Raw genomic sequence first — 203358 nt, 5'->3', positions numbered from 1 at the left:
GTTGAATGTTCAGCCATGAACTCATTGAATGGCGGTGCAGGCTAGAAGGGCCGAATGGCCTACTCCTGCACCTATTTTCTATGTTTCTATTATCAAACAAAATTTGACACTGAGCCACACAAGGAGATTTTAGGGCAGATGGAGATAGGTTTGAAGGTGCGTCTTAAAAGAGGAATGAGAGCCTCTCAGCCTGTTTAATGGGGTGAGTGATTACAGAATCATAGAAATTTACAGCACGGAAGGAGGCCATTTCGCCCCATCGTGTCCGAGCAGGCTGACAAAGAACTATCCACTTTCCAGCTCTTGGTCTGTAGCCTTGTAGGTTACAGCACTTCAAGTGCATAATCCAAGTATTTTTTAAATGTAATGAGGGTTTCTGTCTCTACCACCCTTTCAGGCAGTGAGTTCCAGACCCCCTCCGGGTGAAACCATTTCCCCTCAAATCCCCTCTAAACCTCCCCCTAATTACTTTAAATCTTTCACTAAAAGGCATTCTACCCCCTGGCACTGTCTGAAACAGATTCATCCAATGTAGGATTAAACCTCTTAAAACATTGTAGGTGTCAGTGATTGAGAAGTTCCATCACTTTCAGGCAATTCATAAATAAAAGGGAAGAACGGCAAACAGTGGAAATCTGAATAAAATCAGAAATGGTGGAGCTTCAGCTGCCAAGACCCTAAGCTCTGGACTTCCCTCCCTAAAACAATCCCTCACTCTGCCTCTCATTCCTCTTTTAAGACGCTCCTTCAAACCTATCTCCATCTGCCCTAAAATCTCCTTGTGTGGCTCAGTGTCAAATTTTGTTTGATAATGCTCCTGTGAAGCGCCTTGGGGCTTTTTACTGCGTTAAAGGCGCTATATAAATACATGTTGTTGTTGGAGCTACACGGCAGCTCTGTAAGAATCTGGAATAGGAAAAGGCAGGTTATGAAATTTTGGATGTGTATGCTTCATCAAAACTGAAAGATGGGACATGACCTGTGTTGACGAATGCTGACTAACTTGCTGTGGATTTTCAACATTTTCTGTTTTTATTTCCATGTTTATGGTGTAAATCTAAATCTGGTGTATGATTTGGGTGCAAATGGGTACGGTAGCATAGTGGTTATGTTACTAGCTGGACTAGTAATGCAAAGGCCTGGGCTAATGATCCAGTGACACGCATTCAAATCCCACCACGGTAGCTGGGGAATTTAAATGCAGTTAATTCAATTTTTTTTAAATCTGAAATAAAAAGCTAATGGCAGTAATGGTGACTGTGAAACGACCGGATTATCGTAAAAACCCATCTGGTTCACTAATGTCCTTTGGGGACGGAAATCTGCCGTATTTACCCGGTCTGGCCTATATGTGACTCCAAACCCACAGCAATGTGGTTGACTCTTAACTGCCTTCTGAAATGGCCTAGCAAGTCACTCAGTTGTATAGGGCGGCTCACCACCACCTTCTCAGGGGCAATTAGGAATGGGCAATAAATGCCGGCCTTCCCAGCGATGCCCACATCCCAGGGACGAATAAATAAAAAATAAAAATCTGCACTGTGCACCAGCTGCAGTATAACTGCAACTACCTGGGAGCTTTTAACATTGGCCCATTGGCTGTCCCCCAACATTAGACATTTGAATGCTGTGTAAATACTATGGAATTGTGCTCGAAGTATGCACAGAGCTCCTGTCTTTAAGAAAAGAAGCTAGTAGTTTAACTTGGCTTTGCTGACTCTGTAACATTCTCGGTTTGTCCCGGTCTGGGGTTGATACCCGTGGTGCAATGAAGTCCTTAATTAAAACCATTGAAGACTTCCATTCCCTCTAGGCAGGTTTCAGAAAAAAAATATTTTTTTTATTCTGCACAATTCAACCCTGTTTTATTACTGTCTCCTTCACCCAGGATTCCATTAACACGTTACAAAAAATCCACATCATAAATAACTGAAAAATGCAACATTCCTGTACAACAGTCACACCCTTCATGCGTCTATCATTGTGCAGCGTTTTCACTGTGCACTTGCCCCGACCTGCTTTTGCACTCAACGTGAACCAAGCAACACCGAGAGATTCTCTTACATTTTAAATATTCTGACATTACACTGTTACATAACAAATGTGTATAACATGAGAAAGATCACATATAGCACGCAGTGATACCAAAAGTACACTGAGATTGATGTGCTGTGCTAACGCTTCCTCGACGGTGCAACTAAGATTGGGAACCCTTAACATGCTTTGCTAGTCTCATGATTTTTTAACTGATTGCTGTTCAACAATGCCATCCCAAGCTATGTAAATGTTTTAAACACTTAGTTTTACATGGGCGATAGGGTGATTTCTCCCCCCTCCATTTAGTTTGTGTTTTAATCCCCATTTCATCTGCTTCATCAACTGACTGCTGCCGAGTGGGTGGGTGCTCTGAGGCAACTGCTAATGCCCCCTCTTAATGACCACTCTGAGGGCATTGGAGATCACCAAGGTATAACGTTCCACTCTGCTGCACAGGGAGGTGCCAGAGCTGCTGATTAGCACCTCTCTGCTCAATGTAGTTCAGAGCAGGATCTGATCTGAGTGAAAGAAAGAAATACTTACACTTATATAACACTTCATCACCTCGCCAGAAACAACCTCAGAGCACTCTGCACAATAAATTACTTTTGGACTGTGGTAACTGTTACGCAGGCAAATGCACCAACCATTTGAGCATGCTCGAAGGGCCAGATGGCCATGTTCTATTCTGTGTCCCAAAAAACAATAAGCTGAACGCTCAACTAATCTGTGTTTTGCCAATGTCAGGTGAGGCGACCTTCCTACTTTCCTTCAAATTCTCCAAAAGAATGGTTAATGATAAGCATTGACATGCACAGGCAGACAAACTCACTTTAATGCAGCATTCCCTCAGTATTGCACTAGAGTTCACCTTAGGCAGTGAACTCCAGTCCTGGTGTTGGATTCAGACCCATGACCCTCTGGCTGCACGAGTGTGACAAATTGTACCAGGTTAACCGGTTAACAGTGGGCTGCACTCTTCATCTCTGTACACTAACACGCAGTTGTCATTTAATTATGCATCCCACAGTTGCTTCGTGAGGTGTCCTCAAATGAGTTTCTAACTCAGAAGCGGACACTTCAGGACTAAGTTTATAATTGGCCTGTGTGTGTTTGCACCAGTCATTTGGTATTAAAAGTGGTTAGGATGAACTGACTGTAGGGAATCTAGCTGCACCTGCCCAATAAAAGTGTCTGCTTATGAAGCAATAAGGGATTTGCTAAAATATTATAAAGCTCGAACCTTGCGAAAATTAGACTTTAAAAAAAGAATGTGAAGGTAAGCGATGAGTGACTAATACAAGCACTGCAACTTATCCCCAGCCACTTTATCAGTCACCGTATCAGTTGAACCTCGTTATTGCAGACTCTGGGCATATAAAACACGAGTTTCTTAGAAAGAGTTTGAGCTCTTTGCATCATACAGTGGAGTTTCATCCATAAGCAGGAAGCAAGTTTGTACTTGTGATTTCAGTAACATGGATCCACTTTATGGTATGTGTCTGATCCAAGTTACAGGTTGCAAGGGTGAGGGCAAAAACCCCTCGGGCTTTCAGCACCATGACTTGAATGTCAAGTGCTGTCCTTCAAGGATTAAATGCACCCCTGATCTCAATTATTGGCATAACTGACAGTTGTGGCTCAGTGGGTAGCACCCTTGCCTCTTGAGTCAGAAGGTTGTGGGTTCAAATCCTTCTCCAGGAACTTGAGTACATAAATCTAGGCTGACATTCCATGCAGTACTGTGGGAGTGCTGCATGGTCAGCGGTGCTGTCTCTCTCAGGTGGATGCAAAAGATCCCATGGCACTATTTTGAAGAAGAGCAGGGGAGTTATCCCCAGTGTCCTGGCCAATATTTATCCCTCAAATCAACATAGCAAAAACAGATGATCTGCTCATTATCACATTGCTGTTTGTGGGAGCTTGCTTGTGCGCAAATTGGCTGCGGTGTTTCCCCACATTACAACAGTGACTACATTCCAAAAGTAGTTCATTGGCTGTAAAGCGCTTTGAGACGTTTGGTGGTTGTGAAAGGCGCTATATAAATCCAAGTCTTCCACTTTTTTAAGTAAATGGGTGTTCACAGTTATTATTAATTTTAATTTCAAGTCAAACTTGACTCGTTTGCTAAGTGACAGTCAAAAATAATATTTACAGAACTCGAAGGGATTGGAAAGCCACAGATGTGGCCTCACACCAAAATAATTTAATAGTGCTACTCTACTGTCCCAAAGACTAAAGGTTTGATGCCAAGCCTGTGCTGAGTTGGCTGATTTCAGTTGAATCAGCAGTAGTGGCGTTACAATTGGCTTCAGTGCTCCTAACCTAGAAAGGGACAACCAGCTTTGATTACTCGACAGTGACCCCATAAAACAAAGCATTTTAGTTCGTCTTCACTCTAGACTGAACACTCTGGGGTAGAAATTGGAACTGCTAGCACCTGTTTTAGAGGTGTAAAATGGGCAAATTGAGGACCAATATCGGAGACCAATATTGGGTCGGGCCATTTTTCAGGCGCCTCTGGCAACTACCGAAAACAGGGGTTACGCTTCTTATATATGTAAATGACGTGCTGAATGTCTGTTTTAGGCTGCCTTTGAGAAATTGGATAATGATGTTTTCAGAATTCTTCAGTGGCTTGCAGTTTTAAAAAATTTATTCGTGGGATGTGGGTGTCGCTGTCAAGCCCAGCATTTATTGCCCATCTCAAATTGCCCTTGAGAAGGAGGAGGTGAGCCACCTTCTTGAACCGCTGCAGTGCCTGTGGTGAAGGTAGTTCTGTAGTGTTGTGAGGAAGTGAGTTCCAGGATTTTGACCCAGCGACGATGAAGGAACATCGATATATTTCCAAGTCAGGATGGTATGTAACTTGGAGGTGAACTTGCAGGCAATGGTGTTCCCATGCCCCTGCTGCCCTTGTCCTTTTAGGTGGTAGAGGTTGTGGGTTTGGGAGTTGCTGTCGAAGAAGCCTTTGCGAGTTGCTGCAGAGCATCTTGTAGATGGCACACACTGCAGCCACGGTGCACTGGTGGGAGAGGAAGTGAATGTTTAAGGTAGTGGATGGGGTGCCAATCAAGCGGATAGCCCTGGATAGTGTCAAGCTTCTTGAGTGTTGTTGGAGCTGCATTCATCCAGGCAAGTGAAGAATATACCATCACACTCCTGACTTGTACCTTGTAGATGGTGGAAAGGCTTTGGGGAGTCAGGAGTCACTTGCCGCAGAATACCCAGCCTCTGACCCGCTCCTGTTACCACAATATTTGTGTGGCTGGTCCAGTTCAGTTTCTGGTCAATGGTGACCCCCCAGGACGTTGATGGTCGGGGATTCGGCGATGGCAATGCCAAATGTCGTGGGCGTGGTGGGGGGGTGGCGGTGGTGCGCAGTGGTTAGATTCTCACTTGTTGGAGATAATCATTGCCTGGCACTTGTGTGGCACAAATGTTACTTGCCACTTATCAGCCCAAGTCTGGATGTTGTCCAGGAATTACTGCATGCGGGCATGGACTGCTCCATTATCTGAGAAGTTGCGAATGGAACTGAACACTGCAGTCATCAGCAAACATCCTCACTTCTGACCTTATGATGGAGGGAAGATCATTGATGAAGCAGCTGAAAATGGTTGTGCCTAGAACACTGCCCTGAGGAACGTCTGCAGCGATGTCCTGAGGCTAAGATAATTGCCCTCCAACCACCACAATTCTCTTCCTTTGTGCTAGGTATGACCAAAGCCAGTGGAGAGTTTCCCCCTGATTTCCATTCACTTTAATTTTACTAGGGCTCCTTGATGCCACACTCGTTCAAATGCTTCCTTGGTGTCAAGGGCAGTCACTCTCACCTCACCTCTGGAATTCAGCTCTTTTGTCAATGTTTGGACCAAGTCTGTAATAAGGTCTGGAGCCGAGTGGTCCTGGCGGAACCCAAACTGGTAAATGCAGCTTGATAGCACTGTCGATGACTCCGCCCATCAATTTGCTGATGATTGAGAGTAGACTGATGGGGCAGTAATTGGCAGGATTTGATTTTTTCTGCTTTTTGTGGACAGGGCATACCTGGCAGTTTTCCACATTGTTGGGTAGATGCCAGTGTTGTAGCTGTACTGGAACAGCTTGGTGAGAGATGCGGCTAGTTCTGGAGCACAAGTCTTCAGCACTACAGCCCACAATTGAAATAAGTCCAAACGTCACTGCTGTGGAGCCAGGAGTGCTCCTCCAACTCCACAATACTCCCAACTCCCAACGCCTCCTCCCCCGCACCCCCCCCTCCCTCCCCCACCGCTGCCGCTGTTAAAATAGGCAGGTTGCCTGTGGTGCGGTGACAGGCACCTGCATCTTGCCCAAATAATATTAACAAGGCCCGAGGCCTAGCTTTGGACAGGCCTTGGGCCTCTCCACTTCGTTGTAGTCCCTCTAACTTTCTTTAGAAAATCCTACAATGGGAAAGTGATTGCTGGCTTCTGGTTTCTGCAGCATTCATCTTTGTTTTGTACACAGAAGTTAGACATTCCTAATGGCATCTCTGTCAAACAGCCCTGTTTTTATATTTAGCAGCTCACTCATTTATTCAGTGCACCAGATTGGGTTAGACCTGATCTTGACTTCAAATTGTTACAAAGTTTATTTTGTTCAGGCACACTACTTACTTGAGGCTTTTTCATAGAGAAAGAAAAGATCACCATTAGGTTGACGTTTTGGAAGCCCCTTGGTCAGGGTGAAAAATGTACAGGAATAATGCAACTGCTTCCTTTAAGGGAGCAGATTGTGTTGTTATAAGAAACTAGTTATTCATCCACTGGAAAAATCCCAGCTTTCAATGTTAACTGATAATGCTGTGATCAGAATACATACCCACCATTTTACATATATTAACAGACAACTAAATAATCAGACAGGAACATAGAAACACATTACTCCCTCCCTGTGACACTCTCTTAATATACCACCTCAACACTCACTATAACATTCTGCAATATGAATAAGAAAGCTCAGAATGAGAGAAGGCTAGTCAGTCAGCCAAACCCATTCCTTCCACATACTGGGAGTCATCGTTACTTTAACTGTTGGCAAAAAAATGGGTGATAACGAATCAGCAGACTGTTTTACAACTCACCTAATTTTCTTTTCCGTTAAATAAAGTTTATAAAGCCCAGCAATAAGAGTTTAGTCACCCCACTTTTTTCCACCCACTCCATCTATCCAACCCATTTAATCTCCTGAAGAAAGTTCGCTGTAACGTTTGCCCCTGCCCCCCAAATTATGTCAAGCAAAACTCTTACCTCCTATTTCATCCTTGACCAATTGCTTACCTTAGCATTATCCTAGCAACACAAGAAGCAGCATGTTCCACAAGACATTCAACCATATTTAGCTTTACTTATCCTCACAACCTCAATCCTATTTGGAACCAGATCTTTATCCAATTACTTATTGAAAGCTATTCTTTTACACATGAAATGCTTTGGCTGGTTGTCTAGTCCACAACACTTCCTTCTAATGTCAAATCGTACTCGAGGCTCGTTTGATTTATCATTGAGTTGCTAAATACTGTAACTACAAGACGACGGTAGAGGCTGGGTTCTCTGCACTGAGTGGTTCATCTCTTTGACCCCCCCAAGAGCTTCTCTGTCATCTACAAGCCTGAAGTCAGGTGTGTAATGAAATACACTTTTTTGACTCTCTCAGGAGATTACATGGCTCCAGGTGACTAAGGAGTGTCTATATCATGATGCATAAGGTATCACGACTGTATGAGACTGGCTAGATGGAGCTGCTGGTCTTTTCCTGGTCATCATTTTCATACTGATCATCCGCTTGGATGAGTGCAGCTGCGACAACATTCAAGAAGCTTCAACACTATTCAGCTAGAGCAGGTCGCTTGATTGCCCCTCATGCCACTGGACTGAATAGCCACCCCCTCCATCTCTGGCCAACTGTGGCTACAATATGTACTATTTACAGATGGACTGCAGCAACTAACCAAGGTTATATCAACAGCATCTCACTCCCCTGCAGCCTTTACTACTGAGAAGAACAAGAACAGCAATGTTGAGGGAACACCATCACCTTTCGGTCACACACTATTCTGACTTAGACATAGATCATTGTTCCTTCATCATCACTGGGTCATCTAGGAATTCCCTACCTAACACCATCATCTTCTCACGGCAACAAGGGATGGGCACATCCCGAAAACATAAAGAAAATCCACTATTGCAGAATCTAGACACATATTTGGCACAGCAAGACTTCCACCTGTCAAAAATAAGTGCCTCCAACTCTGGCTTGTTTTTATTGTCCTCATGATTATTTAAATAATTTTGGTGGACTCCCTGGCGTCCGCCTGAAAGAGGAAGGGGAGAAGGTAGAGAGACTGGATCGCATTTCGCGGAGGCTTGTCGCAGTGTAGCTTGTCTGCCAGTCTACTTGCTGCCAGTTAAAGATTTCTTTTTTAGTTTCAAAATTGCTGCCTGTGCACTTGTTCATTCTGCGATCAATTTGGCAGGCATTAAAGAGTTAAGTGCCCTCCGCTCCCCTTCCCCCCCCCCCACATGTACCCCCAAAGCAGTGCTGGCTGCCAGGCTCAATCAGGCTTCCCAAGCATCCAGCATGGCTGTGCCACAAATGGTGGGAAGTACATTGGATAACATAACTTCGATCATTGAAATACACCCATCATATAGTCGGCCATCATTCACAAGGAATGAAAGGGCTGTAAAAATGGGTAGGGGAGGGTAAAAATAAATCCCAGACAGGTTATCTATCTAGTCTAAATGAAGTGTTATTAGGTTTTTTGATTTTCAGAGTATACAAATGATCGTCACACTGCGCCCCCCCCCCCCAATTCTTCCCATTAATACAATTTGAAATTAACATTTATTTTAACATCAGAAATGCCTAAAATCCATTTTTCAAATCTGTTACATTTTGATTTTAATTTTAATAACCTCAGATTGTGTTTCTGAGCTTCTTCCAAGGCAAACGGAGAGAATAATCTCATAGTCCATATGTGCTTGGTCTGAAAAAGCCAGTCTGATCAGGTGAGTAAATATTTCGTGTAATTTTTACTAATTTTTGACAGAACAAAATCAAGAATAGTGCAACTGAAAAATGGCCAAAATTACAAAAATTAAACACTGGAAAACCTAACTATAATATACCACATCTCTTCTAAAACACTGTAATAGACCCCATTCCTCCATATAAACACTGCTATAACACATGCTTTCCAGTAACACTCCACCATAATATGTACAGCTTAATTAATCAGTAAACATCATAACATGCTATTAGCTATCTAATACTTCTTGAATGTATTCCAAAGTCAGCCTTATAAAGAGCATTATTATGCTGTTAAAGTCTGGTTTTGACTGCTTTATACAGACTGACCATCTGACTGGATTAGTGCGTGCTCTCCGATATATTTAGCTGCAGACAGCTGTGCTGCTGGTACATGAAACTCGGAAACAAGAGAGTTCCTATGTTTTGATTGAAAGGGCACTGCTGTCTATTTGGGAGGTAATGTGGGTGGGATCAGTTTTGCAATGCTGGATGTCACATGTGTAGTTGGAGAATAGTTCACATTGCTTCTCCTCAGAGTTGCCCGTACAGATAGCTATGCTGCAGATTACTGTCTGTTTTTAAGTGCATTATGTGTGGAAGTTCATATTGACACCATTACATCATGTTGGAAATGATCTCATACACAGCGTAATGGGGCAAGATGCCTTATTGGGATGATATTGCTTCCTTTCAACTTCAAGCCAATTTCAGATTTCAATCTCATTGTAAACTTTCTACGAAGCTTCCTGGAAAGAGACCTGTCTTCCCACTCTCGGTGTGCGTCCCTTGGAACCAGCCATCCTGACGTTTCCTGTGCACCAGTACAATGTCACCTTGCTCCAGACCAAGCTCCACCTCTCCTTGGGCTGGATAAGAAAGTACCGCTCGGCATCTGTGGGAACAAGAAGCATTCTTGTTATCCTGTTGGGTAATGAGGAGAAGGCAGCAGATATATGCCTGAGTCTACCTTCCCCCAGTCAAACAAAGAACCCTCCCATTCTCAACAACAAGACTGTGCCTGAATCTGATGGTTACAGAGGTTGATAGCCTTGCGTACTGAGTTAAGTAATGGATGTTTATTTTACCAGCAGCTTGACCCAAATGTTTTTTCTTTTTGGACTGCTTGGGGCCGAAATTGCCCCTCTCCTTAAGGCCTGTTACCACTGCAAATCGGCGGCCATGCTGCAGAGTGGAGTGACTGTTGACGTTTGGTGGAATGGCTGCTGCGAGCCCAATTCCCCTTCCGAGGTTTCCCGGCGGTACCCCAATCCCCTCCCCCCCCCCACCGCTCCCTTGCTGTCGATCTGTCTTAAGTGCATCAGCACCATGCGCGCCGCCGATCTAACCCCCCCGACGGCGACATTCCCCTCGGAAAATCTTCGGCCCGCCTGGAGGTGCCAAAACAAGCTTTATCCCAGTGGTCCAATGAGGCTGTGGCCTTCTGCAGCAGTGGTGTGGCTTCCCTTAAAGGGGAAGGCGTACTGCCATGGCTACCATGCTTGTTTTGTCGGCCGACTGCCATGATTCCGAAATCCCGAAACGACAGCTTTCAGCAATTTCTAATGTTTTGGGGTTATAGTGCTGCTCCAGCTTTGTTAAAACCTCTTTAAGCGTTATGTCCTTTGGCTCGTCAGGCACAAGCAGATTTACAAGAGTGTCATATAATGCTGGACCTGCCTCCGATAAGAAGATCGCTTTCTTATGTTCCAACACAGCCCGGTTCTGGACTGCATTGTCTGGAACTTCGATTATGTTATTTGCAGTGAAATACATTTCTAGCTGATCCACATACACTTTAAAACATTCCCGGTTGTGTCTATATTCACCCAAATGTCCCAATACACCTGCCATTTTAATCTCTAGCTGTTCACACCATGTGCTGTATTTTAGCTTTTTTCCAAAAACAGAAACTTCCAATGTCTCTCTGTCGGCTGGCTGAATCCTTCCCCAACAAAATTTTAGCTTTAAATCATCCGAAAAATCCCATCTTCCGTCGCCAAATGTGGTATATTCACAGAGCACAGCACACACAGCTTCCTAACATGGCAGGCAGCTCTCTCGGAAGTCTCCGGAAATCTGTCTGGTTCTGTTTATTATTAACCCTGCACTTGCAGCACACAATACGTCCACATCCACAGTGTAGAGCTACAAACATTACAAGCTTACAGACATTACAGGTATGGTTCTTAATTAATACTTTGTGTCTGTTTTCACAAAAGAGAGGGGCGATGCAGACATTGCAATCAGAGAGGAGGAGCCCGAAATATTTGCTGAAATTAACCTAGTGAGAGAATAATTATTAAGGGGTTTAGCAACTTTGTAATTGGATAAATTCCCAGGCTCAGATGAAATGTATCCCAGGCTGTTAAGAGAAGCAAAAGAAGAAATAACAAAGGCTCTGACCATCATTTTAAAATCCTCTCTGACTACAGGTGTGGTGCTGGAGGACTGCTAACGTGGTACCTTTATTTAAAAAGAGAGAAAGGGATAGACCGAGTAATTACAGGCCAGTCAGCCTAACCTTGGTGGTGGGAAAATTATTTGAGAAAATTCTGAGGGACAAGATAAATTTTCATTTGGAAAGATACGGATTAATCAAGGACAGTCAGCATGGATTTGTTAATCATCATCATCATCATCATCATCATCATCATAGGCAGTCCCTCGGAATCGAGGAAGACTCCTGAATTGAGTTCTTTGGTGGCTGAACAGTCCAACACAAGAGCCACAGACTCTGTCACATGGGACAGACATTCGCTAAGGGAAGGGATGGGTGGGACTGGTTTGCCGCACGCTCCTTCCGCTGCCTGCGCTTGACCTCTTCAGGCTCTCAGCGTTGGGATTCGAAGAGCTCAATGCCCTACCGATTGCACTTTCTCCACCTAGGTCGGTCTTCGGCCAGGCACTCCCAGTGGTGATGTCGCACTTTACCAGGGAGGCTTTAAGGGTGTCCTTGTAACGTTTCCGCTGCCCACCTTTGGCTCGTTTGCCATGAAGGAGCTCCGCATAGAGCATTTGCTTGGGGAGTCTTGTGTCTGGCATGCGAACCATGTGGCCTGCCCAGCGAAGCTGATCGAGTGTGGTCAGTGCTTCAATCCTGGGGATGTTAGCCTGGACGAGGACACTGATGTTAGTACGCCTGTCCTCCCAGGGGATTTACAGGATCTTGCGGAGACATCAAGATTCACAGCACAGCCCTCGACAAGTTGGACCATTTCCCATACCTCGGGAGCCTCTTGTCAACAAGAGCAGACATTGATGCGGAGATTCAACACCGCCTTCAGTGCGCTAGTGCAGCCTTCGGCCGCCTGAGGAAAAGAGTGCTCGAAGACCAGGCCCGCAAATCTACCACCAAACACATGGTCTACAGGGCTGTAGTAATACCCGCCCTCCTGTATGGATCAGAGGCATGGACGATGGATTTGTTAAGGGAAGGTCGTGTCTGACTAACTTGATTGAATTTTTTGAGGTGGTAACAAGGAGGGTTGAAGAGAGTAGTGCATTTGGTGTAGTGTATATGGATTTTAGCAAGGCTTTTGATAAGGTCTCACATGGCAGACTGGCCATGAAAGTAAAAGCCCATTGGCTCAGAGGCCTGAAGCAAAGGTAATGGTTGATCGGTGTTTCGGTGACTGGAGGTCTGTTTCCAGTGGGGTTCCGCAGTGCTCAGTACTTGATCCCTTGCTTTTTGTAGTATGTATCAATGATTTAGACTTGAATTTAAGGGGTACGATTAAGAAGTTTGCAGATGATACTAAAATTGGTCGTGTGGTTGATAATGAAGAAGAAAGCTGTAGACTGCAGGAAGATATCAATATACTGGTCAGGTGGGCAGAACAGTGGCAAATTGAATTCAATCTGGATAAGTGTGAGGTAATGCATTTGGGGAGGGCTAAAAAGGCAAGGAAATACACATTAAATGGTAGGACACTGAGAAGTGTAGAGGAACAAAGGGACCTTGGAGTACATGTCCACAGATCCCAGAAGGTAGCAGGCCAGGTAGTTAAGGTGGTTAAGAAGGCATCAGGAATACTTGCCTTTATTAGCCGACGCATAGAATACAGGAGCAGGGAGGTTCTGTTTGAACTGTATCAAACACTAGTTAGGCCACAGCTAGAGTACTGCGGCAGTTCTGCTCACCACATTACAGGAAAGATGTGATTGCACGAGAAAGGGTATAGAGGAGATTTACGCGGGTGTTGCCTGGACTAGAGAATTTTAGCTATGAGCAAAGATTGGAGATGCTGGGTCTGATTTCTTTGGAACAGAGGAGGCTGAAGGGAGACCTTATTGAGGTGTATAAAATTATGAGGGGGCTGGATAGACTGGAAGGAAGGACCTATTTACCTTAGCATAGGGGCCAACAACCAGGGGGCACAGATTTAAAGTAAGTGGTAGAAGATGTAGAGGGGATTTGAGGGGAAATTTCTTCATGGGGGTCTGGAACTCACTGCCTGAAAAGGTGGTAGAGGCAGAAACCCTCACCACATTTAGGGCTCAATTTTCCCCAATGCAGTTTTTTGGCATATTGCTAGAGTTTTTTTTTTGGCCCCGACTACTCAAAAAAAAATAACTAGCAAGTTTCCCCATTCTATTTTTTTGAATTTGGTGCTGCGCAGCCTGTCCTTTAGCTTTGGGGGGTGGAGCCTAATGTCGGTGCTGAAAAAACGATGCCCCCCACTTCTGTGCATGCGCGGAAAGAAAAGGATGTTTTTGACGTGATTGCTATGGGCGCGCATGTGCAGAACAGCTCCCGGTCTGCATTCGGCCATTTTTAAAGAGCCAGTTGTGTGTGAGAACTTTAATTCTCATTGAAAAAATTGGAGCTGCAATACAATATGCAACGCGGCTTACGGACCAAGAATTTCTTACAGGATGAAGTGGAGGCACTAGTTATGGTAACTGAGGCCAGATGGCACGAGCTGGACACCAGCAGAGGTCACATAAAAGTCTAACCAAAAGAAATGAAGAAATGTTGGAAGCAACTTGCAGGAGATTACTGTGCAATGGTGACCTCCCTGAGGTCTGGAGGCCAGCGCAAAAAATGGCAGGACCTTGGTCAAATAGTTAGTGTAAATAATATTTTCATTTAGTCAATGGATTTGCAGTTATAAATGTGAGCATCTGCATATGCCCCAACCAGCAGAAAGACACCCTCTCTAAAAAGTTATATTTTCATCTTTGCAGAGGAAGGTGGAACAAAACAAAAGGGAAAGAACTCGAACAGGAGGAGGTCCGGCAAACCTGCCCCCACTGACACCCTTGGAAGAGAGGGTCGCTGCTTTGATGGGTCCTGCCTGGAGAAAAGCAACTGCCACTGCACAAGCTGGGCCCACATTTGAGGGGAGGATAAATCCTGCAAATTCCACAGTCTGGCTTTGCTAAATGTTAAGTACTGCGCGGGCTAGCCATGCTTCGGTTCATGGGAATGTCTCCATCAGCTACGCTTCGGTTGATGCAATGTGTTATCATTCATCATGGCCCTTCAAATCAGCCTGCTTCCTGCGCTGTGTGAGCCTACTCATGCCACCCACCCTGCCCCCTCCTCTGCTGCTAAACATTTGTCTGCTGTGATACATTACAGAACTTGAGGCAAACCCTGACAAGGCTGAAGCCGATACAGAAGAAGATTCAGACGTGGATGAACCTGAAGAGGAGAACATCTTCCAATCCCACCTTCCAGACAAAGAGCATGGGGTGAGGGTGAGGGGGAGGGGGAAGTGTTGGATGAAACCCACACTGTTGTACTCACTCTGGAGAAGGTGCAGGTGCTGCCCATTGAGGTGCCGGGCCCTTTCCTGAGTGGTACGTGTTGGTGGGACATTCCATGGTTTCTCGCAGTCAGAGGCTGCGGGTCCCAGTGGAATGCAGCGAGGCACACCCAGGGTCACACCATCCGAGGCTGCTGGTCCCAGTGGGGTGCAGCGAGGCACACCCAGGGTGAGAAGCAGAAGGAAAGCTCGACAGCGCTCTCCTGAGGTGCAGGATTGAACAGATGTGGTTCAGATGATGGCAATGAGGGCGGAGAGCATTGACGTTACCGATCAAGAGATTGGTGTGCAAAATCAAAGCGCATGGTATTGGGGGTAATGTATTGGCATGGATAGAGAACTGGTTGGCAGACAGGAAGCAGAGAGTCGGGATAAATGAGTCCTTTTCAGAATGGCAGGCAGTGACTAGTGGAATGCCGCAGGGCTTAGTGCTGGGACCCCAGCTCTTTACAATATATATTAATGATTTAGATGAAGGAATTGAGTGTAATATCTCCAAGTTTGCAGATGACACTAAACTGGTTGGCGGTGTGAGCTGTGAGAAGGATGCTAAGAGGTTGCAGGGTGACTTGGACAGGTTAGGTGAGTGGGCAAATGCATGGCAGATGCAGTATAATGCGGATAAATGTGAGGTTAATCCATTTTGGGGGCAAAACCATGAACGCAGAATATAATTTGAATGGGGACAGATTAGGAAAAGTGGAGGTGCAACGAGACCTGGGTGTCATGGTTCATCAGTCACTGAAAGTAAGCATGCAGGTACAGCAGGCGGTGAAGAAGGCAAATGGTATGTTGGCCTTGTTTGCTAGAGGATTTGAGTATAGGAGCAGGGAGGTCTTACTGCAGTTGTACAGGGCCTTAGTGAGGCCTCACCTGGAATATTGTGTTCAGTTTTGGTCTCCTAATCTGAGGAAGGACGTTCTTGCTATTGAGGGAGTGCAGCGAAGGTTCACCAGACTGATTCCAGGGATGGCTGGACTGTCATATGAGGAGAGACTGGATCAACTGGGCCTTTATTCACTGGAGTTTAGAAGGATGAAAGGGGATCTCATAGAAACATAAAAGATTCTGACGAGACTGGACAGGTTGGATGCGGGAAGAATGTTCCCGATGTTGGGGAAGTCCAGAACCAGGGTTATAGTCTTAGGATAAGGGGTAGGCCATTTAGGACTGAGATGAGGAGAAACTTCTTCACTCAGAGAGTTGTTAACCTATGGAATTCCCTGCCACAGAGAGATGTTGATGCCAGTTCATTGGATATATTCAAGAGGGAGTTAGATATGGCCCTTACGGCTAAGGGGATCAAGGGGTATGGAGAGAAAGCAGGAAAGTGGTACTGAGGGAATAATCAGCCATGATCTTATTGAATGGCGGTGCAGGCTCGAAGGGCCAAATGGCCTATTCCTGCACCTATTTTCTATGTTTCTATGTTTCTATCACTCCTGGACACCATCAGTGGGGTGGGTGATGAGGTTTCGGGATTGTCGGGAGAAGTAACAACACTCTCACGAGAAATGGGAACAATGTCCGGAACATGAGGGAGGGAATGTTGGAGGTAGTTGAGACACTGTCAGGGCACATGAGGGAGGGAATGTCGGAGTTAGTTGCTACAATAAGGGAACATGCCCAGACCCCGTGCCCTTTGGCAAAATCAACTGCCACACCCACTCCAATCCTCAGACCAGCCTCTGAAGAGGGCCAAGCCAAGCCTTCCGCATTACCATGTGCACCCCCCCCCACCCCGGCCCCATCAAGAAGTGCGCATTACCCGAGTTGTTCGAAAGAATAAGCTTGGTACCAAGCCGAGAAATGCTGCGCCACCGCCTATGGGCAGGGGTGGAGTCACCAAGACTACACTCATTGGGCGGTCTTTGAATAAGGTGGAGGAGAGATGGGTGCAGCATTTCTTTGCTGCTTTTGTTGTTGTTGTTGTTGTTGTTATTATTCTTGCCACTGTTGTAACTGTTCTCAAATTAAAAGTTCATTGTAAGTTATGTAAATTTACAAGTTTAAAAGTTTGTTCGGGATCTTAAAGTGTTAAGTGATCTTAAAGTTTATAAATGATCTTAAAGTTTGTAAATGATCTTAACTGAAAACTTTAAAGTTTGATACAAGAATATTTTTATTAAAGTTAAGTTAAGTACAAACAAATGTTTGTTAAACTTTTGAATAAAATATATTTTAAATGATAACTGAATCATTTCCATTATTTGTTCCATCATTAACACACGTTTTGAAGTAAAGAGGAATCATTTCCATTATTTGTTCCATTAACACAACACAACATTACGGAACAGGTCCAAACAGTAAACATGGTCCATTTGAATAGTTGCCGCTGAGCCTTCAGGCAGCAAAGCGTTCACGGATGAACTGCTGGCGCAAGGCTCGAGCAATCGTTAAAGGGGCACGACAGCCCGCCCTCCTCTGCTGTCGTGTTCCAGGTTCAGGTAGTTGCATGGCTTCCTTGTCCTCCTTCTTGTCATCTGCATCTTCCTTCTCATCATCAGCCACTCTCACCTCAGGTGGGTCTTCTACTACCAGTTGCTGCTGCCTCATGATGGCTAAGTTATGCAGCATGCAGCACACAACAGTGAACTGACCGACAATCTCAGGGGAGTATTGCAAGTAGACTCCGGAATGGTCCAGGCATCGGAAATGCTGTTTCAAGATGCCAATGGTCTTCTCTATTACGCTGCATGTCGCAATGTGTGACATGAAATATTCCCAGTCAGCTTCCGTCTGGGTTACGCGTAGGCCTTATCATGAGCCAGGTGGCGAGGCTGTACCCCTTGTCTCCCAGCAGCCCTTCTGGCTGCTGCTGAAATATGTCAGATGTAGTGCTCTCGCATAGGATGAACTCATCATGGATCCTCCCAGGCTATCTCGCATCAACTGACATGATGCGATGCATGTCATCACACACGAGCTGCACATTAACAGAGTGAAAGCCTTTTCTGTTCCTGTAAATCTCGCAATCCTTCAAAGGTGCTCGCAAGGTGACGTGGGTACAATCAATGCAGCTCTGTACCTTTGGGAAGCCAGCAGGCCTGGAGAAGCCCACAGCCCTGTCACCCATTGCCTAGACAGTCATGGAGAACTTTATGTAGTCATTCCTCTGGGTCAGTCACATGCCGAATGCAGATAGGTGTTGCATGTTGAGAAATGGCGCACACATCCCCTGTTCTGGCCTGGAATGATCCAGATGCATAGAATGAAAGTGCAGCTGCAACCTTCATTTCAGTTGACAAAGCAGTCCTCCTGATGCTTCTAGGTTGCCGGTCTGCTTTTACCAACTCACAGATCTCGGTTACAACTGCTTTGCGGAAACGCAGCCTTCTCACACAGTCTACATTACTCAGGTGCAGGTACGAATGCCTGTCTCGATATACCTGATGTGGGTAAGGCCACCTGTCCATCATCCTACGTACTCTAAGGTTCCTCATGCGATGACGTCGAATCAATCGTCTCCTCCGCAGCACCATCATGCAGAAGGCTTGCACGAGGTGTGGTATTGTCAGTATTGCCCCCATGATTAAATTGTACCTTTGCAAGAAGCTCAAAACAGCAGGACAAGCTTCTTAGTTCTCTCTCTCCCCAAGGTTGACGCCCTAGTATGGACCACACCCAGGTCTGTGCATGCGCAATAGGTTTGCTTCGAACAGGAAGCTGGGCATTCAAATGAAGATATTTGCAGCAACCAAGTCTAATGCAACCCTTTAATTTTAGATTTTTTTCAAAGTACCTCCCCACCACTGATCGAACGTCTCCTCACCGGGCTCGAGGGTCAGTCGACAGAATAGCTCACTCGCCCGGACCACAGGGGCTCGGCAAACACCTCCCCCCTCCCCACCCCCACCCCCGCAACCCCGGGCTTCTTTTGATGCGATTGCATAGGGTTCTCATCCCTTCGGTTCGGCTTCCACTCCCCACTCCCCGAGCTTCTTTTGAAGCCGAGCCCCAAGCCCCTGTGTCTGCGCGAGGGATTGATTCTGCTGGCCGATGCTCTGACCCTCGAGCCTAGTTTGGAGACATTTGGTGACGTGGCACTTAGGAAAAAATCCAAAATTAAAGAATTGCATTAAACTTCCATTTTCTGCGTTTTAAGTTTGAAAAAATTAAGCTTCATAATGCATATTTAATATGTTCTTGACTCCCTTCAAAACTTTGTCTAAAAACAATGGCGTCTTTCTGCGCTGATTTTTTTGATGTGCGCTGGTTTTTCTTAAGTGCCCAGTGTAAAGTCCTGTCCCCTCAGTACAGATTCACACGAGGCATGTCGTGAAGTCAAGGTCACTCTGGACCTGCACCTTTTATTTCACAGCTCTGGAATGCTGCACTTGCCTGAGACCTGTCCTAATATACCTGTCTCTTGCAAGTGCACCCCTGGTGGTAAGGAATGCTGGTGGTTACAGGTCATATCATATTACAGTCATGTATAGCATGTTAGGATACAGTTATATATAATAATGTAAGATACATGACATCACCCTCCTCCAAGGTCTTATTGTCTTTATAAGTTCAGTCTCTCAGGTGGTCTACGCTCTCGCGTGGAGCGTCTGAGTTGTGGTTCAGTTGTTTGCCTTGGTGTCTGTTTTTCTTTGGGTGTGGTTGCTGGTATCTCGCCTGGGCTGTCTGTTTCGATTGGTGTGATTGTTGTTGACTCGACTGGGCTGTCTATTGGGATTGCCCTTTCCTCAGGTTGTTCCTTCTGTCTGTCCACCAGGTGTGGTGCGAGTTCCACATTGTAGTCTGCCTCTGGTTCCGCAGTGCTGTTGGTAAATTTGCTTTTGACTTGGTCTACATGCCTCCGGCAGGTTTTGCCATTGTCCATTTGTACTACCAGTAGCCTGTTTCCTTCCTTGCCCGTTACTGTCCCTGCAAGCCATTGGGGACCCCTGCCATAGTTTAGTACAAACACTTTGTCCCCAAACAGTAGTAGTGATGTTGGGGAGGGCATCAAACAGGAAATTAGGGGTGCATGCAATAAAGGTGCAGCAGTTATAATGGGTGACTTTAATATGCACATAGATTGGGCTAGCCAAACTGGAAGCAATACGGTGGAGGAGGATTTCCTGGAGTGCATAAGGGATGGTTTTCTAGACCAATATGTCGAGGAACCAACTAGGGGGGAGGCCATCTTAGAGTGGGTGTTGTGTAATGAGAGAGGATTAATTGGCAATCTCGTTGTGCGAGGCCCCTTGGGGATGAGTGACCATAATATGGTGGAATTCTGCATTAGGATGGAGAATGAAACAGTTAATTCAGACACCATGGTCCAGAACTTAAAGAAGGGTAACTTTGAAGGTATGAGGCGTGAACTGGCTAGGATAGATTGGCGAATGATACTGAAGGGGTTGACTGTGGCTGGGCAATGGCAGATATTTAGAGACCACATGGATGAACTACAACAATTGTACATTCCTGTCTGGCGTAAAAATAAAAAAGGGAAGGTGGCTCAACCGTGGCTATCAAGGGAAATCAGGGATAGTATTAAAGCCAAGGAAGTGGCATACAAATTGGCCAGAAATAGCAGCGAACCCGGGGACTGGGAGAAATTTAGAACTCAGCAGAGGAGGACAAAGGGTTTGATTAGGGCAGGGAAAATGGAGTACGAGAAGAAGCTTGCAGGGAACATTAAGACGGATTGCAAAAGTTTCTATAGATATGTAAAGAGAAAAAGGTTAGTAAAGACAAACGTAGGTCCCCTGCAGTCAGAATCAGGGGAAGTCATAACTGGGAACAAAGAAATGGCAGACCAATTGAACAAGTACTTTGGTTCGGTATTCACTAAGGAGGACACAAACAACCTTCCGGATATAAAAGGGGTCAGAAGGTCTAGTAAGGAGGAGGAAGTGAGGGAAATCCTTATTAGTCGGGAAATTGTGTTGGGGAAATTGATGGGATTGAAGGCCGATAAATCCCCAGGGCCTGATGGACTGCATCCCAGAGTACTTAAGGAGGTGGCCTTGGAAATAGCGGATACATTGACAGTCATTTTCCAACATTCCATTGACTCTGGATCAGTTCCTATCGAGTGGAGGGTAGCCAATGTAACCCCACTTTTTAAAAAAGAAGGGAGAGAGAAAACAGGGAATTATAGACCGGTCAGCCTGACCTCAGTAGTGGGTAAAATGAGGAATCAATTATTAAGGATGTCATAGCAGCGCATTTGGAAAGAGGTGACATGATAGGTCCAAGTCAGCATGGATTTGTGAAAGGGAAATCATGCTTGACAAATCTTCTGGAATTTTTTGAGGATGTTTCCAGTAGAGTGGACAAGGGAGAACCAGTTGATGTGGTATATTTGGAATTTCAGAAGGCTTTCGACAAGGTCCCACACAAGAGATTAATATGCAAAGTTAAAGCACATGGGATTGGGGGTAGTGTGCTGACATGGATTGAGAACTGGTTGTCAGACAGGAAGCAAAGAGTAGGAGTAAATGGGTACTTTTCAGAATGGCAGGCAGTGACTAGTGGGGTACCGCAAGGTTCTGTGCTGGGGCCCCAGCTGTTTACATTGTACATTAATGATTTAGACAAGGGGATTAAATGTAGTATCTCCAAATTTGCGGATGACACTAAGTTGGTTGGCAGTGTGAGCTGCGAGGAGGATGCTATGAGGCTGCAGAGTGACTTGGATAGGTTAGGTGAGTGGGCAAATGCATGGCAGATGAAGTATAATGTGGATAAATGTGAGGTTATCCACTTTGGTGGTAAAAACAGAGAGACAAACTATTATCTGAATGGTGACAGATTAGGAAAAGGAGAGGTGCAACGAGACCTGGGTGTCATGGTACATCAGTCATTGAAGGTTGGCATGCAGGTACAGCAGGCGGTTACGAAAGCAAATGGCATGTTGGCCTTCATAGCGAGGGGATTTGAGTACAGGGGCAGGGAGGTGGTGCTACAGATGTACAGGGCCTTGGTGAGGGCACACCTGGAGTATTGTGTACAGTTTTGGTCTCCTAACTTGAGGAAGGACATTCTTGCTATTGAGGGAGTGCAGCGAAGGTTCACCAGACTGATTCCCGGGATGGTGGGACTGACCTATCAAGAAAGATTGGATCAACTGGGCTTGTATTCACTGGAGTTCAGAAGAATGAGAGGGGACCTCATAGAAACGTTTAAAATTCTGACGGGGTTAGACAGGTTAGATGCAGGAAGAATGTTCCCAATGTTGGGGAAGTCCAGAACCAGGGGACACAGTCTAAGGATAAGGGGGAAGCCATTTAGGACCGAGATGAGGAGGAATTTCTTCACCCAGAGAGTGGTGAACCTGTGGAATTCTCTACCACAGAAAGTTGTTGAGGCCAATTCACTAAATATATTCAAAAAGGAGTTAGATGAAGTCCTTACTACTAGGGGAATCAAGGGGTATTGTGAGAAAGCAGGAATGGGGTACTGAAGTTGCATGTTCAGCCATGAACTCATTGAATGGCGGTGCAGGCTAGAAGGGCCGAATGGCCTACTCCTGCACCTATTTTCTATGTTTCTATGTTTCTATAATGTGGGAAAATGTGAGGTTATCCACTTTGGTAAGAAAAATAAAAACAAAATTATAATTTAAATGGGGAGAGATTACAAAATGCTGCAGTACAGAGGGATCTGGAGGTTCTTGTACATGAAACATAAAAAGTTAGCATGCAGGTACAGCAAGTAATCAGGAAGGCAAATGGTATGTTGGCCTTTATTGAAAGGAGGATAGAGTATAAAAGCAGGGAAGTCCTGCTCCAACTGTACAGGGCGTTGGTAAGACCATACCTGGAGTACTGCGTACAGTTTTGGTCTCCTCATTTAAGGAAGGATATAATTGCATTGGAGGCAGTTCGAGAAGGTTCACAAAGTTGATTCCTGAGATAAAGGAGTTGTCATATGAAGAAAGGTTGAGCATGTTGGGCCAATACTCCTTGGAGTTTAGAAGAATGTGAGGTGATCTTATTGAAACGTATACGATTCTGAGGGGGCTTGACAGGGTAGATGCAGAGAGGATGCTTCCTCTCATGGGGGAATCTAGAACTAGGGGGCATAGTTTCAGAATAAGGGGTAGCCCATTTAAGACGGAAATGAGGAGGCATTTCTTCTCTCAGAGGGTCGTGAATCTTTTGAATTCTCGACCCGAGAGAGCAGTGGAGGCTGGGCCTTTGAATATATTTAAAGTGGAGATAGACAGATTTTTGAATGATGAGGGAGTCAAGGGTTATGAGGAGCGGGCGGGGAAGTGGAATTGAGGCCAGGATCAAATCAGCCATGATCTTATTGATCGAGGGGCCAAATGGCCTACTCCTGCTCCTACTTCTTTTGTTCTTATGAAGTGTTCCGGCCGGCCCAATGCATGGGCGGCCAAACCGCAGAAATTCAGCACTTTGTGATTTTTGTCGGAGCGGGGCAGAAGTGGGGTTGGGTCGGACTAACCGACGCTGCAAGGCATCAGCGCCGCGCTGATGACGTCATTACGCTGGCGTGTCACAACGCCCCTCCTCTTCAGTTAAAGGGGAGGGACGCTGTGAACACTTCAGCCTCGTTAGTGGCAAACACTGGGCTACCAGGGAGGGTTCCAGCCGGGCCACCGGCCTGGCACCCAAGAGGGGGTGCCAGGCTGCCTGCTGGCGGCCTGGCCGAACCCACGGCCATAATTGTCAACCCGACCTAGCAGTTGGCCGACAAAAAAAAACATGGAGTCACCAACAGTGCCACCTTCCCTTTAAGGGCCGCCCCTTTGAGCTGTCAGGGACACCGACCGGTGGAGTCGCCGATCCTGCGGGGCAATTTACAAAAGGGGCAATTTCCCATGGGTCAATATCAGGAAGAGGTCGCCGCCGGTCGGTAATGGGTTGGCACGTGCACGAATCGGCGGGAAAACAGGCGGAGCAGTCCCCTACACCGCTCCAAAACCGAGGAAGGTCAATTTATAAAACGACATCTCCGACAGTGCAGCACTCCCTCAGCACTGCACTCGATTGTCAGCCTAGATTTCCGTGCTCAAATTCCTATTCATGCTAAATGAGTGCTGCTGTCCTTCTCTCTCTCACAAACACTGTTTCTTCCTCTGCTTCAAATACTTATTTATTCTTCCCTTAATAGATCCAATGGTCTCTGCATCTGCTGTGGTAACGCAATCTATGCTCCAAAAACTCACTGCACCAGAAGATTTCTGCTAATCTCTCTCTTCCCCATTAGTGACAATCTTAAACTGGTAGTCCCTTGTTGCTGACTCCCCAATCACTGGAGATATGATTTCCTTATCTAACCTATCAAAGCTCTTATGCACCATTCTTTCATTCCTTAATTCCAAGGGGGTTATGCACAACATTCTTAGCTTACGTCTTCCTTTCCCGAAAATCTATCATAGTAATGGGATCAGGGGATGATGAAAAGGAGAAAAAGCAGGAAGAAAGTAAACTCCTTTTGATAGAACATGATGATGTCGAAGATTTTAGGGAGCTAAGAAAGAGATTAAAAAGCAGGACCTCAAAGGTAGTAATATCTGGATTAATCCTGGTGCCACGTGCTAGTGAGTACAGAAATAGGAGGTTAGGACAGATGAATGTGTGGCTGGAAGGATAGTGCAGAAGGGAGGGCTTTAGATTCCTGAGGCATTGGGATCATTTCTGGGGGAGTGGGCAGGGAAGTGGAGCTAAGTCCATGATCAGATCAGCCACGATCTTATTAAATGGCGGAGCAGGCTCGAGGGCCAGGTGGCCTGCTCCTGCTCCTATTTCTTACTTTCTTATGTCTTCCAAATTCACTTTCTACTTTTCTGCTTTCCAATTCCAGATTTGCTTCTCTCCCTACTGAATATATTCTCAGGTTCCCAGTTCCTTGCCAAGCTAGTTTAAACCCTTCCCAACAGCACTAGCAACCCCCCCCGGAGGGATATTGTTCCCGGTTCTGTTGCGGTGCAACCCGTTCGGCTTGTAGGCAGGCAGCGAGGGGATTTGAGTACAGGGGCAGGGAGGTGTTGCTACAGTTGTACAGCGCCTTGGTGAGGCCACACCTGGAGTATTGTGTACAGTTTTGGTCTCCTAACTTGAGGAAGGACATTCTTGCTATTGAGGGAGTGCAGCGAAGATTCACCAGACTGATTCCCGGGATGGTGGGACTGACCTATCAAGAAAGACTGGATCAACTGGGCTTGTATTCACTGGAGTTCAGAAGAATGAGAGGGGACCTCATAGAAACGTTTAAAATTCTGACGGGTTTAGACAGGTTGGATGCAAGAAGAATGTTCTCAATGTTGGGGAAGTCCAGAACCAGGGGTCACAGTCTAAGGATAAGGGGTAAGCCATTTAGGACCGAGATGAGGAGAAACTTCTTCACCCAGAGAGTGGTGAACCTGTGGAATTCTCTACCACAGAAAGTAGTTGAGGCCAATTCACTAAATATATTCAAAAGGGAGTTAGATGAAGTCCTTACTACTAGGGGGATCAAGGGGTATGGCGAGAAAGCAGGAAGGGGGTACTGAATTTGCATGTTCAGCCATGAACTCATTGAATGGCGGTGCAGGCTAGAAGGGCCGAATGGCCTACTCCTGCACCTATTTTCTATGTTTCTATGTTTCTGTCTCATTCCATCTCCCCCTCGAATTTCTGTCATGGTACTCAGTCAGCTTACGGCGCTTTGCCTCAACGATTTCGTGCATGTCTCGGAGGATTAATGAGAGCCTTGTTTTTAAAGTCCGTTTCATCAACAGTTGCGCGGGGGGGATCCCAGTCAGTGAGTGCGGACAAGATCTGTATGCAGCAGTCGCGACAGGCGACCCTGCAGCGTGGGACCTTGGATTTTAAGCATGCCTTGTTTAATGCTTTGCACTGCTCTCTCCGCCTGGCCATTGGAGTCCGTCTTGACGTGATTTATGCCGTGGTCAATTATAAAGTCTTGGAATTCTGCGCTGGTGAAGCACGGACCAGTCACTGACTAATATGTCAGGGATTCCGTGCATTGCAAACATGGTTGCGAGGCTCTCCACAGTGGTGGAGGTTGTGCTCGAGTTTAAAATGGTGCATTCGATCCACTTTGAAAATGCATCTACAACTACGAGGAACATTTTGCCCATGAATGGGCCCGCATAGTCTACGTGCACCCGCGACCACAGTTTGGTAGGCCAGGGCCAGGGGCTCAGTGGACCCTCCCTGGGGGCATTGCTGAGTTGGGCACAAATGGTGCACCTTCGGACGCAGAGCTCCAAGTCCGCGTCAATACCAGGCCACCAGATGTGAGATCTGGCTATGGCCTTCATGAGAACGATCCCCGGATGCTCGCGGTGGAGCTCCCAGACAAATGCCTCTCTGCCTCGCAGAGGCATTACTACTCGGCTACCCCACATCAGGCAATCTGCTTGTAGTGATAGCTCATGCATGCACCTGTGAAAGGGTTTTAATTCCTCGGGGCAGGCATCGCGAGCCTCTTCCCAGTCACCGGTTAGGACACATCTTTTTACTAAGGATAACGTGGGGTCGCTGGCCATCCAGGCTCTGATTTGGCGAGCTGTCATGGGCGAACCTGTGGACTCAAAGGCATTGATTGCCATGACTATCTCACAGTCCTGTTCATCAGACCCTTCCGTGGTTGCCAGGGGTAGCCTGCTGAGCGCGTCGGCACAGTTGTCTGTGCCTGGTCTGTGCCTTATGGTACAGTCGTAGGACGCCAGCATGAGTGCCCACCGTTGAATTCGCGCCAAGGCGTTGGCGTTTATTGCCTTGCTCTCGGATAGGAGGAACGTGAGGGGCTTGTGGTCAGTTTCTAATGCGAACTTGGCCCCGAAAAGGTATTGGTGCATCTTTTTGACACCGTACACGCACGCGAGCGCCTCCTTCTCTACCATTCCGTACCCGCGCTCTGCCCGCGAAAGTGACCTGGAGGCATAAGCTATGGGTTGTAATTTGCCCGCACTATTGACATGTTGCAAAACGCACCCGACCCCATACGCTGATGCATCGCATGTGAGAACTAGCTTTTTTCCTGGGTCAAAGAAAGTCAAAACACTGTTGAAACACAGAAGGTTGTGTGCTTCATTGAAGGCACATTCTTGGGCGTCCCCCCAAAACCAATCACACCTCTTCCTGAGTAGCATGTGGAGAGGCTCCAGCAGCGTGCTTAAGTTCTGCATAAAGTTCCCAAAGTAATTGAGTAGCCCGAGAAAGGCGTGCAGTTCTGAGACATTCCGGGGCCTGGGTGCCAGGTGAATTGCTTCTGTTTTGGACTCTGTTGGGCGGATTCCATCAGCGGCAATCCTTCTGCCCAAAAATTCAACCTCGGGTGCGAGAAACAGGCACTTGGATTTCTTGACTCGTAGGCCTACCCGATCCAACCGCTTTAGTACTTCCTCCAAATTACGGAGATGGGAGTCAGTGTCCCTGTCCGTGATAAGTATGTCGTCTTGAAATACAACCGTCCCCGGGATGGACTTGAGCAGACTCTCCATGTTGCGCTGGAATATGGCAGTTGCCGACCTGATGCCGAATGGGCATCGATTGTACATGAAAAGGCCTCGATGTGTGTTGATGGTGGTGAGTAGCTTGGATTCCTCGGTCAATTCTTGCGTCATATACGCAGATGTGAGGTCTAATTTTGAGAAAAGTTTACCTCCAGCCAATGTGGCAAATAAGTCCTCCGCTCTGGGCAGCGGGTACTGGTCCTGTAGGGAGATTCTGTTTATGGTAGATTTGTAGTCCCCACAGATTTGTACGGATCCATCAGGCTTCATGACTGAGACGATGGGACGTGGCCAGTCGCTAAATTCCATAGGTGATATAATGCCTTCCCGCAGAAGCCTGTCTAGTTCGTGTTCAATCTTTTCCCTCATCACATAGGGTACAGCTCTGGCCTTGTGATGGACCGGTCTAGCATCCTGTGTGATGTAGATTTTGACTTTGGCCCCTTTGAAAGTGCCCACACCTGACTGAAAGAGATGTTCAAATCGCTTTATAACTGTTGAGCAGGAGGTCCGTTCCTCTAATGATATGGCATGGACATCATCCCATTTCCAGTTTAGTTTTGCCAGCCCTGGGGAGCCTCCGGGGACAATCCACAGGGTAAGTCGGTTCACTGCCCCTTTGTGTGTGACAGAGAGCATGGCGCTGCCGAGGACTGGTACGATTTCTTTGGTATAGGTCCTTAGTTTGGTGTCGATACTTGTGAGTTTTGGTCTGTCGCTTTTATGTGGCCACAGTTGTTCAAATTGTTGAGCGTCCATGAGAGATTGACTCGCTCCTGTATCCAGCTCCATGTTGACAGATATCCCGTTGAGGAGGACCCTCATCATTATAGGAGGCGTCCTGTGTAGGAGCAGCGGCCATTGATCGTGTTGAATCGCTGTACATCGGTGTCCCGGGTACTGTCCCCACCGTCTTCTGGTCCGCTTTCCGACCCATCTGATTCGTATACCAGCCGAGCTGCCATTTTTTTGCACATGCGGGCCAAATGCCCTGTATATTCACAGTTCCTGCAAACAGCCTGATGAAATCGACATTCCCTTGACGAGTGCCCACCCCCACACCTCCAGCACTGACTGCTTGCAAAGAATGAGCTGCGTCTGGCTGATCTCTCTTGAGCTTCTCTCAGTTTGTAGTTGATTGCTCGCATTGTGGGTTAATGAGGTATGAACGGCCGTTCCTGTGGCCCTTGATGGCTTCTGGCGCCACTGCTTGCTGTCGAAAGCCTGTTCTGCCGGTTTTGTCTGTGTGTGGGGGTAGCAGCTTTTCTAATGCTTTGAACTCCTTGTTCCATTATTTCGTTAGATGTCGTACCTGCATTGTAAATCAACCTCGTTTCTTCTTCCCCCTACCAAGAATGTCTGTGCAATCAGTGCTGCTGCCTCTAAGGTCAAGTTCTTGGTCTCTATGAGCTTTCAGAATATGCCTGCGTGGCCTATTCCTTCAATGAAAAAGTCTCTCAGCATTTTTCTCCTCAGTTCATCGGAGAACTCACATAAACTAGCCAAACTTTGAAGATCCGCCACCAAGTCGGGTATGCTCTGGCCCACACAGCGTCTGTAGTTGTTGAACCTGTGTCTGGCCATGTGTAGGCTGCTCGCTGGCTTCAGGTGGTCTCTTACCAGTGTGCTCAATTCTTCAAACGACTTGCTTGCTGGTTTCTCAGGTGCCAACAGATCCTTCATTAAAGCGTATGTTTTCGAGCCACAGCTGTTCAAGAGATGGGCTCTTCTCTTGTCTGCCTTATCGTCGCCTAACCAGTCTTTGGTTACAAAGCTTTGCTGGAGCCTTTCGATAAAGTCCTCACAATTGTCTCCCGCATTGTACTTTTCATCTGATCCGTTGTTCGCCATTCTGTGGATTCTGTAATCCCGTAACTCGTCGCCACTGTAAAGTCCTGTCCCCTCAGTACAGATTCACACGAGGCATGCAGTGAAGTCAAGGTCACTCTGGACCTGCACCTTTTATTTTACAGCTCTGGAATGCTGCACTTGCCTGAGACCTGTGCTTATATATCTGTCTCTTGCAAGTGCACCCCCGGTGGTAAGGTATGCTGGTGGTTACAGGTCATATCTTATTACAGTCATGTATAGCATGTTGGAATACAGTTATATCTAATAATGTAAGATACATGACACCCAGAAGGTTTTTTCGGAGTGGTCACATATGCCGTCGTAAGAAAAATGTAAGTTGGCCAAATTTGCATAAATGTGAAAAACCGGCGTCGATGTCAGGTTACGCCCCCATGACGCAAAAGAAAACGAACCTAAAAAATGTAACTAACTGGCACACAATCTTTGGGGAAACTTGGATATTTTAATTTAGGCCCCAAAAAGTGGCACGCGGCAAAAAAACAGCACAGATCACTGGGGAAATGTTTTTAAAGTACTTGGATATGCAGTTGAAGAGCCGTAACCTACAGGGCTACGGACCAAAAGCTGGAATGTGGGATTAGGCTGGATAGCTCTTTGTTGGCCGGCGTGGACATGATGCACCGAAATGGCCTCCTTCCGTGCTACAAATTTCTATGATTCTATATGATTTACAACCAATAAAGTACTTTTTGAAGTATGGTCACTGTAGCCATGGCAACCATATTTTGCACACAGCAAGGACCCACAAACAGCAATGTGATAATGACCAGATAATCGGAAATGCAATAAACAGTGTGGAGGTTATTAACAGACTTCAGGAGGACATAGACAGACTGGTGTGATGGGCAGTCACATGACAGATGAAATTTAATGCAGAGAAGTGCAAAGTGTTTCATTTTGGCAGGAAGAATGAGCAGAGGCAATATAAACGAAATGATGCAATTTTAAAGGGGATGCACGAAGAGGGAGACCTGGGGGTGTTTGTACACAAGTCTTTGAAAGTGGCAGTACTAGTTGAGAAGGCTGTAAAAAATGCAGAGGAGGTTAAGGGGAGATTTAATGAAGATGTTCAAAATCATGAAGCACCCAGCAGCAGAAGGGTCAGTAGCCAGAGGACACAAATTTAAGGTAATTGTCAAAAAAAACAGAAGTGAAATGAGGAGATAATTTTTACTCACGGGCTGTTGTGATCTGGAATGCACGGCCTGAAAGGGTGGTGGAAGCAGATTCAATAATAACTTTCAAAAGGGAATTTGATAAATATTTGAGGGGGGAAAATTTACAGAGCAATGAAGAAAGAGCAGGGGAGTGCGACTAATTGGATAGCTCTTTCAAAGAGCCAGCATGGGTACAATGGGTTGAATGACCTCCTTCCGTGCTGCATCATTCAATGAATATTTGTTTTAGTGGCTAAATATTTTGGGGCCGAAAGTGTCCCTTTCCATAAGGCCCATGGCTATCTGAAAGCAGTGGCCACGGGTCGGTGCAGGCTGGCCGCCGAATCTCTGAGAAGGGGCCGCCATTTTATAAATTGACCTTCCTCGGTTTTGGAGCGGTGTAGGGGACTGCTCCGCCTGTTTTCCCGCCGATTCGTGCACGTGCCAACCCATTACCGACCGGCGGCGACCTCTTCCTGATATTGACCCATGGGAAATTGCCCCTTTTGTAAATTGCCCCGCAGGATCGGCGACTCCACCGGTCGGTGTCCCTGACAGCTCAAAGGGGCGGCCCTTAAAGGGAAGGTGGCACTGTTGGTGACTCCATGTTTTTTTTTGTCGGCCAACTGCTAGGTCGGGTTGACAATTATGGCCGTGGGTTCGGCCAGGCCGCCAGCAGGCAGCCTGGCACCCCCTCTTGGGTGCCAGGCCGGTGGCCCGGCTGGAACCCTCCCTGGTAGCCCAGTGTTTGCCACTAACGAGGCTGAAGTGTTCACAGCGTCCCTCCCCTTTAACTGAAGAGGAGGGGCGTTGTGACACGCCAGCGTAATGACGTCATCAGCGCGGCGCTGATGCCTTGCAGCGTCGGTTAGTCCGACCCAACCCCACTTCTGCCCCGCTCCGACAAAAATCACAAAGTGCTGAATTTCTGCGGTTTGGCCGCCCATGCATTGGGCCGGCCGGAACACTTCATAAGAACAAAAGAAGTAGGAGCAGGAGTAGGCCATTTGGCCCCTCGATCAATAAGATCATGGCTGATTTGATCCTGGCCTCAATTCCACTTCCCCGCCCGCTCCTCATAACCCTTGACTCCCTCATCATTCAAAAATCTGTCTATCTCCACTTTAAATATATTCAAAGGCCCAGCCTCCACTGCTCTCTCGGGTCGAGAATTCAAAAGATTCACGACCCTCTGAGAGAAGAAATGCCTCCTCATTTCCGTCTTAAATGGGCTACCCCTTATTCTGAAACTATGCCCCCTAGTTCTAGATTCCCCCATGAGAGGAAGCATCCTCTCTGCATCTACCCTGTCAAGCCCCCTCAGAATCGTATACGTTTCAATAAGATCACCTCACATTCTTCTAAACTCCAAGGAGTATTGGCCCAACATGCTCAACCTTTCTTCATATGACAACTCCTTTATCTCAGGAATCAACTTTGTGAACCTTCTCGAACTGCCTCCAATGCAATTATATCCTTCCTTAAATGAGGAGACCAAAACTGTACGCAGTACTCCAGGTATGGTCTTACCAACGCCCTGTACAGTTGGAGCAGGACTTCCCTGCTTTTATACTCTATCCTCCTTTCAATAAAGGCCAACATACCATTTGCCTTCCTGATTACTTGCTGTACCTGCATGCTAACTTTTTATGTTTCATGTACAAGAACCTCCAGATCCCTCTGTACTGCAGCATTTTGTAATCTCTCCCCATTTAAATTATAATTTTGTTTTTATTTTTCTTACCAAAGTGGATAACCTCACATTTTCCCACATTATAGAAACATAGAAAATAGGTGCAGGAGTAGGCCATTCGGCCCTTCTAGCCTGCACCGCCATTCAATAAGTTCATGGCTGAACATGCAACTTCAGGACCCCATTCCTGCTTTCTCACAATACCCCTTGATTCCCCTAGTAGTAAGGACTTCATCTAACTCCTTTTTGAATATATTTAGTGAATTGGCCTCAACAACTTTCTGTGGTAGAGAATTCCACAGGTTCACCACTCTCTGGGTGAAGAAATTCCTCCTCATCTCAGTCCTAAATGGCTTCCCCCTTATCCTTAGACTGTGACCCCTGGTTCTGGACTTCCCCAACATTGGGAACATTCTTCCTGCATCTAACCTGTCTAACCCCGTCAGAATTTTAAACGTTTCTATGAGGTCCCCTCTCATTCTTCTGAACTCCAGTGAATACAAGCCCAGTTGATCCAATCTTTCTTGATAGGTCAGTCCCGCCATCCCGGGAATCAGTCTGGTGAACCTTCGCTGCACTCCCTCAATAGCAAGAATGTCCTTCCTCAGGTTAGGAGACCAAAACTGTACACAATACTCCAGGTGTGGCCTCACCAAGGCCCTGTACAATTGTAGCAACACCTCCCTGCCCCTGTACTCAAATCCCCTCGCTATGAAGGCCAACATGCCATTTTCTTTCTTAACCGCCTGCTGTACCTGCATGCCATCCTTCAATGACTGATGTACCATGACACCCAGGTCTCTTTGCCCCTCCCCTTTTCCTAATCTGTCACCATTCAGATAATAGTCTGTCTCTCTGTTTTTACCACCAAAGTGGATAACCTCACATTTATCCACATTATACTTCATCTGCCATGCATTTGCCCACTCACCTAACCTATCCAAGTCACTCTGCAGCCTCATAGCATCCTCCTCGCAGCTCACACTGCCACCCAACTTAGTGTCATCTGCAAATTTGGAGATACTACATTTAATCCCCTTGTCTAAATCATTAATGTACAATGTAAACAGCTGGGGCCCCAGCACAGAACCTTGCGGTACCCCACTAGTCACTGCCTGCCATTCTGAAAAGTACCCATTTACTCCTACTCTTTGCTTCCTGTCTGACAACCAGTTCTCAATCCACGTCAGCACACTACCCCCAATCCCATGTGCTTTAACTTTGCACATTAATCTCTTGTGTGGGACCTTGTCGAAAGCCTTCTGAAAGTCCAAATATACCACATCAACTGGTTCTCCCTTGTCCACACTACTGGAAACATCCTCAAAAAATTACAGAAGATTTGTCAAGCATGATTTCCCTTTCACAAATCCATGCTGACTTGGACCTATCATATTACCTCTTTCCAAATGCACTGCTATGACATCCTTAATAATTGATTCCAGCACTTTACCCACTACCGATGTCAGGCTGACCGGTCTATAATTCCGTTTTCTCTCTCCCTCCTTTTTTAAAAAGTGGGGTTACATTGGCTACCCTCCACTCCATAGGAACTGATCCAGAGTCAATGGAATGTTGGAAAATGACTGTCAATGCATCCGCTATTTCCAAGGCCACCTCCTTAAGTACTCTGGGATGCAGTCCATCAGGCCCTGGGGATTTATCGGCCTTCAATCCCATCAATTTCCCCAACACAATTTCCCGACTAATAAGGATTTCCCTCAGTTCCTCCTCCTTACTAGACCCTCCGACCCCTTTTATATCCGGAAGGTTGTTTGTGTCCTCCTCAGTGAATACCGAACCAAAGTACTTGTTCAATTGGTTCGCCATTTCTTTGTTCCCCGTTATGACTTCCCCTGATTCTGACTGCAGGGGACCTACGTTTGTCTTTACTAACCTTTTTCTCTTTACATATCTATAGAAACTTTTGCAATCCGTCTTAATGTTCCCTGCAAGCTTCTTCTCGTACTCCATTTTCCCTGCCCTAATCAAACCCTTTGTCCTCCTCTGCTGAGTTCTAAATTTCTCCCAGTCCCCAGGTTCACTGCTATTTCTGGCCAATTTGTATGCCACTTCCTTGGCTTTAATGCTATCCCTGATTTCCCTTGATAGCCACGGTTGAGCCACATTCCCTTTTTTATTTTTACACCAGACAGGAATGTACAATTGTTGTAGTTCATCCATGCGGCCTCTAAATGTCTGCCATTGCCCATCCACAGTCAACCCCTTCAGTATCATTCGCCAATCTATCCTAGCCAATTCATGCCTCATACCTTCAAAGTTACCCTTCTTTAAGTTCTGGACCATGGTCTCTGAATTAACTGTTTCATTCTCCATCCTAATGCAGAATTCCACCATATTATGGTCACTCTTCCCCAAGGGGCCTTGCACAATGAGATTGCTAATTAATCCTCTCTCATTACACAACACCCAGTCTAAGATGGCCTCCCCCCTAGTTGGTTCCTCGACATATTGGTCTAAAAAAACCATCCCTTATGCACTCCAGGAAATCCTCCTCCACCGTATTGCTTCCAGTTTGGTTAACCCAATCTATGTGCATATTAAAGTCACCCATTATAACTGCTGCACCTTTATTGCACGCACCCCTAATTTCATGTTTGATGCCCTCCCCAACATCACTACTACTGTTTGGAGGTCTGTACACAACTCCCACTAACGTTTTTTGCCCTTTGGTATTCTGCAGCTCTACCCATATAGATTCCACATCATCCAAGCTAATGTCCTTCCGAACTATTGCCTTAATTTGCTCCTTAACCAGCAATGCTACCCCACCTCCTTTTCCTTTTATTCTATCTTTCCTGAATGTTGAATACCCCTGGATGTTGAGTTCCCAGCCCTGATCATCCTGGAGCCACGTCTCCGTAATCCCAATCACATCATATTTGTTAACATCTATTTGCACAGTTAATTCATCCACCTTATTGCGGATACTCCTTGCATTAAGACACAAAGCCTTCAGGCTTGTTTTTTTAACACCCTTTGTCCTTTTAGAATTTTGCTGTACAGTGGCCCTTTTTGTTCTTTGCCTTGGGTTTCTCTGCCCTTCACTTTTCCTCATCTCCTTTCTGTCTTTTGCTTTTGCCTCCTTTTTGTTTCCCTCTGTCTCCCTGCATTGGTTCCCATCCCCCTGCCATATTAGTTTAAATCCTCCCCAGCAGCACTAGCAAACACTCCCCCTAGGACATTGGTTCCGGTCCTGCCCAGGTGCAGACCGTCCGGTTTGTACTGGTCCCACCTCCCCCAGAACCGGTTCCAATGTCCCAGGAATTTGAATCCCTCCCTGCTGCACCACTGCTCAAGCCATGTATTCATCTGCGCTATCCTGCGATTCCTACTCTGACTATCACGTGGCACTGGTAGCAATCCCGAGATTACTACTTTTGAGGTCCTATTTTTAAATTTAGCTCCTAGCTCCTTAAATTTGTTTCGTAGGACCTCATCCCTTTTTTTACCTATGTCGTTGGTACCAATGTGCACCACGACAACTGGCTGTTCTCCCTCCCTTTTTAGAATGTCCTGCACCCGCTCTGAGACATCCTTGACCCTTGCACCAGGGAGGCAACATACCATCCTGGAGTCTCGGTTGCGGCCGCAGAAACGCCTATCTATTCCCCTCACCATTGAATCCCCAATCACTATTGCTCTCCCACTCTTTTTCCTGCCCTCCTGTGCAGCAGAGCCAGCTATGCTGCCCTCCCCTGATGAGTCATCCCCCTCAACAGTACCCAAAGCAGTGTATCTGTTTTGCAGGGGGATGACCACATGGGACTCCTGCACTACCTTCCTTGCACTGCTCTTCCATCTGCCAAATTTTTGCCCATTCACTAAGCCTATCTATATCCCTTTGTAGATTATTTGCGTCCTCCTCACAACTTGCTTTCCACCTATCTTTGTATCACCAGCAAATTTGGCTACAATACAGTCGGTCCCTTCATCCAAGACATTAATATAAATTGTAAATAGTTGAGGACCCAGCACCAATCCCTGCGGTACCCCACTAGTTACAGTTTGCCAACCTGATAATGAATCATTCATCCCGACTCTCTGTTTTCTGTTCGTTAGCCAATCCTCTATCCAGCTAACATTTTACTCCAAATCCCGTGAACTCTTATCTTGAGCAGTAACCTTTTATGTGGCACCTTATCGAATGCTTTCTGGAAATCCAAATACACAATATCTACTGGTTTCCCTTTAACCAGCCTGTTCGTTACATCCTCAAATAACTCCAGCAGGTTTATCAAACATGATTTCCCTTTCATAAAACCATGCTGACTCTGCTTGACTGCATTATGATTTTCTAAATGTCCTGTTACTACTTCCTTAATGATGGACTCCAGCATTTTCCCAAAGACAGATGTTATGCTAACTGGTCTATAGTTTCCTGCTTTCTGTTTCCCTCCTTTCTTAAATCGGGGTGTTACATTTGCGATTTTCCAGTCCGCTAGGACCTCTCTAGAATCCTGGGAATTTTGGTAGATTACAACCAATGCATCCATTATCTCTGCAGCCACTTTTTTTAAGACCCTAGGATTCAGGCCATCAGGTCCAAGGAATTTTTTCACCTTTAGTCCCATTAGTTTGCCTAGTACTTTATCTCTAGTTATAGTGATTGTTTTAAGTTCCTCCCTCCCCATAGTCCCTTGTTTATCTATTATTATTGGGGACTTTTAATGTCTTCCACCGTGAAGACTGATACAAAACATTTGTTCAAAGTCTCTGCCATTTCTCTGTTTACCATTATTAATTCTTTGGCAGTTTTGCATGCAGACTGCTGTCCGCTAGAGCTGGAGGTATTCATTGTGCACAATTAAATACCAGCTTTCCCCAGGACCTCTGTGATGATTGCTTCACTTTCACATCTCCTCTTGGCAAAGTTGTCAGAGACAAACTTGGCAAAGCTTAGCAAACCCAGGAGAGGCGAGGACCCGGGGCAGCACAGGCCAGCCCACACTGCGATATGTGTGCGCACTAGGCCCGTGCAGAGCAGGTCTCTTGGTTAATCCTTGCCACTGGACCAAGACCTAGCTCTGTCAAGCCGGTGTGGTGGCTGGTGTGCAAAAAAAATCCACGCACAGGTATCTTCCACCCCTTCAAGATTTAGTTCGGGACCTGGAATTTTAGATCCTTCATTAAACACCTGTGAACTTTTTGACGTGGAAGCAAGTCATCCTCGACTCGAGGGACTGCCTATGATGATGATGATGATGATTATTAATTCCTCAGTCTCATCGTCTAAGGGACCAATGTTTACTTTAGCTACTCACTTCCTTTTTTTATATTTCTTGCTAGTTTACTCTCATATGCTATCTTCTCTGCCTTTTTCATTTTTTAAGTCGTCCTTTACTGGTTTCTAAAAAAATTCCAATCCTCTGGCCTTCCACTGTTCTTTGTAACATTGTCTGCCTTTGTTTTCAATTTGATACCATCCTTTACTTCCTTATTTAGCCAGGGATGGTTAATCCTTCTCTTAGAGTCTTTGTTTCTCACTGGAATTTATATCTTTGCTGAGAGTTATGAAATATCTCCTTAAATGTTTGCTACTGCATTTCTACAGTCTTACCCTTGAATATATTTTCCCAGTCCACTTTAACCAACTCTGCCTTCGTACCTTTGTAATTACCTTTATTTAAGTTCAGGACACTAGTTTGAGACCTAGCTTTCACACCCTCAAACTGAATTTGAAATTCTACCATGCTATGATCACTCTTCCCAAGAGGATCCTTCACCACGAGATCATTAATTAATCCAGACTCATTACACATTATCAAATCTAAAAAAATCTGCTCCCTGGGTGGTTCCACAATATATTGTTCCAAGAAACCATCCTGCATACACTCTATGAACTCTTCCTCAAGGCTACCTTAGCCAATTTGATTTGTCCAATCAATGGAAGTTTAAAATCGCCCATGATTATTGCTGTACCTTTCTTACAAGCCTCCAGTATTTCTTAATTTTTACTCTGTCCTACAGTGGGGCTACTTTTTTGGGGCTCTGTAGACCACCCCCATCAGTGACTTCTTTCCTTTTATTTCTTATCTCCACCCAAACTGATTCTATATCTTGATCTTCTGAACCAATATCATTTCTCACTACTGCACTGATCTCATCCCTATTAACAGAGCTACCGCATCTCCTTTTCTTTTCTGCTTATCCTTACAAAATGGCAAATGCCCCTGAATATTCAGTTCCCAGCCTTGGTCACCTTGCAGCCACGTCTCTGTAATGGCAATCAAATCATACCCATTTGTTTCTATTCGTGCCGTCAACTCATCTATCTTGTTACGAATGCTTCACGCGTTCAGATATAGAGCTTTTAATTTTGTCTTATGTGTCTTATGTGTCCCTTCCTGCCACACTCTGGTTATCATTACCTATATTGCTACCCTGCACTTTTGCCTTCTCCTTTCTTTTTGCCTTTTTTAATTTCTGCTTACCGGATCCCTCCCCCCACCTCCCACCCCCACTATTTAGTTTATAGCCCTATCTAGAGCCCTAGTTATTTGATTCGCCAGGACACTGGCCCCAATGAAGTCCGTCCCGACAGAACTGCTCCCTCCTATCCGAGTACTGATGCCCAGAATTGAAACCCATTCCTCCCATACCAATCTTTGAGCCACGCATTTATTTCTCTCATCCTACTTACTCTATGCAAAGAGCGGTAGGTGCGACTTGTTTTGGGCGGTGGGCAATTTCGGGCCCTTTATTTTTAGAGATAAACATTGGACAGGATACCATGGAGAACTTCCCTGCTCTTCTTCACAATAGCGTCATAGGATCTTTTACATCCACCTGAGAGAGCCTTGGTTTAACGTCTCGTGTGAAAGATGGCACCTCCGCTAGCACAGCACTCCCTCAGCACTGCACTGGAGTATCAGCCTAGATATTGTGCTCACGTCTCTGAAGGGGGATGTAAACCCACAACCTACTGAAGCAGCGACAAGAGTGCTACCATTCATGCTACTTACTCTTTGAAAAGTGCTTTTATACTGCTGTGTTAGTGCCAATGGCTCCTGACTTGCAAATCTTGTGCATAAAATGTAAGAATATGGGAAAAGGACAAGGACTAAGTGGAAAGCTCTTTCAAAGCATATTGAATCAAATGACGTCCTTCAATGCTGCAAACTTCTATGATTCCAAAGAGAACGTGCCAGATTGGCTACGGCCGGTGGCCGGGTGAGAATTGTTCTGTTTTAGCAGGTCTCCCTAGTGAATTTGCAAAGTTTCTTTTGGGGGTTACCTCCAGCTGAGCAAAGCTGACACGTCGGGAACCAGTCCAGCTAACATGCCAATGTAGCAGCTTAAGAGAGAACAGATGGAGCTAACCCACTCTACATAGGAACACAGTTTAAAGAACTGTGTAGCTTCAACAAGATATAGGCCACCTCCTTCCACACATACAGACATGGAATAAAATTGCATAATTTGCTCAGCCGGTGATCCTCTGTTCAGGTACAGGTTCACGCAGCTTTAACTGAGTATGTGACCTTAGCGCAGGCTCCGTTACAATGTGAAGCACAGACTGTTGGATGGAGCAATCTTTCAATTTTTTTCGCAAAATGTTTTGTTTTAAGTCGTAAAACTACATGGTAAATTTGGTGACTGTTAGCGGTGATAAACAAAAATACGAAGAATCAGAAAAGGAAGAGGGGAAAGGAAAACTATACTTTATAAAAAATAGCAGGTAATGTGTTCAAGAGTGAAACACCTTCCTAGTGTCTCAGTGTCTGCCTTTATTTTAGTCACTTGGGTCACATTACAGCCTACTCCAGCCACTTGGTTCATATATAAAGCCTTTGGCTCAGTTTTCAGTGGGACTGATATGGGTGCTTGTGCATGAACTGCTGTCAAGAATGGTAGGAAAGGGCACAACTTGTGATCCCGAGGTAAAACATTTTCTGTCATGCATTTTAGCAACATAGGAAGGAACATAGGAACAGGAGTAGGCCATTCAGCCCCTCGAGCCTGCTCCGCCATTCAATAAGATCATGGCTGATCTGTACCTCAATTCCATTTACACGCCTTAGCGCCACATCTCTTGACAGCCTTACCTAACAAAAATCTATCTTAGTCCCGAAAGTTCCAATTGTTCACCAGCATCCACAGCCTTTTGGGGGAGAGAATTCCATATTTCTACGACACCTTTGTGGGAAAATAATGATGCATGTTACTCTCCTTTTTCATAACAGCCATTCTCAGAAGGATTGTTACCTGTTGAAGCACATTGAATGTGTTTGTGATGGCTTCGGACACTCTTCAGCAGGGGAGCTGTGCAGCGGAGATGGAGGGGTGCAGCGATAACAAGAATCCCAGGAGCCTGTCTTTCTGTGCACCGTCTGAACCGTCTCTTCATTTCCTATTGGACAGGAGCCAGCTCGGTTGTGAGAGATGATGGGGACATGGGGACCTCTGGCTTCGTGTAGAACTGGTTCTGCAGCGACCGGTTCCGGCTTTACCGAATTTGTAGGAGGGCTGCAGACCGAGGTGACTTGGAATTTGGGCCTGGTGGATGATGCAGCGCAGTGGGGGAGAAAAGCCCCTAGGCTGGTCTGAGCCTGAAAAAGAAACAATAATGTGGTTTTATTGCGAAATGGCCTCACTCTAGCTTAGCTTTCAAAGAATGTTTCTCTTTATCACAGTGGAAGAGGGGCTAGAACAGTCGTGAATCACCTTCCTTCCGACAACCTTTGTGTGATGCAATGACAAGGCCCAACAAAAACTGTATGGAGCCAAAATTGCCCCTCTCCTTAAGGCCTGCTACCACCACAAATCAGCGGCCACGCTGCGGAGAGGAGTGGCCGCCGACTTTTCGTGGAATGGCCGCTGCTAGCCCAATTGCTCTCCCGAGTCTTCCCGGCGGTGCCCCAATCATCCCCTTACTGCTGCTGCCGATCAGTGTTAAGCACGCCATCACCGTGCTCACCGCCGATCTAGCCCCCGAGTGGCGGAAAATCTTCAGCCGGCCCGGCAGTGCCAAAACAAGCTTGTTCCCAGTGGTCCAGTGAGGCTGTGGCCTTCTGCAGTGGCGGTGCAACCTCCCTTAAAGGGGAGGGCTCACTGCCGATTCCGCCATGTTTTTTTTCCGACCGACTGCCATGTCGTCCCAACAATTATGCCCCCAGGTTTGGCAGTCTGGCACCCCCTTTTGGTTACCAGGCCACTGGCCTGGCCGAAACCCTCCCTGTGAGCCGAAGTTTAAAAATTGCGAATGCTCTCCCCTTTAAGTGAAGGCGGGAGCCGTGGTGACATGGTGCCATGGTGATATCATCACGGCGGTGACTCCACGCCGCCCAGAACTTTCGCCCTTCAATTGCTGTCACCACTGCGTCTTTGCCCCTCAGGTGTAGTCAATGCCCCCATTTATACTGACTTCTAGATCAAAACACAAAAATACAAAGAGTGAAATTTTGCTAAAGAGTCGACCTGAACTGCAGCTGCAGTAAAAACCTTTGAAATGGGGTGGGGGTGCCTCCCGTTTCGGGCGGGGGGCAATTCCTACTCCCATATCTGGTGTCTGTCAAACACTTTCTGATTATTACTTTGCTTCTTTACTGCATCAGGTAGCTCATTTTCCAGTTTTAACACTGATGACAGATACTTAATTCATAGACGGATCAACTAAACTCAGACTTGTGCACCCCATAGCAATTGGCTCAAGACTGGCATCAGTAGAGACAATGAGATGAGATGCTGTTCCGATCCCTCAGCTATGAAATAATGTCTGCTGCGGCAAGAACTAAATAGAGAGAGACAGAAGCATCATGGAATTTTCCTGACATACCAGATTTGTATTTCCAACTTCTTCCCTCTCCCATGTGCAGATCTCCTCTGTTTCCCATTCGCCCTGCCCTTGGAGATATCAGTGGTTTGAATTTGCAACTCAACCATTTCCTCTTGTTGAGCCACAGACAGTCTGAACTCTCAATCTCCCACCTGGAAACATGGCCAATTTAAATTCACAGCTCCATTCTCTTCTTGTCCCTCTCATTCCATTTGGACATGGCAAACCCAAACTGACATCCACCCTGTTTCTTCTCTAACCCTTACTAACTCACATCTATTCCATTCCCCCGACTTTGAAAGCATGACCTATTTAAATTCAGACTTTGCCTGTTTCTCTTCTCCCGCCCTAAAGACAGCCAGAACCATGGCTGGGTCAAATTCCTCGGAGGAGGAATTCGGTTGCGCCTCATTTGGGGTGGTAACCCAGGCGGAGCGGTAATTTTAGCGCCTTGAAAAAGTTGGTGCCCTCCTCCCAGAAATTTGTCAGAATCGGTCGAAGAGCTGACAGGGGCACTAAATCAGCCATTGCACGCCAGAGCTGGGGGGGGCCATAACAAAAGTTTGGTCGGTAAATTTTGTGGACATTGTGCATGCGCCAAACTCTGATTCAGATCCCGGCAAAAGCCGAGTCTTAAAGGCTCGGCATAGTCATACACCCATTAAAGTTTTCAAAATCACTTGTTTTCAACCTGTACTGTTATGTCTGTCTGCCACTGCAAACTCGGAGGCTCACGCACCGGGCTCTGTGTAAACGTTGCACTGACTGTGACCTCCAAGGGAAGCGGTTCCTCATCCCTTTAAGTAGCCACCAGTTAACGACTCGGCAAGCCTGTACCGCCTGTTTTTCCAGACATCGTTTTTGGTGGCCACTAAATGAAGCGGCCACACCTAATTTACCAACCGGGGCGCAAGCGTGGGCATTACACCAGGGCAGGTGTCAGGATCACGTTGATTGTCAGCAGCTAGGTGCTACTGGTTTGCGCCCCCGGTGAGCCTCTAATGAATTTTCAGTCGGGGCGCTAAAAGCTGCGCTCCTGGTCGGTAACTTCTTACGCTCCCATTAACACCCGCTCTGGCCGTTAACGTTAGACAACCGAAAATCCAGTCCCTTGTTTTTCACACATCCATATTTTGATAAGACTAATATAACCCACCTTGTGAAGATTGCTCCTGTCCTCATCTCTATAGTGTGGGGCTGTAAAGTTTGACATTGGTACACATCCCTGGCCCACAGTTGTACAATTGGAAGCTTCTTGGACTTGCATTGCTGATGTTTTGCCGCTGGGAGACATTGCTGGGGCAGTGTTGCCAACGGGCTTGATGGGCAGGTTAGGTCTGTTTGTCCCAGCTACTGCACTGGAATGGCCAGCGACTGGGTGCAGAAGCTGATGGGATGCGAAAGGCTGGGCTTGAATGACGACAGCCGGAACAGACCTGCTATTTGCGCACTGAGACTGTACTGGAGGAACCGCAAGTGTTGGTCGCTGTACATTTACTAAAGGAACAAAAAAATATAGTGATTGAATTAGCTGTACATCTTCTGTCTAAACCACTGTAGAAACAATTCCAAATTAAATTATATTATTCCAAGCATGTATATGAGGACTGAAAGAATAGAAGGAAAGAAAGAACTTGCATTCATATAAGCACCTTCCATGACCTCAGAACATCCCACAAGAAAGTTGAAGTATAGTCACTGTTGTAATGTCGGGAAACATGGAATCCAACTTGCACACAACAAGGTCCCAAAAACAGCAATAAGATAAATGACCACATAATCAGTTTTAGTGATGTTGGTTGAAGAATAAATATTGGCCAGGATGGCAAAAGACCTTCTTGCTCTCGTTCAAATAGTGCCACACACATGAGAGATCAGACATGATCTTAGTCTCATCCGACAGTACTGAAGTGTCAACCGAGATTATGTGCTCAGGTTCTCAAGTAGAGCTTAAACCCAGAATCTTCTGGAATGGGGCTACATTTGCTGCACTAGAAGAGGCGGCAAGGGACCATAAAGGATAAAAGAGCCCCAAGGAAGATTGAGGCTTTTAAAGATAGCTAGATTCGAGGAAGAGCCCCTCTCCCTCCATTTCTTCGCACTGGGGCCCTCACTGCCACTATCCCAGGCCTACCTTCAGCGATAATGAGCAGATGGGAGGGAAACAGGATGGGAGGCCATGTCCATACTCCGTCAGCATTTACGTGGAGTGAAGGAGAAAGGGTAGGCTGCCATGGCTCTCGCGGGGGAAGGGGATGTAAACGAGATTGGGGAAAGGAGTTGTGAATTAGCCTCACCATCCTATTTTCCCAACATTTCCACTGGTTTCACGCTGGCTGTTGGGCAGAGTAATTGAAGAAAATCGAGCCACAGCCATTTCACAGTTGTTTGCTGAATAAAGCCTCTCCCAACAATGAGTAAGATCCCAGCCACATGTCAAGTTTGCAATTCCTGAGCAATTACTGGGCAAATTTTGCAGTGTAACAAGAGGAATCAACCAAGATTACTGATGATTTGCACATTGAATCAGACAGAGATAGAAATGAAAGCGAGCCATCAAACTCAGGCTACTAGGATGCAGAGAGACAAGTAGGCTACACTGAAATTGCTCTTAGAATGCACCATAGAGACATGGACTCCGAAAGTGATAGGATGCGGAGAGTCATAAAGCTGAATGCAATGTTACACATAGTAGCCAGGCATGGACTGTCAGACTGTCAGGGAGTAGAGTGAAACACTGACTGAAACAAATCTAAACATTTTCCCACTTTTTTAGTTCGGAGGTCGCGGGGGCAGGGGGTTGACCAGATCGCTGGTTGGGAGGGGGGCTTCAGATCGCGGGGGTGAGAGCCAATTGCGGGGAAGGAAGCAGGTTTGCATGGTGGGCCAGGAATAAGCATCTCTGCTCCTCTTGGCCCACATACAGTGCTGGATCTGACTTTTCTGAATAAACTGCACTCTCAACCAGAACTACAAAATAAACATGAACATTACCACAGAATTTAAATACAAAGTAACTGAAGCCTAACCAACTTAATTAAGCAATAGTAGAGGCAGTCAGAAAAGAATAAGTTCCTCTTGTTACAAATCGTTATAAAAATTAATAGGCCCTGAGGCAAGGTTATGATAAATGTGGGATGGAGTCTCCAAATTTGGTTAAAGTGAGTTTGAGGTCAAGCTCCTTCATCAGAAACCAAGATGTCTCCTTGGTGGCCATCTACCATATCTGTCTATAGCAACATAGACAGAAAGAAAATAACTTGCAGTTATATAGCGCCTTTCATGAATTCAGGACATCCCAAAGCACTTTATAGATGATGGTACTCTGATAGTGTAGTCACTCTTGTAATGCAGGAAACATGCAGCCAATTTATGCACAGCGAGATCCCACAAACAGCAATAATCTGTTTTGGTGATGTTGGTTGGTTGCGGGATAAATATTGGCCAGGACACCAGGGAGAACTCTCCTGCTCTTCTTTGAAGTAGTGCCATGGGATCTTTTATATCCACCTGAGAGGGCAGACGGGGCCTCGGTTTAACATCTCATCAGAAAGACGGCACCTCTGTGAGTGCAGCGCTCCTCAGTTCTAAAATTTCAGTCTAGATTTTGTGCACAGAGTATCCTGCAGGCTACATGTCAAGTTTGAATCCATTGTGGCTTTGAGTGAAATTGAAATATCACAGGAAGACTCAGAAAGAAACCTGAAGGCAATAGTAGACGTATTACTTACAATAGAGAATGTGGCAAAACAACTCAAAAAGCGAAATGAATGCTGGCATATAGAGCTAGGATAGCAGGGTACAAGTGTTCAAAGTTTATGCTAAGACTTCAAAATTCACCGGTCAGGGCACACTTTACATACTGATACAGGGAACGAAGTAAGGACATTGAAAATCTGGGAGAAAATGTTTACATCCAATGAAGTGAAGCAACTGTTGTAATGTAGGAAATGTGGCAGCCAATTTGTGCGGAGCCAGGTTCCACAAAGAGCAATGTGATAATGACCAAATAATCTGTTTTAGTGATGTTGGTTGAGGGATAAATATTGGCCAGGACACCAGCATTAATGGGTGTTCCATTAATGGCCCAATAACTAGTTATTGTGATTTGAAAACTGCAGCTTTAGTGGGTATGTGTGACTGTACATACAGCATATGTGCATTCTCCATAGACATATAACCAAACCAACAATTTTCATTGCATGGGGCCCATTCCAAAAGCTGTACTTAGTAAGGCATGCCACTCTCAACAGGTGGAATTGTTGTATCCTTTACTATTTAGTTAAAGGCATCTCAACAATTTCACTTTGCTTATTTTTATCCTGCTGTGTTTTCTCTCTTCTTGGCACAAAGGGGAAAACCATTAATGTGCGGGAGAAAAATGAGTAATCTGCAGGAACTATCTGGTTGTGATCTGGGGACACTGCAGACCTGGATCAAGTTACAATCGGAACAGATGCAGAGTTCAGCTGCACGATCGGATCCCTTCAGAACTTGAGTATTATCATACTGTACATTACTGTTAGTAAACTTACCCCTGTAACTAGTCCCGCAGATACGTCTTACCACTGTCCCCCTTGAAGGAACTGGAGGTGTTGTCACAGCAACTCGCCTGCCACTGGGGCTTATCTGTAAGTTCAAATTGGCCTCAGGTGTGGCTCCTCTTTCTTGGGTAATTGTCGATGTGGATAGACCATCAGAGCCTCTCCTCTCTGTGACTCCACAAGTGTTTCTGCAACACAACAACACTGTTTAGATCACTCCCATTGAAGACTCATTGGCTTCGATATTAAACCCCATCCCCCACCTCCACGTTGGACGGGAGAGGGTCGGGAATTAAATACGGGAACGCGTCCCCAACATGTCGCGCACATGCCCAACGCCTGTGGTAGCGGATATCGGGGCGTCTGAGCATCTGATTGTCCCACCGCGGAGAGGCGAGGCACTTCATTAACATATTTAAATCGGGCTCCCACTGTGCAATTCAGAGCCCAATTCAAAATTCACTGCTGCTGTGCGGGTTTCCATGGGGTCGCTAAACACGGCAGTGAAAGGGAGGCGGGAACTGCGGGTTCCACACGATAAGTGCCTTTTCCAGCACTCTTTGTGGATCAGGCGGAGCAAGAGTTCTCACACTAGCCTCTCAGGGAAGCCTTTGGCCTCCCGCTGCTTATCGCGGCCTCTCTCTTTGCCCTGCTCTAATGGCTGACCTTCTCCCACCTCCTGATTGCCCGGGACTGTCCCCAAGGATCCACAGCTGCAGCTTCCTGCCTCTGGCTTTCCCCTCTGGCTGTCAGCCAAGCTGTCAATTTTGGCTAGCTGCCGGAGGGGAAACGGATCCAAAAAATTATAATGATGTCCTGCCACTGAGTTCAACAGGATCTCTGCATCCCCGGCCTTGCCTCCCCCGTCCCCACCCCACCTCTCTGTAAACAACAGGGCCATTAAAAGAAAAAAGAAAAAAAATGATTTGCATTTATATATCGCCTTTCATGACCACCGGACGTCTCAAAGCGCTTTACAGCCAATGACGTACTTTTGGAATGTAGGCACTGTTGTAATGTGGGAAACACGGCAGCCAATTTGCACACAGCAAGCTTCCACAAAAAGCAATATGATAATAAGCAGATCACTTGTTTTTGTTATGTTGATTGAGGGATAAATATTGGCCAGTACACCTGCTCTTCTTCGAAATAGTGCCATGGGGTCTTTTACGTTCACCTGAGAGAGCAAACGGGACCTCGGTTTAACATCTCATCCGAACGACGCTCCTCCGACAGTGCAGCGCTCCCCCAGCACTGCATTGGAGTGTCAGCCTGGATTTATGTGCTCAAGGTCCTGGGGTGGGACTTAAACCCACAACCCACTGAGCCACAGCTGACACTGTACCACATGACACAATTCTGCCTGTAAAGAGTAAGACAAGTCAATTCATGGACAAATTTTCATTTAACTGATCAGCTCGATCCTCTTTCAGTAATCCATACTGGATTAGGCCTAACTTCAGAGCGAGCAAGATAGATTTACATAACTAGGAGAAGTTGTTGTGAGTTGCAAGGGGAGTTCAGGTAAGTGCCCCTTTCAGTTGTAAATATACTGTACAAGAAGTTGACCTCACGATGGTTTAGAGATTAGAAAATGGGAATTTCCTTGGAGCTGCTCCCATTCTACGGCTGTGACATCACTAGAGGTGTAACGGAATGAATGAAGGAGGGATGAGGAAACTAATTAAAACATTTTCAGTGTAATTAAATTAGAATTGCTGGGTTGTATGGACCTTCCTCAGCTAATGAATAAGGTCTAGTGACTTTTGAACAATCGTAGATGTACAAACAACAACAACTTTGTATTTATATAGCTCCTTTAATGTAGTAAAATGTCCCAAGGCTCTTCACAGGTATATTATGTCAAAAATGTGACACTGAGCCACATAACAAGACAATATGGTAGATGACTAAAAGCTTGGTTAAAGAGGTAGGTTTTAAGGAGCGTCTTGAAGGAGGAAAGAGAGGTAGAGAGGTGGATAGGTTTAGGCAGGGAGTTCCAGTGCTTAGGGCCTAGGCAACAGAAGGCACGGTCACGAATGGCTGAGCGATTATAATCAGGGATGCTCAAGTGAGCAGAATTTGAGGAGTGTAAATATCTCGTGGAGTTGTGAGGCTGACAGAGATTACAGAGATAGGGAGGGGCGAGGCCATGGAGGGATTTGTAAACAAGGACGAGAATTTTGAAATCGAGGTATAGCTTAACCGGGAGCCAATGCAGCTCAGCAAGCACAGGGGTGATGGGTGAGCGGGACTTGGTGCGAGTTAGGACACGGCCAACCAAGTTTTGGATGACCTCAAGTTTAGGTAGGGTAGAATGTGGGAGGCCAGCCAGGAGTGTGTTGGAGTAGTCAAGTCTAGAGGTGCAAAAAGCACAATTGTTTTTGTGTTGCAGTGGTTCAACTTGAAGCAGTTGTGTACCATAAATAGGACAGTCTTCTGTTTAAATATATATATACATGTATAAATATGTACTAGCCACAGGCTGAGGGTTAATTTTTCTCTTCAATGTTGAGATAGGCAGTAAGCATTAAAAACAGTATTGTTCGGTGTTATTACTTAGCATGAGTACCCACTGTTAACCTTAATCAGAGATTCCCATCTACACTAAGAAAAATAGTCAAGTGACTTATTAATTACCTGCTAACAGCCCCAGTGTAACTGCTGGACAGATTCTCAGCTTTGCTTATTTGCACAGACATCCCTCTGATCCATCCTTCTGGAGACATCCCATAAACGCGAAACATTTCAGCCTTCCGTGCTTCCAGTTCTTCTGCTCTTCTGATTGGAGATGAGAATAAAGTAACACGCTTAGTGGGAGATCATCAGCGGGTGACAATGAGACAATTCTCTTGGAAGGGGAAGAGATTTAAGGTGATTGGCAAAAGAATCCTTGGTGACATTAGGAAAGCCTTTTTATTACAACGAGTAGTTTGGAACTAGAATGCACTGCCTGGTAGAGTGGTGGATACAGATTCAATAGTAGCCTTCGGAAGGGAATGGATAAATACTTGGAGAAAAAATTGCAGCGATTTGGGGAAAGAGCGGGAGAGTGGGACTAACTGTACTTGTTCTTCGAAAGAGCCAGCACGGACTCGATGGGCCGAATTGCCTGTTTCAATGCTATGTTATGCGATGATTTTATGGTCTGGAAATTCGATTAAGCCCAAAAACACGCGATGCCACCGCAAGCCAAAGTTGAAGGCTACCCAGAACAAGAGCGCAGGCAGCACCGACCGGTATATTGGTGCTGCCTGCTGAATTAAATGAGCGTAGCGCAGAAGCTCCTGTGCAACGTATTCTTTCCGGCGTTAACATCAGCAGGACGCCGAAGGTCGAGTTTAAAGAATCGATGCGGTGGTCTCAGGCCGTCACCTATTAACAGTGACGGTTCTTGGGCTTTGCTGGGTCAGGAGGTATCAAGTCCGCTAAGGGCCCTCGTAGGGTTGGAGCATTGTGTGTTGTGGCAGGTGATGAGGCATCCGTTTGTCCATAGCTCCCTTCTTACTTTCTCGGACATTTGTATGGGTCGTGTGTGAGGCCCGCAAATGGGTACCCGACTGTCTGGCACTCTCACCTTCGCTGGCTGCCATAGGTCCACTGATTTTTTTTCACCCAGATGGTTGCTGTGTGGAGGTTTGTGCTTCACCATGGTGCTGGAGGGGAGGGGGAGGGAAATGGGGATGCACCGTCTTGCTGCTATCAGTGACAGTGCACTAGTGTGAATATCGCACCATGGGGATTCAGTCTCTGGTGAGTGGGTCTTAAAGCACATGCTCAGATCTGGCGGGATTGTGACTGTAAACACCACATAAAGATTGTGGTATAGATGTTGTTACACTGTTGCATGAGAAATCAATTGAAATAAATTTTTCAAAAAGAGAAACATGAAGCTCTTATCACGAGTTTACTGGCGTAGATCGTGCAGAGCAGAATCCAATAAGCTTTTGAACAACAACAGACTTTTGAAGAAGTGAGAATATGGTGTTAAATCTTCCTTAATTCTTGGCCTTTTAAAAACAAACTTCAAAACTTTGCATAGTATTTGATCAGTTCCTAAACTAGAAAACCCAATGTATAAAATTTAAGGAAATGCAACTTTGATTTTTTTTCCTAAGATTATTACAACTTTAGTACAATGTAGTTATATTTTTAAAGTATTTATCGTAATGTTTGACTGACCGGGGGGTGGGGGGGGGGGGTCAAATGGATGCATCCATTTAATGCATCTCACTGGAAGCAGTTTCCACTCCAATTACGTCATCTGAGCTCTCCATAGTTACCGGTTATCTCAGCAGCTGTTTACTGTACGGTTTATAGCTCACCACCACTTTCTCCCGGCTCTCCGCGCTGCACGCACGGGCATGCTTTGGAGAGAGCGGTAAGAGGAGCGTCGACGACCAAAATCGATACACATGCGCCATGACGTCACACTCCTGGTAATTAAAATTCTTGAGGAGAGCGCAGGTAATGGCAGCGCTGCTGAACTGCCCAATATAGCGATCGCTGCGTTCCACGTCGGAGGCGGGCGGAAGCGAGGTGGCCTCCATTCTTTCTTGGAAACTGGCTTTAACGGACGCCGCTAAAGTTTTGAATTTCTCAGCCTATGATTCTATGGTTTTAATACACAAGAGCCCAAATACCCCCAGGACCACTGCCCCATCAGAGTGAGAACCCCTCTCTGCCACTTGTTGTTTCGTATGAAGGGAAAAGCTTGTAATATGTTGTTTAATTTGGCTATCCATTCGATGGTCTCCTGAGATGCTGAGTGGAGAAATGAGATGCCTCTCACAACAGATCTCAGTGGGCATGTTGATGTGATGTGTTCCATGATCTGTGACTCATGGCCACAGTCGCACTTCGGGTCATCCCTCATTTTCCACTTGCGGAGCAGGTGGTTGCATTGCCCCGTGCCCTGTGCGGATTGGGTTGAGCGCTGTCCACAGTCTTCGAGGGAGGTCGATGCCAGGGACCTCTGCTGTTGGGTCAGTGATGAGGTGCTGCTTCTTTATATTGCATGTGCCGCACAATTCCGTCCATCTGAATAGTGGGTCGATACCAGCTGTGTGAATATTGGTTGCTGTTTCTCACAATGCCCGGCATGATTTGAAGCGCTTTCCTGGTGAGATTTTCAATTCTTCGTAAATGGGAAGGTCGATGGAGCTAGTGATCTTTTCCATTTCACGTAGCGTGGTGGCAAATGGCAGGCGGGGCAATGTGGGACAGCACTGGGAGCCACTCAGTTGGAGTGGACTTGTGCATCCCTGTCACCTTCCTCATAGCGGCATTTAGCTGCACGTCCACGATCTTTGTATGGCGGCTGCAGGGCCATGAGGCAGAACAGTATTCTGCAGCAGGGTAAAGTAGGGCCATTGTTGGCGTGCGAAGAGTGCTTCCCCTAACCTGTCCTCTGCCACTGACCTCTACTCCTGACCCTGTTGGGGTATTCAGGGCCAGGGCGGGGCTATCTTCAGGCGCTTTTGCCGGTAGGGATGCATCTTGAGTCTCCACTATGGGGGCAGTGGAAGGAAGAAGATGAGGCACTGGATGATTCCTTGGGGTTCCAGCTAGTGGGCCCACTCAAAAATGCAATCTCTCTGACTGATATACCCCCTTTATAGAAGGACCAAGCTGGAAAACTGGCTAGTTTCAAGTCCTGGGTCATCCAGTGGGCCTCCATTTCTGCTCATGACATGACCTGCGCGCTAGTTTATTCCCATCGTCCAGATTTCTGGGAGGAAAGAAGGTTGGGAGACGCAGGAAATCCACTTGCGGATGCTGTCCTGGCTGTCAACCCTGTCTCCGTGCAACATCGCAGGCCTTGTATGGGGCATGAAAGTCCCTTCTGCTCCAAGGACGTATTATATGCAAGCCCAGGGTCTCCGATACCATGCGTTCTTGGGGGTGAGGCAGGAGAGGAAAGAATACCCAACAGTCAGAAGACATCACAGAAGTCAGTGGTGAATCTGTCACCTTCATTGTTAATTCCCAAAATTGTGTGAATCTAGCAAGCCCAAAGAGTGATGTAAACTAAGTGTGGCCATGTACCTGCTGCCACTGCTATGGACATACCAGGCGTTCATTATCCTTGACGCAACTGGGAATCATAACTCACAGCCATGCTGCTGGTACTTACGCAGGTACTTGTGGCTTTGAATGTGCCATTTCAGGATGAAACTGTGAATTGGTATCAACAGTACCAGGGACAGCCACACCAACTTCAGAACCACCTTGATGTGTCTGTGAAAAAAAACAAAAGAAAAAAATGCTATTAGCTACAAATGTCATTTTTACTGAGACCAGAGTCTTGAACCATGCTTAAAAAATCCCCTGCAATATAAATGAACAATCAGGTTGAATTAGAATAACTTTCCCTGAACTCCACTACTTCACCACCTCCTTCTGCACCTTTAAAACATATTTTCATCCAAATTTTCAGTCAGCTTTCCTACCCTCTACCTTCCTGGCTCACAGTTCAATTCCCTTACCGTATCACAACAGTGTGATATTTCCAGAGAGCACACAGCACACACAGCCTTTAAGATGGCAGAAGCTTCCAGAAGTCTCCTGAAGTCAGGTGACCTGATTCTTTATTATAAATAGCACTGGCTACAGTAACACAGGAGTCCACAGTGTGGAGCTACAGACATTACACTTATCCCTCCTTAATGAAGAAGTTATTATAACAGCCAATCGCCATACATAACTTGCATGGTTATGCATAACAAAGGATATGGACTTATTTTGCCATATTTACAAATCAAGCTTAACCACTTGTTTTCTGTTTCGAAGAGGATACCTTTGCTCTCGAACAGAACCTTCCAAACATGGTGTTGAATTTAAACTCATTCGAGGCTTATCCTGAGGGAAGTTTTCCTCCAAGGGATGCCCTTGATTTCCACTTGAACTCTCTCTAACTTCTGACTGTTTGTTTGCTTGACTCAGACTCAGACTTAAATTCTGACATTCTGTTGGATTTGTTTGCAGTACATTTGATGTAGGATACGCTACTGGTGTATCAAAACTATCAAATAAGTCAAAAATAATTGAATCATTCCCACCTTCAACTCCTTCCATGTCTGTAGGTAAAATATGATCAATGTGAACAAACCTAACCTGTCCATGATCAAACATCTTGACCAAATATGTGCGAGGACCATATATCTTCACCACTCTTCTACTTTAACCAGTTATGGTGATGGTTCTTCACTCTCACCTTCTGATTTAATTTCACACTTCTCTCTTTTACTCTACCTCTATCATGATTTTCTGTCTTAATTGTGTCTCTTTTACTGACTGCCAAGTTTGGTTTTAACAACGAGAATCTGGTTCGTGGCTGTCGTTTGAGAAACAACTCTGCTGGTGTTCTACCAGTAGTTGTATGAGGAGTATTACGATACGTAATTAGAAAATTAACCAATTTGTGATCCAATGACAACTGTCATTTCTTTGGATTTGGATCCAACATTTGTTTGATGAGGGCAAGTTTGACAATTTGTACAGTGCACGCTACTGCACCATTCGAAGCAGGGTGATATAGTGGAACCTTGTATGTTTCACACCATTTTTGCTTGTGAACTGTGCAAATTCTTCTGAACAAAATTATGGTCCATTATCAGAAACAATTTCTTCTGGGAGGCCAAATGAAGAAAATAATCTCCGTAAAATGTCTAATGTTTTACTTGTTGTTATTTTCCACATTGGAAACAACTTGATCCATTTTGAATGGCTATCAATCACAATGAACAATTGTTGTCCTTCTAGCTCAGCAAAATCGATATATATCCTTTGCCACACCCTGGGGGGTCATTTCCATGGCTGTAATGGTACTATTGGTGGTTGCTTCTTACCGATTGACATGCTGTACACTGATTGATGATGTACTCTATATCTTTATCAAGACGTGGCCACCATAAGTAATTGCATGCAAAACTCTTGGTCAAGCACATTCCCAGGTGCTGGTCATGGAGGTCTCCTAATAATTTGGACCTGAATTTATTTGGTAAAACCACTCTTGCACCCCACATGATACAATCTTTAGCGACTGATAATTCATTCCTATGAATGAAGAATGGATGTGTATCTTTTTCTGTTGCCCGGTTTGGCCATCCATTTGCAATATACTCATACACCTTTGACATAACTAGGTTATGTTTGGTTGCTCTACTAATCTCTTCAGCTGTGACTGGCAGTTCATCAATGTATGAAAAATAGAACACTTCTTCCCTATCGGTTGTAACTTAAGATGGGGAAGGCAATCTAGACATTGCATCAGCTGATCATCTATATTCAATATCATATGTATATGCTGACAAAATTAAAGCCCATCTCTGCATTCGGGCTGCAGCTAATGTTGGAATTAGGGACTTTGGATGGAAGATTGCTGTCAGGGGCTTATGGTCCGTAACGATGGTAAATTTACGACCATACAAGTATTTGTGGAACTTCTTGACCCCAAAAATTAATGCCAAAGCTTCCCTTTCGATTTGTGCATAATTATGCTCACTGGCACTGAGAGTGCGTGAAGCAAAAGCAATTGGTCTCTCCTCCCCACTAAGTATGAGAGATCACTGCCCCAACTCCATATGGAGAGGCATCACGTGCTAGCTTGATCTCCTTAGATACGTCACAGATAGATAGATTTTTAACCAATAAGGGAATTAAGGGTTACGGGGAGAGGGCGGGTAAGTGGAGCTGAGTCCACGGCCAGATCAGCCATGATCTTATTGAATGGCGGAGCAGGCTCGAGGGGCTGGATGGCCTACTCCTGTTCCTAATTCTTATGTTCTTATGTTCTTATAGTGAACTAACATGGTGCTCTCTATCAATTTGCTTTTACACTCCTAGAATACTGAATTGCATTCTTCTGACCACTTCCAATGGACATGTTTTTTCAATAGTTCATTCAGTGGATGTTCAGTGACATTCTTGGGAGTGGGTGCATTTCTGATTGCATCGAGCTTTCCCTTGGTTGAATGTAAACCATCTTTGTCTACTCTGTACCCTAAGTACTCCACTGAGTTTTGAAGTAACTCACACTTGCGAGCAGACACTCATATCCTGTGCTTCTCTAGCCGTTTGAGGACTTCATTCAATATGTTATTATGAATTTGCGTATTTGGTGCTGAAATTAGTATGTCATCTAAATAACATACTACCCCTTCAATATCTTGTAAAATCTGGTTCATCACCCCTTGGAATATGGCAGGGGCGGAAGACACTCCAAATGGTAGCCTATTAAATTGATATAGGCCTAGATGACTATTTATAGTCAAGCATGACTTGGACTCCTCATCTAGTTCAAGCTGTAAGTAGGCATTTGTAAGATCCAACTTTGAGAAGATCTGACCACATGTCAGTGTTGTGAACAAATCTTCTACATTTAGCAATGTATTGGGGATATTACCCTCTAGAACCTGGTTTACGGTTACTTTATAATCACCACACAATCTTACCTTACCTTCGGACTTAGGTAACAACAATGGGTGTAGCCCAATTACATAGATTTATCTTAGAAATAATATTCTCAGTCTCTCGTCTTTTGAGTTCTTGCTTAACTTTCTCCTTGAGTGCATATGGTATGGAACGTGGCTTGCAGTAAACCGATGTAGCGTCCTTCTGTACCCTGACACTTGCCTTGAAGCCTTGGATTGGACTGCCTGTTTCGCAGAAAACCATCGGATAATTCTTGATGACATCATCCTTTGACGCAAATCTCATTTCAACACAAAAAATCTCACTCCAATCCAGCTTCAGTGACCCCAACCGATTTCTTCCCAGTAAGGCAGGCTTATCTCCTGTCACTACTATTAGAGGTAAGCTCTGAAATTGATCCTTGTATTTCACCGGTACGGTGATACGACCTACCACAGGAATGTTCTCTCCCGAGTAGCCTCGCAGCTCTAAATTGGATTTCTCCAGTGGGAAATCACGCAATTTGTCGAGGTATAGCAACTCCGGTACTACACTCATGGATGCACCAGTGTCGATTTCCATGAGTAGCTTGATTCCTGCAACATCTACGTGGGTTATGATGCTTTTCGAATTGCTGTCCATTAACCTTGTGCTCCTGATGATGTTTAGCTCTAACATCTCCTCGTCCTGTTGTTTTTCTTCCATGCTATTTAGACTCTGAGGATTTCTACTCACAGCTTTGAAAACTGGTTTACACTTCAGTCGGCATGCCTTTGCAAGATGCCCAGTTTTCCTTCAGAAGAAACACTCTGCCTTCACATATGGACAACTTTGAGCAATGTGTTGTCCCAGGCACCGATAGCAGGACTTCAATGCTCTGTTACCATTGTCAGTTTCTGAGACTTTAGGGCCGAACTGCCTCTTACTTTGAACTTGCAGACGATTCACCTCGGTTGTCTGATGACTGAAAATAGTATGACATTCTCGGGAATATTGGTCAGCCATGCTCATTGACATAGCTGTTTGACAAGCTGAATCAAAAGTCAGGTTCAGCATTGTCAATAACTTTCTTCTGATCACATCATTTTTCATCCCACAAACAAAGCGGTCTCGCAATGCTCGGTTCAGAAAGTTTCTGAAATTACAGTGAATAGGTAGCTTTTTTAATGCTACAATGTACTCACTGATATTTTCTTCGGCCTTCTGATTTCGAATTCTGAAACGATAACTTTCATCAATTTCCAAGGGCATGGTGCTGTAGTGCTGTTCTAACTTAGTTAGAATCTGCTTCAGAGTTGTGTCCTTTGGCTTGTCAGGCATAAGCACATTTATCTGGGTGTCATACACCTCGGGCCCTGCCTCTGTTAAGAAAATAGCCCTTTTTTGTTCCAACACCACCCGGTTCTGGTTTTCATTCTCGGGGACTTCGGTTATATTATTTGCAGTGAAAAACATTTCTAGCCGATCCACATGCGCTCTAAAACTTTCACGGTCACATTGAAAGTGCCCTATTACCCCCATAGGCATGGCCACCTGGACTCTGGCAGTTCAAACAAGTGTGCTTGTAATTTACCACAGATTTGTAGCTGTTAATCAAAACAGAAAAGCTCTCAAAGTCTCTCTGTCGGCTGGCTGAATCCTCCACCAACAAAAATTTCAGCTTTGTTTTACCTGCTTAATCCCATCGTCATCGCCATTGTGATATTTCCAGAGAGCACACAGCACACACAGCCTTTAAGATGGCAGAAGCTTCCAGAAGTCTCCTGAAGTCAGGTGACCTGGTTCTTTATTATAAACAGCACTGGCTATAGTAACACTGGAGTCCACAGTGTGGAGCTACAGACATTACAAACAGTGACTACACTTCAAAAGTACGTCATTGACTGTAAAACACTTTGAGACGTCTGGTGGTTGTGAAAGGCGCTATAGAAATGCAAGTCTTTCTTTTACCTAGCTCTATTTGTCAAGCACCTTGAAGACATTTATCTTTATACAAAAGGTGCTATATAAATGCAAGTAGTGGGAGCTGTTATTGTTGCACCTACATTCTGCTGTGCACCTCGGGTACCCAGTGTGACCTAAAGCAGAGAGGTGTACATCAATATGGCTTTCAGCTGTGCAATTCATAGATGGAATAGAGCATCAGTTTAGCTCAGCCGGTAGCACTATTGCTTCTGAGCGAGATGGTTGGGGGCCCCATTGCTTGGCCTTGAACGTAAAATTTAAGTTGACATGCCAATGCCAAAGTATTGCATTGAGTCTCGTCGCCGAGAGCATGCAGAAAACAAGCGCAGGCATGCAGCTACCAGACTCCCCACCCACCCTTTCCTCCAACGATTGTTGGTCCCACCTGCGACAGAGACTGTAATTCCCATATTTTTGGCAGCAAGTCTTCCTCAATTTCGAGGGACTGCCTATGATGATGATGATACAGTACTGAAGGACTGTTTGGGTGTACGTTGAAGATTCTGTGACATTATTTGAAGAAGAGTTGGGAGTTCTCCTGGCCAACAATCCTCCCTCAATTGACACTACCAAATAGAGATTAACTGATCGTTCATCTCAATGGTGCTTGTGCAAACGTGATGTGCAAAAAGTGGCTGCTCTGTTTGCCAAAAAAACAAGTCACTGCTCTTCAAAGTAACTCATTGTGTGAAGTGTTTTGAGGCGTTTTTGAGAGACATGATAAGGCACTATGTAAAGGCAAGCCTTTTTTAAAAATCATATTTTTTTTAATACTCTTCATGTGTAAAGAGTTCCAATAGCTTGCGGAGCAGGTTTGTTGCTTTAACAAATCCAGATGTAGGGGGAAAAATCGGAGATTGTCCATTTAGTTTAATCCTTTAACAGTAACACAATCTGAATGATGAATGATGTATATCATGCCTGCTACAAATCACAGCTAAAACATCTTTGGGATTTAGAGTTTGTTGGACATGTTCATACAAGAAGTTGAAGAATCTGCTCTGCAGTCCTTACACATTTTTAGATATTACTGGTCCATCGCCCACACACCCTTGAAAATAAGACATTATTAGGTCTTTAATCTAAGAATCAGTCTGAATGTTTCTGGAGCTGTTTGAAGGCATTGACTATTCCTCTGTTCCAGCCTGGGTGTAAACAAGAGTTGCGTGTGAGTCGGGGGTGGGAAAAAACAGAAACAGATGTAAGGGGCTTGGGCTGGAGTTTTCATTATTGGGAATATGCCAGCACTATGGCTTTCTGCTGAACTAAAGTAGGGGATTACAATCGCAAAGTCATCTAGATTCTAATTAAAAGTCAAAATTGCAAGAGGAATTTGATACTATCAGAAATTATACAGCACCTGCCTTCAGTTTGTTAAATTGCCATGAGGGTTTTAAAAGGGAAACTTACAGTTTGAGTTTTTCCATTATCTTTGCAGCTGTAAAGTCTGTGGCCGAGAATTTTGGCCTGAATGGTGAGGTCCGAGGTGCCCCCGATATTGGGCCTTGATCTATATTTTCCAGAGTAATAGGCAGCTCGCCAGTGAAGCACGATTGAAGATTGGGCCACTGCTGGTATCATAGAGACCCTCAAGTAAGGCATTCAGGAAGGTGGGGGCGACCAGGAACAGGTTGTGAGGTAGTGACGACTGGAGGCGATGGTGGAGGAGCAACCACAAGCAAGAGGAATGACGTTAATCAGCGGGAGCAACGGGGATCGGGGGGGAGGGGGAGTGGTGGCGATCGGGGAGGGCTTAAATCGGTGATGGCAGCTCCCGCATTCTATGACTGATTAGGCTGACGACTTTGTACTAAGCTTCTCTTAGCTGTTTTTTTGGATTTTGCTCCGTCTCTTATAGTTTGGATACCACCCTGACACCACACCTACATTGACGAAATTCAGCACATTGTTACAAAAGCACAGACTTTTAGTGTAGCACAGATTGATAGGATTCAGGTTCATGCCTGTGGTTCCTTGCGTGTCTACTTTCCGATCTTGGTTCTACATAAGAACATAAAAATTAGGTGCAGGAGTAGGTCATTCGGCCCCTTGAGCCAACTCTGCCATTGATCAAGATCATGGCTGATCTTCTACCTCAATTCCATTTTCCTGCACTATCCCCATATCCCTTGATTCCCTTAATATCCAATAATTTATCGATCTCTGTCTTGAATATACTCCACAACCCTCTGGGGTAGAGAATTCCAATGATCCACCACCCTCAGAGTGATAAAGATTCTCCTCATCTCAGTCCTAACTGGCCGACAGCTTATTCTGAGACTGTGACCTCTGGTTAGGTCACCCTGGTCCACTCTCAAACCCTTCACAGCATTCAGCTACAGGGTGTTCCTGGCAGGACGTTAGGAGGGCATGGCCAATGTAACAAGTGAAACCTGGCACATTGAAATGTTGCCGTTGTTTAATATTTATATGTGCATCTGGAAAAGAACTCAAAAGCAACCAGATTTATGCAATGTTTTATTCAGAATCTCTCTTTATGTCCAGCAAATAAAAGTTTATTGTGAGAGTGGGAAATCCTATAACAGTCAGAACATTTAAGGAAAGCTAAATTCGATTCCAGGATTATTCCAAAGAAGGAATTCAATTAATTAATCCAATGTTCACTTAAGTTTTATATTTCTTGGTATAAAAATTTAAGGGCCCATTTTAACAACCAGTGGAAAACAGGCAGAATAGGTCTGTGGCCTGCCTGTTCTTGACAGTGGGAGGCCCAAGCCATGCACAGGTCCTCATTCCCATGTCACTGGTGCTCTGTGGGCACCAAACGGGCACCCCTCTGCGGTTCGCCAATTCAGGGAAGGCGGGAAATCGGCTGGCTCCCATACTGATTGGTTAACAAGTGGAGCCTGGGGGTGTGCTTTCTCCCTTTTTTTCTAACTCTTAATAAAGTACGGAGACGACGCATGCGTCTGCACACACTCGGAGGCTGATCTCCAAGCCATCGTCAACACCTTCACCGAAGTGTACGAGAGCATGGGCCTTACATCCGTAAGACAAAGGTGCTCTACCAACCTGCCCCTGCCATGCAGCACTGCTCCCTGATTATCAAAGTCCATGACGAGGCCTCGGACAATGTGGACCATTTACCATGCCTTGGGAATCTACCATCAACAAGGGCTGACTTCGATGATGAAGTCCAACACCGCCTTCAGAATGGCAGTGCAGCCTTTGGTCTCCTGAGGAAGAGAGTGCTTGAAGACCAAGACCTCAAACCCGGCTACAAGCTCATGGTCTACAGAGCAGTAGTGATACCTGTCATGTATCTCACATTACTGTACATAACTGTATCATACCATGCTATACATGATTGTAACTAATTATGACCTGTAACCACAAGCATACCTTACCACCAGGAGTGCACTTGCAGGAGACACTACATACCTGTTCCACACAGGTATATAAAGACAGGTCTCAGGCAAGTGCGGCATTCAAGACCTGTGAAATAAAGGTGCAGGTCCTGAGTGACCTTGACTTCTAGCATGTGCCTCGTGTGAGTCTGTACTGCAGGGACAGGACTTTACAGTGGTGATGAGTTACGGGATCACAGAATCCAAAGAATGGCGACCAACGGCTCAGATGAAAAATACAATGCTGGAGATAATTGGGAGGACTTTATAGAAAGGCTCCAGCAAAGCTTTGTAACCAAAGACTAGTTAGCCGACGATAAGGCAGATAAGAGAAGAGCCCATCTCTTGACCAGCTGTGGCTCGAAAACATACGCCTTAATGAAGGACCTGCTGGCACCCGAGAAACCAGCAAGCAAGTCGTTTGAAGAGTTCAGCACACTGGTAAGAGACCATCTGAAGCCAGCGAGCAGCCTACATAAGGGCAGACACAGGTTCTACAACTACAGACGCTGTGTGGGCCAGAGCATACCTGACTTTGTGGCGGAACTTCGGAGGCTGGCTAGTTTATGTGACTTCTCCGATAAACTAAGGAGAGAAGTACTGAAATACTTTTTTATTGAAGGAATAGGCCACGCAGGCATATTCCGAAAGCTCATAGAGATCAAGAACTTGACCCTAGAGGCAGCAGCACTGGTTACACAGACATTCTTGACAAGAGAAGAAGAAACGAGGTTGATCTACATTGCGGGCATGACAACTAACGAAACATCGGAACAAGGGGTTCACAGCGTGAAACAAGCCGCTATCCCCACACACAGACAAAGGCAGGAGAACAGGCCCTCAACAGCAGGCAGTGGTGCCAGAAGCCATCAAGGGCCACATGAAAGCCGTTCACACCTCATCAACCCACAATGCGAGCAATCAACTACAAACTGAGAGAAGCTCAAGAGAGATCAGCCAGACGCAGCTCATCCTTCGGAAACAATGGAAGCGGTCTGTGCTGGAGATGTGGGGGAAGGCACTCATCAAGGGGATGTTGATTTCAGCATGCCGTTTGTAGAAACTGCAACTATACAGGGCATCTGGCCCGCATGTGCAGTAAAACAGCAGCTCGGCTGGTATACGAATCGGAAGGGTCGGAAAGCGGATCAGAAGACAGTGGGGACAGTGCCCGGGACACTGAGGTACAGCGGGTCAACACGATCAATGGACACTGTTCTTACAACAAGATGCCTCCAATAATGATGAGGGTCCTACTCAACGGGATACCCGTCAACATGGAACTGGATACGGGAGCGAGTCAATCCCTTATGAGCGTTCAACAATTTGAACAGCTGTGGCTGCACAAAAGCAACAGTCCAAAACTCACAAGGGTCGACACCAAACTAAGGACCTATACCAAAGAAATCGTCCCAGTCCTTGGCAGCGCCATGCTCTCAGTCACACACAAAGGGACAGTGAACCGACTTCCCCTGTGGATTGTCCCCGGAAATCTCCCAGCACTGCTGGGGAGAAGTTGGCTGGCAAAACTAAATTGGAAATGGGATGATATTCATGCCATGTCATCAGAGGAATGGACCTCCTGCTCAACAGTTCTAAGTCGATTTGAACATCTCTTTCAGCCATGTGTGGGCACTTTCAAAGGGGCTAAAGTTAAAATCTACATCACACAGGATGCTAGACCGGTCCATCACAAGGCTAGAGCTGTGCCCTATGTGATGAGGGAAAAGATTGAACCTGAACTGGACAGGCTTCTGCGGGAAGGCATTATCTACACATGGAATTTAGCGACTGAGCAAGTCCCATCGTTCCAGTCATGAAGCCTGATGGATCCGTACGAATCTGTGGGGATTACAAATCTACCATAAACAGAGTCTCCCTACAGGACTAATACCCACTGCCCAGAGCGGAGGACCTATTTGCCACATTAGCTGGAGAAAACCTTTCTTGAAACTAGACCTCACATCTGCGTACATGACGCAAGAACTGACCGAAGAGTCTAAGCTACTCACCACCATCAACACACATCGAGGCCTTTTCATATACAATCGATGCATTCGGCATCAGGTCGGCAGTTGCCATATTCCAGCGCAACATGGAGAGTCTGCTCAAGTCCATCCCGGGGACGATTGTGTTTCAAGATAACATACTTGTTCGGGAGCTCCACCGCGAGCACCCAGGGATCATTCTCATGAAGGCCATAGCCAGATCCCATGTCTGGTGGCCTGGCATTGACGCGGACTTGGAACTCTGCGTCCGACGGTGCACCATTTGTGCCCAACTCAGTAATGTCCCCAGGGAGACCCCCCTGAGCCCCTGGCCCTGGCCCACCAAACCATGGTCGCGGGTGCATGTAGACTATGCGGGCCCATTCATGAGCAAAATGTTCCTCATAGTCGTCGATGCATTTTCAAAGTGGATCGAATGCACCATTTTAAACTCGAGCATCACCCCCACAATTGTGGAGAGCCTTGTAACCATGTTTGCAATGCACGGAATTCCTGACATATTGGTCAGTGATTCCAGCGCAACATGGAGAGTCTGCTCAAGTCCATCCCGGGGACGATTGTGTTTCAAGACAACATACCTATCACGGGCAGGGACACCGACTTCCATCTCCGCAATTTGGAGGAAGTACTAAAGCGGTTGGATCGGGTAGGCCTAAGAGTTAAGAAGTCCAAGTGTCTGTATCTCGCGCCCGAGGTTGAATTTTTAGGCAGAAGGATTGCCACTGATGGAATCCGCCCAACAGAATCCAAAACCGAAGCACCCAGGCCCCGGAATGTCTCAGAACTGCGCGCCTTTCTCAGGCTACTCAATTACTTTGGGAACTTTATGCAGATCTTAAGCACGCTGCTGGAGCCTCTCCACGTGCTACTCAGAAAGGGGTGCGATTGGTTTTGGGGGGACGCCCAGGAACGCGCCTTCAATAAGGCACGCAACCTTCTATGTTCCAACAGTGTTTTGGCTTTTTTTGATCCAGGTAAAAAATTAGTTCTTACATGTGATGCATCAGCATACGGGGTCGGGTGCGATTTGCAACATGTCAATGGTGCGGGTAAATTACAACCCATAGCTTATGCCTCCAGGTCACTTTCGCGGGCGGAGCGTGAGTACGGTATGGTGGAGAAGGAGGCGCTCGCGTGCGTGTACGGTGTCAAAAAGACCTTTTCAGGGCCAAGTTCGCGTTAGAAATCGACCACAAGCCCCTCACGTCCCTGCTATCCGAGAGCAAGGCAATAAACGCCAACGCCTCGGCGAGCATTCAACAGTGGTCACTCATGCTGGCGTCTTATGACTACACAATAAGGCACAGACCAGGCACAGACAAGTGTGCCAACGCGCTTAGCAGGCTACCCCTGGCGACCACGGAAGGGTCTGACGAAAAGGACTGTGAGATAGTCATGGCAATCAATGCCTTTGAGTCCACAAGTTCGACAATGACGGCTCACCAAATCAGAGCCTGGACGACCAGCGACCCCACGTTATCCTTAGTCAACTGGTGACTGGGCAAAGGCTTGCGATGCCTGCCCCGAGGAGATCAAACCTTTCCATAGGCGCATGCATGAACTGTCACTGCAGGCAGACTGCCTGATGTGGGGCAGCCGAGTAATTATGCCTCTGCGAGGCAGAGAGGCATTTGTCCGGGAGCTCCACCGCGAGCACCCAGGGATCATTCTCATGAAGGCCATAGCCAGATCCCACGTCTGGTCGCCTGGCATTGACGCGGACTTGGAGCTCTGCGTCTGACGGTGCACCATTTGTGCCCAACTCAGTAATGACCCCAGGGAGGCCCCCCTGAGCCCCTGGCCCTGGCCCACCAAACCATGGTCGCGAGTGCATGTAGACTATGCGGGCCCATTCATGGGCAAAATGTTCCTCGTAGTCGTCGATGCATTTTCAAAGTGGATTGAATGCACCATTTTAAACTCGAGCACCACCTCCACAATTATGGAGAGCCTTGGAACCATGTTTGCAACGCACGCAATTCCTAACATATTGGTCAGTGATAATGGTCCGTGCTTCACCAGCGCAGAATTCCAAGATTTTATCGTTGACCACGGCATAAATCACGTTAAGACGGCACCGTTCAAGTCGGCCTCCAACGGCCAGGCGGAGCGAGTCGTGCAAATCATTAAACAAGGCATGCTTAAAATCCAAGGTCCCACGCTGCAGGGCTGCCTGTCGCAACTGCTGCTGGCATACAGATCTCGTTCGCATTCATTGACTGCGGTTCCCCCTGCACAACTATTGATGAAACGGACCTTAAAGACAAGGCTCTCGTTAATCCTCCCAGACATGCATGAAATCATTGAGGCAAAGCGCCGTAAACTAACCGAGTATCATGACCGAAATTCGAGGGGGAGGTGGAATGAGATAGGGCACAAAGTGTTTGTGCTAAACTATGGCGGGGTCCCAAATGGCTTGCAGGGACAGTAACAGGCAAAGAAGGAAACAGGATACTTGTGGTACAAATGGACAATGGCCAAACCTACCGGAGGCATGTAGACCAAGTCAAAAGTAGATTCATCAACAACACTGCTGAACCAGAGGCAGACTACAAAGTGGAACTCACACCACACCTGGTGGACAGACAGAGGGAAAAACCTGAGAAAAGGGCTTTCTGAACAGACAGCCCAGGCGGGATACCAACAATCACACTGAACGAAACAGACAGCCCAGGCAAGATACCAACAATCACACCGAAAGAAAAACAGGCACCAAGGCAAACAATTGAACCACAACTAAGACGCTCCACGTGAGAGCGTAGACCACCTGTGAGACTGAATCTATAAAGACAATAAGCCCTTGGGGGAGGGTGATGTCATGTATCTCACATTACTGTACATAACTGTATCTTACCATGCTATACATGACTATAACTAATTATGACCTGTAACCACAAGCATACCTTACCACCAGGGGTACACTTGCAGGAGACACTGCATATCTGTTCCGCACAGGTATATAAAGACAGGTCTCAGGCAAGTGCGGTATTCGAGAGCTGTGAAATAAAGGTGCAGGTCCTGAGTGACCTTGACTTCAGCATGTGCCTCGTGTGAGTCTGTACTGCAGGGACAGGACTTTACAATACCCGCTCTCCTATATGCCTCAGAGACATGGACTATGTACAGCAGGCACCTCAAAACACTGGAGAAGTACCACCAATGCTGCCTCCACAAGGTCCTGCAAATCCATTGGCAGGATAGGCGCACCAACATCAGTGTTCTCGCTCAGGCCAACATCCCCAGCATCGAAGCACTGACTACGCTTAACCAGCTCCGTTAGGCGGACCACATCGTACGCATGCCCGATACGAGACTCCCAAAATAAGCACCCTACTCGGAGCTCCGACACAACAAGCCAGCCCCAGGTGGCTGCAGGAAACGCTTCAAGGACACCCTCAAAGCCTCCTTGAAAAAGTGCAATGTCCCCACCGACATCTGGGAATCTCTGGCCCAAGACCGCACAAAGTGGAGGAAAAATATCGGGGAAGGCGCCGAACACCTTGAGTCTCTATGCCGAGAGCAAGCTGAAACCAAGCGTAAACAGGGGAAGGAGCGCATGCCATCCCAAGCACCCCACCGCCCCCCCCGTTCCTTCAATCACTGTCTGCCCCGCCTGTGACAGACTGTATGTCCTGCATAGGACTCATTAGTCACATGAGAACACTTTTTTAGCGTGGAAGCAAGTCATGCTCGATTCCGAGGGATTGCCTAAGAAGAAGAAGGAGTGGGGGAGGTGGGAGCTCGGATGGGCTGGCAGCACACTCCATCCATTTGCACCTGGAAATTGCAATTGGAGTCCTATGTATGTCATAAAACCGCGATTTACATCATTTCATGAGGCTCTTGCTTGATACAGGTAGGTGTCTGGGCTACCTTTGTAAAGGCCCTGGGCAAAATGGAGGCAGTCAGGATCAGAGCATGAAAGGGGCAGTATGTGCCGTGGACAAAGTTAAAATCAGCTTATAGATTTCAGATGGATGGAACAGTCTGCCAGTTGGTATTCTAGGTAAGGAGCTGCTGTCTTACTCTTCAGTCATCTCCAAAAACTTTTAAAAAGCAATACATTTTTGTATTAAGTAAAATCTGAAAATGCTGGAAATACACTGCAGGTTCATTAATATATAAAAAGAGAAGTTAGTTTAATCTACTATTTTTCTGAAAATTTCTCAGTCATCTATTTCATTCACTTTCATTCGAGAACTGTTTTTGCTCTCTTTTTCTCATTTTGATGCTTTTTCAAATTGATCTTTGTAAATCATCCAACACTTTCAAACCGTGTTCATGGGCTATTAAATTCACTAGCTGCTTTGTTGTGATAGCAGTTAGCAAACCAGATTTGAACTATTCTATTCCCCTCTTTCATTTTCTTCATTCTGCTGAAGAGGCTCATTGGGCCTGAATGTGCAGTGGGTGATAACAGCAAAAGGACAGCGTTTGCTGTAATTACCCTTTGAAACTGACTACAACTCCAGGATGTAGCGCCCGCACATCCTAACGCGGAAATCCCGGGGTTGCGGTTAGTCATTCACTGCCTGACACTGGCTGTGGTGTGCCCGCCCCATAGCCGCAATCAATGTACTCAGGGAAATCAGTGAAACTGACAAAAACTTTGACTTTTCCGCAGTAATATCGCCGTTAAATACCCCATTAAAAGTTAGACTCTTTTGGATTAGGTGTAACTGGGGTTTTAACAGAGTATTTCTATTTCAATCATAAAATATTGGCCCGCAATTAGCGGCTAGCGGCAAACCCTTTGCTTCGCCACTGACTGCAAATTACAAGTCAGTATTTTCCAGTTTATAGTTCTGACAAAGGGAGCTACAAACCCATCTTTTCTCAATGCAGATGCTAATTTAACAATAACAGCAGTTTTCCATGTCACCTTTGTATTACTTCTACTGGGCTCAATTTTCCCCAGTTATCTGCGTCGTTTTTTTTGGTGCGCGCTGCTTTTTATGGCCTAAATTAAAATTTCCAAGTTTCCCCAAAGTTTCTGTGCCAGCTTAACTTAGTTACGATTTTTTTAGGTTAGTGCCTTTCTGTTTCATTGGGGGCGCAACCTGCCACCCACACCAATTCTGGCCATTTAAGCAAGTTTGGCTAGCTCCGATTTACTCCAAATTTTATGAGGACAGTGTATGTGACCGCTCTGGAAAAACCTCTGGGCAGTTAACAAAATCGGTGTAAGCATGAAAATCAGTGCAACAGATGCAGAGAGAGGGGGAGAGGGGGGGAGAGGGGGGGAGAGGGAGGGAGGGGGAGAAGAGAGAGGGGGAGAGGGGGAGAGGGGAAGAGGGGGAGAGGAGAGAGGGGGGAGGCGTTTCAGCCAGGGTTAGGAGCGACAACCAGCACTGGCAGGGGAGGGAAGCCTTTCGGCCAGGGTTAGGAGTGGCACCGGGCACTGGGAGGAAGGGCGGGGGGCAGGGGGGGATAGACTTTTGGCATAAACACTTTAATAATTTAGTAATGGAATGCTGCTGCACTGTGTAAGGTGCTTGTGCAGGTTGCTGTGAGCTGGCCAGAATGTGTTATATGTTTCACTTTCCAGCCTCGGCCCGCAGTGTGTCTCTCGTTACCCGGGCAACCCGGTCTTTTTGGCGCAGATCTTAAGCTCCACCCCCAAAGCTAAAGGACAGGTTAGGCGGCGCCAAAATGAACAATTCAAACGGGGAAAGTTGTTTGATTTTTTTTTGGGCATAGTTGGGCCCCCCAAAAAATGGACGTAACTCTTCAAGTACGCCAAAAAACAGCTTTGGGGAAAATTGAGCCCATTGTGTTATTTTCTTGAGAAAATGCCGACAACAGCCGGCTTATCTCCCATGCTTACTTGCAGTGTTGAGCTGGCCTCAATTGAACCACTTGTGTGATTGAATAAAAGTAACTGTATTAATCACACCCAGCTGACTCCCTGTGTCTGATTATGTGCATGTGTTTGCACGTGCGAGTGAGGGTGAGAGAGAGATTTATCTGTGTAATAGATTTAACATAAAATCTATGTTAAGGAAGATGCAGCACGGGCCAATAGCGAGGATGTGAGGTCGTGAGGCTCACATTGCGTACTATGAATTCACGTAGCGAGAGCTCCTGTGGGAAGGAGGCAGGAAGGAGGACAGTCGGAGTATGTTTGAGTTTGTGTATATGTATTGGCACATGCAGTGGAGCCTGGTCTCCAGCCGTCTTGGATCCCCTTACCACTGGAACTGCTCAGTCAAGCCCGTGTGGTGGCTGGTGTGCAACGGCCACTCCACGTTAAAAGAATTCACGCACAGGCATCTTCTACCGTTTAAAATGAGTTCATCAGTCATTTGAGTACTCATTTTTTGCGTGGAAGCAAGTCATCCTCGACCCCGAGGGACTACCTATGATGATGATGATGATGATATTTAACATAAATCTGTCTGTCTGTCTATCTATCGTTTTGAACTAGTAAAGTAAAATGCTTTCGCCCCATGATATCCTATCACAGCCAAGAAGTTTTTTAATACTGTAATCTCAATGCACAGTTCACACTCCTGTGATCCTAACTAAATCTATGGGAATATGTGCTAAAGAATAGATTATGAGATTGTCATGTATGTAAATGCTGCTTGTAGCCACCAGATGGCATCATTGTTGGAGGCCACTGAGCAGCACACACATGGTGCTGCTCTGGTATAAAAGGCCAGCCGTTTTGAGAGTCAGGCACTTTGGGCCGTAATAAAGCATAACAAGGTTGTACCTTGTTCAGTTAAACAGTACTCAGTTTGAACCTTTATTGCATACATGACATTTGGTGACAAGAATACAAGAACCTTGTTTGCAAAATGAGCATGATTGGATTTTTAGAGCGATTCGTGGAGGGAGAAGATTGGGTAAACTTTGTGAGCCGTTTGAACCAGTACCTCGTGGCCAACAAAATGAAGGGGGTCGACGATGCAGATCGGCACTGGGCTGTGTCCCTCACTGTTTGCGGTTCAAAGATCTACGGTCTGATAAAGAATCTACTCATGCCAAGTGAGCCAACAGAGAAAACGTACGAGGAGTTGTGCACATTGGTACGGGAGCACTTCAAGCCAGACGACGGCATCATCATCATCTCGAGATACAGGTTTTATACACACGTTCGATCGGAGGGCCAGAGCGCGGTGGAATTCGTTGCCGACCTGAGACGTCTAGCGGGACCGTGTAAGTTCGGGACGGTGTTGGTAGACATGCTGCGGGACTTCTTTGTTATCGGTATCAACCACGAGGTGATTCTGCACAAACTTCTGGTGGTGGAGGAGTTGGATTTAAAAAGGGCCATCCAGATCGTTCAATCATGTATGACGACGGACAAGATTTTAAAGCAAATATTGGTGAAGAACAGAACCTCGGCAAGTACTGTAAATGTGATTGATTCGGCGTTCAGCAAAGTGGCACTAGGCAGGGCCTATCTGGGTGCGTTTGCGAAACCTGTGGCTGCCCAAAGTCTGCCCAAAGTCCGATTTAAGCAATATAGTTGCAAAGGTTGTCTGAGAGTAGGGCATCTCCAGTGCAAGTGTCCGCAGATGAGCAAGCGAGCTGCACACACCACGTGGAGGATGAGAGTCAGACTAGCGTGGATCCGGATACGCAATCCAAGATGCCAGAGGAGGAAGTGTATGGACTGTACTCTTTCATAACCAAGAGTAAACCAATTTTGATTAATGTGGAGTTTAACGGGATACCGGTATCAATGGAACTGGACACAGGAGCGAGTCACTCGATCATGAACGAGAGGGCACTTAATAAGCTGTGGGATACTAAGACTGTGAAGCCCAGGCTGAGCCCTGTTAACACCAAGCTGCGCACGTACACCAATGAATGTATTGTATAACGGTACGGTTCACGAGTTACTGCTGTGGATTGTTCCAGGCAAAGGCCCAACGCTGCTCGGCAGGAGCTGGTTGGAGAACATCAGATGCGACTGGAACGACATAAGGGCATTGTCGTCGTCGGAAGATACATGTGCCCAAGTATTGAGCAAGTTCCCCTCGCTGTTCAAACCGGATATCGGCAACTTCACAGGAGCCAAAGTGCAGATCCACGTGGACTCAAATGCAAGACCCGTCCATCATAAAGCTCGGGCAGTGCTGTATATGATAAGGAAGAAGGTCGAAATTAAACTAGACAGACTCCAGCATGAAGGGATCATATCACCGGTCGGCTTTAATGAATGGGCCAGCCCTATTGTTCCTGTGCTGAAAAGTGATGGCACAATCAGAATCTGTGGAGACTACAAGGCTACGATCAACAGGGTTTCGAAACAAGATCAGTATCCGTTACCGAAGGCTGATGACTTGTTTGTTACTCTAGCCGGAGGGAAGTCGTTCACAAAACTGGACTTGACGTCGGCCTATATGACGCAGGAGTTGGTCGAGCCGTCGAAGAGACTTACGTGCATTAACACGCACAATGAACTGTTTATTTACCACAGGTGCCTGTTTGGAATTCGCTCGGCTGCAGCAATATTCTAGAGGAATATGGAAAGTCTACTAAAGTCCGTTCCCAAAACCGTCATGTTCCAAGATGACATCCTGATCACTGGTTGTGACTCCAAGGAACATCTGAACAACCTGGAAGAAGATCTACTGCATTTGACATAAATGCTCGAAGTGCATCTTCATGGCACCGGAGGTCAAATTCCTCGAGAGGAAAATCGCCGCTGATGGTATCAGACCTACTGATGTGAAAACCAAAGCCATCAAGAATGCACCCAAGCCACAGAACGTGATGGAACTACGTTCGTTCCTGGGTCTACTCAACTATTTTAGTAACTTCCTGCCTAAATTGAGCACCTTACTTGAACCACTGCACATGCTATTGAGAAAAGGCAACAACTGGGTGTGGGGCGCATTGCAAGAGCTTTTGAGAAAGGCACTAATCTGCTTTGTTTGAACAACCTGCTGGTACATTATGACCCATATAAACGTTTAGTTTTGGCCTGTGACGCATCGTCATATGGAATTGGTTGCGTGTTACAACAAGCCAATGTGTCAGGGAAACTTCAACCAGTCGTGTATGCATCCAAAGTTTGTCTAAAGCAGAAAGAGCCTACAGTATGGTAGAAAAAGAAGCTTAGCATGTGTGTACTGTGTTAAAAACCTGTTTGGTCTGAGGTTTGCATTAGAGACCGATCACAAGCCACTCATTTTGTTGTTTTCCGAGAGCAAAGGTATCAATACTAACGCGTCATCCCGCATCCAAAGGTGGGCGCTGACATTATCTGCCAATGATTATGTCATTCGCCACAGACCTGGCACAGAGAATTGTGCCGATGATTTGAGCCGGTTGCCGTTGTCCACACCGGAGGTGGAAATGCCACAACCAGCAGATTTAATGTTAATCATGGATGCTTTTGAGAGTGAAGGTACCCCTGTCACGGCTCAACAAGTTAAGACCTGGACCAACCGAGACTCCAGGATGGTATGTTGCCTCCCTGGTGCAAGGGTCATGGATGTCTTGGAGTGGGTGCAGGACATTCTGAAAAGGGAGGGTGAACAGCCAGTTGTCGTGGTGCACATTGGTACCAACGATATAGGTAAAAAACGGGATGAGGTACTACGAGACGAATTTAAGGAGCTAGGTGCTAAATTAAAAAGTAGGACCTCAAAAGTAGTAATCTCGGGATTGCTACCAGTGCCATGTGCTAGTCAGAGTAGGAATCGCAGGATAGCTCAGATGAATACTAGGCTTGAGCAGTGATGCAGCAGGGAGGGATTCAAATTCCTGGGGCATTGGAACCAGTTCTGGGGGAGGTGGGACCAGTACAAACCGGACGGTCTGCACCTGGGCAGGACCGGAACCAATGTCCTAGGAGGAGTGTTTGCTAGTGCTGTTGGTGAGGAGTTAAACTAATATGGCAGGGGGATGGGAACCAATGCAGGGAGACAGAGGGAAACAAAATGGAGACAGAAGCAAAAGACAGAAAGGAAATGAGTAAAAGTGGAGGGCAGAGAAACCCAAGGCAAAAAACAAAAAGGGCCACATTGCAGCAAAATTCTAAAGGGTCTAAGTGTGTTAAAAAGGCAAGCCTGAAGGCTCTGTGCCTCAATGCAAGGAGTATTTGGAATAAGGTGGACGAATTAACTGTGCAGATAGCAGTTAACGGATACGATGTGGTTGGCATCACAGAGACATGGCTCCAGGGTGACCAAGGCTGGGAACTCAACATCCAAGGGTACTCAACATTTAGGAAGGATAGACAGAAAGGAAAAGGAGGCGGGGTGGCATTGCTGGTTAAAGAGGAAATTAATGCAATTGTAAGGAAGGACATTAGCTTGGATGATGTGGAATCGGTATGAATGGAGCTACGGAATACCAAGGGGCAGAAAACGCTAGTGGGAGTTATGTACAGACCTCCAAACAATAGTAGTGATGTTGGGGAGGGCATCAAACAGGAAATTAGGGGTGCATGCAATAAAGGTGCAGCAGTTATTATGGGTGACTTTAATATGCACATAGATTGGGCTCATCAAACTGGAAACAATACGGTGGAGGAGGATTTCCTGGAGTGCATAAGCGATGGTTTTTTAGACCAATATGTCGAGGAACCAACTAGAGGGGAGGCCATCTTAGACTGGGTGTTGTGTAATGAGAAAGGATTAATTAGCAATCTCGTTGTGCGAGGCCCCTTGGGGAAGAGTGACCATAATATGGTGGAATTCTACATTAGGATGGAGAATGAAACAGTTAATTCAGAGACCATGGTCCAGAACTTAAAGAAGGCTAACTTTGAAGGTATGAGGCATGAATTGGCTCGGATAGATTGGTGAATGATGCTTAAGGGGTTAACAGTGGATGGGCAATGGCAGACATTTAGAGACCGCATGGATGAACTACAACAATTGTACATCCCTGTCTGGCGTAAAAATAAAAAAGGGAAGGTGGCTCAACCGTGGCTATCAAGGGAAATCAGGGATAGTGTTAAAGCCAAGGAAGTGGCATAGAAATTGGCCAGAAATAGCAGCGAACCCGGGGACTGGGAGAAATTTAGAACTCAGCAGAAGAGGACAAAGGGTTTGATTAGGGCAGGGAAAATAGAGTACGAGAGGAAGCTTGCAGGGAACATTAAAATGGACTGCAAAAGTTTCTATAGATATGTAAAGAGAAAAAGGTTAGTAAAGACAAACGTAGGTCCCCTGCAGTCAGAATCAGGGGAAGTCATAACTGGGAATAAAGAAATGGCAGACCAGTTGAACAAGTACTTTGGTTCGGTATTCATTAAGGAGGACACAAACAACCTTCCGGATATAAAAGGGGTCAGAGGGTCTAGTAAGAAGGAGGAACTGAGTGAAATCCTTATTAGTCGGCAAATTGTGTTGGTGAAATTGATGGGATTGAAGGCCGATAAATCCCCAGGGCCTGATGGTCTGCATCCCAAAGTACTTAAGGAGGTGGCCTTGGAAATAGCGGATGCATTGACAGTCATTTTCCAACATTCCATTGACTCTGGATCAGTTCCTATGGAGTGGAGGGTAGCCAATGTCACCCCACTTTTTAAAAAGGAGAGGGAGAGAAAACAGGGAATTATAGACCGGTCAGCCTGACATCGGTAGTGGGTAAAATGATGGAATCAATTGTTAAGGATGTCATAGCAGCGCATTTGGAAAGAGGTGACATGATAGGTCCAAGTCAGCATGGATGTGTGAAAGGGAAATCATGCTTGACAAATCTTCTGGAATTTTTTGAGGATGTTTCCAGTAGAGTGTATAAAGGAGAACCAGTTGATGTGGTATATTTGGACTTTCAGAAGGCTTTCGACAAGGTCCCACACAAGAGATTAATGTGCAAAGTTAAAGCACATGGGATTGAGGGTAGTGTGCTGACGTGGATTGAGAACTGGTTGGCAGACAGGAAGCAAAAAGTAGGAGTAATTGGGTACTTTTCAGAATGGCAGGCAGTGACTAGTGGGGTACCGCAAGGTTCTGTGCTGGGGCCCCAGCTGTTTACATTGTACATTAATGATTTAGACGAGGGGATTAAATTTTGTATCTCCAAATTTGCAGATGACACTAAGTTGGTTGGCAGTGTGAGCTGCGAGGAGGATGCTATGAGGCTGCCGAGTGACTTGGATAGGTTAGGTGAGTGGGCAAATGCATGGCAGATGAAGTATAATGTGGATAAATGTGAGGTTATCCACTTTGGTGGTAAAAACAGAGAGACAGACTATTATCTGAATGGTGACAGATTAGGAAAAGGGAAGGTGCAACGAGACCTGGGTGTCATGGTACATCAGTCATTGAAGGTTAGCATGCAGGTACAGCAGGTGGTTAAGAAAGCAAATGGCATGTTGGCCTTCATAGTGAGGGGATTTGAGTACAGGGGCAGGGAGGTGTTACTACAGTTGTACAGGGCCTTGGTGAGACCACACCTGGAGTATTGTGTACAGTTTTGGTCTCCTAACTTGAGGAAGGACATTCTTGCTATTGAGGGAGTGCAGCGAAGGTTCACCAGACTGATTCCCGGGATGGCGGGACTGACCTATCAAGAAAGACTGGATCAACTGGGCTTGTATTCACTGGAGTTCAGAAGAATGAGGGGGGACCTCATAGAAACGTTTAAAATTCTGACGGGTTTAGACAGGGTAGATGCAGGAAGAATGTTCCCAATGTTGGCAAAGTCCAGAACCAGGGGTCACAGCCTAAGGATAAGGGGTAAGCCATTTAGGACCGAGATGAGGAAAACCTTCTTCACCCAGAGAGTGGTGAACCTGTGGAATTCTCTACCACAGAAAGCTGTTGAGTCCAATTCACTAAATATATTCAAAAGGGAGTTAGATGTAGTCCTTACTACTAGGGGGATCAAGGGGTATGGTGAGAAAGCAGGAATGGGGTACTGAAGTTGCAAGTTCAGCCATGAACTCATTGAATGGCGGTGCAGGCTAGAAGGGCTGAATGGCCTACTCCTGCACCTATTTTTCTACGTTTCTATGTTTCTATGACCTGATATTATCGGTGGTAAAGGGTTGCATCCTCAAAGGGGATTGGTCTGCCATACCTAAGCAAATGTGCGAGGAAGCCAAACCGTACATTCGTCGCAAGGACAAACTGTCTATTTTAAGCAGATTGCATATTGTGGGGCAATTGTGTTGTAATGTCCAAGAAAGGGAGAGAGAAGTTCGTGTGTGAGTTGCACAGCACACATTCTGATATAGTGATGATGAAGGCCATTGCCAGGTCCCACGTATAGTGGCCAGGAATTGATTCTGAGCTGGAAGCATGTGTGCATCAGTGCAACACCTGCATGCAGCTCAGCAAAGAACCAACGGAATCACCGCTGAGTCTGTGGTCATGGCCATCCAAACCTTGGTCCAGGATCAATGTAGATTTTGCAGGTCCCTTCCTGGGCAAAATGTTTTTAGTGGTGGTGGATGCTTATTCGAAGTGGATAGAATGCACAATCATGTCATCCAGTACGTCCATGACAACCATAGAGAATCTCAATGTCATGTTCGTGGCATATGGTTTGCCTGACATAGTGGTGAAAGACAATGGGTCCTGCTTCACCAGTCAGGAGTTTCAGGAATTTGTAAAACTTAACGGCATAAAACATGTAAGGTCAACACCATTCAAGCCTGCATCCAACGGTCAAGCAGAACATGCAATATAAATTATCAAGCAAAGCATGAGGAGAGTAACGCAAGGGTCACTGCAGACCCGCTTGTCTTGCATACTGCTGAGTTGCAGGACAAGACCCCACACACTCACAGGGGTCTCGCCTGCTGAACTCATGATGAAAAGAGGTCTCAAGACCAAGTTATCTCTTGTACACCTGGATTTAAGTAATCATGTTGAATACAGAAGACAGAGTCAACAATGGTACTACGATCGCGCAATGGTGTCATGCGAGATTTCTGTTAATGATCCTGTATATGTGTTGAATTATGGTCAGGGTCCCAAATGGATCGCTGGTATGGTCATGGCCAAGGAGGGCAACAGAGTATTTGTTATTAAGCTCAAGAATGGGCAAACTTGCAGGAAACACATGGATCAAACAAAGCTGAGGCACACAGACGAGCCAGAGCAGTCGGACAAAGAAACCGTCGACGACCAACCAACTTACCAGCAGCCTTCAGTGGACTCAAGGGTCATCAGTGAACCCGGAATTTCCATCACAGACTTGTTCAATAAAAATGGACTTACAATTCCTGACCCGGCCACTGCCACCCCCAACAAGTCAGCCATCCAGCCGTCAGCCACAACAGACTCCGCACATTCACCCAAGGCCGGAATCGAACTGAGACGGCCAACCCGGGAGTGTAAAGCATCGGACCGTCTCAATCTGTGAAAGACTGTGATAAGATCTCAGAGGAGGGTATTGTCATGTATGTACATCTTGTTTGTAGCCACCAGATGGCATAATTGTTGGAGGTCACTGAGCAGAATGCACATGGTGCTGCTCTGGTATAAAAGGCCAGCCATTTTGTGAGTCAGGCACTTTGGGCCGTAATAAAGCAGAACAAGGTTGTACCTTGTTCAGTTCAACACTACTCAGTTTGTACCTTTATTGCATACTTAACAGAGATATTCTTAATGTGGCCACTACAGAAGAGGAATCTGGGTATGTTCGGCTGCAGACACGATCTTAACGATTAGAACTAACATCATCATTAAGCTCGAATCAGTCTTCAGATATGTGTAAAGCTCAGTGTAAAGCAATTGAAAGTGATTTAAATGGTTTGAGTGGTTTGAGTCAGTATAGCATTTACTTAAATCTCCTGCATGTGGGCATGAAACTCTTTTGGAGTTTACCTGAAAAAAAACATAAACATTAAACCATGCCACCCGCCCTGGATGACACAGCAGACATTTACAAGGCCCTTTTTTTCTTTTTTGTGGGTTTTTTTTTGTGTTTTTCTTTTTTTTTTGTTTTTTTTTGGGCGCTAAAATCACATTTTTTCCAGTGTCCCCTATAAAAGGGGAGGGGGTCACTAAAAGCACCGGCAATTAAAACAAATTAAACTTTAAAACGTAAAATCAAATTAAAATTTGGTTGCCGGGCGTGATGATGCACTCCAGTCCCTCCGGTGCCCACCTCTCGCGGAAGGTCGCGAGCGTACCGGTGGACACCGCGTGCTCCATCTCGAAGGACACCTTGGACCGGATGTAAGAGCGGAAGAGAGGCAGGCAGTCAGGTTGAACGACCCCCTCGACCGCCCGCTGCCTGGACCAGCTGATGGCACCCTTGGCCGTGCCCAGGAGCAGTCCTACGAGGAGGCCCTCGGACCTACCCGCTCCCCTCCGCACAGGGTGCCCAAAGATCAGGAGAGTGGGACTGAAGTGCAGCCAGAATTTCAGGAGCAGCCCCTTTAGATAATGAAACAGGGGCTGCAACCTCGTGCACTCAGTAAAAACATGGAACACGGACTCCTCCAGACTGCAGAAATTGCAGGCGGCCTGGGAGTCCGTGAACCGGCTTAAAAATTTGTTGCACGGCACTGCTCCGTGCACCACCCTCCAGGCCAAGTCCCCGATGAATAGTGGGAGGACTCCCGCATAGAGTGCCCTCCATCGGGGACCCCTGCCTCCTCCGCATGTGGGCATGAAACTCTTTTAGAGTCTACCTACAAAACATAAAACATTAAACCATGCCACCCGACCTGGGTGACACACCAGACATTTACAAGGCCCTTTTTTTCCTTTTTTTGGTTTTTTTTTGTGCTTTTCTTTTTTTTTTGGTTTTTTTTTTGGGCACTAAAATCACAATTTTCCAGTGCCCCCTATAAAAGGGAAGGGGACACTAAAAGCACCGGCAATTAAAACAAATTAAACTTAAAAACGTAAAATCAAATTAAAATTTGGTTGCCGGGCGTGATGATGCACTCCAGTCCCTCCGGTGCCCACCTCTCGCGGAAGGCCGCGAGCGTACCGGTGGACACCGCGTGCTCCATCTCCAAGGACACCCTGGACCGGATGTAAGAGCGGAAGAGAGGCAGGCAGTCAGGTTGAACGACCCCCTCGACCGCCCGCTGCCTGGACCGGCTGATGGCACCCTTGGCCGTGCCCAGGAGCAGTCCTACGAGGAGGCCTTCGGACCTACCCGCTCCCCTCCGCACAGGGTGCCCAAAGATCAGGAGAGTGGGACTGAAGCGCAGCCAGAATTTCAGGAGCAGCCCCTTCAAATAATAAAACAGGGGCTGCAACCTTGTGCATTCCATAAAAACATGGAACACGGACTCCTCCAGACCGCAGAAATTGCAGGCGGCCTGGGAGTCCGTGAACCGGCTTAAAAATTTGTTGCACGGCACTGCTCCGTGCACCACCCTCCAGGCCAAGTCCCCGATGAATAGTGGGAGGACTCCCGCATAGAGTGCCCTCCATTGGGGACCCCCGCCTCCTCCGCATGTGGGCATGAAACTCTTTTGAGTTTACCTGAAAATAAACATAAACATTAAACCGTGCCACCCGCCTGGGTGACACTCCAGACATTTTCAAGGCCCCTTTTTTTTTTTCCTTTTTTTTTTGGTTTTTTTTTGGGGGCGCTAAAATCAAATTTTTTCCAGTGCCCCCTATAAAGGGGAGGGGGACACTAAAAGCACTGGCAATTAAAACAAATTAAACTTTAAAACGTAAAATCAAATTAAAATTTGGTTGCCGGGCGTGATGATGCACTCCAGTCCCTCCGGTGCCCACCTCTCGCGGAAGGCCGCGAGCGTACCGGTGGACACCGCATGCTCCATCTCCAAGGACACCCTGGACCGGATGTAAGAGCGGAAGAGAGGCAGGCAGTCAGGTTGAACGACCCCCTCGACCGCCCGCTGCCTGGACCGGCTGATGGCACCCTTGGCCGTGCCCAGGAGCAGTCCTACGAGGAGGCCTTCGGACCTACCCGCTCCCCTCCGCACAGGGTGCCCAAAGATCAGGAGAGTGGGACTGAAGTGCAGCCAGAATTTCAGGAGCAGCCCCTTCAAATAGTGGAACAGGGGCTGCAACCTTGTGCATTCAATAAAAACATGGAACACGGACTCTTCCAGACCGCAGAAATTGCAGGCGGCCTGGGAGTCCGTGAACCGGCTTAAAAATTTGTTGCACGGCACTGCTCCGTGCACCACCCTCCAGGCCAAGTCCCCGATGAATAGTGGGAGGACTCCTGCATAGAGTGCCCTCCATCGGGGACCCCCGCCTCCTCCGCATGTGGGCATGAAAGTGGAATCTGAAAACAGCAGCTGTACCGAGACCATTGCCTAACTATCAAATGTATTAGCTAATGGAGCTAACTTTGAATTTGACAAGTATTGTTTTGTTAATCAGTTGCTAATCATAGGTAAGCGAATATGCTGTCAAAAAAATCAACAACTTAAGAGGCAGGGTTGTCGTTTGTTAATATTAAAAGTGCCAAATTCTTTAATCTCATATTTTTATTTTAAAGCACACGCACACATACACAAAACCTGATACTGATTATATATAATGTCTAGCATTGAACCTGTGTGTTGATGCTCAAGATTGACTAATTGGGACTGTCCATTTAACTGGTTTAAATTGGGTGTCTGGGTCAGAAAATGAACCATAGTCTTGTTAATGCCCCAATTGGATTGGGGGCGAGTGGGTAGTAAAATTAAACAAAATCTCAAGCCCAACCCCAATCTGTCTCCAATCTGCTCACTTCCAGTTTTGAAGAAGGCGGGTCGGGGGGTGGGTGAGAGGGCGGGCGATCAATCTGCTCATAAGAGGTGGGTCAGTCGGTAAAAGCTTTTAAGGAGGGTGCGTGCCTCCATTTTAACAGGATTTTAATTTTTAACCCATGGAGGTAAAAGGAGGTGGGACGGGCAGGATCCACTTACAGTGCTGCTTGTGGGCTACGAGAAGCAGTAGTGTTTCATCCAGGCGCAACAAGTTTACCTGCTTCCCTCCCCGTGATCACCAACTTCCCCTGCTACCCAATCTCTGACTCCCCCCCCACCCTATCTGTAATGTATTTGCTTCATGGGTTCTTTGCTTAAGAATTCATTGCTATTAAGAACTAGTTGGTTTATTAGCAAAGGTTTAACAATCACACCACACATTACCAGTTCATCCACCAGGCTCACAATCACCTGCCTCATCGTGGATCCCCTGAACACAACGGGCTGGGGTTTTATTGAGTCTTGTGAACATCCTGTGACTGGCCAAGCCACACCCAACTCAACACCTCTGCAAACCTGTGAGCATATTCACAGATGCATACATTACACCAATGATCTCCCCCCAACCTCCATGATCTTCCTCCTGACCTGAATCTGAAGACCCCACCATCGATCTGCCCCCTGCCAATCCCGCCTCCCCATGATCTCCTCACGATCTCTCTCACCCTCCCTCCCTTCCTCCCTCCCTCACCACCGCTTCCCGGTTGCGGCCTTGTGCCCCAGGCTTTTCGGCCTGTCATTCACGGTGGCTGTCGGGCCCATTCAGCTGACCTCACAGCCATCTTTTGGAAAATAATTCGCCTGCGCTCAGCAAAAATAAACTTGATGAGGCCTGGTCCTATGAACTGCTGCAGGCAATTAAATATTTCATGTAAAATGTTGTTTTCCATTTCCTAACCAGTGAACTCCCAATCACAGGTGTCCCTAATGCCTGCAGCTCACCTCGAACATTCTAATGAGACTGAGTCCAGAACCTATGACAGAGTCAGCACTCAAGACATTGGGCGGCACGATTTACACTCTGCCCTACTTCCAGAGAATCTCGGCTTGTATCTCTCCTTACAATAGAAGGGCTTTTAAAATAGTGAAAGTTTGTTTCTGTTTGAAATCAAAATAACGAGCAGAAAAATGTGAGTGATTTTTACAGGTTAGAACTTGCACATATTGCTTGGGGCCACACAGCAACAAAAGTTTGATTTCACGGGGCCATGGAAATCTTGCAGATTTATGATCTCAGTCATTTCTCAGGTACAGCTATGTTCTCATCAACAATCACATCGATATGAAATGGCAGCCATGTACTGATCTGAAATGGAGTGTGCATGTGAGTGGCCACTGACCCAAAACCTGGGGTCACTTGGCCCTTGATTTTCTTATTAGTGCATGTATTAAAAGTTAAAAGCAATGGTAACAAGGACAGGTTCCTCAAGATGCTTTTCCAAGAATGTCCTGGGAGAGTGTCACTTAACCAAGACCTCCGCATACCACTTTCCTCTATTGACTTGCCCTGATTATGCGGGTCACGTCTATTAAGGGCTCACAATTCCCATTGGTAAAAGGGAGGTAATTTAGCTCCATTGTTTTATTCATCAAAGCTGACCAGCTGCTCTTCAATGACTGCTGGCCATTCTTAAAGCTGTTCTACCACTGAGGGAGCGTGGCCACAAGGCAGAGTAATCATCCAATCTAAACCTTTTACTCCTTTTAAGAAGAGGATTTTGGGCACAGAGGCAATAGAGGGAGTGGAATAGGGGAGGATTTTAAAGGGAGACTCAACTGTAAAACCCCAAAAATGTATGTGCTTTTTATTACACTGCAGCATGTAGTATAGGCATTGTATATTGAAATGTAAGCATGTGCGATGAGAATTCCATACCTTATACATGATTTATATTTTTCCTTTACTTTTATTCCCCTGTTCCTTTCCTTGCCCTTCACTATGCCTCATCGGCTTAGGCCTCACACAACTGTCCAAATGCTTGCTTCAACAACCCTGGTTTGGCTAGTGATGGTTCACTGTGTATTAGATACACATGTTTTTTATTTCAGACAGGTAAAGTATTCGCATAAATGGTTCACACACTCTTCCCAACTACTAACCAGCTCACCTATAAGTATGTGACATGCATGCTCCTTTAAGCTTTTCATTTACTTGTGCAAGACTGTACTGCACAGGCTCAGTAAACATCTGTATATATGCAGGCAGGCATATGTCAATGGGAGTTGAAACAAAAACCCTCAGTAGCTCGAGTTGTATCTGACACAAAGAAAGATGGTTATGGTTGTCAGGCAGCTTTAGGAGTTCCTCAGAAAAACACATTTGGCCAACCATCTCCCTCATCAATGACCGTCCATCCATCATTAGGTGGACTGCTCATTGAAGATTCTATAGTGTGCAGCTCCAGTCACAACTCCTCCATTAATGATGCAGTCCATGCCAGTCTACAGCAGAACTTGATAACATCCAGCTTGGAATGACAGGAGGCAGGTAACATTTGTGCTGCATAAATGCCAAATTATTGTCCATCTCAAAAAAAGAAAGCCTATTTCCTCCTGACTTTCAATGGCATCACTATTGCTGAATCCCCTACCATCAACATCTCAATGGCCATAATTGACCAGAAGCTTAACTAGACCAGCCATATTAACACCATGGTTACAAGAGCAGGGCAAAGGCTGGATCACCTCTTGACTCCTTAAAACCACTCCACCATCTACAACAATCATTAGGTGTGTGATAGAATACTCACCTGGGTGCATGAAGCCACATCAACAGTCAAGAAGCTGAACACTATTTGGGACAAAGCAATTTGCTTGATTAGTACCCTTGCCACTGGATTCAATATCCAGCCTCTCCATCATCAGCTAGCTGTGACTGGAATATTTATGATCTACATGACAGCAACTTGCCAAGGCTACTTTGAATGCATCTCTCTCCACTGTGATCTCTAGCATTGAGAAGAACAATAGTAGCAATGCCACATGAACACCATCAGCTCCAAATTGTCTTCCAAGTCACACACCATACAAACTTAGACATATATCACTATTCCTTCATTACTGCAAGGTCAACATTCAGGAATTGCCCACCTAACACCATTGTGGGAGTGCCATCCTTATAAGGACTGCAGTGCTTGAAGGAGAAGTCCCACCATCACCAACCTTCTCAGGACAATTAGGGAAGAACAAGCCACACTGGCCATGGCAGTAAACAAGTCTTCAGTGGTTTATTGTGGTGTAGGTAGTGACACACTGAGGTTACTTCTCTCTGGTGATATCAATCTGCACATCCTTCAAGGGTCTTGAGACAGTAAAGCAAGGCCATGTCTACCTGTTTAAGTAGATGTTAAAGATTCCACTGTACAATTTCCAAGAAGAACAGGAGTTCTCCCAGTGTCCTGGCCAACATTCCTTTCTTAGCCAACACCTACAAAGAACAGAGTAACTGGCCATTCATTTCAATGCTGTTTGTTGTATCTTACTGAGCGCAAAATGGCTGCTGTATTTATCCACATAACAACAGTGACTGAAGTTCAAAGTTATACTTCTGAGAAATGTAATAATGTGCTATATAAATGTATTTTTCTTTTTTTTGTTTTCCTGTGCCTGACAGAAGCGGATAGAACTAGAGATACAAAAGGACATGACTTCTTTTGTACCTCTAATTTGAAAACCGAAAGAAGGAATTAACTGAAAGATAAGTGTGCTGCATTATGAAAAAAATGAATTGTTTGCTGGGTCATATGCATGCATTAATATATTGATTTAACTCCTTGACTATCTCAGTTTCCACTCAACCCTATGAAAATGTTATGCTGAACTTGACTACTAAGCAAATAATAAAAGTCATCAGATCCAAGTTACATTAGCTTCCACATTAGTGATACTAGTTTTGCCAAATTCAGGAGGATAGATGTGGGTTTCATCTTCAACTCAGATAGAATAAAGGTCTCCTTTAATCTGCAATAAATGTCCTAAGAGAGTTTAAATAGATTCAGCCTTGTTCTTAGTGGCCACAGGATTTCAGCACAGACACTACCATGATATTGGCACCAAGAACATTGAGATGAAACAGAAATGATACCTGTCTGGTGGGACTGCATGGACTCCTTCTTTCTGCAATCTGGGCCACGACTGCTGGGTTACTTGAACTAATCAGCACTGGTGAACTGATCTGCAATGGCTGGTGAGATGGAGACAAGTGGGAGATTCTGTTGAGCATATTCATAGCGCTTGTGTGAGAACGGTTCTCTTTAGCAACTGTCCTCCCTAGCTCTGAGTGTCTGATGGTTGTGCTCGAATTGGCAGCTGCTGGACTGCAATGGCATGTACCACCTTTCACATCTGGCCTTTTTGTTGCTAATAACTGCTTTGCCGTTGAGTTCATCTGTAGAAGACAGAAAAAGAGAAAGAATTGAGTATTTATAGTGCAATCAATGAAATCAAAGTGACATTTGGGTAATGTTTTTATAAATACATTCACATTTTTTAATTCTAATATATTTTCTATTTAAGATATATATATATATATATATTTTCACCTCTTCCTCTCTTTTGGGCCCCTTATGTTGGACATCACATCCTGGCAGAGAGGTCGAAGTATGTAACTTGCTCCTAAACCATTGCCAATGAAGCTGAGCAAACAGACTACCAGGAGATACTTCACAACAATTTTGGAAGAACTCTTCTTATCACTTGCCCCGCTCCCTGTAGGGAGGGGCCGAGCCTTTGCTCGCTCTGCCATACAGTGAAAATTATTGGCAATGTTATCATACGAATACTTAAATCACTAGTGTTACATTTCTCTCCCCCACTACTTTAGTAGAGCTATTATTATTTGAAGTGAGTTAACACTTCTGTCAAAGTAAGGGAGGCAAGAATTTAATATGTGCATCAAGCATCCAACAGCTATCTCTAGCCTTCTGACTGAATCTTAAATGTTGCTCTGCTCTGTAGCATATAGCCTTGGAGCTCTTATGAGCTGACCCACTATACTGTTCTAAATAGAAAGCAATTTTTTATTGCATATGGTTAAGTCCAATCATAATTCATTGCTAGAGTTGGATTTGGTTTTGCTGAAAGAGTTAGAGACAACTCGTCCAAACAGTTTCTTCCCATTTAGGGGTAGTCTAGAAAAAGGTAAAGATGGAAAATGGGCTGCTCTGTAAAAGAAAAGCACTGAAACGGGGCTTCATGTTGCAACTCTAAAAGATTGTGGACTGTGCAGAACATGTAACTAAGAGTTATAGGAGATAAGTGAATTTAGAAATGGATGACTGGATAAGCCACAACTCCACATTAATTGTTAGTGTGGGTTGGACCCTGCTATTTGACTCATTGATAAGTATGAAAAACAATAAGTTGAGCATATTCCACACTTCCTATTTCATGAGACTTCTTTAGCTCTGGATAGCGGCAAGTTAAAAGGCGCCCTTCATTTTGTTCTGAGATGAGAAGAATGTTTAAATCGCTCCAGAATAAGAGATTGCACTTATGTGTTTTTAAAGGTTTGCCAAACATTTTCTTTTGGAAACTAAAGGAGTAAAAAAAGCTATGAGTAATTTTCATTGTGACGCTATCATGCACAAGTGATGTGATAACGAGTGTCAATTTAATTTCTGTCATTGCTTCATGTATTTTTCTTTAAAAGCATTTTTCATGAAGGTGGCTCCACTATAAAAAGAAGTGTACATTCCTGACCATGATTGCTGATCTTAAATAAAGGGAACACAAAAGTAACCAATGATTAGCAGAATTCCCAATAAAACCTACCTCAACAAATGAAATGGGGAATATTCCTACTTTGTCCTCGAGTTTGCCCTCAGCCCAGTTTTCATCAACTCTCCGGATCACTTTTAGGATATCATTCTGAAAGACAAGTTTGAAACTGTGTTAAATTTACCACAACCTCAAAGTTGAGCAGTGACCTACCAACACTCCTCGTGAGGGAGTATCATACAGCTGGTCCTCTGCCTGGAGTACAAATGGATTTGCTAAGTCTTTCATCTGATACTGAGGGCATGAATGAAATAGTACCCTGCAGCAGCTGGTAAAGAAACGTTCCCTGTGACAGCTGAATTCCATGTGACTTGCTGCACTTATTTGGATTGGAAAATATATGGTTAATGCAAGTGCATGTACTCTAAACCCGAACCCAGAAAATAACATATTTTTGTAGTCTCAGAATCAGATCATTCTTATTAAAATTACTTAATAGGATGATGAATGGCAGAGTCAATGGGCAGGGTGTAAAATGGACTGTCGATTCACTATTGTCCTTTTTGCAATATTACCAAAAAACGATTTTAATTCCATTGTTCCAACTGAAGCTACTGTATGAAGACTGCCCCTTTAAAGTTCTTTCAAAAGCCATGCATTATTATGAATGATGGTGCATTCTATGGATGTCGTTGAGTTTTAAGCAGTTGCCTTAATGATGCAACCTCTCAAACATGCAGAATTGATCTCGAGACTTCTTACCTTGAGGAATGGCAGGAGATCCTTGTTGGCTTCCTTGTCTTTCTCTTTCAGATTAAAGTCATAAAGAGCTTTGCAGAGGGGAGGGGGTTGAGGTAAATGATGGATCACTTGAACAAAATTGAGAGGGAAGATTCCACAGACTCCATTGATTTCCCCATAATACCAATTCTCATCCACTTGCCGACGCAGAATGATGACATCACCCTTTTTGAAGCTGAGGTCTCCTGGCTTCTGGCCTCCATACGAGTACAATGCTGTCGCACATGGCACCTGCAATAACCAACAACTTCGGATGATGGAATTTCAGCGTAAGCAGTGTTGAAAGCAACATCACATTGCTGATAGACTCGACATAAAATACTTGTTGAAGAAAGAGGCCCTGTAACCTGCACAGAGACTACAGGGACATGCTCCTGCCTTGTAGTCTATAGAAACATTCTTCCTCCCCAAGTCCCAACCCCAGCCCCATCACCAAGTACACCTCACTTTATTGTATTGAACAGTATTCAGAGAGGTTTAGGTGTCCTTGTGCAAGAAACACAGAAAGCTAGCATGCAGGTACAGTAAGCAATAAGGAAAGCAAATGGCATGTTGTCTTTTACTGCAAGAGGGAGTTAGATATGGCCCTTATGGCTAAAGAGATCAAGGGGTATGGAGAGAAAGCAGGAAAGGGATACTGAGGTGATGATCAGCCATGATCTTATTGAATGGTGGTGCAGGCTCGAAGGGCCGAATGGCCTACTCCTGCACCTATTTTCTATGTTTCTATGTTTCTATGCAAGGGGGTTGGATTATAAGATTAAGGATATCTTGCTACAATTGTACAGGGCCTTGGTGAGATCACACCTGGAGGACTGTACACAGTTTTGGTCTCCTTATCTAAGGAAGAATATACTTGCCTTGGAGGCGGTGCAACAAAGGTTCACTTGATTGATTCCTGGGATGAGAGGGCTGTCTTATGATGAGAGAATGTGTAGAATGGGCCTATACTCTCTGGAGTTTAGAAGAATGAGAGGTGATCTCATTGAAACATACAAGATTCTGAAGGGCATTGACAGGGTAGAGGCTGAAAGGTTGTTTCCCCGGGCAGGAGTGTCTAGAACTAGGGGGCATAGTCTCAAGATAAGGGGTCAACCATTTAAGACTGAGATGAGGAGGAATTTCTTTGGAATTCTCTGCCCCAGAGGGCCGTGGATAATGAGTCTCTGAATATGTTCAAGGCTGAGATAGGTAGATTTTTGGAGTCTAGGGGAATCAAGGGATATGGAGATCGGGCGGGAAAGTGGAGTTGAGGTCGATGATCAACCATGATTTTATTGAATGGTAGAGCAGGCTCGAGGGGCCATAGGGCCTACTCCTGCTCCTATTTCTTCTGTTCTTATGTTCTTATAACTAGGCATGACCCTGACAGAATTTTCTTGCAAGTATTGTGAAATGCATATTATAGCATCTAACCTACAGAGTGTGTAAACTGCTTCTTCAAATAAAATAAAAAAAATATATTGAACAAGATAAAAAAATCTATATAAAGGAAGGAAATGAGTCAGTAAATATAAAAGACACAACGCAGAAACAGAACTTAAAACATTTCAGACCGACAAGAAGTTGCAGGTAGTTTTGCGGCATGGCCCAACCCCACATTCACCCCCAGTGACTCCATTTTAGCAGAAGGTGTGGATTTATAACAAAATCCAATTTCGGGCAGACTTAAGCTGGGAAATTCCTTGGAGGTACACTCGCTCCGTGACTGTAACTTCGCCAGGTGTAGTGTGTAAGCCCCATTTGCATGTGGAACCTGGGTTTCTGCAGCATTTACAGCAAAGTCACGGTGGTGGAGCAGGAGCTGCCCTGAGGTACATCCCGGTCTTAATTTAAAAGTTTTCGCAGGTAGCTAAAAGTATGGCTATTAGCCTATGACTGACTCTTCACAAATGATTTCTCTCTGGTTGCACAATTAGTAATGCATGGGCTGAGCTGTTGCAACTATTAATCCTCCAGTACATACACGAGTCACTGCTCTCCCTTGGGACACGATAATATAATTAGTTTATCATGCTCATGATTATGTTGTTTCTGCACAATGTCACTGAACATTACAACAGGGTATGCCCTTTAATTGCACAACAAGGATCTCCACCTGCAATGAATAAGCAGCAAATGCACACAATGACAGTGCAGGATAAGCAGTGCCTGGAGTACAAAAGATTGAGGAAATTCAAGCGCAAATTATGTCCAACGCAAGTTGAGTTTCTGCGATCTTTTGCGCTCGTTTGAAAAGACACTGTGCTGAAGCTGGTGCCACCCACAATACTGGCTACGCCCCCAGAGTAAATTAATCACCATTGCGAGTTTCCACTAACTGCGCCTGTTTGCAGGCCTTCGAGAAGGCTCTTAAAATTAAACTGGCTCTTTTGGGCGCAAGGACAATAATAGGTACCTTTTAAAAGCTTTTGAATATATATATATTTTTTTTTTATTTACTGAGAAACTGATTACTGTACACCAATATAACTGGAAAATGGTTCTGTACAGTTTTTTTTTAAGTCATTTTCAGTTATTTAAAATTGGGTTACTCACAGACACTCTGATTAAAAATGCTTATTTTTTGGGATAAATCCATTTTCAGCTGTATTAATCAAACTGCACCAAGTTACCGGTCTTAAATATATCACGTAGTATTTTTAAAAGCAAAAACATTTAAAACAATGACGTTCGGAAACGCTGCCTGATTGTGCTGCTTCATGGCAGATTCTACGTTTGTTGATATGCAAATGAATTTGAGCAGAAACTTGAGAAAAAAAACTCAAGTGCAATTGTAGGCACAATTGGTGCCTGGATCGCCGATTGCCCCCAAAGCAGAAACTCTACCCCGAACTGTTACACTTTTATTCCTTGTGACTAAACAGGCATGTGAGAATCGACTATCGCCCGCTATAATGGCATCCCCGCTCAGGCCACTGGTTAAAATAGCACTCGGGCCCCGTGATGTCGTCGGAGCCAATCTGCATATTTAAAGGTATCCTTCCCGCCTGCTCAGAAGATCAGGTTAAAATGGAAGACTGTGGGAGGGGAGCAGGAGATTGGTGGGTGAGTCTCCAGGGTGATTTTAACTGCCTGCCCGCTCAGTTTCCGCCAGGCAGGCAGGGTTAAAATCACTCCTCATACAGCTACGCAACGAACAACCCTTGCTCTGATGAATAAACAGGGACTCAATAAGCAGGAACTCTACAGTGTAGGACAATGTGCAAATTTTATTCTAATGGACAAACAGGAAGGCCACAAAATTAGACCAATAGACCATATTAGACCATATTCGGTCGGTATAGACATGATGAGCCAAATGGCCTCCTTCTGTGCCATAAACAGCGATGATTCTGTGATTCTAAGTGACCCTTATCATGTTAAACAAAAAAAGCATCATCCAGTCATATAAAGAATTACAAAGAGTAACTTCCTCTGCTGAATAAACGTGGAACAATTCTACAATGAGTAACTGTTACCAGCCTGTTTATCAGGAACCTTGTTGAATTATACAGTGAGTATCCTTTACCTTGCCAAATAAACAAAAGCTTTGTACAGTTGTACAGTGAGTCACTCTTACTCTGCTGAATACACGGCACTGCACAAAATTTTACCATGATTGACCTTCATTTTCACTAAATATACAGGAACTGTGCACAGTTACACTATGTGCATTCCTCACCCTGCTGAATAAACAGAAGTTCCATACAAGGGCTCCATACTTGCCTATAGGTTCTGTTTGCGATTGATTTTTGTCACAGTACTCCTGTGATATTATAGGCTGACTGAAAAAAATGCTGCAGTAACTGCTCAGAAGTGTGCAATAAATTGACGTTGAAGCACAGTGATCAAAGTCCCTGGACAAAGAGCTCACCCCAATATCAATAGGATAAATATGTCTGCACCCAGAGGACAATGTTGATCCCTTATGCTGTTCTATGGCACACGTGTAACGAGCAGAAGCCTTCCTGCATATTGGGACTGCTTTGTACATATACTGAAGAGTTACCACTGGGTAAGCTCGAGGAACTGAAGACAATAAGATTGCAGATCAAACCATGATGTGAAAATTAGGCTTGTGCTTGGATCTGATGCATTGCACGCTCCGCCTTGTCAATGTGACACAGTTCCACCAGCTGTCATCACATGCACTCTTGAGGACAGCTGTCTTGGCTTCTCTGACACTCTCCAGTCACAATTTCTTCAGTGATCATTACACTGATGGATAATGACTTAAGCAGAAAATAAAATATTTATTCTACAGCTCAATGCTTTGCCAATAATTGACAGGTTAGGAATGACAAAGTTTGCTAACAGAACAGAGTAATTGCCATGCACTGTACTGCTGCTATACAGTCCCTCACAGTACTGAAAACCTTCAGCACACAACCTCACAGCATTGGAAGAGCAAATCCATTTTTCAGCACAGCCTCTCTTAGAACTGAAAACACAGCCCTTATCAGCACATTGCTATTACATAGTCCATCATATTGAAAACCTGGCCCCTTTAAGCATACTGATACAACAATATGCTCTGAGTCTCAATGCAAGGAGCATTCATAATAAGGTGGATGAATTAACTGCGCAGATAGCTGTTAACGGATATGATGTAATTGGGATTACGGAGGCATGGCTCCAGGGTAACCAAGGCTGGGAACTCAACATCCAGGGGTATTCAATATTCAGAAAGGAAAAGGAGGTGGGGTAGCGTTACTGGTTAAAGAGGAGATTAACGCAATAGTAAGGAAGGACATTAGCTTGAATGATGTGGAATCTATATGAGTAGAGCTGCGAAACACCAAAGGGCAGAAAACGTTAATGGGAGTTGTGCACAGACCACCAAACAGTAGTAGTGAGGTTGGGGATGGCATCAAATATCAAACAGGAAATTAGGGATGTGTGCAATAAAGGTACAGCAGTTATCATGGGTGACTTTAATCTACATATAGATTGGGCTAACCAAACTGGTAGCAATACTTTGGAGGAGGATTTCCTGGAGTGTATAAGGGATGGTTTTCTAGACCAGTATGTCGAGGAACCAACTAGAGAGCAGACCATCTTAGACTGGGTCTTGTGTAATGAAAGAGGATTAATGAGCAATCTTGTCATGCGAGGCCCCTTGGGGAAGAGTGACCATAATATGGTAGAATTCTTCATTAAGATAGAGAGTGACACAGTTAATTCAGATACTAGGGTCCTGAACTTAAAGAAAGGTAACTTCGATAGTATGAGACGTGAATTGGCTAGGATAGACTGGCACATGATACTTAAAGGGTTGACGGTAGATAGGCAATGGCAGACATTTAAAGATCATATGGATGAACTACAACAATTGTACATCTCTGTCTGGCGTAAAAATAAAACAGGGAAGGTGGCTCAACCGTGGCTAACAGGGGAAATTAGGAATAGTGTTAAATCCAAGGAAGAGGCATAAGAATTGGCCAGAAAAAGCAGCAAACCTGAGGACTAGAAGAAATTTAGAATTCAGCAGAGGAGGACTAAGGGTTGAATTAGGAGGGGGAAAATTGAGTATGAGAGTAAGCTTGCAAGGAACATAAAAACTGACTGCAAAAGCTTCTATAGATAAGTGAAGAAAAAAAGATTAGTGAAGGCTAATGTAGGTCCCTTGCAGTCAGAATCAGGTGAATTCATAATTGGGAAAAAGGAAATAGCAGACAAATTGAACAAATACTTTGGTTCTGTCTTCACTATGTAGGATTCACTAACTTCTGGGACTCAATGGACATGTGTCTGGAATTTAAAAGGGAACTGTGTTAGACTTTTGGAGGAGAAATGTGGACAGAAATATCTCACTATTAGGCGCCTTTGGACTAAACGAGGGCCTTTTAGATTGAGTTTAGACATTTTAAATTGTATGCTGGGTCTGCCTCCCAGGTGCTTTTTTTTGGTGGGAGGTGTTTTTTTTTCACTGCATAACCTCTGTATCCGTTGCGTATATGTTTTCCCCCTTTTTCTGTACATTTTGTTATATGCGATTAAGTTAATTTGTGTGGTGTGCTATTTTCTAAATAAAATATTTGTTCTTGCACCAAACAGTTGTCTGTCTAGATCTCTCACATCCCCTAAATAATTCCAAGTTCTAGAACCAGCGAGTGGGATGATTCGAACCGTCAAGGTCAGAAAAGGCTGACAAACCCACCACCCCCTACATAATTGCGAGCCAGGTAGGAGCTTGGTAAAAAGTGTCATGTTTCTCACATTACTGAATATAACTGTATCTTACCATGCTATACATGACTGTAACTAGATATGACCTGTAACAATAAGCATACCTTACCATCAGGTGACATTCCATACCTGTCCCACTGAGGTATATAAAAAGAGGTCTCAGGCAAGTGCAACACTGGAGAGCTGGAATTAAAGGTGCAGGTCCTGAGTGACCTTGACTTCAGCATGTGTCTCGTGTAAGTCAGTACATTAGAGTCAGGACTTAACAGTGGCGACGAGTTACGGGATCACAGAATCCACAGAATGGCTACCAACAGCTCAGATGAGAAATACAATGCTGGAGACAATTGGGATGACTTTATAGAAAGGCTCCAGCAAAGCTTTGTGACCAAAGACTGGCTGGACGACGATAAGGCAGAGAAGAGAAGAGCCCATCTCTTGACCAGCTGTGGCTCGAAAACATACGCTTTAATGAAAGACCTACTGGCACCCAAGAAACCAGCAAGCAAGTCATTTGAGGAGTTGAGCACATTGATGAGAGACCACCTGAAGCCAGCGAGCAGCCTACACATGGCCAGACACAGGTTCTACAACTACAGACGCTGTGTGGGCCAAAGCATACCCGACTTCGTGGCGGAACTTCGGAGGCTGGCTAGTTCATGTGAGTTCCCCGATGAACTAAGGAGAGAAGTACTGAGAGACTTTTTTTATTGAAGGAATAGGCAACGCAGGCATATTCCAAAAGCTTATAGAGACTAAGAACTTGACTCTAGAGGCAGCAGCACTGGTCGAACAGACGTTCTTGGCAGGCGAAGAAGAAACGAGGCTGATCTATATTTCGGGTACGAAAACCAACGAGGCATCGGAACAAGGGGTTCAATTGTGAAACAAACTGCTACCCCAACACACAGACAAAGGCAGGAGAGCAGGCCTTCAACAGCAGACAGTGGCGCCAGAAGCCATCAAAATCAAGGGCCACATGAACGGCCGATCACACCTCATCAACCCACAATGCGAGCAATCAACAACAGATTGAGAGAAGCTCAAGGGACATCAGTCAGACGCAGCTCATCCTTCGGAAACAATGGAAACGGTCTGTGTTGGAGATGTGGGGGAAGGCACTCAACTAGGCTGTGTCGATTTTAGCATGCCGTTTGCAGAAACTGCAACTACACAGGGCATCTGGCTCGCATGTGCAGAAAAACAGCAGCTCGGCTGGTATACGAATTGGAAGGGTCGGAAAGCGGACCAGAAGATGGTTGGAACAGTGTACGGGACGCCGAGGTACAGCGGGTTAACACGATCAATGTCCACTGTTCTTACACCAAGACGCCTCCATTTATGATGAGGGTTCTACTCAACGGGATACCCGGCAACATGGAACTGGACACAGGGACCAGTCAATCCCTCATGAGCGTTCAACAATTTGAACAGCTGTGGACGCACAAAAGCAACAGACCAAAACTCACAAAGATCGACACCAAACTAAGGACTTATACTAAAGAAATCGTTTCAGTCCTTGGCAGCACCATGCTCTCAGTCACACACAAAGGGATGGTGCACCAACTTTCCCTGTGGATTGTCCCCCGGGATCTCCCAGCCCTTTAGGGGAGAAGCTGGCTGGCAAAACTAAATTGGAAATGGGATGATGTTCACGCCATGTCGTCAGAGGAACGGATCTCCTGCTCAACAGTTCTAAGCCGTTTTGAACATCTCTTTCAGCCAGGTGTGGGCACCATCAAAGGGACTAAAGTTAGAATCTACATCACACTGGATGCCAGACCGGTCCATCACAAGGCTAGAGCTGTGCCTTATGTGATGAGGGAAAAGATTGAAAACGAACTGGACCGGCTTCTGCGGGAAGGCATAATTTCTCCCGTGGAATTCAGCGACTGGGCAAGCCCCATCATCCCCGTCATGAAGCCTGATGGATCCGTGCGAATCTGTGGGGATTACAAGTCTACCATAAACAGAGTCTCCCTACAGGACCAATACCCGCTGCCCAGAGCGGAGGACCTATTTGCCATGTTGGCTGGAGGAAAACTTTTCTCGAAACTTGACCTCACATCTGCGTATATGACGCAAGAACTGACCGAAGAGTCTAAGCTACTCACCACCATCAACACACATCGAGGCCTTTTTGTGTACAATTGATGCCCATTCGGCATCAGGTCGGCAGCTGCTATATTCCAGCGCAACATGGAGAGTCTGCTCAAGTTCATCCCGGGGACGGTTGTGTTTCAAGATGATATACTCATCACGGGCAGGGACACCGACTCTCATCTCCGCAATCTTGAGGAAGTACTAAGTCGATTGGATCGGGTAGGCCTAAGAGTTAAGAAATCCAAGTGTCTGTTTCTCGCGCCTGAGGTTGAATTTTTGGGCAGAAGGATTGCCGCTGATGGAATCCGTCCAACTGAATCCAAAACCGAAGCGATTCGCCTGGCACCCAGGCCCCAGAATGTCTCGGAACTGCGCGCCTTTCTCGGGCTACTCAATTACTTTGGGAACTTTATGCAGAATTTGAACACGCTGCTGGAGCCTCTCCACATGCTACTCAGAAAGGGGTGCGATTGGTTTTGGGGGGTTGCCCAAGAATGCACCTTTAATAAGGCACGCAACCTTCTATGTTCCAAGAGTGTTTTAGCTTTTTTTGACCCAGGTAAAAAGTTAGTCCTTACGTGTGATGCGTCAGCGTACAGGGTCGGGTGCGTTTTACAGCACGTCAATGATGTGGGTGAATTGCAGCCCGATGCTTATGCCTCCAGGTCACTTTCGCGTGCGGAGCGCGGGTACGGTATGGTTGAGAAGGAGGCGCTCGCGTGCATGTATGGTGTCAAAAAGATGCACCAATACCTTTTCGGGGCCAAGTTTGCGTTAGAAACCGACCACAAACCCCTCACGTCCCTACTATCCGAGTGCAAGGCAATTAACGGCAACGCCTCGGCGCGCATTCAGCAGTAGGCACTCATGCTGGCGGCTTACGACTACACGATAAGGCACAGACTAGGCACAGACAACTGTGCCGACTCGCTTAGCAGGCTACCCCTGGCAACCACAGAAGGGTCCGACAAACAGGACTGTGAGATGGTCATGGCAATCAATGCCTTTGAATCCACAGGTTCGCCCATGACGGCTTGCCAAATCAGAGCCTGGACGACCAACGACCCCACGTTATCTCTAGTTAAAAGATGCATTTTAACTGGTGACTGGGCAGAGGCTCGCGATGCCTGCCCCGAGGAGGTCAAACCCTTCCATAGGCGCATGCATGAACTCTCACTACAGGCAGATTGCCTGATGTGGGGCAGCCGAGTAGTTATGCCCTTACGAGGCAGGGAGGTGTTTGTCCGGGAGCTCCATCGCGAGCACCCGGGGATCGTACTTATGAAGGTCATAGCCAGATCTCATGTCTGGTGGCCTGGCATTGACGCGGACTTGGAGCTCTTCGTCTGTCGGTGCACTATTTGTGCCCAACTCAGTAATGCCCCAAGGGAGGCCCCCCTAAGCCCCTGGCTCTGGCCCACCAAACCATGGTCGCGGGTGCATGTAGACTATGCGGGCCCATTCATGGGCAAAATGTTCCTCGTAGTCGTTGATGCATTTTCAAAATGGATCGAATGCACCATTTTAAACTCGAGCACCACCTCCACCACTGTGGAGAACCTTAGAACCATGTTTGCAACGCACGGCATTCCTGACATATTGGTCAGTGATAATGGTCCGTGCTTCACCAGCGCAGAATTTCACGATTTTATAGTTGACCACGGTATAAATCACGTTAAGACGGCACCTTTCAAGCCGGCCTCCAATGGCCAGGTGGAACGAGCAGTGCAGATCATTAAACAAGGCATGCTCAGAATCCAAGGTCCCATGCTGCAGAGCTGCCTGTCGTGACTGCTGCTGGCATACAGATCTCGTCCGCATTCGTTGACTGGAGTTCCCGCCGCGCAACTATTGATGAAACGAACCTTAAAGACCAGGCTCTCGTTAATCCTCTCAGACATGCATGAAATTGTTGAGGCTAAGCGTCAAAAGCTAACTGAGTACCATGATCGAAATTCGAGGGGGAGGTGGAATAAGATAGGGGACAAAGTGTTTGTGCTACACTATGGCCGGCATCCCAAATGGCTTGCAGGGACAGTAACAGACAAAGAGGGAAACAGGCTACTGGTTGTACAAATGGACAATGGCCAAACCTGCCGGAGGCATGTAGACCAAGTAAAAAGTAGATTCACTGATAACACTGAAGAACCAGAGGTAGACTACAATGTGGAACTCACACCACACCTGGTGGAAAGACAGGTGGAACAACCTGAGGAAAGGTCTGTCTCAACAGACAGCCCAGGCGAGATACCAGCAATCACACCGAATGAAACAGACAGCCCAGGCGAGATACCAGCAATCATACCGAACGAAAAACAGGCACTAAGGCAAACAACTGAACCACAACTAAGATGCTCCACGCGAGAGTGCAGACCACTTGAGAGACTGAATCTATAAAGGCAATAAGACCTTGGGGGAGGGTGATGTCATGTATCTCACATTACTGTAAATAACTGTATCTTACCATGCTATACATGACTGTAACTAGATATGACCTGTAACAATAAGCATATCTTACCACCAGGGGTGCACTTGCAGGAGACACTCCATACCTGTCCCACTGTGGTATATAAAGGGAGGTCTCAGGCAAGTGCAGCACTGGAGAGCTGGAATTAAAGGTGCAGGTCCTGAGTGACCTTGACTTCAGCATGTGTCTCGTGTAAGTCAGTACATTAGAGTCAGGACTTAACAAAAAGGATGTGAGGATGTAGACTCGGTTCTGGTGGAAAGAACAAAAATGGAGGAAAGAATCTCCGAATATGTATTTAAGAAAGTAAATATTACCAAAAAGTGGGGCATAAGCCTGTTACGGGCTAAGCATCCAGTGGACGCAGCTGCTCAGTGGACCGAGAGCAAGGACCATAAAAGGTCAATAGAGAAGGCCATTTGGTTGGTCTGCTACCAAAGACAGATCCAGTTGCTGGATAGGAAGGTCAAAATATTGGTAGCAGAGCCCGCAGAATCCGAAGCGCACTCAGCCATAAGGGCTATGGCAGGGGAGAAAATGTTTGAGGAATTAACTAAACAAAAGTATAGCAGATTACAGCTCGAGAAACCCACAGGAATAAGCAGGACTATTTCCAATGCGAAGTAACAGAGGCAAAGGGGAATGAGCTCGTGCTGCGGGAGGAAAATGCCCGCCTAACAAAAGTAATAAGAGAACAGGAGGAGAGATACGGGATGTGCAGCAGCCTATAAAGTAACCAGTAGCAAGGGCTTTGGGGTGGAGGATCACTGGCCCTGTGAGGCCAAGGTAAAAAGTTTAACCCAGGCCCTATCTAATGCTAAGGGGATGGTATGCCTGATAAGCCCAAGCACTCCTGAGGGAGATGTGCAGGAGCAAGGGGGAGTAGAGGGGGAGAGGGATAGAGTGGCAGAAAGGGGTGTCCAACCACTGCCTGTAGCCTTGCCGAGGTTAAACCTGGCAGTACAGAGAGAGCCAGGCAGCGAGGAAATACAAGGGGTGTCAGGACCCGGGCCCGATCCAACAACAAAACTATGGTGCCAGCAATGGTGGTCAGGGACAAGGGGCCTTGGAGAGCCACTTTGTAATCCCTCATGGAACCCAGCAGCTCTGGGCAATGGTAGCTCATTTAGAAAAGTTAACCCCTCAAGGGGACCCCTCAGTCCATTTTATGGACATAGAGCAGGCAGCCGGTATAAACGGCTGCGACGAGGCCGAAGAGGCTAAAATGCTGCTTTTCCCCTTGGATCGCAAGGTATACGAGGCCCTCTCTGCAGATAGCAAGAAGGGGCAGAGCACATACGCTGCAATCCAAGAAGAGGTGTTCAAGGTTCTGGGCCTAAATGATGGAAGTCCGTTATCCCAGGTCGAGAAAACCCAGAAACAGGCAGGCGAAACTCCACAGGCTTTCGCAGACAGGCTGTGGCCTATGAGAGAGCAAGTGGAGGAGATCTTGACCGGAAACACCTGGACCGGGAACCAACGGCTCAATGGCTTTGCAGCCTAGTGGCTAACTGCCTGCCACAAGTAAAGGCTAAAGCCGAGCTGTGGTTCGACCCCAGAGACTCCACCGCTACCGAGAAGTCAGTGGTTAGACAGTTAACCCTGGCTTACCGGAACAGCACAGGGATAGTTGAGGCCCCACAAAAAAGGAAAGGTCCACGAGATCCGGCCCAGTAATTCCAGGAGAGAATGGCACTAGGAAGTGGGGAGCCCTTCCGACTCAAAGAGTACGTGCTATAGGTGCGGAAAAAGTGGACACTGGCATAAGGATTGCCGAAATCCTTGGAAAGATAGGGCAGGAAAGGAATCCCCATCCTTAAAGGATTCCCCTGCCACAAATGGTTTACAGCCCCGGCCCCAAAATCTGGACCTGTGGCACACAATTCCTCTGGCAGTTTCGATGAGATTGTGGCCGTGCTCCAAACTATGATAATGGGCTCAGGGAAGGTAGCTGTAGCTGATACGTCCTTACTATGCAGTATAAATGCACACGAGGCCCATGCTTGAGAGAAGGTCAGTCTGTGACCTGTCCTTTATTTCATAGCACTCAAGTGCAGGAAGTGGGTGGAGCTTCCCCTTTTATATCTGAAGGTCTAGGTTAGGAGTGTCTCCCACAAGTTCACCACCTAGTGGTCATTGTTCTCAGTGTACAACTTAGGTCAGTTTATACATGGGTTACAATGCTGGTTGAATACATGACAGTAGCCACCGGCCCAACCCCATCTGCCCCACCTAATCCTGATCTATAACTAGAGCCAGCGCAGCCTGTATACCTGTGCCCTTTACAATATGATGAGTGGAAACGGCCTTGCGTGAAGATGGAGGTGGAGAAGGTTAAAGGGATCTATCTGCTCGACACTGGTTCTTCCAGCACCATCGTCTATGCAGATAACCCAACCACCTCACCTCTGTCGAACAGAGTCCCGTATTCCTTGGTAGGGTTCACAGGTAACGAGCAGGCTGGCTCGTTCTCCATTCCACTATCAATTGACTTAGGAGTACTCCACACCAAGTGGACGTGTGTCCTAATGAAGTGGGAGAAAGGGAACAGGGATCCCAGGTGCAGATTTCATTATTGGCCACAAGGTCCTAGTGGATCTTAGAAATCATTGTCTATGGGGAGCGGTGTGCACGGGGGAAGAGAAAGAAGTTGTAGTGATCCCGGGGATACAAGGCAAAGGCGGCTATGGCCTCGAGTTACTGATAAGCAGTACCCCCAGAGAGTATCAGGCGTTTGTGCGGGCAAATCTCAGAGTATTCGCCACCCACAAGCATGATTGTGGAAGGGTAACAGCGGTCGAGATTAGCGTAGATAGGGATCCCATGGCCAGGCCCCAAAAACAGTATAATTTCCCTCGGGAGGCGGAGGCAGAGCTGGAGATTGCCCTGGGTTCCCTAGTCACACAGGAAGTGTTGTGGCCGATAGCCACCCATGTGAACTCACCACTTTGGCCGGTTAGAAAACCGGATAATTCATGGAGAGCCAATGTGGACTACCGGGCCCTCAACCTCAATATCCCAGCCTGCGCGCCCATGGTCGCTGCAGTCGCCAACCTAATTGGAAACATACCGGCATCCGCGTGCACCTTCACGGTACTGGATATCTCAAACGGTTTTTGGTCCATCCCGTTAAAGAGAGGGGACCAGTACAAATTTGCTTTTACCTTCAAGGGCCAACAGTGCACGTGGAACTGCCTTCCCCAAGGGTTTCATAACAACCCCAGTATATTCCACCAATGCATGGCCAATTGTCTAAAACACTTCAGCAAGCCCCAGCAGTTGGTACAGTATGTGGATGACCTGCTCCTATTCACCGACAAGGATGAGGAGCACGGCCCACTGCTGGCTGAACTGCTGGGACTGCTAAAGGAAGAGGGTTTTAAAGTCAACCCAAAGAAGGCGCAGATCAGCCAGCCAGAAGTAAAATTCCTCAGGCTGTCTGTGCGCACAGGTGAGAGGGCTATAGTTAAGGCCAGGATAGAAGCAGTGCAGGAATTGCCAGTCCCTCGTTCTGTAAGATCTTTTCTCATCAACCAGTGCAAGCTGTACAACCCAGGATCAGCTAAGCACAAAGGGCAGCCAGAAGGGGTGAGCCATCCTCAGGACAAGGGCCACCAGCCGACAGCCTCCGACTGTGGGGGAACCGCAGGGGTAATGGGGACAGACTCACAGGCTGTACAAGTAGGGGCCGTGAGCTGCATTACTGGAGGGGCTGTCCCACCTATAGTTTGGGACTCGTACAAGCCCCAGGTACTCAAAGACCTTAGAAGGACCTTCCGCACCCCGCAGCTCAGGTTCCCATGGTCCCCTATGCTATGATACAGACTGCTCCGTCCCGAGAGGGACTCCAGGAAGCAAAGACTGCGGAAGGTGGGTGACCGCTTACGGGCAAAAAGTCCCGGGCCGCAGTGCCCGACTGTAGGGAACCGGTAGGGGAGGCAGCAGCCCCACCGGTGGTAGCCTCTGAAGGGAACGAGCCCACAAAAGAAGCAACAGCCCCACCAGGCACTGAACCCGATTATGGGAAGCCTGTGGGGGAAGTAGCAGCCCCACCGGACATAGGTTCTGACTATGGGGAACCATCAGGGGAGATAGTAGTCCCACTAGCTTTAGGGTTAGGTCCTGTTCACTGCCTAGAGGGAAGGGCCATCCCACCTATTGTATGGGACTCGGAAAAACCCTCGAGTATTAACCCTGTGAGAAGGAGTAACCGAGTCTCACGGCCTCGGACGCCATGGTCCCCGGTACAAATGCTGCCCAGATACCGCAGAAGGCACAGGACATCCAGGATGTAATCTGGCCACCCGCAGACGGGTGGCGATGTATATAGCTTTGGTTTAAATTAGTATCTAAGTTAAAGGGGTTTTGAGTTTTAAGTTAGTGGTTTGCTTTTGGATTTTAGAGCTTTCAAGTTTAAATTTGAATAAGATTACCTTGTAGCCAAGCCAGTGAACGTTTTCTCAAAGGCAAGGCTGTCTGTTTTATGACCCCTCCAGGAAAGTCAGAAATGATGGAAGGAATCCTGTTCCTACTCGCCCTACTGGGGGCAAGCACTGGCAAGAGAGAACATTTGTATAGTTTTCCCGCAGAGCAAAGTAGTGGTACAGGGAGGCAGAGAAGGAGGACGTGGAACGATATTTTTACGGCTTATAACACTGGGTCCTCAGTCGTCAACAGCATGGACGATGTGGAACTCCAGATTCAAATTAATGGACTTAAGGATCAGTTACGCAAAATATTGGGGAATGAGAATACAGTGGTAGGCTCAGAGCTACACGAGGACCAAGGTATGACGGTCCATTTAAAAGATATTATTGAAGAGCTGGAAAGACACACAAAGACTGTGAATGGACTGATACGGGAGGATCGGAATGCTTCGGATCAGGCTGCACAGAATGAGGTGTGCGTGCTGTACGGGGCATGGTTGCTGGGCGAGGGCTGCAGCAACCTGGAGGACGTGAGCCAAGGTCAAGTCCCCTCCTGGATCAGTAACAAGCACCTCGCAGAACTCCACCCGTATAGTCATTCACTAAGTCTGTGTCAGCTCCGTCTAGCCTCTGAAGCCTACCCTGTACCAGTAGACTGTGGACGGTCCAACCATACACTTATGGGGGTAGTGTTCAGGGCGCCTGTCATGAGTGAGACATCCCGACCAGCACCCGTTTACAGAGTGGAGAATATAGGGGTCATTCAGGGAGGAGCACACATTCGTTTCATAGCGGTCCACCTTATGTCGTAAAGTGGGAGCATGCTATGACAGGTACTGACCTCTCCGGGTGCCGGAGCCGGGGTGCACATGTAATACTGTGCCCCCAGCACTTGAACGCCTATGCAAGATCAATGCAGGTTTAAAGCTGCTGGCGCACGGCCTATCAACTGCACTATGGAGATGATGGCACAAGACCAGGTTCCTCCACAAGTGGCATACATAGGGGGGGGGGGGGACATATTGTGTCACCACCAGTGCGCCCCACTATCAACACGGACACTGCATCTGGTGCCTGGTGAGAGAAAGCAGTTTCTGTTTTAAACCGGAGGCAGAAGTTCAAGTGGCCCAGGAACGAATATTACCCATTCCTGAACCCTCTACCATTCACCTCACTGTCAGGAGCAATGTAACAAGCCTGAAAAATTATGTTGCACATTTTGGATATACAATCCCCCCTCTGCGCGAACATCTCACCGCTCTGCTCAAGGCACTGGAAGTGTCCCAGAAACATTTCTACATGCTAGAACAGAAAACAGTGGAAGTTGGGAGGGAAATCACAGAGATAAAAGATAAAAGGTGGGATTTGATGGAGAACATAGAAGTCCCTCCATGGATTTGGATTGCCTCCCATACTCTTGTTTTTATGTCAGCTTGTCATTGTTGTGTATTTACTGTGGAATAGTTGCAGGAAGAGGGAAAAAGGCCGCCGATCCCGGCACCAGGGGGTATTCGATGAGCCCTGAATAGGCTGCGAGACATGTGTGTGGAGGGAGGGAGTAAAACATGGAACAGAGATATGAGGTACGGCAGTACAATGGCAGGGATTTCTATTTAAATTTAAAGTCCCAGACCACCTGCTGTACAAGTGCAGGGGTTTGGGTTAAAAGGGAAATATTGGGCGTTTAAGTATTATTTTGGTTTTTCTGTATGAAGTGCTGTATTTTATTTTGTATAGAAGTGGTGTGTACCTGAATGTTTGGTTAATGCGTAACTGACCTCCCGGCTGTAAGATACGCCTAGGGGAGTGTACTTTAAAATTTTGTAATGTTTGAGTCTACTCTGAAAGTTTGTAATGTACCTTGAAGAATCTTGAAATGTATTGAATGTATGACATGTAAGAGTGGAGGAGGGGGGGGTGGTTGGATCCCCTCTGCCAATGGAACTTGTAACACAAAAGGCATACTTGATGTATTGTATTCTTGAGGGAAATGTAATATTTCGAGGTTTGTTTATTTTTCAACTAGGTAATTGAGGGAAGGTTTGGCTCTGGGATGTTAGGAATTTTGTTCACCAGCGGTGACACTATAAGCGAATAGTGTCAAAGGTGGGACTGTAGGATTCACAAAATTCTGGGACTCCCTATTCAATGGACATGTGTGTGGAATTTAAAAGGGAACTGTGTTAGACTTTTGGAGGAGAAATGTGGACAGAAATATCTCACTATTAGGCACCTTTGGACAAAACTAGGGCCTTTTAGATTGAGTTTGGACATTTTAAATTTTATGCTGGGTCTTCATCAGGCTGCTAACCCACCTGGGAGGCAGGCCCCAGGGAGACATTAGCAGTCTAACAAAAGCCCACTTACCAGGGACCCAGATACATACATATTTCAATAGTTCTTAAAACGGCTATACAGAAAAACCCTGGCATCAGCAAAACACACAATGGAGAGTATCAAGACCTGATTACATTCGAACAGCACCATTTGAAAACCCCATCAACACCTTTGGGAATCTTGAATCATGTTAATGCTCAATCAGCCCACCAAAATTCTCATAAAGGGATCACATTAGAGTTGATCAGCCAGCCAAAATCGCACAAAAGCAGTCATCAAAAATCAATAGTGCACTCAGGTATAACTGGGGTCGTTGGTGGTAACTTTTGGGCTGAGGAAACACTTTTGAAGAAACATACCCGAGAACACTCTGGAAAAGCACTTGGATTCTGGGCTCTTTGACTCTGGCTTTGAAACATCTAACTTGCCACACGAGGTTACAGCAATGCAACAAGAAGAACCTAACAAGAAGCCTCAGAGTCACTGAAAAACTAATAATCATCCAGCACTGACTCAAGGAAAAAACGTATTTACCATCAAAACGTCGACCAGTGCTAATACCGAAGACATCGCAAGCAGCCAAAGAATCCACAAGATTGAGAAGAGAGAAAGCAGTGTGCAACTGGTCTAAACTGTGGAGAAATCCTTTGGTGAGCATAGTCCGTACAATTTCAGAGCCGAACTTAGTTAGTGTAGTGGCGGGAGGTGTTTTTTTTTCACTGCATAACCTCTGTACCCGTTGCGTATACGTTTCCCCCCTTTTTCTGTACATTTTGTTATATGCTATTAAGTTAATTAGTGTGGTGTGCTATTTTCTAAATAAAATATTTGTCCTTGCACCAAACAGTTGTCTGTCTACATCTATCACATCCCCTAAATAATTCCAAGCCCTAGAACCAGGGAATGGAACGATTCGAACCGTCAAGGTCAGAAAAGGCTGACAAACCCACCACCCCCTACAACTAAGGAAGACACAAATAACCTCCCAAAAATACTAGAGGACCGAGGGTCTAGCGAGAAGGGGGAACTGAGGGAACTGAGGGAAATCCTTATTAGTCAGGAAATGATGTTAGGGAAATTGATGAGATTGAAGGCCGATAACTCTCCAGGGCTTGATAGTTTGCATCCCAGAGTACTTAAGGAAGTGGCCCTAGAAATAGTAGATGCACTGGTGGTCATTTTCCAACATTCCATGGACTCCGGATCAGTTCCTATGGATCGGAGGGTAGCTAATGTAACCGCACTTTTTAAAAAAGGAGGAAGAGCGAAAACGGGGAATTATAGACCAGTTAGCCTGACATTGGTAGTGGGGAAAATGTTGGAATCAATTATTAAAGATGTAATAGCAGTGCATTTGGAAAGCTGTGACAGAATCGGTCCAAGTCAGCATGGATTTATGAAAGGGAAATCATGCTTGAAAAATCTTCTGGAATTTTGTGATTTTCCTTCTCTCGATCTCAAGGACATTGAAACCAATGCCCCTCTCTCTCCATTATAGGCCAAATTCGGTCAAATATGTGGCTGGCAACAGCTACATTTTGTTTGCCTACTTGCTGTGAAGCTCTAAAGTCTCCCTCCTTCCTCCCAAAGCAGCCACACCACACCCAGACACACCTTCAGTCCCTCTGAGCTCTTTCTCTCTCTGTCTCCTCTACTGCGCATGTCATGATGACCCTTGACCTCCAGAATTGCGGGAATTGAGCGTTGCCATGCCGTTGCTAAAGACGGCCACACTTTACGGCAGAAGGTCAAAAAGATTTAACGCTACCGCCCATTTGATATCGCTCGCGGTAACGGCCATTTTCAAAAATGGAAACTAGGTGTTTTAAGAATGGGCTAGAGACGCCGAAGATCTGAAAACCTTTTGTAACGCCCACGCTGGAAATAACGCCCATTTTTGGGCAATAAGCACAAAAGTGGACGTTCTAGCCCCATAACTTCCAGTGTTATAGTGATGTCCTCTAATTGTTCCCTGCCTACCTAGCTCCAATAACCTATCCACGTGAAGAGAAGCTAATTAATCATTATTTTAAAGACCTCAGTCACCTCTCGTCGAAGTCAAAGTTTTTCCAAAATATAAAGCCCCACTTCTACAAATTCTATTGAATAGCCCGTCTTTGAGTTTTTACTAAGGTTTTGATTATCGCCACCATGTGAGGAAACACAGTATTCCAGAAGTGGCTGGACTAAGGGCTTGTGAAAGGAAAGGATTTTGCATAATATTTTACATTTAAATTGTTCTACCATATTTCTTAATACTCTATTTGCTTTTGCAACAGCCTTCTGACACTGATCATGATTCATAAACTGCAATCCCAGTTCCTTCTCCCTCTCAGCTGTCTCTCAGTGTGCTTTATACAATTTATTATCTTCTCATATGGCTGAACAGAACATCCATCTATTGATGCAAGCCGAGCATGAGGTGTCTGTGGTGGATATACTATTAGGAGCGGGTTTAATCACTTTGCCTGACAGGCCTCCAGTGAATCACAAAATTGGGAAGGAATCAAAGGCAGTATTTTTCCACTTCCTGTGGTTTCAGGGAGAGAAAAGGAAAAAGAGACACATGGGCAGTCAGTCAGGTTGTAAACAGGAGAGTACAAGGTACAGGCCTGGGCTGGAACCTAAGATACAGGAGGTCAGTTCTTGTAGTTAGAATTTGTCTAGGGAGAAAGATAATACTAAAAGCAAGGAAGTCAGCCCAAAAAGTAAAAAAGGGAGGCTTATGACAGATATCGAGGGCTCAATACTGCAGAATCCCTAGAGGAATATAGAAAGTGTAGGGGTGAAATTAAAAAGGAAATTAGGACAGCAAAGAAAGAGCATGAAAACATTTTGTCAAGTAAAATCAAGGAAAACCCGAAGCTGGTTTCTAAATACATTATGAGCAAAAGGATAACTAAAGAAAGAGTAGGGCCTATTAGAGACCTTAAAGGTAATCTGTGTGTGGAGGCGGAAGACGTGGGTATGGTTCTTAATGAATACTTTGCGTCTGTTTTCACAAAGGAGAGAGGCGATGCAGACATTGCAATCAGGGAGGAGGAGTGTGAATTATTAGATTAAATAAACATAGTGAGAGTGGAAGTATTAAGGGGTTTAGCAGCTTTCAAAGTGGATAAATCACCAGGCCCAGATGAAATGTATCCCAGGCTGTTAAGAGAAACAAAAGAGATAATAGCAGAGGCTCTGACCATCATTTTACAATCCTCTCTGGCTACAGGTGTGGTGCTGGAGGACTGAAACACTGCTAACATTGTACCAATGTTTAAAAAGGGGGTAAGGGATAGACTGAGTAATTACAGGCCAATCAGTAATTATAGGTGGTGGCAAAATTATTGGAGAAAATTATATGGGTCAGGATATGTAAACATTATCAATGTGTAAGACTTGCCACCAGGGGGCGCACCTGTGGGAGACCTAAGGGTCACCTGCACACCCCGGGCAAGCAGATATAAAAGGCAGGTACCATGCTGCTTCATCACTCTGGAGTTACATTAAAGAGACTAAGGTCACAACAGTTTGATCTTACAATATATAGTTTTCTGGAGTTATTTTGAACATAACAATTGGCGATGAGTAACAGATCATGAATTTTCACGCAGTTATGGCTGCCGTTGGTATTCTTGAGAGATTTGTTGAGGGTGATGATTGGGCAGCCTTTGTTGAGCGTCTTGACCAGTACTTCGTGGCCAACGAGCTGGATAAAGAAGAAACCACGGTCAAGCACAGGACGATTCTCCTCACTGTTTGCGGGTCCACGATATACGGCCTCATCAAAAGCCCTTCGATAATGTTAAAAGTCAAATTAAATGGCATTCCAGTTTCCATGGAATTGGACACGGGGGCGAGTCAGTCAATTATGAGCCAGAAGGCTTTTGAGAAGCTGTGGGGCAACAAGGCACAAAGGCCAAAACTGAGCCAGATCCACACCAAGCTGCGCACTTACACCAAAGAGCTCATACCAGTCATTGGCAGTGTAGCAGTGAAGGTATCATACGATGGAGCTGTGCATGATTTATCACTATGGATTGTATGAGGCGATGGCCCAATGCTGTTCGGCAGAAGCTGGCTAGGAAAGATCTGATGGAACTGGGATGACATCAAAGCACTGTCTTCGGTGGATGACGCCTCATGTGCCTAAGTGCTAAACAAATTCCCGTTGTTATTCGAGCCAGGCATCAGCAATTTCACAGGCGCCAAAGTACAGATCCATCTAGTCGCTGATGCACGACCCATTCATCACAAGGCCCGAGCGGTTCCATACATGATGTGAGAGAAAGTCAAGATGGAGCTGGACAGAATTCAACGAGAGTGGGCCAGTCCAATTGTTCCGGTGTTGAAAAGCGATGGGACGGTCAGAATCTGCAAGGACTACAAGGTAATGATCAACCGAGTCTCGTTACAGGACCAGTACCCACTACCCAAAGCGGACGACCTGTTCGCAATGCTAGCAGGGGGGAAGTTATTCACCAAGCAAAATTGACGTGAATCAACCCGCACAAAAGACTGTTCACATACCACAGATGCCCCTTTGGGATTCGCTCAGCTGCGGCCATCCTGGAACTCCCTTCCTAACAGCACTCTGGAAATACCTTCACCACATGGACAGTAGCGGTTCAAGAAGGCGGCTCACCACCATCTTCTCAAAGGCAATTAGGGATGGGCAATAAATGCTGGCCTTGCCAGCGATGACTAAATCCCATGAACAAATAAATAAAAAAAATGCCGAGTGGTCCATCTGGTTTTATTCTGATTGTATTTTCTTGTCGCGGTTTGATATAACTGAGTGGCTTGCTGGGCCATTTCAGAGGCCAGTTAAGAGTCAACATTGCTGTGGGTCTGGGCCAGACTGGGTGGAGGTGGTTTTCTTCCCTAAAGGACATTAGTTGGGTTTTACGACAATTTTCAGCATTACTTGTGCTCACCATTACTAATACTAGCTTTTTATTCCAGATTTATATAATTAACTGAATTAAAATTCGCAAACTGCCATGGTGCAATTCAAACTCACGTCTCCAGATTATTAGTCCAGTGCTCCAGATTACTAGTTCAGTAACATAACCAATATGCTACCATACCCTGTATTCTTATAACAGGATTCATCGGTCCAGTACTTATTGTGTACAAACAAACCTGACTTTTCCATCACTGACTATACTTAACAGGAATGACTGTCGTAGCAATGACATTGTGACCATTGCGGTCGGATGCCTCTGACCTGAAAAATTTCTACGCAATACCTCGTTGTCCCAGAAGAGCGTGAGATTCCATTGAGGAGGCCTTCTCTTCCCGTGCTGTGAAGCGTGCTCCCGCCCTCCAGGTTCGAATGCAGAAGATGCAGTCATGTGAGACTGCTCAACCAATCAGGTAAAGTATTCTCAATTAATAGCAATGGGAAATCCGTATCTACGAGTTCTCAGTGTTATTAATTGAGAAGAAAAAAAACAAACACAATAACACCAAATAAAAAATAAAAAACACACCTCACATAATTAAAATTAATTGAAATTAAAGTTAATAAATAAATATCCGAGTTTTAACATTTATTTTCAAATTATGGTTTATAATAAATTTAACATAGTGGGCAGGGTTTTTAAAAATAAAATGTGTTTTTGCAATTCAATTTAATTATATTTTTGTATGTTTTAAAACTCTTACGCCTGTAAAAGTAGACTGCACTTGCTTTTATTAGGCGCAAGAGTTTTGAGGACATTTGCTGGGCAAGATATGGGTAAATACCGCAATCTTGCCCTTGCAAATGTCCTCTCTCCCGATATGCGTTGGATCTGTCAAGCTCCAGCTTGACAAGTCGGAAAAGCCGGTTTTCAGCGCATGCGCTTTGTGCGCTGAAAAACGGCTTTTGCGATGCCTTCCCGGGTCCGTAGACACTCAGTACGGACCCAGGAGGCCGGAATTTTTATAACAGACCTGAATGTCCCAATTATGACTCTCTATAACAGAGTTTTCTCAGTACTGAATCTATACATAACAAGACTGAGATGCTGACTGTTTAAATAAAATAACCGACTGTTCTAGTATTGATTGTAACATGACTGACCCAATACTGCCTGTGTACATAACAAGACTGAGTATCATAATTGACTGTTCGAATATTGACTGTGCATTTAGGATAGGACTGACTATCTTGATCCTGACTGTGTATATAACAGTACTGACTATTACAGAACTGATTGTTTATATAACAGCTGACTCTTCATGACAGAGTTAATTGTCCAAATATTGACTGTATTGATAATGTGATCGACATCTTTTAATCCATTCCCAGGATATGCACATCACTGGAAAGGCCAGCTTTTATTGTCCACCATTAGTTGCCCTGAGAAGGCAGTGGTACAGTTTTTTGATACATTGAAGTGGCTTACTAGGCCACTTCAGAGGCCAGTTACGAATCAACCACGTTGGTGTGGGACTTGAGGGATAAAAATTGTCCCAATAGTATCGATGTATAAAACAGGACAAACCATTCAAATAAATAGGTTAGTGCCTTCACTTTCATGCAAACGTGTTAACACAGAGTAATCTTCACACAGGCACGATGGGCTGAATGGCCTCCTTCTGTGCTGTATCATTTTATGATTCTAATTTCAACGAGTTAGACAATATTTTGATTATCGCTGATTCAGACTATGAGTCCCTTAGTAGTGTTTGCTAAATAAATCAATTTTAAACAAATCTATTCTAAGACTGGTAGGAAGACTGTAGGTTTTGGATTATTCACTGCATCATTTGCATCCATCATTCATTAAACAGTGTCTTTCTTTTAGAAAAGAAAGACAGGTACTGTTCCCATGACCACAATGATAGACTAATTGAATTCCGCGCTGCTAATGCTGTTGACAATGAAATCTTTATCCCTGCAGTCACGAAGCTACTTAATGTCCAAACAAGTTCTCAGATTGCCAGTAATGCAAAAGGTTATGCGGGTTAACTATATAGCTGCTTACTACATTTTGTTGTGCAGTGAAACACTCTAGCTTTGTTAACTGTCTGCAGTCTATAAAGCTGAATGAGGCGATGTCGCTAATTTGGGAACAGTGTAATTTCCAGGAATAGCCCATGCTGTTGTGGGAAACTCATCTGCAACCAGACACTGTCCACTGTTGCTTTATTTTGATATATTTTTGAAATAGCTTAATTTATTTATAAATCGGTTTCTTATTTCTCACCTCTCGCCCAAGATCTCCCTACCCCTGTGCGTCTTCCCTGACCTAAGTTAGAATTCAGCAGAGGAGGACAAAGGGTTTAATTAGGCGGGGGAAAATAGAGCATGAGAGTAAGCTTGCAGGGAACATAAAAACTGACTGCAAAAGCTTCTACAGATATGTGAAGAGAAAAAGATTAGTGAAGACAAATGTAGCTCCCTTGCAGTCAGACTCAGGTGAATTTATAATGGGGAACAAAGAAATGGCAGACCAATTGAACAAATACTTTGGTGCTGTCTTCACTAACGAAGACACAAATAACCTTCTGGAAATACTAGGGGACCGAGGGTCTAGCGAGAAGGAGGAACTAAAGGAAATCCTTATTAGGCGGGAAATTGTGTTGGGGAAATTGATGGGATTGAAGGCCGATAAATCCCCATGGATAATCTGCATCCCAGAGTACTTAAGGAAGTGGCCCTAGAAATAGTGGATGCATTGGTGGTCATTTTCCAACATTCCATAGATTCTGGATCAGTTCCTATGGATTGGAAGGTAGCTAATGTAACCCCACTTTTTAAAAATGGAGGGAGAGAGAAAACAGGGAATTATAGCCTGACATCGGAATCAATTATTAAAGATGTAATAGCAGCGCATTTGGAAAGCAGTGACAGAATCGGTCCAAGTCAGCATGGATTTATGAAAGGGAAATCATGCTTGACAAATCTTCTGGAATTTTTTGAGGATGTAACTAGCAGACTGGACAAGGGAGAACCAGTGGATGTGGTGTATTTGGACTTTCAAAAGACTTCTGACAAGGTCCCACACAAGATTTTAGTCTGCAAAATTAAAGCACATGGTATTGGGGGTAATGTATTGACATGGATAACAAACTGGTTGCAGACAGGAAGCAGAGAGTCGGGATAAACAGGTCCTTTTCAGAATGGCAGGCAGTGATTAGTGGGGTACCGCAAGGTTCAGTGCTGGGACCCCAGCTATTTACAATATACATTAATGATTTAGTGAAGGAATTGAGTGTAATACCTCCAAGTTTGCAGCTGACACTAAACTGGGTGGCAGTGTGAGCTGTGAGGAGGACGCTTAGAGGCTGCAGGGTGACTTGGACAGGTTAGGTGAGTGGGCAAATGCATGGCAGATGCAGTATAATGTAGATAAATGTGAGGTTATCCACTTTGGTGGCAAAAAACAGGAAGGCAGAATGTTATCTGAATGGTGACAGATTAGGAAAAGGGGAGGTGCAACGAGACCTGGGTGTCATGGTACATCAGTCATTGAAAGTTGGCATACAGGTACAGCAGGGATGAAGAAGACAAATGGCATGTTGGCCTTCATAGCGAGAGGATTTGAGTATAGGAACAGGGAGGTCTTACAGGGCCTTTGTGAGGCCACACCTTGAATATTGTGTACAGTTTTGGTCTCCTAATCTGAGGAAGGACATTCTTGCTATTGAGGGAGTGCAGCGAAGGTTCACTAGACGGATTCCCAGGATGGCAGGAATGACATATGAAGAAAGACTGGATTGACTTGGTTTATATTCACTGGAATTTAGAAGAATGAGAGGGGATCTCATAGGAACACATAAAATTCTGACGGGATTGGACAGGTTAGATGCAAGAAGAATGTTCCCGATGTTGGGCAAGTCCAGAACTAGGGGTCTCAGGATAAGGGTAAGCCATTTAGGACTGAGATGAGGAGAAACTTCTTCAATCAGAGAATTGTGAACCTGTGGAATTCTCTACCACAGAAAGTTGTTGAGGCCAGTTCATTAGATATATTCAAAAGGGAGTTAGATGTGGCCCTTACGGCTGAAGGGATCAAGGGGTATGGAGAGAAAGCAGGAATGGGGTACTGAAGTTGCATAATCAGCCATGATCATATTGAATGGTGGTGCAGGCTCGAAGGGCCGAATGGCCTACTCCTGCACCTATTTTCTATGTTTCTATGTTTCCGGGCAGCGCTACTCTGCACCGCTGCAAAACCGGCCACAAAAATCTCCGCAGGGCGCTGGAGGCCGACTGCCTGCCCAGAAGACCACACTGCCACCATTGCCGTCGCTCCGGGGTGAAAAAAGGAGTGTACAAGACCCGAAAATTCACCCCCTTTACTCTTACACTTAAATCTTCTTGTAATAAAGGCCAACAGACCATCTGCTTTCTTAATTGCTTGCTGTACCTGCATGTTAACTTTCAGTGATTCGTGTTCAAGGACACCCAGGTCCCTCTGAACACCAACATTTCACAGTCTCTCACCAATTGAAAAATACATTGCTTTTCTATTTTTCCAACAAAGTGGATAACTTTATATTTCTCCACGTTATATTCCATTTGCCATGTTCTTGCCTACTCACTTAGCTTGTCTATATTCCCTTGAAGCCTCTTTGCATCCTCCTCACAACTTACATTCCCACCTAGCTTTGTATTATCAGCAAACTTGAATATATTACATTGGCTACACTCATCCAAATCATTGATAGAGATTGCAAATAGCTGAGGCCCAAGCACTGTGCCAACCTGAAAATGACTCGTTTATTCTTATTCTCTGTTTTCTGTCCATGAAACGTAAGAACATAAGAACATAAGAAATAGGAACAGGAGTAAGCCATTTGACCCCTCGAGCCTGCTCCGCCATTTAATAGGATCGTGGCTGATCTGATCATGGACTCAGCTCCACTTCACTGCCCGCTCCTCATAACCCTTTATTCCCTTATCGCTCAAAAATCTGTCTAACTCTGCCTTAAATATATTCAATATTTAGCCTCCACAGCTCTCTGAGGCAGAGAATTCCATAGATTTAAAACCCTCAGAGAGAAGAAATTTCTCCTTATCTCATTTTTAAATGGGTGGCCCCTTATTCTGAGACTATGTCTCCTAGTTTTAGTTTCCCCTATGACTGGAAATATCCTCTCTGCATCCACCTTATCGAGGCCCTCATTATCTTGCATGTTTCGATAAGATCACCTCTCATTCTTCTAAACTCCAATGAGTATAGGCCTGACCTACTCAACCTATCTTCATAAGTCAACCTCCTCATCTCCGGAATCAACCTAGTGAACCTTCTCTGAACAGCCTCAAATGCAAGTAAATCCTTCCTTAAATAGGGAGACCAAAACTGCACGCAGTACTCTAGGTGTGGCCTCACCAATACCCTGTACAATTGTTGCAGGATGTCTCTGCTTTTATATTCTAGCCCCCTTGCAACAACAGAGTTTGCCTTGCTGATTAATTGCTGTACCTGCATACTAACTTTTTGTGTTTCATGCACAAGGACCCTCAGGTCCCTCTGTACTGCAGCACTTTGCAATTTTTCCCCATTTAAATTATAATTTGCTTTTCTATTTTTTCTGCCAAAGTGAATAACCTCACATTTTCCCACATTATACTTCATCTGCCCACTCACTTAGCCTGTCTATAACCCTTTGCAAATTTTTGTGTCCTCCTCACAATTTGCTTTCCCACCCATCTTTGTATCATCAGCAAACTTGGCTACATTACACTCGGTCCCTTCATCTAAGTCATTAATATAGATTGTAAATAGTTGAGGCCCCAGCACCAATCCCTGCGGCACCCCACTAGTCAATGTTTGCCAACTGGAAAATGATCCATTTATCCCGACTCTCTGTTTTCTGGTAGTTAGCTAATCCTCTAGCCATGCTAACATATTATCCAGAACCCCGTGAACTTTTATCTTGTGCAATAACCTTTTATGTGGCACTTTATCGAATGCCTTTTCGAAATCCAAACACACCACATCCACTGGTTCCCCTTTATTCACCCTGCTCGCTACATCCTCAAAGAACTCTAACAAATTTGTCAAACATGATTTCCATTTCATAAAACCATGCTGACTCTGCTTGATTGAATTATGCTTTTCCAAATGTCCTGCTATTGCTTCCTTAATAAAGGACTCCAGCATTTTCCCAATGGCAGATGTTAGGCTAACTGGTCTATAGTGTCCTGCTTTTTGTCTGCCTCCTTTTTTAAGTAGGGGCGTTACATTTGCGGTTTTCCAATCTGCTGGGACCTCCTCAGAATCCAAGGAATTTTGGTAGATTGCAACCAATGCATCCATTATCTCTACAGCCACTTCTTTTAAGACCCTAGGATGAAAGCTATCAGGTCCAGAGGAATTGTCCGCTGTTAGTCCCATTAGTTTACCAAGTGCTACTTCTTTGTGATAAGGATTGTACAGGAGGTTGGGCTGAGGTGGGCGGAGGCCGGGGAAGTTGGGCCGAGGCGGGCGAAGGCTGGGGAAGGTCGGACCGAGTTGGGCGGAGGCCGGGGAAGTTGGGCCGAGGCGGGTGGAGGTCGGGGGAGGTCGAGCCGAGGCGGGCGAAGACCGGGGAAGTCAGGCCGAGGCGGGCGAAGGCTGGGGAAGGTCGTACCGAGGTGGGCGGAGGCCGGGGAAGTCGGGCCGAGGCGGGTGGAGATCGGGGGAGGTCGGGCCGAGGCGGGCGAAGGCTGGGGAAGGTCGTACCGAGGTGGGCGGAGGCCGGGGAAGTCGGGCCGAGGCGGGTGGAGATCGGGGGAGGTCGGGCCGAGGCGGGCGAAGGCCGGGGGAGGTCGGGCTGAGGCGGGGGAAGCTGAGGGAGGTCGGGCTGAGGCGAGGTTGGGGGGCCAGAGGTCGGGCCGCCGAGGCGGGGGTGTCCGGTCTTTAGAACATTTTCCAGTTTCTGGATGACCCCGCCGCGGATCGGCCTAGTGTCTGGATTCTGGAACATTCCGGATTCCGGAACTCCGAATTTTGGACGTCGCACCTATATTAAGTTCCTCCCTCCCTATAGCCCTTTGATTATCCACTATTGGGATGTTTTTAAGTGTCTTCTGCAGTGAAGACCGATACAAAATATTTGTTCAACGTCTGCCATTTCCCTGTTCTCCATTATTAATTCCCCAGTTTCATCATCTAGAGGACCAACATTTACTTTAGCCACTCTTTTCCTCTTTATGTACCTGTAGAAACTCTTGCTATCTGTTTTTATATTTCATGTTAGTTTACTTTCATAATCTATCTTCCCTCTCTTTATCATCCTTTTAGTCATTCTTTGCTGGCTTTTAAAAGTTTTCCAATCTTCTGGCCTCCCACTACTCTTGCCCATATTAGATGCCCTTGTTTTCAATTTGATACCATCCCTTATTTCCTGAGTTAGCCACAGATGATTATCCCTTCTCTTATAGTCTTTTCTTCTCATTGGAATATACTTTTTTTGCAAGTTATGAAATATCTCCTTAAATGTCTGCCATTGTTCATCAACTGTCCCATATTTTAATCTATTTTCCCAGTCCACTTTAGCCACCTCTGCTTTCATACCTTTGTCCATACTAAAATATTATCCCCAATCCCATGAGCCCTAATTTTGTTTAATACCTTCTTGTGTGGCACCTTATCGAATGCCTTCTAAAAATCTAGATACACCACATTCACTTATACCCTCTTATCTATTCTGCTAGTTACAACCTCATAAAACTCTAACAGATTCGTCAATTCATCAAACATGATTTCCCTGTCATAAATCCTTGTTGACTTTACCTAAATCCTATTATTATTTTCTAAATGCCCTGTTACCATGTCCTTAATAATAAATTCTAGCATTTTCCCTGTTACTGATGTCAGGCTAACTGGTCTGTATTTCCCCATTTTCTCTCTCCCATTTTCTCTCTCCCTCCTTTCTTAAATAGCGGGGTTACATTTGCTATCTTCCAATTCGCGGTAACCATTCTAGATTCTATGGAATTTTTGAAGATGACAACCAATGCATCCACTATCTCTATAGCTGCCTCTTTCAAAATCCTGGGGTATAGGCCTTCAGGTCCAGAGGATTTATCGGATTTCAATCTCATTAATTTCTCCAGTACTTTTTTTTATTCATACTAATTTCTTTCAGATCCTCATTCTCGCTAGTCCCTTGGTTCTCCACTATTTCCAGGAGTTTTTTTTGCATCTTCTTCCGTCAAGACAGACACAAAGTATTTCTTTGCCATTTCCTTATTCCCCGTTATAATTTCTCCTGTCTCAGCCTGTAAGGGTCCCACATTTACTTTCGCTAATCTTTTTCTTTTTACATACCTATAGAAGCTCTTACAGTCCGTTTTTATGTCTCTCGCTCGTTTACTCTCATTCTATTTTCCCTTTTTTTTATCAATTTCTTGGTCCTCCTTTAATGAGTTCTAAAATTCTCACAATCCTCAGGCTTACTGCTCTTTTTGGCAAAATTATAAGCCTCATCCTTTGATTAAATACAACAACAACAACTTGTATTTAAATACTTTCTTTAACTTCTCTTGTTAGCCATGGTTGGACCTCTTTTCCTGTGGGAATTACGTGATTTAAAGGAATGTATATTTGTTATAAATTATGTATGAATTCTTTAAATGCTATCCATTGCTTGTCTACCATCATACCTTTTAATGTAGTTTTCAAATCTACCTGAGCCAACTCACCGCTCATACCTTCGTAGTTTGTTTTGTTTAGATTTAAAACCCTGTTTCAGATTTAACTAAATCACTTTCAAAATTAACATAACATTCTATCATATTATGATCACTCTTCCATAAGGGTTTGTTTACTACAAGGTGATTAATTAATCCTTTCTCATTGCACAATACCAGATCTAAAATAACCTATCTCCTAGTTGATTCCTCAACATACTGATCTAGAAAACTATCTTGTATACATTTACCAACAACAACAACAACTGTTATTTATATAGTGCCTTTAACATAATAAAACGTCCCAAGGCACTTGACAGGAGTATTATAAGACAAAACTAATAAATTTGACACCAAGCCACATAAGAAGAAATTACGGCAGATAACCAGATAGGGTTTAAGGAGCATCTTGAAGGAGGAAAGAGAGGTAGAGAGGCGGAGAGCTTTAGGAAGGGAGTTCCAGAGCTGGGGCCCAAGCAGCTGATGGCACGGCCACCAATAGTTGAACAATTATAATCAGGGATGCTCAAGAGGGTCGAATTTGATGAGGGTAGACATCTCGGGGGGGTTGTGAGGCTGAAGGAAATTAGAGAGATGGGGGGGGGTCGGGTGAGGACATGGACTGATTTGTAAACAAGGATGAGAAGTTTGAAATTGAGGTGTTGCTTAACCGGGAGCCAATGTTGGTCAGCGAGCACAGGGGTGATGGGTGAGTGGGACCTGGTGCACGTTAGGACATGGGCTGCTGAGTTTTGGATGATCTCAAGTTTATGTAGGGTAGAATGTGGGAGGCCAGCCAGGAGTGAGTTATAGTAGTCAAGTCTAGAGGTAACAAAGGCATGGATGAGGGCTTCAGCAGCAGAGGAACTGAGTCAGGGCGGAGACAGGCAATGTTACGGAGGTGGAAATAAGCGGTTTTAGTTAATGCCACGGATTTGTGGATAGGAGCTCATTTCAGGGTCAAACCTAGGTTGCAAACAATCTTGTTCAGCCTCAGATAGACACTAGGGAGAGGGAAGGAGTCAGTGGCTAGGGAACGCCGTTTTTGACGGGGACCAAAGACAATGGCTTCGGTCTTCCCAATATTTAATTGGAGAAAATCTCTGCTCATCCAGTACTGGATATTGGACAAGCAATCTGACAATTTAGAGACTGTGGAGGGGTCGAGAGAAGTGGTGTTGAGGTAAAGCTGGGTGTCGTTGGCATACATGTGGAAACTGACGCCGTGTTTTCAGATGATGTCACCAAGGCGCAGCATATAGATGAGAAGTAGGAAGAGGCCAAGGATAGATCCTCGGGGAACACCAGAGGTAATGATGCAGGAGTGCGAAGAGAAGCCATTGCAGATGATTTTCTTGCTACGATTAGATAGATAAGAATGGAACCAGGCGTGTGCAGTCCCACCCAGCTGAATGGTGGTGGAAAGGCATTGGAGGAGGATGGAGTGGTCTACACTGTCAAAGGCTGCAGACAGTTTGAGAAGGACGAGGAGGGATAGTTGAACATTGTCACAGTCACAAAGGATGTCTTTTGTGACTTTGATAATAGCTGTTTCGGTACTGTGACAGGGTCGGAAACCAGATTGAAGGAATTCAAACATTGAGTTCCGGAAAAGAGGGGCACGGATTTGGGAGGCGACAACACGTTCAAGAACTTTGGAGAAGAAAGGGAGGTTTGAGATGGGGCAGTTGCTTGCAAGCACGGTGGAGTCAAGGGTTGATTTTTTGAGAGGGTGATGATGGCAGATTTGAGGGAGAGGGGGACAGTACCTGAGGAGAGAGAACCATTAACAATGTCAGCTAACATGGGAGCCAGAAAAGGAAGTTGGGTGATCAGCAGTTTAGTGGGAATAGGGTCAAGGGAGCAGGAAGTGGGTCTCATGGACAAGATGAGTGTGTAGAGGTCAAGAGGGGAGATCAGAGAGAAACTGGAGAGAGATGCGAGTTCAGGGCTAGAGCAAGGGGGGAAACTCAGAGGAAGCTTGGCCCAGTGGGCTAGGGGAAGGAAGGGAAATGGCAGAGGCAGCCGATCGGATGGTCTCAATCGTTGAGACAAGGACGTCCATGAGCTCCTCGCACTTGTTGTTGGAGATGAATGTGGTAGAGACAGGGGAGAGGGGTTTAAGAAGACGGTTAGCAGTCGAGAATAGCAGTTACCGTTGTTATTTTTGCATTCCAGAATGATCCTGGAATAGTGAGCAGTTTCGGCAGATAAGAATAGGACCCGAAAGCACTTTATGTGCTCCAGCTAGATCTGACGATGACTGACTCAACCAGTTGTCCGCCACATCCATTCAAGTCTGTGCCCCTCGGACTTGAGGGAGCAAAGATGAGGGCTGTACCAGGGGAACGGCCAGGATGAGAGAGAGTAATAGTTTTAATGGGGACTAGGGCATCAAAGGTGATTGTGAGGGTATGGTTCAGCAGAGATATGGCTGCAGAAATGTCATGGTGAATGGAGGCCAAAGGTTGGACAGTTTGGAGTTGATAAGTGCAGATGTAAGAGAGTCAGGAGAGAGTTTTTTCCAGGGGCGGATGCAGATGGAAGTAGGGTTGGGTAGGGGAAGGGCGATGTGGGTGGAGAGCGAAACAAGGAAATAATCAGAGATGGCCTTATCTGCAATTGACACAGTGAGGCCACGAGAGATGGTAAGTTCAAGGTAATGGCGCTGAATATGGGTTGGTGTGTTTATATGGAGGGAGACATTAAGGGTGGATAGGAGGCTAGCAAACTCAGAGGAGAGAGAGCATGATGAATTGAGATGGAGGTTGAAATCACCGAGGATGAGAAGTCGCTCGGTGCAGAGGCTGAGGGAGGAAAGCAGTGAAGATATCTCGGTGATAACATTTTTATAATACTTGGGTGGGCCCAAGAATTCCATGAATTCGTCCTCCACATTATAACTGCAAATTTGGTTTGCTCAGTCAATATGTAGATTAAAGTCCCCCATGATTACGTTATTACATGCGCCTCTAATTTCCTGATTTATACTCTGTCCTACATTACGACTAGTGTTTGGCAGCCTATAAACAACTCTGACCAATGTTTTCTGCCCTTTACTGTTTCTTAGCTCCACCCAAACTGATTCTACTTTTTGACTTTCAGAGCTAAGATCCTTTCTCGATACTGTCATTATCCCATCCTTTATTATTGGGGTACACCCCTCCTCCTTTTCCATTTTGCCTTTTAATTATCCTGGAATATTTGGTCACTTTGAAAACACATCTCCGTAATGACTATTAGATCAAACCTATTAATTTCTTTCTGCGCTATTAATTCATCTATTTTGTTGCGAATGCTTCGCACATTCAGATATAGTGCCTTTGACTTTTTTCTAATTTTCCCTGATGTCACCTTAGTTACTGATGCACTATTACCTTTGCTACTCTCTCTGTTCCTTCCTGACCCACTCTGCTTATTTTTACCCAAAACTCTGTTCTGCTCTAGAGCCTTGACATCTAGGAACATAAGAATATAAGAAATAGGAGCAGGAGTAAGCCATTTGGCCACTCGAGTCTGCTCCGCCATTCAATAAGATAATGGCTGATCTGATCCTGGCCTCAACTCCACTTCCCTGCCCACTCCCCATAACCCTTGACTCCCTTATCATCCAAAAACCTGTCTATCTCCACCTTAAATATATTCAAAGACCCAGCCTCCACAGCTCTCTGGGGTAGAGAATTCCAAAGAGTCACAACCCTCTGAGAGAAGAAATTCTGCCTCATTTCTGTTTTAAATGGGCGACCCCTTATTCTGGAACTATACCCCCTAGTTCTAGATTCCCCCATGAGGGGAAACATCCTCTCTGCATCTACCCTGTCAAGCCCCCTCAGGATCTTGTATGTTTCGTAAGAACATAAGAAATAGGAGCAGGAGTAGGCCTTGCGGCCCCTTGAGCCTGTTCCGCCATTTAATACGATCATGGCTGATCCGATCATGGACTCAGGTCCACTTCCCTGCCCGCTCCCCATAACCCCTTATCCCCTTATCATTTAAGAAACTGTCTATCTGTCTTAAATTTATTCAATGACCCAGCTTCCACAGCTCTCTGAGCAGTGAATTCCACAAATTTACAACCCTCTGAGAGAAGAAATTCCTCCTCATCTCAGTTTTAAATGGGCGGCCCCTTATTCGAAGATTATGCCCTCTAGTTCTAGTCTCCCATATCAGTGGAAACATCCTCTCTGCATCCACCTTGTCAAGCCCTCTCATAATCTTATACATTTTGATAAGATCACCTCTCATTCTTCTGAATTCCAATGAGTAGAGTTCCAAAGTACTCAACCTTTCCTCATAAGTCAACCCCCTCATCTCTGGAATCAACCTAGTGAACCTTCTCTGAACTGCCTCCAATTCAAGTATATCCTTTCTTAAATATGGAAACCAAAACTGCACGCAGTATTCTTGGTGTGGCCTCACCAATAGCCTATATAACTGTGACAAGACTTCCTTGCTTTTATACTCCATCCACTTTGCAATAAAGGCCAAGATTCCATTGGCCTTCCTGATCACTTGCTGTACCTGCATACTATCCTTTTGTGTTTCATGCACCAGGACCCCCAGGTCCCACTGCTCTGCAGCACTTTGCAATTTTTTTTCCATTTACATAATAACTTGCTCTTCGATTTTTTTTCTGCCAAAGTACATAGCCTCACACTTTCTAACATTATACTCCATCTGCCAAATGTTTGCTCATTCACTTAGCCTGTCTATGTCCTTTTGAAGGTTTTTTGTGTCCTCCTCACACATTGCCTTTCCTCCTATCTTTGTATCGCCAGCGAACTTGGCTACGTTACACTCGGTCCCTTCTTCCAAGTCGTTAATATAGATTGTAAATAGTTGAGGCCCCAGCACTGATCCCTGCGGCACCCCACTAGTTACCGTTTGGCAACCTGAAAATGACCCATTGATCCCGACTCTCTGTTTTCTGTTAGCGAGCCGACCCTCTATCCATGCTAATATATTACCCTCAACCCTGTGAGCTCTTATCTTGTGCAATAACCTTTTATGTGGCACCTTATCGAATGCTTTCTGGAAATCTAAATATACAACATCAACTGGTTCTCCTTTATCCACTCTGCTTGTTACATCCTCAAAGAACTCCAGCAGGTTTATCAAACATGATTTCCCTTTCATAAAACCATGCTGACTCTGCTTGACTGCATTATGATTTTCTAAATGTCCTGCTACTACTTCCTTAATGATTGCCTCCAGCATTTTCCCAATGACAGATGTTAGACTAACTGGTCTATAGTTTCCTGCGTTCTGTCTCCCTCCTTTCTTAAATAGATGTGTTACATTTGCGGTTTTCCAGTCCGCTGGAACTTCTCCAGAATTCAGGGAATTTTGGTAGATTAGAATCAATGCATGCACTATCTCTGCAGCCACTTCTTTTAAGACCTTAGGATGCATGCCATCAGGTCCAGGGGACTTGTCCACCTTTAGTCCCATTAGTTTTCCCAGTACTTTATCTCTAGTGATATTGATTGTTTTAAGTTCCCCACCCGCCCTCAACCCTGCAATAGCTCCTTGATTATCAATTCTTTGGATGTTTTTAGTGTCCTCTACTGTGAAGACCAATACAAAATATTTGTTCAAAGTCTCTGCCATTTACCTGTTTCCCATTATTTATTCTCCAGTTCCATCCTCTAAGGGACCAATGTTTCCTTTAGCTACTCGTTTCCTCTTTATATACCTGTAGAAGCTCTTACTGGCTGTTTTTATATTTCTTGCTAGTTTACTCTCATATGCTATCTTCTCTGCCTTTATCATTTTTTAAATCATCTTTGTTGGTTTGTAAAAATTTCCCAATCCTCTGACCTTCGCAACATTGTGTGCCTTTGTTTTCAATTTGATACCATCCTTTACTTCCTTATTTAGCCACGGATGGTTTATCTTTCTCTTAGAGTCTTTATTTCTCACTGGAATATCCCTTTGCTGAGAGTTGTGAAATATCTCCTTAAATGTTTGCGACTGCATTTCTACAGTCTTAACCTGTAATCTATTTTTCCAGTCCACTTTAACCAGCTCTGCCTTCATACCTTTATAATTACTTTTATTTAAGTTCAGTACATTAGTTTGTGACCTAACTTTCTCACTCTCAAACTGAATTTGAAATTCTACTATGTTATGATCACTCTTCCCAAGAGGACCCTTCACTGCAAGATCATTAATTAATCCAGACTCGTTACACATTACCAGTTCTAAAATAGTTTGCTCCCTATTTGGTTCCACAACATATTGTTCTAAGAAATCATCCCGCATACACTGTACGAATTCTTCCTCAAGGTTACCATTGCCAATTTGATTTGTCCCATCTATATGAAGATTAAAATCGCCCATGATTATTGCTGCACCTTTCTTACAAGCCTCCATTAATTATTGATTTATACTTTGTACTACAGAGTGGCTACTGTTTTGGGGGTCTGTGAACCGCTCTCACCAGTGACTTCTTTCCCTTATTACTTTTTATCTCCACCCAAACTGATTCCACATCTTGATGTTCTGAGCCAATATAATTTCTTACTCATCATCATAAGCAGTCCCTCGAATCGAGGATGACTTGCTTCCGCATCAAAAAGTTCACAGGTGTTTCAATGAAGGACCTAAAATTCCAGGTCCCGAACTAAATCTTGAAGGGTGGAAGATGCCTGAGTGTGGATTTTTTTAACGTGTGGTGGCCGTTGCACACCAGCCACCACACGGGGCTTGACAGAGTTCGGTCTTTGTCCAGTGGCAAGGGTTAACCAAGGCGACTGGACACCTGTTCTGCAGTATGGGCTGGCCCGTGCTGCCCCTGGGACCTCGCCTCTTCTGGACCCCGAACTCACGCCTCTCCTGGGCCGCGATCACGTCGCTCTGCAATTTCTCGCCACTCCTTCGCCCCGAACTCGCTGCGCCTGCTGCAGCTGCCCACGCTCCAATCACCGACCTGGATCTTGGTGATGTCCCTCTTCACTGCCGTCACCCTCCTGCTCCAGCACGTGCTGCTCTCTGGAGTGTTATGCCGCCAGGCTGCTCTTACTACTGCACTGATCTCAGCTCTTTATGTCGTCCTCACAGCTTAATTTACCACCTAGCTTTGTATCGTCAGAAATCTTCGATATATTACATTCAGTACCCTAATCTAAGTTATTGATATAGATTGTAAATAGCTGAGACTCAAGCACTGATCCTTGCAGCAGTCCACTTGTTACAACCTGCAATCCGAAAAATGACCTGTTTATTGCTACCCTCTGTTTTCTGTACTTAACCCATCCTCAATCCATGTTAATATATTACACCTAATCCCATGAGCCCTAATCTTGTGTAACAACCTCTTTTGCGGCACTTTATCAAATGCCTTCTGAAAATCAAAATATAATACATCCACTGGTTCCCTCTTATCTACGCTGCTAGTTACACCCTCAAAATTTGTCAAACATGATTTCCCTTTCATCAAACCGTAATGACGCTGCCTAATCATATTGTTATTTTCCAAGTATACTATTACCACGTCCTTAATTTTTCTTTTGTTTTAGTGCATATATGAATGTTCCCACTTTTCTAATTCTACATCCCATTCTGCCTTTGCTTGTCTGTTTCCCACCTGAAATCAGAAATTTAGCATGTGGTAAATCAAAGGCATGAATCCTACCATTCTGAGTTTTCAGCTGTGACACTGTTTCATCTTTCTCCCTAGGTTTTACACATTTCCATTGATCAAAACACACACACAGTCCGCACGAACATTCCACAGTGCTGCCACACACCTGTCATTCTGTACTAACATGGTGCACACATGTGATGAAATGCATACAATATTGCACACAGTTGATGCACGTACCACATTCCACACTGTCACCCAATGACATTGCACACTATTGCCACACAGGTGATAGACCATGAAGACATGTGCAATAACACTTGTGACCATCCACATTGACATGACATACATGAAAATCCATACTGAGGCCACATTCACCATTGCACAGTAGCTTCACATACTCACATTCAGTATGATGAGAAGACGGCATGGCTGACATCTCAAACCTGATATTGCAGTGGCAGTATTAGCACTGAGGTGCTTTATGATCTGCCCATTCATATTGCACAGGCTGCAATCTCTGCAGAGTTCAAACTGTGCAGTGCCACTGTACTGACTACCATACAAGTGACAATAATGTAGGAAGCAAATTTATCAACAATAATTTTTTGCTTGTGAGCTTAACACCTGTTTATATAATCCCTGACAGAACCAGTGATTAAGTAACAAAAGGAGTTCATTAAACTCCACAGAGTGGGTCCTGACCACACCTACGCTGACTGTACATGAATGCTTAGTGGCCCATAATCTTTTGCACAGACTGAGGTCTGATAACATCACGCGCTTGTGCTGCCAACACATCAAACGCATCTGCACAAAAGCCTCCACATTGTGAGATTTCAACACAAAATGTCTTTAGTATGACAATCTCCCTTTGATTGGTCGTACTTATTGCTAATTCAAAATATCAAAAGGAGCTACCGTAAAAAGAGCCCTTTTACTATAAATACTGTAAAAGGGGGGCCAACTATAAATACTGAACAAGAAAGGCTATGACTACAAACACTGAAAAAGACCCCCTTTGCTATAAATATTGTACAAACAGTCCCTTATGGCTGTAACATGGGCCTCTTGCTGTACATATTGTAATAGTAGCTCCATTCTGTAAACACTTAAAAAAAAAGCCCACTGGTGTACTAGGTTTACTAGATTGAATGCCCCACTCCTGTTCTTATGTTGCTCCGTTAATACCGTAGCAAGGACCCACTCCCTTACCCCAAATACTAAGAAAGGAACCTCTTTACAACAAATTTCAAATATGATAAATACCCCCACTACAAATACTGTGAAGGAAGCATTCTTACTGATTGTAGGGTAGGACAGGTGCAGGTTTCTCACCGGGTGCTATCACACAAGAAGGAAAATTAGTAGATGAGTCACTATGGCCTGCTCTCAAACACCTTGTGGCTCAAAAGAAACTTCTTGGCCTCGAAATTGGAGCCGTTAAGGCCGCTTTGGAAGAAAAAATGGCGGCCGCCTTGCCTCCGCCCACTTTTGGCATGGAACGTGGCAGCTGCCATTTTGGGCAGTTTAGCAGCGCTGCCATTGTCTGTGCCCACTGCACATATTTAAATGATCCAGATCGTGACATCAATCGGCATGCAACATCTGAATTGATGCACGATCTGTGATTTTGGATGTCGCCGTTCTTAATAATGCCTTCTCCAAACCATGTACAGAAGAATGTGCGTGGAGCAGTGCAACACAGATGCTACCAATGCTTCTTAAAGGGACACACATAACTTTCAGGTAAGTTTAGATTTTTGCTTTTGGACTGGTTTCTTTACATTTTATTGGAGTCATGGCTTGGCGCAATGCATTTTAAATGTTGTTGAAGTGTGAAGGGAGTACAGGGAGTGCTGCTGGACTTTTGCAAGCTTTTGGCTTTTAAAGGAAGACCTTTGAGAACACCATTTACTCTCAGTCTTGGGGGCTCTAGTTGCAGTTCTGCTTGGGCTGGAGAATGACATGGAGATGGAGCAGAGGCAGCAAAGGGGACAAGCTGCTCTGAGAGAGAGGAGGAGGAGGAAGAGGAAGAGGAAGCAGAAGAGGAGGAAGCGGAAGGAAGAAGGCAACCCAGACAGCCCCTTTCTGACCACGAAATCTGGGATGGAATGATCTGCATCAAAAAATCTACTAATTACCCTTGTGCATTGATGTAATATTTGGGTGTGAGTGCCTTTGCTTATCCTAATGCTGTTACACATTGGCTGTAGCATGGCTGTAGTATGGCTGGTGGAAGGCTCCTGATTTTCAGTGGAGGACACTGCAGATGGCCTCACTGGACAACCTTGAAGAACTGGTGGCTACTTCTTTACTCTCCTTTACCTCTTCTTGGTCAACCACTGACTGGGCAGGTTGGATTTCTTGGGGGTCTGAAATGAGGAAGGTACAAGGGTAGGGCTATGGTGAGGGGAGAGCAGGAAAGCAAAAGGTGCATGCTTACAGCATGTGTAGCTTGTAAATCAGAAGAGATTGTGGGATGAAGATGAAGTGGGATATGAGAAGAAGGATAACATATGAGGATCTTATATTCTTTCAGCCCCACCGCTGGTCAAGAGGTCAGCCATGCCCCTGCCAAGAATGGCCAGCACCATCTCCTTCAAGGGGGTGAGGTGAAGCTAGGAATGTGAGGTGTGTCTCAAGTTTGGTAGAGATTGTTGATAGGTGAGTGATGGGGTTGGGGTGGCCGTGGAGGGGGGGTGGGGGTGCGGTGGTCGTGCATTGAGCAGTGTGTGAGGCTAGTGGTGCATTTGGTAGAAGATGGCTTTTGAAGATGCATTCACTGACCTTGACCACTCGTCTGAGGTCATGAAACTTATTTAGCACTGCAGCCTTGGTGATCTGGTCTCACATCTTTCTTTCTGGAGGGTCTTCTGACTCCCTGTGGGTAGAGGACCACTCTTCCAGTGTTAACCACCCTGCAAAAAGCTCGAGTGCTGCATCCGAGATCCTAGATGCCCTTTCCCTGGCCTGTTGAACCATTTGTATTAGTGCTGAAGCACTTTTAACATTTTTGATCAGCAGGAAGCAGCTCACCTTTAAGAGGTTCAGAATGCCTAGTGCTGAAGGAATTTAATTTTTTTATCTGCAGACGGTTGCTCAGCTTTAAGAGCTGCAGACTGCCTTGAAGAGGAGCAGGCTAGCTTTACAAGAAATTGGCATACTGCCTGTGCTTTCTGAATGCACATGGGCATATCTCGCATGCCCGTTTTCCAGTTATCGAGTTCTACCCCCTTTGTGTTTTCTCCTTCAGCCAGGACGTGACAAAGCTAGTTTATGCACTCTCTTGGACACAAGCCCCTTGTATAAAATTATGAGGTGCCTTGATAGAATGGATAGGAAAGACCTATCTCCCTCAGCAGAGGGGTCAACAACCAGGGGGCATAGATTTAAAGTAATTGGTAGGAAGTTTAGAGGAGATATGAGGGGGAACTTCCTCACACAGAGGATGGTGGGCGTCTGGAACTCACTGCCTGAAAGGGTGGTAGAAGCAGAAATCCTCACCACATTTAAAAAGAACTTGGATGTACACTTGAAGTGCCATAACCTACAGGGCGATCTACCAAGAGCTGGAAAGTGGGATTAGGCTGGATAGCTCTTTGTCAGCCGGTGCAGGCATGATGGGCCGAAATTGTCTCCTTCTGTGCTGTAAATTTCTATGATTCTATGACCCTTATAACCAAATCTAGGTGTACCTTTAATGATGGAATTAAAGAACAATGTTTATCCAGAGTCCTTTGCAAGTTCTTCATCTTTAAGGCACAATGTAGTTAGCTTATGACAAACATTAACAATGTAAGCTGTTCTTTATAGAAGTGTGTGCATAATGAGTAGGTGTACTGAGGGTTTACCTGGAGTCAGTCAATGGTCTGATGTTGTGATATAATTGTCAGCTTTAAAGACAACGTTCCACACTTTACTGCATACAGTAATCTGCTGTAGTTACAGGAGATACCAATAGATCTGCATAAACCTGTCTGCAGTAAAGTACAGGAGCAGAGACACAGTTACAGATATTACAGTTACAGATTGGTGTGTGAATTGTGGTGCACTGATATTCCACATACTGTTGCTGGTGTAAGAATAAAAGTGTTTAGTAATGATAAAATTGATTCTGTGTATATATAAATGTAGAAAGTGTAGATTATATGGAAAGGCTGCAGTTTGAAGAGACAAAATGGATACCTTCCCCAAGCCCATGTGTTCTCTGGTTGGGCAGTGCCCAAGGAATAAAGGAAGCATGGCTTTGAAACTCACCAAACTAGAAAAGGTGTTAATTGGAAAGCCATTAACCGAATCAAGGAATAGCACCGGTCCTCCAGACAGACACATGTATGAGGAGAAACCAAGAAGGAACTGCCCTGGTACCAAGACCCAATCCTGGGGCTTTCTGAGAAAAAATGGACGTAAGGGATATAAAAACCCGAGCACAAAGATTGTTCACTCTCTTGTCTCTTCTTAGCACACGGCAAAGCAGGGAACCTTCCTCTCCACAAGACCAGACCAAGAAGCAGGCTGTTTTCTTTGCCAGAGGGAAGTAAAGTATAACTTCTTATAATTCATTATTTTAACATTATTGTATCTGTTATAACTCAGTAGATTTTCAACTACTGTTTATCTGATAGGCGTGCATGTGCAAGTGTTTAATAAACAATTCCAAATTGTTTTAAAAGAATCGGTCAATTTAATGCCAGAGCTTTAGAAATCTTACAAATTGGGGGCTCGTCCAGGATCTGGCAAGACAGCTTTTGATTATTCTTTTAAACAATTGGAAATCTTGGGAGTTGCAATTCTAACCTGTGTTGCGAAGTTTAAACTATAAACTGTTAAAATGAATTGGGAGTTGCATCGTAAGGAGCGGTAGTCTCGTTCGTTGGAACTGTTTAAGTGGGGACCCACCATTAGTTAAATTCAAAATACACAGGATGAAGGGATCGTCATTTACAGAAAGCCAGCAAAAGATGTAGAGGTAGCCTATCAAGAGAATATATCCAAAAAAGTGTCGCTAAAGGATGTACAAGAGTTACAGGCACAGGCACTGTACTTCCGTAAGGGCCAACGTGCATTGTTTGGGGAGGTCGTGGCATTTATCCAGGAGATAGTAGATCAAGGAAAGCTGAGGCCAAAACAGGCAAATGGTCTCTAGAATTCAATACACATTATTGCGCTTGGAGACATGAGGAATTAATGAGGCAGGATGCAAAAGAGAATCAAAATTCAAGGGAAGTGATACAAGGTTTAAAGGAACTACAAAGTATAAAAGAACAAAGGGCAAAAGAGATACAAGTTTTAAAAGAATTGCAAGTAAAAGAGGATCGACTAAAAGAAAAAGAGATTCAAAGTATAAAAGAACAAAAGGAAGAAGGTGTCCAACTTGTTCGGCAGTTAAAGGAAGGAGAAATACAACATTTGAGATAAGAAATTGATCGATTAAGCCACAATATTAGGCAATTAGAAAGAGGGGCCAAACAGGCAGCTTTGTTGCTGCAGCAACAAAGCCTCTCAAATTTAAATGCAACAGTAGCTGACATTGAAGCAAATGACAACAAATTAGAGTTAAAAAAAATTAATTGGATAACTTGGAGCTCCAGCAAAAGGTAGAAGATGCTAGGGGAGCAATAAGGGAAGTAATTAAGAGACCATATAGGGAGGCAGACCACTCCCAATGCCAACTAGAAATAGCGAGGCTAAAGAGTTAGTTAGGGGAGCAGCAGGCCCTGGTATCCGCAGTAACACGGGGAGCCATAACAGAGACAGCAGAAGGGGACAAGGGGGAGATAGATTGGGAAGAGGAAGGCAGTCAGTATAATCTCCAGGACGGTGGTGAAGGATGGGATACCTTGGAGACACGAGGGTCAACCATAGCAGTAGTAACTACTTCTTTATGATGTAATGTGCATGGTCACATCACCAATAACCATACTGACTCACGGCCCATATCTGGTGCTGACGCCATGGCATGTAGCCACGAGTTGGGGCTCATTAATGATGGGGGCGACCCACTGGAAGTTAATAGGAGGTGGGCAAATTTCAGGAGGAGTCACCCCGAGTTAGAAGAGAGAGACTTAACACGAGTCCTCCACTTCCCTAAAAGATAATCTGCCAGACACAGTCCTCCAGTATTTAGAAATCTTACACTGCCTATTGTAGCAGACACATTATGTCCTTTGAGATCTCACATTAAACAGAGCTGAGAACAGCTTAAATCACATGGTGCTAAATGTGTTTCACACGATTGGTAACAAGTGCTTAGGGTTTGGAATGCATTGCCTGATAGGGTGGTGGAAACAAGCTCAATAATTGCTTTGAAAAGTGAATTGGATAAATACTTGAAGGATAAAAAATTGCAGGGCAATGGGAAAAGAGTGGGGGAGTGGGGGAGTGGGGGACTAAGGGACTAAGGGACTAAGGGACTAAGGGACTAAGGGACTAAGGGACTAAGGGACTAAGGGACTAAGGGACTAAGGGACTAAGGGACTAAGGGACTAAGGGACTAAGGGACTAAGGGACTAAGGACTAACTGGAGACTAACTGGATTGCTCTTCGAAAGAGCCGGCGCAGACTCGATGGGCCTAATGGCCCCCTTCTGTGCTATATTATTCTAAGATTTTTACGATCTAATTATCCTATCTTATTGCTCTCAGATATATTCATGGTCATTGCCCAAATTGGCAATAAAATATAGAAATATATATTGGCTGATTTCCTGTGACATTGCTCACCACAGAACCTTGGTTTACTTTCTCATCTGTAGAATGGCACTTCATCAATCCCATACTACCTGAGTACTGCACTGCAGTGCTAACCTGTATTATGTATTCAAGATCTGAAGTGGAACTTGAACCCATCACCTTCTGATGGAGGTGATACTGTTCCCAACCAAGTCAAGTTCAGTTAGGAACACGTTGGCCTAGCAATTCAATAGCTCCCACAAACGGGCACAGGGATTGTGATGCTCGATCAACCCATGTTCAGAGGAATGTAGCCTGCCGCAAATGTTATACTGCCTGCTCATTTCCATGATTGCTGCGTTCAGCCCAACGCTGAATGCTCAGCAGGGGGCACAAGTTTGTGTGAGGCCAGCACCATTTAAAGCTAGCCTGCACTACTTAAAGGCAGTCTGCATCTCTTAATGGGGAGGTGCAGTCTGCCTGCAGCAACTCAGTGAACTGGATAGGGAAGACAGTGAGAGGAGGTGAAAAGAAACATTATGCCACAACAGAGAGCGTGTGCCAAGATTCTCCGATGCAGCACTGAAGGCCTTGGTGCAGGAGATCAACTAGAGGAGAGAGGTGCTGTTTCCACAGGTCAGGAGGCCCTTCAGGCAATAGTGTAAAGTCCAATGGGAGCAGATAGCTGCTGTGGTGAATGCCAGCAGTTTAGCCCCGAGGACGTGGACGCAGTGCAAGAAGAAGTTTAATGACTTTACACGAGTGATCAATGTCGGTGAATTCATCTTGAAATGCCATATTCTACCATTTACACTACTAGACTCACAACACTACTCAATGCACTACACCCAATCACTCCCCTACCAACAATCTCTACCAAACACGACTCATACCTCACTCACCCTCACACAATTACCATTACTGCAAGCCTCAGACCCACATCTTACAGCTTGCACACTGACAGGCATATCACCCAAACACATTACACCACACTCACTGACACGCTTCCCTTTCTCTTGCCGGAATAGGTGGCTTACAACTGGCACCAACAGGACCTAACTGGCGGAGGATAGGCTCACCTACATATCCTCACCTCCATGGAGGAGACGATGCTGGCCATTCTTGGCAGGGGCATTGCTGAGCCTGTAGCCAGCAGCAGGGCTGAAAGAATACCATGTGCCGGTATCCTCGTACATAATCCTCAGTTATAAAGGGTTGTAAATCTATGGAATTCTCTGCCCCAGAGAGCTGTGGAGGCTGGGTCATTGAATATATTTAAGGCGGAGATAGACAGAGATTTTTGAGTGATAACTGTTGTTGTATATAAGTGTTATGGGCAGGGAAGTGGAGCTGAGTCCATGACCAGATCAGCCATGATCTTATTGAATTGCAGAGCAGACTCGAGGTGCCAAATTACCTACGCCTGCTCCAATTTCTTATGTTCTTATGTTCTTATTGCTGTATAAAGTTGGATTGCAACGCTTCAATTGTGGTATTTTTATTTCCGCATTGTGGCCAAGAGGACGCTGCGATGGTCAGTAACAGGGGGAAGGTAAGGTGTGGGACTATTGTTGAATGGGGAATTGAGGTTGTTCACTGGTACCTCAGTTGGATGTGCCGATCACGGATAGCCTGGGCAGAAAGGGGCTGTCTGGGTTGCCTCTTCTCTTCCCCTTCTTTCTCTTCTGCTTCCTCCACCTCCTCATCCTCCTCAGCTGGTCGCCGTGTACCTGGTGGCAAGGGCTGGCCCCTCATGATTGCGAGGTTGTGGAGAATGCAGCATACCATGTCAAATCTTAAGGCGTGCTCTGGTTAATACTGCAGGGCTCCTCCAGTGTGGTCCAGGCCGTGGAAACATTGTTTAAGGACTTCAATGATCTGTTCTGTCAGATTCTGTGTGGTAGTATGCTCACATTGTACGCACGCTGCCCACATGTAGTTGCATTGTGGAGTGGAGTCATGAGCCAGGTGGTCCGCGGATAGCCCTTGCTGCCCAGTAGTCATGCTCTGGTTTGTGTTGGTGGCTCAAAGACTGAGGGAACAGTGGACTGGCACAAAATAAAAGCATCATGACTGCTGCCAGGATACCGGGCATTCACCATCATGATGTCCTGAACATGGTCACACACCAACAGCACATTCAGCGAGTGGTAACCTTTGCGGTTGCAGTAAATCTCAGCATTTAGATGCAGCACCCGCAAAGCCACGTGCGTGCAGTCAATTGTGCCCTGCACCATGGGGGAGCCCGCTTTCCTGGCAAAGCACACTATGCCTGCTTCTCTCTGGTGAGAGAGAAGATAATTAAGTCCCCTCTCCTGGCCTGAAGGGCATCTGTCACCTCTCTTCTGCAGCAGTGGACAATGGACAGCGAGATGTTACAGATTTCACCTGCTCCAGCCTGCAAGGATCCCGATGCAAAGAAATCCAGGGCCACGGTTACCTTCACAGCCACTGGCAGCGCTGTCACTGCCCTGGAAAGAGGCTGCAGGTCTGGTTGCAAGAGGTGGCAGAGTTCTGTGAGCAGCTCCTTTATAAATCGCAGATACCTCGCACACTGCTCCTGGCTCAGGTTGAGAGGTAAGAGGATTGCTCTCATAAGACCCGAGGTGAGTAAGGCCTCCTGCTGAGAGCTCATTTCCTCATCCTTCTCCTCCCTCTATGAGCAGCTTGTCTTCTTCTTTGCTGCCTCTGCTCTATCTCCCTATCATGCTGCAGGCCAAGGGGGTCCTTGCTGCTGCTGAACGCATGTCCAGTGATGCGAGGTTAAGACAGGGCATTAGCTCCAGTGGTGAGGATGAAAAAGGCAGCGTGGCATCAAATCAGTCACAATCTGCTTACACTACATACTTCTGATGCACGCTCCCAGCGCTGACGTTAATGTCCTCACCAAGATGGCGTCCGGCACAGCATGCACCAGAAGTGTGTGCATGTGGTGCGGACACCATTTTCACCACAAAACGGCACCCTTAAGGCCGAAAAATCGGGCGCTACGGAGCTGAATTTCTAGCCCAACTCCTAAAGGTAACTGGCACAGTGAGGGTAAGTACTGCTGTGGGGGTAATGTGGAAGATTAACTAGCACAGTGAGGGTAATTGATACATATGGATATTTGGTACAATTACTGAAGTTGCTGCTGTGAATATCATGGATAATGCAAAGGCATCTGGTGCTGCAAAGGTGGTTAGACTTGAAGAGATAGCTAGCACAATGTGTGCAGTTGGCAAATGAGAGTAGCTTGCACATTGAGGCTGGCTGGCACACTGGGGCTAGCTGGCATTGTAAGGATAATTAGAGCTGAAATGACAGCTGGCACAGCCAGAGTATTTAGTGCCTTGAGGGTACTGACATAGCGAGAGCAGGGATGACTGCTGAATTTTACTCATGATTCTACTTACAAATGGAATTTTCAATTAGGACTGACACACTCCTGTAATTACAACTGTGAGTGGAAAGATTTCATTTTTTACAAATGACTCCTTGCTCGTAATTCAATAAAAATAAATTGGTGACAGCCCAGTGTTGCTTCTGCCTCATTATGAGTGACACCTCCTGCAGTTTCTCACGTGGTAACGCTGCTCACACACGTACACTGACAAAAACCAATTCTAACACACAATGATCTTTAGCTCTCTTGGAGCTATACCTTGCAATCCAATTCCCCTTGTTGCTGAATGCCTTGCACAATGATAGAAAATGTATTGAGCCAGCAACTGAAATCCGAGTTGCACTAGGTTTTTCGGTACACAAATAATTTATTTTGGAAGGCTTTGTAATTATCCGAGCCCCGTTTGATCCCGCATTGTAAAAGGGGCTGCTTTCAATAAGCTGGACCCAGAAGGCCGAAGCAGACATTATATGTACTTGAACAGTCTACCACACAAACTACATCATCTCATTCAGTTACTTAGGCAACATAATGACAGAAATAATACCAGAACGCTTGAATCAGGCAGAGGACAAAATTATTTTGAAACCTTACAGGTGGCTGCAAAATACAACAGCATTTATGTGACCCTTTTGTGTCAGTCAGTACAGATCAGACTGCAGTAATGTGGGTGGGCAGTGATTTTAATCCACCCCAGCCAGTGGGAACAGGGTGAAGGGCATTAAAATGGAGCATTCAGCCTTGCTACCCTGTTCCCGCTGGAATCTCGCTGACCACCATTTTAACTGTTCGCTAAAGTTCGGGGCTAAGGGACCTGCCAGAATCAGGCAGGAGCCTTATTCATTTATGCAACTGCGACCCGCATTGTGTCAGTGGGACCCAATTGCATTTTAACCTGGGTCTGAGCCGGAAAGCTGCCGTGGCTTTCCTACCAGGTGAAGGCGTGTCGCCAGTTTTCGGGCTGACAAAGAGGCCCGCCAAGGTAAGCGGATATCTTTCCTTTGTAGGGCCAGGAGAAGCAAAATCGCATCCGACCATCCCTGTCGCCTCCATTTCCCTCCCGCGACACCCTCCCCAAAACCCAGGATTTACCTGCATACCATTAAGCCTTCCTTTTGTGCCAGTGATAACCTTCAACTGCCCCAACCTCTGGCCCTGTTTGTCAGTCAGTTACCGCATTCTGCCCATTTCAGGCAGGCAGCTGACCGGTGGAAAATAAATCAGCCCCGGCAGTTAAAATACCCAAGGCTCCAACTTTAGGCCTGAGAGTGTGTTTTGTGCCCATTCCACCTTCCATGCCCACAAAACCCACCAGGGATTAAAATTAAACCTCTTTTTTAAACTAATACAAAAGTAAAATACTGCGGATGCTGGAATCCGAAATAAAAACAGAAAATGCTGTCTTTTTTTAACTTGTGTCCCTGCTTTCTTCAGTTATACTCTCTTCTAACTTGACTCTGCCTCATAACATTTTTGCTGAGCCATTTGGCCCAACTGGGCTATGGCAACATTTATTCTCCGCACGAGCCTCCTCTTCATCTAACCCCATCATTATACGCTTCTATTCCTTTCTCCCTCACGTGCTTTTCTAGCTTCTTAATGCATCGATGCTATTCACCTCAACCACCCCATGTCGTAGCGCATTCCACAATCTTATCACTCCTTGTGTAAAGACATTTTTCCTGAATTCTCTATTGGATTTATTAGTGACTGTCTTGGGATTGAGTTTTAGCCCTTGCTTTATCAGTGCAATCTGGGTGAAATCATCATCATCATCATAGGCAGTCCCTCAAAATCGAGGAAGACTTGCTTCCACTCTAAAAGTGAGTTCTCAGGTGACTGTACAGTCTAATGCGGGAATCATAGAAATTTACAACATGGAAGGAGGCCATTTCGGCCCATCGTGTCCACGCCGGCTGACAAAGAGCTATCCAGCCTAATCCCACTTTCCAGCTGTCGGTCTGTAGCCCTGTCGCCCTGTAGGTTATGGCACTTCACATGCACATCCAAGTATTTTTTAAATGTAATGAGGTTTCTGCCTCTAACACCCTTTCAGGCAGTGAGTTCCAGACCTCCATCAGGGTGAAGACATTTCCCTTCAAATCCCCTCTAAACCTCCCACCAATTACTTTAAATTTATGCCCCCCCCCCCGCCGGTTATTGACCCCTCTGCCAAGGGAAACAGGTCCGTCCTATCCACTCTATCCAGGCCCCTCATAATTTTATACACTGCAATCAGGTCTCCCCTCAGCCTCCTCTGTTTCAAAGAAAACAACCCCAGCCTACCCAATCTTTCCTCGTCGCTAAAATTCTCCAGTACCGGCAACATCCTCGTAAATCTCCTCTGTACCCTCTCCAGTGCAATCACATCTTTCCTGTAATGTGGTGACCAGAACTGCACGCAGTACTCCAGCTGTGGTCTAACCAGTGTTTTATACAGTTCAAGCATAACCTCCCTGCTCTTGTATTCGAATTTTTATCTTTCCTTGTGTTATGTCTCAAATAAAGCAATGTGACTGAGTACTGTAGACTTGAGTAAGTGTGACCTTAGTCTCTTTATTCTGACTCCAGTGTGCTGGCACAGCATGGGAGGCCTGCTTATATACAGTGCTCCAAAGGGATGCTAGGATCCCTTGGGACTCCAACAGGTGTGCCCTCTGGTGGCGGTAGAATGCTGGTTACAAAGTGTTGCATACATAACACCTTGTATCTTTCAGGGAATTACAGTCTCTGTCACAGGTGGGTCAGACAGTGGCTGAAAGAAAGGGTGGGTGGGGCGTTTGGTTTGCCGCACGCTCCTTCTGTTGCCTGCACTTGTTTTCTGCATGCTCTCGATGACGAGACTCGAGATGCTCAATGCCCTCCTGGATGCTCTTCCTCCACTTTGGGCAGTCTTGATCCAGGGATTCCCAGATGTCGGTGGGGATGTTGCACTTTACCAAGGAGGCTTTGAGGGTGTCCTTGAAACGTTTCCTCTGCCCACCTGGAGCTCACTTGCCGTGTAGGAGTTCTGAGTAGAGCGCTTGCTTTGGGAGTCTCGTGTCAGGTATGCGGAAGATGTGACCCGCCCAACGGAGCTGGTCCAGTGTGGTCAGTGCTTCGGTGCTGGGGATGTTGGTTTGAGCGAAAACACTGATGTTGGTGCGTCTATCTTCCCAGTGGATTTGCAGGATCAGAGTGAAATTGGATCCTTATTTTCCAAGTAATATATGACCTCCTTATTTTTCTTACCAAAATGTAATACCTCACACTTATCTGTGTTGAAATTCATTTGCCAATTATATGCCCATTCTTCTTGTAATTTGTTCCTGTCCTCCTCAGTTTTGACTATATAAGAACATACGAGATAGGAGCAGGAGTAGGTCATTTAGCCCCTCGAGCCTGCTCCACCATCAATAAGATCATGGCTGATCTTCTACCTCAACTGCACTTTCCTGCACTATCCCCAAACTATGCCCCCAATTTGATGTCATCCGCAAATTTAGAAATTGTGCTTTTGATTCCAAAGTCTAAATCGTTAATATAATTTGTGAACAACTGTGGTCCTAGCACTGATCCTTGTGGGACCCCACTTTCCACCTTCTGACATCCTGAATAGCTACCCTTTACCCCTACTCTCTGCTTTCTGTCTTGAAGTCAGCTAGCTATCCATTCTGCTACTTGTCCCCTGACTCCGCATTTTCTGACCTTATTCATTCGTCTATTATGTGATACCTGGTCAAAGGTCTTTTGGAAATCTAGATAAATTACATCTATTGCATTACCATTGTATAATCTCTCTGTTATCTCTTCAAAGAATTCAATGTGGTTGGTCAAGCAAGACTTTCCTTTTTGGAATCCATGCTGACTATTCATTATTATATTTGTGGTTTCTAGATGTTCTATTTTCTCCTTTAGTAGGGATTCCTTTATTTTTCCTACCACTGATGTTAAGCTGACTAGTCTAAAAGTCCCTGGACATATTCTATCTCCCTTCTTAAATATAGGTAATACATTAGCTATTTGCCCGTCCTCTGGCACTACACCTTTTTCTAAAACTATCTGTAAAACCGCTTGTGCTATCTCTTCCCTAGATTCTTTTAAAATGTACAGGTATAATCCGTCCGGCCCAGGTGTTTTATCCTCTTTGAGTTCGATCAGTTTACTTAACATTTCACCTCTTTTTATTTTAAATGTGGTTATATAATTTCTAATCTCATCTTCCGATGTCATGTCCACTTGATCTGTCCCTGGTAAATATTTGCAATTATATAAGAAAAAAAACCTTGCATTTATATAGCTCCTTTCTTGACCACCTGACACCCCAGAGAGCTTTACAGCCAATTAAGTACTTTTTTGAAGTGGAGTCATTGTTGTAATGTAGGAAACGCGACAGCAAATTTGTGCACAGCAAGCTCCCACAAACGGCAATGTGATAATGACCTGATAATCTTCCAAATCCAATCACTCATTGCGTAAAATGTTTGTCCTCATGTCACCTCTGGTTCTTTTGCCAATCACCTTAAATCATTATCGAACCTTGGAAACTGTTTCTCTTTATTTACTCTATCCAAACCCTTCATTATTTTAAACACCCCTAGCAAATCTCTTCTTAGCCTTCTCTGCTCCAAGGAGAACAACCCCGGCTTCTGTATCCATGTAACTGTAATCCCTCATCCCTGGAACCATTCCAGTAAATCTGTACCCTCTCCAAAGACTTCACATCCTTCCTAAAGTGTGGTGCCCAGAATTGGATGCAATACTCCAGCTGGGGTCGAATTACTGATTTATATAGGTTTAGCATAACTTCCTAGCTTTTCATAGAATCATAGAATCATAGAAATTTACAGCATGGAAGGAGACCTATTCGGCCCATTGTGTCTGCGCCGGCCGACCAAGAGCTATCCAGCCTAATCCCACTTTCCAGCTCTTGGTCTGTAGCCCTGTAGGATACGGCGCTTTAAGTGCACATCCAACTGCCTCCAAAGCAAGTGTATCCTTTTAAATGTGGTGAGGGTTTCTGCCTCGACCATCCTTTCAGGCAGGGAGTCCCAGACCCCTACCACCCTCTGGGTGAAGAAGTTTCCCCACATATCTTCTCTAAATCTCCCCACCAATTACTTTAACTCTATGCTCCTTGGTTGTTGACCACTCTGCCAAGGGAAACAGGTCATAAGAACATAAGAAATAGGAGCAGGAGTAGGCCATACGACCCCTCGAGCCTGCTCCGCCATTTAATACGATCATGGCTGATCTGATCATGGACTCAGGTCCACTTCCCCGCCCGCTCTCCATAACCCCTTATGCCCTTATCGTTTAAGAAACTGTCAATTTCTGTCTTAAATTTATTCAATATCCCAGCTTCCACGGCTCTCTGAGGCAGAAAATTCCACAGATCCACAACCCTCTGAGAGAAGAAATTTCTCCTCATCTCAGTTTTAAATGGGCGGCCCCTTACTCTAAGATTATGCCCTCTAGTTCTAGTCTCCCCCATCAGTGGAAACATTCTCTCTGCATCCACCTTGTCGAGCCCCCTCATAATCTTATACGTTTCAATAAGATCGCCTCTCATTCTTCCGAATTCCAATGAGTAGAGGCCCAACCTACTCAACCTTTCCTCATAAGTCAACCCCCTCATCTCTGGAATCAACCTAGTGAACCTTCTCTGAACTGCCTCCAAAGCAAGTATATCCTTTCGTAAATATGGAAACCAAAACTGCACGCAGTATTCCAGGTGTGGCCTCAACAATACCCTGTACAACTGTAGCAAGACTTCCTTGCTTTTATACTCCATCCCCTTTGCAATAAAGGCCAAGATTCCATTGGCCTTCCTGATCACTTCCTGTACCTGCATGCTAACGTTTTGTGTTTCATGCACAAGTACTCCCAGGTCCCGCTGTACTGCAGCACTTTGTAATCTTTCTTCATTTAAATAATAACTTGCTCTTTGATTTTTTTCTGCCAAAGTGCATGACCTCACATCTTCCAACATTATACTCGATCTGCCAAATGTTTGCCCATTCACTTAGTCTGTCTATGTCCTTTTGCAGAGTTTTTGTGTCCTCCTCACACATTGCTTTTCCTCCCATCTTTGTATCGTCAGCAAAGTTGGCTACGTTACACTCGGTCCCTTCTTCCAAGTCGTTAATATAGATTGTAAATAGTTGGGGTCCCAGCACTGATCCCTGCGGCACCCCACTGGTTACTGATTGCCAACCCGGGAATTAACAATTTATCCCGACTCTCTGTTTTCTCTTCATTAGCCAATCCTCTATCCATGCTAATATATTACCCCAACCCCGTGAACTTTTATCTTGTGCAGTAACCTTTTATGTGGCACCTTGTCAAATGCTGATTGGAAGTCCAAATACACCACATCCAATGGATCCCCTTTATCTATCCTGTTCATTACATCCTCAAAGAATTCCAGCAAATTTGTCAAACGTGACTTCCCTTTCATAAATCCATGCTGACTCTGCCTGACCGAATTTTGCTTTTCCAAATGACCTGCTACTGCTTCTTTAATAATAAGAACATACGAACATAAGAACATAAGAAGTAGGAGCAGGAGTAGGCCATACGGCCCCTCGAGCCTGTTCCATCATTCAATAAGATCATGGCTGAACTGATTGTGGACTCAACTCCACTTTCCCGCCCACTCTCAATAACCCCTTAGCCCCTTAACGTTTAAGAAACTGTCTATTTCTGTCTTAATTTTATTCAATGTCCCAGCTTCCACAGCTCTCTGAGGCAGCGAATTCCACAGATTTACAACCCTCTGAGAGAAGAAATTTCTCCACATCTCTGTTTTAAATGGGCGGCCGCTTATTCTAAGATCATGCCCTCTAGTTCTCGTTCCCCATCAGAGGAAACATCCTCTCTGCATCCCCCTTGTCAAGCCCCCTCATAATCTTATACGTTTCGATAAGATCACCTCTCATTCTTTCGAATTCCAATGAGTAGAGGCCCAACCTACTCAACCTTTCCTCATAAGTCAACCCCCTCATCCCTGGGATCAACCTCGTGAACCTTCTCTGAACTGCCTCCAAAGCAAGTATATCCTTTCGTAAATATGGAAACCAAAACTGCACGCAGTATTCCAGGTGTGGCCTCACCAATACCTTATATTACTGTAGCAAGACTTCCCTGCTTTTATATTCCATCCTCTTTGCAATAAAGGCCAAAATACCATTGGCCTTCCTGATCACTTGCTGTACCTGCATACTATCCTTTTGTGTTTAATGCACAAGTACCCCCAGGTCCCGCTGTACTGCGGCACTTTGCAATCTTTCTCCATTTAAATAAAAACTTGCTCTTCGATTTTTTTCTGCCAAAGTGCATAACCTCACACTTTCCAACATTATACTCCATGCCAAATTTTTTGCCCACTCACTTAGCCTGTCTATGTCGTTTTGCAGATTTTTTGTGGCCTCCTCACACATTGCTTTTCCTCCCATCTTTGTATCATCAGCAAACTTGGCTACGTTACACTCAGTCCCTTCTTTCACGTCGTTAATATAGATTGTAAATAGTTGGGGTCCCAGCACTGATCCCTGCGGCACCCCACTAGTTACTGGTTGCCAACCAGAGAATGAACTATTTATCCCGACTCTCTGTTCTCTGGACTCCAATATTTTCCCAACCACAGATTTTAGGCTAACTGGTCTATAGTTTCCTGCTTTTTGTCTGCCTCTTATCCACTCTATCCAGGCCCCTCATAATTTTATACACCTCAATCAGGTCTCCCCTTAGCCTCCTCTGTTCCAAAGTAAACAGACCCAGCATTTCCAATCTTTCCTCATAGCTAAAATTCACCAGTCCAGACACCATTCTTGTAAATCTCCTCTGCACCCTTTCCATTGCAATCACATCTTTCCTGTAATGTGGTGACCGGTACGCCAGCTGCGTCTAACCAGTGTTTTATACAGTTTAGACATAACCTCCTTGCTCTTGTATTCCATGCCTCGACTAACAAAGGCAAGTATTCCATATGCCTTCTTAACCACCTTATCTACCTGGCCTGCTACCTTCAGGGATCTGTGGACCTGCACTCCAAGGTCCCTTTGTTCTTCTACACTTTTCAGTGTCGTACCATTTAATGTTTATTCCCTTGCCTTGTTAGACCCCTAAAAATGCATTACCTCACACTTATCTGGATTGAATTCCATTTGCCACTGTTCTGCCTACCTGACGAGTTCATTGATATCTTACTCCAGTCCACAGCTTTCTTCTTTATTATCAACCACACAGCCTATTTTAATGTCATTTTCAAACTTCTTAATCATACCCCCAACATTTAAATCCAAGTCATTGATATATACCACAAAAAGAAAGGGACCCAGCACTGAGCCATGCGGAACCCCACTGGATACAGCCTTCCAGTCACAAAAACACCCATCAACCATTACGCTTTGCTTCCTGCCTCCGAGCCAATTTTGGATCCAACTTGCCACTTTGGCCTGGATCCCATGGGCTATTATTTTCGAGACCAGTCTGTCATGTGTGACGTTATCAAAAGCTTTGTTAAAATCCATATACACTGCATCATATGCACTGTCCTCATCGACCCTCATGGTTACCTCCTCGAAAAATTCAATCAAGTTAGTCAGACACAACCTTCCCTTGACAAATCTATGCTGACTATTCTTGATTAATGCATGTCTTTCCAAATGAAGATTTATCCTGTCCCTCAAGATTTTTTCAATAATTTTTCCACCACCGAGGTTAGGCTGACTGGCCTGTAATTACTCGGTCTATCCCTTTCTTCCTTTTTTAAACAAAGGTACAACATTAGCAGTCCTCCAGTCCTCTGGGACTGTACCTGTAGCCAGAGAGGATTGGAAAATGATGGTCAGAGCCTCTGCTATTTCCACATTTGCTTCTCTTAACAGCCTGGATACATTTCATCCGGGCTTGGGGATTTATCCACTTTCAAAGCTGCTAAGCCCCTTAATACTTTCTCTCTCACTATGTTTACCTCGCCTAATATTTCACTCTTTTCCTCTCTGATTGCAAAGTCTGCATCGCTCCTCTCTTTTGTGAAAACAGATGCAAAGTATTCATTAAGAATCCTACCCACGTCTTCCATCTCCACATACAGATTTCCTTTATGGTCTCTAATAGGCCCCTCTTTCTTTAGTTATCCTCTTGCTCTTAATGTATTTATAAAACATCTTTGGGTTTTCCCTGATTTTACTTGCCAACATTCTTTCATGCTCTCTCTTTACATTCCTGATATCTTTTTTAATTGCACCCCTGCACTTCTTATACTCCTCTAGAGTTTCTGCAGTGTTGTATTCTATGCCTCTATTTAGAAAGCCGATGATCCCATATGCTTTAATAACTGCTTTGTTAACCTGCCCTGCCACCTTCAAAGATTTGTGCACACACACCCCCAGGTTAGGTGAGTGGGCAAATGCATGGCAGATGAAGTATAATGTGGATAAATGTGAGGTTATCCACTTTGGTGGTAAAAACAGAGAGACAGACTATTATCTGAATGGTGACAGATTAGGAAAAGGGGAGGTGCAACGAGACCTGGGTGTCATGGTACATCAGTCATTGAAGGTTGGCATGCAGGTACAGCAGGCGGTTAAGAAAGCAAATGGCATGTTGGCCTTCATAGCGAGAGGATTTGAGTACAGTGGCAGAGAGGTGTTACTACAGTTATACAGGGCCTTGGTGAGGCCACACCTGGAATATTGTGTACAGTTTTGGTCTCCTAACTTGAGGAAGGACATTCTTGCTATTGAGGGAGTGCAGCGAAGGTTCACCAGACTGATTCCCGGGATGGCGGGACTGACCTATCAAGAAAGACTGGATCAACTGGGCTTGTATTCACTGGAGTTCAGAAGAATGAGAGGGGATCTCATAGAAAAGTTTAAAATTCTGACGGGTTTAGACAGGTTAGATGCAGGAAGAATGTTCCCAATGTTGGGGAAGTCCAGAACCTGGGGTCACAGTCTAAAGATAAGGGGTAAGCCATTTAGGACCAAGATGAGGAGAAACTTCTTCACCCAGAGAGTGGTGAACCTGTGGAATTCTCTACCACAGAAAGTTGTTGAGGCTAAGTCACTAAATATATTCAAAAAGGAGTTAGATGTAGTCCTTACTACTAGGGGGATCAAGGGGTATGACGAGAAAGCAGGAATGGGGTACTGAAGTTGCATGTTCTGCCATGAACTCATTGAATGGTGGTGCAGGCTCGAAGGGCCGAATGACCTACTCCTGCACCTATTTTCTATGTTTCTATGTTTCTATGTCTCTGTTCTTGCATCCCCTTTAAAATAGTACCATTCAGTATGTATGGTCTCTCCTCATTCTTCCTGCTTAAATGTATCACCTGACATTTCTCTGCGTTGAATTTCACCTACCATGTGTTCACCCATTCCACCACCCTGTCTATATCCTCTTGAAGTCTATTTCTATCTTCCTCACTGTTTACTACACTTCCAGGTTTTGTGTCATCTGTAAATTTCAAAATTGTGCCCTGTACCCCCAAGTCTAAGTCATTAATATCTGAGTACTGAACCTTGGGGAACACCACTGTAAACCTCCCTCCAGTCTTAAACACAGCCATTCTCCGCAACTCTCTGTTTTCTATCCCTTAGCCAATTTTGTAACAATGCTGCTGCTGCCCCTTTTATCCCATGGGCTTCAATTTTGCTGACAAGCTTAATATGTGGTACTTTATCAAATGCCTTTTGAAAGTCCATTTACATAATCTCAATTGCACTCATCCAAAACTCTGCTGCGCATATCCTAACTCGCACCAAGTCCCGTTCACCCATCACCACTGTGCTCGCTGACCTATAGTGGCTCCAGGTTCAGCAATGCCATCATTTCAAAATTCTCATCCCTATTTTCAAATCCCTCCATGGCCTCAACCCTCCCTATCTCTGTAGCCTCCGCAGCCCTATAAGCCTTTAAGATCTCTGCGTTCCTCCAATTTTGTCCTCTTGCCCGATTTTAATCAATCCAGAATGTGCCTTTATCTTTAGTTTCAATTTTACCCATAATCTCTATTGATCCTTGGTGTTTCATTATTAGCTAGTTTGCTCTTATTTATTAGATGAATACATGTTTATTTTCAAATTATTTCAATACATGTTTAAGGTTACATTCTGATAGTCTATTTGTTGAAGAATATGTCATAATGTTGCATTTCTAAGTTGTCAAATTTAATTTTTAAATGTTGTCGCTTTTGTTGCTTTTGCAAGTAATGGATGTCAATTGAATATTTTTACTGATACTCTCTCACTTTGGTTCTCTCACTTCACTCTCACATAACTACACTCCAAAAAGAGGTTTACCATAATCAGATATGGATCAATGCTCTCTTGTACCATGATTAGATCTGGAACAAAGCTCTCTTGTCCCTGCCCAGCAGTGCATCTTGTGTCACCCTTAAGATCAACCCTTACATTATACATTATGACCTTTCTCAGTGAGGTTTCAATTTTATGCCATGTTGTGGGTGATTCTGCATTGTGGATTTATTGCAATGAGGAAGACTTCGCAAACTTATTTTATGTAGCAGCCTTTCAGTTAGTAGAAAGAAGAATTTCACTCCTTTAGTGTGGCCCAAATTTGAATCCAGGTCTAGATGTGAAAGCCAATCCACTGTGCTACTCCATCCTCCCATCAAAAGTTGATTTCATAAGTTTGATTGACATGGCGTGATATCCGAGTAAAATGGGTATAAGTAGCTAAACTGCATGGAAACTTCTGCAGCCTCGAAAAGCACTATTCAGCCTGTACATTTCAGGAGTAGGTTGGGGGGACAAATCGCTGGAGAAATACCACCAACGATGTCGCAAGATCCTGCACATCCCTTGGAAGGACAGACACACCAACGTTAGTGTCCTCGATCAGGCCAACATTCCCAGCGTTGAAGCACTGACCACACTTGACCAGCTCCGTTGGGTGGGCCACATTGTTTGCATGCCCGACACAAAACTCCCAAAGCAAGTGCTCTACTTGGAACTCCTACACGGCAAGCGAGCCCAAGGTGGGCAGAGGAAATGTTTCAAGGACACACTCAAAGCCTCCTTGATAAAATGCAACATCCCCACCGACACCTGGGAGTCCCTGGCCAAAGACCGCCCTAAGTGGAGGAAGTGCATCCGGGAGGGCGCTGAGCATCTCGAGTCTCGTTGCCGAGAGCATGCAGAAACCAAGCGCAGGCAGCGGAAGGAGCGGGCTGCAAACCAGACTCCCCACCCATCCTTTCTTTCAACCACTGTCTGTCCCACCTGTGACAGAGACTGTAACTCCCAAATTGGACTGGTCAGTCACCTAAGGACTCACTTTTAGAGTGGAAGCAAGTCTTCCTCGATTTCGAGGGACTGCCTATGCTGATGATGGGGGGACAGTCAGGTGAAAAAAGAACAGTGTTTGGTTCTCTCACATCACACTCACAGAACTTCACGACCTGTCTTATCAATATTTGATAGAAATATGGCAACCAGGGCATGGCACCAAGCCAGAGAAGAAGAACGCAGAACTTCACTCATTCAGACCTCCAGGACACCTTGAAGGGGATTGAAGGCAGAGGAGCAGATTCCAAGCTGCCCAGTCACCCTACATATATGTAAGTAAGTGCTGCGAGGACAGCTGCATAGCCTTAGTGCAAGAGACTGAGTTAGATTCCTTAATGAGAGGGCATTGTGAAAAGTTAGTTGTGCAAGTGTTACTTTAAGAGAGTGAAGAATGCGCTGGTACTCAAGGTGGCCTATAAATAAAAGGCAGAAGTGCCCAGTGCCTGACTGGCCTACTGCAAATGTGAAACTTTTGCAATGCTATTTCTGCAGTCCTGGAGGTGAGGGAGTTGGCACTGACAACCCTTTTCCAATTGGCACGAGTGATATTTCTGTTATTGCCTGCTAGGGCACTCTTAGGCACAGCACTGTTCCCCAGTCATCAAGATCCACGGCGCGGCCCAGGACAACGTGGACCATTTCCCATACCTCAGGAGCTTCTTATCAACAAAAGCAGACATTGATGAGGAGATTCAACACCACCTCCAGTGCGACAGTGCAGCCTTCGGTCGCCTGAGGAAAAGAGTGTCCGAAGACTACTCATGGTCTACTGGGCTGTAGTAATATCCACCCTCCTTTATGGCTCAGAGACATGGACCATGTACAGTAGACACCTCAAGTCGCTGGAGAAATACCACATACGATGCCTCCACAAAATCCTACAAATCCCCTGGGAGGACAGACGCACCAACATTTGCATCCTCGACCAGGCTAACATCCCCAGCATTGAAGCACTGACTACACATGATCAGCTCCGCTGGGCAGACCACATTGTCCGCATGCCAGACACGAGACTCCCAAAGCAAGCGCTCTACTTGGAACTCCTTCATGGCAAATGAGCCAAAGGTGGACAGAGGAAACGTTACAAGGACACCCTCAAAGTCTCCCTGATAAAGTGCAACATCCCCATCGACATCTGGGAGTCCCTGGCCCAAGACCACCCTATGTGGAGGAAGAGCATCTGGGAGGGCGCTGAGCGCCTCAAGTCTCATCGCCGAGTGCATGCAGAAAACAAGCGCAGGCAGCGGAAAAAATGTGCGGCAAACCCTCCCTTACTCTCAATGACTGTCTGTCCCACCTGTGACAGGGACTGTGGTTCTCGTATTGGACAGTTCAGCCACCTAAGGACTCATTCTAAGAGTGGAAGCAAGTCTTCCTCGATTCCGAGAGACTGCCTATGATGATGATGACTCTTAGGAATTATCTCTCTTTGAAAGAGAAAGACAGCCTGAAAGAGAGAAAACACAGAGGGCTGTTCTGATTAAAATGTCTCCCCTTTTTAATGAGAACATGAGGCTCCCAAGTGTCATTTTATTAAATGAAACACTCTGCTGGGCAAATGGAATAAAGCAATGTTCGGTATTGCCACTTAGGGATTGCAAAGGAACCAATTCATCATAATGGCATGAAATGCCTGAGATTCTACACAACAATCCTCCCTTTTTTCCTTATCAGCACCCCAAATTGCCATGCTAACCAGCTTGGATTAAATATAGAAACATAGAAACATAGAAAATAGGTGCAGGAGTAGGCCATTCAGCCCTTCAAGCCTGCACCACCATTCAATAAGATCATGGCTGATCATTCCCTCAGTACCCCTTTCCTGCTTTCTCTCCATACCCCTTGATCCCTTTAGCCATAAGGGCCATATCTAACTCCCTCTTGAATATATCCAATAAACTGGCATCAACAACTCTCTGCAGTGGGGAATTCCACAGATTAACAATTCTGAGTGAAGAAGTTTCTCCTCATCTCAGTCCTAAATGGCGTACCTCTTATCCTAAGACTGTGTCCCCTGGTTCTGGACTTCTCCATCATCGGAAACATTCTTCCCGCATCTAACCTGTCCAGTCCCATCAGAATCTTGTAAGTTTCTATGAGATCCCCTCTCATCCTTCTAAACGCCAGTGTATAAAGGGCCAGTTGATCCAGTCTCTCCTCATATGTCAGTTCCGCCATCCCGGGAATCAGTCTGGTGAACCTTCGCTGCACTCAATAGCAAGAACGTCCTTCCTCAGATTAGGAGACCAAAATTGAACATAATATTCCAGGTGAGGCCTCACCAAGGCCCTGTACAATTGCAGTAAGACCTCCCTGCTCCTGTACTCAAATCCCCTAGCTATGAAGGCCAACTTACCATTTGCCTTCTTCACCGCCTGCTGTACCTGCATGCCAACTTTCAATGACTGATGAACCATGACACCCAGGTCTCGTTGCACCTGCCCCTTTCCTAATCTGCCGCCATTCAGATAATATTCTGCCTTCATGTTTTTGCCCCCAATGTGGATAACCTCACATTTATCCACATTATACTGCATCTGTCATGCATTTTCCCACTTACCTAACCTGTCCAAGTCAGCCTGCAGCCTTTTAGTGTCCTCCTCACAGCTCACACCGCTACCCAGCTTAGTGTCGTCTGCAAACTTGGAGATATTAAACTCAATTCCTTCATCTAAATCAGCGTCGAGAGAGGCGGGAGTTGGCGAGAGGCAGCGGCCTATAAAGGCTCAGCAGTCGGGCAGTCCGGGGAGCGTCGAGAGAGGGGGGAGTCGGCGAGAGGCAGCGGCCTATAAAGGCTCAGCAGTCGGGCAGTCCGGGGAGCGTGGAGAGAGGGGGGAGTCGGCGAGAGGCAGCGGCCTATAAAGGCTCAGCAGTCGGGCAGTCCGGGGAGCGTGGAGAGAGGGGGGAGTCGGCGAGAGGCAGCGGCCTATAAAGGCTCAGCAGTCGGGCAGTCCGGGGAGCGTCGAGAGAGGTGGGAGTCAGCGAGAGGCGGGGCTTGTACAGCTCCAGCTGGGAGAGAAGGCAAAAAAGAAGTAGAAAGAAATCAAAAGGTGACGTCACAGCCAAGGGGGTAAGTGATTGGCTGGTGATTGGTGAGTAGCTTTTCTTTTTCTTTCTTTTTTATATCAGTCAGTAACTTTGAACATTGTTGTTGCCAATTTAAGTGTATCTAAGGGTTAAGTCATGGCAGGAGAGCTCGGTCGGGTGTTATGCTCCTCCTGTACCATGTGGGAACTCAGGGACACTTCCGGTGTCCCTGACGACTACATCTGCAGGAAATGTATCCGCCTCCAGCTCCTGACGGACCGCGTTGCGGAATTGGAGCTGAGGTTGGATTCACTCTGGAGCATCCACGATGCTGAGAATGACATGAGTAGCACGTGTAGCGAGTTGGTCTTACCACAGGAGAAGGGTGCACAGCCAGCTAGGGAATGGAAGACCAGCAGGAAGAGTAGTGCAAGGAAGGTCGTGCAGGGGTCCCCTGTGGTCATCCCCCTGCAAAACAGATACACTGCTTTGAGTACTGTAAAGGGGGGGATGACTCATCAGGGGAGGGCAGCAGCAGCCAAGTTCATGTCACCGTGGCTAGCTCTGTTGCACAGGAGGGCAGGAAAAAGAGTGGGAGAGCGATAGTGATAGGGGATTCAATTGTAAGGGGAATAGATAGGCGTTTCTGCGGCCGCAACCGAGACTCCAGGATGGTATGTTGCCTCCCTGGTGCAAGGGTCAAGGATGTCTCGGAGCGGGTGCAGGACATTCTAAAAAGGGAGGGAGAACAGCCAGTTGTCATGGTGCACATTGGTACCAACGACATAGGTAAAAAAAGGATGAGGTCCTACGAAACAAATTTAAGGAGCTAGGAGCTAAATTAAAAAGTAGGACCTCAAAAGTAGTAATCTCGGGATTGCTACCAGTGCCACGTGCTAGTCAGAGTAGGAATCGCAGAGTAGCGCAGATGAATACGTAGCTTAAGCAGTGGTGCAGCAGGGAGGGATTCAAATTCCTGGGGCATTGGAACCGGTTCTGGGGGAGGTGGGATCAGTACAAACCGGATGGTCTGCAAATGGGCAAGACCGGAACCAATGTCCTCGGGGGAGTGTTTGCTAGTGCTGTTGGTGAGGAGTTAAGCTAATATGGCAGGGGGATGGGAACCAATGCAGGGAGACAGAGGGAAACAAAAAGGAGACAAAAGCAAAAGACAGAAAGGAGATGAGGAAAAGTGGAGGGCAGAGAAACCCAAGGCAAAGAACAAAAAGGGCCACTGTACAGCAACATTCTAAAAGGACAAAGGGTGTTAAAAAAACAAGCCTGAAGACTTTGTGTCTTAATGCAAGGAGTATCCGTAATAAGGTGGATGAATTAACTGTGCAAATAGATGTTAACAAATATGATGTGATTGGGATTACAGAGACGTCGCTTCAGGATGATCAGGGCTGGGAACTCAACATCCAGGGGTATTCAACATTCAGGAAGGATAGAATAAAAGGAAAAGGAGGTGGGGTAGCATTGCTGGTTAAGGAGGAGATTAATGCAATAGTTAGGAAGGACATTAGCTTAGATGATGTGGAATCTAGATGGGTAGAGCTGCAGAACACCAAAGGGCAAAAAACATTAGTGGGAGTTGTGTACAGACCTCCAAACAGTAGTAGTGATGTTGGGGAGGGCATCAAACGGGAAATTAGGGGTGCATGCAATAAAGGTGCAGCAGTTATAATGGGTGACTTTAATATGCATATAGATTGGGCTAACCAAACTGGAAGCAATACGGTGGAGGAGGATTTCCTGGAGTGCATAGGGGATGGTTTTCTAGACCAATATGTCGAGGAACCAACGAGGGGGGAGGCCATCTTCGAGTGGGTGTTGTGTAATGAGAGAAGATTAATTAGCAATCTCGTTGTGCGAGGCCCCTTGGGGAAGAGTGACCATAACATGGTGGAATTCTGCATTAGGATGGAGAATGAAACAGTTAATTCAGAGACCATGGTCCAGAACTTAAAGAAGGCTACCTTTGAAGGTATGAGGCGTGAATTGGCTTGGATAGATTGGCGAATGATACTTAAGGGGTTGACTGTGGATGGGCAATGGCAGACATTTAGAGACCGCATGAATGAACTACAACAATTGTACATTTCTGTCTGGCGTAAAAATAAAAAAGGGAAGGTGGCTCTACCGTGGCTATCAAGGGAAATCAGGGATAGTATTAAAGCCAAGGAAGTGGCATAGAAATTGGCCAGAAATAGCAGCGAACCCGGGGACTGGGAGAAATTTAGAACTCAGCAGAGGAGGACAAAGGGTTTGATTAGGCAGGGAAAATGGAGTACGAGAAGAAGCTTACAGGGAACATTAAGACGGATTGCAAAAGTTTCTATAGATATGTAAAGAGAAAAAGGTTAGTAAAGACAAACGTAGGTCCCCTGCAGTCAGAATCAGGGGAAGTCATAACGGGGAACAAAGAAATGGCAGACCAATTGAACAAATACTTTGGTTCGGTATTCACTAAGGTGGACACAAACAACCTTCCGGATATAAAAGGAGTCAGAGGGTCTAGTAAGGAGGAGGAACTGAGGGAAATCCTTATTAGTCAGGAAATTGTGTTGGGGAAATTGATGGGATTGAAGGCCGATAAATCTCCAGGGCCTGATGGACTGCATCCCAGAGTACTTAAGGAGGTGGCCTTGGAAATAGTGGATGCATTGACAGTCATTTTCCAACATTCCATTGACTCTGGATCAGTTCCAATCGAGTGGAGGGTAGCCAATGTAACCCCACTTTTTAAAAAAGGAGGGTGAGAGAAAACGGGGAATTATAGACCGGTCAGCCTGACCTCAGTCGTGGGTAAAATGATGGAATCAATTATTAAGGATGTCATAGCAGCGCATTTGGAAAGAGGTGACATGATAGGTCCAAGTCAGGATGGATTTGTGAAAGGGAAATCATGCTTGACAAATCTTCTGGAATTTTCTGAGGATGTTTCCAGTAGAGTGGACAAGGGAGAACCAGTTGATGTGGTGTATTTGGACTTTCAGAAGGCTTTTGATAAGGTCCCACACAAGAGATTAATGTGCAAAGTTAAAGCACATGGGATTGGAGGTAGTGTGCTGACATGGATTGAGAACTGGTTGTCAGACAGGAAGCAAAGAGTAGGAGTAAATGGGTACTTTTCAGAATGGCAGGCAGTCACTAGTGGGGTACCGCAAGGTTTACACTGTACATTAATGCTTTCGATGAGGGGATTAAATGTAGTATCTCCAAATTTGCGGATGACACTAAGTTGGGTGGCAGTGTGAGCTGCGAGGAGGATGCTATGAGGCTGCAGAGTGACTTGGATAGGTTAGGTGAGTGGGCAAATGCATGGCAGATGAAGTATAATGTGGATAAATGTGAGGTTATCCACTTTGGTGGTAAAAACAGAGAGACAGACTATTATCTGAATGGTGACAGATTAGGAAAAGGGGACGTGCAACGAGACCTGGGTGTCATGGTACATCAGTCATTGAAGGTTGGCATGCAGGTACAGCAGGCGGTTAAGAAAGCAAATGGCATATTGGCCTTCATAGCGAGGGGATTTGAGTACAGGGGCAGGGAGGTGTTGCTACAGTTGTACAGGGCCTTGGTGAGGCCACACCTGGAGTATTGTGTACAGTTTTGGTCTCCTAACTTGAGGAAGGACATTCTTGCTATTGAGGGTGTGCAGCGAAGGTTCACCAAACTGATTCCCGGGATGGCGGGACTGACCTATCAAGAAAGACTGGATCAACTGGGCTTGTATTCACTGGAGTTCAGAAAAATGAGAGGGGACCACATAGAAACGTTTAAATTTCAGACGGGTTTAGACAGGTTAGATGCAGGAAGAATGTTCCCAACATTGGGGAAGTCCAGAACCAGGGGTCACAGTCGAAGGATAAGGGGTAAGCCATTTAGGACTGAGATGAGGAGAAACTTCTTCACCCAGAGAGTGGTGAACCTGTGGAATTCTCTACCACAGAAAGTTGTTGAGGCCAATTCACTAAATATATTCAAAAAAGAGTTAGATGTAGTCCTTACTACTAGGGGGATCAAGGGGTATGGCAAGAAAGCAGGAATGGGATACTGAAGTTACATGTTCAGCCATGAACTCATCGAATGGCGGTGCAGGCTAGAAGGGCCGAATGGCCTACTCCTGCACTATTTTCTATGTTTCTATGTTTCTAATGTATATTGTAAAGAGCTGGGGTCCCAGCACTGAGCCCTGCGGTACTCCACTAGTCACTGCTTGCCATTCTGAAAAGGACCCGTTTATCCCGACTCTCTGCTTCCTGTCTGCCAACCAGTTCTCTATCCACGTCAGTCCATTACCCCCAATACCATGTGCTTTGATTTTGCACACCAATCTCTTGTGTGGGACCTTGTCAACAGCCTTTTGAAAGCCCAAATACACCACACCCACTGGTTCTCCCTTGTCCACTCTACTAGTTATATCCTCAAAAAATTCCGGAAGATTTGTCAAGCATGATTTCCCAATCATATATCCATGCTGTCTTGGATCGATCCTGTCACTGCTTTCCAAATGCGCTGCTATTTCATCTTTAATAATTGATTCCAACATTTTCCCCACTACTGATGTCAGGCTAACCGGTCTGTAATTACCTGTTTTCTCTTTCCCTCCTTTTTTAAACAGTGGTGTTACATTAGCTACCCTCCAGTCGATAGGAACTGATCCACAGTCGACAGACTGTTGGAAAATGATCACCAATGCATCCACTATTTCTATGACCACTTCCTTAAGTACTCTGGGATACAAACTATCAGGCCCCGGGCATTTATCAGCCTTCAATCCCATCAATTGCCCAAACACAATTTCCTGCTTTGTAAGGATATCCTTCAGTTTCTCCTTCTCACTGGACCCTTGGTCCCCTAGTATTTCTGGAAGATTATTTGTGTCTTCCTTCGTGAAAACAACCAAAGTATTTGTTTAACTGGTCCGTCATTTCTTTGCTCCCCATTATAAATTCACCTGATTCTGACTGCAAGGGACCTACGTTTGTTTTCACTGATCTTTTTCTCTTCACATATCTAAAGAAGCTTTTGCAGTCAGTTTTTATGTTCCCAGCAAGCTTCCTCTCATATTCTATTTTCCCCCTCCTAGTTAAACCATTTGTCCTCCTCTGCTGTATTACAAAACCCTATAAATTATATCAGAAACTTATCCATAGGTTTGGCTCTAAAATTGTTTTATCTTCACTCTGCACAAATCATGATGATACAGCCAGGTCTCTGAACATCCTGTTACATCCTCCGCACACCCCACCTCCCCCATTTGCAAATAATCCGGCAAACGTTGTATGAAATGTCTCCATTGCCAACATCAGGAGCCACCGCCACTTTGTTTTGTCTCTTCAATCAGCCAACATAACTTCAGCGGAAGATTGGCAGAAACTGCGTTTAAGCAATTTATCCGGGGTTGCTGCCGATGTTCCGCCAGAGGTACGGCAGCTGATGGAGAGAACTCTCAAGGAAATTCCCCATGTTACTGTTCTCTGCAGTGGCCTAGCAAGCTGCAAGTGTAATCGTTCAACAAGGTCATCGGACATCATCAGATTCTCAGAACAACCAGGGCTCGGCATTAAATGCAGGCGTGCCAGCGTTGCCACACTCTGAAAACAAAAATGTAACAGATTGTTATCTGTGCGATAAGGAGAAAATAGCTTAATTGTTACCCTCTCTACGAAGCTCCTGGCATTGTGCGCTGCGTTCACCAGACTAGCTTGAAAACTCCTGGGGTCTGTGCCTCGTTTCCCATGGTCCTGATTTGTAGATGCCTGAGGCATTCGAGCAGGTACGATCCTAACATTGCTTTGCCCATACTTAATGCCATCCAGCAGGCGAACCAGCAGCAAGTTGACTGGCAGATCTTCAATGCTGCATGTAACTGGAGTCCTGCATTCTGGGCATCGGAGCTCCTTCCTGGCATTGAATATCCTCTGGAGACAGGACTTGCAAAAAGTGTGCTGGCACGGTAATACCTTGGCAGCGGCATCTAGCCTTTCAAAGCACACGGGGCACTCCAGCAGGTCCAGCAAGGCCAGGTCATCCATTCTACTTCCACAATGCCATCTCATCAAAACACGACCACTCTAAAAATCAAACAGAGGAAAGGTTCAGAGAATTTCTCAAGCATTAAAAAAAAATTGGTATTGACCATTTGCGATGAATTTGTTCACGTACTTAATCGTTATAAAGCGAGCTGTGCAGCTCATAAAACTCTGAAGACTTTTCTACGCTCTAGCTGAGGAACTACTAGTATATTCGGCAATGATAGGAGCATTGCAGATACCCAGCAGTAAATGACGATCTGAATAATGGTCATTTTCTCTCCTCTGCAGAACATGTTGACTCTTCCTGAGATACAACACTACATAGAATTTACAGCACAGAAACAGGCCAGTCGGTCCAACAGGTCTGTTGTGTTCCTAACACAGATGAGGCTGCACACAGGGAGGTTAAAGTAACAGTGACCCCAGTCTTTATTAAGACACTCCAGAGTGAGTAACAGGCCTTAGGGGCTGGCTTATATACAGTGCTCCTAATGGATGCTGGGATCCCTTGGGACTTCAGGGGATGCGCTCCCTGGTGGTGGAACATGGGAGTGCATGCTTTACAGATACACAACATCACTCCCCCGCATAGTCAAAGTGAAAACTATTTACAAGGTAAGGTGGTCGGGAGCCTTTCTTTCCCTGGTGGACTGCCTCGGTACAAATGTCTGTTCTGGTGTGTTGGCTTTGCCCTCGCTGGGCTGGCGTGTTGTTGGCCCTGCAGGGCTGCTGGGTGAGCCTAGCCTTGCTGGGCTGTTGGGCGTGATGGGTTCGATTTCCTGGTCCGGCGTGGTGTCATTGATCCTTTGGGTGTGTTTTGTGGGCTCGAAAAAGGTGGTGTCTGCTGTGGGTTGTTCAGGGCAGTCTGTGAACTGCAACCTCATTTGGTCCAGATGCTTTCTGCAAATTTGTCCATTGTCTAGTTTGACTACAAACACCCTACTCCCTTCTTTACCTATCACGATCCCGCGATCCACTTGGGACCATGTCCATAGTTTCGCACATACACAGGGTCATTCAGATCAATTTCCCGTGACATAGTGGCGCGACCATCATTTACATTTTGTTGCTGCCGCCTGCTCTCTACCTGATCATGCAGGTTGGGGTGAACCAGCGAGAGTCTGGTTTTAAGTGTCCTTTTCATGAGTAGCTCAGCCGGGGGCACCCCTGTGAGCGAGTGGGGTCTCGTGCGGTAGCTGAGCAGTACTCGGGACAGGCGGCTTTGGAATGATTCTTCTGTGACTCGTTTGAGGCTCTGTTTGATTGTTTGTACTGCCCGCTCTGCCTGCCCATTGGAGACTGGTTTAAACAGGGCCGAGGTGACATGTTTGATCCCATTGCGGGTCATGAATTCTTTAAATTCGGCACTGGTGAAACATGGACCGTTGTCACTGACCAGTATGACAGGCAGGCTGTGGGTGGCAAACATGGCCCTCAGGCTTTCAATGGTGGCGGTGGCGGTGATTCCCGACATTATTTCACATTCAATCCATTTTGAAAAAGCATCGACCACCATCAGGAACATTTTACCGAGAAACGGGCCCGCATAGTCGACATGGATCCTCGACCATGGTCTGGAGGGCCAGGACCACAAACTTAGTGGTGCCTCTCTGGGCATGTTGCTCAACTGAGCACACACGCTGCATTGCCGTACACAGGACTCTAAGTCAGAGTCGATACCAGGCCACCACACGTGGGATCTGGCTATCGCTTTCATCATTACTATGTGCTGTGGAGATCCGAGATGAACGTCTCCCTGCTCTTTTTGGGTAGCACTACGCGGTTACCCCACAACAGGCAGTCTGCCTGAATGGACAGCTCATCCTTTCGCCGCTGGAATGGCTTGATTGGCTCTTGCATTTCAACCGGGATGCTGACCCAGCTCCCATGCTGTACAAGTTTGCAGGCTGCGCCATTTCCACCCCCGTGGTGGGCAATGGTAGCCGACTGAGAGCATCCACACAGTTCTCGGTGCATGGCCTGTGGCGGATGGTATAATTATACGCTGATAGCGCAAGTGCCCACCTTTGTATGCAGGCTGAGGCGTTAGTATGTATCCTCTTATTTTCCGCGAACAGGGCTATGAGGGGCTTGTGATCGGTTTCCAGCTTAAATTTGAGGCCAAACAGGTACTGATGCATTTTCTTTACCCCAAACACACATGCTAATGCCTCTTTCTCAATCATGCTGTAGGCCCTCTCGGTCTTAGACAAGCTCCTGGAAGCATAGGTGACAGGTTGCAACTTCCTCTCGACATTAGCTTGTTGTAATACACAACCGACTCCGTACGACGACGCATCACATGCTAGCACGAGTCTTTTACACGGGTTATACAATACAAGCAGCTTGTTGGAGCATAAAATGTTTTTGGCTTTCTCAAAAGCAATTACTTGTTTTTTTTCCCCATACCCAGTTCTCACCTTTACGCAATAAGAGGGTGCTTAAACCTGATAGGAAGTTACCAAATTAGCTGAGGAGTCCCAGGAACGACCGCAGCTCCGTGACATTCTGTGGCCTCTGTCTTGGCGTCTGTGGGGCGAATGCCGTCCGCCGCGATCTTTCTCCCCAAAAACTCCACTTCTGTTGCCATGAAGACGCATTTCGACGTCTTCAGCCGCAGCCCTACGCGATCCAGTCGCTGGAGGACCACCTCCAGGTTTTGTAGGTGCTTGGCGGTGTTCTGACCCGTGAACAATATTTTGTCCTGAAAAACCACCGTGTGTGGTACCGACTTGAGTCGGCTCTCCATGTTTCTCTGGAAGATCGCTGCAGCCGACCGAATTCCAAACGGGCATCTGTTGTAGATGAACAGTCCCTTGTGCATGTTGATGCAGGTGAGGCCCTTCGAAGATTCCTCCAGCTCCAGCGTCATGTAGGGCAAAGTCAGTTCGAGTTTGGTGAACGTCTTGCCTCCTGCAAGTGTCGCAAATTGGTCGTCTGCCTTAGGTAGCGGGTATTGGTCGTGTAGCGAGAAACAATTCGTAGTTACTTTATAATCGCCGCAAATCCTGACCGTGCCATCACTTTTAAGTACTGGAACAATCGGGCTGGCCCACTCACTGAATTCCACTGGGGAGATGGTGCCCTTGCGTTGCAGCCTATCCAGCTCGATTTCCATTCTCTCGCTTATCATGTGAGGTACCGCTCGTGCCTTGTGGTGAATGGGTCGTGCCTCTGGGATCAAATGGATCTGCACCTTTGTCCTGGAAAAGTTTCCAATGCCATGCTCAAAAAGGAAAGGAAATTTGTTGAGAACCTGGATACATGAGGCCTCATCGACATGTGATAGTGCTCGGGTGTCATCCCAGTTCCAGCGGATTTTGCCCAGCCAGCTCCTTCCAAGCAGTGTGGGGCCATCGCCTGGGACAATCCAGAGTGGCAGTTCGTGCACGGTGCCCTCGTGAGTGACCTTGACCATGGCGCTGCCTAGGACAGTGATACGCTCTTTGGTGTACGTTCTCAATTTTGTGTGGATGGGGCTCAGGGCTGGTCTGAGTGCCTTATTGCACCACAGTCTCTCAAACATCTTTTTACTCATGGTGGATTGGCTAGCACCAGTGTCCAGTTCCATGGCTACGGGTATGTCATTCAATTTTACGTTTAGCATTATAGGTGGACATTTTGTCGAAAATGTGTGCATCCCATGTACTTCAGCATCTGCCTCCTCTCTCTGAGGCTTGAAATTGCTTTGGTCCACCATGGACAGATTTTCCTCTGCAACGTGGTGGTGAGCAGTTTTTGCAGAGCGTGCAGCTCATCTGCAAGCTCGTTGGAGGTGTCCCATTGTCCCATAGCTCTTGCAAACATACCCTTTGAAGCGGCATGAATAGGCTGAATAGAAGCCTCCACAACGCCAACAAGGTGTGAATTGCCTTGCATTCATCCTTTGTTGGGGACTCTGAGTCATCTGGGTCACCTGAGGCCCGATGGCAGTTGCAGACTTGTGGTTTCTGCCCTGTACATTTCTGCTCACAAACACAGTCCCAGTTAATTTATGAACATTGCTAGCACTTGTGTGCTGGGAGATTTGTTTGGTGTTATCACTGGTGGACATAAATGCCTGTGCTATCGCAATGGCCTTACTGAGGGTCAGTGTCTCTACAGTCAAAAGTTTTCACAGGATGGTCTCGTGGCCAATGGCCAGTACAAAAAAGTCTCTGAGCATTTGCTCCAGGTAGCCATCAAACTCACATTGTCCTGCAAGTCGCCTTAGCTCGGCAACGTAGCTCGCCACTTCCTGACCTTCAGATCGCTGGTACGGAAAGAACCGATACCTTGCCATCAGCACGCTCTCCCTCGGGTTAAGATGCTCCCGAACCAGTGTACACAGCTCCTCATACGACTTATCTGTGGGTTTCACCGGAGCCAGAAGATTCTTCATGAGGCTGTAGGTCGGTGCCCCGCAGACCGTGAGGAGGACCACTCTCCTTTTTGCAGCACTTCCTTCTCCGCCCAGCTTGTTGGCTGCAAAGTACTGGTCTAGCCTTTCGACATAGGCTTCCCAGTCCTCACCCTCCGAGAACTTCTCCAGGATGCCCCACAGTTTGCTGCATCTTTGCGTTGGATTCGTATACTCGCCGCCAGTTGTTGTGTTCCTAACACAGATGAGACTGCACACAGGGAGGTTAAAGTAACAGTGACCCCAGTCTTTTATTAAGACACTCCAGAGTGAGGAACAGGCCTTAGGGGCTGGCTTATATACAGTGCTCCCAAGGGATTCTGGGAGCCCTTGGAACTTCAGGGGATGCGCTCCCTGGTGGTGGAACATCGGAGTGCATGCTTTACAGATACACGACAAGGTCTATGCTGGTCTTTATGCTCCACACAAGGCTCTCACATAAAATTCTGCACTTTTCAAAATTACAGGCTGGGTTGTTCAGTTTACCAAAATGTAAACCCTGCTTCCAAGAAGTAGTTCCAATTCCCAGAGCACAAATGATGTGCCTCCAGTGTCCGGCCCCATAAATTTTGATTCATGTATGAAAAGCAGTAAATTTTCCTTTCAGTTGCAACAGTGCAAGGAGCCATAACAACATAAGAAATAAGAGCAGGAGTAGGCCATTTGGCCCCTCGAGCCTACTCCGCCATTCAATAAGATCTGATCAGCTCCACTTCACTGCCCGCTCCCCATAACCCTTTACTCCCTTATTGCTCAAACATCTGTCCATCTCCGCCTTAAATATATTCAATGACCCAGCCTCCACAGCTTTATGGGGCAGAGAATTCCATTGATTTACAACCCACGGAGTGAAGAAATTTCTCCTCATCTCAGTTTTAAATGGACGGCAACTTACTCTAAGACTATGTCCCCTTGTTCTAGTTTCCCCTATGAGTGGAAATATTCTCTCTGCATTCAACTTGCTGAGTCCCCTCATTATCTTATAAGTTTTAATAAGATCACCTGTCATTCTTCTGAACTCCAATGTGTATAGGCCCAACCTACTCAACCTATCCTCATAAGTCAGCCCCCTCATCTCCAGAATCAATCTAGTTAGCCTTCTTTCAATAGCCTCCAATGCAAGTATATCCTTTCTTAAATATGGAGACCAAAACTGTAAGCAGTACTCTAGTTGTGGCCTCACCAATACCCTGTACAGTTGTAGCAGGACTTCTCTGCTTTTATACCCAATCCCCCTTGCAATAAAGGCCAACATTCCAGTTGCCCTCCTGATTACTTGCTGTAACTGCTTACTAACTTTTTTGTTTCATGCACAAGAATCCCCAGATCTCTCTATACTGCAGCCCTTTGCAATTTTTCTCCATTTAAATTATAATTTGTTTTTCTATTATTTCTGCCAAAGTGGATAACCTCACATTTTCCTGCATTATACACCATCTGCCACTATTTGCCCACTCAATTCGCCTGTCTATATTCCTTTGCAGATTTTTTGTGTCCTCCTCGCAATTTGCTTTCCTACCCATCTTCTCAGTCCCTTCATCCAAGTCATTAATATAGATTGTAAATAGTTGGAGTCCCAGCACTGATCCCTGCGGCACCCCACTAGTTACTATTTGCCAACCTGAGAATGAACCATTTATCCCGACTCTCTGTTTTCTGTTAGTTAGCCAATCCTCTATCCATGATAATATATTACCCTCAACACTGTGAGCATTTATCTTGTGCGGTAACCTCTTATGTGGCACCTTGTCAAATGCCTTCTGGAAATCAAAATACACCACATCCACTGGTTCCCCTTTATCCACCCTGCTCGTTACATCCTCAAAGAATTCCAGTAAATTTGTCAAATATGATTTCCCTTTCATAAAGCCATGCTGACTCTGCTTCATTGAATCATGTTTTTCCAAATGTCCTGTTAGTGCTTCCTTAATAATGGACTCCAGCATTTTTCCAACGACAGATGTTAGACTAAGTAGTCTATAGTTTCCTATTTTTTGCCTGCCTCCTTTATTAAATAGGGGCGTTACATTTGCAGTTTTCTAATCCAGGGAATTTTGGCAGTTTACAACCAATACATCCACTATCTCTGCAACCACTTCTCTTAAGATCCTAGGATGTAAAGCATCACGTCGAGGGGACATATCCGCCTTTCGTCCCATTATTTTATCTGGTACTACTTCATTAGTGATAGTGATTGTATTAAGTTCCTCCCTACCTATAGCCCCTTGATTATCCACTATTGGGATGTTTTTAGTGTCTTCTACTGTGAAGACCGATACAAAATATTTGTTCAGAGTTTCTGCTATTTCCCTGTTCTCCATTATTAATTCCCCAGTCTCATCCTCCAGGGGACCAACTTTACTTTAGCCACTCTTTTCCTTTTTATGTACCTGTAGAAACTCTTCATATCTGTTTTGATATTTTGTGCTAGTTTACTTTCATAATCGATCGATCCTCTCAATCATTTTTTTAGTTGTTCTCTGCTGGTTTTTAAAAATTTCCCAATCCTCTGGCCTCCCATAGTCTTGGCCACATTGTATGCCTTTGTTTTCAATTTGATGCCCTCCTTATTTCCTTAGTTAGCCACGGATGGTTATCCCTTCTCTTACTGTCTTTCATTCTCATTGGGTATATTTTTGTTGCGAGTTATGAAATATCTCCTGAAATGTCTGCCACTGCTCATCAACCATCCCATATTTTAATCTATTTTCAGTCCACATTAGCCAACTCTGCCCTCAACTTAGAACACTGGTTTGAGAACCAACTTTCTCACCCTCCAAATGAATTTGAAATTCAACCATATTATGGTTACTCATTCCTAGAGGATCTTTTACTACGAGATCATTTATTAATCCTGCCTCATTACATAATACTAGATCTAAGATAGCCTGCGCCCTGGTTGGTTCCGCAACGTACTGTTCACGGAAACTATCCCGGATACACTCTATGAACTCCCCCTCAAGGCTACCCTGGCCAATTTGGCACCCAAGCCAAGTAGCCATTCTCTTTAACAATATGGGTCACTGGATATAAACCAGGAATGGGAACGCTGGCTGGGTTTTTTCCTATCAAAGTCCAGTGGTGCTGAGGCTCAATGCTACAAGTGATACTCCAGCTGAAATCAGCTAACAGCACAAACTGGGAATTAAAGATAGGACCTTCTGGTTTATCTGGCTCGTTTCCACATTGACTACTGCCTTTACCCACTGGGCCAGTTGGGGAAAATCTTATTTATAATTTATAATTAATGTCCTTAGTCTAGGTTACCACATGTGGCTCACTATCAAGCATTTACTATTCTACTTATATTGAATCTTGAATAGATTACAGTATTGTAATCACTGCTCCCTTTACATAAACTTTTCTGATGATAGCACAACTCTGTATGATTGCCTGATAGCTATTCTATTCCAGTGTGTGTTATCTTGTGGGGGTTTATGACTTTGGTTGTTGATGGTTATGAAGAGAATTGGGTGGCTCGGAATTTAGAAAATTGCCTTATTGCATCTGGGACCTAGGTTTAAATTCAGACCAAATTCACAAATGGAACAATGTATCCCCTCTGTGAAAGATGTGGGGGTTCTTAGCTTAAGTATGTGTGAGCATTTGCAACTCAATCTCAAGTGGGATGAATCCACTGCACAAAAGTGCCCAAAATCCAGCACTAACTACCACTAAATTAGCAACCACACTCTGAGAGACAGTAAGTAAAACTCGTGAGGGAAATGGAAAATTTTACACAGATACTGCAGAGTTTCTTCTGAGCTTACGGTTGGAGAAGAAAAGTGAGAGCTTTGTAAGCTTTACTGTTGCATCCATGTGTACATGATCATAACTAGCAGAATTTTTAGAGCTGATGGTGCACTCTAAGGGGCTGAAATTGTTGGACATACCGCCGCATACTGCCCGCGGACATACCCCCGACATACTGGCCAAAATCGCAAAATTGATTAAAAAAAATACCTACAAACCGCCCACATACCACCCAGCGGGAAATTCATCAACAACATACTGCCGGGCGGTATGCATACCGTCCGCCCACACGGAGCACCCAAAAATCCGACATTGGTAGCATACCACCGACATGCCACTGCACACCGTCTGAAAAAAGGTGGTTTTATGCTGATGGTATGTCGGCAGTATGTAAACTACAATGTTCCTCCCACTCCCCCCCACCCCCCCACCCCCCGCAATCTATTCCTACCCCCAGCGTTCTATTTCTCTACCCCCCCCCAGAGATCTAGTCCTCCCCAGAGAGATTTAATCCCCCCCCCCCCCCCACCGCCCAGCGTTCTATTCCTCCCCCCAGTGATTTAGTCCTTGTTCCCCCAGAGATCTAATATCCCCCCGGAGATCTAATCCCCCAGCAATCTAGTCCTTCCCCCCCCACCGCCTGCCGAGATCTAATCCTCCCCGGAAATCTATTCCGGACCCTCCAGAGAAACGCAAAAATAAATAAATAAATAACAATATAAGTATTATAAATAAATCAAAAACACTGCACAAAACAATTACAAATCTACACTTACCTGCGATCAGACGTCGGCAGTCTCTGGTCTCTGGACTACACTTCTCAGGGGATGGGCGGGGGGTTGGTGGGAACGGGGGTCGATGGAAAAGCACGTGTGCGCAAAACTCGGGACCCAAAGAGTCCCGAGTGCCAGACAACTTATCCTGCACCGCCAGAGCAGACCGTCCGTCGCACTCCGCTGATGCAAAGCTCAGGACTGCCCGGACCAATGTTGCCAGCGCTCTGCCCCAGCGGTACCGGGTGGTGATGATTGACCGACCACCGCGAGACCGTCAAGAATTGGGTGGTCCACCAATTTCAGCCCCTTAGTCTTCAGTGAGCTGGTAGGAGTGAGATCTGCACAAATTATGGTGGATTAAGGTCAATTCCAATCTAACACATGGAGCCAACACTGCGCATCATGACATATATCAGCATTAGTACTTTGACCCAGTTATATTTACATACCAGCTTAGTCCGTCTTAGAATAATTCTGATGATACAGCATTCTTGCGGTGGTGATCTATACCAACTAGATAAACTGAATACTTTGGTTTCCTTTGAAATTGGAAACAACCAACTGTTCCACGTAAATGACAGATGACATTATGATTTTCAGTACCTTGTGATGTCCGCGCATATGTAGTTTTGTTAGAGATATTGCTCCTAGCTTTATAGGCAGTTGTGGCATTTAGAGCATGCAGCCAGTATAACCTGATTGTGTTAGTAAAGTTGTCTTGAGCAATCAGGCTCTCGCTGATAAGTAGGTATAAATGGCAGCAGAATTCGGCATCTAACCCTTGGTATACTGGAGCCATGGCTGATTGCCACTGAGAGGGGGTGCAAGAAAAGTGACAAAATGCGCACTAACCCACCATCAGTATCTCTTACCTTGATGAGTGTTAAACATTTCACCATAAAAAATGGAAGAAAAATCATTATGACAAAGATACATTTCATTCTAGTTGCCCTCATCATCATTATTTAATTAATTAATTTTGCCAATATCATTTTTATTCATTATACTGGCCCAGTATGTACTAGCTGAAAGAGGCAACCTGTTCTCAGGATTCTGCCCTTGCTGTACTTGATCCAGATGCTATAACAGCAGCCCCCCCTTATGAGAAGTACCGAGCTTCCACTTCAGTATGTTACCCGACAGCAGGGTTAAGATGGGAACGAGATTGTAGGTTGAGCATACGACCACTCCACGCTACAGAACATTGAAACAACACACTTCTCTATTTATACAATGTAAAATAAAGAAAGAGCAAACACTCTCTCATGTCAATTTCCAAATATATTTCCCATTGTACATTAGAGCTTTGATCTTTTCAATTTCTAGCCTGTCTTGAATGGAAATTCAGCAACAATCTACTTGTTACTCATTTGCTATAGATAGATTCATTCAACCAATTATTTAACAAATCTTGAATTTCCTCATTATACATATGATCCTGGCTGCAACATGCTGGATTATTCAGCACAGACAAGAGCGTTCTTAAGTGTCACCTACATACATTTTGAATCTATACTGACCTGTCACTTGAAGTAGATGGAAGACGGGAAGCCTGAAAGAAGTAATGTGAAATCTCTCTTCATTCCAAAGGGAAATCACATCAACATATCCTTGCTCCAAAGTCAGGGTCAGCTCAGGGCTGCTAAAAGTACCCGGACACCTGTGCATAAGCTTCACAAATCACGTCAAAGCTGATTCCTTCGACTGCTTTTGCATCTTCATTTCTGTTCCAGTTCACATGTTAGCACTGTACAGAAGCACTTTAAACATGCAATTTCCATGTCAATGGACGAAGATCACATTAATGTTCAAACAAATTAGAACATGAGGAAAGATTCTCTGTTCTGTTGTGGGGTAGGGGGTGGGGGGGCTTCTTGCCAAGCAACCCCAGTCCAATTAGACATCCAGTCGTGAGATCACGCCACCCAGATCCAGAACAGAAACTGCACCACTGATCGAATTACAAGACAAACATTAACCATTTCACTACTACTGGAGATCCTCTTCATGCTGCCATTCTCAACATCAGCTTGTGAGAGTTAAAGAGCGGATCACTCAGTCTCTGGGAGCAAGTGAGGCAAAGATCTTTGTAACACAAGAGAGCATTTCCATCATTATTCAGCTATTACCACACCCAGTTAGGAGCACTAATAATATCACTGCTACTATATGACACATGACTTGATATGAGGTGAGCAAAGAGTTCCCTCTGCTGGAATCATCAGTAATGCCTTTTCCTTCAAGTATAGAACATTTCTTGCACAGACATGCAATTTAATTCTGGAGAGTTCCCAGGCAGAATATAAATAGTCTTGCAGTTGTCACTGTGGAAATGTTGCCTGATTGTACAGCAACTCCGAGGAAGGAGTGGTCTGTGCAAAGCCAAAACACACTGTAAAAGGGACCACTGCAGACTGAGAAGAGGCAGGTGCAGACTGTCTACTGGTTAGAGAGCGTCCAGACACCCCAGTGAAAGCCAACAACTGTAAAATGAACTCCAGGGTTAGTGCATATGGCCAGTAGCAAGGTAGAGGCCTTGCTTCATTGGAGGGAAGCCACACTCCTTGTTAGTTGTTGGTAAATGAATAGCAGATAGAAATATTGTTACTGTTAAAAACAGAGAATCTGGGCAATATAGACAAGGGAGGGTGGACAATGGCTTAACTAGGAAACTTGTGACACGCATAAAAATGTTGACCATATCTCTCAAACATCTGATGAAATTAATCTGCTCTGACAGCGCCAGACCCAGTTGAAGTTAAAATTAGAATACCTTCTGAGGCATGGTTGGAAACCAATTTTTCTTACATCCCTGTACCGTTCCAAGGTCTAAATCCTGACCCAGAATTTATTAGTATCCTAGCCACGTCAGTTAAGTAGTTGGAGGTATCTACGCCTCATCAGAGAAGTGTTCAAATCAAATAACCTGGTGTCACACTTTGATTGGATAATATCTGGTCAGATCATTCGAGTGCTTGATCTCAATCTCACAAATTATTACCATCCTTGGTGATATGATCTCCAAACAACATTTCAACTTCCATATGTATGCCAGTAACATTCAGCTCTATCTCTCCTCCAATTAGATTGATTCCACATACATATAGCCTGACTGCATGTCTGACATCAAGTGTGAGACAACCTTTACCTTACTGGCAAGGCTGAAGCCATCCTGTTCAGTTGCTCAGGCACAGATTCCATTTCCCTCTCCAGCGGCGTACTCAGACTGAAGGTGCTCAGCACTGATGTCCTGCTTGACCCTGAGCTTCAAATCACACATCCAGTCCATCACCAGATCATCTGTGTTCATCTCTAGAACATCACCCACCTACATCCGTAACTCGCTCCCACTGCTGCTGAAACTCGCTTTTAAGCTTTAACTATCTCAATTTTCAATTTCTGCAACATCGATGTTGGGGTAAAAAGAAGACTTCTTTTCCTCAAAGTGGACTCCCTGATATAAGGAATCAACCCCCGTCCATCCGTATATCGACCATGGAATCACTCAGATTAAACCTTGGTTAACCGTTTTTTATTCAAGCATGCTAGGGAAGGGTTCCGATGAGTACTTCCCCGATCAGAGGTTTTACAATTACAATTATACAGTTTTTCAAGGTGTGCAACCCTCCTACTGCTATCAGTGAAGTTACATTGATTTGTTGACTCTTGTCAGACTGGCTCTGAGTGGTTCTTCCCCACCTGTCCATCTCCCATCACATGTCACCCTCCCGGAATGTGTTATTCAGTGGTGTCAACTTTGCCTCAGTTCCTCATGACGTGTGAAGTAACCTTGCTTCCCAGGGTTTGCTATCTTGATCCCAAACACCTGCTTTCTTATCCTGTTCCCAAGAGAACTCCAGTCAAAATAGCCAACATGTCCTAGTTCTCATGAGATTCAGATGCTGTTACAATCTATGTTCTAGACTGCTGACTCTCCACTGCCCTTGGTAGATGTGTTATTCAGAATGTAAGTCTGTATTAAGGTTAACACAACGGATGGTTCATTAATCATCAAGCTTTGCTGCTTCCTTCTTCTTAACCCAATGTAAACGAGTGTATAAGAGTGCTTTACATACATAAGCGAGTTTTACATATAATCGGTCGGTTACAATCCTTACCGTAGCAGAGGAACTTCTGATTCCTCAGAACCTCCTAATCCTGATAAGCCCTACAATCTGGACCATGTGTCAGATCAATTCACTACCTTCAGTATCCTTTTTAGTGACAATCTATCTATCTGTCTCCCACTTTAGCGACCGTATTTTATCCCCTTACAATCGCAAACCTAATACAAACCTTTGCACTCTTCAGCTCCAAACCACATTAACGCCAACTCACCCAGAATTCTACATCCTGTATCATATATGTACTGAATCATACACATCTATCACTCCTTGTCGACTTCCCTCGTGACCTCTGTCCACCCTAATTCTGTAATGCTTTCAAGCTGCTTGCCCCAGGATGCATCCTCCACTCCTCTACCTGCAGATCCCACAATAAGGAACAGTCATAGTGGGGCCGAAATTTACCTCTGCCCGAAATGGATTGCACCATCCACTCCTGAAGTGTTTTTTCCACCGTGTCGGATGAGGTCGCCTCTTTTGGTAAATTAAGCTCTTTGTTGTGTTTTTTGAAGCGGACCGGAATTCTGCCATAATGGGGTTGGAAGTGGGGCGGTAAGTACCCTAGAGGGGTGGATGTGGAGGCAGGGTGGAGCCTCCAGCGCTGTCAGTCAGCAGCGGAGAGGAGACGACATCACGACGCGTGTGCATCACCACACTCTCCCCTTCACTTAAAGGGACGAGCCTTCGGCAATTTAAAACTTCGGTCCACTGGGCCACTAGGTAGGGTTTCGGCCGGGCCGGCTGAACCCGGGGGCATAATTGTTGGTGCGACCTGGCAGTCGGTTGACAAAGAAAAACATGCCGGCCATGGCAGTGCGCCCCCCGCCCCTTGAAGGTACTGCCACACTGCCATGGCTCACAGAGTGAAAGCAAGGTGCGCCGACAGAAAAAGCTGTCGGGAGCACCGCGCGGCGGATTAAAGATTTTTGGAGCTAAGTTTTGTGGAAGGTGCAATGGAGGTGCGGGACCTTTGATGACGCACTTAGGACAGTCGGCAGCAGCGGGGCAGAAGTGGGGACAGCCAGAAAAATCCCCGAGCTAAATTTAGCTGGTGGTGGCCATTGGACCGGAAGTCGGCGGCCACTCGACTCCACCGCCTGGCCGGCGCTTTCTGGCGGTAAGAGGCCTTTTTTGGGGAGCTAAATTTCAGCCCCAGTCTTTGCTAAGGATCTATCACTGAGTCAGGTAAGTGAATTTATTTTTCTTTTCTTGCGATGTGGGTGACACTGGCAAGGCAGTTCTTATTGTCCATCCCGAGACCTGAGAACAATCAGAGTCAACCACGTTGTGTGTGACCAGACTCGCATGTAGGCCAGGCTGAGTAGGGGTGACAGGTTTCCTTCCCTGAACCAGTTGGTTTTTTACAAAAAAAAACTAGCACCGTTTCTAGTCATTCTTCTAGTGCCAGCCCACAAATTATCAGGTTTTTATTGTAATCATTTCCACAATTTCCCATGGTGGGATTATCTGAGGTGCTAGTCCAATACCATACCACTAGGCCACCCTTGCTCTGGAGGCTTTGTTATTCAATTCTTGCTTTGTTCAGGAAGCCAGTAAAAGGATATTGAAAGATTATTGCGTTTATGTGAAAGAGCACTCACCTCTTTAAGGGCCCAAATTGAATCCCCTATCACTATCGCTCTCCCACTCTTTTTCCTGCCCTCCTGTGCAACAGAGCCAGCCATGGTGCCATGAATTTGGCTGCTGCTGCTCTCTCCTGATGGGTCATCCCCCTCGACAGTACTCAAAGCGGTATATCTGTTTTGCAGGGGGATGACCGTAGGGGATCCCTGAACTACCTTCCTTGCACTGCTTTTCCTGTTGGTCTTCCATTCCCTATCCGGCTGTGGACCCTTTACCTGCGGTAAGACCAACTCACTAAATGTGCTATTCACATCATTCTCAGCATCGTGCATGCTCCAGAGTTAATCCACCCGCAGCTCCAGTTCTGCAATGCGGTCTGTCAGGATCTGCAGGCGGATGCACTTCCCGCACACAAAGTTGTCAGGGATACCAGAAGCGTCCCTGACTTCCCACATAGTACAGGAGGAGCATAACACGTGTCTGAGCTCTCCTGCCATGACTTAACCCTTAGATTAATTGGGCAACAACAATGTTAAAATGTTACTTACTGATAAAGTGGGCATGCAGGTGCAGCAGGCAAATGGTATATTGGCCTTCATAGCTAGGGGATTTGAGTATAGGAACAGGGGGGTCTTACTACAGTTGTACAGGGCCTTAGTGAGGCCTCACCTGCAATATTGTGTACAGTTTTGGTCTCCAAATCTGAAGAAGGATGTTCTTGCTATTGAGGGAGTGCAGCGAAGGTTCACCAGACTGATTCCAGGGATGGCTGGACTATCATATGAGGAGAGACTGGATCAACTGGGCCTTTATTCACTGGAGTTCAGAAGGATGAGAGGGGATCTCATACAAACGTATAAGATTCTGACGAGATTGGACAGGTTAGATGCAGGAAGAATGTTCCCGATGTTGGGGAAGTCCAGAACCAGGGGACATAGTCTTAGAATAAGGGGTAGGCCATTTAGGACTGAGATGAGGAGAAACTTCTTCACTCAGAGAGTTGTTAACCTGTGGAATTCCCTGCCGCAGAGAGTTGTTGATGCCAGTTCATTGGATATATTCAAGAGGGAGTTAGATATGGCCCTTACAGCTAAGGGGATCAAGGGGTATGGAGAGAAAGTAGGATAGGGGTACTGAGGGAATGATCAGCCATGATCTTATTGAATGGCGGTGCAGGCTCGAAGGGCCGAATGGCCTACTCCTGCACCTATTTTCTATGTTTCTATGAAAGTCGGCACACCTCACGTAAGTGCGCCGAAAAAAGCAGAGGGCCAAATTTGGGTCGTATATTAGGATGCTTTAGCCACCAGTTTGTAGAAATGGCTTGCACCATCATTGCTGTGACCTTACGACCCTTCTTCCACATGGATGAATCTGCTTTCTCCATTATACTAATTTGCCTTCCCTTGACAGGCGTACGGAGTGTAATGCCGATCTTGGCCCTCTATGTTATGTGAATATAGACAGTGCCTTCATTGGAACCCAATCCGTAATGCTAAATTAAACAGTAAATCAATCCTAAAGGTTTTATTTTTAGCACTGGCTAAGATGCAAGGCTGGATTTTTGATTGGAGGCTTTTTAGGGTGCGAATGGCAACGGGGCATTAAATTTTGCACCGGGAAATGGTTTGGGACGGCAGCCAACAAATTCGGTTGCTGCGCCCTGAGAGTGGAGTGGAGCACTGTGGGAGGCGGAGCGCTGGCGGAGGCGGAGCGCTGTGGGAGGACCTCTCTTAGGGCATTAAGCCGGGTGAGCAACTGAAAATCTGTGGCTAAAAAGTCGGCTTCGGAGCGCTCTCAGAGAGACCTCCCTGGAAAAAAGAAATTCGTCACAAAACACAAAAAACATTCCTAATATATTGCTCACCCCAAATAAAGATAAATCGCAAAAAGAAAACAAAAAAAAAAAACAATCACACATACCCCATGTAGTCAGTCTTTCCCTCACCATCGCCGATACAGCTCTGACTGCCAGCTTTCTCTGGCGGGTCAGCACTACAGCGCTACGGGGTCAGCACGAAACAAATGTTCAGATCGGCACAATACCGGGTGCGGTGCACACCGACATGATGCTCCCGGGTGGTACTGCTCAGCACCACCGTAAAACCAGCACCAAATTTCCCGGCGGGGTGCTGGAAGCTGGCCACCCGGGCGGTAAGCTTTTTGAGACCCATTACCGCCCCCTGTGGGGCACTAACAGAGGCGCAATCAAAAGGAAAATCCAACTCGCAGTGTCCAGCTTCTCTGGGGCAAACACTGCACACTGCCTGTTGCCTGCGTGAGTTGAGAGTGTGGCCATTGCTTGTGGTGCTGAAAACATTAATTGTCAAAGTCAGCCATTCTTCCCCACGATGCTCAGGTATACGTCCCTTGGTGAGGTAGATTTTGACTTTGTGCGATCGTGTAAATCGGGTGATAGAGAATCGGCAGCCCATGTTACACCTTTCCCAATCTTAACTTCCATTGACTTCAGTAGAAATAAGAATTGGGAGAGATGTAAAACGGGCTGCCAACTTACTATCACCCATTTTACACCCAGGTGAGCAGCATTGATGGCATCTATGGAGCTGGACCATCTCCACTGGGGAGGGCCAGAGAAAATAATGAAATGATATGCAGATTTAGAAAAAACTCTGTAGAGGTATCTAAATATTAGACAGGCCTTTTTATTCCCCATTATACTTTAAAGTAGGGCTGGCAACAAAGATTACTGGTGTAGTACAAAATTCAAATCTATACAAGACTGATGGTGTTGGTTTTGATGCTACACATATGCATGGGCACAATACACTTCAGCTAAAGGTCTCTTACTCAGATATATAATTAACAAAATGAATGTCACAGTACAGCTCCCACAATGGCTCTTATTTTAATTGCTGCCTAAAATGAGATTGCCCTGCAGTGTTGTAGATACTTACACACTCATGTAATTGTTTAATTAGTTGGAATCAGCCTCGTACATATGATCCCATCACTGAATTATACATTGCTAGGAAGCGAGAGAGCAGAGTAGGCTTATCCACAGCACTCTCCGTGTAATGAGATTCTTAGGCAGAGTTTAGGTCTTTTTATTTTGGGGGAGATTTATCCAGTGTTTCTGCTGTTAACTGACTCAAGTGAATGGAGGAACTCCGCCATAAGTTAAGTAAGAAGTTTGAACCCAAGCCCAGGAAAGTGAGATTCCGGATCTCTTCTGCTTACAGTGGCCGTGTCCTGAAGCAGGTTTACGAGGATGGGTCGGAGTCAGAGGAACCTGAGGATGAGGGTGCCCGTGGGTCACTGAAAGCACAACTGAGTGAAGGATTTGAAATAGGGCGACTTGGAGCACAGGAGCGCTGGGGCCCAGCTTTCTCGTCCTCAACACGCCTAGTAGCACAAAGAATAAACGTGTTCAGAGATGGCGACAGGTACAGCATGACAGGTGGGCAGAACTTATTCAGCAACCTGACAACAACCCGTTCCAAAGTAAGTCATTCATTATATTACACCTGTATCAATTTCTTAATTGGACTGTGGCGCTCACTTTAAAACACAGTTTTTAAACTAGGGTATGCAAGAGGATGCCAGGGATCATCATATATTCTGTCCATCAGTGGCTGGGAATATTGTGCTTTTTGGAAGTCTAAGTACACCCTTTCATAAGGCTTTCCATCGCCCAAATGGGACATCACTTCCGCAAACAAGTTAAGGAGGCTGTTTAGGCAGGATCTTATCTTTCTGTATTTATGCTGACTGTTGTTTATCAGGTGACCATGCAGATAATTCTCAAAGTTACTCTTAATAATCAATTCCATATTTTGCACAATACTGAATTCAAACTAATGGGCCTGTGGTTTTCATGTTAGTCTGTTTCCACTCCACCAGGACCTCCTCAGTGGTCATCAATTCCCACTTAATGACTGTTAATACCACACCAATGTCCTCTCTTGTAGTTATTCCCGGTGTCCTGGCCAATATTTATCCCTCAATCAACATCACTAAAACAGATTATTTGGTCATTACCACATTGCTGTTTGTGGGACCTTGCTGTGCACAAATTGGCCACTGCATTTCCTACAATGCAACAGTGACTACACTTCAAAAGTACTTCATTGGCTGTAAAGCTCTTTGGGACATCCTCAGGTGGTGAAAGGTGCTATGTAATGCAAGTCTTTCTTTTTACTTAGTTGAATTACACTTCATATGCTATACACGGTACCTTTGCAATTGACTCGTATGCTGATGGCAAATGATTAGCACCATTTGCCCGATATAGGACATCCGGTGGTTGTGAAAGGTGCTATTTAAATGCAAATCTTTCATTCTTGTCTTGTTTGGAGCTCTGGGATAAATGTCTTCCATCCCTGGGATTTATTTGTTTTGAGCCATTTATTATTACTCCCTGTGATGTTCACCCCTGCGTGGACTACGGCCACTGGGCACTTCATCTCCCTTCAGTAGCCTTTCTAACCTTTCCTCAATTTGCACTCCTCTAGCTTCAGGTTAACAACTCATCATCCTATAGGTTTTGTCCTTACAATACACATGATTATCCACTTTCCTGAACAAAGAGTCCCCATGCAACTACACCATCTTTTCAGTCTAATAAGCTGACTACAAGTAATTGGTTCCAAGACGTGGTCAGGACATGAATCACTTCTCATTCCCCACTCCTTTTGTTTTGCCCTTTCATCCATCTTTCCCCAGTCACAGGAACATAGGGACAGGAGTAGGCCATTAGCCCTCAAGCCTGTGCTGCCATTCAATGAGATCATGGCTGATCTGCGACCTAACTCCATATACTCGCCTTTACCTATATCCCTTGATACCCCTGGTTAATAGAAATCTATCAATCTCAGATTTAAAATTAGCAATTGACCAGCATCAACTGCCATTTGCGGAAGAGAGTTCCAAACTTCAAACACTCTTTGCATGTAGAAGTGTTTCCTAACTTCACTCCTGAAAGGTCTGGCTCTAATTTTTAGGCTGTGTCCCCAGTCCTAGATTCCCCAACCAGTGGAACTAGTTTCTCTCTATCTACCATATCAGTTCCCCTTAATAGCGTGAAAACTTCAATCAAATCACCCCTTAATCGTCTACATTCCAGGAATTACAGCCCTAGTTTGTTTAATCTCTCCTCGTAATTTAACACTTGGTGTCCAGATATAATTCTAGTAAATCTACAATGCGTTCTCTTCACGGCCAGTGTATCCTTCCTAAGCTGTGGTGCCCAGAACTGTTCACAGTACTCCAGGTGTGATCTAATCAGGGCTTTGTATCGTTGTAGCATAACTTCTAACCCCTTGTATTCTAGTCCTCTAGATATAAAGGGCAGCATTCCATTAGCCTTTTTAATTCATTTTTGTACCTGTCCATGGCATTTTAATAATCTATGTATATGGACCCATGGACAAACTGTTTCATTGCCCTGTAAATTGTTCACAGATGTCTCATTGTATGTAATGGTTGCTGAAGAAATATAAATTGTTGCTGATGATTAAAGTCAAATCACCTGTCATAATAGTTTTTATCAAGATTTTGAGCTTATAGGTACAGCCTGCAAATTACAGTCAACAATGTTATCATATGAAAGCGAAGCATATTTATCTCAAATTTCACTCTCTGTTATTTAGGCAGCAGCAATACACCATTTGTTTTAACAGGATTCACACCTCCATCACAATAATGGAGAGAGGAATTTGATACAAGTGCGCTAAGCATTAATACATCACAGTAATTTTCAGATTTCTTTGTATCAATAAAATTTGTATGTTTATGTGTCATTTTTGATAATGTTTTGTCATTAAATTTTCAGTTATTTAGTTGCTAGGTAATGATTACTGATGTCTCTTTATCAATATACAGTACTTTCCAGTTGAAAGCATATCAAATAGAATGTATCTTACATTTATGAGTTACACAGCACATGTCTCTGCTCCTAGCCATCAACAATACTGAATTTTGGAAAAATTATCATCTACACCAGCAATCTAAGGATCATAAAGGCACCGCTGACTCAGAAAGAGCTCATAAGTAAACTTCTCCAAACTCAGCTGATATCTGAAGATACAGGAAACCTGGACGGAAAGGGAGAGAATGAAGGAAAAAGTGAAAAGCAGTTAGGGACAGCTGAGGTACTTCATACAATTTTCCTCATTTAATTTTTTTTAAACTCCAAATTTGAATTACTCGCAGTAAATTAACAAAATACAATGGACCCCTTTAAAAAAAATTCTGATGTTCAAAGGCTTAAAATCTTCAGATCGTACCATCATTGACGTCAGTACTGTGTCCCTCTATTTTACATATTTAAAACACTCTATTTGTTCTGGATATTGATCCATGAACTGTAATCGATTCTTCACACGGCCCTCCACTGCGGTTATTAGAATCGCAGTCTTGTAAATTGAAACTCCATTTGGTGTCCATTTAATTGATATGGATTGGGTTCTTCAATTTGAAGTAAGTTAATAAAAGACCTGCCCAATATAGGTTCTACTGGGAGATGGAGGCAAGCTTCTCATGAAAGATTGATCACTGGTGTGACAAAAGTCTCAATATTTACCTTCTTGTTCATGTCAACTGTCAACTTGGTTGAATCCCAGCCATGCTCCTCTCATTGTTTGCTTCAACCATAACATTTCCCAGAAATAATAGGAAAGCTAATTTTAGTCATAATATTGAATAGATAAAGTCAGGATTTTAACCTTTTGATCATCAGTTACAGTATAATCCTTTCTCAGAACTTGCAACAATAGCACAAGTATTTATTTGCTCTTTTTATCTTTCTGTTAGTGAAAACAATTTAAGAATAAAACTGGAATAATTATATTTTGTTTTCTTTGGTCCATTGCTTTCTGCTGCCTCTTATTTACCAACTGATCTCCATTGACGTTGGTGTAAAAATCAGTAATATTGAGTGACAGCAGATAGGATAAGTTCCTGTCACTGTCTGAAAGGAAAAAGGGCAAAAACTGTTGGGTTAGAGGTTAAAAACAAAAATTTTATTTATATAGTACCTTATCACAGCTCTCTTTGGTGACCCAAAGCAACTCACATACAATTAATTACTTTTGAATGCAGTGTCTGCTGCTAGGTAAGAAAACTCAGCAGCCATTTTGGGCTAGCAAGATCTCACAAGCAGCAATGAGATAAATGGCCAATTAACCTGTTTTTGGTGGTGTTGGTTGAAGGAGGAATGTTGACTAGGATACCGGCAAAGATCTTGCTTCTTGGGATCTTTAATTTCACCCTGCATCACTGAAACAGGCATCAATTACCATCTTAATTGCGTGCTCAAGTCATGGACTAGGACTTAAGCCCAAAATCTTGTGACTCAGCATCAAGAGTGACACCAATTAAGCCAAAGGAGTCCTTGGAAACGCTCTCTCTGTACCCACTCTATCAAAGCAATTCATAATTTTAAAGAGCTCTAATAGGTGACCCCTCAGCCTTCTTTTTTCAAGCAAAAAGAGACCCAGCCTGTTCATTGCTTCCTAATATGTATATTTCTAGTATCATCCTTGTAAATAAATCTTCTCTGCACCCTCTCCAGTGCCTCTACATCCTTTTTATAATATGGCAGCCAGAACTGTATGCAGTACTGAGCGAGAATACTGATGTTGATGCGTCTATCCTCCCAGTGGATTTTCAGGATCTTGCGGAGGCATCGCTGGTGATACTTCTCCAGCGCTTTGAGATGTCTGCTGTATATAGTCCACATCTCTGAGCCATATAGGAGGGCAGGTATCACTACTGCCCTATAGATTATAAGCTTGGTGCCAGATTTGAGGTCCTGGTCTTGAAACACTCTCTTCCTCAGGCGACCGAAGGCTGCGCCGGCACACTGGACCTTGTCATCGATGTCTGCCCTTGCTGATAGTATGCTCCCGAGGTATGGAAAACGTTGTCCAAGGCCCGCCATGGATTTTGATGACCGGGGGGGGGGGGCAGTGCAGTGTGGCGGGGTCAGGTTGGTGGAGGACCTTTGTCTTACGGATGTTTAGTGTAAGGCCCATGCTTTCGTACGCCTCGGTGAAGGTGTTAATGATGGCTTGGAGTGTTCTCGTTCAGGCAAACATCACCAGCATTGAATCACTGACCATGCTTGACCAGCTCCTTTGGGCGGGCCACATCGTCCGCACGAGACTCCCAAAGCAAGTGCTCTACTCGGAGTTCCGACACGGTAAGCGAGCCCCAGATGGGCAGAGGAAACGTTTCAAGGACACCCTCAAAACCTCCTTGATAAAGTGCAACATCCCCACCGGCACCTGGGAATCCCTGGCCCAAGACCGCCCAAAGTGGAGGAAGAGCATCCGGGAGGGTGCTGAGCACCTCGAGTCTCGACGCCAAGAGCATGCAGAAATCAAGCGCAGACAGCGGAAGGAGTGTGCGGCAAACCAGACTCCCCACCCACCCTTTCTTTCGACCACTGTCTGCCCCACCTGTGACAGATACTGTAATTCCTGTATTGGACTGTTCAGTCACCTGAGAACTCACTTTTAGAGTGGAAGCAAGTCTTCTTCGATTTCGAGGGACTGTCAATGATGATGATGACGCGGTACTCTAAGTGTAGTCTAACCAAGGTTCGATACAGGTTTAGCATAACTTCATTACTTTTCAATTCTACCCCTCTAGGAAAAGCTGATTAAAAAGAGAAAAAGGAGATCATAATTGCTGTGTAGTGAAGTTGATTGAGAAGTTTTCTTTCCCTGAAAAACCTCGTTTCTCCAGGATTTATGCTGATCTTCCACTAAAGTTCTGGCTGGAGGACGAGAGAACCCTGTTGAGTTTCCTGGAGTCAGTGAGGAAGGATATGCGTTGTCCTACGACTGTTGGAAAAAACAGAAAATGCTGGAAACACTCAGCAGGTCAGCCAGCATCTGTAGAGAGAGAGTAAACATTAATGTTTCTGGTCTGTGACCTTTTGTCAGGTCTGTTATGTTGGGGGGAAAACAGGTTTTTCAAGAAGGGCATTACAGAAACTAAACTGCAAGCTAAAGGAAAGTGCCATGTGGGCAACAGCGAGTGAAGAACAAGTCCTTCCCCATATGGAGGGAGCAAAGGTTACAGTAGTGACTACACTTCAAAAAGTACTTCAGTGGCTGTAAAACGCTTTGGGATGTCCAGTGATCGTGAACGGTGCTATAAAAATGCAAGTCTTCCTTCCTTCTATGAGAAGGAGAGTCCTCTTCCGGGTATTCTTGAGCAACTCTGTGCAGTTGGTTACGGTAGAGCATTGGTAAAGGCATTAGGAACAGGTCTTTTTTATGACATTTTGGACAGCATGTTTTATGGGTACGGTAGCATAATGGTAATGTTACTAGACGAGCAATCCAGGGGCCTGGACTAATGATCATAGAGTCATAGAATCATAGAATGGTTACAGCACAGAAGGAGGCCATTCAGCCCAACAAGCCCATGCCAGCTCTCTGTAAGAGCACTTCAACTAGTCCCACTCCCCCACCCTTTCCCTGTAGCCCTGAAAATGTTTTTCCTTCAGGTACTTATTCAATTCCCTATTGAAAGCCACAATTGAATGTGCCTCCACCACCCTTTCAGGCAGTGCATTCAAGATCCTAACCACTCGCTGCAAAAAAAAAGTTTTTCCGCATGTTGTCTTTGGTTCTTCTGCCAATCACCTTAAATCTGTGACCTCTGGTTCTCAACCCTTCCACCAGTGGGAACAGTTTCTCTTTATCTACTCTGTCCAGACTCCTCATGATTTTGAACACCTCTATCAATCTTCTCCACTCTAAGGAGAACAGCCCCAGCTTTTCCAGTCCATCCACGTAACTGAAGTCCCTCATCCCTAGAACCATTCTTGTAAATCTTTTCTGCACCCCCTCGAAGGCCTTCAGCTGGTTACATGATCCAAAGACATGAGTTCAAATCCCACCATAACAGCTGGGGAATTTAAATTCAATTAATTAAATAAATCTGGAATAAAAAAAACTAGTATCAGTAATGCGGACCATGAAGCTACCAAATTGTCGCAAAATCCCCATCTGGTTCACTAATGTCTTATATGTGACTTCAAACTCACAATAAATATGATAATACCCTCTGAAATGGCCTAGCCACTTATTCAAGGATCACCACAACCTTCTTGAGGGCAGTTAGGAACGGGCAATAAATGCTGGCCTTGCCAGCGACGCCCACATCCTGTGAATGAATAGTGATAGAAATAACGTGGCATGGAGAGACATAAAAGGGAAGAAATGACAAAACCTTACCTATAATAAAAGGTTATTCACATATAAGGAAATAGCCTTCAATGTCTGATTCTTGATTTAAATCTGTTTCAGGAAGGTGAATCTAAGCCAACGTGCCTACATTGCGATGGAGCAGGATGTGTCCCCTGCTCTTTGTGCCATGGAAGCAAACTCTCAATGTTTGCCAACCGATTCAAGGAGTCATTCAGAGCTATACGATGCCCAGGATGCAATGAGAATGGAGTGCAGCCCTGCCAGACCTGTGCGGAGTGCAAGCCTTAAAACAGTCAATATGCAGAAAACTGCTAAAGTCCTACAAACTCTATTATTTAACTTACAAGCAGTCCCATATTTGTTGGAAAATATAGTTTTTTTGGGGTGGGGTGAGGGGGGCGTGTTTAAGACGAGGAACCTGGCCCTTTCTGATCCAGCTGGATGGGCATCTGAAGAGAGGGGGCTGGAGGAAACAGAGCCTGTTTATACAATGGACTTTGGAACAGTAGTATCTATCTATCTATCTATCTATCTATCTATCTATCTATCTATCTATCTATCTATCTATCTATCTATCTATCTATCTATCTATCTATCTATCTATCTATCTATCTATCTATCTATCTATCTATCTATCTATCTATGGGGATTGCTGAATATCACTGTTCATGACATGAATCCTGCATGTACAAATGGGACAGGCTGATCATCCCACATTCTGTTTTTACATCCAAGGTTGCATTGATAATAAAATAAAAAATGTAAAAGTGCAGAGCTTTTCTGTTTAAAATAATTTGATATATTTACTCTCTAATCCAGTGCGTTGGTTGTACCATCAGACAGCTGACCGAACCACCAGTCCAGCGAAAGACCGATCGGTGCAGAGGCCAAATTGCAAATTATGCATCAGATGTTATCGTACTTCAAAATGGTGTATTTCTGAACATCTCGTTGCAGATGTAGTGGAGAATATTATCACACTGAGCTCATACTAAATTAAGATGCTGGTGAATATATAATTTTAGCAGATGAACCTATAAGCAGCCGTTTTATCAGGTTGTGGGGCGGAGTAACTGAAGGTGAGTTTGAAACGATTGGCAATTGAACTTCGCTGGGCGATCTTCGAAAGCTGTGAACTACATCTCTAATTGAAGGAAAACACTCACCGTTAACCAATCCCAGAGCAACACTGAGGTTGGCCATTCAGAAGTCCATAGGCAATGACTTAAAATGTAAAAATTGCAAATGTTGGGAATTGGAATTACAAACTGAAAATTGCTGAAAATACACAGCAAGTCAGTCAAAATGTTTTTATTCTCCCCCTGTGGGGTTAACGAACGCCTCATGACTCTTCGACTCACCCTATCCCGTAATCAATGTGCCACAAGTCATCAGTGCATATGCTCCAACACTCGATGCAACTTATGAGCCCAAAGAGGGTTTTTACTCCAACCTCGAAAAATCTCTGTCCCGCGTTCCCGCGGATGAAAAACTGATCCTTCTTGGTGACTTCAACGCCAGGGTCGGCAAAGACACAGCCCTCTGGGGAGGTGTGATTGGCAGAGAGGCAGTAGGGAAAGCCAACTCAGCGGTAGCCTACTCCTGACAAAATGTCTAGAACATGAACTTTTCATCACCAACACCTTGTTCTGGCAGAGGGACAAATATAAGGCAACATGGCAACACCCTCGCTCCAAACACTGGCACCTGCTCGATTATGTCATCGTCCGAGCCAGGGATTGCAAGGATGTATGCATCACCCGCGCCATGACTGGAGCTGACGACTGCTGGACGGACCACTGCCTAATCCGATCCATCATTGACATCAACATAGCCCCAAAGTGGAGGGGGGCAGCAGAAGCAGTGCCGCAAAAAAGTCAATGCCGGGGCACTTAAAGACCCAGCTAAGAGAGCCCTATACAGCCAGCGCCTCACAGCTAACCTGGCATGCCTTGATAACCCTGAGACGCAGAATGCCCACAGAGCTTGGTCTGCCCTCCAGGCCTCCATAACCAGTGTCTGTGAAGAGACATCTGGTTACTCAACCAGGAAACACCAGGACTGGTTTGATGAGAATGATGAGAATAATAGAACGCAAGTGCAGAGCATTTCTGAGCCTTAAGCAACAACCCAACTCGGGAGCAGCAAAGCAGCATTACAGACGACTCAAGGCTAAAGTCCAACAAAAAACCCGGGATCTGAAGAACAGGTGGCGGATGGAGAAAGCACAGGAGATACAGCAGCTGTCCGACAGCCATGATGTGCGACGATTCATCATCGCAGTCGAGACCACATACGGACCAAACTCCCAAGGCCCCGCCCCATTGCTGGCCAAGAACGGGGAAACACTCATCAAAAACACCGAGGCAGTCAGGGCTCGCTGGAAGGAGCACTTCGAAAATCTCCTCAATCGAGACTCTGCCTTTGACTCAAGTGTTGTCAACTCCATCGTCAGCAGCTCAGTAAAATCCCAACATTGCACGAGGTAGAAAAAGCCATAAGACAGCTTAAGAATAACAAGGCTACGGGAGCGGATGGAATCCCTGCTGAGGCACTAAAGTATGGCGGAGAGTCACTGTTGGTGTGAATACATGACCTTATCTCTCTCATCTGGAGGGAGGAGAGCAAGCAGGAGATCTCAGAGAAGCAGCAATCATGACCATCTTTAAAAAAGGGGTCAAGTCCGAACGCGGCAACGTCAGAGGAATCTCCCTGCTATCAGCCACTGGGAAAGTTGTCGCGAGAGTCCTCCTCAACCGTCTTCTCCCTGTGGCTGAGGAGCTCCTCCTGGAGTCACAGTGCGGATTTCATCCCTTACGGGGCACAACGGACATGATTTTTGCAGCTCAACAGCTGCAGGAAAAATGCAGGGAACAGCGCCAGCCCTTATACATGGCCTTCTTCGATCATACAAAGGCCTTTGACACTGTCAATCGCGAGGGTCTATGGAGCATCCTCTCCGTTTCGGATGCCCCCAAAAGTTTGTCAACATCCTCCGCCTGCTCTACGACGACATGCAGGCCATGATCCTTACCAACAGATCCATTACAGACCCAATCCACGTCCGGACCGGGGTCAAACAGGGCTGCGTCATTGCCCCAACCCTCTTCTCAATCTTCCTCGCTGCCTCACAGTCAACAAGCTCCCCGCTGGAGTGGAACTAAACCACAGAACCAGTGGGAACCTGTTCAACTTACGCCACCTCCAGGCCAGGTCCAAGACCACCCTAACCTCTGTTGTCGAGTTACAGTACGCGCAAGACATCTGCGTCTGCGCACATACAGAGGCTCAATTCCAGGACATAGTTGACGTATTTACTGAGGCGTACGGAAGCATGGGCCTTACGCTAAACATCCATAAGAAAAAGGTCCTCCACCAGCCTGTCCTCGCCGCACAGCATTGCCCCCCCAATCATCAAGATCCACGGCACGGCCCTGGACAACATGGACCATTTCCCATACCGCGGGAGCTTTTTATCAACAAGAGCAGACATTAACGACGAGATTCAACACCGCCTCCAGTGCGCCAGTGCAGCCTTTGGCCGCCTGAGGAAAAGAGTGTTTGAAGATCAGGCCCTCAAATCTACCACCAAGTTCATGGTCTACAGTAATACCCGCCCTCCTGTATGGCTCAGAGACATGGACCATGTGCAGTAGACACCTCAAGTCACTGGAGAAATATCACCAACGATGTCGCCGCAAGATCCTACAAATCCCCTGGACAGACGCACTAACATTAGCGTCCTCGACCAGGCCAACATCCCCAGCATTGAAGCACTGACCACACTTCATCAGCTCCGCTGGGCAGGCCACATTGTTCGCATGCCAGACACGAGACTTCCAAAGCAAGCGCTCTACTCGGAACTCCTTCACGGCAAACGAGCCAAAGGTGGGCAGAGGAAATGTTTCAAGGACACCCTCAAAGCCTCTCTGATAAAGCGCAACATCCCCACCGACACCTGGCCAAAGACCGCCCTAAGTAGAGGAAGTGCATCTGGGAGGGCGCTGAGCACCTAGAGTCTCATCGCCGAGAGCATACAGAAATCAAGCGCAGGCGGCGGAAAGAGCGTGCGGCAAATCTGTCCCACCCTCCCTTACCCTCAATGGCTATCTGTCCCACCTGTGATAGGGACTGTGGCTCTCGTATTGGACTGTTCAGCCACCTAAGGACTCATTTTAAGAATGGAAGCAAGTCTTCCTCGATTCCGACGGACTGATGATGATTCGTTCCTGATACGCGGCCGTCACTGGCAAGGCTGGCGTTTATTGCCCATCCTTAATTGCACTTGAGAAGGTGGTGGTGAGCCGCCTTCATGAACCACTGCAGTGCATGTGGCGAAGGTACTCCCACAGTGCTGTTAAGGAGTAAGTTCCAGGATTTCGACCTAGTGACAATGAAGGAATGGCGATATATTTCCAAGTCAGGATGGTGTGTGACTTAGAAACATAGAAACATAGAAATTTACAGTGCAGGAGGCCATTTCGGCCCATCATGTTCGTGCCAGCTGACAAAGAGTCGCACGGCCCTTGGTCAGCAGCCCTGAAGATTACATGTAAACCTATGAACAATGAACAATGGCGGAAAGGTAAAGAGCACCCAGCCCAACCAGTCCACCCCACACAACTGCGACACCCCTTACACTGAAACATTCTACACTCCACCCCAACCAGAGCTATGTGATTTTTTGGGAGAGGCAAAACCAGATAAAAATCCAGGCCAATTGGGGAAAAAAAATCTGGGAAAATTCCTCTCTGACCCATCCAGGCGATCAAAACTAGTCGAGGAGATCACCCTGACCGTATTCGATTCCCTTCAGCATTTACCATCGTATCTGTGCCAGCCAACAAGAGATTATCCAGTCTAATCCCAATTACCAGTTCTCGGTCTGTAACCCTGCAGGTTATGGCAATTTACATGCCCATCCAAGCACCTTTGAAATGTGGTGAGGGTTTCTGCATCCACCACCCTTCCAGGCAGTGAGTTCCAGACCACCACAACCCTCTGCGTGAAGAAGCACTCCCTCAAATCCCCTCTGAACCTTCCACCAACCACCTTAAAACTATGCTCCCTCATAATAGACCCCTCCACCAATGGAAATAGGCCCTTGTAGTCCACTATATCCAGGCCACTCAGAATTTTGTACACCTCAATGAGGTCTCCTCTCAACCTCCTCTGTTCCAATGAGAACAAACCCAGCCTATCCAATCTGTCTTCATAGCTAAAATTCTCCATTCCAGGAGGCATCCCAGTAAATTTCCTCTGCACCCTCTCTAGTGCAATCACGTCCTTCCTATAATACGGCGACCAGAACTGCACGCAGTACTCCAGCTGTGGCCTAACCAGTGTATTATACAATTTAAGCATAACCTCCCTGCTCTTGTATTCTATGCCTCAGCCAATAAAGGCAATCATTCCGTATGCCTTCTTAACCACCTTATCCACCTGGCCTGCTACTTTCAGGGATCTGTGGACAACTACTCCAAGGTCCCTTTGTTCATCTACACTATTAAGTGGCCTATCACTTAATGTGCATACCCTTTCCTTATTAGCCCTTCCAAAGTGCATTAACTCACAGTTCTCTGAATTAAATTCCATTTGCCACTGCTCTGCCCACCTGACCAGTAGATTGATATCCTTCTGCGGTCCATGACTTTCCTCTTCATTATCAGCCACACAGCCAATTTTAGTGTCATCTGCAAACTTCTTAATCATACTTCCAATATTCAAATCTAAATCATTGATATATATCACAAAAAGCAAGGGACCTAGTACTGAGCCCTGCGGAACCCCACTGGAAACATCCTTCCATAAGAACATAAGATAAGAACATAAGAAATAGGAGCAGGAGTAGGCCATACGGCCCCTTGAGCCTGCTCCGCCATTTAATTAGATCATGGCTGATCCGATCATGGACTCCGGTTCCACTTCCTGCTCCCATAACCCTTTATTGCTTTATCGGTTAAGAAACTGTCTATCTCTGTCTTAAATGTATTCAATGACCCAGCTTCCACAGCTCTCTGAGACAGCGAATTCCACAGATAAACAACTCTCTGAGAGAAGAAATTCCTCCTCATCTCAGTTTTAAATGAGCGGCCCCTTATTCTAAGATCATGCCCCCTAGTTCTAGACTCCCCTGTTATGCATGTAACTATGTAATACTTGCCACCAGAGGGCGCAACTGTTGGAGTCCTAATGGTCACCTGCAAACACGTGCAGGGCCAGTATAAAAGGTTGGCTGCCATGTTGTTTAGACACTTTGGAGTTGTAATAAAGAAGACTAAGGTCACGCTCAGCTTAGCTCACAGTACTCAGCCTCGTGGAGTTCTTCTATACATAACAATTGGCGACGAGTAACAGAATACGAACCTGCATGCAACCATGGCTGCCATTGGAATATTAGTGAGATTCGTAGAGGGTGATGATTGGGAAGCCTTGTTTGAGCATCTCGACCAGTAGTTCGTGGCCAACAAGCTGGAAGGAATCACAAACGCGGCCAAGCACAGGGTGGTTCTCCTCACCATCTGTGGGCCTAAAATATACGGCCTCATCAAGAATCTGCTCGCACCGACAAAACCAACGGAGAAGGAATATATAGAGTTGTGCACGCTGGTTTGGGACCACCTCAAGCCGAAGGAGAGTCTCCTCATGGCCAGGTATCGTTTTTACACGCACCATCGCTCCGGGGGCCAGGACGTGGCGGATTATAATGTCGAACTGAGGCGCCTCACGGGACCTTGCGATTTTGGAGCTGGGTTGGGGGAAATGATGCGGGACTTTTTCGTGCTTGGCATTAGCCACAAGGTCATTCTTCGAAAGCTGCTGGCTGCCGAAACCCTAGACGTGAGCAGGGCCATCGCTAGGCCAGGGCCAGGGCCAGGCATGCATGGCCACGGACGATAACACCAAACAGATATCTTCTCAACATCGAAGCTCACCGGCAAGTACTGTCGCTAGTAGGCCGAACTGCATGTGACTGGGCCTATACGTCTGCGGCTGCAAGACATGTGATGACTCAGAGTCGGGGTGAATGTGAATCCATTAGCACCATGTTGGCACTGCGGAGGGTAATCACCAGGCCCATCAATGTCGATTCAAGCACTACGTGTGCAAAGGCTGCGCAACAATGGGGCACCTCCAGTCAATGTGCAAAAGTGCTGCAACACACCACGTGGCAGAGGATGATCGATCCGGCGCGGATCACGCAGCACAGTCAACTCAACCCGAGAAAGAAGTGTATGGGGTACGTACCTTCACCACCAAGAGCCCTCCTATAATGCTGAAAGTCAAATTAAATGGAGTTCCAGTATCCATGGAGTTGGACACGGGTACGAGTCAGTCAATAATGAGCCAGAAGGTTTTCGAGAAACTGTGGGGCAATAAGGCACAATGGCCCAAACTGAGCCCGATTAAAGCAAAGCTGCGTACCTACACCAAAGAGCTCATACCAGTCATTGGAAGTGCGGCAGTGAAGGTATCGTATGATGGAGCTGTGCATGACCTATCATTGTGGATTGTTCCAGGCAATGGCCCAGCGCTGTTCGGCAGAAACTGGCTAGAAAAGATTAGATATAATTGGAACGACATCAAAGCACTATCTTCAGTGGATGACGCCTCGTGTGCTCAAGTACTGAGCAAGTTTCCCTCACTATTCGAACCAGGCATCGGCAACTTCACAGGCGCCAAGGTACAGATCCATCTAGGCCCTGATACATCCATCACAAGGCTCGGGCGGTTCCGTACATGATGAGGGAGAAAGTCAAGATTGAACTGGACAGACTCCAACGTGAATGAATCATATCGCCAATCGAGTTCAACGAGTGGACCAGTCCAATTGTTCTGGTGTTGAAAAGCGATGGCACGGTCAGAATGTGCGGAGACTACAAGGTAACGATTAACCAAGTCTCACTACAGGACCAGTACCCGCTGCCCAAGGCGGATGATCTGTTTGCAACGTTAGCGGGTGGGAGGAAGTCGTTCACCAAGTTGGACCTAACCTCCACCTACATGACACAGGAGCTGGCTGAATCATCGAAAAGACTAATGTGCATCAACACACACAAAGGACTGTTATATACCATAGATGCCCTTTCGGGATTCGCTCGGCTACAGCCATTTTCCAGAGAAATATGGAGAGTTTGCTGAAATCTGTTCTGCGCACCGTTGTGTTTCAAGACGACATTCTGATCACCGGTCGTGACCTCATCGAACACCTACACAACCTGGAAGAGGTTCTAAGTCGCCTAGACAGGGTGAGACTCAGGCTGAAACGCTCCAAGTGTGTTTTCCTGGGCCAGAAGTTGAATTTTTGGGGAGAAAGATTGCAGCAGACGGCATCAGGCCCACGGACTCAAAGACAGAGGCCATCAAGAATGCACCCAGACCACAGAATGTGACGGAGTTTCGTTCGTTCCTGGGACTACTCAACTATTTCGGTAACTTTCTACCCGGGTTGAGCATGATGTTAAAGCCTTTGCACATGTTGCTACGTAAGGATGATGACTGGGTTTGGGGCAAATCTCAAGACACAGCCTTTGAGAAGGTAAGAACCTGCTATGTTCAAATATGTTACTTGTACACTATGACCCATGTAAACGTTGAGTGCTAGCTTGTGATGCCTCATCTTACGGGGTCGGCTGTGTGTTACAGCAAGCCTATGTATCGGGCAACCTCCAACCGGTTGCTTATGTGTCTAGAAGTCTATCTAAGGCTGAGAGAGCCTATAGTATGGTAGAGAAAGAGGCATTAGCATGTGTTTATGGGGTTAAGAAAATGCACCAATACCTATTTGGACTTCGGTTTGAGCTTGAAACTGACCACAAGCCGCTCATTTTGCTGTTTTCAGAGAGCAAAGGTATAAACACCAATGCTTCGTCCCGCATCCAAAGGTGGGCACTAACATTATCCACTTATGACTATGTTATCCACCACAATGACTATGTTATCCACCACAGACCAGGCGCTGAAAACTGTGCCGATGCTCTCAGCCGGCTACCATTACCCACCACTGGGGTGGAAATGGCGCAGCCTGCAGACTTGCTATTGGTCATGGATGCTTTTGAGAGTGAGGGGTCACCCGTCACAGCTCGCCAGATCAGGACCTGGACCAGCCAGGATCCTGTACTATCATTAGTAAAGAGTTGCATCCTAAATGGGAACTGGTCGCCGTTCCCAGGGAAATGCAAGACGAAATGAAGCCATTTCACCGACGCAAAGATGAAATGTCCATCCAGTCGGATTGTCTCTTATGGAGTAATTGCTTGGTTTTGCCAAAAAAAGGCAGGGAAACGTTTATACGCGACCTACACAGTACCCACCCAGGCATTCTCATGATGAAGGCAATTGCCAGGTTGCATGTTTGGTGGCCCAGCATTGACTCTGACTTGGAGTCATGCGTGCATCAGTGCAACACTTGTTTGCAACTGAGCAATGCACCAAGGGAGGCTCCACTGAGTCTGTGAGCATAACCCTCCAAAACATGGTCCAGGATCCACATAGATTTTGCCGGCCCCTTTCTAGGAAAGATGTTTTTAGTAGTAGTGGACGCTTACTCCAAATGGATTGAATGCGTAATCATGACATCCAGCATGTTCACAGCCACCATTGAAAGCCTCCGGGCTATGTTTGCTACCCATGGCTTGCCCGACATCCTTGTCAGTGACAATGGACCATATTTCACCAGCTCAGAATTCAATGAGTTTATGACCCACAATGGCGTCAAGCATGTCAGGTCTGCTCCGTTTAAGCCCACGTCTAATGGTCAAGCAGAGCGAGCAGTCCAAACAATCAAGCAGAGCATGAAACGCATGATGGACTGCTCCCTGCAGTCCCACTTGTCTCGCATTCTGCTCAGTTACCGGATGCAACTATACTCGCTCACCGGGGTTCCCCCTGCAGAAATGTTAATGAAGAGAGCCCTCAAAACCAGGCTCTCCCTAGTCCACCCGGATCTTAATGATCACGTGGAAACCCGCTGACACCGGCAGAACATCTACTACGATCGCACGGCTGTTTCACGTGACATTGATGTTAATGACCCTGCGTTTGTCCTGAATTACGGTCATGATCCCAAGTGGGTTGCTGGCACTGTTTTGGCCAAGGAAGGGAACAGGGTGTTTATAATTAAACTGTTAAATGGCCAAACGTGCAGAAATAATTTAGATCAGACCAAATTGCGATTTACTGACAACCAGGACATTGAAGAGGACATCACCATCGACGATCCACCAACACACACTCAACCAGCAATCATGGGGATGAACCCACCGTTCCTGACAGTCCGGTCAGACCAGCCGCGGTACAGTGCAGCAATGGTCCGGCCAACTCACACACGCCAGAGTTTGAACTTAGACGATCAACCAGGGAGCGAAGGGCTCCGGATCACCTCAACTTGTAAATAACTTGTACCAAAGACTTTGGCGGGGGAGTGATGTTATGTAACTAACCATATAATACTTGCCACCAGAGGGCACGACTGTTGGAGTCCTAATGGTCACCTGCACACACGTGCAGGGCCAGTATAAAAGGTTGGCTGCCATGTTATTTAGGCACTCTGGAGTTGTAATAAAGAAGACTAAGATCACAATCAGTTTATCTCACAGTACTCAGCCTCGTGGAGTTCTTCTATACATAACATCCCCTATCAGTGGAAACATCTCTGCATCCACCTTGTCAAGCAGGGTGTGCACTCCATGTGACTGAGCTCCCCTGCTATCCCTCTAATTAGTCTTATCTAATTGAAATCTAATTATAAAGAAAAAGAGAGAAACTTACCAATCAAACAGCCAACCACTTACCTGCCCGGATGAAAGGTTGTGAGATCCTCCTCAAATGTGAATCCCTCATCTACCTCCGGCCCTCCTGCTCCTCGGACTCCTGGCCTCCCAAACTCACGAACCTCCCGAATTGTCAGACTCTCCTGCTCTCGGACTCTCTCGCTCTCGGACTCTCCCGAACCCGGACTCTCCCAAACTGTCGGACTCTCCCACTCTTGGACTCTCCCGCTCTCCGACTCTCCCAAACTGTCGGATTCTCCCACTCTCGGACTCTCCCAAACTGTCGGACTATCCTGAACCCTTGGACCCTGCCGCTCTCGGACTCTCCCAAACCGTCAGACTCTCCCGAACTGTCGGATTCTCCCACTCTCGGACTCTCCCAAACTGTTGGACTATCCCGAACCCTTGGAACCTCCCGCTCTCGGACTCTCCCAAACCGTCGGACTCTCCTGGACTGTCGCACTTGGAGGGGAACTTGCAGGTGATGGTGTTCCCATGCGCTTGCTGCCCTTGTCCTTCTAGATGGTAGAGGTTGTGGGTTTGGGAGGTGCTATCAAAGAGAAAGGGCAGCTTAGTCCAAAAAATCTGCAGCTATTCCACTGTACTCCCGCCTTAACTTTGGCAAGGAATGGCTAAATATTAGGCCAAAACCTGGGTATGCCAGATCCTGGCCTGCAGCAAACTTTCTGGGATGGTCCTTTGAGCGTAGAGCCTTCACTTGCCCCTTACAAGGCCATTGCCATAAGGTTGGGGGCCATGGCTAGTGACTCCCAACATCTGGATTTCTGGCACCACAAGCCTCCGGTGGAATCTGGTGTATGGTTAGCGCAGGTACACCTGGCCAAACCATGTGAAACTGAGAACACCTTGAGGTTCAAACTAGGACCAAGCCTGGATCCCTGAAAAGGAGCCAAGTTTTGTTGAAGAAAATAATTTTAAGTGGTTCCTTTACAAGGAGGATCGCAGCAGCAGCTAAATCATCTTTTGTGATTTTTGTTCCCTTTTCTCCTCTCCCTATCTGATACACTTTACTTAATTGAAAGGTTAAAAGCAACCTGCTCTCAGGCTACTGTCAAAACCAATACTATTTCATATTGTTGTTTTCGTTATGGTAAATTGTTAATGCTGTACAATAAATATTTAATACCGGCTCATGACCTGTGGAGCTTCTCATGCAAACAAAGAAAAATAACATTTCTCTATCTTTATCTTGTACCCATCTTGCTGCTTGCAATGTCATTGTTTTTCCATCTCTGCCATTCTGTTTGTCTTCCACTCTTTTTGACACATTCATTAACTGTATACGCCGAGGGGGTGGGGATGTACCCTCCTGGCCCAGGCATGACAAAGCAGAACCCTTGTCCGCTCGAGCACAATGCCACAGACCCTGTCCTAAATGATGGAGATGCAGGTCATTTCCATTGATGGTTCATGCTGCCAGCACCTTCAAAGATGCTTATGTGATTCCCACTTCCATGTGGCCTTGTGAGATAGATCTGCACAGTCACTCCATTAGATGTCCTGCTTGAAGGAAAAACAGGCTCAGAAAACCTTCTGCTCCTGAAGGAGCGTCCAGCTGCTATTTTTAAGGTGACAATCCTCTCCCGACTCAATCCCTGCGTCAGCTCATCCACTGCTGAAACTCTTATCCATGCCTTTGTTACCTCTGGACTTAGCTATTCCAAAGCACTCCTGGCTGGCCTCCCATGTTCTGCCCTCCTTAAACTTGAGATCATTCAAAATTCTGCTGCCGGTGTCCTAACCCGCACCTAGTCCTGCTCACCTATTACCCATGTGCTCGCTGACCTACATTGGTTCCCGGTTAAGCAACGCCTCGATTTTAAAATTCTCATCCTTGTTTTCAAATCCCTCCAAGGCCTCATTCCTCCCTATCTCTGTAATCTCCTCCAGTCCCACAACCACCCTGAGATATCTGTGCTCCTTTAATTCTGGCCTCTTGAGCAACCCTGAATATAATCGCTCAACCATTCGTGGCCGTGCCTTCAGTTGCCAATGCCCCAAACTCTGGAATTCCCTCCCTGTCCCGCTACCTCTTTGCTCCTTTAAGGCGCTCCATAAAATCTACACTTTGACTAAGCTTTCGGTCCTCTTTCCTAATATCTCCTTGTCTGGTTTGGTGTCAAATTTTGTTTTGTAACGCCCCTGTTTTACTATTAACGGCGCTATATAAATTCATGTTGTTGTTGTGTTGTAAAGCAAGCTTAGTTACTCTCCCAGCCATGCTACCTAGACACAGGGAGGACAAGTGGAAAAATCACCCACCTACTCACAACTAGAAGATGGCTGCACCAAAACAATGGAGTGCATCCCAGTGGAACTGGCTCCCATCCTATTTTATGAGTTCCGATCTGAAGGTTTCAGGCCTGGCCTTATCAGGTTTTTAAGGCTCATATTCTCAGTTTCAGCTCTCTTCATCTGTTTCTTTGTTTTCCCCTTTTTTGGCTCTTTCTCTTATTTTATTTATTATTTTTCTCCCTCAATTCTTCTCTTCTCTATCATTTTGGTCATGTTTTCACGTGTTGTATTTTAGAACCTGGTTCAACCTTTGACTGGTTCTAAATTGTCTTCAGTTGCCTTCAGAATATGAATTATTGCTCTTTGTGTCTGTCTGTCTGAAGAGACAGAGATTTATCGAATATGAGCACAGAGGTGTGAACACTGGACTGGTTGTGAACAAGTGACCAAGGCAATGAATAACTATTAACAACTTATGTAAAAAGACAGGGAATAAAGAGAGCGAAAGTACAAAAAATGGGAGCACACTGCAAAAGGTGTGGATAGCGAATAGGTCCGCATGCAGTGAACGCACAATTGAGCCAGATTGTAAGAGAAAATACAAAACCTCAGTATGCATGGTTATAGGGAAAGAGCGGGTGAGTGGGACCGCACAGGCACGATGGGCTGAATGGCCATCTTCTGTGCTGTATGATTCTATGATTCTAAATGAAGAAATGAAGTTGCAAGGTGCAGATAAATGTGATTCAGGTAGTTATCTTGAAACCACTTGTATTGCAAGAATATGAAATACCAGAAAGACGACTGTTTAAGAACATAAGAACATTGTAATATGGAGATCCCCCAGGTGGACTACTGCTCCACCTAGTGGACTACTGTGGTAATGCAACTCCTGACGTATTACCGAAAAGGATCACATGACAAGTTCCTGTAAAAGCCATCTTGTGTAACGTGTATGTGAGTGATGTCATAAAGAAAATTTCACATTGGTGAAGAGGATAGGATAATCGGATTCCCTAGCTGAGATTTTTGTAGGTGAATCATCCAGCCAAACAACAAAGAGACTTTGAGAGGTTCTTTGTTTAGCAGCACAGCTAAAAATCCATGGTAAATTACAAACACACTTGGCTGAACTGAAGAGTCCAGATGGCTGTGCCTATGGGAATAACAGGGTGCTTGGATAAGTTCCATCATGACCGAGAGACTTTCTGTGGAGTGGCTAGAAATGTTTTTCACTGCAAATAGTATCATTGAAGTCCCCAATGATGAAAACCGTAACCGGTGATATTAGAAAGGAAATGAGCTATTTTCTTGACTGAAGCAGACTCTGAAGTATATGAAACACTGAAAAATGTGCTTGTTCCCGTCAAGCCAAAGGACACGCCACTGACGGAGATTTTAACCAAGTAGGAACAGGACAACAGTCTTGAGCCCCTGGAAATTGCTGAAAGTTATCATTTTGGAACACAAGATCAATTAACTGATGAGAGTATCAGGATTACATTGTAGCTTTAAAAAAGCTATCCATTCACTGTCATTTCAGAAACTTTCAGGACCCCAAGGCCTCAGCAAATGGCCATGGTAACAACGCATTGATGTCATGCTATTGGTGTCTGGGACAACACATTGCTCAAAGTTGTCCATATGTGAAGACACAGAGTTTCTTCTATAAGGAAACAGGGCATTTTGCGAAGGCATGCCGACTGAAGAATAAACTAATGTTCGATGCTAGAAGTAGAAATCACCAGAGACTACATAGTATTAAAGAGAAGCAACAGGATGAGGAAGTTCTGGAGATACATGTCATCAGGAGCATGAGGGTATCTAACAGCAATTCCTGAAATATCGTCATCCAAGTAGATGTTGTAGGAACCAGGATGACCATGGAAATCGACACTGGTGCATCCGTGAGTGTAATACCGGAATCACTATATCTCGACAAGTTGAGTGATTTTCCACTAGAAAAGTCGAAGATAGAGCTGCAAGGCTACTCAGGAGAGAAAATTCCTGTGGTAGGACGTATCACAATAGCGGTGAAATACAAGGATCAGTTTCAGCGCTTACCTCTCTTAGTAGTGTCAGGAGACAAGCTTAATAGGTAGAAATTGGTTGGGATCACTGAAGCTGGATTGGAATAAGATTTTTCCTGTTAAAAGAGATTTGCATCAAAGGATCATGTCATCAAGCAGCATCTGAAGATGTTCCGTGAAACAGGCAGTCCGATCCAAGGTTTCAAGGCAAGTGTCAGAGTGCAGAAGGAAGCTAGACCAGTTTACTGCAAGCCACGTCCCGTACCATACGTACTCAAATAGAAAGTTGAGCAAGAACTCAAAAGACTAGAAACTGAGAACATTATCTCTAAGGTAGACCTAAGTAATTGGGCTACACCCATTGTTGTTGTACCTAAGTTTAAAAGTTGATTAAAAGTTTAAAAATTGATTAACAGTTGGTTAGAAGTTTGAGATGTTGGGTTGAACGCTGGCGGCCGGTTCAGCGCCGGCCCGGAGACCTTGAACGCCAGCCGCGGAGTCCCTTCTGCCGGTTCAGCACCGGCCCCGGAGTCCCTTCGGCCGGTTCAGCACCGGCCCCGGAGTCCCTTCTGCCGGTTCAGCACCGGCCCCAGAGTCCCTTCTGCCGGTTCAGCACCGGCCCCGGAGTCCCTTCGGCCGGTTTGACGTCCGCCCCGAGTCTGTCAGCACAATGAACAGCTGAACTTTTAATCAATTTTTAAACATTTAATCAATTTTTAAACTTTTTAAACAATTTAAGAGAACTTTTAAAACTTACATTTTTGACTTTTAATCAAAATGCTTTTAAACACCTATTATTGATCCACATCTTTGACTTTTTAATAACCTTTAGAAACTTTTAAAATAAATTATGAATTTTTATCAAAGGGACTCCTGCACCGGTCCGTTTCTACCTCGGCCCAGAGGGACCCCTGCACCTTAAACTTTTTAATCGACTTTTAATTCTTCCTTTAAAAAAAATTTAATCAATCTTAACTTTTAAACAATTCGGGAAACTTTTATAACCTATTATTGATCTACATCTGAGACTTTTTAAACAACTCTTAGAAACTTTTTAAACAAATTGGGATTTTTCATCAACTTGTAACTTTTAAAATAACTTTGGAAGTGACCTTCCTAATGCCTGCCCCCCAACCAAGCCTCGGGCCATCTACCATCAAAGGCGCTACTCAGCGCCGAGCTTGCGGCCAACACTTCGCCAGAGGCAATTAGGCTCATACAGCTGTGCCTGGTCTCCAATTGTCTTGGACCCCCTTGCCTTTGGACCAAAAACTTGGTCAGCTAAGCCCGTGTGGTTGCTGGTGTGCAGCGGCCACCCCACGTTAAAAGAACTCACACACAGGCATCTTCCACTTTGTCAGTATGAAGTTCGGGATTTGGAACGTCAGGACCCTCATGGACAACTCCATCAGCAACAGGCCGGAACACCACACCACCATAGTTGCCCGGGAGCTCAGACGTTTTGACATTGACATCGCCGCCCTAAGCAAGACCCGGCGAGCAGGGGAAGGCCAGTTGAAGGAACATGGTGGAGGTTACACCTTCTTCTGGAAAGGGAAACCAGAGGCAGAATGCCGTCTTCATGGAGTTGGCTTTGCCGTCAAGAATGAGCTGGTTGACCGCCTCAAAGACTCTCCCTGCGGAGTTAACGAACGCCTCATGACTCTTCATTTTACCCTTTCCCAGAACCAATGCGCCACAGTCATCAGTGCGTGCGCCCCTACACTCGATGCAACGGATGAGGCTAAAGAGGGTTTTTATTCCAACCTCGAGACATCCTTGTCCCGCGTCCCCACGGCCGACAAATTGATCCTCCTGGGTGACTTTAATGCCAGGGTCGACAAAGACACAGCCCTCTGGGGAGGCATGATTGGCAGAGAGGGGGTAAGGAAAGCCAACTCCAACGGTACCCTACTCCTGACAAAAAGTCTAGAACATGAACTCCTCATCACCAACACCCTGTTCCGCCAGAGGGACAAATACAAGGCATCGTGGCAACACCCTCGCTCCAAACATTGGCACCTGCTTGACTATGTCATCGTCTGAGCCAGGGATCGCAAGGATGTGCGCATCACAGGAGCTGACAACTGCTGGGCGGACCACCGCCTAATCCGATCCATCATCAACATTAACATTGCCCCAAAGCAGAAGGGACAGCAGAAGCAGTTCCGCAAAAAAGTTAATGCCGGGGCACTTAGAGACCCAGCTAAGAGAGCCCTATATAGCCAGTGCCTCACAGTCAATCTGGCGTGCCTTGATGACCCTGAGATACTGAATGCCCACAGCGCTTGGTCTGCCCTCCAGGCCTCTATAACCAGTGCCTGTGAAGAGACACTTAGTCACTCAACCAGAAAACATCAGGACTGGTTTGATGAAAATGATCAGGAGATCGAAGAACTAATAGATCGCAAGCGCAAAGCATTTCTGAGCCTCAAGCAACAACCCAATTCTGGAGCTGCAAAACCAAATACAGACGGCTCAAGGCTCAGGTCCAACAAAAAACCCGGTGTTGTGTCCTTACACACTACAGCAAATCAACACGAGGCACATACTGGAGACAAGGTCACTCTGTGACCTGAACCTTTATTCACAGGACCAAGAAGTGATGACCCTGCGTGGGACCTCCCTTTATATACCTGGATGACCAGGTGAGGAGTGTCTCCCACAAGTTCACCCCCAGTGGTCAAGGTGTGCATTTCTCAGGTGTATACAGCGTACAGTGTTGTTACATAAAGGTTACAGTTATGTGAGGTTACAAACATGACACCCGGGACCTAAAGAACAGGTGATGGATGGAGAACGCACAGGAGATACAACAACTGGCCGACAGCCACAATATGTGAGGATTCTTCACTGCAGTCAAGGCCACCTACGGTCCAAATTCCCAAGGCCCACCTCACTGCTGGCCAAGAACGGGGAACCACTCATCAAGGACACCAAGGCTGTCAGGGCCTGATGGAAGGAGCATTTTGAAGATCTCCTCAATCGAGACTCTGCCTTTGACTCAAGTGTTCTTGACTCCATCCCGCAGCATGCGACCCACCACCAACTCAGTGAAACTCCAACATTGCACGAGGTTGGCAAAGCCATAAAACAGCTCAAGAATAACAAGGCTACGGGTGCGGATGGAATCCCTGCTGAGGCGCTAAAGTATGGTGGAGAGGCACTGTTGGCGCAGATACATGACCTCATTTCTCTCATCTGGAGGGAGGAAAGCATGCCGGGAGATCTCAGCGATGCAGTGATTGTGACAATTTTTTAAAAAGGGGACAAGTTCAACTGCGGCAACTATAGGGGATTCTCTCTGCTATCTGGGAAAGTTGTTGCTAGAGTTCTCCTCGATCGTTTTCTCCCTGTGGCCGAGGAGCTCCTCCTGGAGTTGCAGTGCAGATTTTGTCCCCTACGGGGCACAACGGACATGATCTTTGCAGCGCGACAGCTGCAGGAAAAATGCAGGGAGCAGCGCAAGCCCTTATACATGGTCTTTTTCGATCTTACAAAGGCCTTTGACATTGTCAACCGTGAGGGTCTATGGAACGTCCTCCTCCGTTTCGGATGCCCCCAAAAGTTTGTCAACATCCTTCGCCTGCTTCACGATGACGTGCAGGCCGTGATCCTTACCAACGGATCCATTACAGACCCAATTCACGTCTGGACCGGGTTCAAATAAGGCTGCGTCATCGCTCCAACCCTCTTCTCAATCTTCCTCGACGCCATGCTCCACCTCACAATCAACAAGCTCCCCGCTGGAGTGGAACTAAACAGAACCAGTGGGAAGCTGTTTAACCAACGCCGCCTCCAGGCTAGGTCCAAGATCACCCCAATCTCTGTCATTGAGCTGCAGTATGCGGATGATGTCTGCGTCTTTGCACGTTCTGAGGCTGAACTCCAGAGTATAGTCAATGTATTCACTGAGGCATATGAAAGCATGGGCCTTACGCTTAACATTCGTAAGACAAAGGTCCTCCACCAGCCTGTCCCCGCCACACAGCATGCCCTCCAATCATCAAGATTCACGGCGTGGCCCTTGACAACGTGGACCATTTCCTATATCTTGGGAGCCTCTTATCAACAAAGGCAGACATTGATGCGGCGATTCAACATTGCCTCCAGTGCGCCAGCGCAGCCTTCGGCCATCTGAGGAAAAGAGTGTTTGAAGACCAGGCCCTCAAATCTACCACTAAGCTCATGGTCTACAGGACTCTAGTAATACCCGCCCTCCTGGATGGATCTGAGGCATGGACGATGTATAGAAGGCACCTCAAGTCGCTGAAGATATATCACCAACGATGTCTCCGCAAGATCCTGCAAATCCTCTGGGAGGACAGGCACACCAACATCAGTGTCCTCGTCCAGGCTAACATCTCCAACATTGAAGCACTGACCACACTCGATCAGCTTCGCTGGGCAGGCCACATAGTTCGCATGCCAGATGCGAGACTCCCTAAGCAAATGCTTTATGCGGAGCTCCTTCATGGTAAACGAGCCAAAGTTGGGCAGTGGAAGTGTTATAAGGATACCCTTAAAGCCTCCCTGGTGAAGTGTGACATCACCACTGACACCTGGGAGTCCCTGGCCGCAGACCACCCGAGGTGGAGAATGTGCATCCGGGAGGGCGTTGAGCTCATCGAATCTCAACCAAGAGCGTGAAGAGGCCAAGTGCAGGCAGCGGAAGGAGTGCGCGGCAAGCCAGCCCCACCCATCCCTTCCCTCGACGAATATCTGTCCCACCTGTAACAGGATCTGTGGCTCTCGTATCGGAATGTTCAGCCATCAAAGAACTCACTTTGGGAGTGGAAGCAAGCCTTCCTTGATTCCGAGGGACTGCCGATGATGATGTACCTAAGTCTGATGGTAAGGTAAGGTTGTGTGGTGATTATAAAGTAACCAGATTCTAGAGGGTAATCTACCCAAAACATTGCCAAATGTAGAAGATTTGTTCACAATGTTGATAGGTGGCCGGATCTTTTAAAATAAGATCTGACAAATGACTATTTACAACTTAAACTAGATGTGGAGTCCAAGTCATGCTTGACTATAAATACTCATCTAGACCTATATCAATTTAATGGGCTACCATTTGAAGTTTCTTCCACCCCCGCCATATTCCAAAGGGTGATGAACCAGATTTTGCATGGCATTGAAGGGATAGTATGTTATTTAGATGACATACACATTTCAGCACCAAATAGGAAAATTCATCATCGTCATCATCATCATCATCATAGGCAGTCCCTAGGAATTGAGAAAGACTTGCTTCCACTCCTGAAGTGAGTTCTTTGGTGGCTGAACAGTCCAATAGGAGAGGCTCAGACTCTGTCACAGGTGGGGCAGACAGTCGCCGAGGGAAGGGATGGGTGGGACTGGTTTGCCGCACGCTCCTTCCGCTGCCTTCGCTTGACCTCTTCACGCTCTCGCCGTTGAGACTTGAAGTGCTCAATGCCCTCCCGGGTGCACTTTCTCCACTTAGGGCGGTCTTTGGCCAGGGATTTCCAGGTGTCAGTGGTGATGTTGCACTTTATCAGGGAGGCTTTGAGGATGTCCTTGCAACGTTTCCGCTGCCCAACTTTGGCTTATTTGCCATGAAGAAGCTCCACATAGAGCACTTGCTTTGGGAGTCTCGTGTCTGGCATGCGAACAATGTGGCCTGCCCAGTGAAGCTGAGCGAGTGTGGTCAGTGCTTCAATGCTGGGGATGTTAGCCTGGACGAGGACACTGATGTTGGTGTGCCTGTCCTCCCAGGGGATTTGCAGGATCTTGCGGAGATGTTGTTGGTGATATATCTCCAGCGACTTGAGGTATCTTCTGTACATTGTCCATGCCTCTGAGCCATACAGGAGGGCAGATATTACTATAGCCCTGTAGACCATGAACTTGGTGGTAGATTTGCGGGCCTGGTCTTCGAGCACTCTTTTCCTCAGGCGGCCGAAGGCTGCACTTGTGCACTGGAGGCGGTGTTGAATCTCCACATCAATGTCTGCTCTTGTTGATAAGAGGCTCCCGAGGTATGGGAAATGGTCCAGGCTGTCGAGGGCCGTGCCATGGATCTTGATGACTGGGGGGCAGTGCTGTGCAGCGAGGACAGGTTG

The 203358-nt window shown here is 45.7% G+C and overlaps 2 protein-coding genes across 4 annotated transcripts; one reads left to right on the top strand and one right to left on the bottom strand.

The window, feature by feature from the left end:
• Positions 1–8955: 8955 nt before the first annotated feature.
• LOC139262034 (E3 ubiquitin-protein ligase SH3RF1-like) lies at positions 8956–168149 on the bottom strand. 3 transcript variants are annotated; one of them, XM_070877194.1, is made up of 11 exons: positions 167837–168149; positions 157011–157427; positions 87222–87491; positions 86514–86609; positions 84826–85128; positions 52499–52602; positions 49003–49143; positions 46354–46550; positions 42975–43315; positions 40249–40592; positions 8956–9985 (listed from the first exon to the last, which is right to left on the bottom strand). In XM_070877194.1, the coding sequence occupies exons 2-11, from the start codon at positions 157410–157412 to the stop codon at positions 9814–9816; spliced, it is 2370 nt and encodes a 789-aa protein (XP_070733295.1). In that variant the 5' UTR covers positions 157413–157427; positions 167837–168149; the 3' UTR covers positions 8956–9813. The 3 variants fall into 3 exon arrangements, with proteins under 3 accessions (XP_070733295.1, XP_070733297.1, XP_070733298.1); XM_070877196.1 differs by lacking the exon at positions 167837–168149 and adding an exon at positions 166766–166787; XM_070877197.1 differs by lacking the exon at positions 49003–49143.
• A 6995-nt stretch (positions 168150–175144) lies between these two features.
• On the top strand, positions 175145–182499 carry LOC139262436 (glutaredoxin domain-containing cysteine-rich protein 2). Its single transcript, XM_070877626.1, has 2 exons — positions 175145–175489; positions 182311–182499. Exons 1-2 carry the CDS (start codon positions 175145–175147, stop codon positions 182497–182499), a joined length of 534 nt encoding a protein of 177 aa, XP_070733727.1.
• Positions 182500–203358: the final 20859 nt, after the last annotated feature.

This window comes from Pristiophorus japonicus, chromosome 4 (assembly GCF_044704955.1).
Source record: "Pristiophorus japonicus isolate sPriJap1 chromosome 4, sPriJap1.hap1, whole genome shotgun sequence".
Classification (NCBI taxonomy): domain Eukaryota; kingdom Metazoa; phylum Chordata; class Chondrichthyes; family Pristiophoridae; genus Pristiophorus; species Pristiophorus japonicus.
Note: the sequence above shows the minus strand (reverse complement) of the source record. Positions and strands in the feature narration are given on the sequence as shown.

Excerpts from the sequence above, each read along its gene's own strand:
- LOC139262436 (XM_070877626.1), top strand. The coding sequence starts at position 175,145 with ATGGAGGAACTCCGCCATAAGTTAAGTAAGAAGTTTGAACCCAAGCCC. Across the intron at positions 175,490-182,310 it reads TGACAACAACCCGTTCCAAA|GAAGGTGAATCTAAGCCAAC; the intron begins GTAAGTCATTCA and ends AATCTGTTTCAG.
- LOC139262034 (XM_070877194.1), bottom strand. The coding sequence starts at position 157,412 with ATGAGATGGCATTGTGGAAGTAGAATGGATGACCTGGCCTTGCTGGAC. Across the intron at positions 40,593-42,974 it reads ACAGGAGCAATCTTCACAAG|GCTCAGACCAGCCTAGGGGC; the intron begins GTGGGTTATATT and ends TTTCTTTTTCAG. Across the intron at positions 9,986-40,248 it reads CATTCAATGTGCTTCAACAG|ATGCCGAGCGGTACTTTCTT; the intron begins GTAACAATCCTT and ends TTGTTCCCACAG.